The sequence below is a fragment of the Vespa mandarinia genome, chromosome 8 (genome assembly GCF_050613455.1).
Source record: "Vespa mandarinia isolate Hongniang chromosome 8, ASM5061345v1, whole genome shotgun sequence".
NCBI classification, from domain to species: Eukaryota; Metazoa; Arthropoda; class Insecta; order Hymenoptera; family Vespidae; genus Vespa; species Vespa mandarinia.
The window spans coordinates 217,024-423,221 of record NC_140817.1 but is presented as its reverse complement, the minus strand read 5'-3'; the positions used below and the strand labels follow the sequence as shown (position 1 = coordinate 423,221).

General features: G+C 43.0%; 9 protein-coding genes across 24 annotated transcripts; 6 read left to right on the top strand and 3 right to left on the bottom strand.

Annotated features, from left to right (window-relative positions):
- Nucleotides 1–223: 223 nt before the first annotated feature.
- Fs(2)Ket (Importin subunit beta Fs(2)Ket) lies at nucleotides 224–13,681 on the top strand. Of its 3 annotated transcripts, none has more exons than XM_035880411.2 (7): nucleotides 224–885; nucleotides 1,559–1,617; nucleotides 1,696–1,878; nucleotides 2,094–2,447; nucleotides 2,660–2,809; nucleotides 2,883–4,744; nucleotides 13,540–13,681. In XM_035880411.2, coding segments are annotated over exons 1-7 (2,670 nt in total). In that variant the 5' UTR covers nucleotides 224–824; the 3' UTR covers nucleotides 13,541–13,681. The 3 variants fall into 3 exon arrangements, with proteins under 3 accessions (XP_035736304.1, XP_035736289.1, XP_035736295.1); XM_035880402.2 differs by lacking the exon at nucleotides 13,540–13,681 and adding an exon at nucleotides 5,445–9,268 and having other exon boundaries at nucleotides 225–885; XM_035880396.2 differs by lacking the exon at nucleotides 13,540–13,681 and having other exon boundaries at nucleotides 2,883–4,748.
- CarT (Carcinine transporter) lies at nucleotides 13,663–17,487 on the top strand. 2 transcript variants are annotated; one of them, XM_035880448.2, is made up of 11 exons: nucleotides 13,663–13,803; nucleotides 14,010–14,231; nucleotides 14,603–14,761; nucleotides 14,835–14,938; nucleotides 15,325–15,479; nucleotides 15,559–15,727; nucleotides 15,832–16,080; nucleotides 16,216–16,430; nucleotides 16,604–16,785; nucleotides 16,904–17,082; nucleotides 17,163–17,487. In XM_035880448.2, exons 1-11 carry the CDS (start codon nucleotides 13,729–13,731, stop codon nucleotides 17,398–17,400), a joined length of 1,947 nt encoding a protein of 648 aa, XP_035736341.2. In that variant the 5' UTR covers nucleotides 13,663–13,728; the 3' UTR covers nucleotides 17,401–17,487. The 2 variants fall into 2 exon arrangements, with proteins under 2 accessions (XP_035736341.2, XP_085515096.1); XM_085658970.1 differs by having other exon boundaries at nucleotides 15,832–16,430.
- On the top strand, nucleotides 17,203–27,037 carry LOC118447913 (uncharacterized). Of its 4 annotated transcripts, none has more exons than XM_085658971.1 (10): nucleotides 17,203–17,226; nucleotides 24,319–24,601; nucleotides 24,693–24,900; nucleotides 25,022–25,191; nucleotides 25,296–25,494; nucleotides 25,586–25,740; nucleotides 25,860–26,043; nucleotides 26,140–26,468; nucleotides 26,539–26,734; nucleotides 26,810–27,037. In XM_085658971.1, exons 2-10 carry the CDS (start codon nucleotides 24,353–24,355, stop codon nucleotides 26,902–26,904), a joined length of 1,785 nt encoding a protein of 594 aa, XP_085515097.1. In that variant the 5' UTR covers nucleotides 17,203–17,226; nucleotides 24,319–24,352; the 3' UTR covers nucleotides 26,905–27,037. The 4 variants fall into 4 exon arrangements, with proteins under 4 accessions (XP_085515097.1, XP_035736353.2, XP_035736371.2 ...); XM_035880460.2 differs by lacking the exon at nucleotides 17,203–17,226 and adding an exon at nucleotides 23,285–23,442; XM_035880478.2 differs by lacking the exon at nucleotides 17,203–17,226 and adding an exon at nucleotides 23,701–24,021.
- On the bottom strand, nucleotides 17,591–22,027 carry LOC118447950 (uncharacterized). 3 transcript variants are annotated; one of them, XM_035880529.2, is made up of 9 exons: nucleotides 21,486–22,020; nucleotides 20,807–20,914; nucleotides 20,512–20,721; nucleotides 19,791–19,919; nucleotides 19,189–19,704; nucleotides 18,612–18,681; nucleotides 18,333–18,495; nucleotides 17,980–18,210; nucleotides 17,591–17,867 (listed from the first exon to the last, which is right to left on the bottom strand). In XM_035880529.2, the coding sequence occupies exons 1-9, from the start codon at nucleotides 21,510–21,512 to the stop codon at nucleotides 17,840–17,842; spliced, it is 1,482 nt and encodes a 493-aa protein (XP_035736422.2). In that variant the 5' UTR covers nucleotides 21,513–22,020; the 3' UTR covers nucleotides 17,591–17,839. The 3 variants fall into 3 exon arrangements, with proteins under 3 accessions (XP_035736422.2, XP_035736412.2, XP_035736432.2); XM_035880519.2 differs by having other exon boundaries at nucleotides 17,591–18,210; nucleotides 21,486–22,024; XM_035880539.2 differs by lacking the exon at nucleotides 17,591–17,867 and having other exon boundaries at nucleotides 18,026–18,210; nucleotides 18,326–18,495; nucleotides 21,486–22,027.
- Nucleotides 27,038–35,220: 8,183 nt separating the features above from the next.
- Nucleotides 35,221–98,578, top strand: LOC118447992 (uncharacterized). 5 transcript variants are annotated; one of them, XM_035880666.2, is made up of 7 exons: nucleotides 35,221–35,503; nucleotides 60,201–60,315; nucleotides 79,997–80,107; nucleotides 83,170–83,283; nucleotides 91,197–91,267; nucleotides 94,881–95,156; nucleotides 95,740–98,578. In XM_035880666.2, the coding sequence occupies exons 4-7, from the start codon at nucleotides 83,214–83,216 to the stop codon at nucleotides 95,854–95,856; spliced, it is 534 nt and encodes a 177-aa protein (XP_035736559.1). In that variant the 5' UTR covers nucleotides 35,221–35,503; nucleotides 60,201–60,315; nucleotides 79,997–80,107; nucleotides 83,170–83,213; the 3' UTR covers nucleotides 95,857–98,578. The 5 variants fall into 5 exon arrangements, with proteins under 5 accessions (XP_035736559.1, XP_085515055.1, XP_035736548.1 ...); XM_085658929.1 differs by lacking the exon at nucleotides 60,201–60,315 and adding an exon at nucleotides 37,789–37,833; XM_035880655.2 differs by lacking the exon at nucleotides 60,201–60,315.
- Nucleotides 98,579–104,484: 5,906 nt separating this feature from the next.
- Nucleotides 104,485–123,745, bottom strand: LOC118449040 (uncharacterized). Its single transcript, XM_035883171.2, has 5 exons — nucleotides 122,978–123,745; nucleotides 120,309–120,407; nucleotides 116,244–116,917; nucleotides 115,791–116,067; nucleotides 104,485–106,018 (listed from the first exon to the last, which is right to left on the bottom strand). The coding sequence occupies exons 1-5, from the start codon at nucleotides 123,183–123,185 to the stop codon at nucleotides 105,762–105,764; spliced, it is 1,515 nt and encodes a 504-aa protein (XP_035739064.1). The 5' UTR covers nucleotides 123,186–123,745; the 3' UTR covers nucleotides 104,485–105,761.
- Nucleotides 123,746–148,818: 25,073 nt separating this feature from the next.
- On the top strand, nucleotides 148,819–150,736 carry Ppt2 (palmitoyl-protein thioesterase 2). Its single transcript, XM_035877787.2, has 4 exons — nucleotides 148,819–149,052; nucleotides 149,245–149,494; nucleotides 149,581–149,699; nucleotides 149,781–150,736. The coding sequence occupies exons 1-4, from the start codon at nucleotides 148,897–148,899 to the stop codon at nucleotides 150,126–150,128; spliced, it is 873 nt and encodes a 290-aa protein (XP_035733680.1). The 5' UTR covers nucleotides 148,819–148,896; the 3' UTR covers nucleotides 150,129–150,736.
- A 63-nt stretch (nucleotides 150,737–150,799) lies between these two features.
- On the bottom strand, nucleotides 150,800–153,089 carry LOC118446749 (venom serine carboxypeptidase). Its single transcript, XM_035877774.2, has 2 exons — nucleotides 152,167–153,089; nucleotides 150,800–152,088 (listed from the first exon to the last, which is right to left on the bottom strand). The coding sequence occupies exons 1-2, from the start codon at nucleotides 152,452–152,454 to the stop codon at nucleotides 150,970–150,972; spliced, it is 1,407 nt and encodes a 468-aa protein (XP_035733667.1). The 5' UTR covers nucleotides 152,455–153,089; the 3' UTR covers nucleotides 150,800–150,969.
- Nucleotides 153,090–153,266: 177 nt separating this feature from the next.
- Mad1 (Mitotic arrest-deficient 1) lies at nucleotides 153,267–156,629 on the top strand. Of its 4 annotated transcripts, none has more exons than XM_035877759.2 (7): nucleotides 153,267–153,495; nucleotides 154,029–154,256; nucleotides 154,368–154,598; nucleotides 154,693–155,132; nucleotides 155,222–155,674; nucleotides 155,762–156,060; nucleotides 156,143–156,629. In XM_035877759.2, exons 2-7 carry the CDS (start codon nucleotides 154,110–154,112, stop codon nucleotides 156,493–156,495), a joined length of 1,923 nt encoding a protein of 640 aa, XP_035733652.1. In that variant the 5' UTR covers nucleotides 153,267–153,495; nucleotides 154,029–154,109; the 3' UTR covers nucleotides 156,496–156,629. The 4 variants fall into 4 exon arrangements, with proteins under 4 accessions (XP_035733652.1, XP_035733630.1, XP_035733633.1 ...); XM_035877737.2 differs by having other exon boundaries at nucleotides 153,985–154,256; XM_035877740.2 differs by lacking the exon at nucleotides 153,267–153,495 and adding an exon at nucleotides 153,501–153,611 and having other exon boundaries at nucleotides 153,985–154,256.
- The last annotated feature ends 49,569 nt before the right edge of the window (nucleotides 156,630–206,198 follow it).

Sequence of the window (206,198 nt, the reverse complement as noted above, 5' to 3'; positions counted from 1 at the left end):
TTCTAAAGTTCTCGATAGATCAAAGTCTCGAGGCCATATTGTCATCGGCCTCGAGAAGCCAATGGCGTGTTTGTTAGGGAAAACGGTTGAAAAATTTCAAACCACTCGATTGAAGAGATCAGTCTGTGGAAACGGTCATAATCTTCTCGTTGGCGGCAGCAGCAGCGCTACTGGTAGCGCTTGCGTCGAAGAGGTCGCTGCTTTCCCGCAACGCGCATGCGTCTTCGGGCGGGACGGGTCGAGACGCGCAGAAAATAGTCCTCACTCGGTTGACCAGTGGAAGCCGACGATCGCGCGAGCAAGAAAGAAGGGCGAGAGGGAAAGGATAGCTTCGTCACGTTTTTTTTTACGTCCTTCGTGCCAAAGAAATTGACGGTCTTTGCGTTGATCGAGCTCGTCGAAGATTAAAAAATAGCCAAACGCTTATCGTCGTGAGCTACGTGCTTGTAAAATTACGACGATAGGAAGCGCAAGAGCGATAATCGAGAAGGCTCGTGGGATATCACTACGCCGCACGTTGAGGGGAGAAACGATAGAGTGTGAGAGAGAGAGAGAGAGAGAGAGAGAGAGAGAGAGAAGGCAAAAGACAAGGAACAGAGAGGAGGGGGGACGTCGTCGGGGCAGTTGATTCGGTAGTGACTACATGTGGGTATCCGCCGGTTGCGATCAGAAAACGTCTCGCGTTAGGACGATATCGTAAAGAGTCTCGTGTCGCTATTGTAACATATATATATATATATATACATACATATATACATATATATATATATATATATATATATATATATCCTGACGAGAGGGTCGAGCGGAAGTTACTAGAAGCCATGCAGATGGATCCAACGACGGTACAATTGATTCAGGTCCTCGAGAGGACGGTCTCCTCAGGTGAGTCGATCCACTTAAAAAAGATCATTTTTAACCGTCGTCAAAGGGAGATGCGTGCTATTTCGTTAATATTTTCTATCGAGGCCGATCGTCGTCGCCCTTAACCTTCTCGATACTCGTCGAAAATTCGATACTCGTCGCGACTACATTTTTCCTTCGCTCGTTACTTTTTCTTTCTTTCTTTTTTTTTTTCTTCTTCTCTTTTTTTTTTTATACTACACAAGTCGGATTGCGACCGCGTGCGCGTCCCTTCGTTCGAAACGTCCGGTGAATTAGCGCAACGCGTGTTCCTAACGCGATAGAATCTATGAATCATTTCGGTCGAATGATTAGCTTTTTACGGCCTAATCAACGATACTTCCCTCCCGATTTTCTTGCGCGCATCCAATAATGTCGCCGATTATGCTCGACTTGGCTGTTGCTATGGGCTTTGTTCGGCGAACGGAAAACTATTGTCTCGTCCGGCGGTTACTCGTTCTCGTCGTCGACGATGGCCATCCTGCTTTGGCCATCTTCTGCTTTTATCGAATAAAATACCCTTCTACGAACCGATCTATCTAGCCTATGACTAACCTATAAAATGTTTCAATGAGTTGGAGACATACCTTTGACCTTGCGATACCGCTTTAAATCTTTCCTGCCGATATTTTAACCGTTCAATATGTGTTTTCAGACAAAAATGAATTGGAAGCGGCGGAAAATTTTTTGGAACAGGCGGCACAATCCAATTTTGTTAGTATCTTTATAAGCTCAATTATTCGTAATGTAGACTTGAATCAGATCATATTAATCAAATTTCTCATATTTTAGCATGAGTTTGTTCAACGGCTCAGCGGAGTACTGGTTACTGCAACAGCCAGTCCGGTGGCTCGTATGGCAGCTGGGCTACAATTAAAAAATCAACTTACCTCGAAGGATCAGGCGCTAAAGTATCAGTACCAGCAACGTTGGTTGGCTATCCCTGCCGAAACAAGGGAATATATCAAGAAAAATGTACGAGATAAGATATGCCTTTCTGGTTTTCTTTCAAAAAAAGAAAAAAAAGGAAAAGAAAAAAAAAAAAAAATAGTCTAGAAATTATAGCGTCTCGTATACTACTTTATTATATTTTTCATTGTAACGTATAACGCATATTTGTTTCCAAGTGCTACCTAATACTTGACACTTTAGTGTAAGTATTTTATACGAAAGAATAATCCTTGTTATAGATTTTGGGAGCATTAGGAACTGAAAATAATAGGCCGAGCTCTGCAGCACAGTGCGTAGCTTATGTCGCTGTTGCCGAATTGCCAGTTGGTCAATGGAGCAATTTAATTCCTCTATTAGTAAACAATGTGGTTAATCCTAATAGTACGGAAATGATGAAAGAAGCTACTTTAGAGACTATCGGTTACATTTGTCAAGAAATAGAAAGCGAAGTCTTGGTATCGCAGTCTAACCAAATTCTCACAGCAATTATTCATGGCATGAAAGGTTCCAGTACGTCCAATCACGTACGACTTGCAGCTACGAGCGCGCTCTATAATTCCTTAGAATTTACTAAAGGAAATTTTGAAATCGAGGTCCGTATTTATTTATTAATAATTTAATTTTTATTATCTATCGTACTTCTACACATACATATGCGCACACACGCATACATTCATACATACATAGATACATGTGCATGCATGCGCGCATATATATATATATATATATATATATATATATATATATACATATATACATATATTTATATATATATACAATTTTTCTTGTACCGTCATATTTACAGTCCGAGAGGAATTTTATTATGGAAGTAGTGTGCGAAGCGACACAATCGTCAAATACGCAAGTTAAAGTAGCGGCTTTACAATGTCTCGTCAAAATTATGTCTTTGTATTATCAGTATATGGAACTTTACATGGCACCAGCATTGTTTCCTGTAAGTAATGCTTCGATATTCTATGTATTTTTTTATTAATAAAAATTAGGCAAACATCTCGTATCTCGCACAGATTACTCTAGAGGCTATGAAGTCGGATATCGACGAGGTTGCACTGCAGGGAATTGAATTTTGGTCCAATGTGTCGGACGAAGAAGTTGATTTAGCCTTGGAAGAAGGAGATGCTTCTGAAGTTGGTCGACCACCATTAAAGGTTTCAAGGCACTACGCGAAAGGTGCTTTACAATTTTTAGTACCGGTACTCATGAAAAAATTAACGAAACAAGAAGAATTCGATGACGAGGACGATTGGAATCCATCGAAAGCCGCTGGTGTATGCTTGATGCTGCTTTCAACTTGTTGCGAAGAAGCTATAGTTCCGTTCGTATTACCATTCGTCAAGGATAATATCAAGAGTCACGATTGGAGATATCGAGACGCAGCCGTAATGGCATTCGGTTCCATCCTCGGTGGCGTAGAGCCTACCACATTGAAACCATTGGTAGAGCAGGCAATGCAAACGCTCATCGAGTTGATGTACGACAGTAGCGTTGTCGTAAGGGACACCGCGGCATGGACATTCGGACGTATTTGCGAGATCATTCCAGAAGCTGCCATTAACGAGACGTATTTGAAACCTTTATTGGAATCTTTGGTAAACGGACTGAAGGCAGAACCTCGCGTCGCTGCGAACGTATGCTGGGCGTTCACGGGTCTTGCCCAAGCGAGTTACGATTCGGCCTGCGAGGACGAGCAACAGCCAGAAACTTATTGTATGTCGCAATACTTTGATTTCATCATTCAGAGACTATTGGAGACTACCGACAGACCGGACGGGGCCCAAGCGAACTTGAGATCCGCGGCGTACGAAGCACTGATGGAGATGGTGAAAAATTCCCCACGGGATTGTTACGTTACCGTGCAAAAAACGACGATGGTCATTTTGGAAAGATTGCAACAAGTATTGCAAATGGAAACGCACATACAAAGTCATTCGGATCGAGCCCAATACAACGATCTTCAATCATTGCTATGCGCCACCCTACAGTCCGTATTACGTAAGGTAACACCGGAAGACGCGCCGCAGATATCGGACGTTATAATGACCGCCCTATTGTCGATGTTCAATTCGAACTCTTGCAAATCCGGTGGCGTCCAGGAGGACGCTCTTATGGCCGTCTCGACTTTGGTCGAAGTTTTGGGAGAGCGCTTTTTGAAATATATGAACGTATTTAAGCCTTACCTCTGTCTCGGCCTGAAAAATCATGCCGAGTATCAAGTATGTTGCGTCGCCGTAGGCCTTACCGGTGATATATGTCGTGCTCTTAAGAGCAAGATCATTCCATATTGCGACGAGATAATGACTCTTCTTTTGGAGAATTTAGGAAACAACACGGTACATCGTTCTGTAAAGCCACAAATATTTTCGGTCTTTGGCGACATAGCCCTGAGTATCGGTATAGAATTCAAAAAGTATTTAGACGTTGTCTTGCAAACGTTGGTACAGGCCTCGCAGGCGAACGTCGATAGATCCGATTACGACATGGTCGATTATCTTAACGAATTACGCGAGGGCGTATTGGAGGCTTATACAGGGATAGTGCAGGGTTTCCGTGGTGAATCTACAAACAATACATGCCCGGAGGAGATCGCTTTGGTCGAACCGCATGTGCCGTACATCATTCAATTTATTACTTTGATTGCCCAAGATCGGGAGCATTCCGATGGTAACATATCGGCTGCGCTTGGCCTTATCGGCGATCTCGTCAGCGTTTTTGGAGCGAAATTATTGCCGATGGTCGACACCGAGCCGCTTAACGAGTTATTAGTGAAGGGCAAGAAATCGCGTAACAGCAAAACGAAGACGTTGGCCACTTGGGCCCTTAAGGAGATACGAAAGGCTAAGATTACTGCTAACAACACTACGTCCAGTTGGTGAGTATTCATTTATTCTTATCTGCAAGCATGATAGTTTTACGATGCAACGTCCTCGAGCGTACAAAAGTGTACATTGTGTCTGCTGCTGTCTGTCTGTCTGTCTGTCTGTCTGTCTGTCTGTCTGTCTGTGTGTGTGCGCGCCTGTCTGCTGCTGTCCGCGTGTGTGTGTGTGTGTGTGTTTTGTCGTGCGCGCGCGTGCATGTGCTTGTCGCGCGTGTGTGAAATGTCTTCGAATCGTCTTTTCTTTCTGTTTTTTTTTCTTTTCTTTTTTTTCTTTTTTCATTTTTCTCTTTTTTTTTCTTTTTTGCCCTTTCAGCTCTTCCTCGTATGCATTTCGTGCCATCTGTTATCGCACGAAAGTAGGAGAGAAAGAATATGTGTGAGAAAAGAGGGAATATGTTCGAGCCTGTGTGTGTGTGTGTGTGTGTGTGTGTAAAAGGGTGGGTGGGTAAGAGGGGGGGGGAAAGACAAAGGGTCATTCAAGACAAGATTAGAGCATCCACGTGCTTTCTACTTTTTCTTCTAGACTCGCACGATCGCGCCTAGGTACGTCGCGTTAAACAAAAAATTAAAGTGAGAGAGATACTCGATGTATTAAAAAAAAAAAAAAAAAAACAAAAAAAAAAAAAAGTAGTCTACTTTCCCACTTTTCGCGGGCGACGGTCACTGATATTTGGCTCGCTTTTGTTGTTTACAGATCAGCCCACGGTTGTACTGTCGTGCAATTTGATTTGACTAGAACGCTATCAAACAATACAAAGACAACAAGATTGGATGTTGCGGATGCGAGTTGATGGATGTGCGTGAGTTCCGAAGCGATGAGGATGGGGTGATGAGTCTGCACGTGTCCCTGTCTGGCAACGGTATGCGAGGGTACCGGCGAGGGTATACAGGGTCGAACACAGCCCATATGCTCGACAGAGACAAATACCTGTCTGCCGGATACCGACAATAGATGATTAAAAAATACGAGTGCAAGTGGATGATGCCAAAATGAGTGAGCCAGGGCCGAGGCCTGCTGAGATGTTCCCGTGATGCAAGTATGCCTGAAAATCGAGTATGCGGCTTCTATCCGCGTGATTGAGAACTCCGTGTGAAGTTGAATCTGAGAGAGCGAGCGAACGAGAGAGAGAGAAAGAGAGAGAGAGAAAGAGAGAGAGAGAGAGAGAGAGAGAGACAGAGAGAGAGAGAGCGAGCGAGCGTACGAGAGAGAGAGAGAAAGAGGGCGACTTCGATGGACGCTGTTACTGGGCGGTGAAAGAGAGTGCGAGATGTTGTAAGTGATGAAACACGAGCGAACTGAGAGCGTGCGCGCGAGCGAGCGAGCAAGCAAGCGAGCTAACGAGAGAGAGAGAGAGAGAGAGAGAGAGAGAGAGAGAGAGAGAGAGAGAGAGAGAGAGAGAGAGAGAAAATACGTGAAATGGAATATGTGAAGTATGAGTGTGTGTGTGAGAGAGAGAGATATGAGAGAGTATGAGAGCGACAGTGCGAGAGGCTGTGAGAATTTTAGTCGAATTATGTGTATCCTTGTTTACGCACGTCGCACGACGTTATACTATACCCCTTACTCCTGTGGATTCTTGATTAAACTCCCACAGTAAGAATCGTATCGCGACTCACGCGAGTAAGAGTAATGCTCAGGATGCGAGGCGTGTACTTGTTATTTTAGTATGTCTGAAAACTTTGCTGTGAGATCATGTGATACAAGGAGTGAATTAATCAGCAAGTCTGAACGAGAGCGAGTGTGACGAAGAGAGAACGAGAGACTGAGTTAAACAAAGAAACAAATATACAAGAAGATTCGACAAGCTGCTAACCCCTGATCCGATCGTTTTGCGCGTGAATCCAATGATCCGTTGTACGACGATGTGTATGTTCATTTCCCACCCTGAACCCCCCCACCCCCACCCCCACCCCCGTATGCGAATGTCTGTTGCTATTGATTCATTAAAAATTAATATTTTGCTGGCAACAAGTGATTTAGTTGTATTGTCTAGCCTAAACCGGGAGAAAAAGACGACCGCACTCCATCTCCGCTTCTGACATACGTAGTAAATTAGAGAGACAAATGGAACAAGTTTTTATGCGATCATAGTACAATCATTCACCGATCGGTTTTTACTTGTCGCATATGTAAAACGATTAAAAAGAGAAGGGGGTACATTTTCCACTGCCATCGAATCTATTCTCTTACTACTTACTACCGTTTATTTCTAAACGAGATTTTTCGACCTTTTCTTTTTTTCTTTTCCTTTCAAATGCGAGACATATCTTTGCAATGTTTTTCTTTATCGTTTATGTAATTCGCGAACAACAACTACCACTACTATAACAATAAATATCGTCTTCCTGGATTCGTGGCTCCTAACGAAAGTGGAGAGTACTCGTTCGATGTGTGGTATTATGATCGCATAAATGTGCGTATAGGGTAATTGACATAGCCCAGTGTCCTTACCTCAAGAATGTGTAATCCTTTAGACGAAATAAAATCGAGTCTACGTTGAAAATAACGATTCGATTCAGCATCGAAATATCTCGATCGATTCTTTCAACGAAATTGGAATCTTGATTCTAGATGGTGCCTTTTATCCAACTGGGATATTTCAAATACCGAACGAGTTTCACGAGTCAGATCGGAACTCTAACGTCGTGTATCATCCTCTTTTCCCTCGTTAGAAGTTATTTCTTCCTTGGAAAACTCGTCGAATCTTTCCCTTCCCCCCTCCCTTTTTTTCTCTTCGGCAAATGTATTTTCGCGCGATTAGAGAAGATTCGAGCGCAGGGTAGGTCGCTCAGAAAAGAAAAAAAAGAAAAAAAAAAAAGAAAAGAAAACAAATTAAATGCCAAAAGAGAAAAGAAAAAGGGCCAAATTAACGCGCGATAAAATCTACGTTTGATACGCGACTATGGTTGTGCCATGCATTCCAAATACTATTGCCGGTGGAAAACCTTTCCTCTTTTTGTTTTTTTTTTTCTCCATATATTTTACTTGTTTCGCTCTTGTGATTTTTTTAAAGTCTGCTTCGTACGCTGCGTAGTAGTATACGTTAGACATATCACGCTTTAATTTTTTCAAGAAAAGCAAGAGATAATCTAAAAAAAAAGAAAATAAAAGAAAAAATATTCTTAGATTCTTCGGTGACGATCAGAATCGGAAACGAACGAAAGAGAAAATTTGTTCGAATTAGAATTTTTCAAAAATTGCGTTGATATAATACGTCTGATCACGAACCTTTGAATCGAATCGATTGGAATATCGAAATCGATCGACGCCGAAGTGCAAGTATTGTTTTTTCTTGAACATTCCACGTATCAGTGAGGTAGAGTGAGAATGAGAGAGAGAGAGAGAGAGAGAGACAGAGAGAAAGTGTGTTTAGGGAATATGAGAGAAAACGTGACGACGTGAGAGAATTGAATGGAAGAGAGACTCTTGGAAAGGAAATTAAGTGAGAAAGTGAGTAAGAAGTGAAGTGTATGAAAAATAGAGAGAGAGAGAGAGAGAGAAAGATACGATGGTGAGGGCAGATAGACGTCGTGGGTCTTTTCGTGTTTTTAGCAGAAAACTCGATCGCTTGCACATTCTTCCGATTCGTTATCAAAAGTCGTGCTTTCATGTCCAGACGATATATTAAAGAAAAAGAAAAGAAAAGAAAAAAAAAACAAAAAAAAAAAAAAAACAAAAAAAGAAAAAAAAAACAAAAAAAAGTAGAAAAAAGTAAAAAAACGACAAAAAAAAAAGAAGAAGAAAAAGCAAAGAATCGTCACGGGCCTAGAATCGAAACGCGGGTTGTTGTTCCGTACCGTGCCGTTATCGAACGTAAACCACAAAGTGAGAAACGCATATGCGCGTATACATATACAGAGAGAGAGAGAGAGAGAGAGAGAGAGAGAGAGAGAGAGAGAGTGAGAGAGAGAGAGAGAGAGAGAGAGGAAGAAACGGCCAAGTGCACGCGTAGCGGTCCCTTTTCGACATTTACCGCCGATTATCGTGTTCTCGTTATCGACTCGCCGGTGGACGCGCTCTTTCTTCACATGCACGCGTCAAAAATAGTTCTGCTCAGACCCGAAAGAAGAAAATTCATATACACTATATTTTTTATATATCTAAAGTCAAATATTTTTTTCATATATCATAGGAGATATATAATAATATACATATATTTTTTATAATTAACATCCGTAATAATGCGCGTACCTTTCGATTTGTTGCGATCGCAAAGAGTCAAATTTGAAACGTTACATCCCCGTATATTTCCATTGTTTGAAGGACTAAAGTGAAACGTTAAAAAAGAAAGAAGAGAAATATATAGAAAATGATGTTATCGCGTTTGCGAACCGAAAGACGCGCGTCCACCAGAGTTCGAAGCTGTTTCCATGTCCTCGAGGCGATCTACCTTTTCCGTATTGCGTCGAAACGCGAGAGATAGAGGGAAAAAGAGAGGGAGAGAGAGAGAGAGAGAGAGAGAGAGAGAGAGAGAGAGAGAGAGAGAGAGAGAGAGAGAGAGAGAGATAGGATGAAAATGTAAAATGTAAAAAAAAAAGAACGAACGTGGAAAAATGGATATCGAAAATACAAATACATACATCTATCGTCGTAAACGGTCGGAAGATGGCCGAGAATCTTAAGGGTCGGCTGTGCGTCGTAAGATCGAGTTGCAAAAAAAAAGAAAGATGGATGGGGGAACGTAAAAAAGTAAATAAAAATACAAATCTAAACCGCGACTGTGATTCTTTTGGAGTGACTCTCTTATGCGAGGGTTCGATGTTTTGATCCTGAAGGGGAGCACGGTTCCGAGAAGAAATTTTGTTCCTCTTCTTTTTTGTTTCGTTGGGCTTCTTTTTTAACGAACGTTGTTACCGATTATACTCTTTTTTGCCTTTCGAAAGATCGAGGGATACGAAGAGGCGTGTGCGACGATGACAATGACAAAGAGAAAAAAAAGAAGATGAAAAAGAAAGGCTAAAGGAATCGTGCTCTCGCATAAACTTGTACGCTAAAAATGTCTTGTCGACTATTAGTTGTTAGCCTTTCATCGTCGAGACTCTTAGAGTGCGTGCGATGCTTTCATAGGGTACGTAAGTGAGAGCGTGTAAATATATAGAAGAAAGCGTGTGCATTACGCTGTATCAGTGATGATGTGCGCTAATGAAGTAAACGATTGACAAGGGTGTTGCAGAGAGAGAGAGAGAGAGAGAGAGAGAGAGAGAGAGAGAGAGAGAGAGAGAGAGAGAGAGAGAGAGAGAGAGAAAGAGAGAGAGAGAGAGAGAAAAAGCGCGAAAGATACAGTAAGAGAGAGAGAGAGAGAAAGTGGGTACGTTTATGCGTCGAGTTGTGTTGCGTATCGTGAGCAATGAACGAACGAGAGATGAGCGAGAGAGAAAAAAAATAAAGAAAAGGAGATAGTTGGCTCGTGATTCGCCGTGAACCGCGACGTCGAAGGTCGTCGTGATGTGTAAACAAAAATACGAAAATTCCTATGGGGGAAGAGAGGAGTTAAATAAAGATTAAATGAAATATACATTTTCTATCGTTGCGAGATAAATACGGGAACTGTACACGAAATAGCGATTTCTTAATTGTCAATTTTTCTTTCATCTTATTATTAACGTTTTATATAGAAAAGAACCGAGAACGCATTGATATTAATTACATTAAATTATATTTGACACATTTAAAGAGTGATATTAAACAATTATTTTAAGAAGAATCTTGAAACGCCATAATTACTGTTCTTCACTATTCGCCACGATATTATGTTACGTACGAAACACGAGTCCAATATATCCAGAAAGATAAAAAAAAAGAAAAATTATCGACATCGTACGGAAATGGTTCAGTCTAACCTTCACCTTGATATTTTTTCGTCCATAATTTGTTCTCTACCATTTCCGTATCGATCGTCGGAGGATGGAAAAATGAAAATCGCGAAGATGCAAACAAAAAAAAATTCCAAAAATAAATGAGAGGAGAAATGAGTGAATGGGTGTTTTATGCGGTGCAACAGAGAATGAAGAATGATGTTGATAGTGATGATGCCGATCGATGATCGGATTAAGATTATAATTGCGAATGTGAAAATTCATGAGAGCGATGATGATAAACGTGGGCTGAAGTATAATAAATGAAATCGATGAATGAAGTCCGTTTGGCCTGCCACTATTTTTGCTCACCCTCTCCAAATTTTTATCGAATCTTGTCGATCGGTCGATATACAAATTTTCGTCGAGATCCTCTCAGGAGGAATATGATTAATAGAAATTGGCATTTACAATGTGACAAAGACATAATGGTTATGGCCTACTCTTCTATTTTTTATTCTATATTGTTAAAATGACGAATCCTTTTCGAGATGATTCGAGAATTTCGATTCTTCCAAAATACTCGTATCTCTCGAAGAATCAGATAATCAAACATAAGCGAATTTTGCTCGTACGTACACTTTCGGTTACGAAATATGGAGATTATTTATAAGAATAACGCGTTAAGTTGTCAAATTCCTCTTATAGAGCGGTAAACGCATCGATAGTCATATTAGGATGAAATATTGAGGTATGCTTGAAGAGAGAGAGAGTGCAAGAAATAGAAAGAGAGAGAGAGAGAGAGAGAGAGAGAGAGAGAGAGAGAGAGAGAGAGGGATGGAGGGAGGGAGGGAGGGAGGGAGGAAAAAAATGTGATCAAAGAGAGAAAGCGTTCATGCGTTTACGTGAGACTAAGAAAGGAAGAAAAAGAACAAATTTTATTTTATACGTTTATCGGAGAACTTTATAGGCTGAAGGAAAGAGAATCCTTGATCTTTTTTTTTTGTTTTTTTTTTGTTTTGTTTTCTTTTTTTGTTTTTTTTCTCTTTCCCGAGCATTTTATACCGAGCAGTCTAACAAAAGTTATACGAAGAAGAGAAGCAAAGGAATATGGGAAAAAAAAAAGTCTATGGGAGAGGGTGTGGCATGTCCGTATGATGCGAGTTATATCTTTTATTCCTTTTATGAGTTTGTTGTGACAGTCGTGTGATTCGTGAAGTCTGTGCGCTTGTGAAGGTTTACACTTGACAACGATTATGTGACTTCGGCTATGTAGCTTACTTGTGTGAGATCGATGATGATGCTGCTGATGGATGATGATGATGCTGATGGATGATGCTGATGATGATGATTGTGAACAATTGTTGTTGGGGAAAGTGTGCCTAACGCGTATAATCGGTCACATTAATGATATACCTCGTCATTCTTTCGGCGATAAAACGGGTCGCGATTGGCGTTGAAGTGAAAAAAGCTTGGCAAAGATTTTTTTCTACGGAATGGATTATCGTTGCGCAATCGTATTAACAGTGGCATATCATCGCGCGTAAACGTTAATGTGACCGATTGTACCATCGAGTGTAAGAACGGATTATACGAATCGCCAAGCGACAGTGCCATATAATTCCAAGTCATAACAACAGCTAATTCACCACCTCGATTTATTATCCTTACGACACTTACACGAACAGAACGAAGAAAAAAGAAATAGGAAGCAAAAAGAAGCGTTTACGTAAATCTATTGTACTCTTTAATCGAAAAAAGAAGAAAGAAAAGAAAAAAGAAAAGAGAGAAGATTTCACGATCAATGGAATGCAAATTGCTTCCACGTCTTTGCATGATTCTTTTTTCCTCCGACGCAGAGATTTGTCGGAAAATAAAATTTCATTCGAAATACACGTACACACGAACGCCGGTGGTCGCCCATCATTATTACCAAGGATCATTCTTTCTTTTTTAAAATGCATTGACTTCTATGTTAAATTCATTTTTTTTTCTTTTTTTTTTTTTTTTTTTTTCTTCCTTCTTTATTTGGCCCTCCTCTGTCACATTTTAAAATCGATCGTCGACGTATTTAAGAAAATAATTGTAAAAATCTTTCTCAAGGGTGAGAGAGGGCGGGAGAGAGGAGAGTTGAAAATGTCGAACGGTGAATAGGAGCTGCTTGCTACACATAGCGTATGTCAGCAGTGTTCCTAATCTCTTCTAAATACCCTTAACCCAATTGAATTAGAAGGGCATGCTACACGTATCGTTTTCCATCGTTTCGATGCACTTGCCAGGTTTTCTCTCTACCTTTCGTACGTGCGCTGCATAAGAACGACTTTGCAGTTCCATTCTTGTTCGTTTGATTAAAATCTTATAAAGGAGAGTTAATCGTTCGGGGCCGATAATCGTTTCGTCCGTTTCTCCAACTGTCGTAAAATCGACGAGATCGTTTCATTCCCGTTCGAATAGTTCCTTACGATATATACACCGAAGAAAATCGCGTGGAATGTTACGTGCTACATTTCGGACAAACGATCTCTTCTTGGTAAGTCATTCTAGTACACCCAACAATTTTTTTTCACATCTACATACTCAGGTAGTATCGATCAATGTTAGAATACACACAACCATTGGAAAAATATATGAAAACATCTATGTATCTGCTTTTTCGTTAGGTCGGCGAATGCTGTAGTCTAAATATTTCAGTCATCTTGCATCGATCTCCCTCTTCCCCCTACGTCCCTCTAAATTTTTATCACTTTTCGCATGGTCGAAGTTGCTCGAACAAAATCGAGAAAAGAGTAAGAGAGATTGAGAAAGTGCCTGTTTGTATGGAAGATAGAGAGTGAGAGGGTAGAAGAGAGTAAGAGCGAGCGAGCGAGCGAGCGAGCGAGAGAGAGAGAGAGAGAGGGAGAGAGAGAGGGAGAGAGAGAGAGAGAGAGAGAGGGAGGGGGAGGGAAAGAGAAGGAAAATCGGTAGATTGACGTTTTGGTTCCGTGTCCAAGCAGAAAACGGTGTAGGCGAAGCCAAGTGCATCGTCGTTTGCGGTTGCGAGGGTGGAAAGGAAAAAGAGCAAGATGCAACACCTGACATCTCCCTCGAATCTTCCTCGGGAGGGGGCTAATGCATCTCACGTGACTCCGTTCTAAGGTATCGCCGAGCTTTTGGTAACGCGAAGTAGACCAAAGTTTGCGAAAATGCAGCAAGTCGATGATTACCAGCGGCAGGATGCCAACAACGTCGATGAAAAGGCGAAAAAAAGCAACGACGAAGTAAGTAAATGACCGTATGTGTATTTTCTCAACTTTGAGAAATCTTTTTATTTTCATTCATTTCGTTTCCCTCGATCGTCCGTTATATCATACGTAATAATCCATTGTCGAACGAGTTAAGAGAAATCAACGATATTCGTTCATACCATCGAATTGGAAGATATACTTATTAAGTTAAAAGTAGAGCGTCCCTGATGTCATCATAGGAGGGATTCGATCTGGACGATCTCTTGCCGATCGTCGGTGAATTTGGCCGTTATCAGAAGCAACTGCTCTGGCTCGTATGCCTACCGGCGTGCTTGCCTTGCGGCTTTTGCGCCTTCAATCAACTGTTCATGGCGGACACACCGGCGCATTGGTGCAAAGTACCCGGACTGGAAAATATGGATGTCTCCCGGAGAAGGAGACTCGGCATTCCTACCAGTCAGGTGCCCCTATAGTCGAAACGATATATTCTTTTCGCTTGAAATCGGCTCTCTCGTCCTCAAACGCGTGTTCAAACGCGCGTAACCCAAACCCGCATCTATAACAGCATCTAAACCCGTAGCACAAAACGAAGACATTTATTTATCCGACATCGCTTTATCGTTTCGATCCAAGTGCAAGTCGCAGTATTATAATGTAATGCTAAATCGTACAGCACTTTGTAACCTCAGTCGATATTATTCTTACTCCATTATACACGTTCATGTACCCGATTTCTCCTCGAGGGCGTTACTCTATTCGTTCCTCCGACTATGAAGGATACGATAAGGAGATTTATGTCCGGGACAATATTGAAGTGTCCTTCTCATGGTAGGACGACAACGAGACGTACAGCCAATGCACGCGATACGACGTAGACTGGACGGCGGAGAACGCGTCCAGCTCGAGGACGAACTCCTCGTGGTCTATCGTACCCTGCGATCACGGTTGGGAATACGAGACTTCGGAGATCACATCATCCATAGTCATCGACGTACGTAAAGACGCTTACGCTATCGTCCGACTATCGACGTTCGGATTAACAGGATTCTCTAAATGCGTTACAGTTTGATCTCGTTTGCGAACGTGCTATTTATCCAACGATCGGTCTGGTTGCACTTAATACCGGTGGACCTATAGGAGTTTATCTTTTTGGTACTTTGAACGACAGGTAATTACAGTTTTAATCTTACTATTAGATATATTTGCTTTCAATCGAATTTTACGAGAGCTTTTGCTTCTTAAACGTTATTAATGAGGAATAATATAAACTATGTCTCGAGCTTTCGAAATTCCGTTCTAACCGACGAATGCCAATATATATAATAGCCAATATTAGGCAAATATTATTACGGCCATTTTAAGTCTCGAAACGAGACAGCATAAGATTATATCGCTTTAATGCCCTCCTTCGTAAAGCCTCCATTCGTCGTCGTCGTCGTCGTCGTCGTCGTCGTCGTCGTCGTCGTCGTCGTCGTCGTCGTCGTCGTCGTCGTCGTCGTCGTCGTCGTTAAATCTATTCCTCGTTTCCTCCAAAACGACATTCTATATTTACAGAATCGGTCGTAGACTGTCCTTCTTCACGTGTTTGGCGACGTTGATCACCGGTGGTTTTCTCACGTCTATATCCAACAGCTTTTGGACGTGGGCAGCTACGCGAATGGTAGTCGGTTTAACTATACCCGCCATCTATCAAATACCCTTTATCATATGTAAGTAATAATATCGTAAGTATCCGTTGGGTGTAAGATCAAATAAAAAAATGCCTATTACGAAAGTCATTCTTTTTAGCTTTGGAGTTGGTCGGTCCTAATTATCGATCGTTCGTGACAGTGATGACGTGCAGCTTCTACACGATGGGTCTGTGCATGCTGGCAGGCGTTACGTACTTGATAAGAGATTGGAGAACACTCGCGATTACGACGAGCGCGCCCTTTCTATTGTATTTCACTTATTGGTGGTAAGCGAATCATCTATGCCGATCGTTGTCTCGATCTATTCCTACGAGCACGTAATTTTTGGGGCTTAAAGAATTGTGAAAAGGAAAAAGAGACAAAATTGTAGGTTCCTTCCGGAATCTCCTCGGTGGTTATTGGCGAAGGGTCGTTTGGTAGAGGCGAACGATATTCTCGAAAAATTGGCACGCGTCAATGGAAAGGAACTTCCAGCTTCGTTCACGCAGAAGCTTCGCCAACGTATGATGATGTCGAGATCGAAGAGCGAAGAGGAAAGACTACGCAACGGACCAGGCGTCTTGTCTCTCTTTAAAACGCCGAATATGCGTTTAAAAACTTGCCTTATCACGTTAAATTGGTGCGCCACAATTTATCTCTCATACGACATACCTACATACATATGTCATCCTCTAACGCGTTGTTCCATTCAGGTACGACGGAGATACGTTCATTTTTCACATTTCTTTTTTCGTTTTATTCGATCGATCGCCAGGTTCGCCAATAATATGGTATACGTTGGATTGTCTTATTACGGACCTGCCCTCGGTAGCGAAGAACATCTCAGCTTTCTTTTCTCTTCGTTGGCCGAAATTCCCAGTTACATGGCTTGTTGGATAGTCATGGATAGGTGGGGTCGCAGATGGCCCCTATGTCTCTGCATGGTCGTCGCCGGTGTTTCCTGCATAGCCACGGTTCTACTCTCTGCAGGTAGTAATAATTCCCATCGAACGACGAAACTACAAATTACTCGAGCTATATCCGTTAAATACTATATTCCTCTATATTATAGAGAAATATTATGGATTCTTGTTAAACATTTTTGTCTTTTTTTTTTTTTTTTTCTTTTTTTTTTCTCTTTTTTTTTTTCGTTTTCCTTACAGACGCCGTCGTAGCCACGTTAATCCTGTTTCTCCTTTCGAAATCCGCGATATCGGCCTCGTTTTTGATAATATATCCCTTCGCCGGTGAACTTTATCCAACGCAATTGCGCGGCGTTGCCATTGGTTTTTCCGCTTACATCAGCGGTCTTGGTTTGATCATCATACCGTTCGTTACGTATTTGGTAAGTTGCATTTAAATATAATTCGTAATATATAATGAGCCGAACGTGATAACGAATGGAAATAAAAGAGACGAGTTGAGACAGTGTTCTTTATTACAGAATATGCTTTGATTTACAGGGTAAGGAGAATCTAGTGTTGCCTTTGGTGATCTTAGGTTGCGTCTCGGTGATCGGCGGTCTTTCGGGTTTACGGTTACCGGAAACTCTACACCATCGACTTCCGCAAACGGTGGAGGAGGGAGAACTCTTTGGAAAGGATTGGACCTGTGCCGATTGTATTCGATGCATACCTACCAAGTAGGCTTCGTAGACAGTTATTATTATTTTCTTTTATATTCGGAAGGATAAGCGTCCGAATTAATGATTTTTATCCTTAGACCTTCATCGGCGGCGGCTTCCTACGAGGACCTGTCGGAAAGAGAAACCGTCGAGATGCACGAGGTACCCGAACTTCCAATAGCTCAAACTACATCGACACAAGCGATATCGCAAAGAATTTTAGAGGAGCAACAACGACCGACCGGTGCGAGCGTTCGCCGGCTTGTTCGGCAATCGAGCGTGATGGACACTCAGCGTGACTCCGATGGTTCCATAAAGATGACATATTGGTTTTAGACTCGGAGAAACTCATATATAGGGTCCATTATTAGTCTATCTAGTCCGATATTCCTACTTTATACAAAATTGCATTTTTTAAGATTACCATAGTGTCTTCTCGTTTTTCTTCTATTTTTCTTTTCCTTTTCTTTTTTTTCTTTCTGACAAATAAAACATGTTTTAGGTTCAATTGCGAAAGACTTTAAAGCCGGTCTTTTTGCTATAACTCTTTCTCTTTCGGTTGTTTCTACGATGGAAGATTCCTCTCGTACCTTGCAATTTATTCGAGTAGATTTGGTATACAAAACACGAAGAGACAGAGAGAGAGAGAGAGAGAGAGAGAGAGAGAGAGAGAGAGAGAGAGAGAGAGAGGAGAGAGAGAAGAGAGTGCCTTCATTCGCAGCGCAGTCCTGTTCTCAAGATGAATACGAAACAATCGTCTTCTTTCGTTTCAGTCTCATAGTCTGGTAGTCCTGTTGTAGCAGCTACGGAAAGAAGTACTCGCTAACGTTGCATCGATCGATTTGTACATATGTTGTTCATACATATGCACGTACGTAATCAAAGAGGAAGCCTGTATAAAGTTCCAAGAGATACCTTTCCAAGAGACGACGTTTCAGTTCCGGTGGATATGCGACGTATATGTAGTGATCCGGCATTTCTTCGTTCGTAGATACTAGATTATCGTCTCCTCCTTCCATTTTTCGTCTATCTACCGATCTACCATCGCCATGACCGCTCTGATCGTGCAACGATGATGCACCCGTAAGACTTCCATCATTGTAACCTAAAGTTCCCGTATGATCGAGTCTCTCCTCGTCCGTGGTACTGCAAGAAGGTACACAACGAGAAATTAAAATCGATCCTGTCAGTCTATCTGTGCCAGTATCATGGATAAAATATTATTTTATATCATGTTTTTACCGAGTCTCAGTGAACGTACTACATACTTGAAGAGAACCCAGATGACGTAATAGCAGGCATAAATCGAGGTGCAGAAAAGAGCCATAAACGTAGCGAGCAAATACCAAGGTGTCTGACGCTGTTGCCGTTTGGTATCTTCCCAGTATCTATCGCAACTCAAATACCAACAGATCGCCCGGTTCAGTTCACCTGACGAGCAAAGAAATAAACGCTATAAATCTTTTCTTTTTTCTTTCGAAACATACGTTCGACATATATCCTATTTCATAGCGTTAAACGGATTATCCATATCAGGTCACACCTACCTTCGATTTCTTGGAATTCTCGAACTGAGAGATTTGCGAGAAGTCCTGCGATACAATCGCGGACGAGTATCTGTCGACAAAAAGCTTGTAAATAATAGAATTTTCTTTTAGGTACAACATGACTTTGAGTGCCGTATCAAGCGCTACATTATTTATCATTATTTTGACAAAATATGTGTATTGCGTTATGGAATTACATGTGTCACGAATCGAGCAAGGACAAACGGGAAGAAATAATATAAAATCGATCAACGAATTTGTCATTCCGTATTGTCTACTATCTGTGCGAGAGGAGGAGCGCCGATGTTTCATGGGAAATAAAAAATATATTCTATAAATTGTTAAAATGGAGAGAAAATGAGCAGGAATAACGTGCTCGAGATTAACAGCGAGTTCGATGTCCACTCTTTAACGTGCAATCGTGTACGATCCTAACGCGACTTCATACTTTAACGATAATACTTTTGTTCTTAAGGCTGTTCCTTCTTGGTATCACTTTCACGTTTCGAAGTAACATTGCGAAGGAAATAGCGCGATTAATCAGTTAGAGCGAAATAAATGAAGAGAAAAAGCTAACTTCACATTGTAACTTGAGCTTTTGAAGTTCCTCAGGCTTGCAGTTGGACTTGAGTTTCCTAAGATGTATTCTTCTGCGTCTTTGCCTTTTATCGACGGCAGGTAGAGCTGCTTCTACTAGATTCTCCTCGTCGTCGTCGTCGTCGCCGTCGTCGTTGTCGTCGTCGTCCTCCTCCTCCTCCTCCTCCTCCTCCTCCTCCTCCTCCTCCTCTTTCTCCTCTTCCTCGTCATCCTCGTCGTCCTCGTCGTCCTCGTCGTCATTGTCGCAAGCGTCGCTATTGTTCTCAGGACCAGCGATTTCGTTGCGACGATAAGAGGAGGAATCGGCGAGCCGATGATTTTTAAGGACATCCGCGTCGGCTCGTCGACAGTACGAACGCTGTAAGTCGTTTTTCGTGGCCGCGAGCGCACACGACTTATCCGTGGAAGATGAAGAGGAAGGACGATATGTCCTTGCGAGGTCTCGAGAACACGGTACGACCGACGTACTGCGCTGTTCCGTATTTTCCTTCCACACCTTTGCGCAATCGGATCGCATTAACTTTCTTAGATCGAGTTTTATCCAACTCGATTGTATTTTTATCGAAGCAAAGTCTCGTGTACCTGTATGTCGGTGTTGAGATGACCGCCGTCGTCGTCCTCATCGTTCATCGAACTTTCAAAGTCACGATTTCCCAAGACGTCGCATCTCATAATGTCGCAGTAGTCGGCAAGGCACACGGCGTCCTCCGCCTTTCATTTAGGAACGAGAACAAGTACATATATCGATTATTGTAGCACGAATCGGAAGTCAATTTTACCTTATTTATCGATATCTCATTTCCGAAACAAGTCTGATATAGAATCGCGGTCATTAATGACGTTAGTCGTCAATGTCGGTACCCCCCCCCCCCCCATTCTCTCTCTCTCTCTCTCTCTCTCTCTCTTGGTGCGCTCCTTTTTTATCGGTTATCAGTCACGTGCAAAACCCTGTGCAAAACCCTACATCAGTGTAAAACCCTTATGTCGAAGCATCCGCTAATATGCTTCTTAGTGAACTCGTTGAAAGATAAAAGTTTCTTCATTTAAATGGATATCGATTGGAAAGCATTTAGCGCTATCGTTATCGTGTCTTTTCTTTATGATAATTATTGACGTATATTTTATCGCGTTGTAGAATAAGAATCGAGGAGATAACGCGAATTTTGATTTTTCATATAATATCGCTAGTATGAAAATGCGAAGTCCACGGACGCATTTAATTTGTAGATTAAGACTCTTATTTTCATATCAAGTTGAAATAAATATATAAAGCTTATCGATGTAAATTAGACCAATAACTCACCGTATTAACGTTACTTTTATGTCTGTTATCGAAGTGCGCGTCGAGATGTCTTTCGGCATAAAAAGACTTGCCGCAAAGGCCGCAGGTCCATTGCGACGGTCTGTACTGATGCTTTGCTCGTTGCTGAGGTCGAAAGATGTCTCGACTTTCGTGAAAGGGACATTCTAAGGGTAACTCCACTTGATATTTCTTTAGGATGGGCATCCATCTCTGAAATCTCGACGAAGTTTAAAACTTTGTCCTTTAGCACATCTCGCGCGATCGAAAAATGCCAGGCTTAAAATGTTTCTCTCACCTTGTGAATTATCCTCCTCACTACCGAAGCACGATCGCGGGGGCATGATATCTTAAAAACACTTGGACCTGGCCAGGGTATTACTGACAATAGCAAAACTGCCAAAACCTGCAAAAATACGAGTCCGTATTATATTGGCTCTGTTCTTCGATGATTGCTCGCCGCTTCCGACAAGATGGGATACGAACTCGATCTTTAATCGTATAGATTTTCTTTCGTACCTTATGGTCGATAAGAGAAAAAGATAAGGAAGAAATAGAAAAAGGGAAATTTTTTGCGACTGTATAAACTCGAACGTCGAATCGAAGTGAAAGGGATCAATGAAATCTGTACTACGTAGTACTTAATGTATCGAGGATGATCCGCACGAATTTTTCGAGTATTAGCTATCTTTTAAGGTATGAAGGATAAAACAAGGATAAAATAAGGATAAAACAAGAATAAAACAAGGTTTTGCCTCCTCGGTCGCTCGATGAAAAAATTTTTTCGTAAAATTAGATTTTTCCGTACTTTTGAATATTTATATATGTAGGATACGTTATATTAGAAATTATCGTAATTCTGGAGATAGAAGAAACGAAGTAGGCATAGTTGCGCTATATAACGACGGGACCGGTCGGAGCGAGCGAACGGATTATCGACGGATAGCTTTATCGCCAAAGACGAGAGAGTTAATTACCTCGAGATGAAAGGGTTGGGTCTTCATTCATAGCCCAATGCTTCGTGCAAGAGTGATTTCGTCAGTGATTTCTACGAGCTTTGGCTTTTCTTCCTTTCTTCCTTCCTTCTGCCTCCTTTTTTTCCGAACTTTCCTTTTCGCGACTTTTTTCAGACACGAGTTTGCCTTTTAGACGAGGGCTGCAACGAGAGCGAACTAGAGGATGAACGTCGACATGGCGTCGTGCTCGCCCCCTTTCTCGCCCCTTTCTCCCAGGGACGTCGCCATTCGTCGATGGACCCGTACTTTCTTCTCTCAATCACTTTTATTTCCTTCATTTTTCCTTGGAATCAATCGTATTCGTTGATCCTTAGTTCAACTCTTAGATTTTTCCGCGCGCGCCGTTCCGTTACGCAACGAATTGCATAATAGAATTAAAGTTCGAGAACGATACGGAACGATCTTTTTCACATAAAATAGAAACATTTTTCTTATCGATCGTTAATTTCTATACCCCTACATTCTTTAATTTATTCCTTCTTTTCTTTTCTTTTCTTTTCTTTTCTTTTTTTTCCTTTCTTTTCTTTTCTTCCCTTCCCTTCCCTTCCCTTCCCTTCCCTTCCCTTCCCATCCATTCTCTTGCATAATCTCTCAAATTTTACTTTATCCCTCGTCAAGAGCAACATCACGGACGACCTTTTCTCTCTTTCCGGTGAAGTTGAAAACACTCAAGTTTCGTTGGATTCAATTTCTAGATGGATTTTCACGAGTCTTAAAACGAACGATACGGCTCTGATTTGACGTATCGCGTCGGCGTCGATGTCGGCGTCGATGTCGACGCCGTCGTCGGCGTCGGCGTCGTCGGATATGCGTCGGCGCATCTAAAACTATCGTTGTTGGTAGACGCGCGAGTAAACGCAGGCCACGAATAAACGTCGAATTCAAATTTTTATATGAGATTCGAAGAATTTGCTCTTTGTTATTTCCAACTTATGTAACTAAGCTAGGATTATTTCCTATATGTAATGAATCGGATGAAAGTAGCGTTAATTCTACTCTCCTTTTACCTTTAGCACACTAATGAACGATAAATGATCGCGATAATCTCGATAAAAATTTATAATATAACATTTGGCTAATCATTTTTGGCAATAACCGTTTATCGCAACTACGAACGAAAGTTTATTACGGACGCGTAATTAAAAGTTTTCGATAAATATTCGAGCAAATAATATTAATATAAGAATAATGTTCGAAAACGTCTGTTACGATAATTAATAATACCTATTAAAAGTATTCTTTCTAACGGACGCGCTACGCTGGCGTTACATGTAGAAATGAAGATATGAGTAAGGGAAATTCAATTTGTATACAATTCTCTTTCGAAATACGAAACTATATTATTTATGCGAAACGCTTAGTTCGAACTACGAACGGTACGGTCGTCGAAAAATTCTATTGGATTTTATGACATAATTCGATCTTATTTAAAAATATTCTCGATATGTATATTATCTTGCCATTTGATGATAAAACCACTTAAAGTTGTACTTCTGATCGCACTGGAGCAAGTAAAATTTTCCTTTTTTAGAAATTAATATTAATATTGCGTCGTAAGTACGTTTAGATTACATTATTTCTCGACGATAAAGTAAAAATTAAATAAGACAAATCCGTGTTGATAAGCAATTGACGTTTTCAACGATTACGTTGCAACAACGTCGATCGCTAAAAATTCAATGGTGGGGAGAAGCTCGATGTATATGACCATTTAACCTATATCTATTCTTTTTACGTCGTAGTGATAATATTAGGATAATGCTAAATTGTTTGCCGGAGAATGCAGCAGTCTGTCAAAGAAAACGATCTCGCGCGGAGCACGGTCGAAGGTTTACCAACTGCGTTCGCGCGAATTTTCAAATCTTATCTCTCTGATTAGACATAGAAGCTTAAGTTATCGTCGAAAGGAAAAAGAAAGGTATTCTATAATATTGCGTAAACGTTTTTCTTTTTGGAAATGGAAGTCCTACGGTATTTACCCGGTAATGGAACTACGTGAAATAAGTTTATTGTAGATGCTAGCGTGGAAGTGAAGGTCGATTACGATATATCGCATATGTGTTTCTCTCTCTCTCTCTCTCTCTCTCTCTCTCTCTCTCTCTCTCTCTCTGTCTCCCTCCATTTCAAACATTCATTCGTTACGAAATTTCTATAGTTACGAACGAGAACGTGATCGGTCGAATAAAAGGACGATCGAATTGCGCTTCATTTCGAAAGGATGGAAAATAAACGTGCACTCAAGCTTGCTCGTTATTAAACGTTGCGTATTTGAAAAATATTAAATCGAAAATATATAAATAATATTTTAAATGATTCCCCAATTTGAAAGATAAGAGATAAGATTAAAATAATATGTCGCTATGAGACGAGAACACGATAAGAAATAGTCTTTGTACTTTGCCCCTTATTATTTCCTCGCTTGTTGTATTTCGATCGCAGATATTATTCCTTTCGCGACTGAAACAGTTTAAACGGAAACGAAGGTGATCGATATCTAGTGAGTAAATCTTTCAAGGTAGAAGCTCTTCTATTTACATTTTAATTACTACAATTTTCTTATAGGTAGAAAAAACGGCTTAACGAGTTATTCAATATTTCCGCTCGCTCATACGATATGTCATTTAAATTAGCAACTTTTTCTAATTTTCTTTCTTCTAAGCGTTTTATAGACATTATGAACGATCGGATTCGATTGAAATTCAATCGAGACTCGGTCGAATGAAATTATATTTATTATATATCTTACAATTCGTTTTTCTTATTTTTTTTTTTTTTTTTTCTTTTCTTTTGACAGGTGATATTCTCAACGACGAGAGTCTTATTAAGATATGAAGTCGTTAAGGCACCTTTCTCGTGGCATCAAGAAATTCGAGCGGACGCTGTTAAACGATGAACCAAGTAAAATACAATATTTAAGAGCGAGGAGCACCTTTGCGCGATCGAAAGAGAAATTTATCCGAGGTCAAAACCAAGAGATAATCATTCCTTCGCCTTTCGGTGCAGTTACTTATCCGAATTCTAAGATATCGGAATACATTTGGCGCAACGTTAACAAATTTTCCAAGCTAATTGCCCTGGTAACTCTCCTCTCCCGGCTACCGTCGGAAGTTGGAATTTCTAATTATTGGAAAAAATAGACGGGAGTTTTGATTCGACGATGATTTTCAGGAATGCGGTATAACAGGTAGGAAATATACGTACGGGCAAACGAGGGACGCTGCGAACTACATTGCAAGGAGTTTAAGGAATTTAAAGTTCATGGAAGGTGATATAATTGCCTTGATCGCTCCCAATTTCCCGGAATGGGTTCTAGCTTTTCTCGGGATTTTGGAGGCGGACCTCATCGTTACAACTATCAATCCGCATTACACGGTTGGTAAGTAAAGAGAGAGAGAGAGAGAGAGAGAGAGAGAGAGAGAGAGAGAGGCGTTAGAACGATTGAGCCGAAGAAGTATAAGAATAATTTAAACGCGTAAATATTTTTCACGCTATCATAGAGGAAATAACGATGCAATTGGAGTTGTCTGGTGCGAAAGGTATCGTCACCGCGAAAGGGATATTACCGATCGTAAAGAAAGCAGCAACGAACTACAGATTGGGATCGTCCCTTATCGTTATAGACGACGGAACGCCGGGTCCAATGACGGACGGGGTGATACCTTTCAAGGTATCTTATTCCTTTACACGAACGAAACGATCAAATTTTCAATTCTTAATTAATAATTTAATTGGAACGAGTTAAGTAAACCCGAATCGATTTGAAATTTTTAGGACTTGATAACTCGCGGCAAGAACTTACCGGAATTGAAAGCCCTAAGCCGTTCCATGGACGACGTATCGGTTTTACCTTTTTCAAGTGGGACGACGGGTCTGCCGAAAGGTGTGATGCTAACGCACGCTAATCTAGTCTCGAATATGGAAATGCTAAATGCCATCGTTGATAAGGATACGTGGATTCAAATGGCGACGGGTGAAGTATTTTATTCCCATGTATAATAGAAAAAATTGGTTTATTTCAGAACGGGATTGTAATTTATTTATTTTTTTTTTTTTCCTTATAGATGAAAATCAAGACGTCATACCAATATTTCTACCTTTATTTCACATTTTTGGCATGAACGTGATCATGCTGCCTAGTCTCACGTTCGGAGCGAAGATCGTTACGCTTCCGAAATTCCAGCCGGAAACGTTTTTCGACACTTTCATCAAGCAAAAGGTAAAAAATATTTTGAATCAACATTGAACGTTACGTATACTGCGAATATCGAAGAAAGGAAAATAATTATTTTGTCGATGATACGCATCAGAAAAGCTTACTTTCTTTTATGTTTTTAGCCAGCGCTTTTGTTTTGCGTACCGCCGGTAATATTGTTTCTGTCAGTTTCGCCGTTAGCCAAAAGAGAACATTTCTCGAACGTACGAAGTGTTTTCAGCGGAGCGGCGCCGCTTTCGAAGGAGGACGTCGAAAGATTTTACGACAAGTTTCGATTAGACAACAATAATTTCAAATTTTGCCAAGGTAAATCGTTGACGACGGCAACATATTTTTACATACGTTTAACGTACAATATTACTTATCCTCTGGTTGACATTTTCAAGAGATTTCTTTTGCCAGGGTATGGATTAACGGAGTGCGCGCCCGTGGCCTTTGTAGAAAAGACGGGCCTAAAGTACGCGAGTATCGGAAAGAATATTTGCGGTTGCGACGTGAGATTGGTCGATATCGTAACGAACGTAGACATTTCCGAGCCCGGTAGAAACGGCGAATTGTGGATAAGAGGACCTCACGTCATGAAAGGTTACTTTAATAATCCGGAAGCCACGAAGAAAATGTTACTCGAGGATGGTTGGTTGAAAACCGGCGATATAGCTTACTTCGACGACGATTTAGATTTTTATATTACCGATAGGTTGAAGGAGTTGATTAAGGTCAAAGGTTTTCAGGTAAATCACAGAGACACATTATTATTATCTCCTACGATAACCTTTCATTTTATTTTCTTTACCCTGTTAGGTTCCACCGGCCGAATTGGAGTCAGTTTTAAGAATGCATCCCGACGTAGAGGAATGCGCGGTAATCGGTATTTCCGACGCAAGGTCCGGAGAAGTGCCGAGGGCTTTCGTCGTCTTGAAAAAGAACAGGAAGGTTAGCGAGGAGGATATCAAGAATTTCGTTAAGGACAAGGTTTCCGAGTACAAGCAACTCAATGGTACGTACGCCAACCCCGCCCCCCCCCCTCTCTCTCTCTCTCTCTCTCTTTTCTTATGCGAGTATCGTGTTTCAGGTGGTGTTTCATTCGTCCGAGATATTCTCAAAAATCCAACCGGCAAGATCCTTCGAACGAAGATGAAGGAAGCGTATCTAAAAGGAAATCTGTGAAAATTCGTTCATCCATGATGGATCGTTATTTTACGTGCCTTTGTTTCCTCTTTTGATACTTTTCGTTTTTAAACTAAACTAAACGTTATGTAATTCTATCATTCCTGAGTTAATTTTATTTTAATTGATTATATTTATTTCAAGGGTTTAATATGTGCGTACCGTTGGACCCAGTCTATGGATCCAGTGTATGCGAGCGTAGAATTTAATGTCGTCTCTGGTGGATCAATTGTCACGTGTATATACGTAAGAATACATTTTTCATTAGCTGGCCCGACACGAGCCTGTCGATTTTAGGGTGTTTTACGTTGAATCGAATTTTCAAAAACGTGAATAAAGAAAAGAAAAAGAAAACGACTCGCTTTGTTCCAAGACTTTAAACTCACATCGCATCCGTTATCGGGCTCGTACATAATTTTCTCTTAATTCGATATCGTTTGATATCGTTGGACAGAGAAAAAATTAGGAACGTTATCGTATTCGATTGGCAAAGCTCGTAAATCTCTGTGGAACGTGCCGTCGCTTCTAAAAAAGCTCATTTCTCTTTATGCTCGCGCGCTCTCTTACTCGGTAAAGTTCTCCTCGGGGAGAGAAGATAGATCTAATAAATCGCAACGAAATTTCTCAACGTTTTCTCTTTTAAAAGATGCGCCGCGATACGCGAGTTAACATACCCCGAACGCATTCTCCCCGAATAGACAGTACTTGTGTGTAGACACAAGTGTTTTTTTGCGGGAACCTTAAAAAAGATTGCTTCACGGTGCTCGACTTAATTCTCACATTTGACCAACTTTCCTACGTGCTTTTAATCACTCTCTCGCATTACGAGGAATGCAAGACGGTGGTGTACGGTCAGCGGACGGAAGATGTTAAAATAACGACTCCGGCCCACATACACGTACAACACCATATCTTTCCTCTTTCTTTTCCAAGGCAAATGGGAAAGGTTGGCGAATGCTTCTTGGCGATTCGTACGATGAAAATGCAAAAAAGTGGAACGTGAGTGCTCGCCAAATGCAACGGTTTTCTCGCGACGACTGACGTAGTCGGGCTTGAAAGGGAAATACACTGTTTGAAAATTTAACTAGACACGGGGGCGGTGGGTAGAGAAAGAGAGAGAGAGAGAGAGAGTCGGAGAATTTCGGGGCGGGATCGCTTATGATAAAGCGCAACACTGGAAAATATTATTTGTTTTCTTACTTTTGTCGACGGGTATGTTATACGATATGTTGGAGGAAACGAGATGAGAGAGAGAGAGAGAGAGAGAGAGAGAGAGAGAGAGAGAGAGGCTTTTCCGTTTCGTCTAGACGAAGGAGAGTCTCTCGAAGGAGGAAAGCGTAAAATACGATATCGTCATTTGTCTCCTCTTTCTCGAAGAAAGCAACGAAATGGATAAATAGAGAGAAAGAGAAAGTTCGATCGAACGAAGTGACAATGAGATAGCTTTCGCTAACGCGTCCTAAGACTACACTTTTTTCCTTCTTTCACATCCTCTTCGTTACTCGTTCTCGCTTTATAGCGATCCCACGTATATGATTTTGTCATTGTATTACGATAGAAATGTTGGAGATAAAAGAAAAAACTTTAAAAGATTCTTAGATATTGCGTCGAACATTTATACTCGTACGTACACGAAAGTAAATATACTACATTCATATAGTACATATAGCATAGAGAAGAGAACAAGATCGAAGTCGCAAGTTGACAAAGGTGTGGGCGGCGCAATTTCGAAAATATTTGTCCTTACACGCTGCGACCTTTAGTAAGTTCCGCGAGGGATAACAAATTGAGATTTGAAATACTGTAGGTAGAGCGAGGACGCGGCCTTGGTAAAGAACGCGAGTCTCGTTTCGATCTCGAATTAATTACGTTTTAATCGGGATCGATCGCACGAGACGAATCGCTCCAACGATCGAGAATAAAAGAGGAGATCTCGTACGCTTTTCGCAAAAACGGGAATACTTGTGACTTTCGAGGAGATAAAGAAGGAAAGCAATAGGAAAGTATCGTTGGCCCTTATGACCAAAGGAACATCTCTCTCGCCTCTCGCTTATTATTTTATTTCGTTACCTTAATTAAATTCTTCCTTTAACGATCGCTAAACTTTACGGAACTCGAGGCTTTTTAAGCTCCGCCGGCACGGCTAAAAAGTTGGACGGAGAAGGACGGAAAGCGAACGCTTTTAATTGCTTTTCGACCTTTCCAACGAAAGCTTTTTTATTTTGTCCCGAATCAATAAATTGTCGTACGATATTTTATTTCGTCTAGATATTATATCGTGCGCGAGTGAAATTTAAATAATTCTTCTCTAATCGAGAGAACTCGTTCGTTCTCCTTATCCTTTCTATTTTGAAACGTTTAAAGATGCGATCGTTGAAATCGCATTTCGATTCACGGTCTCGGGGCGCTTTTCAAACGGCCATAAGAACCGTTCCTCTTTCCTTCCGTTCCTTACTCCAAATTGAATTTTCACGTTCGAATTTCTATCTAACGTCGCGTACGTCCTCGCACTTTCGTTCTTTCTAATCTCTCGAAACAAGGACGCTTGGAACGCTTCACGAATGGTACACGAATTTTCTCTTCTCTTTTCTTCGATTTGATTCGAGAGAAGGTACGACATAGGCAAAGTACATCTTGATCAACGGGTTTTTCACTATCGTGGTTGTCGGGATGTCCCTATTCTCTTATATAAATTCATTGCTTTATACACGGCGAGAAAGAGATAAACCTAAGAGACACGCTTAATATGCTCGGTGGCATATTAATGCGCCGAAAGTACGAACGAACCACGAGTACGCTTGTAACGCGCGCGCGCGCGCTTGAGAAAGCTTTCAAAGCTTTCATCGTGCTGTTCCTGTTTTTCTCTCGTAAATGAAAGAAGGGAATGGCGCTTCGTAGTCGGACACTTATGCAGGACGATGAAAAATAGGGACAGGCTGAGAAATACGAGAGTTTTTGCCCTCGATTCTTTTCTACTAATTTCTTCTTTATCTTTTTTTTCCCTTCCTATTTACGTATTTCCGTAAGAGCAACGTTACGTCACGGCCCGTACGAACGATACGGTTTATGCGATTTATTTATATTTAGAAAAGATCATATTGAAAGGTTCATTGGCGAAACTCGAAGAAAAAGTCCGGATATTTAATTTCTCGGCAAAGCGAAACTCTTTCGATATCGAGAAACTTTTCTAATCTTCCGCGTGGCACGATATCTCGTTCGTGCTCTCTGTCTCTCTCTCTCTCTCTCTCTCTTAAAACTCGAAGAAGAAATTTCATCTACTTTTTGACAGCGATTATCTCGATCGGGGTGTTTGTTCCGAGAGGAACGAGATCGCTTGGAAAGCACGAATTCCTTTTCGTTTTTACTCAAAGAAGAGAAATAAGAATGAAAAGGAAAGAATTGGAGAAAATTGTTAGCTCGGCTAATGTCAGAGAGCGAGTACCGCCGGAATTATCTAAGATTTCTTCTTGTTTCTTTCCGCTAGCACCTTTCCGTTTTCCCTTTGAGGGCGTACCGGAAATTACGACGTCGCGCCGTCCGATTCCCTCCATTTCCGGACGTGCTGCAACTACCATAGCGGGGATTCATCTTCTCTTCTCGCCTACAAATCCAAGCGGTATTTATATAGTTGTATGTGAGCGCGTTTTTAGTTGCGTTGATACGCTACGAGAAGTATACTATACCGTTTCATCAAGAGAAATCTCTTTCTCCCCTCCTCGATCGTCCATTCGTTATTTTCCTCTTTTTTTTTGCTTCGCGTTAACCCGCCGCGCCCTCGGAATTGCGGAAAAGCTTCTTCTCTCATATCGCCTGCTCCTTTCTTTTTCCAATCTTGAATTTCTCGCGGGAGTAAAATTTCGCTCGACGGACTTGTAACGCTTTCCTCCTCCTCCTCCTCCGCTGTAGAATAAATTGCTCCGTTGGGCGATAGTTTAACGTTTCTTCTCTTAGACGATCGCTTCGCGCTAAGGATCAGTTTCTTTCCTTCGAAAATCAGCATTCCACGATTCGCGAGCATCTCGGCTTGAATTTAGGTGAATTCGGACTGGCATCCGCCCGGATAAAAGTGATATTTCTTACCGCCCGATTTATCGCCGACCTTTCGTGTCTTTCTTTACGATGGAAGCACGATTTGCTAGGAGATACTAAACTTTGCCAAGACTTTACACGAAAATAAATCAACCGCGTTAGGAAGTAATCTCCGTCCGATTCGGTATTCGCACGTTATTGAGCTCGCTCGCCTAGCTATCGACGTATAAAAGCGGGCTAATCACCGGCAAAGGCGAGGTCACTGCAAATCCGAATGAAATAACGAGATTTCAATCCTTAACGAGGAGTCACAACGGTTTAAACGAATAATAACGGCTGATGAGAGTCCTTTTCGAGGTAAAGGGAGCTACGCAGCAAACAGGTTGAGAACTGTCCTTCGGTTACGAGTAGCCGGCTCATCGTAGCTTTGGAAAAACCGTTTCATTACGCGCCATTGTTCCATCGATTCGGTAACTTTTGTTTTCGTTCGTAACGTTGACGGGCGAGCGCTCGTCCGGATAACCTTTCTTCTCTCATACGCTTGCGAATCCGTTTTAATTGCAAACGAATTAATGTCGTCGTGCGAACGAGCGTCGAGACAAATCCTTGGAGCGTAAAAGGATTTTTCAAATAATTCTAATCGATTAAAATATTACCTACCGAGATCGAGGGAACATTGCTTTTCGCTTACTCGCGTTCACTTTCGGATTCTCCGTCATCTCGTCAAAACGCAAACGGCAACTCCGTCTTTTCTCTCTCTCTCTCTCTCTCTCTCGCCTTTCATGCTTTTAAGGGCGCGCTTTCCACGTTAGAAATTCAGCGTGGTCGCTGTCGTTCAAGACCTTTAACGGTCGGTGCGATGTCACGCGGAGTGGACCGCGAAGCGGAGTACATTGAATAAATGACGAGGACAGTGACACCGTCCTCGCGAGATATTGCCGCGATCTATTTTTGAACCAAGCTAGTCACCCTGTTAAATACTATAACATGCCCGTCAATCCTTTACCCTCCTTTCGCTCAACCTCCTTTCTCTCTGTTTGTTTTCTCTCGCAATATTCGTACGTCGAACTTTCCAAGTTGTTAACGAGACCTTAAGCGTTTGCCTTATAAATTGTTTTTTGTTCTCTCTCTCTCTCTCTCTCTCTCAACTCTCGAGAGTCGTTTTAATGCTGATTGCGAGTCATATCGGATAAATGGCGAAATGCTGCCGAGTCTCGGTTCGATCGACGTTTCGCATCGATGCACGCGCTTTCGCGTGAGATCTTCTGCACGTATGAACGTATTTACACGTGTACGATGTAGTAGTAGGTGTCTGTAATAGAAGGTACAAACGAGTCGAGCTGACGAATTTTTGCCTTTGTTAATTATCGGTTTAACGATCGAGCTTTATTACACACTCACTCTCTCTCTCTCTCTCTCTCTCCCTCAAGAATATATTTCATTCTTCATCGCATCATCCACGAGAATAGAAGAAATTTCCAGGGAATTCGAGCAGCGACGAATAAAATTTTTGCGGATCGCTAAGTCGCCTGGCAGACTTTCGGCGCCAGCTCCGCGCGACTGTGAGGCGCCGATCTTGTTTTCGGATCCGCACCCTAAAGTTTATCCGGAAATTCGCGTCTCTTTCACCGCGTCAGCGAGAAATAGAGAGACGAAACGTCCTTCCATGGCCACGAGGGTAAATCACGAGCAACGTGCTCGGCAGGCGACTTAGCTCGGAAGTTATGGCGTTCGATATAGAGAACGTTTCCTACTATCTGTCTCTGGGTAGGTACTAGTTCCTACTATAAATGCGGGCCGAAGTTCCTTCCTCCAGCACCCAACGAGTTTCTCCTCGTCGCCGTTGCTGCTTCCTGAAGAAAGTCCTGAGACGTCGTGGTGGCTTTACGAGTCCTGCGTACCTTTCCCTTTCCTCGACGTGAAAACTTTCCTCAGACTCGACATCGCGCGGCATAATGATTTACTCATATTCATATTCATTCAGTGGCCCATGCATATTCGCGATAAATTTCCCTACGGGATTATCTGTACCAAAAAAGACCGAATTATTATGAGCGAAACTAAGTGAAATCACCTTTAGATTTTTCCGAATTATCGATATAGAAAGGACAAAAAGAAAACGCATCAACAGGTTTGTATGTTTTCATCTAGTACATTGATTACGATCGATTATTTCAATTTATACGAGAAGTTCAAATTATTAATATATTTTAAAAAAAGTCTTTTTTTTTCGATCGCCATAACATTTGATATTTTCCATTAATAGACGTTACTTGGCGTGTGATGAACGAGCTCTTATTTCGTTTGTTCAATATTTTTCATTAAACTTTCGAGACTCGTGCGAGTCATTCTCAATTGCATTTTTTTTTCTCTCTCTATTTTCTCTCCTCGAACGAAAGCATTTTAACCGCTCTACGCATAAATTTATTCTCCTTTGGTAAGCTCGTTATTTCGACTAGTCGTAGACCATTAAGCATAAAAATATATGCATTGCTAATCGAAGAGAAATTTGTTATAACCGCGGACACCTCGTTGCACAGCGCGTATAAACATTTATCATTGAATATTATTATCGTTATTATCGAATTTCCAAATTTTTACGCGATCATACGTTTTACCCCTAGCGATACCTGGTTTCGCCCATCGTGAAAATCTATCGGACGATTCATAGAATTTTCGATATATTTTATTACGGCACGGTGCCGTAACAAAGTTTCGTATTCTATATTCTTATACATCGCGTTAACACATCGTTTGCCTTCCTCTCGTAAGGTAAATTCGTACTGTCAAAAATGATTCGTTATTACGTTCGTTATTACTTTTTTATTATTTCATTGAAACATTCACGGGATAAGAGACGCGACGAATTTCGTCGGAGAATGCCGGCAGAGAGCTTTCTCGCAAGTAGAAACTCTCAGTGGATGAAGTCGAGGATTCGGCCGACAGGGAATATCCGTGTCATCGGTGAGTCGAGTTATTCCAAGGAGGGATGAAATATCTTCTAGGCGGATACCTCGTCGGTCGTTATTAACTTGGATACAAAGCGCCGATTTTCCAACGATCGAACGTTTATTCTATCCAGAATCTATTTTCGTCTGGTCCGTGCTTATCGATCTGCACCGTCAAAATCTATATATATATATATATATATATATATATGTATACACACAAATTCGTCCTTGAACGGGATAAATTTTTCTTTTTCACGGATTTAGAAGAGGTAGACGGTATTCTCAACGCATGACGGTGAATGGAGAGAGAGAGAGAGACGTGAGAATTGGATGGACCAAAACTTATCTGCACCGTCGAGTTATTTCTCAAAGGAGTAATTGAGTTTTCTGCGAGGACCAATACTTTTCAGAGTTTAATACGAACAATCGTTTACAAGGCGACGCGCGATGGTGTCTTCTTTATTGTCTCCTCCGTAGGAATAGAATTCAGTCTATCGTATATCGAGAGATCGATTTGCAGAAAGGCAAACGAGTATTCTCGACTACTCCCCGACACGACGATATCGCCAGTAATTTCCTGATGGCAGGATTATGCGACATCAATGAAATTGGATTTAATGAAATACTCTAACTCGTAGAACCTTTTTTAACGATTACAAGTAAAATATATCTATGATGGATGATTCTTCACGTCAAGATGATTCTCATCGAGCGTCGTACGGTCGATCCGTACGAGTTTCGAGTGACACCCAACCTGACTCTTTTTCTCTTACTGCGTTCAGTCGATATATACCGATAGTCGCTGGCGATCCAAGTATCTCGTCGAAATCCAACCAAAGTTTTCTTCAGACACGTACGTGATCGCTACTTTCCAGAATCCAATAAATTGCCTCTTTTCTTTCTCGCGCGAACTCATTCCCTCTTTTCTCTCCCTTCTTGTTCATCCTCTCTCGTAACTCTGAAGCGCCTCGAGATAGCGCGTCTTCGTCGTACCGAAGCGATACCTCGTTTGCCGTTTCTCTCGCACTCGTTAGTACACGCGTACTCGTTCCGCGAATCAGATGGCGTCGATGTTCCAATGCCGAGAACCACTGGTGGGGAGAGGAAGGAGACGAGCGACAGAGATGGAAGAGCGTGCGGTCGCGTACGTAAGAGAGAGAGAGAGAGAGAGAGAGAGAGAGAGAGAGAGAGAGGGAGCAAGATACGGGGTGAGAGGACGCGCGCAAGTGTTCCAGAGAAGGAGAGAGAGAGAGAGAGAGAGAGAAAGAGCGAGCGAGCGAGTAGAACGGAGAGAGGGAACAGGGGTGAGTACAGCTACACCCACGGTGACGTTCGAGGCGGACCTCAGTCGGCCGCGAGTCCTCGGACGGTGAGACTCGTTGTTTTTCTGTATCTGTAAATCTTCGTTTACGACCGTCGTTCTCGTTGGCTGAGATAACACAGGCGTACGGAGAAAAAAGAAAAGATAGTCTTTCCAAGTCTCGATCGTCTTCGTTGTGTCTTCGTTTCAATACTCCATCGTCGGTCGTCGGTTATCGTCGTCGTCGTCGTCGTCGTCGTCGTCGTCGTCGTCAAAGTATCGAGGTCGAGAGACATTTATCCACTAAAGGATAATCGAGGTACGTAGGTAAACGTATTGAAAAAACAGACATTGTCGGAATTTGATAACGCAAGTAAATGAAGTATGTATTCACGTACGATGAAGCAGTACCGAAGATAAATACACGTCCGACCAGTCTCATTATTCCTTCCCTTTGATCGTTGTACCACATTTCACCTACCGTTAAATACATCTACGTATAGAAACGTTAAATATCGTCTACTCTCTCTCTCTCTCTCTCTCTCTCTCTCTCTTTATATCCGGCGATAGCGAGTACGTCGTTGACTGAACGAGCGGAGAGCCAATTGTTTTCCTCCGCTTCTTCGACTTTGCGATTTTATTGGTTAAAAAAAAGATAAATAATAATTGCGTGTTGTTTGTACTAAAGCGAGAAAAGGTGTGTGAACAAACGCGCCTGTTTGTACCTGCGTATATCCAAGTCTAAGGGGGAGGGGGGAAAGAGAGAGGATGGCTTTGATAAGGTTGTCTCGTAAGTTTAGAGAGAAAGCGTAGGTTTAAGAAGACGAGCTCTTGTTTTCCCTTTCTCTCTTGTACTCTCTGGACGCGTACGGGAGAGAAGAACCGATCGATATTCTCGATATAGTCACGAGATGTAATTCACGATACGTCGATCGTTCGGCCACAAGAATAGTTTAAAAAACGGGCTGGTATAGAGTAGTGGCATGCTCGTTGCAAAATGTTCGAACGAACGAATCTCGTCCGCTCGACTTGGAAGAGAATTTTCTAGTCCTTCTTCTTCGATCGACATCTGCCTGGGAAGTTTGAATTTGGTGAAATTGCAATTGATTTTTAATAAAAAGTAAACGTTGATAAGACGCACTTCCTTTTGTCGTTGTTTACGCGTGCCATTTACGCCATCTACGACGATTGAACGAAAAGAATATATATCGCATGCAAAATATGTATCCTCGAAGAGGAGAAGAAGAAGGAAGAGAAAGGGGAATAATGCTTTTCTTTTGCCAAGAGGTTCAGAACGATTCAGAAAAGTTATCCCAAAGAAGACGTTCGGAAGCACGTCGCATCGGAGAAGACGGACGCTCCTCAATCGGCAAAGCTCTGTGAGTAATGGATGTCGTTCGGTAGACTATCAAGGTTCACGGAATACCCGACGACGATCTTCGTGATTTGTCCTCAGCCTCAAAGATCTTTGTCCTTTAGCCGAGTTTTCTTCAAGACAAAGAATCATCGACTGGTGTGCTTTCTCATGTACGAGAAGCCTCAAAGGTCTTGTCATCTGGAATTTCCTAGAAATATTTGTAGATATTCATCGAACCTGTCATGCCTGGTTAGAAACGAACAAGACGTGTATTCTTCTTCTCTTTCGTCGATAAAACGAACATCGTACTTTGACGTATTGTACGTTTAAAGATAAAAAGAAGATAAAGGAGAGAGAGAAAAAATGAAAGAAAAGAATCATTTCAAAAGGCCAAGTTTTCAAGTAAATCTCTTGACGAGAAAGGTATTAAAGATGCAGAGGATGCACGCTAAGGAAATCGGAGGAAAACGAGCTGGTCTCTTCTTAAAAGGATCTTCTCATCGCGCAGAGAAACTTTTTCGGAGAACTTGGTTTTGAAGGTTGCGAGGATAGGTGGGAACGGTTTATTCGAATCGTAATATCCATTCTAGTGCCGTCAGTCGTCGCTCATACCTTCGAGCTTATATTCTTTTGACAGAGAGATAATCGATAACTCGCCGAACGTACGTACGTACGAACGAACGAACGAACGAACGAACGAACGAACGAACGAACGAACGAACGAACGAACGAACGAACGAACGAACGAACGAACGAACGAACGAACGAACGGACGAACGAACGAACGAACGAACGAACGAACGTCTCGGCTTGTTCATTACAGTCCTAACAATGAGATTGAAATCTTGAGCGAAAATAAGCTCGACGTATATGAACGCACGAGCATAATTGATTTTTCGAACCGGCTCGTTTCTTACTTACTAATTAGATGAGATATGACAGAGGTAGGAGCTAATATTCGTCGGTAATAACTCTATAAGCTCTTTCAAAATTGGACTCAAACCGGAGCAAAGATTCTTTCCACTTAATATTCATTGAAGATTCAAAGGGTCGTACCGATAGAACGTCCCTTCTATTCTTTCGACTTTTTGATTAATCATATTTCAGGCGCATAATTGTGAAACGAACCTTTCTTCTTTCTTATCCTTTCGTTCTTATTTTCTCGATAAAAAAAAAAAAAAAAAAAAAAAAAAAAAAAAATTTCTATGCGGTTTCTATTTCAAAAATGTTTCTTTTCATTTTCATAGGAAAGAATGGCATCACGTAATACGGGAGAAAAACTACGAGGGAAGGTATTCCGCTTGGCTTCCTTTTTTCTTTTCTTTTTCTTTGCTATTTTTTCTTCTCTCTTGTTTTTTTTCACTTTCTTCTTTTTTTTTTTTTGTTTTGTTTTGTTTTGTTTTCGAGCAACGAGAGTTTCTCATCACGCGCATATATTTTTCAACGCTCCTCTCTGAATATAAGGCAGATACGATTGCTTTTCTAGTTTCTTTCTCTCTAGTTCCTCTCAGTCGGTCTTTCTCAAGGCACACAAAGGCACAATGCCTTACTTCTCGTTCTCGCTTATCGAGCTAACGCAATGTTTATGTTTTCATCGGGACGCGCGTAGAGACGACGCTAAGTAAACATCGAGTTCGTCGTATATTTTTCCTCATTATCGGTTACCAACCGATACTTTGTAACATCGTTTACGTGAGCGAGAGAGCAAAGAAGAAGAGATAGGTATCTTGACGGATAATTAACTTGAGAGGGAAGTTCACACGTGTCGTTGACGCGTTCTCCAACTCTTCGAATATTACCGTGTCGTATATTACGCTCGGCCATCTCCTCTCTTTTGTGCGTGCATCAGGTTTGCGCATCATAACGTCTATACATATATACATACGTATGTAGCCGCTACTCGCAATACTCGTGCATAATGCAAAAGCAACGAGTTTCTGCATAAATATTTAAAACTAACTCGACCGGGATACATCCTTGACTATCAATCGTATCACGATAAACACGCAGTTCGGTCGAATTCGAGAAACTTTTCTCTCATCCGAATGTTTTTATCGAAAACACTCCGATTCTTTTACATGGACGGTTAAAAGCGCGTTGACACTCGCTTCGAATTACGAACGCGTGCGTATTTCTTTTGCCTACGTGTTTTTCACCTCGGAAAACTAACGTGATCGTTAGTTTTATTTTAACAAAATATCTATAGAGTTAGTAACGTTAATGCACACTCGAGAATATCCTTCGATATAACGCTTTTTATAACGTGCCGAACCTATTACAATTTTTTTTTCCCTCTTTTAAACGTTACGCTTCGCTCGACGATTACAATTTGCTAGAAAAAACGATCGAAACAGGGCTATGCGGAAATGCATTTATCGGCGAAAGCGAGGTAGGTGAAGATCCCAAAAAAGTCCCACTTATGTTAGTTAAGATCGTTATATCGTTCTATGCGAAATCAAATTTCTACGAGAGGACCGTCGTCGTTGGTCATTGCGTTATGCAAATGCGATCCACTTTCCCCCCCCCCCCTCTCTCTCTCTCTCTCTCACTATCTATCCATCCATTTATATACATTTATATCCATCCATTTATATAAAAGCCTTTTTCGTGCAATTATTGTTTCGAGCAATGTCGAAAACGTGTTGCTATTAGAGACATAACGTAAGCTATGGTCTTTTTGATCGAGTAGCCTTTGTCAGAACACCGCGTTAAGCGGCTCTGCTCGAGACTAACGAAGATAACGAAGATTCATTAAAACGTCGATAATATGCAAACACGCTCGAGGAGAAATAATTCGAAATAATTGGAATAATTGACGAAGCGGCCGCTTTTCTCGCCGAAAGAAACAACGTCTTATATCGATTTTTTCGAGAAAATAGAGATTAGCGGAGGACGAAAGTAACTCGAATGAAAATTATATCGGTTTCGACGAATCGGAGTAAATAAAATAATAGCTTATTTCGTTGTTGCAGTTATATAATAATAGCAGCTTTGTCTATAGCGAGGCAACCATTTTAATCGCAATCGATTGGAATGCTCTCTCGATCGAGTCATTTTTGGCTTCGTACGCGTCCAGTCGGTTTTCTCGTGCGGTGTAAAAGAGAAATCGGATAATAGCGTAAATTCGTCGCGCAGAGTTGTCTGGGCTGCTTCTCTGATGCGAGCGATTTGCATAAATTTTCCACTGGAAATGAAATTGCTCGTGAAACGGTGGAGAGCCTTTCCGGTCTATTTGAAGTCGACGCGGTTCACAGCCGCCGCCGCCGCCGCCGCCGCCGCCGCCGCCGCCGCGTCTTTTCGACGAGGAGGCGTCCACGGTTTGTCAATTTGGCTCGTTCTCGACGCTTTTTCATTCTTTTTTTTATTCCTACAAATATTAATATAAGTTTGTGTAACGACGAAAGAAAAATTTAACCGTCTTGCGTCCATCTTTAAGCTCTGAACTTTGCTCGAACGAGGAAAAGGGAAAACTTTTTAACAAAGACCTTTAAACGAACCATCGATCGTTCGTTCCACAACATTAAATCGTTTTTTACGCTACGTTTACGGCGACTTCGATCAAACGTTAAAATCGCGCGCAATTTTGCTTCCTTACGCAAGACTTTAATCGGATCACGGCGGAACATTGAATGGAACGTAATAAAAAGCTTCTTCTCGTTGCCGGTCGTTGCTCTCTTTGTCATTCTCGGTAACCGCCGAATCCTAATGTAATTCGGATGCGAATACGTTAAGGATAAGCGGCCGGCGTACGTGCGAAGAAATCGTACGAGAGATACTTCGTAGAAATCGTAATAAACATCGGGCTCTTAGATATGAACTTTATACGCATATTATTATCTTCAACTTCATACATACATACATTTTTATCTCCTTTTAACGAAAGCTCTTCCTCATCGACCGAGCATAATTATTCTCTACGTTTAGGTTATTTCGTTTAAACGGCCATTGACGAGAACGAACGAACGTTATTTTTATGTCGGACAATGATCGAAGAAGGTGTCTTTTGATCTACATACGTTGGCGTCACGTAAATACTAATCCTTTTGGAGATTGAGAAACACGTAAAATAGCTTTTCGCGTTAGTTAACGACGAAACGAAATTGAATGGCAGCGCTAAGTGACTCCACTCGAGCGACGAACTTGATACGGATGAGAGACACGCTTCTAAATCTACGCGATGAGTACCTTTAAATGCACCTACAAGCGAATATGTCGCGCATACCTGTACGTGGAATCTCTTTTTGTGCCTGGATAGATGCCTCGATCTCCTCCCCTACGTACGTCTCACGTACGTCTCGCGTATACATCGACGTGTAACTCGCGCGTTTCTCGTAAATGAGGTAGACGATGTTTAAAGCCTTTTCTCTTGGGAGCGTCTTTTTTATTTTGTCCCTTCTTTCTTTATCGTCTCTCTCTCTCTTTCCCTCCCCTCCCCTTTTTCTTTCGCCCCTCTATATTTTTCTATCTCCCTCATCACGAGTCTTACGAGCTTTCCTATTATGCCGTGAAACGTTCGAGAATACAGTTTTACCCTATTTCCTATGTTCTATAATTCGTTCCATTACAGAAGGTGCGATAACGTGTTACGTTTTCGTACGTTTGAAAAATTCAAAAGACATCGTTTACGAATGATTTACGATCGAGGCTTTATATTTTTCAGTGAGAACCTTTCTAATCGATGTACGATGGACGGAATATCATCGATCGGTCCGTTTGTCTCGTTGCTTGTTCGCAAAAGTTTCTTTACTTCTCGAAAGGTACTCATCGGAAGGAAGGATCGGGCTCGGGCGAATTTCACGAACTTGAAACGACTGCGGTAGGGTTGCGGGTAACAATCTTATGGTCTAGAAGCGAGCGAGCGAGCGAGCGAGGGAAGAGCGAAAAGAGAAAAAGCAAAGTGGGAAGGGTCGGATGCTAGCGTGTATTCGTTGTGACCGTAATTAAAGAGCGCTAATTAAAGCACCGTAAGAGGAAGGCTACGAAAAGGCAGGTGGCGGCAGCGGGTGCTGCTCGAGCGAGCAAACGAGAGAGAAAGAGAGAGAGAGAGAGAGAGAGAGAGAGAGAGAATAAAAGGACACCGCAGCACTGATCCGATCGTCGCGAAATAACAAGAGCGAAGAGTAATTAATAGAAAAAGCTCGTCTCGTTACATCTCCGTCGTCGTCGACCCGTCTTCTTTCCTTTCTTTTCTTCGTCTGATTTTTCTCCGGAAAAAGATTCTCCACAGAGAGTACGTAGTGCTAGGATTTTTTTTTTTTAGTCGTCTACACTCTCCTCGAGGATCTCAGGTTTCTCTTTTCTCCGACCGAGCGAAATAGTCGTCGCGTGCTGTCGTGCACGCGCACACACAAAGTCGTGCGCAATTCCACCAAGTGAGTGGATCGTGCTGCGAGCTCTTGCTCGAGCAAGCACGGGGGCGTGTATTTACTCCCTTTTAGCGAGAAGTGCTACCCTCGGAGAAGACGAAGTGAAGTGCCGTTTCTTTCTCCCCCCTTCTACAGCCTCGAGAGCGTGCGCGCGTGCCAGCTCCTTCCATACTTCTTTCTATCTTTCGCTTTTCTTCGCCTTCAAAGGGAATCATCTTTTGCTCTTTTTACCGTCTCATACAAGTCCATTGGATACCTTAAAAGCGACACAAAGGGAAGAGAAAGGCAAAGAGAAAAAGGAACGGAAAAATATCTCGCTCGAGACGGAGTAGATAGCCGGTTAGGAAAATCTTTCGGAATCGTTTCTTATCAAAATTGCTCGCTCTCATAACGAACTCCGCTCTCGGAAGCGAGTTCGACTCTCCTCTATTTCCTTAGCTTCTCTCTCTCTCTCTCTCTCTCTCCGGCAAAGGACCGTTATTCCCTGTTTTCCGACAGTGCGCTCGATTCGGTCGTGACTTTCGACTTGTCGTAGTCACGATTAATAAGAATTATATTCGATTATTTTGTTCCCGTTGAATAGCTCCAGGACGAACATTGGCACCGCTCGGCGAGCGATAGAGTCGTCATTGAGACAAAATTTCTCGTAATTTCTTTTGCCTTTGCGAAGAAAAGGTTGATCGTACCAAGTCGGCCTCGCGATTCTGAAATTAGGTCGTGCTCATTCGAAGTTTTATCTGGCTTAAGCCCGTTGTCCTTCCTTTGTCAGCATGGAAGACACTTTCTGAACGATCGAGGATTAAGTTTGCGTCGAGTGTGTATGTGTTCGCGTCGAGTTTTAATGTCCGTCGGGAACACATTAAAAAAATTCTTCTAAGCTGACTAAATTTGTCATATTGGGCATTATGTGTTTAGGGAATAATGTAGTATTTTTTTTAGTCGTACCAATCGGTGTTGTTAGTCATGGAATAAGAGCGAACGGGAATGACTAGTCGAAAATCCTTTAATTTAGTGAAAGCACTGGCGCTATCGGACGGCTTACGGAAAGGATTAAAACACCCTAGGAATTTATAAAGTCGACTTTAGAGACACTTTCTGTCTTTCCTCGCCTATCTCTCTCTTTGGTTGCTCTCATTTCTTTTCTTCGTCTTTTCGGATTTTATCTCGTCAAATTGACATTATCAATTCTATTACAATTTACAATATCCATACTTAGGGGAGATGAAATAATAGGTTAATACAGACGATGGATCTTTGAGACGATATCTCTCTCTCTCTCTCTCTCTCTCTCTCTCTCTCTCTCTCTCTCTCTCTCTCTCTCTCTCTCTCTCTCTTCGATCGTGAATATAACCGACGGAAGCTTTTTCCTAAGACAACGCATCGAGACGCGTCGTGTTACAGTCTTGCTTTAAAATTAACTTTGACGGCTCGTGCGTCTACAAGTGTGTGTAAGGTATATGTATATTAACGGAAAATCAATTACTCACCGAGTTGTTCCACATAATCGGAGCGGAGGTCAAGGTACAGGCCGATCAATCGTGAACCGGCATTACGTGCCTATCTAGTCGTTTACATGAAAGATGAGAGAGAAGCGTTAAATATTTACTGATATTAAATTCTTCCGAGAACGTTTTCGACTGCGATGCCAGATTCTTTGGATTCTTTGTAAAATACTTCACCGTTTATTTCCTTCCGAGATGAGAGAGAGAGAGAGAGAGAGAGAGAGAGAGAGACGTCGAAATGTACTTGATCCCTAATATAGCCTAATACTTTCGGAGGGAAATTGTTCGAAATTTATAAATATTCTTGCACGATTCTCTCCGATCTCGTTCGATTAATATTCCCGCGTTAAAACACCGAACGTAAAGTTACTTTTGCGCCTCTATCGAATTACAAACGACCATTGAACATTTTTTTATAAAACTTTTGGCTTTACCATCGCGCGTATGATGATTTATCGTAAAATATTTTTTCGTCGATTTTTCAAAGAATTACGCTGCTCTCGGTGGTCCGTACGGAAAAAAAAGAAAAAAAAAATCGTACGTCGAAGGTTATAAATGAGAGACAATGGGGTGGATTTCGAAGGCGCGCGGACATTAGGTAGCGCGTTCCGTACCGATGCACGCACGCACCCACACACACACTCGCGCACATTCTTTTCCCATTGGGTCAGAGTCACATAAATCGTTCGTTCGCACTAATTGCGATAGCGACCGCCGGCGTTGTCCTTCACCCCCTAGCGTGGCTTAATCTCGGGCGGCTGTCACATTTTTCAATTAAATCCTCCATGCAAATTGGCTCCTATGGATCGTACGCTCGCAGTTTTGCGGCAGACATTCATCGTCCAAGTGAAATTTCATTTTGTCTCTGTGCCCGACATTAGCGACGAACGTGTTTTCCTATGGTCGTCAGAGGAGACGAACGTCAAGATTTTTCAAAGCTCAAAATTCTTCTTTCGTTTTGCTGTCAATAAGAAGCTTTAATAAAGTTTAAAGCGTTAATAGGTTAGGAAGTAATTAGGAGGCGTAATTTTAACACGAGCGATTCGTTTAAAAATCATATAATTTTGGAAGATTGCGCGGCGATCGATCGGCGAACATCCGATCGGAAATTTGACGAGGCGAGAAATTACTGGAACTCGTTGTATCGATTATAAATATGCAAATATACGAATTAATTCGTCCAACGCGGATTTTGCAATTAATCGGAATTTTATATCGTTATTGTAATTAACGAATAACCGATGACCGATTGATAGTGGCATGTATAGATCGTTGAATCACGTACTCGTTAGCCGATCGATCGGCTTCTTTGGCCGTTGCCTTTTTTTTTAAACGAACGCAATATATTATAACCGTCATATTATTATAATCTCTGCCGAGCGTTGCAGGAAGCGAAGAAGAAATTTCTCTCGGAACGAAATTTCTTTGTATCAAAGCGGCAGGGCACGCGATTAACTCAATTCATTCGAACGCGAATATTACGATCAATAGTTTCTAGTTGCTTTCGAATCTTATGGTTATTCGCGTAGGAGACCCGGTTTGGCCGACTCGAAATCTATTCTTGAAATCGTTTCTCCTCTCTTTCGCCAAGATCCTATCACCTTTCTCGCCGGAATATTTTTATATTACTTCGGGCGGTCGAATTTCTAATGCACCTTCACGTATACTTACCGTTGTCGATATATAAACTCTTTGAAAAATCCAATTATCTTTTCGAATCTGACATTTCGTTACTTTCAAATGACTTACTTGAAATTACATAAACATTATTTTTCTTCTCTCTTTTACGCGTAGATGTATTCGTAGATTCGAAGTGGTACCGTACAATGCGTACTAGAAGGAGATGAGTAGAATTGCTTTGTATATAGTTGCGAGCGCGTATCTATACGCGTAGTTTAGTAACGATCGACCGGAGCGTCCCCGTTTCCGTCGGGGTTCAACACGAATTTCCATCGAGCTGCGACACAAAGACCGTGTCATCGATGATAGCAGCGAATAACTTGAAACTTCCTCTAGCTATCTCTTGTGAGAAGGAATCGACAGTATCCCCTGTGTCCTGTGTTTCTTTTACTTCAATCCCGTCTTATCGTGTCGCGCGTATACGTAAACGCCTATACGATTTCTCAATGTTCCTCGTCATGTCGGATAATACTCTTTGGTTCGCCGCTAATGAACGAGAATAGAGAATATATAGGACCAACTGAAAGATATGCGACCACGCGTTTACCATATGGAACAAACGTTTATACATAGTTAACGTAGGCTTTTTGAGTTTGAAAAGTTCCCTTGGAACTTTATAAAAAGAGGACAATCTCTCTCTCTCTCTCTCTCTCTCTCTCTCTCTCTCTCTCTCTCTCGTCCTCTCTCCGTACTCGCTTCATAGAATTAAGCGCGCAAATTTATTCCTCTTACCTTCGGTCCGTTTCTAATTCTTAGCCCCCCCCCTCCATCCGCCCGCCCATTTACTTTACAATATTTCACTTATTATATATTTTTCTACTCTACGATATAAAGAGACGAAAGGAGAATTTTGTGAGAAGATTTACAGTAATTTTCCTTTCTCATTTTCCTTCCTTCGCGATCCAGGTGGTGGCGGCCATTTAATCTCAACCGCTCTGAAAGCTCTCTTTTGCCAGGCGGTCTTCCGCGATAAACCTCAGGGACGGTTCGCAACAGAAACCACTGTATGCTCGTGGTAAGCTCGAGGTAATTAAGCCTTACTCTTGCAAAAACGTGTACGGACTGTGAAGAACGCCTTCGGTGACCTTTTGGCAGAAAATGCCTTTCTAGTCGGCCGCCGCTTATGCAGCGGCACCCGAGTTGCCGTTACACTCGACAACGTAAACTATGACACACGCTCGGAAAATAATCTCAGGGACGTTGAACCTAGGAGTCGTTCCTGCGGTTTCTTCGTACGTCGAGGGCTCAGTTTCAAGCTTTCTTCCTTTTTCCTTTATTATTACATCCATTTCCTTCCTGGCGCAATTAATAGACGACGCGCCGTTTTATTTCGTTTATTTCTATTAAGTATTTCGTTAATTTCTATTTAATTCGGACGTTTGTTCGGAGCTATCCGAATTTTTCTACGATGAAAACCCGGTTTGCCAGGTCTTTTCGCAAGACGGTACCTGGATAGGTAGATATATTCCACTCGAACGACAAGTTTTCCGTCGCATTAACTAGAAAAGTTTCAAGTATTCTTTGAAGGCTTCACAAATTAGAGGCTCTCTCGTAAATTACGTAATTTCACGGGACTCGTCGTGAAGGACTTTTCTTGAGAGAAAGAGAGAGAGAGAGAGAGAGAGAGAGAGAGAGAGAGAGAGAGAGAGAGGCACCGGAAACCCGTTGGATTTTGCTTTTGGAACACGTGTTTCATTTCGTTAATTATCATGATCAAGCAGCGACGTTTGACAGATATTTGCCAAAAAATTCAGTTTTTTTTTGCGCAAAGAAAAAAGAAAAAAAGAAAAGAAATACATTCAAAATAGAACATATGAGATGTAAATATGAAACGATAAAGAAGAAACGAAGGAAGCTTTTTACGTTCGCGTCTCAACGATGTCTACTCCGTGATACCTGTCGTAAATGAAACGAATTTTCTCTTGATAACTTTGTTAGAGTTCGTCTGTGAGTAGTACGTCGCGTCGTACGGTACCGTAACGTGCCGTTATGCGACATGACACGTCGCTACGTTACGTACTAACATTTCTAACTTATGATAAAAGTACTAGACCATTTTCTAGCTACGTGTATCAACGGTGGTAGACACATCGCTAAAGTATCGGTTATATATAAATAGACTTACGTTGCGCTTGCCTCTTTCTTGCCTTTCTCGCCTCCGTAGTAGCTTCGTTTTGTACGTGCTCTTTTTCGAAAGACCAAAGCTGGCCTCCCGCTGATTATTTCCATTTTATATGGATTCTTACGTAACGATAATTGAATTGATCTGCCGGTCGAAAAGATTCGATTATTTCGAAGAAAGGAGATTTATCGGGATACGATTATATTACCGTCGCTCGATCGGAAGGTGATTCTATGGATATTCCGAAGGAAGAAATGAAGAAAATCCGAAGAGTATTATTTTTTCGACAAAGGAGTCTCTCTCTTTTTTCCTCGAAGATTCGTACGAAGTAGATCAAAAGGGAACGACGGCTTGAACGACGTACGTCGTAAGAAACGACGAGGATGGAGGAGTAGCGATTTGTTTGAAAAATTAAGAAAAATCTTGTACACTACTTTCCTCTCTTATTCGTTTTCTTTCACGGCGAAGCAATTCCTTAACGTAGCTTTATAACGAAACGAAACGAAACGGTATCTCCTCCCTTTCTCTTTGTCTCGCATAATCATTTCGTTCCATCGCCGACGCGAGATCCTCGGGCAGAATTCCCTCTTCGACTCTCGTCGTAGTACTCGTCGTAGTTATTGACTATAAGGCGCCGAGTGCGTGAATTATTCAGAAGCCTAATGGTAGAGAATAACGATTCGAAACTGTCGACGGTCGCGATGAGCGAGAACGATTAGAATCCATTTTAGCGTATCATCGTCCTTTCGAAAGGCTCCTTCCCTTTCGTACGTCGATCGCGATACGAAAAAGAGGTCGGAAAAGTAATCTCTTCCGGATGATTAATCCGTTATAAACGTGCTCAAATGAAGTATATTCGCATATAGTTGGCGCGCGTGCTAGAGTTTCCCCAAATGTCAAGAACACAACAAAGTGCTTCGCGAGTCGAGTCGGGTGCAAATGGACTAAGGGGATGTTGCAACGTTCCTCGTAGATCCAATTCCGGCACCTGCTAAGGGTTAATCTCTCTACTCGGAGTTTCGACCTAATACAGAGACTATCCTCTCGAGAGTATTCATCGTGATACAAGTCGACTCTAATTGATCGCGACGGAGATCATCATCCGATTTCTCGAGGACGGATCTAATATTCTAAATCGAGCGCGCGAGGATTTTCGTTATCCGAAATTAGAAAGGGTAATAATTTGATCCTGGGATCCTGACTGGCTCCTGATTTCGTTTCGATCGTGGATTTTAAATCTTACGAAAACGAAAACGGGTCTGTCCTTCCCGTGACGAATAATGGAACCGACGACCTTTGGATCCAAGTAGGTACGAAAGCCATCAGTAGTAGCTCGTCGTGCATCGTCGGGAAATTGCATTTTCGTTATAATTGCCCTAGTTGCATCCTTACATCGTGTTTCGATTGCTCGGAGAGGGAACATTAGCCGGCTGTCGTTAAAAGAAAAGTGTATTTCTACTTTTCGCTTTGCCATCTCGCGTATAACCTACTCGCGTTCGCTCGCACGAATGTGCTTTCCTGAAAACGGCTTGTGCCATTTAAAAAGACGATTCTAGGTCGGTCCGTAATGCCGAGGCGCGCTACGCTTCTCTCTCTCTCTCTCTCTCTCTCTCTCTCTCTCTCTCCTGGCCCGTGGGGGCTGGCTGACTGGCTGGCTGGCTGGCTGGCTGGCTGGCTGGCTGGCTGGCTGGCTATATGGCTGGCTGGATGGCTGGCTATATGGCTGGCTGGATGGCTGGATGTTAGCGAGCTAGCTCTCTTTCTCTATGGCTCGCAACTGTTTCTAGCAGGACGACGACTGCGCTATGCTTTGCCTCTACCACTGCATCGCCCGTAGCATTGCGCTTTGTTCCAAACGTGTTGTCCGAAGCCTTACGGCGTTGTTTCGTGTCTCACGCAACGCTACCGACCAACTACGCTGGTCTCCTGGTCAGAACATTTTACCTTCGAGATATTCGCCAACCAGTTTCGCTTTCTCTTAAATACACATTTCTCTGCTTCGCCTATTTTAAACTGTACAATAGAGCGTTTGGTAGCCGAGCGGATGCCTATATGCGACGAGCACTTGGATATTTTTTAATCAAAAGCGACGGCGTCGAGTAAACCTTTTCTATTCTTTTCTTTGACACATTTCTACCTACTTTTACAGAAAATTTCAATAATTTACTTCTCTCTCTCTCTCTCTCTCTCTCTCGTTCTCAATTCTTTCTACATATATATTGTAGAATAAAAACGTGTAACGTGACGGTGAAAGAAGGACTCGTTGTAACGATACTCGAACAAACGTGTCGATGTGTATTCTTCTAGCGATAGTTCGAACGCGACGGGAACGTGTTTCCCGTTACAATTACGTCGTACACGAGCCGAGCAATGACCGAGACGATAAGATTCTTCTATTTTCTTTCTTTCTTCCCTTTTTTTCTGTTTTCTTTCTCAATAGCCCCTACCTTTCTTGCGGTTATTGTCGTACGCGGACGATACGATTGGAGAAGTCCGCACAGACGGATATTCTTCACGTTGGAATTGGTTCGTCGTATATCATCTCTCGCATTTTCCGTTTCCATCTTTACGTTTACCTTCCTTGTCCCGCTTTCTTTTACCACGAGTTACGAACGATGACGAGCGTCCGTAGTACGGTACCGAATGACCGAGAACTTTTTTTCCAGGACTCGCGAGATGCCGTAATGTCTTTTCTCTCGAAAGTAATTCTCTTCCTTTTCTCTCCCCAATTTTATTTCATTCCTTTCGAGCCGGTAAGAGTTTCATCCTTTTCGATTGCGTTTCGAATCGTTTCGTCGATGGAATCTCATTCTCCTTTGACCCTTTAACCTTTCCCCTTGAAATAATTTATATCCTCGAAGCCGTACTCGTCGACCCGTTCACGCACTTTAGTCTTCCTCTTTCGACTTTAATATTCGCCGATGAACGTTGTCGATACCTTTTTTTCCTTTTGCTTTTCCTCTTCTCGATGAAAATGAGCCGCTAGCTCGTCCTTCTTTTTTTCTCCTCCCCGTCACATTCGATAACGGGCTCGCAATCGAACGTTTATCGTATTTAATAGTCGTCGTAGTTAAGCGGAAAATGATTCTGCACGAACGAGAGGCCTTGGCCGCGATTTATCCTGGATTTCTCGCGATATTCATATGTATGTGTGTGTGTGTGTGTGTGTGTGTGTGCGTGTGTGTCGGCCGAGTTGATTTCACCATCGAACCGGTAACCGTCTACCATAAGAAATAAAAGAAGCTTCTATCTCGAGCGCGCATCGTTATACTCGCGATTTTGGTCGTACATCGTAAACCGATAAACGTCGTTGCAGTCCATAAAACCATCTTCCATTTACGCAAATGCATCTTTGAAACGCACGCCTCTCCTATATAAAAGCTTTGATTCGTTTTCGCGCGCATGCGAAGCGTTTCAACTTTTATCGTTCTCTCGACGGTATAAAAGCGAACGAAGCGTCGATATTTCGGGAAGCCGGAGCGATAATACTCGAAACATTTCAAATCTCTCATAATAATGCAATTAATTTTAAACGGTGCTCGACCAAAATAAAGAAGAAGACGAAAAAATTGTCTATCTCGACGTGGAGCATTACCGATGATAAATGACTAGATACGTTTTTTAACTTAGTAACGTACCTAGATAGGTATTCGGTGCGAGCAATTTTTCTTCCGGCGCTATACGTCAGGCAAGATGACGATTCGTAAATACGATTCATTAATAAAGCTTGGCGGAAGGATCGGTATATATTCGGTATATATTCGGTATATATTCGGTATATATTTCGGTATATATTCGGTATCGAAGATGCGACCGATGTAATATCATATTTTTCGAAGCTATTCAATGCTCCAAGATAGATAAGGTATCGCAGCGACGAGCGGTCGGTAGAGGCCGCCTCAGTTCCATTACCATTGCAAATCTTTATTGGCCATGCTATGGCTGCGGATCACTTTTATCAACGAGGAGTCGTCCTTTCTTTACGAGCATTTTCTTTTGATGAGAGAGAGAGAAAGAGAATCAATTCTCTTCGCTCCCCCCCCCCTCCCTTCACCTTTCTTTATTCCTAGAAGATCCCCCTTTTTTCGAGTTTTTTTGCATTGGGAAATTTTCTTTTTCTTTCATGAGCTGTAGCTTCTTCCTCGTTCTCGAGGCCGCCGGAAAACTACTCGGCCAATTGTTTTCTTTGACGACACTTAGTCGTACCTTTGTCTCGGCGTTGGACTAAATCCTCCTCCTTGGTATTCCACTCCCTTAGCCTTTTCGTTTACTCTCCTCGTTAAATATTTTGCAGAAACACAAAGAAGAAGATGATTCGTTTTTGATATCTACCAAAATTTGCCTTATTTTTATGTCTTCGCTTTTACAATATCTCGTACATCTGACTTAAGGCAAGCCTTAAGAGACTTAATAACCGAATAAACGACGAGAACGGTAGGTACACGCAAAATTAATCGTGCCTTTCTCGAGGCTGAAAGGAAGGACTCGTCCTAGAGAATAATCAAGTGGAAATGCAAACGCAAATGTAAACGTAAGACTGGCCCCCGTCATCGGAGAACGTTCAACAAGGAATTTATTGATTCGTTCCTGACGGCACGAATTTTTTCAAAATCAAGCCCGCATGATGGAGCTTAAAAGGTGATTCCATCGGTGTCGATTTTCACCAGCATCGCAGACCATTGAGGCTAATATTACTATTGTATTAATAAATCTGTAATATCCCAAATTAAATTCGCTTTTTTATTTCAATTTTTGAGATAAGTAAAGAACGATGATCGACGTCTTACGAGCTAATCGATTCGATCCTTATAGGATTTATTTTCCGTAGAAGGTAAAAGGTAATTCATCGAATCCGGAAAGAGAGCTCGCTCATGGCCCCGTAGACGTGTTTTTCTTTCATAAAAGTTCAAACTACGTCACGTGCCTTGTACGATCGATCGTTTTGCAACGCGTAACGTATCGCGAACGTAAAAAAGAGGATCTCTTTTCTCGATACATCACGTTTTTCTAAAGTCTCGAATTTCTTGGAAAACCTGAACGTTGTCGAATATATAAGAATAAGTTTTGCAATGTTAATGTCGGTCCTCCCCGAAGAAACGATCGTATCTTCCTCGAGTCTCGAATAGGCATAACAATTTCTTTTCCTCTAGCATTTTCCACTCGGCATTTTACGCTCGGCAATTCGATCGATAAGCAAGAAGGGACGTCGGTTTGTGCCAAAGATCTCCCGATCGATCGTCTCTGGTCTTTTCGTTGACGGTCTTGTCTCTCTCTCTCCCTCTCTCTTACCCCCCCCCCCCTAGGTATAAAGACAAGTATATGTATATTCATGCGTATGTATATATAAGTCATGTCTCTTTCTCTCTCTCTCTCTCTCTCTCTCCCTCGCTTGGCCATTACCGAGGTCACAGGCCCCTGCACGTGGCGCGACGGAAAATCGTTAAGAATGGCAGAAACGGTGGTTCTCTTGCGATTCACCTCCCAAAGGCATTTCTTCTGCTTGAAAGGAAGAATGCTTCACGGCGATTATACGGGAAAGAAAAGAATGCCCAAATCTATTCGTTTTTTTCCATCGTCGAGTCAATAGAGATTAGTTCTTAATTAATTCCCATAAAATTATTGAGTAGTCCATGTAAACCCTGAAAAATGTCGAGATGGATAGACGTACGAGGAAAATAACGAAACGAAGAGAATTCGCTAGACATAGACGTAATTGTAGAATAGGTAATTCGCGGATTATTGTATCGAGGAGAGGGAGAAAAGACAAAAAGAAAGGATGCGAAACCGCAAAGATAGAGAAGACGAGAGAGAGAGAGAGAGAGAGAGAGAGAGAGAGAGAGAGAGAGGGGTAGTGGAGACACTTAGCTCTTACTCGGAACACTCGATTCGGTTTCATCCAACTTTGAAGCATTCTCTAGAGATCTGGATCGAGCCGAATGACCGAATTCCTACTGGTGAAGAAGGAGTCGCTATCCCCATCCTACCCACTTGTCTCCTTTCTCTCGTTCTTCCTCTTTCCGTCTAATTCCGTGAACCTCTTCTTCCTCTGGCAGTACCAACCGAACGTGCCAAGAATACCTGTATATACGGCCACGATCGAGATCAGGAGAATAAGACCGAACCAAATCCGTTGGGTGTCTTGGTTTAGTTACGTAAAGGTCCTTAGGTTTCCTAAGACGTGTCCTCGCGTAGCTCGCGTCGACGAATCGAAAATGCGAAGCTCCTCGAAGCCGGATAACTCTGATGGATGTATCGCATTTTTCTATCGAATACAGGGGAGGGAAATACAGGGGAGGGAAATACAGGGAAGGGAAATACAGGCGAGGAAAATACAGGGGAGAGATACAGAGAGAAATACTGGGAGAACTGGGATTAGCTCGAGTTATTCCATTTTTCCAACTTCCCTCGATATCTTTTCGTTTCTCTCCTCGCGCGTACGATTAATCGAAATACATAAGACGACAAGCTCGAGTAGAGTTTTATGGGGGAGAGGCGATAATAATTGATGCCATCGAATGAATAGAAGTAAATTCTTCGCGGGTTCGACGCAATATCTTATTGAGAAAATTCGACGTCCTTACGACTGCTCGTTAAACGTCGTTAAAGAGCAAAATTTCGTAGCGGAGAGTATTTAGTCTGCGTCATATACGGAATATTTTTAGTCTCGCCTAAAATAAACTCGACTATCGATTTTACAGGAAGCCGTTGTATCCGGACGAGGCGTAATAGAAATCTAAACGTTGCGTTTTACGTGCTGCGTCGGTAAGGCGGCTACCGTATTTTATTCTACGGATGCATACGTAACGCGATTAATATAATGCCTGGATTATTGTGTGAGTCGCGCGTATCGCGTATATAGCGTAGTCTCTCGTTAGGAACAACGATGTAGAGTAGAACGCGATGTACGTTGGATGCATCAAATGTAGTTTCACTATATGAATGAACCGAGCATGACGTAATTACTTATGCCGGAACACGTTCTTCCGACAAGTTTAATAGACGGCTCGCAATGTTCGTTGCGTAATTTTGATCGGACGTTCAAGTTTCGGACCATTGTCGAATCAACGACTAACGTACGAACGCAACTCATATCCCATTCAGGCGACTAGAGGTAATTCGAATAGAGGTAGGAGAAGCTCTCCTTTCTTCGAAATGCTTTTGGTTTCTCATGGTTTAAACGTCAAAGGAATCTTCCCGTTTTGGTTCCAACGGTATCAACGGTATTTCGAAGGCAGTAGCAATCAGTAGTCAGCCACTTTTGCTCGACTCTCTCTCTCTCTCTCTCTCTCTCTCTCTCTTCCGGATTCGCTAGCCCTAACTTTGAGTCAGGGAATCACTTTGACGTTCCCACGAGAGATATAACGAAGCGTCTCCTCGGGACGCTCGATCATCGCCGCGATTGCGGCCTGACGATTGAGGCCTCCGGGTCTCTTGATTGCGAGCCAATTTTGCCAATGCAAAAGAAACGAATTCGTACCTAACAAGCATGCTTCCTTTCGAGTAGCGCTATTCCCGAGAGGAGCTAAGTCTCCTCCTTTAACTCGATGGACAAACCGATTCTTCTATCCATCGTTATCTTCGATCTCGGAGTGACGATCGGAATCGTAGAAAATTGATCGTTCTTATCAGTTTTTATCTCTCTATCGTCGGCTCGTAACGTAAGTGCATAATAGTTGCCCCGTTATTTACGGTAAAAACTTCGTTTCCGCAACAAAGCGTAGATATCATACGATATACGTATTCCTCCCGTCTTCTTATTTTTATCTTTCTCGGTATTGCGAAAGTGCTACGTACGTAAACCAACGACGAGAAATTGCATTTGTATCTTCGCTCGTTTACGTCGCAACTTACGACGTGCACATTTCCGTCGTGCTTTCTACATCGCATTATTCATAATAACACTACGCCCTACCTTACTCTCCGAGTTCCTTCCTTGGCTCTTCTCCTCGATTCCTCGGTTATATATTTCTACAAGTCCTAACGCGTTTCTTTCAAAGTTGGACAAAGGTATTATTCCGAAGCAAATGCTTTTTTTTCTTTTTTATTTCTCTCGTTCGTCGGCACGATCGTTCTCTACGCTATTCAACGCTAACCAACGAAACAGGATTGAAGCGAAAAGTTTGTCATCGAGCGACATTCTCGTCCTCATCGAGACTCCTAATGGTTTTACCGGTAAGGATATCCGCCGCTAAGTCATCGTTGGTTAAATTCCAAGAGCCGGCTAATCTGCTGCCTCGAGATGAGAAGCGCTAGGATAACAAGGCTGAGGAGATAGAGTAAGAGAGAGAGAGAGAGAGAGAGAGAGAGAGAGAGAGAGAGAGAGAGAGAAAGAGAGAGAGCACCGTAGAAAGCAATTTCTGTGGGTTAAACGAATAGACTTCTCGTCGCATCAGCTTCTCTTTATATACTTGGAGCTTCGAGATCGAGGACCTTCGATTACCTCCACTTCGATCACTCTCTTCGATTATATCCGAATAGAGTTACGTGCATACACACGTACATAGGCAATGTACAGCTACGTAAGCTCCATATATTATACCTACAATTCCAAGCACTTTACATTCTAAAAGTATTGCCGCACTTTGCGCGGACTTATGGCCAATATACTCGTATGTTACAAAGTATATCTAGAGCGAGAAAGAGAGAGAGAGAGAGAGAGAGAGAGAGAGAGAGAGAGAGACATACAACTACACTCTCCGTTCCACTTCCAACGATCTCCTTCGTATCACCGAGGATCGCGGTTTCGAGCTTCTTCGTAGGATACTCGATAGGAAAGTTTCAGAAGCGGTGCGCCGTGATGTACTTCGACGCTCACTCGAATGAACTCGACAAACTTTTCCGAGTTATCCGTTCATTCCTCTCCCTTTTTCCCCGTATGTCACACATTTAACCTTTCTTCTCGCTCACTCGTCCCGCAATGCATTTCACGAACGAAAGGACATATGTAACTACTCGGCCCAAGGATTATACTCTCTCAAAAGAGAGGTGAACCAAAGGTGTCAAATACGGTAAAAGTAGGAGAAAACGTTGATAAAGTTTTTAAGTAAATACACCGAATGTACTCGTTCGCCTCTCCGGTAAACGCAAAATCGTTGATTCCGCCGTGGAATTGTAACCGACGAACGATTTAAAGCACTTGGCTTTTCAATTGCTCTGACCTTTCTTTAAGCGAGCATTATCTTTTCATTAATTTCTCTAAACCGCATAAGCTATTATCCATCCAGGACGCATCCATTGTGCCGTTTATAAACTGTCCAATTGGAACGAAAGCCAACGTAGCGCCCCGCTTTGTCGAACCTCCTCGCGTTAACATACGTTGACGTAGCCGTTTCATTATGTCAACGCGTGTCCATCATATCGTTCCACTTTCAACTTTCGTCTACCAATTTCTAGGGTAATCCAATTAGATCGCGAACGATGACAATTGTGCGTAAATCGAGAAAGGTTTTGCGTGCCCTGATAATGCATAACACGATAAGGACGTTATCACGATCATTCGTTTCGTAGATTGCGTCGGCGACGACTCGGCGCGAGAGACATCGTTCGTTTAACGCGATCGAAGTAATATAAGTTCTTCCTCTTTGTAGTAACGACCCTATAAATTCGCGCTTGTTACAACCATCCTAAATAATTCTACGTACCTATTCGTGACAATAACGTTCCTCTTTCCGAATTAATTCGATCGATCAAATATATCTTTCATCCTCGATTCGTGAAAAAGATATCCTATATTGACATAGTCGATAGTATAGGGACAGGAATAACAACTCTTTTTTACCGGCATCGTAGTGTCATTTTCCAAAGCGACCGATCTAATGAGAACAATGCCAAAACCCCAAAGGAAGAGATCTATGGTGTTTGCGCATAAATCAGCTGTCTTATCTCGCATAGTCCTTTCTATGGAGCAAGACTTCCGTCACTTCTTAACTCGGACAGGAAGGATGTATCGTCGTGGCTAGACGATTTTTCCTACTTGTCACGAACTATCGTTCCTACTTCTTTAGCTTGGATCCTTTAAATCGCGCTCTGCTTAAAATCTTCTTCCTTTCTTTCACTCTTTTCGATCAAGACGAGTGAATAGCCACTATGGCTATCTGGATTGTAGGAACACTTTAAAAGGCTGTCGTATCAAGCGGGACATATTATTTCTCTCCTTGGCGTCCAGCCTGTTTACTTCCGCGTTTTCGGTGGCTTCTTCCGCTGAGATATTAAAACTATCTTCTCGTATCGCTTCCTTCTTTCCTCTTTTAAAGAGAACGCGTTTAAAGAGATACGATGCTCGTACATTCGAACCGTCTTTATACGATATACTCAATGCAACGATTTGTATTAAAAATTTATTATGCCGAGTAACGTCAACGTACGATATCCTTTTACGAAATAACGTTTTTCATCTTTTACGATGTTCTCGAATACTACGACCGTTTTCGACCGTTATACTCGGAATGCATATCGGTTGGGAGAACCTTTTGCTTTCCGAGAGAGCGATGTGAGAGAGAGAGAGAGAGAGAGAGAGAGAGAGAGATCCTAAAAATGGAAGGGAAATGACCGTCCACAATCCCTCGCATTACTTTATTGTCAATTATCGGTATATAGTCTACGAACGACCCCACCTAAGGCCAAGGAATGAGGCAGGCAGAGCTCGTACACGGTCCCATCCGTTTTTATGCGAGATCAGTAGTTTCGAGTAAGCGAATCTACGTTAGAAATCAACTTGAAAAACATCGAAACGGCAAATTAACGGCCATGTCGGTATGTTGTATGTTCTCCCAGGTAGAGGATCAAAAGCGACGAAAAACTTTATTCTCTTATGCGAGTTTCTATTTTCATGTAGTTTGGAAGCTTCTCTATGGTAAACAGATCGGACGTTATTTAAAGGAATATCTAGTTAAAGGAGTTCTCTCGAGGCAGATGTAATTAATTTCTTACTGTAAGAAATTTCACGTTCTAAAAGTTACAAAAGCAAGCAGAAAGAAAATAGCTTTGCGTTGAAGAAAATAACTTCTCTTTTCTCCTTCGCCTTCTCATTCGCAAATAATACTATCGAGATATCTTGTACGTAACTTTTTAACGTTGTGATTTCGTCGTTCGAGCTTTCAGAAATATCCTCGACTTACATATCGATTTTGTTATTTCCAAGTCTATTACAAGAAACGGATAATTATCCGGGAACGTCGCGAACTATAACGTGTAAATCGATATTTTCACGCGTCACCTAACTACTTTATATACATATCCTTTCTGTTTCGACCGTTAAGAATTTGCATCGCGCGACTACGAATAATGATAGAATATTATCAACATTGTTTCTTCTTGCCTCGTGGCCAAATTGAAAGGGCCCCATTGAAAGCGATTTCGAGTTAGTCGAGCATACGTACTATAGAACCTGTCCCCTGGATTCCACTTAACCTTAAAACTAGTTTCTCTAGCAGTTGGCGAACTCTCGTTTACAGGCTCGAGATTGATAGTAGTTGTTTTTGTCGAGACTCCGATTGCGAGAGGGAAAATTAAAGGAACGCGAAGAAAGAGGGTATTTTTTTTTTTTTTTCGTCGAGAAAGAAACGATTAGTATAATCGTAGGAATCTCGCGATCGGACGCATTCCGTATAATAATCCGTGTTTCTACGATGGGAATAGACGAGAATCATTTGCCAAACTAACTCGTAGTAATTCAGGAGCCACGTCAAACACTTATCCAGGATTTGCCTATGGTTAAGTTTTCTCGTCTTCCCGGTTAGACGTTTCGACGTGTTTCCTCCTTAATATCGTAGACGATAAATCAACCATCTTATTGGTAGGAAGAAGAAAACGTTATATACGCATCCAGGAGGATTTATTATCCAAAAATATTGCCAAAGTCGGTGGAAAGATCACGCGTTTAATCTTTGCTCCTCTTCCGAGAGAGAAGAGAATTTAAGCTCGCGACAATATCGATCATCTTCCTTATCTTGGCGCGCTCGTCGACTCGTCCCTTTGGGGCAAGAAATCGCCTAAAAGTTTTGCCCCCCCCCTCTCTCTCTCTCTCTCTCTCTCTCTCTCTCTCTCTCTCTCTCTCTCTCTCTCTTTCTCTCTGTCTATCTCAATTCTCTTCCCCCAAGCTTCCAGGGCCGCTGAATTCTCTCAAATACAAGCACACGCACGCACATAGATATTTGTTCGGTGTGCACACATTATGGAAATTACGAGAGGTGAAATTTTAGTAGTGGAAATTTCGTTTCGTACTAATATCCGCGGGGCCAAGAAATTACAAACAAGATCTCAACCGTTTGCACACGAAATTAATCTCTCTTTCTCTCTTTCTCTTCCGCGCAACAGTTGCGTTGCGTTGTCGCGTTATACATAATACTGTGCTGGCAACGTTCCTTCCAATATCCCAATTTCTCTTCGTCTCGATCGATATCGGCTTGAATATACTCATATCCGGGCTGCTTTTCCGACATTGTTTGTGCTCTAAGCGGATTTCCGATCGAGCGAACGATCGCGTTCAAGATTAAGTATACGATATGGTTCGAGTTGCCCCGTTCGTCACGGATCTATATATAGACAAATATATACATATAGACGTCGAGCTATAAAGGTATAATCGATACATAATTCTAAATAGAAAGCTCGAATAATCTTGGAAGGATAAGGGTGTTCGTATTACCGACCGCCTCGTCTCATTATTCTCATCGAAGAACGTTTCGAAGAATCAGCGCGGACTTCCAAGAGAATGCGCTAGAGAGAGAGAGAGAGAGAGAGAGAGAGAGAGAGAGAGAGAGAGGTCGTAGTTACTCCTTCTATATCGGGTCTTTTCTTTTCTAACCTACCGATGAGTAATGGAAGAGAGACGATCGAACGAATACGGTCCGCGTCGATCGCAACAAGACGTTCGTACGAGCGTAACGTCGTAGACACGCGCGATCACCAAATTTTCTCCTCGATTTAACAAGTATATTTGCGATGAAACTATTTCTTAATTTGATCTCGATAATTTTTCTTTTTAATAGACCGCACGTGTTTACGCGAAGATACACCAAGGAACATAGGAGTTGTTATTGGAAACGCATCGAGGGAGTAAAAGAAAACTTCCGAAGGATCCAACGAAAATCTTCTTCTACAAACGTATCTGCACGTTTACATTTGCTATTTCCATTTATCCATCCGTCCATCTATCATCTATTTTATCTTTCAAAGAGTCGCCTTGGCATCGCCATACAAAGACGACATTACCGAACTTTTACTTATGTATGCAGTTATTATACGTTCAGCCGTCCTATCGTTCGTGAAATCTAGTGCGCATCCTTATTTTCCCCATCGACAAGGAGAATTTATAAAAATCGTGATTTTTATAAATGCACATTATATATCCCGTATATATTATATTGTACGAATATTGTACGAGTACGCATATGAGATACATGCAGTATTCGTAGAGTCGCGTACGCGATGCGTCTGAGTTGGACGAACGAGAAAGCTCTTTACGTATGCGATGCACACGCTTCATATGCGTTCTATTTGCATAGAATGCGCATGCATTTAGAAACGCGCGCACGTGGGATATCACGGAGAATGGATCCGTAAATTCTAGTCTTGGTGTCAAATGGATGAGGGTACTTTCCTAGGGCACACGCGTTGTTATTATCGTTATATGTATATTTATAAGGAAAACTTTACTATTCGATTATTTCCCTCGACGTAAGCGTCGGATCTTTCATCGTCGTATTCTGGTCGGACGATCTCGAGGTGCGGCGCGGGAGGGAAAACGAAGCGGTAGCGACGTCCCCGCACGGACATTTCCATTACAAAGACGAACGCTCTCGCCGTTATGGAATACATATGTATCGAGAGTTACTTCCACCTAAAGGTACGACCTAAAATTGGAAAATCTCCGTGTTATATTCGTCATTGGACATCGACGCTCTTTTCGTCTCTTCGTCTATAATTCGCCCTCTCCGATAATTCTTCGATAATTCTTCGCGAAGAGATGTACGAATCCTGTCGAATATAAAATCAGTCGAATGGCTTCTTCTTCCTTCGATTTTAATCTCCTCGCTTATACACGAATAATATATTTACGTAAATGCCAACGCAACGTTTGAAAATTAATTTAATTCTCACTAATCTACTACTTCACTACGATTTTCATGCTCCGAGGTAACTAACTTTTAATCGGCTAACCGAATTATATAATTTCGTTCCGTTATTTAGAGATTTATTTAAGAGATAGCGATAGAGATGTCTCGGAGACATACGTTCGCGGTCACGGCTTAAAGATTTTCTTCCTTCCGTCCTATTGGGATTTCTTAATTAAATTTTTTAAATTGAAACTATGCGACGAGACGAAAAAAAGAGGAAAAAAATCTCGGTCCACTTATCGTAATTATACCCAACGACCTTAATGCGACGGCGACCGATTAATAGAACAGTGGAATTTTTCAAAAAGTTTTATCACGTTGGCTCGAAGTTGTTACTTCCTTCGGACCAAGACTTTTGTCTTCGTTCGCGCGTTCGCGTTCTCGAATTATCGATAATTCGAGAAACGGTGTGAAGTCAGATTCAAATCATCCCGACGATTAGCTCGTTTTCTCTTAGAATCGAGATCTGGTCTAGTAGAGAAAGTTGTGCTTTGACGTGCGCCCGTTAAGATGCGGAGCTTTAGGAAAATTATTAAGTATCGCAGTATCCTCTAGCATTAATCGATAAAAATTCGATGAAATTCCTCGGACGACGTGCTGCCTTTTATTCTCATTGATCGGTTCAAAGTCCTGTGCCCCTCGATATGACGTTGCAACGTTCGCCGTTGGAGATCGAAGCGATCCTCGTTGGAAATCCCAGCATGACGATTGATACTACAAGGATCGTTCTAAAAAACGAAGATTTTCCGAGCGTGTACGGCCTCTTTCCGGACGTAGTATTCGACATAGATTTTCTTCGATTATCTTAGCGCGATAACCCAATCGTTCGTGTACACACACACACACACACACACACACACACACACGCATATATGTATTATACCACGTTTGCTCTAATACGGTTCTTTCGCACATCTTACGTTTCATATTCGTACCTCTCTTTATTACGCTCTTCCGAGCTCGAGATGGTACGAGGTATATGACAGACGTGACAGAGAATCGTTACGCTTGATCTCTCCCGAAAGTGGATTTTCATAAGTGGAAGTTGAATTAATAGAAAAGGGCCAAGGGGAGAGGATCGGAAGGGGAGAGTGGTCGATGCGATGCGACGCGAACGAGAGGTCATAAAAGTCTGACGCAAAGTGCGGTCAGGATAATGGTAGAGAGTGTGGGAGCATACGTACACGCGTAAGCTTCTCGCGTTCGGAAGTTACGATTTTCGCAACGTCCATCGATCCTCCCGTCCGATCGATTGATCGTTCATAGGACAAATGACTATGCTTTCGGTAATAGAATTCCGTTTACGCGTATTGTCCCGGACAAATTTATTCTTGAATTTCTTTTGTAAAAATAGATAGAGCAGATACGTTACGGACAACAATTTCGTACTTACTGGCGTCTGTCCGAGGAAGAATACGTGCCCATATACAATTCGATCGGACTGAAAGCCGCTCTGAACGCGATCTATGAGCCACGGTATTGAAACTACTAGCCTCGTTATTAGAATTAAACGATCCTTACGTGGGTAGAAATAATACATCGTAGATATATTTCGGGAATAATTTTCTCTTCGATCAATTTTTTCCCTTTTCCTTTTCTTTTATCGTTCAACGATGCTCATAAATTGTATCTCTTATAACGTAGAATTTATATCATCGTCGACGAGTACCACGTTTGCTCGCAAATGAGTAAACGTTTTTTCCTCGACATATTGGAAAGATACAATCTCGCGAGTATTTCGGACTGGTACGAGGCCTCCTCGATCAACATCTTTTTCGATCTGAACGTTTTAAAGGTAGGTGGTAGGCCGTGCGAACATTTCTCATAGAACATTTACATAACAATTACATGACGCCACTATCTCGATTCAACTTTGATAGATAAATTTTGTCGGATTGTGTGCAGTGCGCTTTAATCGAAAAACAACCGACGGACGATCCAGCTGCCCGATTCGATTATCTCCTCTCAAAGACATTGCCGGTCTACACCAACGAGACGAAGAAGGTCGACGAACAGTTGAAAGTTTTAATGAAAGGTAACGTCGTCGTCGAGCTCGTACCAAGTCACCAGCCAGATTATCTCACTTTCAATGAAATATCTTTGACAGAAAGATGTTCTGTTCTTCGAAAAGATTGCTCTTTCTCGTCTGTTAGATTCTATGAGGTTTCTTCCTATACGGATATCCAACTGGATGTATCGTTTCTTTTTTTGTTTTGTTTTTTCAATTCGACAGACCCAACAGGATCCAATAGGTCGTCTTATAAATCCGATCTAACGCCCAATTGCAAGACCGTTGATCTTGAAATAATGCTTTTCTATCGTATAATACATCCCAATATATATTTTGTATTGGATAATCATCGATCAATATTTCAATTTATTTTCCTTCCGTTTTTTCCGTGGGGAAAAATAACGCGCGTCGATCGAGCATCGCGATAAAATGCACGAATTTCGTGTCTTTCTTTTCTCATTTCCTCCTTTCGTGCTTCATCCGGTCCGGTCATTCCTTTACGCGGCGGCACTCTATTCATCGTTTCTCCTTCTTCGATTTTCTACCTTCACGTCATCCTAGCTTCTAGCCGCAGAGCAGCCGTGCACCCGGTGAAAATCTCTCTCGGTAAATTGAATGGCTTTACGAGCAGGATGGAAGTACCTAATAAGGTCTTCCTGGCTTATTGAAAGTTGGATTTCTCCGAGGTGCCTCTTTCTTCTCTCCCTCCCTCCCTCTCTCTCTCTCTCTCTCTCTCTCTCTCTCTCTCGTGCGCGCTCGCGAACTTCTCTTTCTATCTTTCTTTCTGTTTATCCAGCTTATTGATAGTTCGCCACGGCGGTAGCGAAAACATAGAAGAAAATGAGCCAGCCACCGTTGGAAAATCCTTTTGAAAGGAAGCAAACCGTATTGTCAATGTTACATCATAGGATATATTTAAACTCGTAAATTGATTAGAAAAATATCAAAGATAATATAACCAAAATGTCGGAGTTATCCGTCACTTGAAAATTTGGATTTCAACGTACTAATGCAATTTTCAATGTGTGAAGTCAGGTTTCCCAGAGAAAAAGTCGAGACCGGTGATGGAACAATTTCCGAAATTGAAGATTACAAAGCCGTCAAAGATCGTCAAAGGATCCAAGAAGAAGCCAGTTGCAAATTAATATAGTACACTTTCCCATAACTCAAAAACCCTTGCTCGATATAAAAATAAGATAAATTCGAGTCGTCAAATCACAAGGTGCATTCGTATTTTCTCGCGGCAAGTCTTCTTTCATACGGGAGAGAAAAATACACGAGAATTTTTACGACAACTAGGACGTAAGGAAGAAGATTACGCTCTCTTTGTTTTCACATTTTTGTTTCCTCCAAGGTTTATTTAGCGTGCAGCGTACTCGAAAGTCTAAGCGGATCTCCGTAGAGAGAACTCGTTTGGAAGGTCCGTCTGGCCTCTTTTTAAGTAATGAAGTAACGCGCGAGTACGTCGAAACTTATACTTGTCGAGCTCTAATGATCGTTAAGAAAATATCTTATGGAAAATACGTATTAACAAGCGCCTTAGCTACCTTCGCGATAGATGACGATAGATGTCTGAACTCTATAGAAATAGGAACAAGTTTCAAACGTTTACGTTCGGATTACGCTTGCGTTTGGATTTCGTCGTAGCTCGCTCTTTATGTCCTTCGTGCGTCGATCATAAAACAACGATTAGCAATCAATTTTGGCTTCAATCGCGTGTCCGATCTAGAGTTTCGCCCATAACACGGAATACCTTTGAAATTGTCCACGTTTTCGATACAAAACTCTTCTTACGAGAAAAATATTCGCGTTGCTTCGACGCGGACGATCTTTAAAAGGATTCCTTCGATTCAAAGCCCCTTACTCCCTCGCGCGCGCATCTCACAAAAAGGGCTAGTCCCGATAAAATATTAAAAAAAATCTTCCTTTTTTTTATGGGCGAACGAATAAAACAGCGTCGAAATAAAAAGAAGCTCTCTATCAATCGAGGCCATTCATCGAAGGCCCAATTACATTTCTTCCTTTTTGTGATGCGTATGCATCTATAGTATGCCTTCATTGGAAACTCGTCGTCCAATCGCAACGACGTATCCTCGTCCTCTATGCGCATATATTCTACCATCTACGAGGGACAATTCTGTCGTAATCGAATCCAATCTCAAAATGGTCCGAAGCAATTTTCGAAAACAACTGCATTCCTCGAACAGTAGACAGAATAAATGATGCACGCGCGAACACGGAATACGAGAAAAGCAACCCTCTTTTTCTCTCCCTTTCTATCTCACTTTATCCGTTTCTCGCGTTACGGCGCTATCCACCAAAGTCTTGTTGTTTTTTCCGGTACAAGTTCGGTGTGTTTTCATTGCCAATTCTGGAATTGGAACGCTCTCGACGGTCGACCGGTTGGTTATACGGTATTTCTCGTGGAAATTGCTAAATTCTCTCGCCTCTGTCCTTTATCCCGAAATTTTCCTTTTCCGCTTTCTGTACGCATACGTATTTCTCGAGAGACGAGAGAGAGAGAGAGAGAGAGAGAGAGAGAGAGAGAGAGAGAGAGAGAGAGAGAGCGCGAATCGTAAAAATCGAGCAAGTAAAGTTTGTTTGAACTACGATTAGGTCGTAAAAGTCTGGCCGTACGGTGTAAATGCGGTAAAATATTTGAACTTGTCGCTTTTTCTTCTTTTTCTCTTTCATAAAAGTCACGAGAAATTAAACGATCCTCTCTATTCTTTTTTTTATCACCCGTTTTTAGGAAGCAAATTAAACAAATCGGCGAATTGGAAATTTTCGGTCGAATTAAAATTATTTATCGGACGATAAAAACAATTCTTTGTAATCGCGTCCGTTAAGAGTCGCGAGCGACGATCAAGGATGATCGAAGAATATTACGATCTTGTATGCGATACCGAACGTCTTAATAAGAATAAAATACTCTCAAAGAACATACGCGTTTAACGACGTTGCCGTTCCGCGATCGAGCACAATTGCAACGAGTTTGCACGAGTTCGAAACTTTTCCCTAAAGGATCGTCCGTTCGTGACGTGGCACGTCATGTGAGGCATTCCATACTTACCGACATCGGTGAATTGGCCGAACCGCGTTATGCCACCTCGAGGCCACCGAATCAATAGAGCCGCCTGCCCGGTAGTTAACAATTTCGAATACCACGAGAGACAGGGAGGAACGATGCTCTCCCGATCGACCAGCTCGCTGGCTCGTACGCTAACTCGCTCGTTCGCGCCCGTTCCTTTCGCTCCATTGCAATTGGTACTAACACTATGGCTGTCGTTACTACTACTACTACTGTAATACTACTGGCACGAATGGTCGCGTAAACTCTGCCCGCGTATAATAAAACTGTCGCACATCGAATCGTTTCGCTAGGCCATCCCATCCGAAGATGAACGGACGTGCGCGCGTGTGCGCGTATCTACGTTCGAACGAACCAGTTCTCGTTACGCTTTTACTTCTCCGCGATCCATAACCGTCCATCGGAGTCTGTTTCGCTCGTACTCTGGATTATTTTATTGCCGAAATACGAGGAAATTGCGACGTATACGTTTTTCCGACGGTGGTAGGTCTTTCCCGCTGATAGGCACTCCCGCGGTAATAAATCTGATGGCGTACGTTTAAATTTTCCCCGTGGATCTCGAGGGGTAAAAGGTGAGGGCCTTCTCGTAGAGTCCTCTTGGAGAAGAAAAAACGACTGGACGAGTGCTATCAAACGGCAAATTTTCAATAAACATGTAACGCCGTTGGAAGCCGTTTGATCGGCTATTCGTAAACCGACGTACCTTCTCGTCGACGAACGCGTCTTTATCGTCGAGCGAGCTTTACGTACGAACGAATTGGAATTTGGGACTCAAGATAATGGTAATTTCGAGGAAAATTTTTTACTTCTTTCTTTTTCTTTTATTTTTTTCTCCGCGCACGACGCAATCCCTATTAATCTCGTATCACCGCGAAATCGATCAAGGCTGACCGCTGCCACTTAACGAGGCGAACCACCGTACGTACCACGACGAGGAAGCGTCGAAGCGCGATCGGCAAGCGGCCAGGCTTTCTCGGTTAGACCGAAACCCATGCCGCTTTCGGCATCGATCCTCGAAATCGACTTTCTTCTATTCGGCCATTCCCTGTCTATTCCTTATCTATCGAGTAGATGGGAGGACGAACGATCCTTCGAACGTTCGAAAAATCATCGCTTTAATATCGCTCGTAATAAGAGCTACGTCAATTGCTACGTATATCGTCGCGTTAATCCACACCCGGGATCGTTTTTAAATCGTTAAGAAATATTCAATTATTATAGATTATTCGAGGACGATAACCGGCAAAAAGCTAACGGTAAGTGATAGCGGGGGAGAAATGGCATCGTTTAGATTTAATTTCCAACGCGAACCGATTAAATCTCCCGCGTGGATTTCCCTTCCTTCCCGTTCTTACGTAACACCCTTGACTTGTATTCGGCCGCTGTGTCGAATGTTCGGATGAAAAATTATAAAGAGAGGGAATCGTGGATTTTTACGCGGGTATAAAGACGCTCGACACCACCTCGTATACCACTGTCATCGTCATTTATCGTCGATCGACGATTATTCTTAAAAAGTATCGCAGTATTCTTAAAAAGTATTCTTCAAAGCAGATCTTCGATTCGGAAGTCTTTCGATCTTTTTTTTAGATCTCGTCTCGAGAAATATATTTCCCTTTTTTTCCTTTACGGAGAACTAATAGAAAATGGGGATATGAGCCCATTACTCGTTTTGCCATCGAGTTTCCACCGATAAAATTTCCGAAAGGGGCGCTTCCTTCCGCTGCATTTCCAAATACTTTGCCCTGTCAATTTTTATATGCGCCAATCTCTTCTCCCGTCATGGATAACAGATACTCGCGTTCTAGAATCGACGATAACGTCGATCGACGTTGACCGATGACAAGTAATCATTTTCTACGCATACTCGAAAGATATCCGAATAAAATCGAAGAAAAGAGATGGTAAAGAAAAAAGAAAATAACAAAGAAATGACGATGCTCGTAAGAACGCCCTTACGAAATATCGGCGCAACGTCTTCTCGGTCTCGAGCGAATAAATGTGCTCGCATTAGGGGTCGCGGACAATGGTTAGACCGAACGGCACTATCCCGAGGGACTACTGTGCTTTACGATGACGCATCGTCCGTGAAACTCCGTCGTTCCTTCGGAGCCGCCGCACCGGTCCTGGGACTTCTTAACCCGAGACTCTCCGTGCTCTTCGTCAAACCCTCATTGAAATTTAAATTTTCCTACTTTTAAAGAAGATTTTCTCGGAGAAAGGACAGCGGTGTTCTGATTCTCAATGGCTCGCGAGACAATTTCGAAAAGCGCATCGCTTTTTCCTACTCGCTTTTCTATCGACCTTAAAATACCACCGAGTGCCGATGTCATTAAAATTATTTTCATCGTCGCAATCGTAAATCTTTTCGCGATATTACTCGCTCGATGGATTTCGCACCGGTTTTATCCGACGGCGGCAAAGAAGTAAATGGAAGGCGATTCGCTTCGTATATATATAGATATATATATATATATATATATATATATATATATATATACGATATATATATAATTCGTGCGTAAATAACAGATTCACGTACAAGTCGTTAGTTCTCGCCTAAGAGCAGGTCGAAAATGGAATATGAATGGCGACTACGTTCTCGTTTTCTCCCAGAGGAAAGGACGAGAAGGAGGACGTTATAGCCGGCGTGCGGCCGAATTGCGGGACGAATTTAACGTCGGCAGACTGTACATAGAGATGGTAGATACTACGTGGGTACGTAGATACACACAGCCAGTGAGGAAGCTGGCTACGACAGCTGCCGGAGGCTTGTGCGGGGTCGCCCTCGATTTGGTTCGCGCGACGAGCAATTTGACGGAGTGCGCTGTAAAGGGAGGCGTCTGAACTTTGAGGGAAAGCTTTCGACGGAGTAATTTTGATAATAGTTCCCTTCGCGTCGGCCTAGAAGCTTTGCCACGAACGTGCGTATATCACTCTTTCTCGCGCGCGCACACACACGCACGTTGCGCGATACGTATTTCTCTTCGTCCTACTCGATCGAGCTCGTTAAGAAACCCAGCTCTAGATCATTATCCGTTATCTTCTTTCTCGTACTAATCTATCGCGATTAATGCCACCGATGCGTGTTCCCTCTGCCGTCCCGAAGATGCCATTATGCCGGGACATTATTCGCTTACGTCGGCTAATTCGATTGCATCGTCAACAACAAGGTCAGCCGTTTTACAACGTTTTACTCGCATCGTCGTTAGAACGACGATAGGAAGAGTCAGTCAATTCCGAGCGGAGTACCACCTTATCTATCGTAGGACGAGATAGCGTCTACTACTATACTTTCGATTAGACAGAGTCAAGTATGGGCAACACCCTAGACAATCTAATTACTGGTTACACACTCGTCAGAATTCGGAGTGCCTTCTTCTCTATCGCGGGATAAAGTTTACCGACTCAAATTGAACCGTTTTCGAGGGTACGTCCCTAATCTAATTATTTGGACGTTCTTTGATCGTAACTCGTACGTATCTACGTCGATCTTTTCTTTGACATTATCAAAATCGATTATCTAACGTTCTCGAGCGTTTTGCGCAGGGGAAACGAACGATATGTAAAAAAAAAAAAAAAAGAAAAGAAAAATAGATTCGATTAGGGATCGTAAAGAGTAAAACACGAAGAGTAAACTTTAGACTCTCTCTTTCCTGATTCAAGGCCTACCGGAACTAATTCGGTTCGATCGAGCAAACCCGAATTCCTCGGGTAAATCCGCCTAAACGCGATTCTCCGATTGATACCAAATAAAAATCATTGGAACGCGATTACGAGAAGGATGTACGTTACCCGAGATGTAAATCGAATTCAACGTAAGTGCTTTGAAAAAGCGTTACGATCACCATCGTCTATAGATACTTTAATCATGATTGCCCGTCGCAAAAAAAATTTTGCTTTAATATTAATTGTGATGGAAAGTCATCCCTATGAATATTCTCTTGGATATTTGCTTATCAATAAGGTGATAATTGAACGATAATTAATGCCACATCTCGCTATTCTACGTGTTGAAGTACGATGACGACGGGGCAGGGGGGGGGGAGGGGGAGAGAAATTAAATCTGGAACGGCTATAAGAGTCTGAGGGAGCATAAAAGGGAAGATCGATCATACGTGACCGTACACACATGCTCGTACGTATGGAGAAGGAACGCCGATACGTAAATACGTTCGTGCACACTCTACGCTCGTTGCCATCTCTATCATATTATATACTCTTACATAGAGAAAAACAAACAAAGTCACGATGTATATACGAATATTTTACATGGAACGTATATAAACGTTCGGAAGCGATAAGACGAGAAACCTATGACTTACGCAATACAGTCAACGTTATTTATTTATAATCGTACATAGAGATGAGCGAGGTTACATGCGCAAACATAAATCATAAGGAAGCAGGTTGGGAGGTATATAAAGACGAAGGGTTGACCCTTGTGTCTGCTGGGTGTGCGTTATTGTTATACCCGTTTCTATACGAGAATAACGCTAAGGTAGGAAATAGGGAAGATTTCATCTCGGTCCAGCGATGGCCGAAAGGATGAGATCATCGTTCAGGTAGGAGATAAGGGTTCGAGGGGCTGGTTAAGATTTATGCGCTCGAACCGATACAACCGCTACAAATCAGTTATCCTCTGTCTCGTAACTCGAAACATTCGTACTTGCTACTGCTACTCCTGTCGAACGATTTCCGATCCCTTTGTTCGTTGCCGTAAAGTCGGATAATCTCGTAGAGTCTTGCGTTTGGAATGAAAAATCAACGATTTTACAAACAAATTTCCTCGATAGATAAATCGTTACGTAGCATTAGCGTGCATCAAACGTCGGTTCGTTAATTATCGTATTTATCGACTCTATTATTTCGAGAGAGGAATTTCGGTACGCGCGATATAGATTAAAATGACATAATAACGTTTAACGATTATCAGGTGAACAATGAAAATTGATTCCGCGTCATCAAAGCGATGGGAAAGACCGGATATTAGCGATGGCGCGTCGCTGAGATAAACGTGCAACGGATGCGACGTGGATATACAAAAATTACGCTTGCAATTACAATTTCGTTATACTTTTCCCTCCTTCCGATAATTAAACATTCAATTATATATACGTACTGCTCCAAATGGAGGAAGGGGGGAGGGGCGGGAGAGAGTGAGAAAGAAAAAACATATAATCCTGCTTTCACCCAAATTACGATTCTTTCCTTGTCTATTTCTTTTTTTTTCTTTAATCACGCTTCCTTTGTCTTTTTCAACTCGGTGCTTCGATACGAATTCTCGCGTTACTTTTTCTTTCCCACCTTCTTGTAAGCCAACGTCGACGTCTTCGCAAAGCACGCTTTATATCCTACGATATACTCTTTTACGTTTCAATCTAGAAATCTGGAAAGTCGGGAAAAGCGACTTTAATCAAAAAAGCTTATATAAGTGCTCCCTACACATATATGTGTATGCGTTGCGGTGCCTAGAGATAAAATTGAACGGATCATAATGAAGGCGCGAAAGAATATTTAATCTACGATTAATATTCTTTTTTTATCCTATGAAATATATAGTGATTATTTGACAAGTGCCAATGAAATTGAAAACGTTACACGTGCATTCGCTGGCATTCATTTCGAGCATATCCGTAATTGGCTCGATTGTCTTACGTTAAATAGTTGAAAAAACGAATTCGATTTAGACGATAAACCAACGATACGTAACTTCCATTTCCAGCGTTGTTCGTTATTTAGGCGTGAGTTTCCCTTAAAGGAGTAGTTACGGCGTAGATCGCGATCCAAAGGAGAAAGAGAAACGATGCCGACGTCAGCGAGTCCGTTCGAGTTTCTCTCTCTCTCTCTCTCTCTCTCTCTCTCTCTCTCTCTCTCTCTCTCTCTCTCTCTCTCGACCCTGTAAACGAATTTGCAGGGACGACAGAGTCGATGGTGATGGAGCATCAACGATTCGAAACGGTTCGTAACGAGCACGTCGAGCCAACCTCGGCATTCGGTATTGATCCTCTTTCGATGAAACAACGTAATTGCCTCGCTAATCGTGGTTAACGCAAGATTGAACGACAGACGGTGAAAGAGAATGAAAGAGGATCAAACCCAAAAAGGTGCACGACCTACAAGCATTGCCTAGTCAACGAAAATCGCGACACACGGTTTGTCGATCAAAAAGTCCTCTTGTGGACTTTTTCGATGTTTCTCGCGCTTCACAAAGGAAATATTTCTTCGTTATAAGACTCTCGCCTTTGAGGAACCAGTTTCGCTTAATTTATTTTTGAGAGAGACAATTGAACGGTGAAAATAGTTGGATATCTCGAACGCGATATAATACAATGTCGCCTTATCTCGTGTAAGTATATCAAATATATTTATTCCCTTTGTGTGTTTACTCGCGAGTAAGAGAGTAGAGGGAGAGATGCGAATGGGATCTGACCGTGCGACAACACACGGTTGAGTGCCAACGCGAAAGAGACCGTAGATTCGGTCGTAAAGACAATCTCGACGCAAGGGCTAAGTTTACGGTTAAAAGATATAAGCCCAAATGTGTGATCAGGCTGGATGGCTCCATTGTTTCCCAACGTATTCCTTTGTAGCTCGAACGAACCCGGTAATCCCTTTAATCAAATTTCATTCGCGCTCATATCGCCTTCGGTTTCGTCCTTTCACTTCGTAAATTCTACTTGCTCGGCTTAACTTTTTCCGCTTAGAATCGGATCGGACGTTCGGCTCGACAGAATTAAGATCGCAAATACAATCTTCACGGGACTACTATCGTGTCGTAGAAGAATGATCAACGAGGGAGAATAAAGGAAGAAAGATAAAGAAGCAGGCATATTGAGGATCGACTTAAATAAAAATTAAAGGAATATAAATAATGGTTTAAAGTAAAAAACGAAAGAGATAGAAATTTTTCTAATTCGAAAAAAGGAGACAACGAAAGCTAACGATCACAGGACGAGTCACAGGAAGGAACGTCAGGGGGAGTTATCGTCGAAGCAAACGATCAATTATCTGTAGAGAAGTAGGAAAGAAAAAAGAAGATATATCAAGACGATGCTTTTAATACGAAAGATTTCATTGTACCGTATACGATACTTGTGCTCGAAGGCGTTTGCTTTTCTAATTCGAGGACGAACTGCCAGAGGCATTCGCCTGGGAAACGTTCAAACGAGAGCTTCATTGTGTTCGGCACAATACGATGCCTCTCGCATCCTATTATCGCGTACCTTCTACCATCCTGGAACCGACGTGTTTATCGGCTCTTCTATTTTCCGCTTTTCGCCTATATTCTTTGGAATAAAAAGCCAGGTAATTTGGCTTTCTCGAGAATTCCTTGTTCGAACGAAATAACTTTATAAGTAAGTAAACGAACGATGCGTAGGTAAGTAAGTACGTACACATGTATTTACGACCTGCATTTCGCCGTACGTTTACAATTTAAATATTCTTCGAGTAAAAGCGAACGATAGTGTGAAGTTCATTCCGTCTATAGGTCGGTTTTTTTGCTATCGAGTCAAGCTTTGCGAAGGTAGGTAATACTTGGACAAAGCGTGCTCGTACTTTTCGTTAAAAGCCAGCACTGGTCTTATTTCTTTCTCGCTCATCCGAAAGCAGAGAGAGAGAGAGAGAGAGAGAGAGAGATAGCACTCTGCCTGGCGCTCGGCTGATCTCGTAATCCGTCGATACATCAGAGTTACCATTACCGCGAATGGCGTCTATCGGTCTAAATCCGTACCTTACGTCGGTGTGTCACGTAGCCAGATGTGTGCGTGCGCTTACAAATCCTCATATAGGTTCCTAAATGTAGGACGGAAGGAAGGAGCACGTGTGCAAGCAAGAAAGTCTTAAGCTTCTTACGAGGGCGCGCCAAGGCGATTGCTGGCTGGAAATCTGCTTGGATTTGAAATTATTCGATGAACTTCCTCGGAAGGATCTTCGTCGATTATTATTTTCAAAGGGCTTCGAATAACAATGGCACGTTAACATCGTATACCGAGGATTTTACGTAAAAATGGACAATGCGAATGGACATATTGAAAATTTAGAAAGATAAAAGGTAAGAATCGTTTAACGGAGCCTCTCGTCGCAAGAGTCCGACGCACCCGAACCAGTTAAAAACGTAGTCATCGTCGGCTTTATCGTCCGGATTCGACGTCATTCGGCGAGAGAAAAATCGGTATCTTGGCTATCGAGGAAGAAATAAAATACCAGTCGATAATGCTTAGCTCGGAGCAAGGAGAAGAAGGATGAGCGATATCGTGCCCAAGGTAGAAGGTTCCTTTGTCGGAGGGCTCGTCGACCCCTCGACGATAGGTTCGAGAAAAATTAGGAGCCCTTCGGACGGATCGATTTTCGCAGCGAGATCGAAAGAAAAGAAATAAGAAGGAAGAATGTCATATTATTAGCCCGTTGTCGTATTATTAGTTCGTTGTTAATTCAAATGATTTTATAAAGATCTTATAATAGGGCAATATATTCGAGCAAAACCATTTGGCTTCAAATTAATATATTTTGCGCCGTTTCAACGATCACTTTTATTTTATTATTATTTTGCGTCTAACGAGAAAAAAGAAAATGTACGATAATAACGTAGATATGGTTAAAATTATCGAATCGTAAAAAGCATAATCGGTCGATAATTAATAATACCCAATCGAGCGTGCATACAGAAGGAACATTTCGTTTTTCCACGAAATGGAAATTTCCCTCTTAGCACGGATTATGTTGGACGCAATAACTGGCAGCGTATAAATCTATTTAAGTATTTAGAAAGGAACACGCAATCATAGTCTATACGTGCGGTCACGCCAAACAGTAAATTTCGTCTAGCTCGCGGTTCCGACTTGTTATATAAATAATATGAGCCATTACGAAGAGAATGAAGCAACGTTAATTGGGTCGCTCGTGTACGTTATGGTTACGTTCGAACGGGCAACGACGTTCAGTTCTGAAAAGTTAAAACGTTGTTACATTACGTACGAGCGCAAAAAAATATAATCCTTTCTGCGAATAACTTTCTTAAAAAGGATTATTCGCCAAATCTGCGGAAAGCTATTGAAACGAAGGGAAGGGAGGACGAATGTATACTTCGAATTCCGTCTCGCTCCGAATCTCGAGCGTGGCTCGAGAAAGAAGATTGCCTGGTATTGTTGTGCGAGCCAAAAGCCGATCCTTTTATAAAATTAATTAAAGCCACATCCTAAGGCTGCCGAAGATGACAACATAGTCTAGTAATGACAAAGGATATTTCTTTATTAAGTGTCGCTATGAGACACTTAATAAATTTCACGTACGCGTTATGTCGCGTCGCCCAAAATTCTTTTCGAAACTCTATTCCAATCATCGGTGTTTCATTCAAGGAGATACCTCTTTTAAACTTGTCGTCTTGTTAAATCGATCATCGTTCGCATTAATATGTATCTGGTTAATAAATTCTAGATAAGTCTCATCTCGACGGCGATCTTTATTCGATTCGACGCAAGCCGGTGTCCCATTTCTCGATATTATACTTTAATCGTCCTGGGGGATCGGGTCTTTATTACGGACTGTCGAGAAGTTCGGGTGTCATGATTAATTACGGACTGCAAGATGCACGAGCCGGTGGCAAAGAGCTTCGATGACACCTTTCCTTTGTCAAATTATCTCCAAGAGGGCTCTCCGAGGCCTCTCCTTAGAGGGTTACGGGGCGCCTATCAAGCTCTTCGTTAGCCCTATTTTCGCCTTTGGAGATGCTCCGAGAAATCTTTCCAAGTCCCGATTATTCCGCGATCACGAAACGAGGAATAACCGTATCTTTTCTAATTTAATTAATCGCAACGCGTCGCATAGGAATTTCTCATTTTCAACGTCAATTTAATCGTCGGCCATCGATACTCGGAACGACGGTGGTCTATCTATAGATGCGAACAACGAACTTACGTTTTACGATTAGTATATAGTCGTTTTCGCGCTATCTTTCACAAGGGCCAATCCTACTTTCATCCTCGTACATTCGCTCGCTCATACATTCCCACGTTCCTAGGATTCAATTTACATCGTCTCTTGAGTTTCAAGCGTTGATGCAACTTTTCTAGAAGGCCTTGAAGACGAATTGCCGTTTGTGTACACTCTTGAAGATTTAGCGGATGTCTGAAAGGTAGGTAGGTACGTACGTAGGTAGGTAGGTAGGTAGGTAGGTAGGTAGGTAGGTAGGTAGGTAGGTAGGTAGGTAGGTAGGTAGGTAGGTAGATAGGTAAGAAGGAAGGAAGGAAGGAAGGAAGGAAGGAAGGAAGGAAGGAAGGAAGGAAGGAAGGAAGGAAGGAAGGAAGGAAAATGTGTACATCGTAGGAGGGTGGAGTTTATATGAGATCTTTCTAGCGTGCCGTCTGCTTTATATTCTCCTCCGTACTTTGGATTATCAACTCGTCCTTTTTCCATGATACAACGTCTTTCCCGTGTACGAGTAGGGAGATATATATATACTTGGCTATGTGTGCGTTGCTCGAAACCATTCAAACTCGAATGCTCGTCAACTCCTATACAGGAAATCGAAAGAATCAAGAAGGGAGAGACGAAACGAAACTTACTTTTTTATTTCTTTCCTTCTTTCATTCTTTTCTTATGATTTTTTTCTTCGACGAATAGACGAATAGAAAATTTTCCCTTTAAACGGAATAGTCATGGGAAACGGTCATGGCTCAACGTAGGAGATCGGATCGGACCGTTAAGCCGTTAAGCACTTGAGATAGTGTCGTTCTTTCTTGATCTTTGTCGTTCTTACTATCAGCCGACTGCATGATTCGGCCTGTAAACGAAGCATACATCGGTCATGGTCGCATACCGATCAATTTCGGCGAACTAATTTTGGCTTGCGATCATTCGATAGCGAATGCTGAACGTTGATTAAAAACGCAAAACACGCACGAATTTCTTTCTTTCGATATGAACTATCCAACGAGTACGAATCAAATTTGGTCAAACAATTTCGTTGATATCTGCTAAAGATCGATCGACATCGTAAGTTTTTGTCCGTGATCTTCTTAGATATTAATATTTATTCAAAAATCAAAAAGAACGTTGACGAACGATTCGCAATCGACTTTTCTTTTGGTTTTTTCGTTTTTTTTTACAAAACAAAACGAGAACTCACCGAAAGCAAGATAGGAGTAATTTTAATCGCAAGAACCGTCATTCTGAGGGCAAATCGTCCTTGCTTCGATTTTCGAGAGTGGTACGAGAGCGAACTCGGTGGACCGAAGGTTGGAGGAAAATCCTAATGGGAATTCTATTATACTTATCGCTCGAATGCTTGTGCTGACCATACTGCTCTCGGTTCGGAACTGTCTTCGAAAGGAAAGTTATTCGCATTACTACGTCCAGAAAGTTTCGCAACTGTCCCTTCCATATACTCTTCGCCGGAAATTCAAACCGGAAGACGTCCGATTGATCGTTGGACCAATAATACCGTCAACTTATAGCCTCGACACTTTGTCACAATGGTGCAAATCACGGAGGTGGATCGATTAATTCGATAAGATAAACGTTCCTAAAAGTCGACTTTTCGAATGAGGTCATGCGACGATCCGTCCTTTGTTTCGACGAAACGTTGTTTTCTCGTTCGCAAACTTTTGTCCGTCCGCGCATAACAGGTCGACGGAAGAAACTTTTGTCGACTTGCTCGCCAGTTGATCGATGCGAGAACCAAGTCAGATTTATCGAATCCACGCAACTTGATCTTTTCCGTTTCACGTTGCTCCGATCTTCCGTTGCCTGTATACGTGCATACATACGTGTATGTGTGTGTGTGCGTGTGTGTATATATATATATATACATATATATATATATATATATATATATATATATATATATATATAACTCTCGGAGAAGAGCCAAGACCCGGTCTTCCGCGAAATAAAAGGCTTGCTTAAAGAATCGAACGGCGAAAGCGCGGTAGTGCGAGGCGGAAGAGTGGAGATTAAGGAGAAGTGCCGAGTATCCCTTATCTTGTAACTGTGCCAAGCGAATGGTACTCGAATGGCGGACACGCAGGGAGCCAAGTTAAGAGATAAAAGATCCTCCCTACAATTTACAACTAATTTGAGATTCTTCAATCAGTAGTGTGATCTTGCTTTCGTTTAGTTCGGTCGCTCGCTCGCTCGTTCGTACCGCGAAAGAATTTTTCCAATTGAATTTTCCAACCAACTTACGAGTCGTTCTTTTGTCGCGTGCCGTCGGTACGAAGGCCGATAAACCGATAAAACACAAAACCAAGCCAAACATTTTCTTCCCTCTTCCTTCTTCTTTCCCTTTTTCTCTTTTGAAAATCGTCGTAAGGCAAAATAACGGGTTCATAACGCGTCGAGCGTTATATTACGAAATTTCATTGAAAAGATAAAACCTATTAAAAGAATGGTTGAAAAATGAATACAACATTTTTTAATTGCTTCCAGTACGTTTACGAATACGTTATTATGCGTTCCCCTTTTATCTCATTGTTCCGAAAATTCTTGGAAAACATGTGCCCCTAGTCGAAAGAAAAATCATTGTGGCCGAAAAATAAATTAAAACGCAAACTCCATTTTACGTTTGCCTCGTGATAATACACTTAATCGATAAGAAAAAGCGTTAGAACTCGACGAACGCGATATGATTTTAAGAAGACGTTATAAAAAAAAAAGTTTCTACAGGAACGGGAACGTAGCTTCGTTAAATAATAACTATTCATCGCTGTTCGCCATTCAATCATAACACCAGCCATAGAAATGACGCGTTTACATGATAACAATAGAAACTCGATTACGGAACTTGAGAATTCGCGGCTTATTCGCCCATAGGAAGGTACGTTCTGTCCTCTGTTTGCTTGGACGTGCTGCTAGAATGCATAGTACATACTAGTATTATACATATTAGACGGGAACGAATATAGAATAAAAAGAGTAAAAAAAAATATTGCGAGTGTAAGCATTATGGATTATCGATTAGAAATTACTTTTAAAATACGACAACAGTTAATTTTGAAACGTTCCATCTGAAAAGGGTTCTATCTTTCGCGTTAATGATAATACATATGCATGACATACTGTACGTGTGTACTTTATCGTTGGATGACGAAATTCGATGTAGCTCGACGTGCGCCATGAAAGATACACACACGCTGTATATGCATATACATGGTGTATGCCGATCGAAAACATCCGCAAAGCCGTGCGTATTGGTCGTACGTGTATGCGTTGCATGCTTTAGAGCAGATTGCTCGCCCAAGTACTTACTTGCGTCAACGATGCAAGCGCGTGACCGTGTTGTATGCGTGACCAAACGCGAACACTCTCCTCTCCCTCTCTCTCTCTCTCTCTCTCTCTCTCAAGATTTTCATGAATAACGCATGAACCTTCCGACGGTAGCTGTCACGCGACGAGCAACGATGCCGGAGGATAGTTCAGCTTGAATGGACAACAGGCGAAATTCAACTTTCTCGTTTCTCTTAATTTCTCTTTCGGCCTTCGGGCCGAATATATGGGAATCTTTATCTCTATTATTTATCTATATAAATAATAGCCCGACCTTATCGTTGTCGTTATTTTTTCCAGAGTCGCGGTATATCGGACGGCGGAAGGATGTGAGAGGACTATATGGGTGAACACCAAACGGGCAGAGCAGATCCGTCGAAATCACGAACACGTGGCGAGACGTGAAGCGGGGTAAGCTAGTCATTTAGAAAGTCCATACGTTATACGACATTTTCGTTAATCCACTGGCTATATACCGATACGGATACGGGTTCAACGTGAGAGCCCAGAATAAAATCGAGTGACACGTTTTATTTACGATTACGTTATACGTTTTATTATTCCACCGGCGAATCGATCCTGCGCCTTCGTCTCAGGCGGGATAAAAGCTGACGATTGAATAATCGATCGGCAATTATTTTTCATTTCTTTTTACAACGAACGAATAGATATATATCTCTATGGTCACGCTCGAGCATGTCCAGGATAATTGACAATTGACGCAGGATGAAAATAAATGGATAAACTTACATATCGATATTCCCATACCTGGTGTATACTCGTGTACTCGTTATGGATGTAACGTTAGTGCATCGCGTTAGTTTCAATTCGGTGCCGGAAAGTTTGCCAAAGTATTACCTTTGTTATCGGGATCAGCTATTCGCTAGTTTTGCTTTACCACCAATTCCTATACGATAGAATCTATTTCTGCTCTTACAAATATACAATCCCTTACGTAGTATTATAAAAGGTCCCTCCCCCCCTAACCATTTCTCATCGATAAAAATAGAGCCTAGACATAATCTCGGAAGGAGGCCATTTTTCAAAGATATCGACGGGATAGCTGACAACTATTTTTTTTACTTTTGCGCAACGATAGAAACTGCTTCGGCAAAAGTGGTCTCTTCGATCATATCGCTCGGACGTTTCCTTTGATCCGTAACCTTTCGAGCGCGAATCATTAAACGATCTATCAAACGGGTTATCCTTTCGAATTTGCCATAAACGTAGACAGGCGCGAAATTTCTCTGAAATCTTTTCGCGATACACGAGTATCTGTTTAATGGATATTTCTCCCTGTTTAATGGATATTCGGTAAGGTTCATTCGTCTTTCGCTTTTTCGAGAGAAAAAGGAAGAAAAGAAAAGAGAAAGAAGTTAAAAGAGATTAGCTGCGGAGGTTGTTGAAAAAGCAAGTGAAATCGATCTACCACCGTACAAAGGATCTAAAAGGTGGATATAGCATAGGGCGAGGATAGCCATTAGGGTTCCTTTGGCGAAGGGTGAATAGTGGTAGTATTCCCGTGTATCTAGTCGATAGCCGAGAGGAAAGTCTTCCTTTCTATTTCTCAAAGATAAAAGAAAAAGGGGAAAAAGGAAAGGAGACAGAGCTCGATCGAAAAGGTCGGGGGTGTAGATGCCGTTCTTTGCTCTTTCTAAGGCACAAGACCTTTGCGACCGCAGAGAAAACTGGTGTGCAACAAGGGTCGACCGCGAACCTACGAATCGTAAAAGCTTCTCTCAATTTTTTTTGATGGAAAAGAATTTGCGCATACGGCGCAAATATCCCAGATATATAAGCGTATGTACGAGTTTAGCTACGCAGGCGTGTCTGCTGCCTGCGAACGTGACGGTACGACGAAAGAAAAGAATGGAAAAAGAGGAAGAGAGGAATGGGAAAAAGTTGTTTCCTCAAGGATTTGCTCACGTGAGTTTGCAACAAAGAAACTTTAGATTTAAAACATTGTATCGTATCGCATCGCGATAAACGATATTAAAGCGCATACTTTTATAAATCGAAACGAACCTTTTCATCATCGTATCAATCGCGATTCGGACAGGAATCCTTTGATAATTGGACGTGAGTCTGCGGGGACGTGTCGGAAGCGACGTTCAAAAGCCACCATCTAGTTCCTCAATGCAGAACCGTCGACGGCTACGTTCGAAAAATCTATCCGACTACGTCCTTCCACCCACCCCCTCTCCTGCCTGCGTGTGCGTGATAAAGCACAAGATGGATGGATAGGTAGAGGGATACCTAGAGGGAAATAGATGGAGGAGGAAAGGTACACTTACAACGTGTCGCGCACGCGAAAACAGGAAATATCACGCGACCTCCACCTACATCGAGGCTACATTATTATTACGTGTCTGAAACGTTCTCGGCACGGCTGTGGTCGTGAAAATTTAATTAAAACGCTTCTCGAGCGTACACACTTCATCCCAGCGCGTTGTTCTCTCGGTGCTTACGCGAGAGAAATGCGATGCACCGGTCGACGCAAAGAGAATGCCCGCGACAGGAGCCTTGGACTTGACTCGTAACCAGCCCCTACTTCGATACACATTTCCAAAGTGCTTTGGATAACGCGAAAGACAAAGTTGTTACCTATAGGTGTACCAACCTCTATAGGTTCATCGTCCGAAAACTCGACCGTTTCGAGGACTCGTTCGAGGACGGGTATTCGCTTAATCGAAACTTTCTTCTCCTAGTTGAAAACTAGCTTCTCATTGCTCTCCGAGCTTGTTACATGGCGAGTTAACTCGCCCTCGAGATAACATAAAATTCTGGAATTTCCAAGAGAAACCGACTGAGAGATTAATGGGAAATTTCTGTGAAACCGGGTGTCGGTGAAGGATAGTAATTTGAAGGGACTTACGCAATGTACGAGGATCGTATCCACGAGATAGATGCACAAGAATCGAAGAGAGCCGAAAGGAGGTTCTCATTTTTGTTCAATCTTTTATCAAACTTCTATAGACGGTGTTGCATGTAGGTCTAGGTTTACTAAGTCTAATTAATAACTCGATTCGAAGGATATCGGGTCGTCGTCGTTTAAGCTAGTAGAAATATTTCATCTCGATATCAATTTATGCGTCCCTATGTATTTTCGGAAAATCGCACAAAATTACATCGAGCGTTTTCAGAACGAATCTATAAAACTATTTCAAATATCGATTTCGCTTAAACACACTGTTCTTTTTACTCTCTCGTGCGAAAGTATGGGGGAAATGAAGCAAAGGATCGAAAGACGAATTATCTCGATTTCTTTGGGAGACAAAAAGTTTTCCAACTGATCTCGATCGCACGCCCAATTCCACCATCTATAAGCTTGGACCTTTCATAAATTTCCTTAGGTACTTGATATGCTAATCGAGTGTCTTTATTAATTATACCTACCAGAGGTAGGCCGAATTAATCGATTGAAAGGATTTATACGTTTATACGATATGTAACGTCCTTTTCTTTTCTTGTAGCGTTGAGCCTGCTGTGCATAAAGAAATTCTTCGGGAGTGCGACGATGTTGGAGGCTCCACCCGGAAGTCGCGAAGATCTCGTGGAAGCAGCGAGAACTCCATGTACGCCTACAGGTCGGTGTCATTAACTTTACAATCTTTTCCTTTACACAGGGAAAGATTAAAATTAAAATGCTAAAGAGCCGATCATCCAGCGCTATATAATTTTCACCACGCCAACCGCGTATAAGCTAAAGACAATGAATTTCTCTATCTCCCTTAAGTTATTAACGGACTCTTAATGCAAATCCTATCCTATTTTCTATTATCTAACCGGTAGAGTTGGTCATCTCTGGTCAAACGCGAGGCATTTTTCGATCCTTCGAAAGTGCCTATCCCCGACGTTGTCCAATAAGCGCGAATGTTTCACTCTTTTCTAGGGATTTTTACATCCACAACGGATGGAGCTTCAAAGCTAAAGAAATTCAGAAAAGCGAATAGGAATAAAAGAGCAAAAAGAGAAAAGTGTAATTTGCCTTTCTGATTGGTCGTGTTTCAACGAAATAACCCACGGTAGCAAACGTCATCGGTGAGAAAGAACACTGTTATTTCATGGTACAACAGGTGCCATTATTCCACGCAGACATTTTCGAGATTCTTTCATTTCTCCTTTTCTTTTTCTCCCCTCTGGTTCCTCTTTCTCTCTTTCATTCGCAAGATCGAAAGATAAATTATTGAGCCGCGATCGATCGCCGCGTCATCTAAAATCACTCGAAAAAGTTTCGCTTTTATTCCGTCATATTTGATCAGCGGTGGAAAATAAGAGAATAAGGAGGAGAGCAGCGTTCTCCTTTCGTTCTTTGTTCAGCGATTGCGAATTCTTTATGGTTAATGCTTTATAGTATATCGTAATAGACGTGTGTGTGTGTGTGTGTGTGTGTGTGTGTGTGTGTGTGTGTATATATATATATATATATATATAAAAATAGAAAGTTCTTACGAGGAGAAATGATCGTTCATCATGGACTCGATCTATATGCTGTAGCGTTGATTATAGCATTCTTCGCTGTCCAAAAAGCAAAACTGTATTCAATGCGGTAATAACGGCAATCGTCGCCCACCGCTTGCCACATATGTACATATGTATGTAAATATTGAAATTGCCGATAACCGATAGTAGATATCTACATACATATATATCATAAGCACGCTCCCATAGAAATCACATTAATTTCTACTAATGATTTCGCATTGATAGGAGCTATTTTCTGTAACTGGTAATGACGTTCGTTTCACTTATCGACTTTATCGAGACGTACAATTGAAGCAATGCGTTTACGATGCTCTCTCTTTTTCTCTGCCTGGAGTTTATCAATGCGGCTCTCGAATCGTATCGACGCGAAAAGTTACGAACGTAAAAGACCATTTAATCGGATTAATCGAGAGAGAGAGAGAGAGAGGGATAATTAGCAGTAGCTTCTCAGGTATCTTTGATTCGACGATAACGAGACGAGACGAGTTTCGTTCTATGAGCAGTGAAGCTGCTCGCTTTTATGAAGACGAAGATCTTCTCGTCCGTTATTTAATTATCATCTTCTATTGCAAAAGGACATGCCGAAAGGGAAATTTTCGTTCTTCGATAATTAATCCGGACATTAATTAACGCAACGTCGAATGAAAATGGTATTCATTTTAATAACTGCACCGTATTACTTTAATGAACTTCACCATTATTTGTATCCACATTGAATTCCACAAGTAGAATTATTATACCCAAGAGAAAGATGGACGAGTAAAGAAAGAAAGAAAGAAAGAAAGAGGGAAAGTTTTAATATCATCTAATCAGTCTTGAAAATTATACGATTTTTATCGCTTCGATGTTTCGCTCGCTCGCCATCTGGTTTCTACTTGATATTAGCACGCACATCGAAAGAGTACTTCTCTTTCTTCTTGCCATTTAATTGCGTTAATAAATTTTCATTGCACATCCGTCGATCTCAAATACGATAGCTTTTAAATTTTCTTATTACGCGCGACGTGAACGCCTAAAACGACCTACGAGTTCTCTCGTCGATCATTGGATAAAGCTTCCGTATTTTCTCGAGCGAACTTTGATCCCTCGGTCGGCTTTTATAACTCCATTAGCACTTTAATAACATAAAATTCGCAATTAACGAGCGAGAACGTTCATTTTGATTCCCTATATCGCAATGGTCGTGTCTCAAAATGTCGTTCCTCCTCGTCGATAACGCATAACATCCCCAACGACCTAGTCGATTCATTATAGAAGCGACGACGGATGTTTCGCTTCGGTCGCGTCTAAGTCTCAAAAATAAATCAGAAAGAGTCTGCCTCTTAACAATTTCGACTTTTTCTTCAATGTTCTACTTATATTCGTTCGTGTTCATCAGGCCGGTGCTTTATAAATTTTAACGAGTTTAGCTAATTACCAAAGTTTCCGGTTATAATGAGGGAAAGAGTGCGAGAGCGAGCGAGAGAAAGAAACGTCTGGATCTCGGTCTTGTTTCTTCGGTGGCTGGCCGACCGACCGACCGACCGACCGACCGACCGACCGACCGACCGACCGGTGGGCGAGGAAAACTTTTCGAATGCCTCAAGCTTCGACCTTCTACTCGCGAGCTCCTTATCGCTGCCCATTTCGAACGTTCGTTATTTACTTTTCTTCTTAAAATACCGCCAGCCATCCCGGAGCCATCGTAAGAAAAAGGCGGTGAAAAAGGTATAGCGTAGCTCGGCATCGAGTGCGGATCGATGACGGATTTTGATTTATGTCCCGAAAATGGAAATCTCGCGTTGGGACGGTCTTCGAGAGCTTCTCACCTTCTTCTATCCTATCCATTCATCTATCCATCCGCCTATATCCTTTTCTCGAGTGACGATAAAGTTATCCAATTTTGGACGTAGTTAGTTAGTTTATCTTCGATGAGTTTCGCGACTTCGAGTAAACGTTCCAATTTGTTTCGTGCAAACGTAGAGTCGAGCTCTGAAACGTCACTGGACCGACGGGCGAGTAGGACGAAAGGAAAGTCATTTGATTAAGATCTAGGATAATCTAGCGGGGATAGGAAGGAGAGAATCGATAGATTTACTTATACAGGGTCGTATTCGACTATTCGCTTAAAAAATATTTCGATTATTTTCGAGATAAAACGTTAATTTGATTATCCTATCTTCGAGTTTGTTCAGGTTGGTAGGAAATAAGTACGTAGCGTGTGGTTGGCCGTGGTCAAAGTACCGAGGCAGGAAGTGCCCCGAACCAAGAGGGCAAGTCCAATCAATAGCCCGTGATGAACGCTCGAATGGCTAGTGGCGCGGCACTGATGGCATATAGAGGATGAAGCGGCTCTATGAATTATTTAGCGCCAGCCAAGTGGCCCTCCGTGTATTTGCTCTCAATCTCGAATCGGTGGTTGGCTGGTCCCGGAACCTTCCGGTTTCAGGACCTTACTTGATTTCGTTCCTTATACGAGATTGGCCCTCGCACACCATCAAAGGCCAACCAACTTACTCGACTTGATCCGTTGCCTTCGGTCTGCTAGGCATTTTGGGTTCACGGTCCTTACTAGGTCACGGCCGTTCGTGAATCCCAGAGAAACTTGGGATTTCGTTCGATCGATAGTTATACCACGATAGCAAAAATATATCCTCGACTCTTCTCTATCTGGTATGGTTATGGAAGAGATATCGTTCCCTCCTCTCGCGGTCCATTTATCTCAAACGGCGAAATCTCAAGATCGGCCTCTACGATCGATTCGCGTAGACGTACTTCTATGCGTACTCGCATGCGTCGCATATCGTCTCTTTATAAACTCCTTCCATTATTTTCTTCCAACGATCGCTACTACGTTCCTTCTCCTTCTCCTTATCTCGTAATATTTCTTGAAACGCAAAAAATAGGCGCATTGTTCAATCGGAAAGCTAATCATTTTATAACTAATCATTTATTGCTTCGCGATATCATCGTCGTTTTTTGCTTTAAAGGCGGACTATCCTTCGAACAAGCGAACGTCTACGAACGAAATAATTTGATGGAGAAAAGATAATAAGGACGATTCGGGCTTTCAAAGAGAAAAATATATGCGGAAAAATTTACCTAATCGCTCGATCCGCTTGATTCTAAGCACGAAAGCAGTTTAATCCTGTTTGATCCGTTTCTTCGGTAGGAAATAGATAGAATCTGCGATGGGAACGTAAAAGACGCTTACCTTCATTACGTTCCATTTCCCCTTGGCTCTTTTCATCTAATTTATTATAGTCCGTCGAAACCGGACGGAGAGAATCCGACTGTCGGTTATGCGACTTTGTATGCGTTCCCTAATGCGATATCGATTCTATTTCGCGTTTACCGGTCTACGGTTCGCCAGTGTGGAATTTGCATACGCGCGCCATCGTCTCACGCGTTACCGTATGCAGGATACACTCGATTATATCGCAATAGCGATAGAGAGAAGCCAAGGGCTACGGAGGATCGCTCTTTGGTATTTGCCCTTTGATCGCGGCAAAATTGCATTTTCGGTGCAATTCCTACGTGGATTTGTGAATTGCTCGCAGGAGATCTCACCTTCTTCTTTAGGGCCTACTCGGACCGTCCAAAGTATCTTTCGATACTTTCGAAATACTCCGAGATACCAAGGGCGGCGAGGGGGGGGGGGGGACATCGAACAATCGTACGAAGGAACAAATGAAATAGATGATATCGAATAAATGAAAAATATCGGCTGACCTATCATTCGGTATATCGCACTTCTCTATGACAGAGAGAAGAGAGATTAATGCCGAATTCGAGGGTGGTCGAAACGTATCGCGTTACGCGTGACTTTGCCATCGGAATTAATCGGACACGATTTGCGAAGCCGATAGCGCGAGGATCGCGTGCGTTATAAGCATTAAATGGTACGATCGCGTTTACGGAATGCTCATTGAATATTTTGTAGCTATTGCGTATATATATATATATATATATATATATATATACATACAGGTCCGATAACGCGTAGCTCATATTTCTCCCTTTAATTGGACTTTTTCTTTTTTCCCAACGATCATTTCTCCTCCCCACCGACATTCGTCCTCGCGCGTACATGTACTTACGTACGCGCGAGGTATATCACTGGGATAAGCGACGATCGATTAGTAACCATGCGTACATACCGATCATTTCACAAATAGAATCGAATCGGCTTGCGTAAGGGTAACGATATCGAGGATTCGTCGAATATTTCCTATAATTTAGCGCTTGTATTTCCTCGTTGTTTAAAAGAAAATAACGTGTTGTTATCGATTAATAAATCGATAAATCCCAGATAGATTAGCGTAGGCGGATTAAAGTTAATCGCCTAACTCGTTTGAGATGCAGAGCCGTATCATACGAGTGCGTTCTCGGGGATTCTTCTTAATTGTTCTCTTTTCGTTTCTCGCGAGAGCGCAGAATATTACGCTGTCAAATTCGTGATGAGTAATGGTCGACGATGAGGTAGGTCGATGTGCGGGGAGAGAAAAAAGGTCGGAATAGGAAAGTAAGTAATTAGTAATAAATTTTTGCGACCCGCAAAGCACACGGGCTTTTTTTACGAGTTGCCAGATAACCCATCGCGTCGGCTCTTTCTTGGTTCGAATTCGGAACGGGGAGGAATGCTAGGAAGAAAGATAATGAAAGGGGATGGGGACACGACGGTAATAAGAGCCGAATACTACGTATAGATATACATAACATATTGCCATCGCGTTTAACGTCCTTCAGTCGTCTCTACTTTTTCGCGCGTATTTAAAAACACTTCCCGATATATTCCTTTTAACTAGGTTTCTTCGAACGGAGAAACGCTTCGAGGAAAAGCGACGCTTTCCATATTAACTTCGAAACTATAAGCGAGTAGGTAGCGTAGATGATGGCACCATTTAAGAGATGCGCGCTCGTTAATATAAATTACTTTGTTTTTCCAAACGAAAAAATGGATGAAAAATTTAAGCTCGTCGGTCGAGCTCGCTCGAGGTAATAAAAGAGTCAAACGGGAAGCATCGCGTTGCTCGACGTTTACGTACGAATATAAAAATCTGATGCTGTTCATTTTCACGTTGCAGCCTATACGTCGACTATATGTATTCATATAAATATTTATCGGTGATATTCGCTAAAAAAATTCGCGGCTCGCCGCGGCAGAATGTTTCATTTCAGGTATCGATGGTTCCTATGAGTCATCTTTATCCGCACGTCCGTTAATATTAATAAATTCGCGCTATTCGACGCGGGAAAGGACGAGTCGAGAAAAGTTTCTCAAATGGACGTATGAAATAGGTAAAATATTTTTAAACTATCAAAATTCCATTGTCATCGAACCTTCGACGTTACCGAGATGCTTCCAATCGGCAGTTCTTTCGTCGCTTTCTTACGATCAGAGCTATAAAAAGATCAGCTATCTCTATTGTACGGTCACGAAACAATCAGCGAGATATATTCATGCGTTATTTCCGCCGTGAAAACTGTGCCCAGCTCGTACGAGTGGTGCGACCGAAATTGCCTGGCCGGAAACTGTTCTCCCGTAACACGAAGCGCACTGCAATGAAAAATTTCGCTTCTCGCGAAGCTCGTCCGCCCGAGATGTCACGCTGTTCGTGGAATGGTCCAGTTGGCTAAATAAATCGTCGGCGGGATCGCGAACCTGATACTCCCATTACTTTGTGTTGGTTCCTAATCGTCCTCGCGTCTGTCTACCTTTTCTCTACCTATACCGAGTCGCGTATTTTTCTTATTTTCAATGGGGATGAATAAGAGTGGTGGTCTTTCGACACCTCGGCGCCACGCAGGATTTTCAATAAAAACTTGCCGTTGGGTGAGTCGCTCGATAAACTCGTCGTTGTATAGGACGAAAATTGAAATTCCCGCCGGGGCCAGGGATGACGAGAGACTGTCAGGTTTCGGCTCGATACGTTCTCTCGAATCGATCGCCGAGAATCGATCGCGAAAATCGCTCCCGAACGTCGACCGATGAAACTGCTTTCACAATCGGATTGATTTTCACGCGAATATATCGCTGGCTTTTCTCTCTCTCTCTCTCTCTCTCTCTCTCTCTCTCTCTCTCTCGCTTCTCTTTCAACGTGTATCCTTCATACATGTACATGTGCATAGCTCTTTTTCACACTTATTTTCTCGGATAAGGCAAGCGTATCGGTGAAGGGTCGGAACCGTTTGCATGAAAATGGATCGACAAGCGATATCAAAGTGCCTCTCTCGTCCATCGAAGGATATCCGCGCACGGAATATCGCGCAATAATTTTTTTCCGAAAAATCGCCTCGCCTAGGATCGAAACGGTCGTCTCTCTATTCATCCCATCCCTCGGCTTCTATCTCCCTCTCTTCTGCTCGTAAATCGAACTCTACGTATATGGGATTATAGTCGCTCGAGGACGTAACTACGGCTAATCCCGGAGATTACTGCAATTCGATGCTCTTATAAATCTACTTATTTACCTTCGAGGAAGGAGAACCTATCTGCATGTACTTTTAAAATACTACTTGTTTCTCGTCTTTAACGCAATATCACGATACATTCGTTTATAATCCAACGTGCCGGCGCACGAATCCGAACGGATCGACTCGACGGATCCTTTCAAACGATATATCGGATAGTACACACTAGAACCAATAGAAATAATTTCTGTCGTTAATTATTAATAGAAAAGTGTACGACGAAATGATCGTTCGTGGGAAGGCTCGTGGCAATGATGATTCGAGAAGAGCGTCGTAACGAATTCTGTAGGAGACTTCGCGCGAACCTCTTGACCGTATTTCCTGTGAACGTAGATTAGGAAATTGCTGCTCTCCGTTTCGCGGGAATACACGTAAATTAGAATACTGCGTCTAGATATACATGTATATATATATATATATATATATATGTATATGTATATATAAAGGGGATATTGCAGTGCTTTGTAGAACGGAGTCTCGCGTCGGTAAATACGGCGTGGCACGGCGTGGCGCGCGAACGTTCGAAACCAATTTAATGTTTTCCTTCCTCCTTGCTTTTCAGATCTGGACACGATGTTGTACGGATACACAAATAGCATATACGTGCTGGACCACACTCCGGAGTCCTTGCCGGTGAGTATAAGCGACAGCCACATATACGTATATAAAGATCCTATTTCTCATCTAGATATATTTAATCGTAAATGTTCTTGAGGCGAGGATCATTTGAGAAGAATACAAATTTAATACGAACTTAACAAACGTCGTCCAAATATTTTTCCATATTTCGTATATAGTCATTGAATCATATCACGTAACGTAGACATGCATGCAAGTACATATCTCGTTTTACGAGCCTTCGCTCCCTTAATAATCTTATTAAAAGTTAGACTCAACTTGAAATCACCGATCCTCCTTTCTCCTTCAAAGTATTTCAAAGAAGATCATAATGGATAATACGTTTTTACCGTAATTAGGAAAAAGGCCAAGCGTTCGAATAAATCGTTACGAGGACGATTGGTTTTCACGCCCCAAACGCGAACACGTTACTGCATTAGCCAAAACGAACTGTACTAGTTGAAATAGCCTCTGTTAAACGGTCCGTTGAACGATCTGGTACCCACGTTGCGCGTACACACACACACACACACACACACATCCAAAAGGTACCACGAAACAGGAGAGGGAAAATAGGATCTGTTAAAACGTATAATAATAATAATTATACTTTTATTTGATATCGTCGTTATCGTTTCTTCAAAATCTCCCTTCGAAATTTTTTATATTTTCCTTCGACGAGAAAAGGGCCGGTTTTAATCCTTTATAATCTTTCCCGGTCGAGGATTAGCTCGTGCTCTCATACAAGTTTTCGGTAACGGAAAGAGAGAGTGGTGCAGAGAGAGAGAGAGAGAGAGAGAGAGAGAGAGAGAGAGAGAGTAATTCGTTACGATCATTTACGGATAATTAATAAATTAGTTCGACTAATAGCATAGGCGCGTTGTCGACCGAATTACTCTTTTTGCATTAGCTTCTCCATTTAACGTCCGACACGATTACCAATTATCCGGTAATTAGCAGGTACCTCTTGACGATTTTCAAAAGGATCGCGCGATAATTTGTAATTTCGAAAATAATTATTTGCTTAAAATTTGCTTTTTATCCCGTTTGTCACGGATCCATTAAACTCGGCCGATAAGTGATTAATTAATCTAAATGTCCTTTTAACGAAAACATCTTCCTTCAAAAATGGTAATAAACATTGATCGATCAACAAAGAGAAATTTTTTCAATTTTGTATTTTGTGAGGAGTATTTTGTTTTCTTCGCAAAAATTTCACGCATCATCCTCGGCATCGGCATGCTATTAAAAAAATATAAAAAAAAAAAACGTAGAATTTAATTAATCTAATGAGTTTCTGGTACGCGGGCCACCTTTTTAATTGGAACATCTAGTCGCATCGTTATAGTAACAGTCGCAGTTAACGGGCAAATGGATGATGGCGATGACCCGTCTACGTTTGCTGCGTCCTGTAATTGATCGATAATTGCTTTTAGTTGCCAACGGATCGTTCTGCGATCGTTGAAAAACGTAACGTCATGCGATGCTAACGAACGATTCCATCGGAAAGAAAAATGTTATTTGAGATTAAGCTCTTGTTCGTTCGCGTTAATATACAAATTATTTCACTCGGTGCGTAAGCTAGAACGAATAGTGTCGGAGGAAATGTCGAATTTGTCCGATCGTCGGCAATCTTCCTGCGAACGGAGAGAGAAAAGAAGAAAGAAGGTCTAGCTAGAAAAAATTAGTCTAGCTTGAAAATTAGTTGGACGATTAAAATAGTTTGTTAGCGTAGTTGTGCCAATCGATTGTTACCGCTTGAGAATAGAGACCGCGGATGAGGAGAATAGGTGCGACTGGGAGATAGATGAAGGCGTGCGCGAAATAAAAGCAATGCGGTAAGGATCGTCGTTGACTCGGATAAGAGAGGTATCTCTCCTTAATTAGCGCGTCCGTATCTTTCACTTTTCGCACTATACCGCACTTTATACGTGTACTATTGTCGTTATATATCGTATTCGTCGCGATACGAGCGATGATCCGCTAGAAGGAGAAAAAAAAGACAATTCTCTTTGGCAACTTTCCGGCAATGATATATGTACAACAGATAGTGTACGATCGAAAAGAATCTAAAGTGAGATCTAGATTCTCCTAGGTATAGATCGAACTCGAATTCTCTCACGCTATCGCGCCTGATGGAGAAATCATTCACTGTCGTCGGTAAGCTTCGCATTCCCTTTCGTCGCGAACAAGGCGCTCTATTCCTTTCACCTTCCGCTCTCTCGATCAAATGAAATATCGAACGCATATGATCTCTCGATCGACGTGGAATAGTTCGAAGGCGAAAAATCGTTGCGGATTTCGAGCATGACCATCCAAGGGACCGAAGAAAATCCCTCACGGCATTGTCCAAAGTTTTCTCTCAGAGCGGTACTTGCATAATTTCTGACTAGTAGTTCTTATCGCTTTTCCATTCTATTCTATTTTATCGTCGCATCTTTCGATATTCCCTTTCCCGAAGAAATCACGTAGCGTCGTAAGGGAGGATTGTCAAATATTTTACGAAAACTTTGGACGATTTGAAAGGTTTCATTCATCCAGGAGCCATTTCAAACTAGTTTTATAAATAACCACGGTTAAGCATAATAGGAATGGGTGAAAATAGGTGAGGCGCGAATTTTCGAAAAGCGACGTCTCCTTGAGAGCCCGTAGGTGCCAACTCGACATAATCATTGGTTCGCATTACCCCAGTTTCTCTCCTCTAAGTAAATCGAATAGCGAACGAACTCGCAGTTCTCTTGGGACATTTCCAATTATTTTCTTCCGGTAAGACGATTTCTGCATTTCTCCTACGATAACGTTAACAATCATACACGGCACCGTCGTGTTCTCCTTTAAAGGGAAAAAGGATGGTTATGGTCCGGACAGTCGGAACTGGATTTAATGAGGCGGTACTCGTAATTAAAAACTCGACGATTTTTGATACGAAAATTATAAATACATAGAGTAGGTGCGTTACGATCCATGCCATAAATAAAAACTCCATCGTTCGACTTTGAATTTGCAAATCTCGTTTCCTCCGATACACGACGATCCTCGAATACATAACTCCTTTATATTTGCCAAGAGGTATCGATCTATTTTTACTACGATCCGTCGATGGGGGACCCATCGTGTTCGACGAGCGAAGAAAAAAGTCTACGCTGATGTTCGTTTTCCTCTAGATTCGATCGTTCGTTCAATCGTAAATTGATAGGGGCAGCGTTAGCGCTCAACAGAGAATTGTAAATGATATGAGACCGTAAAATTGCATCAGGGTTGCGTTCTTCGCGAATTGCGTCTTTCCATGAATCGGTTTCGCCCGTGACGCGATTTCTCTCGATAGGGCGCAAGTGTAAGTAAGTAAGTAAGTAAGTAAGTAAGTAAGTAAGTAAGTTACTCGGGTTGGAAAGGATTAGAGAAAAGGTCAGTTCTTGTTTCTTTCACGGGACACACTATAGCTAGCTCGAGATCGAAATCGTTAAGGGAGAGGTTAAATCAACGTTAACCAAAAAGGTACATACGTTGCCACTTGAACGGATAATTATCGAGGACAATAATTTAGTTAGTGAGATTGTTTCGTTGCTGAGATTCTGGCCGTTAAACCCATTATAGGTCTTCGTTAATTAATAATTTTCTTTCTTCCTAGGACATGGATATGCTGCAGCTATTCGCATCGCCGGCAGGACGAGCACTTCTAAGTAATGACAATCGACCGAGAGGATCGACGACGACCTCCTCCTTGTCTCGAGAATCCTCCTCGAGGTTGAAGAGCGGCAGAAGACCATCGGGTACCGGTACAGTCAGCGCGCCTACTTCGCCGCCGAGGCAACGAAAGTCAAGCGCTGAGCTTTACAAGGAGGCCGTAGAAATTCTTGGACTTACCTGTTCTCTGACCGACAGTTGCCGATGCATTGACTGTCAGGTAATCGTCGTAACAATATACCCATTCGTTTCTATATAATTATATTTAATTGCGCGTTTCCATAATAAAACACGACTTTTATCTGAGAAATTTTTTTACATAAGAAATTTCGGTACCAATAAAGATCGTGATTCGACGCGTAATTGGCCTCGTTTGCCCGAGCCAATTATACATTTCGATCGCCAACACCTAAAATGGTGTTAAAGAGAGCGTTAAATAAAGAGACAGGCCTTTAGAAGAAATTTATTTGATAAGTAATCGTTCTGTTTATTTTCGCCTCGGTTCCGTTTAAAAGCATTTTAAATGAATCGCCGAATCCAGATATCCTGAGTTTTAAGGGAAACAATAGATCGCTCCGAGTTTCAATTTATTAAAGCCTCTTTAAACAATAAGGTCTTACGTAGTAATTGAGTAAGTAAGTAAGTGGTAAATCGTCGGATTTTACTTATCGTAAAAGTGCGTATCGCTATGAATTTCGTCGTTCGTTACCGATCGTATTTCCTATGAATATATCAGTAGATTGCCTTTTATACTTTGATTATTTCAATGAATTAATTGTTATCCTCTTTCGATTTAATTTCAGAGTAACTACTTCGACTGCGACGACGATTGCGGCGATGCTAGAACGGAATTGGCCGCGGGTACTCCCATTCTGCTAGATCACGCTATGTCGCATCCGTTGACATGTTCCATACAGTAGCAGTCCAAGCGGATGGAAGCTGCATCGGAGATGAAGCCGCATCGTCGACCCTCTTATTAACTCAGCCTGCCACGCATCGAAAACTTATCGGAAGGATTTTCCTTCGAAAAGAAAAAACTAATCCTACGGGGCCGATCGATCGTACGCCGAATAGACGATTACAAGAATAAGCGAAAGATCTTATTAGGTGTTATAAAAACAAAAAAAGGAAGGAGGAAAAGCGACTTTCCTAAAGATTAAGGACTTCTATAAAGAGAAAGGAAAATAAAGAATATATACACATGTGGTATACAAATACATATACGTGGGAGGAGAATCGATTCGTCGAATTCGTCGAAAGAAAAACGAGAAAGTAACGCTTTCCCTCCTTCGTAAGGTCCTCGTAACCGAGTTATCTCGCAACCCGTCTTTCGGTAGTTAGTCCTGTCGAATTTCTACATCTCTTTTCACTATTGTCAGCTCGAATTATCTTTCTCGAATGATATCAGATCGGGTGTACGCACGTGTGTGTACTACTTGAAAAATTCTTAAATAAGGAGGCACGTTGATCGACGATTATCGGAGATTAGGAAGACGAATAAAGGGACGCTAATGGCAAACTACGCCAAACTATCGATAGAAGGAAGATTAAGGACGAAAGTCGAGATAGCGTTGATCGAATTAATCCACGTACGGTGTCGGAGAAAATTATATTGATACACTCGTTCGTATATAGATAGATATTATATTTACTACTCGTTTTATTATTATCACCATCATCATCATCATCATCATCATCATCATCATCATCATCATCATCATCATCATCATCATCATCATCATCATCATCATCATCATCATCATCATCATTATTAAATTGTTATTATTACAAATTATTTAAGTCTAGCGGAATAAAATATATCGTTGAATCGTACCCTCAAATTTAAACTAAACATAATATTACCGACGAGAAAAATCCGTATTACGTGAAAATTCGAGTACGGAGTTTCTCGCCACCTTCCTCTCCTCTCCCGCGATTTAGCCTTCTTTTGACTAACGAGGAATACCAAGGTCTGCACATTACGTAGATCGCAATGATAAATGATATATATATATATATATATATATATATATATATATATATATATATGACGTACCTACAATATAAACGAAGTTAGGCCTGAGAGTTAATTATGCGTTCATTTGTTTCGAGATTGTAGGGAATGCGTAGTAAGTAAAAGAATACCGAAGGGGGCTAGTCGATAAGAAAGCTCGATGCTTTCGACGTGACGGATTTAATGATTATGATGGAACGAAAATGTAACGGTTGAATTTATTATCGTACGAAGAAGGGTTTTTTTAGTGCCAAACAAGATTTTGCACGTAGTACGCGTGCGACGTTCGTAAGGTAAATACAGCTTACGAATTATGTGTACCTACCTTGTTGCTAAGCTTGCCAGATTATTAAATGAATACTTAAATAATGAATGAATAAATAAATAAATAAATAAATAAATAAATTAATAAATAAATATAAATATATATATATGTATATGTGTATGTGTATATATATATATATATATATATATATATATAAAAATATATATGTATATACGTACGTGCATGTGCGTGCGTGTAGGTACGGGTCGATCGTACGAGATATACCGTGAAGTTTTGAGCGCTCTAATCGAGTTTTCTATGTACACCTCGAGTTACAAACCGAAGCCTTTCTCCGACTACATTTACAGGATTTCGTACTTGCGTACGAGCGTAGACGTATACATCGTTAAAAGTACATATAAAAGCAAAACACGATCCATCATTTTTCCTGTGTTTGACGAGAGAGCGGAAACAAAAAGGAAACGTTGTCATATATCGATACGTTTTTTTTTTTTTTTTTTTTTTTTACAACGAGACAACTACCGAGTTACCCGAGCCTCTTGGCAACAAGATTTCTCGAGGATATCTTATAATGGGACGCTGACTGCCAGCAGCGAATTATCGTACAATTTAGAAGATTTCGATTTCGATTTCGATTTCGATTTCGATTAAACGCGTCTTCCTTTATCCAAGCGTTCGCGCATATTCTAATCGTTTGCGACTTGTTCGCTCTCGTACGTATGTAATGTATATCCAACGATCTTCCAAGTCGTCGTTTTATAACGCGCGAAATTATTCGATCTCATCGAGATATCATCCGATTTCTGAATTTGCGATAGCCACGATGGAATCTAATTAGAATAGGGAGCTTTAAACATTTCAATGTTTCCGAGAACCAAACTGTCAAAGACAAGGGACGTTTGCGCTCTTTACTTTTCGAAATCGTTCAATCGTTAATTATACGCTATATCCGATTAGATGATACTCATCGTTCGTTCTCTTCTCGATATGTCTACGTGTTACTGCCTTTTTTACTCGCGAACGAGAACCTATCGATTTCTTATCGCGTAGAAACGATCGATCGTAAATCGATCGATTTGCGATTTAGCGCACGACGATTAGCATCGGATCGGCAACATTCATTTTCTCATCCGCGAAAGTATATTAGCGAAATCAAGAATAAGTCCTCCATCCTCCGAGCGAGAAGCATTTAATAATCGAAGATAATTCGCAGGCGCGACAGATATCGAGCTCTCTGTCTTTTAATCATTTTATAGCGACACGATTACGAATAAACCAAAACGCATTCCTGTAAACTGCGATAGCGTACTCTTGGATATGGCTAATATTCAAATATAGCATAATAAAGTATAGCTCGATTTTCGTTTTAATCGTTCGTTCTATCCTTATCCCCCTCTCGCACCATCTACTTTATATCAAAACGTAAAATTCTATCCTCTCGTATTTATCGTGATCCTGTGATATAAATTTCTTCGATAAGTCCAGTTTTTACGAAGTCGTCGTCCATTTGTGATTTTATTTCGAAATTTAAGAAAAAAATATCGCGCGATTCTTATTGATTAAGGTTAGTCAGTCCGTGTCGGTAAGGTAAATCCCTGCGTACGTTTCAATATGTTACACGATATTAAGAGATTTCATTTAAACCCAACAGTCGCTTATCGTAGAAATCTACCGTACTACCGTCCGAGCTTTTAGGTATCCCTAGTTTATCGACCACGGAAAATGTTAACTCGTGGAAAAAAACTATTAGCTTCGGTATGTAACGTGAAAACGGATAAATGCTAAAGATTATTTCTGCCCTGTCGATAAAACACACGACGGATAAAAGAGAAATATAGAAAGGGGGGAAAAAGAAAAAAGAAATCTTCAACCGCGAAAGATATTTGTAAGGGATGAAATATTAAATAAGACTGGCGCGTATCCCTCGAAAATGCAAATAAAATCGATATATCCGTTTCAAATTTCTATACGAGATCTCGCGTGAACGCGAACGATTATCTTTTCGTAGACGCGAGATCGCTCTCCTTCGTCGAAGGATATCTGACGTTATGGAAGGATCGAACGAAGGTGACATTTTGGGTGTATTTCAGCCAAGGATGCAAATCGAATTGACGCTCGTCGAGGAATAAGATACTTTTATTCTTTGGCGCGTACGCTTTTAAAGAGAAAGAGGGTCGTAGAGGGAGTGTCCCTCGTTCCTCGCCCTAGCAAGAAGCGATACCTTTGGGAGCGTCGCTTATATCGAGTTAGACCCGTTTGAATACCGACGCCATCGTATCGGCGCGGTGCAGCCGCCGCCGATACGAATCTCCCTGATGCTTTTGCGAGATATCGAAGGATCAAAAGTTGATATCCGTCCGCGGCTCTGCCAGTTATCCTTATACGATTATCCTCGGTGCGACTCTAGCCCCTTCCTTTCTCCTTCTCGTTTGGTTTCGGTCGAAGGGAGGCTCGAAGAAAACGCTATAGTATGGTGTATCGCTAGAGCTACGCCCTTCTTAAGGTTGCCGGATGCAGTTGCCCGGTACCGTCGCGTCTAGAATCTTTAAAGTCTCTTTTCCCTCCTACCGTCCCTTGCGATGCGACCTACGGCACGCATAAAGTATTCCTGGGAGACGATCCGTTTCGAAACTGAGTTACGACTACTACGTGGTCCAGGTAGACGCTGATAGGGCCGCTTGATCGACGGTCCCGTTCTCGAATTATGCGCGCGACACGTAAATAAGATATCATTATCGGGAGCGCGCTTTCTCTCTCTCTCTCTCTCTCTCTCTCTCTCTCTCTCTCTCTCTCTCTCTCTAATTCGATTTTTACAAAAGCAACCGGTCGAACCGTTCAACTTTCGAGAATGGAATTTTTCATCGTGCTAATTAAGAACGGAACGTAAACGATAAAAATGTTATTTCTACGACGTTAGAAGCTGTCGACGTTTGAAGCTAAAAGTTCGTTGTTAGTTAAGACGCACGAAAGGAGACGGAAAGAAAGTTCCTCGATCATGAATGTTAGATGCGAAAGAGATACATCGCGTCGCGGCGCAACGTGACCCTGTGCACATCCTCGGGAGTTGATTTCGCCCAAGAGGCTACGACGTCGACAGAGGAATAATCGCTCTTTGGGAATACGACTAGCCAGGCACGAATAGCCGATAGCTATTTTCAAAACGAGCGTACCGATGCCCTATCATTTATTTAACATCTGTAATGAATCGATCTCTCCAGGGAATGGCGTCATCGCCTATCCGCGTATTTACGGTAAAGTTACTCCTAGATTATCGTCGATCGTTTCTTTCTCCATTTATCGGGCCCCTTAATAGATCGATTTAGCCTCCGAACCGTTTCAACTTTTCCGATCGCCATTAAATATTTTACATATTCTAGATATTTAAAGGCATTTATTCGAGCATCGAATGAAAGTCTTTTTCATTATTTTCTTTCGTTTCTTCCTTATATTAATCCGACGTATTATTTAATCAACGATAACCATATTCAATTTGCCATACGCGTTTTGTAAATGAAAAGAGAAAGAGAAATGATGAAAGGGGTCCTTTTCAACTAACATGGATCGTCTCAAAGATTCAATCCCAAAGGATGTAACGCGGAAAATATTTCAAGAGACCGAACTCGAAATTCGATCGATTCTTGACTGTATTAAGGTGTCGGTCCGGTCAAAGACGCGACTGATTGATCGTACCTAAGCGTGCCGTCGGTTCTTCCTTTCTTTCCCCGAATGCGGTGGCAACCATTTGTTTTATTCTTCGTGCCTTGCGACGAGCTATTTGTTTAAACTCGTTCAAGAACTCGGCTCGTTATTAGAAAAGCCTACTGACAAATGACAACTCCCGCGTCAGCTTGTCGCAACCTCGATCTTACGAAAGTTGATTAGTTAAAGAGAGCGAGAGAGAGAGAGAGAGAGAGAGCGGCCTCGTTATGTGCGAAAGAAAAGAGTAACGACCGGTTACAACCTCTCGAATATTACGAGGCGTCTCGTAATTCATTTTCAATTAATTAAACGAACGTCCGTCCTCGCGAATTCTACGAGGAAGCGTCCTCGTTTCAACCAAGACAAAATTCAGTCGTTCTTCTTGATCCGAGATAGGTCCTCTAAATGTGCGAGAGAAATCGAAAGGTGGGAAGTAGAACGGGATGATACCGGCCAAAGTGAAAATTGGATAAAGAGTAAAATATAATCTCCTTTTCAAAAATTCCATTACCCGTATGTCCGCGCAACACCGCGCTGACGATAATTGGAAATTGACATTTTTTAATCCTCGCCCATTCCGATTACTCCCGTGACAGGAAAATCCCCATAATACGAGGGGACTCGAGCAGCTTCGCGGAAATGAGATTTGCCTGCGCGCACTCGCGTACGTTCAGCGTTATGCTTTTTCCACGATTCCACGATAAACTTGTCGTCAGCCAAGTTCTAACTCGCGAAAGGAGCTTACTCGCGTTTCGACTATCGCCGATGCGTATCGCCTTTACCAACGTCCTTACTCGCTTGTCGCGAGACTCTCCCGCTCTACGATTTAAGATAATAGTTTAATTAAGTTAAGTGCAATTGTACGCTTCGATAGAGAAATTTAATAAAATGGGTACATTGCCGCCTTTGGGTAATTAAGTTGATTAATTTTAACGCAAACGCGAACGTATAAGATAAATTACAATATAACGCGTTAACATGAATACGTACGCGATATTATTACGGCCGGGCCGACTAGGCGAATAATTGGCCGATACGAAACTCGCGATTTTACCTTCCCTTTTAAAGCGATCTCTAAAAGATCTATAAGAATTATATGTATATTTTATATCACTAAATACGTAGATGTATACGGAATATAAAGAGGCAATAAAAATGTCAGAGAGAAAAATAAAAGTCACCTTGTGCAAGTCGAAGATATCGTGGTCGGTACTAAGGTGAAAGCAAGATTATCTACAGCACACATATTTACGCTATTCGCATCGTACCGCACAGTTAATACGTCATGCCTCGGAAGGGCATAGATACGTATGTATGTATGTATGTATGTATGTATGTACATATAATGTATCTATGCACGTGTAGAGTCAAGCCAGGAGAACGCGTTACGACATCCTCGGTTTCCACCAATTTGCCGACATGGTCGCATTCGTGGACCCGCTTGCTCGAGTTATTGTGGCGTAACGCGTAGGACGAGGCTGTAAATAATATGGAAAACCACGAGAAGCTGGTAAAGGAGGGTTGCTTCGGACACCGTCTCTCTCTCTCTCTTTCTCTCTCTCTCTCTCAGCCGAATCTACGATGTCGTCCAAAGCCACGCTTCCCCTTACTTTTCGTAATGCAAAGGTAGGAGTGAGATAGAAAGGGGATGGAAAGAGAGAGAGAGAGAGAGAGAGAGAGAGGAAAAGATGGCAAGAAGGGCGCTCTCTGCTTCGAGGTATACTCACGTTGACCCGTTGGGCCATATTTCAAAGTAGGGTGTCCTCCGTGGAGCCGTGAATATCTTAATAGTCGTAAGGTGTATCCTCTCGCGGCCGAGAATATGCAATACTTATCCTTTCAAAGTTATTCGTAAGAGTTTCGAACGACGACGATTCGAATAGAACGACGAAAAAGAAACGAGCACGACGCCCTGGGTGCTCGTTTCTCGTTCGAATATTGACTCGAACTCAAAATTGCTACAGCTTATCGAAAATAAGCTTGGAACGATCGACGATGCTCTTCTGAAAATATCGCCGTATCGGTTTTAACCCCCATTTTCTTATACTGATATCGGACAACAACGAGCCACCCAAGCATACACTTCGTAGAACATTAATATTTAATTATTTTTCTACGATAGGCAAACGTCCAAATATTTAATAAACTTTGTTCGTTCGACGATCGAGCTTACCTTTCTATAGATATAGAAAATATTGTAAATTGCATCATAAACATCTTGTTGCAAATTGTTGCAACTATCTTGAGATAACAATCGCAGCTGAATGACATGAAAAAATTTCCGTCAAAAGAAATCCGTCGAAAGTGTAATCGGATAGGTCGAGTAGGCGATATCTTGAAATGGGTGTTGGCGGTTAATGAGGATTCCTTCGTTCCAACAGCGATATCAAGGATAATCACGTCGCTGGGCGCGCGTCTACGAGCGCATAGCTACGCAAGCGCGCATTTATCCTGCGCTATTTAATAATGAGAGCCTCTCCATTACTCAATGGCTATTAGAGCGAGCACGGCGTCGGGAGCAGCGACGAGGGTTGGTAAGAGAGAGAGAGAGAGAGAGAGAGAGAGAGAGAGAGAGAAAGAGAGTATGCGTGCGAGAGAGAGTGAAAGGAAGAAGGAGAGGGGTGGCTTTCGGTTCCAGTTCGTTCAACGGTGCAATTGGTTAATCACCGCTCTCTCATCCCAAGCCAGTGCCTGAGACACGGTTTAAGCGGCGAGCGTAGCCCCGTACGTTTCACCCCGCAGGCCCGAGTCCCATATCAATTAATCTTACCCAGAATGCAATAACTGTCCAATCTGCTCCCGTGGCTGCGTCATGGTGTCGTGCAGTCAGTGCCGTAATGTTCTCTCTCCCTCCGTCTTCTCTCGCCCTTTGTCTACCTTTTTCTCTCTCTCTCTCTCTCTCTCTCTCTCTCTCTCTCTCTCCTCTCTTTCTCTCAATTTCCAACTTCGAAACGTCCTTCATGCGAAGCAAATCATTCCTCAAAAATATCCTTGCCAAATCTTGTTTTTTACGAGTCCGATGAAGGAAAGAGAAAGAGACAGAAAGCGAAGAGGATCGCTCGAGAAGAGAGATAAATAAAGAGGAACCGATGCAGAAGTTTAGGGAAACTCGACGGAAAACATATTGAGACCGTTAAGGGATTCTTCTCGAGAGCACCCCGCTTAATTGGCATCTGCCCTTTAACCATGAATTACACAACCTAGTCAAAATGACCGTGATCTTTTGCTTCGTCAGATTCGACCATCTCGATTAATCGTTTTCAACATTGTCTAAGGCAAAATGGGAAAAATGCTTTCGACACCGAAACGAGTCGCGTTGCTCTCGTTCGTTCATCTCCGACGAACAATTTACAAATGGTAACAGCTTTTATTGGTAATAATAATAATTAATAATAATAAAAATAATAATAATAATAATAATAATAATAATAATAATAATAATAATAATAATAATAATAATAATAATAATAATAATAATAATAATAATAATAATAATAATGATAATAATAATAATAATAATGATGATGATGATGATGATGATGATGATGATGATGATGATGATGATGACGATGGTGACGATGATGATAATAGCAATAGTAATAATAATAATTGTAATAGTATTAATAGCGAGTTCTAATTACAATAATTACACAATGATATCAGTGGTATAACAATAAAAAGTTTCATAAGGAGGAGAGGAAGGAGAAAAAATCGAATGTACATAATATAGTTTCTCTCGCCGAGGAGGGTGAGTTTAGTGCGAACAAAAAATAGGTTAGATCGGAGCGACGCGCTTCTCTATTTATATTTATAGATTCGAGTCGTTTTATATCCACATTCATATGTATGTACGCGCACGTACGCACGAGTAAACGCTTATACTAAAAAGAGATACGGTCTACGGTGTTATTTACAAGTTTGGTCACAGTTGCGATCCAGAGGTAGGGGTGATGTTTCCTCTTCGCGAAAGAGATATGCAAAGTGTGTGTATCAGTGTGTGTTCGTCTGTTATTCGCTAAACGAGTTTTTGTTTTTTTCTTTTTTTTTCTTTTAAATCGACGAACGAACAAAGAACGACAACGGCAACGTATGCGTTAAAATGCGCCTACGTACTTATGTATTTAACCCCCACCTCGCACGAGGTATTAAAACAACAGATAATTTATAAGAACAACGTTATTTTACACTTTTCTCTTTCTTTTCTCGTTTTCTTATTTTCTTTCACGCCCATCGTATCATCTCGCGATACTACCATTTCGAAGGAATGTCGATTCTAATCGGCCGATATCAGACCCGTTCTGATCGTTCGATTCGATACCACGCGAATATCTAGGAAAAAGCGAGAAGAGAAGTAAGATGAGGATCGATCGCGCGATAAGATAATGGCCGATCGAAATAAAATTTCTTTAATATTCCCTCGAGACGGAAACGAAGGATTCGATTTCGATTGTGCAACGTTACGCGGACCTTGCTCTCTTTAACGAGCTCATCTTAGTCTTAACGATCGTGAGCCCCATCGGGATACAACGAATCTTTACGCGGCTCACGAGAGCGGCCGTTTTTTGTCGATAACATCAACGGAGCAAAAGTTGACGCATCGAAATCAAAAACAACTTTTTGTTCCCGTATGCCTCCTTCAGAGATCCTCCGCTCCTTCTATTGCACTCTTCCGGCAATTAGTCAGCAGTCGAAGTCTACGAAGTCGATCGTTTTCGCTATTTATATTTACGAGGACGATGCGTGGACTTTCAAATCCGTCCGTCCTTCCTAATCCGTACTTTCCCCGATCGCTGAGAATCCCTCTCTCGCTAGAAAGGCTACGCTTTTCATTGCATTATCGATGGATTTCCGGTTGGCAAAGAATTTTGAGGTGGAATCGCGGCCATAGCCGGCCGATGCGACGTCCCAAGATCGGCGTGCTGGGTCTCGCGGTGCCTCCTCAGATCGACCTTCCTCTGGAAAGCTCGTCCGCACAGCTCGCAAGCGAACGGCTTGAATCCCGTGTGCTTCCTCGAGTGCGTTATCAGATTGCTACTCTGCGAGAACGCCTTGCCACATACTTGACACTTGTGCGGCTTTTCACCTATGACAAAGTCGAAAAGATGGATATTACCAATGGATATAACGAAATAATATTGTCGTCATTAAGTATCACGCATCAGGCGTTTCTTTTTTTCGTCTCCCATTATTATGTCCTTTCTCGGCACAATAATTCCCAAGACTGCAAGTTTCTTTTTCCTTTTTTAGTTTTCTTTTTTTTTTTTTGGAGAATCTAACTCTTTCCGAGCGAACGAATCTTTCCATCCCCCGAAGCAACCTTCCACCCTTTACTCTCTCCCACTCTCTTTATCTACCCGAACAAGCAGAAAGGTTAATTCGAAAGTAGCGATCCTTGGTCCAAAAGCAATAGAAAGCCACGAACACATAGATGGACTTGCCGTACCGAGACGACTGGAGGATTTTTCGTCGAAGGGGCTGGAACGGGGAGAAAGGTGGAAGAAGGACGTTCGAGAGCGAAAAAGACGTAGAGAGGGAGAGAGAGAGAGGAGAGGTGGTATCAGAGATGCAGGGCACGCCCGGTCAAGATTTCCTCCCAAGCGAGAATCTCAGCCAAGCCGGAGGCGAGGGACGGAGAGGAGAGAAGGGATGGACGGCCGATAGGGCGGGGGTAGAAGCGAGGAAGGCTCATCGCTCGTTTCTCTCCTCCTGGCCGCGAGCTCTGATTGGCGGCCAGGGGCGGCTCCGACCCCTGTGTTTCCATGACTACCACCGGGATAAGCCGAACTAGATGGAAAGAGAGAGAGAGAGAGAGAGAGAGAGAGAGAGAGAGAGAGAGAGAGAGGAAAGACCGATGGAAAGAAGAAAGAGGGATGAGGAGACGCACGTGCGCGCGCGCGTGCGCTCCCACCCTCTCACAGAGGAAAGGGAAGCAACAGAGTAGCAACGATTCGAACTATGCTCCGAGTGACCAGCCGAGGGATGTTAATGGACTCTCCTCTATCTTTCCAACGTCCAAAGTACTCGCGGATTCGTTACCCGTCTAGCTTATATTCGACGAGTCAAACTATTTACCTTTCGGTTCTTTTGCACTTTCCTTCCTACCGATTGCTCTATGAACAATTTCGTATACCAATAGATTTCTATTTTACAATTTCTATGATTTCAAGTATTTAGATATTTTTTCAACGACGAAATAGATATATTTCGTTGAAGAAACTTGTTCGCGAAATCACCGATAGACAGATGGTGGTAAACATTTCGTTTAGATTTCTTAACACTAGCGTAACAAGCTCCGAGAAATTCGTCGACTCCGATCGAGTATCCGATGAAATTCCACGAGGCTCGAATGGGGTATAAAACGACAGAAAGTGAAGATGGAAGTTTTCGAGGGAGCGGAGGGAAAAGTTTTCGGAGTAGATTTACGATCTCATAAAAATTGAAAATCGTTCGAGTAACAACATCGCCTGCCTTTTCCTAAATCGACGTGTCGATCCCCGATAGTCGCCAATGATTATCAAATTTCAATGAGACAATATTTATAGAGATTCGAAAGGTCAAAGAAAAAATAACAAAGGATCTTGTTGACGTAATTAGAGAGAAATATCTCTTAAACGTGTACGTTTGGAAATCCTTGAGAGAAAACGCGGGTAATTTTATTGAAAGACGTCGGAGACTCGGCGAGGATTCGCAATAGTATCGCGAGCTCTTTCAAATCGTGATTCGAGGGGATTCAGAGTTAATGGCGGCCTGAAATTCCATGCTGTGGAATTCACAGCGAAGCACACGGTGCGAGTCTCCTAGAATTCTATGTATTTCGAGTACGAAATGGTAGAGAGAAAGAGGTGAAGGAGAAAGAGAGAGAGAGAGAGAGAGAGAGAGAAGGAGGGAGTACGAAGGAAGTTGCCCTCTGGAATTTACGCGCTCGTAAAAATCAAGAACCGTCGGGGCTCTCTCGCACCGAGGTTGCCCTTTTCGTCTTTATCTTCGCTGGAAAAAGCAAGAACCGTGCGTTACGATCTCTTATATGGGTAGTACCCACCTTTCGGTACTCGCGCTTTCGAATTTACGCGAGAATGCATTCCATGGGTATAGGCAAGTACGCATCTTGGTTAGTCGTTGGAGCGCAATGCTTTCGAACTCGAATTCTACTCGTAAGATCTATTTAATTATTCCGAGCTCATTTTTAAGCGCAACACCTTCGATATTTTCGACAGAAGGAATGACAAATGTATAATATTTTTGATTAAAACATTCAACTGCAACATGATTGAGATTGGTTGCTCTTAATTTTTCTATACGAACCGAAAGGTGACGGAAACGAGGGGAGTCATGGTTGAGAGTCACTGCGGTTTAAGACACCATTACAGCCCCGTCCTCTCTCTCTCTCTCTCTTTCTCTCTCAGCCGACGCCCCTAAAACTATATTAAACTCCTGGAAATCTTGCGAGGGTCCTTTCCTCCGCTAATTCTCCCTCTCTCTCTCTTTTTCTTTCTCTCTCTGCTCTTCCTTTTTCTTTTTTCCTTTCTCTATTATCACCTTGTCCTTTTCTATAGGTACCTATCGTTTTTCGAATTCACGGAGCAAAAGCATCCTTTTCCTATGCCTACACCCTCTGCTCGAACGTGGAAAACCAAGATGGCAGTTTGATCGCTTCTCCCAAACGATCCGCAAACTTTGCAAAGATACTATCGTCTAGACACGTTCTATCCGTAATGGGTTGCGCCTTTTTCCATTTAACCATGGTATCCACGTAGATTTAACGCTAATTATACTCGTATCGTTTAAAATTTTTTTAAAAGAAAGAACAAACGTTATATATTTTCAAACGTATCGTTTCAAACGTATAGACGGAATAATCGAAATCTTGGAGTTTTATCGGGGCTGCGAAGAAATACGCGAAGTAATTCGTAGAAGAGATATAGGAGGTAGGGAAGGAAAATGAGACGGCCGGTTAAGAGCGAGTGGGCGGAGAGAGAGAGAGAGAGAGAGAGAGAGAGTGAGGAAACGAGTGGAGAGGAGAGACGAAGGTGAAGCGGACTCTGGCCGAGGCATTGATTTCTTCTCGTCTCCATCGACCACGTCTCGACTCTGCGGGTTGCGTCTCTGGGGGGCGGGCCTCTTTTCTCTCCATCTCACTCCACTTTACCTTTTCCAAACGAAACGCTTGCCCACGAGGGAGAGAGAGAGAGAGAGAGAGAGAGAGGTCCATGAGAAAGATAGGAATCGAACGTGCTTAACAGATCTCATATTTTATATCGAGGGCAGCATGGATTTCTTCCGGATCCTTCAAAGTTCCTCTAAACGTTCTCGTCGATGACAATCAAGTCGAGAACGCATCGCTAATCTAATAATATGCGTTAAGAATTTAGTTAGAGAAAAACGTGGAATTCCTTCCCTGCCCCTTTAGCAGCCTAAATATTCTTTACATATTAAAGAAACGATTGAAGTTTTGAACAGATATAGGTAACCTCTCTAAAAATTGAAATGGGAAAACTAAACAGTGAAAACAGGGAAAACAAGGATCGAAAGTAATTCCAAATAGCCGAACGCAAGCTAAAACGTGGTCCCTGGTGCAATTTGAATTTCTTGTCATCGATCGTAGTGCCGACAAACGCTCGAAAATGCGGGTTAACACTCGGCTATAGCGATCCGTATATTTCACGGGCGTGTCCGTGCGCGGCTATCGAAATACCGGTGTGTCAGCGAATGTTAGCAGTCTCTCGGGGGGATCGGAGGGCCGGAATCGCATGGCGAATCGCGCGCCGATTCAACGAGAGCTTTGTATTTACTATTTCACGGCTGCACGGACGCCAGTCGATAGTCACGTTCGCCGTGTTTGCAACGCGCGTTTTACTCGCTTTTCCTCTGATCCTTGTATCGCGAAATGGGCGGATTTCGAGGGAACGGAAAGGAAGGGGGAGGGGAGAAAAAAAGGAATGGCTATAGTTAAGGGAATACGTTCGTTTACGGTAAAACGACGAAAAAAGAGACGTACGAATAGAAACGAAAAGAGAAAACGTGCTACGTTCGGAAGCGTAGACGAACGCACGTTTTCCAATGATATTTTTGCCGAGCGAGACGGGATTGATGGCAATTATCGTCTCTCGAGATACGGAAGGAGAGAGAGAGGGAGAGAGAGAGAGAGGTAGAGAGAGAGAAAGCGCATAAGACGGTACCGTCACGATATATTTCCCGTAGAGGGAAGGCCGAAGCGAAGTAAAGGAGGAAACGTGATACCGCGGCTAAGTCTGTTAGCTCCTTAGTGCTTTCGATCTAGCGGAGGGATCCGCGGTAATAATCCTCTCCCGGACGATCACGGCGGACGTATGGCTATTAAATTATTAAAGCGTCGATCAACATTAGGAATCGTGACAAATCCGATCTGTGCCATCGGCGCGAAGGATCCCACCGCTACATTTTCTCTACTCGCTGTAATTATCCTTGATCGCCTTACATTTCACATCTTACGATTACCTTCCATTAACAGATGACACGAACGCGTGCTCTTTAGTCGTCGTAAGAGTCGAACGATCTCGAATGATCCCAGAAGGATGAATAAATATAAAACGCTCTTTTTCTTCGCTTTCCTAGAACACGATATAAGACTAATATCCTCCATCCATCTTTCTATCGCGTTTACTCTCTCTCTCTCTCTCTCTCTCTCTCTTTTTTCACCCTCTCTTTGAAAAGCAAAGTCTCGGAAGGATGAAGAGGCGTTATCGATGATGCTGTAGATGGTGTAACGACGTTTCGCATCTCGAATAGAGCCTCTGATAGTTAATTTCAAGCCTCTAGCCCGAGCTGCTTCGGTCGCTCGAGTGCGAATAGCGGCGAAAGAGGAAGGGATGAAGCGAGGACGTGGATACACACGTAGGTAAGTAACAACGTAGATAGATGCGTAAAGAGAGAGAGGGAGAGAGAGAGAGAGAGAGCGGAGCGGGAGCAAAGGAGGATTTACGTGTTCCCGTCGTGTCGATATCCTTGGAAATTTAATCATGCTCCTATACTACTAGGAACACTATGTCGGTGCTAACGCTCAACGGATCGTCATGATAACGGATCGCACCGAAGGTATCCGTGTAACGTTATATCAGCGAATTTGCATGTTTGATGCCGCATCGGATGCTCGTACCGGCTTATACCATCGTGACATTAAACGTAACGTCCTCAACATCCAGCACGCAATTGTCTTTGTCTAACGCACCGAAGCCAGGAACGATAAAGCGAGAGAGAGTTTCTCTTACGTGGTTCGCTCGTCGATACGATCGTTTTCCCGATAATCGGGACGGTCATTGACCGTCCTGCAAATTTTCTTCTTCCACGTGCAAGTTTTAACGATACTTCCGATCCATTTCTAGTTTTTACCACGTAAGAAAAACTAGAACGTTCGTCAATTCGTGAGAAAGATCGAAGAATCGGCATGATAAGGATGAACACTTGAAATTGCTCGGTTCGTTCTTTGCACGACCTTCTACAGGAAGTTGAGGCAAATAATCGACGATTAACTGCTCGCCCGCTTGCGTCCGTTGAAAATTTAGTTCGCGTGCGTACGGCCCGCGAGAAAATGGAACTCTTACGTGTGCGCTCCTACCGATATTTCTAAGCACGACTTTACGTTGGCGTCACTAACGAGCCGTAAAGACTCGAAACGTTCGACTCGCGAGACTCGAAGGTAAAGGAAAATGAAAAGGAGGGATGAAACAAGAAGAAGAAGAAGAAGAAGAAGAAGAAGAAGAAGAAGAAGAAAGGGTGGCGTCAGGGCGGTCCCTTCGACCATGTCGCAAAGTTTAAACAGCTTAGAGGGATGTTGCGGCGCTCCCGATGTTAAGTCAGCCGGAAACCTCTAATAGTCCCGTCCTCTCTACGCACAAAGGAGGGAGGGAAGAGAGAGAGAGAGAGAGGCACAGGTACACCATGAACGCGCCCACAAAGCTCTCAAACAGTTTGTATCCAAGCGAGTACACGATAACCGCACCCTTGAGGCAAATTTCGGGGAGACCAGGTACTCAGACATTAGGGCCTTAGAGTACTCGTCATTCGTTAAAGCTACTACGACTCTTCTCTGGCTCTTTGGAGCGCTTTAACTCCTTTTCAGAAATCGAACGTATGTCATTCGATCCGCAAGAACAATTTTACGAATTTTACGAATGATTTAGAAATAGCGTGAGAGTGTAATCGTAATTTATCCCTACAACGTAGAAATTATTGTAGCCGTTTCACATAGAACGTGTCCTTGGTAGAATAATTTTTTTCAATTAACTCTCTTTTAGAGACTGTTTTAACGGGTATCGCGTTACGTTGACGAGAACGAAATTGCATTAATTAGTTATACGTCAACGTATGTGACCGCGACGATTCGCAATTACGCTTGTCTTTTTCAAATCGAGAATAAAGAAAAAAAAGGGGAAAAAAGGAAAAAAGAAAAACCATGCGCTAATCCTCCTAACAATGAAATGAATTAATGCTCCAACGACGAAGGAAAGAGATCATTCGCACAAAAATGATCCATTTGTCGAGAAGCTCGGTCGGCACGTAGCGAAAACGAAACGAAACGAAACGAAACGAAACGAAACGAAACGAAACGAAATCGACTGTGGTTGTGAAAAGGAAAAGTACACAACCGACATTCATCTCCTTCCCTTTGGCCCCTTGCAACTTTGCCTAGCACCCAAAGAGCGGACAGGTTGTGTTTATTGTAAAAACAAAAGATGGCACGGTCATGTGTCGGGGCCGATCAGCGTACAGTTTAAGGGTGTGGTGTCTCCCCATTGTCTCCCGAGATACCGACACGTACGGGCCGAGTTAGGATCAAATCGATAACATTTTCTTATAATCACAAATCGCCAAAGTACATACTAATGTGTTCATACGCTAGCGATTTCTCCAACTAAATTAACTAATTAGAATTCCAATCTAATTCAACGTAATACTTATTTCGAAGTGATAAAGTTAGAAAAGAATTCTTTCGTTGTCAAATAAATTCTGCCATTCTATTGCATTAACGTGAAAGAAAAAGAAGAAGAAAAAAATCAAATTTAACCGAGCGAACAGACCTTGATCATCAAGAGCCACCATTCAGGCATCGCCCCCCAAAGAAAAACGTTTTTCCGATGGAACCGCAGTGTTTTTGCAAGAGGGTGCTTGACCACTTGTCAGTCTGTCGCCTTCTCGATAACCATCACGCGACGTTATCCAATCGGCAAAGCTCCGGTCGGTCGGTCTTGTGTGCGAGCTCGCAGCCACCGTGTACACTTGACTCTTCATACGCTGCCGCCTCAACATACCCCCTCCACCACCCCCTTGCTCACAGTACAAGTAGTGGTAGTAGTAGCAGTAGCAGCAGCAGCAGCAGCAGCGGCGGCAGGAGCAGCAGCAGCAGCAGTAGCAACGTAGAGCCCACCTAATGACGAAGGTAACGCGAAGCAACGCTTCGGCTTTCCCCTCGATTCGCTACTACTCCGCTTGCCGACTCGCGCACGAACAATATTTGCAGAGCTCTTATTCCCAACCCCCTAAAGCGGCCGACTCTCTCCCTTTTACCCCCTTCCTCTCTCCGCCGAACCATCCAAGCCACCGTTTCCCTTTCTCTCTATCCTGCCCTCATGTGCACCAGCAACTACCTACCTACCTACCTACCTACCTACCTACCTACCTACCTACCTACCTACCTACCTACCTACCTACCTAATAATGATTTTACGTTACGCCATGCCGGTCCCCGGGGAATCCGACGGTGCCGCACCCTTATTGCACATGGCCCGTGTTCACGGCGAAGGGAATGTGGTTGCAGAGGGACGGCAAAAAAGAACGACGAGGAGAAGAGATCGAAAGTGGAGGAGAAAGAAAGGGAGAGACAGCGAGGACTGATTATCATTAGTCTCGAATCCCAGAATGCCCCCGATCTGCCTGCCTGCCTGCCTGCCTGCCTGCTTCACGCACGTACGCACCTCCGACGAAGTCGTCTGAGAGAAGACGAAAAGCTGTTCGTTTGTTCTCGCGATAAACTCGTATCTGACCTAGTACGATCAAATTTATAAATAGTACGATAAATTGCGATCAGTCGATTAATCTTACGAGCCTAAAAAGATAACCATAGAATCCTACAGTAAATTCCTTCAACAAGGAATCTTTTATATTTTATGCTGTAGAAACTGAAAGGTGCTCGATAGAAATAGCTCGCGTTTGTGAATGGACAAGAGTCTCTTGAAATCATGATCGCTCGAAGAGAAGGAGAGAGAGAGAGAGAGAGAGAGAGAGAGAGAGAGAGAGAGAGAGAGAGAGAGAGAGAGAGAATCCCGTTGATCCTATCGAAAAGTAATTTCGTCGAAATAGAAACGTGATGGAAGAAGAGAAGGGTGGAAATGTCGACAAAAAAAAATAACTGACCGAGCATCGTCATTTCACGAAGCAATTGCGACGCGTTACTCGTGAACGGCATCGGACGTCGAGTCGCTGAATTTTTCATCCCTCTGAATAATGAATTAAATGTTCCGCTGCGACCCTCACGCTGGATAGTAAGAGCGAGAAAGAAAGGAAGAGAGAGGGAGAGAGAGAGAGACGTCGCTAAATAAACGAAGTGGACACGCGCGCGAGCGCACGAGCCCTTGTCCTTGTGGTCCCATAGGTTGTTAGCGGGCCCGCGCAAGTGACCATCGCTTTGTATCCTCTTTCAGCGAGTCCTTCCGAGGCCGTTTCGCCTGGGTTGAAGAGGGTGAATAAGGAGGTGGTAGTCGAGCGACGGAAGCAACGTGGAGGATAAGAAGAAGGGGGAGGAGTACAAGGGAGGACAAGGTGATAATTTGATAAGACATTGGGAGGGTTGCCATGGAGACGATACAAAGCCCAGACCCACCAATGGAACCCTCCCGCTTTACCTCCTCTTCTTCGCTACTTCCTCTTCCCCGTCTTTACGAGAACCTACTCCTTCAGGACCGTCGCTCCGTCAGCTTCGAGACACCAAAGTGTCAAGTGTTCCACCCCTTCCGCACTTTCGAAGAAGCAGAAAGAGACAGATATATATATATATATATATATATATATATATATATATATATATACACACGTATGTATGTATAAAGAGAGAGAGAGAGAGAGAGAGAGAGAGAGAAAAGTGCTTTCTTGCTGTTCACCCTCGTCATTCTCGGTCTTCGCTATTGGACGAATTCGGTTCCGATAAATAAACGTAAACCATTACGAGACGAATTATCGAATCAAAGTACTCGCCGGACGAAAAATCGAAATCGATCTTGAAGGCGATGCCTCGACGTCATCTATCCGAAAAGAGGATACAAACGATAAATTTGCTCGACGTAAAATCGCGCAGCGCAGAGAATTCTTCCTCTGGGATTAGGAAGAATGAACCTGTTCCATTTTTCCCACGGACAATAATCGCCGCGGTAAAATTCTATTCGAAGATCGGGAATTGGGGGGCCAGTCGTGGGAGTGAAGAACCTGAGGGGTAAACGGAAGACGAGAGGATCAGGGGAATCACCCCGAAAGACATTACGATTATTACCGAACGAAACTCACAATGTGGGGCTCGGCAGACCAATCCCCCTTCCTCCTTTCCCCTTCCCCATCCCATCCATTCATCGAGCAGAAACCAAGCGGCCACATGTGCCTGAACTCGAGCGAATCGTCTCGCGCACAATACTGACTTCATCCAGACGGTTGGATGCATTATTTATCGTAGAAAGTCGCTTCGTTAATTAATTCCTCCCAACTACAACCAGCAAAGGTCCGATAAATTTGTATGCCTCGTCTCGAATAGATGTTTATACTCGCGATATTTCGCTCCTTTTTCCTTATTCGACTATATATTATATATTTGGCTAGAGCGATCAGATCGCACCTACCTGTGTGAATATATGTGTGCTTCTTCATGTCGCTCTTCTGATGAAAACGCTTTCCGCAAAATTGACACGGGTACGGCCTTGTATCGGAGTGTATTAAAAGGTGCGTGCTCAGGGTGCTCGATCGTTTGAACGCTTTTCCGCACTGCTTACACTCAAATACCTTCTCCGCTGAGTGTACAGCCCTGTGTTGCGTCAGACTTATCTCGTGGCCGAAGGTTTTGTTGCAGAGCTCGCAAGCGAACGGTCTCTTCCCATTGTGAGATCTCCTCGCGTGCACCTGTCGACGAATATCTATTTCTAATTCTTATATATTAAAGATATTAATAAATAAAGGTCTTATCGAAATCTGATAGATAATCGATGTAAACGATATCGCAATTTTCTGCCGGGCACTCGGACGGACGATCGTTCACCATATATATTCGCCATAGCGCGACGATCGCGTTTACGTACCTCGAGGCCGTGAGGCGTGCTGAACATCTTGTCGCACTTGACGCAGCTGTAGACGTCTGCGAGCGGATGGGGATGATGTAGCCCGTGAGCCGTGTGAGTCGAGTGCAGAGCCGGGTGTCCAGGATGGACCCCACGTAGGAGTGGGTGCAAGTGGGGCGGCAATAGATGATGGGGCAACAACTGAGGATGTAGGTATGAGAGAGGATGGTGAGGATGAGGCGGTAAAAGTCCACCCTGAAGATGGAGAGGTGGATAGAGAATGGAGGAGCCCGATGGTGCTGCCGGATGAGGACCGATCGTGGCCGCGTCACGATGAGGAGAGGCATTTTGAAGGTGAGCCGACGGTGGATCAGGCCTGAGGAGTGCCGACACGCTGAACGTGTCGCCCGATCTTTTCGGCGGATGCGACTGGGATGTCGCTGAGGTAATCGTACCGGTGGGCGATGGCGTAGAGGAAGAACGATGAGGACTCGACGCTGCGTCTCGATCGTCCTCCTCGCCGACCTCTTCGACGTCCACGTCGACTTCTTCCTCTTCGACGTCCACGTCGACCTCGGCGCAATGATCCCGGCGATGATCGAGCACCGGGGACTCCGGACATGGCGAATGCGATGGCGAGGGACTTGTCGTCGCCGGTGAACCAACCAAACGGCCAACACCGAAGGATAGCCGTTCTGCGAAGACAATCATTTTCCTATATTTCTATTTTTCACAGACATTCGTTTCATTATTTTTCCATTATTTTTCCCGAATCTTATACGTCTTCGATGTATCATCGGAAATTAGAAGAAGATGGAAACTAAATGATAGATACTCTTCCTAAGCAGTCCGTAGAAAAAAAAAAAGAAAGAAAAAAAAAGAAAAAAGAAAAAAGAAAGAAAAAGTACAAAAAATAACGAGACGTAACGAGTTTTACTTTCTTTCTTTGCTAAGTGAGACATCACGCTGAGGATCTTCGAGGAGCGTCCGAGGAAGGGATGACATCATTACTTCGATTCGACGCGACTACAACGAATTTCTACGATTAATGAGTAATTACTTTCGTCGCGACAATTTCTTAAAGTCCGATAAGAGCTCTCCGATAAGGATGATTTGCAAAATCATTCTTCTTCATTTATCGATTAACTCGATTAACACGAATGTCAAAAAGATAGAAATCAGTGTAAAGTCGGACAGCGACATATTCGTAGGCGATAATAGCGTGGTAGAATATATTCCGCGAACCGGTCGATATGCCATTGTAATTGATGCGAATATGATGCGTCACGATTATTTGGGGGATAGGTATTTCTAATAATCGTCTATGGCCATCCTCTTCGAGAAGCACCATTGTGATTTACGATGGGATCGAACCGAACGACAAATCGGAAGAAAACGGCGAATTATAATCAAATGGAACGTAGAAGGGAACTGCCTGCCGTTGGACCGCTACTCTTTTTATTTCTATATCCTTCCTCATCTATGCACGATACTGCAATTTCAAAAGGTTGATATTGCTATGTATCCAGAAACGTCTATATAACGAAAAAGTACGTATGCAAGGGACACCCCGAGTATATCATATTTATAATCCGTGCACGCGACACGCGGTCACGTGCTGGCGCGTATAACACAGCCGTGCTCGGATAATCGCATTTAAAGGACTCTAGGCCGACCCCCTGCATCGTCGAAGGGCCGATTATTATCGTGACTCCTGGTGGCTTTGCAATCGAATCAAAATAAGGCAGGAGTGAGTGAGAGCGGCCTAATGTAATGAGAAACGCTCACGCCCGGTACTCAGGGTGTTCGAGAAAAATGAATATGTACAAAAGCGAACGAGCGAGCGTGCGAGAGAGAGAGAGAGAGAGAGAGAGAGAGAGAGAGAGAGAGAGAGAGAGAGGACAAGGGCAAAGAGAAATGACGAAAGTATACTAGAGAGAGAGAAAGAAAGAGACAGATGTAGATCTAAAGATACCAACAATTTCTATCCGAAGATAAATGTATAGACAGAGTTTCCGTAGTCGGTGAAAGATCGATGAATATAGATTTTTTTTTCTCTCGCGGTGCATTAATATCCGCCAAGTGCATTAAAAGCAAGGGAAAGCAAGAATCGATCCTCGATGCGTCGACGCGCACGATAAAAGATGTCATTGTTTGCGATAATAATTTGGAGAGAAATAAATGAGAGGACGTATCTATTCGTTATCGTAAAATTATAAATTATATATTTACTCAATTAAAGATTTAAAAGAAAAGGTTTAAAAATGCTGTCACTGTTGGACCAAAAGAAGGATAAATCGGGAAAACAAAGTCGTGGATTTAAAAAATCGGAGCGAATCCGTCCAAAGATACGTGACAAAGGAAGGAAATAAAAAAGAAACGTAAAAAAGATAAAAAGGGAATGGATCTTCGCGAGGAGGAGGAGGAGGAGGAGGAGGAGGAAGAGGAGGAGGGGGGGAGGGATAGGAGAAGGAGAAGACAGAAGAAGAAGAAGAAGAAGAAGAAGAAGAAGAAGAGAGTGGAACGAAATAAAAATATGACGAGAAGAAAGAGGAAGTCCGGACAGATGTGACTCGGGACGAGTTAGGAAGAACTGCTTACGCAAATGCCACATCTGGGATATAGTGGAATGCGGTAAAAAGCATACGGTGCAAAGTGCAAAGAGTCATGAAAAAAACAGTCGTCATCGTAGCGACCGTCCGGCAGATGGTTTACCTCGCTCCGCCCTTTGGCAGAGCTTGCGTACGAGCGTGCTCTCCTACATATGGCACGTTGCACTCAAATGCAACTTGCGCAAAGGATGCAAAGTGCGTTTCTTAGGTCGTTAAAATTAATTCGATTTTGTATAATCGAAAAGAAGGGCAATTCTGCTTCTTCTCAAGGCGAACATTTGTCAGATTTACGAAGGAAACTTTTCGAAAGGCACGAGAAGGATCGAGCCAAGTTGCTCTTAGTACGATGGGAAAAGGTGGGGAGGGCGAAGGGTTTATAACGAGGAAGGAGAACGAGGTGGCGACGGGGACGACGACGGCGATGCCGAAGATGGTCGTGAACGTAGATTAATAAAGGAAGGCCAAGCCAGGGGGACAATTAGATCGAGTTAACGGCCAACTTTAATCTTCTGTCGTCCGTCAGTCGTTTACTGCGTAGCGATCTGCCGCTATTAAACCTCCAACACGCTACAAATCCTCAAACTCCTTCCGTCCTGCTCGTTCGTGGAAAGGAGTGTACGTACGACGATCAACGGCGGCGTCAATAGACCGACCGACAGGGAGATGTGGGTTTTCAAAAAAGGATTTTTCATCCAGCCGTCAGTACCTATTTAAGCTTGATACTCCCGTTCGACTGACGATCTTGCTCGTTAGAACGAAAAAGTATATATACCGACGATATTATTTGTGATTGCAATATCGATTTCTTTGACAATTTTACTTGCCCGACTGTCGTTTATATAACGAGAGAGCGTCTCTCTCTCTCTCTCTCTCTCTCTCTCTCTCTATCTATCTATCTATCTATCTATCTATCTTTTCCTCTATTTGAACTGATTCAATCTGATTTCAACGCGTTAAAATAAAAGAAGAATACTGAGCGATTGAAGAACGAGAAGAAACGTATCGCGTACGATTCTGATAGGAGTCTCGATTGATCTCGATGAGCCACGAAGATAAGAGGAGCCACGTGTACTAGGAAGAAGAGGGAAAGAGAGATGTAAGAGAGTATACGCGTTTAACATGACAAGACGTTACTAATTTAGGGTAGGTACGGACGAGAGAGAAAGAAGGATAGAGAGACACCGACATCGTACAAGAGTACAAAGGGACCGACGCGTCCGAATCCCTAAGCTGCGCCTCTAATCTGCTCCAATTGGGACGGTAAGAGTTAGAAGAGCCCATGTCCGTCCGCGGTATGACGCGTGCTACCATTTATCCCAATCATCATCCCGACCGGTCGTTATTAACGATTGGCAAATAAAAACTAGCCGCCATGGCGGAGGTGGAAGTCGAACCGAGCGTAGATATCGCCGAGAAAGAAAACTTCTCGTCCACTTTACGCCCAGGCGCAAACTCAGACTCAATCCCAACGTACCTGAGTGACTTTTTGGTAGGGGAGGAAGATTCGTAACCTCGGTTGCATTTCCAAACGGTGCCCACAGTCTCGGGAACATTAAACGAACGTTGCATCCTCCTAAAAGTAAAAAATGTATGGATAAGTAAAGTAAATAAAATATCGCGTTAATATCGCGCTTATGCATAGCAGGTTCCGCCGTTATTTTAGTGTTTTCGTTTAATGTAAACGTACAACAATTGCCGACGAATAAGATCGACAAACTTGTTCAAAGTTTTTAGTTTCTAATTCCACAACGAGTCGAAGGAGGCTAACCGGGACAATCGGCAAAAGGCAAAAAAAGAAAAAGAAAATTGTCAAGATCGTTCATGCGCGTTTCTCAAGCGTTGCGCGTTACACCGAAAAGCTACGAATACTCCCGTAACGTCTCTTCTCAAGTCCTGACTTGAAATTTGGTATTCCCGGTTCGTAGGAAAGATCAACCCCTCGACAAGAGCGTCTTTATTAGAAAGAAGGGAGACCCTCCTCTATTTATCAACCTTGTCTCGACTATTACTCCCTCTCTTTCTTCGAAACTGCATTCCTATCCACGAACATCCATCGTCTTGGTTTCTTTGATCGGCATCCTGGCACCTTTACGAATACCAAACTTTACACCGTAAAGGGCGCCTCCAAGACTTTGCCCGCATCCCTTAGCTCGATCGCATGGAATTACAATTTTTCCTCTTCTTCCTTTCCTACCTTTTCTTCTCTTCTCTTTTCTTTTACTTTTCCTTTCTTTTCTTTTCTCTTCTTTTCTACTATTCTTCTCCCGTTTTCTTTTTTTCCCCTTTCCAACCGATCATCCTATCCGGCAGGCTCCAGTATGAACTTGACGTAATATCAGAAGGGTAACGCTTTATCGTGGATGGCCATTTTTGAGGGTGAAATCGAAAGATCCCATAGGATGACGCTTCGATGGAACGGCTGAACGGAATACGAGAGGAAACGGCGAAAAGGGAAGGGAAAAAAAGAAAAAAAAAAAAAAAAAATAAGAAAAGAAAAAAAAGAAAAACAAAAAAAGGAGATAGAAGAAAAAGAAGAAAAAGGAATCCGTAATCCGGGCAATATATAGTAACGACCGGGATAATCCGAGATAGCGCGAGGAGATTAGCTGCGCCGCGGCTCTGCCGCAAAGGCTATCTCATTCTCGCAGGATTATCAGAAATAAATCATATTTTCCTATATAGCAAAGGCACCACGCGGCGAGATAAGATGACCGCAGCGTTTCGGTGTACACAACGTCGATACCCGAGAGCGTGTACACACGCTGCAGGTAATGCAGCCGTGTTCGCCGTTAAAGGAGGTAAAGAGAGGGAACGAGCATCGATGATATCGCTCTTCGTTCTGTACAAAGCTTATCCTGCATACCGCGCTATCGTTACATCGTAAATCTATAAACGTAAATCCATCGTGATTTTCTGTTCGCCGAGGTGTACCGAAAAATCGAAAGATCTAAAACTTTTTTCGAATGATATCGGTCGTTCTCTAAAAATGTACCTACTTCTTTTGACACTTGTACATTATGCTAAGCGAATAGCTCGCTAAAAAGATCTCCAACGATACATAAATGAGAATAATAGTGGACAATCGTATCGATATACTCGTCGATGCCGATCGATGAAAGACTCGTATAAATTGTCAAAGCAACAGGCCGAATCTCTCTATACAAACTCGTAACTCGAAACATGACAATCGAATATGACAAAAGCCTTCGTGAGTACGCCATTATCTCTATAGGTTTAGCCCCGGAACTGGTTGATACTCCTTATCTTCGATCCCGATATGTATCCGTGATATATATTTAAACAACGCGCAGGGATTTCGAATGGTAGACGTTCGATGCAAATCGATGCGAACGAATCTTTGTATCGTCGCAATCTCTTTGGAATCTATTTGCGACGGTATAACGAATCGATTTACTTATACTGCCTAAAAGATATTTTCCAAAAAGATTGACAAAATCGAAAACGAAATTGTCGGGTAGAAATCGTCGGCTTGGCGGAAGATTCCAAGTGTCTTGATTCGAATGGAAGGCGTCAACCCTCTCCATGATCTGCCCATCACCTGGCAATTACTGGCTTAAACCGTTTAGCCCGGCTCTGCGTGGGATGATGATATTATTACGTTAGCCTATTACCCTGATTAGCAGTGGAGTATTAGTATAGGCACGCCGTCTAATCCATCCCCTCACCTGTTGAACGGCCATCGCGTCCCGACTCGACTCTCTTACGCACCTGCACGCATCAACGCACCACGCGTTATATGTTCGCGCGTGCGATCAAAGTGCCGTGTGTGCGTGCGTGCGTGCGTGCGTGCGTGCGTGCGTGCGTGCATTCGCGTACGAATAACCAATAGCCGTGACGTGGCCCAATCGTGGCGTTTGACGTTTTGCGAGAAATACACGAGCACGTAATAGGGTCCCGTAAATAACAGCCTAGGTAAATAGTTCGATGACAATGTAGCGAGTATATCTGCCGAAGTATATCTCCGACTACGTTGATGTAGGCGAATGGTGCTTGTTGGAGATTTGCTACAGGGCCGAATTTTTACCCTCAATTATTTTTCTAACGTCTCGATACTATCTCTCCCATTAGATATAAGGTTCGCCCTTAGATATCATTGCATAATAACGCATAACAAAATCTTACCTTCGGATTCAAGGGAAACCTGCGAATTTTCTTGAAGATTTTCATTGTTATTAGTTTCCGGCGACGACACGGCTTGCTGATGCACGAGCGACGAAGTCGATTGTTTCGGTTTGACGACCCGAAAGGCTGACGTCTCGGCTACTCCTCTTCGGGAAAAATCCAACGGACCTACCCCAACGGGCGAGTGTTGCTGCTGCACTTCCATCATCCTGATTCACTTTTTTCGTCTTTCCCTTCTACTTACGGAAACTTTCCTTTTCTCCTCGCTGCACCCAACATCCGCGTACTTGGCGATATCTTTGATATATCCGACCAAGTAATTTTAAACGGATGAAAAGCAAATACGTTGTTGTTTGATACACCCTTTAGATAAATGATCTTTACCACATGATATCTATTTGATACGAGTTCTCTTCGGAATGTCTCATTTCTTTCCTCAAATATGATAACAAACACCCGGTACGACCGTTCAAATAGTTCACCCTCGAAACTCGATCGAATCGAAAGACGATCTCATTGCAATTATGTTCGCGATGTCCCAACGATTATTCCCTTTGCGAGCACAAAAATCATACGTCGGGAAAGATATTCTTTCGTCGTCGATCGCAAGGGCTGTTGATGTTTTTAAGAGTAACCGATGGAGAAGGTGCGAAAGAACGAGAAGAAATAAGGACACACCGGTTTGATGTGTGTGTCGGAGATGCGAGAGACGTTATAGCGGGTGTCTCGACGGCGACTGCCGTTAACGGGATCCGATAGTACCGAGGGACTCCCATGCGACGACGATGGACGAAAGTCGCGGCGAAGAGTGAGACGGATATATGTAAGTGCGCGCACGCGGTTCAGAGGGGAGAGCGAGTGTGGATTCACGCACACGGCTCTACGGCTTATCAGCCTCTCTAGAGAGACAGAGAGAGAGAGAGAGAGAGAGAGAGAGAGAGAGCGCGAGCGAGAGAGCGAGAGAGAGAGAGAGCGAGAATGGAGGTGGGAGACGAATGAGTAAAGAAAGAGAAAGGGGAAAGAGAGTGAATGTGTGCGTGAGACAGAAAGAGAGAGAGAGAGAGAGAGAAAGAGAAACGTTGGATGCTAGCTGGGATTTTCAAAGTTGGCTCCGCCTCTCTGACACGCCTCCTCCTTCCCTACTCCACCCCCGCACATACACACACAAGCACTCGAAGCACTCCCACAAGCAACGTTCGAGTGCTTTGAAGCTACTCGCTACGTGCTTATTCTCGCGATTCACCCGGACGAGAGACTCTGTGCGGGGGTGGTACAGTTGGGTGTGTTTCTCGAATGTACGTACGTTCAATCTATCTCTATCCTGTCTATCTCTCTCTCTCTCTCTCTCTCTCTCTCGTTGTAGAGTAACGCGTGACCGAGGCTCCTTCTTCTCCTTTCCCTCTCCCTCCCTCTCTCCTTCTCTCTCACTCTTTAGCTCGCGTTATCCTCCTTTCTCTCTTACGCTCGCTCTCATCTCTCCGCGCTCACCAGCATTATGTGGAACCACTCGGCCACCCTGATTCCGCTCTTGACTCCACTGATTGATATTTGTGCTCGGCCCTCCCACGCGAGCGAATGAGCGAACAAGAGAGAGAGAGAGTTAGAAAACGCGCGCGCACGTCCGACGTGCTACGCGTATGAGATTCACCGTGTATCAGCGGTACACGCGCGTTTTACGCGCGATCTCACGCGCGTGTTTTTCCGATTACTAAGACGAGAAAGTCCTACTACTTTTCTGATTTTTCTGAACTACCATTCACCGCCTTTTTCTCGTTTGTGACTTCACCGAACGAACGGTCTTTCAATCTCAATAATGGTTCTTTATATTTTCATTACATCTCTTTACTACAGATACTGTGATAAGGAGAGGAAAAGGAAATGAAAAAGAAAGAAAGAGAGAGAGAGAGAGAGAGAGAGAGAGAGAGAGAGAGAGAGGGAGAGAGAGATTATGTGTTTTCAAGAGGAATTAAATCCGTTCCATTTATCGGCGATAACGAGAGTCGATAGATAAGGTTGAATTTTTGGTGCAACGACATTCGCGAACGATAATGCACGAGCAGAATAACAACGGACTTAAGGCGAATGTTTTATTTTTGTCGAATCGACGCATTTACTTTTTTGAAAACACTTTCATTCAAAAAGCTTTCATCGCGTTTGAATTGGAAGAAGACGTAAAAAGGTGACGTCGCAGACATCCTACGGCGTGCTTGCCGTATTTTGAATCGATCACTTTACGTTAATTCGCAGCATATTTTTGGCGTAGGTGATAACGAAACGAGATTATCGATGTCTCGCGGATCGTAAACTTCCCTGGAATGTGTTGATTTTCTTGAAAGGAATGCGCAATTCTTCCTCGACTTCTCGCAACGCGATTAAGTCGTATTAAATTATTCGACAATTACCTCCCAGTCGTGCACAACATATTTTCTTTTTATCTCTCTCTCTCTCTCTCTCTCTCTCTCTCTCTGCATAGTATCCCTATCTCCATTGGTCGACAAGCAGACGTTATAAAACATCCGCTTGTCAAAGATCGTTGGGAAATGGTCAGAAAAATATTTCCCTTAAATCCATAGGCCCGCGTCAATTACTCGCTATTCCGGCTTAATTCGCGACGAAATTGAAACGCACCGTCAACCGAGACCGTAATCTATTCTCTCCGATCTAACCGTTTGTCGTCTTATGCGATTACCGTATTAACCCTTTATTACTCGTGATACTTTCGTGGAATAGATTATGAAAAATGTCCCTCGGTCGGACGATCTTTCGTCACGTATACGTCGTACTTTCTTCATCTTTATTCTAGCGTTTTTCTTTCTTTTCTGATAAATTTAAATAGAAAGAAAAAAACAACGGATCAACGTTAATCGTAGATAGTTCGACGAGCAAATAATATATCAAGTTCAAAGAATGATTTCATTGAGGTAATCGCAAATTGGTTGAATTTGACGCAAAAGCCGATATCTTCTTTCGATAAAGTCGTCCGCGAGACACTTGCACCTATGTAATAAAAGAGCGTAAGTTTAGGGGGAGGATTATTCGCGGTATGTAAGTATGGTGTATCGCGACGATACACGATTCGAAGAGTAGAGACGAGATGTTGGACGTCAGGCAAAAGCGACAAACCGCATCAATCATTCTCGCTCACTCGCGTCGTCGTTCGTTCCCCGGAGCATCCGGCAGCGGGCCCCAGGGCCGTTCTATCTTCGCTGGAGAAGATTGCTTGGCTCTCTCTTATCGCAGAAAATAGGAAAACTCGGGGAGGGACGAGGACGGCACTCTCGAGTGGCCTGTTTGCTAGACGAGGACATGTACATGCCGACCGAAAGAAGATGAGAAAGGTAGTAGCTGTGCCTGTGGTGGTTCTGCTGATGGCGGTGCTGCAGGAGATGTATAAGGGGTGAAAGCCTTGACGATGGAGGGGTAAGAGGATACTTCGAGGAACCTAATGTCCCGTGCGAAATTATAGAAGATGGGGAAACGGTTTCTTTTGCAATTATTTCACGAGAGAGAGAGAGAGAGAGAGAATCTATTTTGCGTTCTTTCCAAGAGAAATTCTTCGATTACTAATGTAGACGAAAATAAAGCCTATTACGGCTGGAGGTTTTTTTTCATGGTTAAACAAAATATTAAAATAATCCTTAGAGATTAGAATTGAGGCATAAAATTCACATTTTACGGCGAAAAACAATATTTCAAGAATGTAAGATCTCTTCAGATTGCCTTATCAGAGGGATGCTGATTGTGAAAAAAATTATGCGATTAGTCTATACAAACGTCAATCGTTTTTTATTTAAAAAAGAACGCAAAAACAGCTACGACAAAAAAGATGGTAATAAAATAGATAGATATCTTATAATTATATGATATGTAAAGGTGCATATGAAAAATAAATAAATAAATGAATAACAGAAACAGTGGCATTCGTCGGATTTGGGCTTCATCTTTTGTTTTGTCGAAAAAAGCCCGATAAAGGGGATATAAAGTGACATGCCGGATTGCATGCGCGTACTGATTGTGACAAGTACTCTCCCTCATCACGCCGACTACATTCGACCGGCGTTCGAAAACATACAGAGATATCAATATTTACTAGATCTCACGATACATTAGATCGTCGTCTTTTAATAGTTGGAACATGGACTGTGTTTGCATAGAGAACTATAGTACATAACGACGTGATTTACATGGTCTCACGATATCTTAATCCAATGTATACACAATTGCCCGTCTACCAACGATTATAATGATCATTAATAATTATCGCTTTACATTATCGTATTTGCGCTTGTGATATAGAAACACTTCCGGATCCTTCATTAGCATCCGACACTCTGATCGCCGATTAAACGCAATTATCGCTAATCTTAAATTATAATCAATAGATAAACATAATTATCGTCGTTTTATATTTTACTCGAAGTGCGTGTTCTCTCTCTCTCTCTCTCTCTCTCTCTCTCTCTCTCTCTCTCTCTCTCTCTAGCGTGCGCGCTCACGATGTTAAAGGAAATAATGTTTAAAAGCGTACAATTGATTCGTTTCTTACCTTCTTAAAAATATAATATAAAGTTTTATTCTTTACGTGGACTACTTTAGTTATCTCATTTGAAATAGTTACGAATATGAGAAGCACGAATGAGGAGATTAAAAAATAAACATTGTAACGTCTTTATTCATCCGTCACGTCTACCTTGATAAACTATAACAGTTGAATGCGCCGCGCCGGTCGAAGCTTCCGTTGGCGCCACGAATTTAATACTTGATTGTCCCGTCAAACAATTACCGTTTCGACGATATACCCTAGTATAGACATTCTCGTGATCGTCGTTTTCTATCGAGTCAAACGGAACGATCTCTACGTATGTAGAAACATGAGTCACTCTCAATCAAGGAAAAAACATACCTATTAGCTATTGTCTTTATCAATTGGGGGATGTGGGTGATGGTTATCGGAGAAAACGATATCGTGCGACACGTACGACGTAGAGACGATTCTTTACACGTACGTTGAAGCGGAGCGGGGGAACGGTTATGCGGAGCTACGGGTTCTAACGCAGTTGGAAGCCTGCGGGTAAACGAACGAACAGTGAGTATGACTTATCTCGAAGGAGATACTGCCAACTTAATGAAAAATAATTAGCTCGCATTCGAAGAGATCTAAGAGAATTTATCGAGTCTCGTCGATTTATCGATCGACGGTGATTCGATCTATTATATTTAGATCGTTAAAAAAGATCGTAATGATAACGTGCTCTCCTTCTTTCTTTTTTTTTTTTTTTTTTTTTTTCTAAACTTTTCGATCAAATCGTTTCGTTCATGGTTCATCGATAAGAAATTCGACCGACGATCGATCATCGCAATTTATTAGATTATTTTTCGATTTCATTTCCGACCGTCGCGGGATTTTTATGACAAATATCGCAATTCGACGCATGCGGCAATGGTCTTTGCTCCTAATACCAATAAAAACAAAAACAAACATAATCGTTGCTTTTTCCTCGAAGCCCATCGAGAGCTTATCTAATCGGTCAAAAGATCGTCGAAATGTACGATTTAAATCCCGCGAAGATCGATCGATCTAGATGACGATTTGAACGTACAAGTATCGACTCGAAGCTCGAAGTCATTGATCAAGCCGTGGCAAGTCCGCGGCTGATTTCATCGGACGACGATAGAATGGTCCTCTCACTTTCTTATATCTCGTTTCCATAAATGTTATTCTTGTTCGAGCGAGACATAGTCATTTTCTTTGGTCATAGTCGTATCGTACATTCCCGTCTCGAAAACGATCAACGATGAGGATCGACGAGGATTACGGACGTTCTCATTGCGATTGATTATTGCTGATTTATTCGATGCGAAGAAATCAGCACGCCTGTAAGATGAGATTTTGTCGAGATGTTAAATAGTCAATGATCCGTCGATTAGCAATCGCAGTGGATCGATTAATGGTACGTAACAGTAAGAACAATAATGTTACTAAGTAGCAATATCTCGATAGACTCGAAGAGAACGTTTGCCTTGACTCCGAAACGATGGGAGTCGACATATGGTGTCGCGCGCCGGAGAGTTTCCACCGAAAGAGAAACCGAGAAGAGGGTGAGCGGAGGAGAGAGAATTAACGCGGAACAAACGAGCGTGACCAGGGTCGGGGCCCTGAAACGCATACATACATATACACGTAATACGTAAACACTCTCGCTTCCCGTATACGTCTAAACGTACTCGCATAAACGTGGGACACAGACGCACGGGCGTGAACGTATGGAGTCTGGCCTTTCGTGACGACTTTCGACAGGGAACTTGGACGTGTAATCCCCCATAATATATAGACATATGCACCAACGAGCCCACCCAGTGTTACCCTTCATCCCCGTGGACCGATATTTAGGGCCGATATTCATTAGCACTTTCACGCCGACAGATGAAACTCCGGGCCGTACGAAGGAAGAGGAAGGAAGATAGGAAGGAAAGCTAGAACCTGCTTTCGACATTCTCGACTTCGATGATGATCCTTCGGTCGAAGGGGTGCCAAAGGATACTCCTTTGTCCCTTCGAGCCCCGCTTACGTGACATCTATGGGTTTGCCTTTTTCGAGCACAGTAGCCAATCCTCGGCCTTTGATTGAGATATCAAGAGATATTAAAAATTACTCTGTGACTCTCGTCTTTAAAGTTTCTCCATTTCTACGCGTTCCTTTATTTCTTGTTCTTCTCTTATTTCTTGTTTCGATCGAAAAAGAAAAAAAAGGAAGAAAAAAAAACAAAGAACAGAAAAGAAAAGAAAAGAAAAGAAAGAAGAAATGTTTGCTATTCTTTTCGAAAGGGCAATCGACAAGCGTCTTGTACATTTTTTTCCTCTACCTCCTCTAAACTTTGGGATTACGTCAGTGGCCGAGCGAGGCAGACGAGAGAGGCATATCCGGTTGGCTTAGATTGACTTGGCGCCAAGCGCTGCGCGTACGACCGTCAGAATTAAATGATTATTGCGTTATATACGCGCTGGTCGGAACACGAAGGAGGAGAGGAACGTATAAGAGCTCTGGCGATGGGCATTCGAATGGGTTGAGAAGGAAAGGAGGGAGCAAAGGAGGAGAAGAAGAAGAAGAAGAAGAAGAAGAAGAAGAGGGAAGAGAGCTTGGTAGGGGGTAAATGTCTGATATAGGAAGGCAGAAGTAAAACCCGCATGTGCCGGTCTGCCACCTAAAAGTCCACTTTACTGCGGGACCATGGCCCAAGCAGTGCCCATACAAACCAATTTAACGCAGTCGAATGCCCTCCCTTGACGCAAGAATTGGGGCAAAACGATTAATTTTTATAAGAGCTCGCTTTCTCTCTTTCTTCTAAGCTTTGCTCGGGTTAACGGAAACCCGTAGATTCGAAAAGTCCTATAACGAGGAAATGAGCGCGATGACTATTGTCCAATAAATAACAAGTATCATTTAGTCGGCGCTGCGCGGCATAGCACGACCGTTTTCTATCTCTGCTGTGCCTTACCGTCTTTGCCTAACACGAATAATCTCATTTTTCTTCACAATAGTAATTCACAATTTTCTCGGGAAGAGTCAAGATGCCCGAGGCGCTACGTAGTACGTTCGTACGTCCTACATAGAACCACGTACCACATAGATATACGAGTAATGTACACTTACGTATATAGGTACACGCATGGGGTGAAACAGATCAAACGCAGTTTTACCGAGCGACCGCACCTCTCTGCCTCATCTGAATTGATAATACCGACGTCAGCATATCAAAGACTACCCTCTACTTTCACCATTACTCCCGTATCGCTGTGTGGGGTCTACGTATACGCATATTTCGTGCACGCGCACAAACGACAAGGGAACTCGAACGTGGCGTATTCGACGTATTTAAAGAGAAGAGGGAGAGAGGGAGATGGGTATGAGAGCGAGAGAGAGAGAGAGAGAGAGAGAGAGAGAGAGAGAAAGCGAAGGGAAATACTTTGTAAGAGAGAGAGAGAGAGAGAGAGAGAGACAGAACGAGTGTAGGAATGAGATAGATACACGCTCGGCAGATTCAAATACGTTGCTCTTATTCCTTTCGAGAATACGCAAACTCGTGGGAACCATGACATCCTGCGAGCGTATATTTCAGTATACCCCCTCGCCGGGGGTGAAGAGGTTCACCGAGGCTGAACGAACGTCATCGAGAACTTCGCTTTGACTTTGTCGCAGCGAGATCGCGAGTTTTTGCCGTGGGCTCAGGACGATCGGCAGAAAGAAAGTTTCTCGTTATAACACACGTATGCCTTGACTTATTTGCCTTGGGAAAGATTCTCTACGAATGGGTGCATTCTCCGACAAGATAATTATTATTTCTAACAAAGTCGATAACATTCGATATCATATTATACATATGTAAGGTCATAATGTAAAATCCATATCCAAGATATAAGAGCGTCCATATATCAAAGTATCCTAGATGATATTAGAGAATCGTCGCTTTATTCAAACTTCTCTTTACTCGCGTTCACAATCAGGCATTACAATCTCTGCCACTTCCATGGTGGAATGCTTTCGCTAAAATAATGTTATATTATCGGATGGCGTAGCCACCTGAGCCGCTAAAAGCTTCGGTCCCGAAGCGGCTATAACGCTAGCCGGAGATTCGAGATTTACTCCTTCGTGTAGAACCACGATATAATATCCTTCTCTTTTAGTATGTATCTTCTTTAGATTTTTTTCCCTTCCAATTTATGATTAATTAAATGATTCAAAGGATTATTGTCGATCTACATTTTTCCACATTTTCCCAATTCAATGGCGAAAATGGCAATTTCGACGTCGCAATTAATAAATGATCGTTCGACCGATCAATGAATCTCCTACTATACTTATATGCACCGTACCATTTACTCTTTCACCCTCTTCTTCTGTGGACGAAAGAAAAAGAGAAACAAAAAGATGGAGAACATTTTGCCTCGACTCATAGCCAGTTCAATGCACTTGCTAACGAACTACGATTTATATCCATAAACGCATCGCGGCCTTACATGTATGGGGCTATTATTCAACGTCGGTACTCGCCACGTTTTGTTAATTATTTCGCCATTGTTATAACAAAGCGATGTCCACTTGCGAGATTATCCGCAAACTTATTGAAAATGAACTTGCTCGAGGATGCGACTTTTTAATGGATCCAGGTAAAGATGTGAATGGCAACGGAGATTAGGAAATGAGGAAATTAGTATCGAAAAGAAATTTTTCTTGATCGGCTTTGGTCACGCGAGAATAGTAGCGACGCATCATCGCGTCAATGAATCCGATTGATCGCAGATCAATGGGTCCTTTGCCGCCGGACGATTGACTAATCCTAAGGGTCAAACGACGCCGGTCAAGTCGGACTTCCTTCGTCAGTTGACCCCGGCGCTATTCTCAATCTCGACTCTGACTCATCCTCCTCATTGTCCTCCTCATTGTCCTCGTCGTCGCCGTCGTCGCCGTCGTCGTCGTCGTCGTCGTCGTCGTCGTCGTCGTCGTCGTCGTCGTCGTCGTCGTCGTTGATAGTTTAATCCGCTTTTAAAGTTTGCTTATCGATAATTGAACGATACAAACTTATTCTTCATGGTTTTTCTTCCATTTCGCATATGCCTTATGTAAAAGTGCCAACAATGTGTAAAATACAAAATCGGTCAAATAATGATAGAAATCAAGTTGTGCGAATGAAATCTCAAGGTAAACAACGAAAGTCTTTCATAAGCGTTTCCAATATTCCAACAATGTTCGAAATATCCGTTATAGTCGATATTTATTCGAACGTGTCGGATAAAATTGAAACGATCACGAGGCCGACGGCGTAGCGTACGGTCGAAGGGGTGTGATTCGAGACTAGCCCATGTTTGTCGAGCAATCAAGCCCAATCATTAAGTTCATAGAAGCCCGACGGGATCGAACGTTACCGCGTTACACGTTGTGCGAATAAACTGGGCGTACGTGGCGATGATACGCTTTGTCGTATTTCTACGTGTGTACGAAGCTACATACGCATTCTTCTTCTGGCACGAATCTACCTACTCTTACATGGTAGATACATACATATCTACGTATTTATATTTACGCGGGTGTATACGTGTACGGTTGCAGTGAACGGCTCGTGAACAGGAAGTCCAGCTAATCAGGGGTAGTGAGTGGCAAACAGGGGTGCGGTTATGCCTATCGGGGGTACATAGAGCGTTACACCAGGGATTCCGGGCGAATCGTCGAGCTGAAACGACGAATAAGTCGAACGGGAGGAGAATGAGGAGGAGGAAGAGGAGGAAGAGAGGGAGGAGAGAACAGCTCGTTTATCCATCTAACGCTGCCCTATCCGCACTCTCCTCGTGATCGATAATTCAATTAGCCGTTGGCCTCTGATTAGTTCAGAAGAAAGAGGGTGTTCTAACCGACAGGAAGCGGATATATTTTCAACTCGTGCCTTTGCTCGTGTCCCGCGTTCTCGTCTCTCTCTCTCTCTCTCTCTCTCTCTCTCTCTCTCTCTCTCTCTCTCTCCCGCACAAACTCTTTTTCTCTTTCTGTTACCACTTAACGGAATTCATCCGTGCGTTCTCCCACTTCTTGCATCGCTTGTTCACCCAGATTAATTAAATTTCTTGTTCGTACCGCGGTCCATAATCGTGGAAAATATCAAACTCCGTACGACATTAGGCGGACGACATTGAAACAATTTTGTCGTTTCCAAACGGCGTCTCGTATACGTAGAACGGAGAGATGAGAGACTCAATGAATTTATACATACGGCTTGTTCGGTAAAAGATATTAAATATGAATATTATATAGATATACGTATAATATACAAAACTTGTACTCTAAAGATAAGTTAATGGTAATCTATGGAACTTTGACTACGATGGATCGGATATACAAAGTATAGACCAATAAACATTTCTCATCACTACATGCTCACCTTAGTTAGGACACTGAGAACACTCGTAGACCGGAAGATGGCAGAGAAAACGATGAAGTGTCGAGAATAAGAGGACAATATAATAATAATAATAATAATAATAATAATAATAATAATAATAATAATAATAATAATAATAATAAAAATAATAATAATAATAATAATAATAATAATAATAATAATAATAATAAATAATATTTTCGTAGCGTAAGTGGAAAACGATTGTTCGTGTAAAAATGAGGAATTCTACGATAAATAACGCCAACTGCCATATCCTTTTGGGTTGGAAAAAAGGGGCTCGGATATTATTATTCCAAGTACTTTTCTTCCCTGCTTTCCTTTACTCTTCCTTTTTTCCTTTTCCTCTTTTTTTCTTCCGAAGAAGAAAGAAGAAAAGAAAAAGAAAAAGAAGTGGCGCGTTAGAACCGCGGACGATAATAATAAGGTCGGTAATTCGCAGCTTGACGAGCCCTTTACACCTTACTCGACCTTACTTTTCCAGCTTACCTTTTTATCGCATTCCGGATGTCTCCCCAGCGTACAAAGGATGTCCAATTAAAAAGCTAGCATATCTGGACAAAGGAGGGTTCGAAGAGAGATAATCTAAGAACCTCGAGAAAAAAAAGGGGAAAACTGGCGCACTGATTGACGGGGCAGCTTGGGAAGTTATCGTATTCAAGAAGATTAGCATATTTCTAAACGTACGTACCAACGTTCTTATGTTTTAACGTTATGATATGCGATAGTCCTACCGATAATTATCGTTTTGAGATTTTTATCCAATTTAAAGAGACAAGAATGGTGCGGTATTCTGCCTGCGGTATACTGCCGACGAGTATCCAACGAGTAATTTGCGAATCTGGTTGATTACACGCGGGAACGCAAAGAAGGAGGGAAATACGTGTGAACCGTTCGGCGTCAACGTAAAAACACTCGCGTTCGGCCAATTTAAACGGAATTGCCGGAATAAACGGAACTGCATGCATCCTGTCGCTCCAGATGTTTCCTAAGCGAATCGTGATTCGTCTACCGCTTCGTATAACCCCGCTCTCTTACTAATTACTCTTGCCGCCTACCGAGAACGAAGATCGTAATAAAAAAAAATACGATCCATGCGCGAGAACAAATGGCATGATTATTATAATATTTAAAACATTTACTTCAATTATGCACTCCTATTGAATTTCTATAATTGAAAATATCGTAATTCGTAATACGTTTCTTTATTCCCGTTAGGAGGAAGAGATAAAAGATAAAAGACGAGAACGATCAAAATGTCGCGTCGATTCTATTGGTCGAGCACGAGCGAAACAACCCTCTCGGTCGGTCTATCCTAAAGCATCTAACGGTTTCCCGGTGGAATTCGAATTGGAGGCTTTTTGCGTACTCATCAAACCGAGCGAAAAGCTGTTGGAAACTCGAGCGAATACGCGACAAAAGCCCGTATAAAACGGCACATGAGATGGCCAAAGCGCGAAGGCGCAAGAAGCTCTCGTAGAAGCAACGTACTGGATTCTCTGTTAGCTATACGACGAGGTGATATTCTCGGGGCTTGAAATAGAGAAAGGAGATCGGGTGGGGAGCTTAATTAAAACGAGAAACGAGGCGCTCGGGGCTCACTTAGGTATCATCGGGCCGGTGCCTCGTATAACTGCGTGTTTCCATAATTCGGTGGAAAACCCGAGCAGACACGAGCCGAGTGGTGGTCAGTGGTGGCCGAACGTAAACCGTCCTCTGGACCTACCACTATGTACCCCGATGCCCACACCACCGATGGTTATTAACTGACCAGGATGAACGAGACACCAGGGATTCGGTTGGGTGAGCGTGGAAACGCGAACATAGAATACGCACCTTTTGCGAATCGTGTTGCCGAAAGGATTGATGGCAGGAGCACTCGGCCACACCATCCACTATCCGAACGAAACACGTTTTCAAACAGAGCGAATACTGCGAGCGAGGTTCTCGCTGTCCAAACAAGTAACCATGCTCGTCTGCCCTTCGAGCTCGATCGAATTATCGACGATGCATGCAAACGTATCGTCGGCCGTTTCCTCTCTTATACGTTATCTACGTTATCTGTTAATTGGATGGAAATGAAATTCCAGGGAATTTGTTAATGAAACCTTGTCTTCTCTTTGCTCGTCGAACTGAAAAAAAAAAGAAAAAAAAAAAGAAAAGAAAAAAAAGAAAAATCGGATATTCCATACGTTTGAGAATGATACGTTTGAGTAAGAAAGCGCTATAGACGTGTCATAATTACGCGGCGAGTTTGCGTTATATGAGATAGAGATGGATATGGTAGAGGAGGTAGGGGCGAGGAGAGGTTGGTAGATCGTAGGGAGCCCTTTGTCGTGCAGGCGGATGAAAGAAGAAGGAAAAGACAAAAAAAGGAGAAAAAAAAAAACAGATCGAGTTGAGAGAAACCACCCCGAGCAAAGTCAACCGAGGATCTATCGTTCTCGGGGGAGTAACTGGATCGTGCAGGTCGGAGATAGAACGAGTAAAAGAGAAAGACCGAGAGAAAAAAGAGAAAAGATAGATAGATGGATGGATGGAGAGAGTTAGAAAGAGAAAAGAGAGAAGAAGAGGTGGAATTGAATCGAATTGGACCAACGGTGCTGGCGTGTTCGTTGGCAGTTCGTCCAAGGATATTTGTTCCGCATACATACGCGGACCGCGGCCAAAGGTCTTTGGAGACCTTCCTCTTGGATGTAATGGAAACAAAGGACGAAGAGCATAAAGCGACGGCGGCAGTGCTCGAACTAGGCACGTGGTGCATGCGAGTATCGAGGCCACGTGGAAAGTCATGCTTGTCTCAAGGGACTACGCGCGAACTTGAAGATGGGCGCGACCGCGCGTTCTCCCAGGGGACTCTCTGCTCCACACCCACTCACCTAGCTAATTGTTTAAAATCTGATCGTATATAATCCACGGCTAATTAGATAGCATTCTGCTTGCTCGACTAAAACACACACACACACACACACACACACACACACACACTCACACGTTCTTTCTATACGTGCTCGACAAGGTCGAACGTAACAGGAGGAAAGTCACGTAAAATCCATCAAGTGTATCCAGCGAGTGCGTGTGAGCGCGCGCGCGTGTGTCACTCGGATGATTATTACGTACCTTCCTTCTATAGCTATTTTACAATATGATTGATGATCGTTACTCGAACGCACATTCTTTGTTTTGTATTTCTTGAAAACCAAAAAAAAAAGAAAAAAGTAATAATAAATTTAAAAAAACATTGAAACTTATCTAGGTACATTTATGGGATAAAGAGATCCGAGCGAGACCCGAGTATTCGAAGAAAATCATGAGAGTGCCGTTAATTACCGAATCGCGTGCAAATACTTGCGGGGACTTTTATCTCTGGTCACGTTGCCTTCGGAGGACCATTACCCTTGATTTATTTTCACGTTTTTTTTTCATGCATACCTACCTACATAGATACGCGCTACGCATATAACAGGCGCCGATGAAGCTTCAACGATATCGTACCATAGGGTGGCACAGAAGCGCGATGAAAATGGGATTGAAAACCACCAGACTAATCTCCTCTTCCCTCCCACCCCCCTCTCTTTCTCTCTCTCGCGCGCACTTTTGCTCATAATATCCATATCCACGCCCACGGGTTCGCACGCACGCGTGTTTTGCCTCTCTACGAACAAATGCTGTGCGATTCTTCTCGACTATCGCCGTACTTTTCTCTACGAATGCATCGGGCTCCATTGCATTACTCGTGCACCAACACGCTTACATACGTGTACACATCAGAACGTATATTAAGTGCGGCTACATACTTGAAGGTGTGCGTGTTAGTCGCGCTCGGAAGCTTCTGCCATTTAAATAAATGTTTAATCTCGCCCACCTTCGGGTACTATGAAACTCTCTTCCTCTCTCTCTCTCTCTCTCTCTCTCTCTCTCTCTCTCTCTCTCTCTTTCTCTCTCGTCCTCAGCTCTTATCTCTTCAGCTCCCTTTGTCATCTTCCTTCCTGCTACCGCTTTTCCTATCTTTATCCACGAACGCTTCACGAACAGTCCAACCGATTCGGTATAAAACGAGATAGAGAAAGAACGTTTTTTTACTAAAGGACGCAAAAGAAAAGATTTTGCGAACGAGCGAGCACGCAAGGTAGAAAGAGAGAGATAGAATAAGAGGAAAGAGCAAAGAGAGAAGAGAGAAAACGAGAGAAGAACGAGAGAAGAGATGTAGCAAGATCTCCCGCTTTCGAGGAGGCAAGTAAAAAACCAATCGAGTCTGTGCAGTGGCTGTGCGCCATACTCCTCTCTTATCCTGCGGACCATCCCAGACCAACCCCCGCAGCCATTTAACCTCTGCATTGCAAATGCCACCCCCTTTTTGCCGCGACCATTGGGTTGTATAAGGGAGCAGGGGGCACTGAGTTGAGCCGAGAATGTTATTTTAACGAAATATCTTTAACGTTGCCGAGAGGAGAGAGAGAGAGAGAGAGAGAGAGAGGGGGGGGAGAGAGAGAGAGATGCAAAATGGTAGGGAAAAATAGAGAAAGAGAAAGGGAGAGAGAGAGAGAGAGAGAGAAAGAGAGGCTGAATAGAGGAGAGAAAGAAGGAAGCCCTCCAGTCATTCTGGCAAGAGAGGAAAAGAGAGAGGAAGCTTGATACTACTGAAAGAGCGAGTAGAAAAGCGAGGTAGAGAAGAGAGAAGGGGAAGGTTGGTTCTCGGACGAGCTCGAAGCGAGAGATGAAAGGATACCTAGTTACGGGATGAGGGCACACCAGTTTAAAGGATTACCGGCCTGCCCATTATTCAAATGTATGCTAAACGCGCGGGGCGATGTGCGCGATAGCCTTATCAACCCTCTTACGAGCTATCCGCATCACACCGCATCGTCCGGCGTACGTGTATTTCACGGTGGTACGCCGCAATACCGATATACTGTTAGTTCAAATATAACAGGAAGATGCATAATCAGACAATCTCTCTCTCTCTCTCTCTCTCTCTCTCTCTCTCTCTCTCTCTCTCTCTATCTCTGTCTCTCTCTATCTATCTATCTATCTATCTATATATCTGTGAAAGAGTATCTATATTTTACCAATTCAAATACGTTAGATCTTTTTTCTCAATGTTAAGTTCTAAATCGTGTATATACATTTTTGACACTCTTTCAGAGTTGAAAGATTAACAAGCAAATCATCGTATAAAACGAACTGAAAGCCGTACTTGCTCGTACGCATTTCAGTCGAAAAAAAAGAAAATCGATTGAATGTTGACGCTGTCGTAAACAATAGCGGTTAATTATAAACAAGCTCGAGTAACACCGATGCAACGTCGAAAGATATTTTTACATTTGTCAAACGCGATGCACGATTATTTTCATATGTATATGCACTTCTCCTATAATGTTATCTGACAAACATATTTTCTTATCAGGTGCAAGGCCTTCAGATAAATAAAACAGTTGGCGTGTATTCACATTTTAACTTCGGTTTAACTTAATTTGGATAATTAAAGCAGTAAACGTCATGGTATGCGCTTACAAAATAATTGCATGTCACGAATCAACACGTAGATACTGAATTCAACACGAGCTTCAATTCGTTTCTAATTATAGCGACATTAACCGTATGTTGTATACCAACGATATTGCCATAAAGAATTCCCAATGTTCGACAAAGAACGGTCGAACGTTTTCGCGCAAAGTCCAAAGAACGATCCATCTTCTATGAAGGAGCAGAGACGTTAGTACAAACACAAAGTGGAAACCTAAGCGTTATTTACCACGATTCCAAGTTACTCCCGCTATTCGTTGTATTTTCTCGTATAGCTGTTACGTATAGTGGTATACATATTTCATTGTTCGAACGAAATCAACGTGGGAAGGAATCTTTACGCGAGCGCTAGTTGACGAAAAAAAAGGTGAGTAAAGAGCAAGCGAGCAAGGGAAGGAAAGAGAGTGAGAGAGAGAGAGAGAGAGAGAGAGAGAGAGAGAGAGAGAAAGAAAGAGAGAGAGAGAGAGAGAGGGGAGAGGTATTGCGGTGGGAAGAGGGAAAAAAAATGAGATCTGTCATTAAGCGGAGAACGATTTAATGAAGATGACCTCATACGCTCCGCGGCGGAGTTTATATGAGCATCTAAGCGGATTCTCACGTCAATCGCTGGCAGCGAGTCAAGTGGCGAGAATTGTCGGCAATTGTTTCCGAAATCCCGCGCAGATGCGCTCGCGCTCACGCTCGCGCGCGAATGGCGGCTGCGGAGACGTCGCGCACCGCACGCACTTGTTCGCGCATGCACGCAAACAACGCACACGAGAACGTTACTGCGGAAAGGGCAGCGCCGATCCTCATGTGTGAATCACTCGGCAAAATTACAGCAATTACGAGAGACCGGTCGCAAGTCAGCACACACTATCCGCGTACGTAGCCACTTCGTCGTTTCCCACGCCCTCTTTCATTCACGCTTCGCGCAAATCTTAAACGGCTATCGAGACCGGACAGCATCCTCCGTTCATTCTTTCTATCTATACGAGCTCGGTTTGATTCTACTGTACTTTTCTACTAACAAAATTCACAAGAATTTCCGGATAAACTTTTATTTTTTTAATTATCTTTCCATTTTCCAACTCGAAATGCCTGTCTAACTTTTTATATATCGAATAATGATATATCGTATTGTAAAGAGACGATGATCTCCTAATTTCTTCCTAGAAAATTCAAAAGCTGTTCGTTAAAATTCAATTTGTAGAACCGTGTCGCAGGTCCATAATCTCGTTAGGGTCACGTGTCCCTCTCAAAAAGATAGAGGAAAAGGGAGGGAGGGAGGGAGGGAGGGAGGGAGAGAGAGAGAGAGAGACAAGGATCAAGAAGTGTCTTGATGTATGTGCGAGAAAAATCAATTCGGATCCCTTAGTCCCACAGGAATTGTCATTTGACACTCCCTCCTCTTCCTCCTTTGAGAAAGAGAGAGAGAGAGAGAGAGAGAGAGAGAGAGAGAGAGAGAGAGGGTTGATATATTTGCACCCCAACGGTGATCGGTTGATTATGATTTTGCTAATCTTGACCGTGGCCCACGTTGCTTGGACCACCCTGACGTGATTGCCAAGCTCTAAAGCAAATAGATCCGCGCTATACCGCGCACCCTCCGTTTCACGGTGCATTTCACGAGTTATACTTACAATATCTCGATCCCGATTTGTCGAATATGTACTCACTAACTTATATATTTGTTAAACGAGTGAAAATCATCGACATCATCGTGGATGATAATATTATTCTTCCTTTCATAAGCGTTGACGAGTTCAACAAAAGATATTAGTCATTGATGTTAATTTCAATGTGTAGATATATAAAATTGTGATTCTCTCCTTTGATAGTTCGATAAAAAAACGAATAAATTCCTTCGTTTATTTTCAATTTACTTTTAATTAGAATTGTAGAGATCATAAAAGAAATGAAGAGAAAAAAGAAGCCACGATCAAAATGCTAATCACTTCGAATAAGGTGTAACTCCTTAGAAAAAAAAAGAAAAAAGAAAAAAGGAAAAAGAAAAAAAGAAAAAAGAGGAAGAAAGAAATTGGATGTAAGAGACTTAATATCACTTCGCGGCATGGTATTCGCTAAAGAGTATTACGAGGGATTACCCGCCGTAAAGTGACACCCTTGCCCCCGAAGCTACGTCGATGTGCACGCTGCGTAGTCTTAACAAAACACCGGGGGCTGGCGCGGCCTTCTGTAAATATTGTTACTACCACCCTGCCGGCAAATTTGCCAGCCATATGTCAGACCACCGATGTCCTTTTTGGCGTGCTCGCGCGTATTCGCGAATCGAGTTACGAGGGAGCTCCACTCAAAGGTCCTTTGACCGCTTAATCGAAAAAGAAATCGGACGATCACTTTTACGATGAAAATTTATTGATTTCTCTTTCCTTTTTTTTTTTTCTTTTTTTTTTTTATTTTCGTGAAAGTATTTCGAGAATCGTTTTTACTACTTATGTAATTTAAATGAAAAAAAAAGAAAAAAAGAAAAAATGAAAAGATACTTATAAGTAAGTTATGTACCTTTTTTCTTATTTACCGCACGTTTGTGGTATTATTAAGCCAAAATCTATACAATAAGAGATGACTGAAGTTAAGTTAAAAGCTGCAATGTGACGCGTGATCTATAATGTAATTGAAGGAAGCATTAAACGATGGTACTTAAAAATCTCTTGCAAAATCTGAAGAATAAAATACTTTACTGAAGGCTCGACACGGTTCAACACTCGGTTATGGTAATCTATGAAAGCGGAATATAAAGCAATAAGCGACGGTACGGCGCGGCGGAGGGGTGAATCGTAAATTAGAAAGTGCAAGGTACCGTTCGTTCGAATTAGCATCGCTTTCAAGTTCCTTTCTAATCTCGGTAAATGGACAAATTGGTATTGAATGACGAGTAACGAACGAACGGACGGCTCAAGTGGGTTTTGCGGCCGCACGTAGGTCGCTTAGGAAAGTGAAGGAAGGGTGGAGAAAGAGAAGGCAGAGGAGAGAGCCGGGCAGGACGATTAGGCGTACTGATACTCGAGTCGCAAGACTTATAGTAGTCGACACGTGGCAGGGATTACGCGCCCCTTTACACGACCAATTTCGGACGTCCGGCCAATAATGCTCCACTCAAAGGAGTGAATCTCAATTTGGCCGTTATCTTCTGTCTGTCGCAACAAACTCATATTCAGTTTTATCCAAACAAATAAAGATACGAACAAGTAAGAACGGAAGATATGCGCAAAGGTAAATGCAAATTCGCCATATACATGTAGCCAAGTACTTTGTCAGGGAATTACATAAGACGATCGATTATAGACGCAAATAAAAACGAAAGGGGGATGGTTTACAATGGGTCGGCAAATTGTCGGCCGTTTGTAAGGTCTCCGCGACGAAGACCTTGCGTATACCTACGTACGTGTATAGTAGATATTCGTGGTGTGGTTCATAGTACCGAGAACGAACAAGTGTGAAATCAGGTGCATCCATAATGCAAAGGGGTACCCCATAGATATAGCAACCCCCGATACGGTCGTTGCTCCGATTTCCTCGAACCCTCTTTCCCGTCACCGAAATCAATTAGTTACGCACCGAAACGGTGTTACATTTAATATCGATTCATCGAAGAACATAAACCACATGAAACTTCATCGTCGCTATCTTTCTTCCATTGGCCCATAGAAGATATTCGTTTTGACATACACATCTGTAAGCAATAATAAAAACAAACATAGAAAATGTACGAATAGGAATATTCTTTTACTATGATTTCCTTCGTTCCAGGAAAATAGAAATCCAATCCTTTTATATCACATTTATATCACGACGATGAAGGATGCGCAATCGACAGGAAACCAGGGATTCGAGGCAAAGTACAAAGTCGTCGTCGTCGTCGTCGTCGTCGTCGTCGTCGCCGTCGCCGTCGTCGTCGTCGCCGTCGCCGTCGTCGTCGTCGTCGTCACCGTCGTCGAATAGAAAAGGGATGGGGTAGGGCTCGCTTTAACTCCGTAAGAATTAAACCGAACCGTTGGAGGGTAGCTAAGGGTCGTAGCCTCCAGCGATTATACTAATAGTCGGGGCGTAGACAAGCTGATAGAAGAGGGTGGTAGGGATGGGAGTAAGAGGAGGAGGTAGAGGGCACGGTCGGGCTACTAATTGTTTTACATGCCGGCAACTTCGTTCGGAGGTTCAGACGATTCTCTTCTCTGCCTTAAGCCGTTTACTCCAATGAAAAGTCCAGTGAGCTTCAATATTCATGAGACTTAAATTAGAAACTCCGTTCTTCCGGGTGTAGCTAAAGGGGGAAAAAAAAAAAAAAAAAAAGAAAAAAAAAGAAAAAAAAACAACGAAACTTTTTTCCTTTTTGTTTCGCTTTTCCGACTCTAAGAACGTTTTCAAACTGAATGACGCTTGGTACGTAACTTTTGCCTACGACGAGATAACGACTTAGGTACTACGTATGTACTAAGATCTTGAACGTTCAGGGTCGTCCGTCAGGGTCGTGTCGTTGGAAAATATTTCAAAGGACGATGTTTAACGAGCACGATGGACGTGCCGGGAAAAAAAATGCTCGCGACATCGTACGACATACACGAATGGCCAAACCGGAACGACGGCGTACTCCCCGATGCGGAAGAAAACCCGGAGGCGTAAGAGCGAACAATGGGCTCTCTTCTGGCAGGTTGATCCTCGTTGAGTAATGTTGAAATCTGGGGCGTTCCTGGGAAAGGACACCTGATCTCCAACTCCCTTCCATCATTGCCGCTGGACCCTCTCGAACGAGTAGCTACCGTTTGCATTTCGAATCGAAACGGCAAGAATAATAATGTTCGATGTACGATTATCGCAATGAGATTCCGTCGATGAGATCGATCATTTACATTGTTTATTACTGCGGTACGAGCAAAGTATATATTGAAAACGATAGTTCGTTAAGAATGCCTACTCGTTATGCATTATCATTCACTTTACACAAGTGTGTTTTCTCTTTCATTTATCATTCTTGAGTTCATAATTGGCGCGTAACACAATAAAGATTGACCTAACCATCTCTTATCCGCCGAAATATCTTGCGCGATTACATAGAAACGAACGGAGATCCTAGGCGCGTCTTAAGAAAAATGAAGATCGTTCTCCTCCTGGAGATCATCAATCAACGCGAGAAAGAAGAAATTCCTTTTGTCGAACATAAAGAAGCAACCATTGCTAGTAAGTATACTTACTTAAGGCTACTTAAGAGTCACGTCTCTCTTTAAGTTAATTGAACGGAGAACGAACGAAGAAACAAACGATCGAAGAAACGAAAAAAATGAGAAATGCTCGTTATTAATTAACGCCCATGCAAGCCCATTCCCGTTTGCGTACGCGCGTTTCATACGTTCTAAGGAACACGAATAAGAAGCCGAATGAAATCATCCAGCGGATCATAAAATCTATTAACCGTAGCAGCTGGCCTTACCCTGGGATTTTCCTTGTGGTTGGAAAGAAAGTGGCTATCCATACGTGCCGTCATCTAGAAAATAACGAAACTTTATACGCACATGGTATTACGAACGAAAAACATTTCATATTGTAAATACAAATTCTGATCGCGAAGCAATGGCATCACGATAGGGCGAGATAAGTCCTAAAACGGTCTACCTATACTTTGGTATTACTCTCTTACTACTGTCACGCGAACTACATACATACCTAGGAGGCGATCGTCTAAGGCGGAGAAAAATAGCCAAAAATATGATAGTTCCGATAGGTAAGCGTTTCCCATGGAACGGAAAGTCGTTCGGGGATGGGCGATGGGCATGGGCCGTCAGGTAATGGAAGATGTGATAATTTAGTATGCACGGTGGAGTTTATTTGAATTTTATTGGTGGCCTCCGATGTCACGTGATGCCATGGCGCAGGAGTGGTGGCCATGCCACAGGGGGTCCCTCTTTTCGCTTTATCGGATCGGGGGGAGAGACGACGCTCCTCCCGTTTTCCCGTTTCCCCGAGGGGACACTTCCGTCCGACCAATATCGTTCCTCTCGCTCTTTCTCCTTCTCAAGACCTCCGCTCTTCTTCTCCTCCTTCACGATTCTCTCACTCTTTCTCCTGGGCCACTTCCAATATCTTTCTAAATTCTCCAAGCCAGCCATGAATAAACTATTTCCCGACTTTGAATATCTTAGCGTTTTACGCGGAAATGGGACCACCATCGGAGGGATCGGCAGCAAAAAAGAAGAGAACGAGAAAAAGAGGGAGGGAGAGAGAGAGAGAGAGAGAGAGAGAACGAGAGGATGATATCGATTTGATCGACGCTTCTCGTGAACGAGATAACGGCGACCACGGGGATACTCTTCAAACTTTTTGTAAAATGGTATATACCTATATATACTTTCATGTGTGCAATAAGAGCCCCATATACAAAGAAAGAATTCCTTCGTTCTTTCTCTCTCCCTCTCCCTCTCCCTCTCTCTTTCTCGTATTTTCTTTCTTTATTATTACTACGAACCGAGCTGAAATGTTTCTCACTTCGTTCGCTGAGATTCTATGAAGCTATTTGGCCCCTATCAACGAGGAGAGATAACTCGAAACGAGATGAGCGTATATATGAATCATAGAAAGATAGACTGTTTGAATGGATGATTCAACTTGCTGAGTTATACGTAATTCTCGAATGATTCGACGAAATGAATAATTTCTATGAAATAATCGAAGTTTGCGCTTCGTCGTGACATTTTTATCAAATTTAATGGAAAATCTTCCGAAATAATCGTCGCCGATAACGATGGCGATTAATTTTTATGACGACGACGACGACGACGACGACGACGACGACGACGACGACGACGACGACGATGAAATCAGACAGTCAACGTAATGAGTAGCGTCTTCTGCCACACAATTCATCGGATGTCGCGAAAGGTGCGAGGAAGGGTGCTAGCGAAGGACCGTCGAGGTTATTAATATTCAAAACGAGGAGTCGGAGCTGAAGCAGGAGCAGGAACCCAAGAGCAGAGCAGTGCCGAGTGACAAATACCTCACGCCCCGTCTCAACCCCGGAACGGCTCGAGTCTGTAATTAACGCTAATCTCCAGGTCGTTTCTACGACATCGTACCACCCACTTCGTCTTTGCCATCGTGCGTCTTTGTACTTACCAAAGAACTGACGACGGTAGCTTAAATGGACTCTACGTTAGTCGATCCTTTCCTCGAACGTTCACGGACGTTAACGTTCCTGTCCTGTCGAACTTTCAATTGCGTTTAACGTTCTGCACTCGACGTTACTCTCCATTTATCATTCAATAGTATGTGCAAACTCATATTAATTTCTTATTGTTATTCATTATTTTTCTGTCTCTGAATTCACTAGCGCACGCTTATAGCAAAATATTGAATTCGATTCAGATGTAGATTTGTAAACGATAAATGAAAAATCGTTAAAACACGTCCGATCGTTAATTAATTACGCTTCTCTCTGCCAATTGCTTGGCGGATTTAAGAAAAAAAGGAAAAAGGAAAAAGAAAGGAAAGAAAAGAAAACAAAATAAATAAATATATAAATAAAAATAAAAAATGTATGCACGGTTAGCAAGATTAATTATAATCCTTCGAGGTTTTTGAATATTTTTGCAAATATTATTATATAATTATTGCTACTTGATTCATTTGTACGATGTACAAAGTGTTCGTTGTACATTTGAATTCGCAAAATTAATGCCCAAATATGCTTACGTTTACATTATAATCGGGATTAAAATTTCTTTGTAAAACGTACTCGACGAGCGTCGAAATGAATTAACTCTGAACGAGCATGACCAATCGAGTCATAGCTCTTGCTACGATTCCGACGTATTTCTTTGGTACGAGGGTGTAGAAAAGAAACTCGGAAAGATCTCTTACGGAGGTCAAGGAACGAAGATTCTTTCATCCACATCACCGTGGTATGGACAGGGACGGTGGTTGTGCGCCTCGGTTGGCACATGGTGAACTAAAATAGGGAACCAGCCGACCGCGAATATCCTTGATTAAATGCAAAAAAAAAAGAAGATACATGGAGCGACGGTAGCCTTGCTCGTTGCCTTGTGGCTGCGCGTGCTTTTTTCGATCGAGTTTGAGCGTAGAATTGGATTAGCCGGCTATCTATCGCGCTCTCTCTCTCTCTCTCTCTCACTCTCTCACTCGCTTTTTAGCTCTCAATTCCTCCTTCTACCTCTTCTTCACTTTCTTTCCTTCTCCTCTCATAATTTTCGCTCATAATTTTTCGGACAGGAAGACGCTAACGATAGTTTAGAAATCTTCGATTTAATTCAGTTGCAAATAAGTCATTGATCGACATGAAATTCATCGACACGTAAATACGTGCAGGATGTTCGCTTGTGTCATTCTTTTATGAATGACAGAAAGATTCTTACAAATAGCTGATAATATTCTCCTGTTTATGAAAAGAGGCGGCTGACGCGAAGGAGGGTGAAAGGAGGGAGGATCGAGCATTATGAGAGAAAAGGGGTTGTTGTTCGAAGGGCAAAAGCCTGATGATAATCGCCGTGGATGACGCCGTTCGAAACAATGCGCTCGACGTCGCGCTACTCCAGCACGAGGTTCAGCACGAAGCGGGGGTTGATGTCAGAGCGGAGTGATCTATGGTCAGACAGAGCACGGGAAACGCCACGTGCCCCGCCACCTACCATACAAACTCTCCCATAAGTACAATATTAGGGTGCGACTGACTCGCTACATTCGCCAACGCACTACTGCCGTATGCAATTGGATTCCTTTGGATGTCGGCGCGTCTATCTTTCTCTATTTTTCCCTTCTTTTCTCCCGTTCATCGTAAACCGTTGAAAGCCGAGCAAAAGCGATCGATGATATCGCTGTTGATAGCGAATGTACTCTCATAATTCACATACCGAGGCATACGATATGCCTTGGTATACTAACAACGGTCAACGGGAGATTCACCCTTTTGACATATTTATTCCTCGATACGATTAAATATTTACTTCTTATGTCGATTAAAATCTCCGTAGATATCTTATTATTGTTATCTTCCTGTATAAACTTTAACATACGCATAGACAGCGATTCCTATTAGATTCGATAAGGTCAAAAGATATTATTGCTATGTAGAATCATTTTGTTCATTCGTCGAACAAATTAATGGAAGAAGATCGTTATATTTTTCTTTTGGTCTTCGAAAAGATCGACTTTTTTTTAAGAAAAATGTGCGCGAGAAATTGAATATGGTAAAAAAACTTTTACTTTTGCTACTTATTAACACTTATCATCGTACGATTTATGTCGTACGAAAATTCAATTATCCGACGTTGATAATTCATTTATATCGATAAATAGGATTACGTCGTTATCGATATCAAACCAAACAAATTGCACTTGAATGCGTGTTATGCAATTCAACCGCTTTTTTCGTTTAACTTGGCGCTACTGCAAGTTCAAAAGGTACATTCTCACTCGCTCGGGAAGTATCATTTAATATATTAAAACATGGCGATTGTACGATATCTCTGGCCCTTGAATATTTTCCTATCAACGCTAATATTATGCGGTAATGGTGCTAAATCCTATCACGCCGTGGTAATAATCCATGGGGTACTTACAGGTAGTGATAGCATGGAGCTTATCAGTAATAGAATAGAAGAGGTAAGTTGTACGAAAGAATAATATAAAGATTATGTTCTAGATGTCGCTATAATAATGGGTTAATAGCTATGAACGCGAACAGGTATTTTTGACCCATTGTCCAATGTTTGAAAATCTTTCAACGGAACATTTATGATGATACAATAATAATTTTGATTTTTAATTAAATTGATCTTTAAATTATCCTCATAGATGCATCCTGGAAGTCAGGTTTATAATACCGTTAGGTATGCTGGTTGGGAAAGCTTACAACCCATGTGGCGACAAGTAGAGGAAATAGGAATGGATGTTATATCTATAGGTGCAGCTTTTCCCGAAGGAATAAATTTGATAGGCTATAGTCAGGGAGGTTTACTTGCCAGAGCCATTTTACAAAGATTTCCTGAACATAATGTAAGGAATTTTATTTCCTTAAGTTCGCCTCAAGCAGGACAGTACGGAAGTAAGGCAGATGATATTATTCCATATATATTCAAGAAAAAATGTCAACTATTGCGATATTAATCGATTCAATATATCCTCTCATAGCCCGTTTCCTGCATTTGTTCTTTCCAAATTTGGTATGCGAAACGGCCTATGAATTGTTTTATTCCAAAGTTGGACAACTCACAAGCGTTGGAAATTATTGGAATGATCCGCACCATCAGGTTTCTTTCTTCTCTTTACTTTTCAACTTGAGTGCATTCTACATGCATTATGTCTAATCAAAATTATTACCATTATCTTAGGAGTTATACTTTAGGTACAGTAAATTTTTACCATACGTGAATAATGAGAAAGCCAATAAAACAGTCTTCAAATCGGGCCTTGCAAAATTAAACCGTATGATACTGATCGGTGGTCCTGACGATGGTGTCATTAGTCCGTGGCAAAGCAGTCAATTTGGATACTACGATAAGAATGAAACTGTTTTAGAATTGCGCGATAGATCTATTTATCAGGACGATCTCATTGGTCTGAAAATTCTAGATGAACAGGGAAAATTGGATATTATTACTGTGCCAGGAGTACCTCATTACGGATGGCACAAAAATATATCAATAGTAGATGAATTTCTGTTGCCATATTTAGATTAAAGAAAATGATCTCGAATGAAGTTGAATTAATAAACGATAATTTATATAATCAATTATATTATTATAGCTAGTAAATAATAAGCTATCAAATCATTCATATGATATATAGTTCCCAAAGAACTAATTAAATTTTGTTAAGTTTATATTTATCAATATCGAAGTAAAGCGATCCTGAATTGGAACTAATCTAAGAGAATTTACAATTATCTTTAAGTAAATGGTGCAATGCATTTCACCGCGACTGATATTCATGCGTAATATATTCATACGTACGTGCGTGCATGCATGCATGCATGTATACATACAAACATACATACAGATATATACATATATGTATATATGCGCACACACACACGCGCGCACACACACACACACACAAACATATCGTGCACATTTATACGTTTTATTACAAATAAAAGCTCCTACTTTTTATATATTTCTGCCATATTATAAAACGTGTATATAAAAAATGATCAAAATGGAAGATGTAAGTTTATGATATCTCAAACAATTTGTTAAAGCTCGCATGTCTTGACAATTCTGAACTTTTTCTTTTTCTTTTTCTTCTTTATATATATATACGGAACTTTGATAAATATGTTTATGTACAAAGCTATGGAATAATAAAAGTTAATGATTATTGCAACTATCAGAAATTTAAATTTATCATCTCTGCGTTTAACATAATAACTTTATTCTGGTTTCTATACATTTGTTTCTTTTCAACTGTTTTCCTCTACCATCTATTTATAAATCTATACATTGTTATACGAAAAGTAATAAAAATAGCCTCAATGCCTCTAACAATGAGTATCACATAGGTTTGGCATTATATCGCAGCTTATTTGAATTTTTTATTATGCGTGAAACGAGTAATAAGATCAAGAGCCCAACGAGGTTGATCATAAGGGACCATATGGCCTGCATTTCGCACAAGAACTTCGGTTAAATTATCGACAGACTTTGTATAACCAGCCAACTCGTCTTGAACCCACCATTGTTTACGACCGACAATTTTATATTTCTTTGCGCCAGGCCATTTCAAATTTTGCAGATAATTAACAGTGAGCGGATATGCTACAATAATATCAAGTTGACCATTATAAATAAGTACCCTATAATGTTGTACCAAATCTGATATTAATACAGCTAAAGACTGCATGATATCTCCTTTCAAATGATCTTCAACGTTTTTAGTTTCAAGATTAAAGGAACAATTGCCTACATGTATCGCACGCCTAACGTCCTCCCTCTGCACCCACTCTGACATCCATTGGGATTCGTTAGTATCTTTTGTCCGTAAATAATTAAAGTAATAATTAAAACCAGTTATATTCGTAAAGAGAGACGGAAAACCGTTATCACCGAAGACTAATGTGTTAAACAATTCAAAAGCATCTACATATTTCTTTTGCTCGATTAAATTGCATGTTTTCTTCTCGTATTGCTGGAACAAGTTCTTCCCATTTAAATCTATTATACCAAGTTGATATAAGTAATCGCCATATAAAAGTTGGTGTTCCGGATCTGTAAATCCATTTCCTATCGCCAAACCCTTTAAATTTATTTTAATTTCTGCCTTAATATTATAATCTTTGATGGCATGAGAAACAGCAGGTACATATTTGCCGCCATATGATTCCCCAGTAACAAAAAAGTCATTCTTCTGAAGCTCTGGGAAAAGTTTAAAGAACTGTACTAAAGCGTTATGAATGTCCCTTCCAACTTGAGTTTCATTACTGGCATAACCTTTATCGTTTTTAGTGAAACTATATCCAGTCCCAACCGGATTGTCAATGTAAATTAAGTTATGAGAAATACTCCAGGAATATTTACGCGGTGCGAGCGTTATATTCGAAGTAACGAAAAATGGTCCATTCTCCATGAATAGACCAAATAAGGATGTTGCTCCTGGACCACCTTGTAACCACAATACCACTGGTGCATCCTTTGGATTATGCTGAACGATAAAAAATAATGAAAATTAAAGGATATTGTTTTTCTTTCCAGTTTTACTATTGTCAATTGCTTAACTCACCTCTGCCGGGAAGAACCAGAAGAATAAATTAGAATTGTATTCCTTATTCACTGTAAAGTATCCGGAGTAACTGCTAACCGCACCTATCTCCTTGTGCTCAACAATAGCTTTCTTTCGAGCTTCGTCGATCTTTCCAGTTTCAATAAGTGGTGTTAGAAAAAGAGCCTCGCCCACGTCTACATTTTTATTAAGAACATAGTTCTTCAATTTTGGATAAATGTTTGTAAATCCATGGGTGTTCGCTGTTACGAATGCAAAGAAGACAAACAAACGTAATAGCTTGGTCATTATTTCGACTCGTTCAGCTTTTTACGAATATACGGGCGTTTGTTCGCGTAAAATGAACTTTACGGAATAGTTTCCGATTCTTTTTCGATTTAACTCTTACTACGTATTAAATCTAAATACATATTTTTTCGTATTTACATACTTCTTAATTTGGAACGTATACTATCCTCGCTCCCTCTATGTTTTCGTCATTTAAATATAAAATTAAAGGAACCCTCGATATTTACAATCGATTGCCGATATGTTATTATTGTCGGCGAAATACTTGTATTTTAATGGCGAAACCGACGATCCTACCTCGATGATCGTAATGGCGTCGATACATTTTCGTCAAAAATATACATGTGTATTTTTACAACCTTTTAATATCTTATTGTCGCGCGTTTCAACGTGAAGACATATGATCAATCCACAAAAGATGTTCATCAAGTGTTGTGACATTTTCTCATGTACACGATACGATTGACAGAGGGCGCAAATAATAAAAATACATTCGTTGTGACAGTCCGCCGTGTAGAAAGAAACTTTGCACATCAAGTAATAATTGTGACATATTTATTTAACTATGTCAGTTTTTTAATCAGACGGTCAGTCTAAGCAACTATGGCTGTGGTCTCGAGAGAAATCAAAAAATGATTTCTTTTTTCTTCCTTGTCTCCTTTGTTGTCTCTCACTTTATTATCGTTGCTTTCCCACGTGTGCGTTTGCTGGCGCCGAGGCGTGTTAGTTATGTATCTTGCCGGAGGAGGCGTAACAGTCGCAACGAGGTTGCCACAATATTTTAATAGTTTATCACGCGCAGTCGTAAGAAAGAGAAAAAAGAAATGGAGGCGTATATATATAATATCTGTTCGAGCGCGTACATTTTGCTTTTCTGAAATCAATCAAAACGGCGAAACTCGCGCGTATTGTTGCAGCGACAACTGACGTTACGTATATATATATATATAAAAAAAAAAAAAGAAAGTACTTTGCTCTTTTTTTTTTTTTAACTTTCAATCAAATTGTATCGATACGAATAACCTGTATTTGTTCCCCAAGGTGAGTATACAAGAAGAACACCTATACATGACGAAAATGAAGTTTTATTTCTCAGTGATTGGAAAAGAATTCGATTTTACAAACAGTCTCAAAAATTTCTATAGTTAAGAATAGTAGTAAGTGTATATTGATTTTCAAAAGTCATTACGTTGCGACCAACGCCAGATGACGGTATAGCCCGTTTTTATACATTCATGAAGTTGTGCGTTTTATAATTTTGCAATAATTGTTGTAGTAAAGGATACAAAATATATTTATCCGTTTTGGGATAACGCAAAGTTTAAATTCTGTTAAAGTTAGGTTAGGAAATATTAGCGATCGGCAATATTTTATGATTGTAAAGGAAGAATACGAGTAAAGTATCGAGTTTTCGATTAAATATTATATACGTGTATATATATACATATATATATATATATGTATATATATATGTAAATATATATGTGTGTATATATATATATATATATATATATATATATATGTATGTAGAGATGGATGACAAGGATCCTACAAGTGTTATAAAAATGATTAAGGACCTTCGATCTGGATCAGAAGCTTATCGCCGGAATAGTGGAGTTTCCGTACGTCTTTCGGGTACAGCGTATAATCCACCGATGTTTAATAATAGCGATGCATGCAGTATTTCACCGAAACGTCAAAAACTGGATGATACAGCTGTCGTTAATCCCGTTATTCCGAATAAAAGCGAGAATGATCCTGTGCCTGGTAGTTCATGGGAATGGAGAAGATTGAAAGGAGAAGTAATTATTATTAATTATTATATATGTCATATAATTATAATTATATATTAGATAAATTTAGATTTCAATAAATATTGAAACATTGTTATTGGAATCTATCTATCTCTATAGGTAGTTTCTTTAAAAACAAGATTGTCGCATCAAGAGGCGGCAGTTCAGCAACTTCATAAAATACGAAGGCAAATGGAAGAGGTATTTGAAAAAGAAAAAAGCCTTTTAGAAATGCAAGTAGAACAAGAAAAGCAGACGATTAAGCAATTGGAGGTGAGATTAGACGTTGCCAGAAGAACCATTCAAGAAGCACGCGAAGCACAAGCCGTATCAGAAAAAGAATTATTTCAGGTAAAGTCTAAAGTTTAGGATTAAGTCGTTATTCTTTTCAAATATAATCACAATATATGTTGCCTCTATCTTTCTATACTTTTTTAACGATTAGGTAAAGGTAAATTTAGAACAAAAAACTGTAACGCTATTGAATGAAAATGCAAAACTTTTGGAGAATCTTAGAAATGCGCCTGCACAAGAGAAAACTACTGCTCCGCCAAAAGACGACATGGCTCAAGCGGATGCTCAATTAAAGTTACAAGCTGCCGAAGATAGAATAGCTCAATTGGAAGAAAAATTGAAGGAATGTAGGACGTCTCAGAAAGATTATGAGTTGCAAAATGTAGAACTTCAAAACTTGAAGATTAAAATGGAGAAGTTGGAGTCGGAAAAGGCACTCTGGGAGGAGGGTAAACAATTAGTTGCAAGAGCAGCAAAAGCGAGCGATTTGGAAAAAGAATTGAATATTGCTAGGGATACGATAACAGTTTTAAGGGAATCAGTTAGAGGAAAATTACTTTTAGAGGAACAAATGGCTAGTATAACTAAAAGGTATCGATCTTGAACAAATGTTGGTTTATTAATTTTATTGAAAAGTCATTTATCTTCCCTTTAATACATTTTTCTAATGTACGCTACAGGCTGGAGCATACCGAGAAAATTGAGCAGCAAGTTGCGATGCTTGAAACGAAACGATCCGAATTATTGCTTCGCCTTTCGGAATACGAATCTATAGGGATCAATGGTGGACCATCTACGTTAAAACGTGAATTAAATCGACTTCAACAAGCGGAAGCAGTTTTAATGGCAGAAGAAGGTCAGCTGAAATCCAAGCTGGATGCGATACAAAGGGAATGTCAAAATTTGTCTAAGAATTATGAGCAGGCTAAACAATTGGCCGTAGACGTGACATCGTCGAAAGAAAAATTGAATAAGTTAGTTACCAGATTACAAAAGAAAATGATGCTTGTCACAAGAGAAAGAGACAGTTACAGGCAGCAATTGGATTTGTATGAAAAAGAAATGACCGTCGACAGTAGCAATGCGATGCTTGAAAGAGTTCCTGCATTAGAACGTACTATAGAAGGATACAGGTATTCGAGATAATATAATTCGATCCATAGAACGCCAATAGGAATAGGAGTAAATAAAATAATATATTAATTTTATGTTTAATTAAGGGACTTGATTGCCAAGTTAGAAGCGGATCTGGAATCTGTAGAAGGTAATAATCAAAAGGAGGAATGCAACGAGTTAAGAGAGGAGATCATAAGGTTAAAAGGAGAAATAGAACATCGAGCTTTGAAAGGCGATTTTAACAGTAATGCCAGGGTATTACACTTTACCATGAATCCTGCTGCAATAGCGGAACAGCAAGCCGAGGAAAAGCAAAAGGCCTTATTACGTGAGCTTGAAGAACTTAGAGCTAAAGTCGCTGCGGGCGGTGCAGGAACGGTAGTGTCTCCGTTACAAATACAAGGTAAAAAATTATTCTATTATCAATTATCAATCCACATTAAACGTATAGGTATCATTTAATATGTAATTATTGTCTTATTTAGAAATTGCTGAACTCAAGCAAACTAATGAGATAAAGATAGCTCGTCTCAAAGAAGCCTTTAAAGCGTCATCTCAAGAATACAGGCAAGCGTGTTATCGATTATTTGGTTGGAGAGTCGACAGGACTCAAGAGGGACGTTACAAATTGTCCAGTCAATACGCCGAATCGCCAGATGATTTTCTCTTCTTTCACGTTGGCGAGGAAGGGGTTGATCTAATGGAAACTGCTTTCTCCGCGACTCTTGGTACTTTGATCGAGCGTCATTTACAGAGACAACACAGCGTTCCCATGTTCCTTAACGCAGTGCAATCGGAACTCTTTTCTCAGCAAACGATGACAAATGTCATGAATTAATTTTATTTATATCATATAATCTTAATTTACTTAATACATAAATACTTATTGTATAAACACTCATTCATTTTTATGGATTTCAAGTATATTGCAACACTTTGTGTAATACTTTATAAATGGATCCTCACCATAAATGCGAATTAATAATTTCTCATTCTATTACATCCAAGTGGCTTTATGATGACAATAAAGTTGAATTGGTGTATTTACGAGATAAGTGGAACACGTCAAAGTTTTGCTATATCTAAGATAATAATTGATCTTATATAAGAGAACACTTAAAAATTATTCATCCGTTCTTAGAGTTAATTTAAATTATATGCTTTATGTGTCAACATGGAAACTTATTCCTTTTAATCGTTAAAGCTTATAAATAATTTTTTAGAATTATTTCAACAGTTTTCAAAGTATAATAAACTAATATTTGAACAATAATACAATCAATACATACATTATGAAGATCGAACCGCGCGAGAAACATGAAATTTAATTTCAATTTAAAATCTTAATACTTAAAAATTTTTATAGGATCTACGGATAGTTGGCCTTGTGTAAGACAATTTATAAACGTGTCTTTTTGACGTTTCACTGAGTTGATTTTCTTTTCCTCTCGCGGCGCGTGAACGAAACTCTCTCTCTCTCTCTCTCTCTCTCTCTCTCTCTCTCTCTCTCTCTCTCTCAATCTCTCTCCCTCTCACTCTTTCTAAATGTGAAAATTTTTAAATTAATACTTTCGATAATTTTTCAATCATTTCTAATATCTCCAATCTGTGCGGTCTACAAAAATTTAATGTTTAAACAATACTACATTTATTTAAACATTTAAAAGTCTGAATCGCCCGCAGGATTCAAAATAATTTTATTATAAACTTCTATTACTTTTAAATTTTAATTCCGGAGTAGTAGCCTCGTGAAATATAAACATAAACGCACTTTTTCACGACTTTGACAGTTCGCGAGTTAGTTTCGTATTGCTCTCCGACCTGTGCACAACGCGATTAACTTTTCTTAACGCTAAAGTTTATAAATTAGTATTATTGATAATTTTATAATTATTTAAACGATTTTTATTGCGCGCGGGATAGAATAGAGTAATATTTAAACAATAGTAAATTTATTTAAACAGTTAAAAGTCAGAATCGCGCGCGGGACTCAAAATAATTTTAATATAAATTTCTATTGCTTTAAAATATAAATTTCGGAGTAGTAGCCTCGTGAAATATAAACATAAACGCACTTTTTCACGACTTTGACAGTTCGCGAGTTAGTATCGTATTGCTCTCCGATCTGTGCACAACGCGATTAACTTTTCTTAACGCTAAAGTTTATAAATTAGTATTATTGATAATTTTGTAATTATTTAAACGATTTTTATTGCACGCGGGATAGAATAGAGTAATATTTAAACAATAGTAAATTTATTTAATCAGTTAAAAGTCTGAATCGCGCGCAGGACTCAAAATAATTTTAATATAAATTTCTATTGCTTTAAAATATAAATTTCGGAGTAGTAGCCTCGTGAAATATAAACATAAACGCACTTTTTCACGACTTTGACAGTTCGCGAGTTAGATTCGTATTGCTCTCCGACCTGTGCACAACGCGATTAACTTTTCTTAACGCTAAAGCTTATAAATTAATATTATCGATAATTTTATAATTATTTAAACGATTTTTATTGCACGCGGGATAGAATAGAGTAATATTTAAACAATAGTAAATTTATTTAAACAGTTAAAAGTCTGAATCGCGCGCGGGACTCAAAATAATTTTAATATAAATTTCTATTGCTTTAAAATATAAATTTCGGAGTAGTAGCCTCCTGAAATATAAACATAAACGCACTTTTTCACGACTTTGACAGTTCGCGAGTTAGTATCGTATTGCTCTCCGATCTGTGCACAACGCGATTAACTTTTCTTAACGCTAAAGTTTATAAATTAGTATTATTTATAATTTTGTAATTATTTAAACGATTTTTATTGCACGCGGGATAGAATAGAGTAATATTTAAACAATAGTAAATTTATTTAAACAGTTAAAAGACTGAATCGCGCGCGGGACTCAAAATAATTTTAATATAAATTTCTATTGCTTTAAAATATAAATTTCGGAGTAGTAGCCTCGTGAAATATAAACATAAACGCACTTTTTCACGACTTTGACAGTTCGCGAGTTAGTTTCGTATTGCTCTCCGACCTGTGCACAACGCGATTAACTTTTCTTAACGCTAAAGTTTATAAATTAGTATTATTGATAATTTTATAATTATTTAAACGATTTTTATTGCGCGCGGGATAGAATAGAGTAATATTTAAACAATAGTAAATTTATTTAAACAGTTAAAAGACTGAATCGCGCGCGGGACTCAAAATAATTTTAATATAAATTTCTATTGCTTTAAAATATAAATTTCGGAGTAGTAGCCTCCTGAAATATAAACATAAACGCACTTTTTCACGACTTTGACAGTTCGCGAGTTAGTTTCGTATTGCTCTCCGACCTGTGCACAACGCGATTAACTTTTCTTAACGCTAAAGTTTATAAATTAGTATTATTGATAATTTTATAATTATTTAAACGATTTTTATTGCGCGCGGGATAGAATAGAGTAATATTTAAACAATAGTAAATTTATTTAAACAGTTAAAAGACTGAATCGCGCGCGGGACTCAAAATAATTTTAATATAAATTTCTATTGCTTTAAAATATAAATTTCGGAGTAGTAGCCTCGTGAAATATAAACATAAACGCACTTTTTCACGATTTTGACAGTTCGCGAGTTAGTTTCGTAATGCTCTCCGATCTGTGCACAACGCGATTAACTTTTCTTAACGCTAAAGTTTATAAATTAGTATTATTGATAATTTTATAATTATTTAAACGATTTTTATTGCACGCGGGATAGAATAGAGTAATATTTAAACAATAGTAAATTTATTTAATCAGTTAAAAGTCTGAATCGCGCGTGGGACTCAAAATAATTTTAATATAAATTTCTATTGCTTTAAAATATAAATTTCGGAGTTGTTGCCTTGTGTAATATAAACATAAACGCACTTTTTCACGACTTTGACAGTTCGCGAGTTAGTATCTTATTGCTCTCCGATCTGTGCACAACGCGATTAACTTTTCTTAACGCTAAAGCTTATAAATTAATATTATCGATAATTTTATAATTATTTAAACGATTTTTATTGCACGCGGGATAGAATAGAGTAATATTTAAACAATAGTAAATTTATTTAAACAGTTAAAAGTCTGAATCGCGCGCAGGACTCAAAATAATTTTAATATAAATTTCTATTGCTTTAAAATATAAATTTCGGAGTTGTTGCCTCGTGTAATATAAACATAAACGCACTTTTTCACGACTTTGACAGTTCACGAGTTAGTATCATATTGCTCTCCGATCTGTGCACAACGCGATTAACTTTTCTTAACGCTAAAGTTTATAAATTAGTATTATTGATAATTTTGTAATTATTTAAACGATTTTTATTGCACGCGGGATAGAATAGAGTAATATTTAAACAATAGTAAATTTATTTAAACAGTTAAAAGTCTGAATCGCGCGCAGGACTCAAAATAATTTTAATATAAATTTCTATTGCTTTAAAATATAAATTTCGGAGTTGTTGCCTCGTGTAATATAAACATAAACGCTCTTTTTCACGACTTTGAAAGTTCGCGAGTTAGTTTTCTCTTGCCCTTCGATCTGTGCACATCGCGATTCACTTTTCTAAACGCTAAAGCTTATAAATTAATATTTTCGGTAATTTCATAATTACTTAAACGATTTTTGTTGCACGCGGGATAGAATAGAGTAATATTTAAACAATAGTGCATTTATTTAAACATTAAAAAGTCTGAATCGCGCGCGGGACTTAAAATAATTTCAGTATCAACTTCTATTACTTTAAAATTTTAATTTCGGAGTAGTTGCCTCGTCTAATATAAACATAAACGCACTTTTTCACGACTTTGACAGTTCGCGAGTTAGTTTTCTCTTGCCCTTCGATCTGTGCACATCGCGATTCACTTTTCTAAACGCTAAAGCTTATAAATTAATATTTTCGGTAATTTCATAATTATTTAAATGATTTTTATTGCACGCGGGATAGAATAGAGTAATATTTAAACAATAGTGCATTTATTTAAACATTAAAAATTCCAAATCTCGATTACCGAATCATTTCTCCTTTTTCTTTTGACGAGGAAGCATCTAAAGTGTCTCAGGATATCTACGCTGCAAGTATCAACGAATATTAATGTAAATATATTTTTATATCTTACGTTTCTTCAATAATTTATACAATTTGTTATTATAACGATGATATTAATAATTTTGTTTTTATTTTGTTTTTTCAGAACGTCATTGCAATCGCTTGGGAACCAATGTTGTAATCGAATATTTGTATCTCTTAAATATGAATATCGCGAAGTAGAAGCAGTGTTCGTTCGTTCACGTTTCGCGATTTAAAAAGCAAAAGTTTTTGCAACGTCTGCGTGCAATGCAGTCGTTAGGGTCAGTGTTTGTTCGCAAACTTTATTAATTTTTTAACAGTCGCATAGGCTGTATTTATAAAAGACAGTATAGTTTCGCGAAGTAAATTCAGTGACCGTTCTTTAAAAAATAACTATCGCGATATAAAGTCAGTGCATCATTGAAGAAATTTTTGATCAACTTCGATGTCGAGCTACCTAATTTTCAACCACATACGAATCGTTCACTTTCAATTTCAATTTGAACGAGTGTTTTGGAGCCATCGCAGAACTTCTTAAGTAGTGAGTGAATTTTTAAGTCCCTCCAATCACTCAATCATGTCGAGGACGAAAGGTCCGAATCGGCACGGGTGATTGGTTGTAATTAATTAGTAGAAGAGCATTGAGTGACCACGAGTAAATTTCTTCGGAGATTTACTCGTGAATGGTTTCTTATTTTTTCATTTATTTATTAGATCAGGATAGAGTCTTCTTGCTCAAACGCGTTTATAATTATTTGAAATTTTGAATATTTTAATACATTTTTAAATATTTTACTCGCGCGGAAATAAGTAAAGAATCGATATTTATAAGTTCTAATATGGAACGAGTAAGAAGACACTCGCGATGGATAGTCTCAGGATTACAAACGAAACTGTGTATGATTTTATTACAATAATTAAAATATTCGTTTGTAAGAAGGAACGTCCAAGGGTTTGCTTTATATTTTTAAATAATTATTAATTAAATATTTAATCAATTTAAATTGATACAAAAAAGTCTCGATAGAGACTCATTGGTTTTGAAAGAGAAAAATCGAGTAGAATGATTGCTAAAAAATAAAGAGACGTAGTACGTAAGCCTAGATGATAAATTAATTATTTTTTAGCTCAGGATTTTCAGCAATTAATATACTATTATCTAATTTCTAATTTTTTTATAATTAATATCTAATTTCTCCCACGCAGCGAAAAAGTATCTTTCGAAAGAATAATAATAAGTTTTCAGATTCGTTAGGGTTGTATTAGGGTTTTCTTTCATATCTTAGAATTTGGAATCAAATTTTGTCGTTACAGTTTTAGAGTGATAATCGATTAGGTTGAGGCACGAAGCAAAAAAGAAGCTATATGCCGAAGACAACATGTGGCTCAAGAGGACAACTATTAGGCTATTGAGTTATTTTCGAAGGTTCACTAGGGACTTTCGAGAATGGCTGTTAGTTTTACTATATTAGTATTTTAATTTTACCATGTTGTCACTCAAAATGCTCTTATGGTGATGGGTGTAGGAGTGTAAATTTAAAAAACTGAGAAGGAGTAATTTTCCGTAAATAATATTCCCACATTGCCACGCGTACGCGAATAGGATTATTTCATATTTTATGCCTTTTTAATATTAAACTTTTTTTTTAAACTTAATTGAATTTATAATTCTAGTTTAATAAAATTAAATTTTACGTTAAAGTCGATTGATAAATTTAGCACATTTTTTCTTTTCTAAAGTTCAATTCAATTCATAATTTTATTTTAATAAAATCGAGTTCTATATTAAAATCGCATATCTATGAAAAGTAAAAGTAAAATAATATTTCTTTAGATCAGTATTCAAAATTTTTCATTCTTTTTTAATAAATATTTTTTTTTCTTAGCTTTTAAGTTTAATTAAATTAAATTCCGAATTTTATCGTTCGTATAATTAATATACATATATACATATTCTTTCTTTTTCCTTATTTCTTTTCAGCTAGGTCTAAGTCATGAGATCGCGAACACGAGAAAGAATAATTAATAAATAGGATTATCTTAACATTTAAACAATGTACGATATATGTAAAGTATAATTAATTAATATTTAAACAATAAGATATTCTTTACAACGTTATAAAAATCATATACATGTATTGTCATATATCGATTAATAGATATAATAATATTTCTTTCAGAGAGAATAATATTTATTTATATTAATCGTTTATTCTTCATAAGTTTAATCAAAATAAATTTAGCATCTTATCGTTCGTATAATTAATATACATATATACTAATTCTTTTTTCTTTTCTTAGTTCTTTTCAGCTAAGTCCGGGTCGTGCGATCGCGAACACATGAGGGAATAATTAATTAATATTTAAACAATAGGATATTCTTAGCAACGTTATAGACAACATGTATATATATTATCGTATATTATCGATTAATAAATATAATATTTATTTCAGAGAGAATAATATTTATTTATATCTGTGTTCAGAATATTTCATTTCTTTTTAATTAATCTTTTATTTTTTTTAAGTTTAATCAAATTAAATTCAGCATTTTATCGTTCGTATAATTACTGTCATTTCTATTTTTTCTTATTTACTGTCATTAATTATCCTCTATATATATCTCGGGTGGGACCCATGGGATGGAGACATGGGTGTGGGCCTCTGTGCGGGTTGCTTTCTCAGCATCTTATAGAGATGCTCCCCTTTTCTTCTCTTTTTGGGACACTCTTTTCTATTTCACATTTTTCATTGTTATTTGCTCCTATTAATTATGATTTATAAGTCTCGGGTGGGACCCATGGGATGGGGACATGGGTGTGGGCCTCTGTGCGGGTTGTTCTCTTAGCATCGTGTAGGGCTGCTTCTCTTTTCTTTTCTTTTCTTCACTTTTTGGGGCTCTCTTTTCTATTTCATATTTATCTTATTTAATTATGTTTTTAATTATTTTATTAATATGTTATTTCTTTTCATTATGTCTTTTCAGATTTTTATTATGTTATATCTTCTTAATTATGTTTTTATGGTTTTAATTATCTTTTTAATATATACTTATTAATTATGATTTACAGGTTTTAGGTAGGAACCATTAGATGAAGCGGACTGTTGTTTCAGCAGCATGCAGAGCTACTTCAATTTTCTTATTTTTCAGCAGCTATCTTTTATTACCCATATTTTTCTTCTTTAATTATGTTTTTAATTGTGTTATTAATATGTTATTTCTTTTTATTATGTCTTTTCAGATTTTTATTATGTTTTCTTATGTTATCTCCTTTTAATTAGGTTTTTTTAATATTTATTTATGTTATTTCTTTTTAATTATGTTTTTATGTTTTTAGGTTTGTTATTAATATATTCTAATTAATTTTAATTTTTAAGCATTAGGTAGGACCCATGAGATGAAGCGGACTGTTGGTTTAGCAGCGTGCAGAGCTACTTCTATTTTCTTATCTTTCTTTTATTAATTTTCTTTTTTTCTTTTTCAGGGATGATCCAGTAATCATGCAGCGATATTCAATATCTCTTTCTTTTTCTTTTTCTTATTTTTTCCTTATCTTTTTCTTTTTCAGGATAGGTCATCAAGGCATAGGTTCATTTCTGGTCGAATGCGTCATCGCCTGGTACGATTCTTCATCAATTTTTACACGCGGTTACGGGCAGGATAGGAGAACACTGGCGTGCGTGTCGGCGTGCACAAGCGTTGGTGTTCTCGGGCGCGATTAAACATCGTTTGACTGCTCGTATCGAAAACGCGAATTTAGAGTAGATTCATCGTTTTTCTAACACTCACGTGAATGAACGCGGGCGCGACTTAAAAGTCCTACCGGGGACTTCGTTTAAATTTTTGCTCGAATATTCGATTAGATTACCTCGCGAACGCGTTTTTTTAGAGTAGAGTCACCGTTTTCCGAGCACTTGCGTGGGTGTCCGGGCGCGATTAAAAGTCTTACCATGGACTTCGTTTAGTGTTGAAATTCGGGGTGCGCGAACGGTTTACCTTGTAGTGCTGTACATAGCTGGCTGATGTTATGACCATCCTAATGTTTGGTAGCGGGGCGGAAATCCCGACAAATATCATGGAAAGTCTAAATACCGGTTAGCATATGTCACTTTGGATTTCAACTTAGAGTCATCGTTATTCTAACACCCGCGTGGGTGTTCGCGTGCGCGATTAAAAGTCCTACCGGGGACTTCGTTTTGTTTGCTCGAATATTCGATTAGTTTATTTAGAGTAGAGTCACCGATTTTCGAACACTTGCGTGGGTGTCCGGGCGCGATTAAAAGTCCTATCATGGACTTCGCTTTAGTGTTGAAATTCGGAGTGCGCTTCGGATTTCAACTTAGAGTCACCGTTATTCTAACACTCACGTAAGTGTTCGCGAGCGCGATTGAAAGTCCTACCGGGGACTTCGTTTTATTTCTTCGACATATCGATTAGATTACTTCGCGAATTTGGATAGAACAGTAGATTCTACGTAACTATAACACACGTGAGTGTCGCGAACGCGATTAATGCGCTTTGATTGTTCGAAATTCGGATGCACGAATTCAGATGTGCTTAATAATCCGTTATGCCTGAGGCGGAGGGTGTCGAACGGTTAAGCTTTCTGTAAGTGGAGTCCCTGTAGCTAAGGCTAGATACTTCCTGTTAGCTTTGTCCCATGCCCAAGATATCCGAAGCGGAAGGCATGAGGGATCGGTATCGCGGTACGCGGATTTTAGAGTAAAGTAGAGTCACCGTTAGCTCGTGGGTCTCCACGTGCAGCAACTTCCACGTAGTGAGACCTGGGTCGTTAATACTTGCAAAGTTTAATTGTAAACTTTTAAATGCAAGTATTACCGAGCGAATGGCTGCATATTGTATTACTTTTCCAATATCTTTTCAAACTAATTCCAACTAAACATTAATATATTTCCATCTTATATAGCTAATAATTCTTCGAAAGAAGAAATATAACAGAATTTATTGTACAATAATTTCTTACGGAACGACAAGGAAATTTTTCTATCACAATTTTATATCCGTTGTCATTTCTATTTATTCTTATTTACTCTCATTAATTATCCTTTATATATCTCGGGTGGGACCCACAGGAGGGGCCTGTGGGCGAGGGCTTCTGTGCGGGCTGCTGTCTCAGCATCATACAGAACTGTTTCTCTTGTCTTATCTTTTTGAGGCTCTCTATTCCTCTCTTTCTGGGGCTCTCTTTTCTTTCTCCGGCTCTCATTTCTATCTCATATTTTTCTTTTTCAATTATGTTTTCAATTGTGTTATTAGTATGTTATTTCCTTTTAATTTTGTTTATAATTATGTGTTTAATTGTGCTTTTAATTATATCTTTAATTATATTTTTGATTATGTTCTTAATTATGTTTTTAATATATTCTATTAATTATGATTTAGTTGCTTTAAGTACGATCCATAGGATGATGCATGCTGCTTCTCTTTTCGTTTCTTTTTCTAGGTTTCTTATCGATTTATATATATTTATTTTCTATTTGTATTTTATATATGTATATATATATTATTTCCTCTTTATCTTTTTCTTTTACAGGATAGGTCATCGAGGGATAGGTTCATCTGTGGACGGATGCATCGTCGCCTGGCTGGATTCATTCTCGATTTTTACGCGTGAATACGGGAAGGATAGGAAGAACACTGGCGCGCGTGTCGGCGGGCACAGGCGTGGGTGTTCTCGGGCGCGATTACATTACGTTTGATTGTTCGAATCGAAAACGCGAATTGTAGAGTAGAGTCATCGTTTTCCTAACATTCGCGTGGGTGTTCGGGCGCGATTAAAGGTCCTACCGTGGACTTCGTTTGATTTCTTCAAAATTTCGTTGGGGGTACTTCGCGAATTTCGGCTTAACAGTAGAATCTACGTAATTATAACACACACGTGAGTGTCGCGACGCGATTAGTATTTCTAAGGAGTGCGCTTTGTTTGTTCGAAATTCGGAAAGCACAAATTCAGATGTGCTTAATAATCCGTTATGTCTGAAGCAGACGGTGCAAATGGTGGAGCTATCTGTAAGAGGTGTGCAGTAGCTAAAGCTACGCATACCCTGTTAGTTAAGAAGCCAGTGCATTGAAGCGGAAAGGTATAGCGGATCGGTAACGCGGAACGCGGATTTTAGAGTAGAGTCACCGACAGTCCGTGGGTCTCCACATGCAGCAACCTCCACGTGGTGAGACCTGGGTCGGTATTACTTGCATACTCATAAATTCTTTAACGCAAGTACTACTGAGCGAATGGCTGCATATTGCATTACTTTTCCAATATCTTTTCAAATAAATTCTAACTAACTAAACATTAACATATATCTATTTTATAGCGTTAATAATACTTCAAAAGGAGAAATATGGCAGAATTCTATTGTACAATAATTTCTCAGAGAAACGAAAAGGAAATTTTTCTATCACACTTTTAATGTCCACTGCCATATCTATTTATTCTTATTTACTCTCACTAATTATCTTTTATATATCTCGGGTGGGACCCATGGGAGGGGCCCATGGGTGAGGGCCTCTGTGCGGGTTGCTGTCTTAGCATCATGTAGAGCTCCTTCTATTCATTTATCTTTCTGGGGCTCTCTTTTTTAAGTCATATTTTTCTTGTTTCTATTTTCTATGTCATTAATATACACTTATTAATTATGATTTATAGTCTCGGGTGGGACCCATGAGATGGGGACATGGGTGTGGGCCTCTGTGCGGGTTGCTCTCTCAACATAATGTAAAGCTGCTTCTATTTTCTTATCTTTCTGCAGCTTCCTTTTCTATCTCTTATTTTTCTCCTTTAATTATGTCTTTAATTATGTTGTTAATATGTTATTTCTTTTTATTATGTCTTTTCAGATTTTTATTATGTTATTTCTTTTTAATTATGTTTCATTAATATTTATTTGTTATATCTTTTTAATTATGTTTTTATGTTTTTAGGTTTATTATTAATATATTCTTATTAATTTTAATTTTTAAGCATTAGGTAGGACCCACGAAATGAAGCGGTTTCAGCATCGTGCAGTGCTACTTCAATTTTCTTATTTTTCAGCAGCTATCTTTTATTACCCATATTTTTCTTCTTTAATTATGTTTTTAATTGTGTTATTAATATGTTATTTCTTTTTATTATGTCTTTTCAGATTTTTATTATGTTATCTCCTTTTAATTAGGTTTTTTTAATATTTATTTATGTTATTTCTTTTTAATTATGTTTTTATGTTTTTAGGTTTGTTATTAATATATTCTAATTAATTTTAATTTTTAAGCATTAGGTAGGACCCATGAGATGAAGCGGACTGTTGGTTTAGCAGCGTGCAGAGCTACTTCTATTTTCTTATCTTTCTTTTATTAATTTTCTTTTTTTCTTTTTCAGGGATGATCCAGTAATCATGCAGCGATATTCAATATCTCTTTCTTTTTCTTTTTCTTATCTTTTCCTTATCTTTTTCTTTTTCAGGATAGGTCATCAAGGCATAGGTTCATTTCTGGTCGAATGCGTCATCGCCTGGTACGATTCTTCATCGATTTTTACACGCGGTTACGGGCAGGATAGGAGAACACTGGCGTGCGTGTCGGCGTGCACAAGCGTTGGTGTTCTCGGGCGCGATTAAACATCGTTTGACTGCTCGTATCGAAAACGCGAATTTAGAGTAGATTCATCGTTTTTCTAACACTCACGTGAATGAACGCGGGCGCGACTTAAAAGTCCTACCGGGGACTTCGTTTAAATTTTTGCTCGAATATTCGATTAGATTACCTCGCGAACGCGTTTTTTTAGAGTAGAGTCACCGTTTTCCGAGCACTTGCGTGGGTGTCCGGGCGCGATTAAAAGTCTTACCATGGACTTCGTTTAGTGTTGAAATTCGGGGTGCGCGAACGGTTTACCTTGTAGTGCTGTACATAGCTGGCTGATGTTATGACCATCCTAATGTTTGGTAGCGGGGCGGAAATCCCGACAAATATCATGGAAAGTCTAAATACCGGTTAGCATATGTCACTTTGGATTTCAACTTAGAGTCATCGTTATTCTAACACCCGCGTGGGTGTTCGCGTGCGCGATTAAAAGTCCTACCGGGGACTTCGTTTTGTTTGCTCGAATATTCGATTAGTTTATTTAGAGTAGAGTCACCGATTTTCGAACACTTGCGTGGGTGTCCGGGCGCGATTAAAAGTCCTATCATGGACTTCGCTTTAGTGTTGAAATTCGGAGTGCGCTTCGGATTTCAACTTAGAGTCACCGTTATTCTAACACTCACGTAAGTGTTCGCCAGCGCGATTGAAAGTCCTACCGGGGACTTCGTTTTATTTCTTCGACATTACGATTAGATTACTTCGCGAATTTGGATAGAACAGTAGAATCTACGTAATTATAACACACGTGAGTGTCGCGAACGCGATTAATGCGCTTTGATTGTTCGAAATTCGGATGCACGAATTCAGATGTGCTTAATAATCCGTTATGCCTGAGGCGGAGGGTGTCGAACGGTTAAGCTTTCTGTAAGTGGAGTCCCTGTAGCTAAGGCTAGATACTTCCTGTTAGCTTTGTCCCATGCCCAAGATATCCGAAGCGGAAGGCATGAGGGATCGGTATCGCGGTACGCGGATTTTAGAGTAAAGTAGAGTCACCGTTAGCTCGTGGGTCTCCACATGCAGCAACTTCCACGTAGTGAGACCTGGGTCGGTATTACTTGCATACTCTAATTATAGAATCTTTAATGCAAGTATTACCGAGCGAATGGCTGCATATTGCATTACTTTTCCAATATCTTTTCAAACTAATTTCAACTGAACATTAACATATTTTCATTTTATATAGCAAATAATACTTCAAAATAAGAAATATAGCAGAAATTTATTGTACAATAATTTCTCGGAGAAACGAAAAGGAAATTTTTCTATCTCTCTTTTATATTCGCTGTCATTTCTATTTATTCTTATTTACTCTCATTAATTATCCTTTATATATCTCGGGTGGGACCCACAGGAGGGGCCTGTGGGCGAGGGCTTCTGTGCGGGCTGCTGTCTCAGCATCATACAGAACTGTTTCTCTTGTCTTATCTTTTTGGGGCTCTCTATTCCTCTCTTTCTGGTGCTCTCTTTTCTATCTCCGGCTTTCGTTTCTATCTCATATTTTTCATTTTTAATTATGTGTTTAATTATGTGTTTATGTTTTTAATTATGTTTTTAATTATGTTCATTTTCTGTTTAGATTATATATATATATGGTTTTCTGTTTTATATATTCTTTTGTTCTTTTATTTCCTCTTTATCTTTTTCTTTTACAGGATAGGTCATCGAGGGATAGATTCATCTGTGGACGGATACATCGTCGCCTGGCTGGATTTATCCTCGATTTTTACGCGTGAATACGGGAAGGATAGGAAGAACACTGGCGCGCGTGTCGGCGGGCACAGGCGTTGGTGTTCTCGGGCGCGATTAAACTTCGTTTGATTGTTCGAATCGAAAACGCGGATTGTAGAGTAGAGCCATCGTTTTTCTAACACTCGCGTGGGTGTTCGGGCGTGATTAAAGGTCCTACCGTGGACTTCGTTTGATTTCTTCAAAATTTCGATGGGGGTACTTCGCGAATTTCGGCCTAACAGTAGAATCTACGTAATTACAACACACACGTGAGTGTCGCGACGCGATTAGTATTTCTAAGGATTGCGCTTTGTTTGTTCGAAATTCGGAAAGCACAAATTCAGATGTGCTCAATTATCCGTTATATCTGAAGTGGACGGTGCAAACGGTGGAGCTATCTGTAAGAGGTGTGCAGTAGCTAAAGCTACGCATACCCTGTTAGTTATGAAGCCAGTGCATTGAAGCGGAAAGGTATAGCGGATCGGTATCGCGGAACGCGAATTTTAGAGTAGAGTCACCGTCAGTCCGTGGGTCTCCACATGCAGCAACCTCCACGTGGTGAGATCTGGGTCGGTATTACTTGCATATTCATAAATTCTTTAACGCAAGTACTACTGAGCGAATGGCTGCATATTGCATTACTTTTCCAATATCTTTTCAAATAAATTCTAACTAACTAAACATTAACATATATCTATTTTATAGCGTTAATAATACTTCAAAAGGAGAAATATGGCAGAATTCTATTGTACAATAATTTCTCAGAGAAACGAAAAGGAAATTTTTCTATCACACTTTTAATGTCCACTGCCATATCTATTTATTCTTATTTACTCTCACTAATTATCTTTTATATATCTCGGGTGGGACCCATGGGAGGGGCCTGTGGGTGAGGGCTTCTGTGCGGGTTGCTGTCTCAGCATCATATAGAACTGTTTCTCTTGTTTTATCTTTTTGGGGCTCTCTATTCCTCTCTTTCTGGGGCTCTCTTTTCTTTCTTCGGCTCTCGTTTCTATCTCAAATTTTTCTTTTTAAATTATGTTTTTCAATTATATTATTATTATGTTATTTCCTTTTTAATATGTATTCTTAATATTTATTTATGTTGTTTCTTTCTAATTCTGTATTTAATTATGTGTTTAATTATGTGTTTATGTTTTTAATTATGTTTATTTTTGTTTATATTATATATATATGGTTTTCTGTTTTATATATTCTTTTGTTCTTTTATTTCCTTTTTATCTTTTTCTTTTACAAGATAGGTCATCGAGGGATAGGTTCATCTGTGGATGGATGCATCGTCGCCTGGCTGGATTCATTCTCGATTTTTACGCGTGAATACGGGAAGGATAGGAAGAACACTGGCGCGCGTGTCGGCGGGCACAGGCGTTGGTGTTCTCGGGCGCGATTAAACTTCGTTTGATTGTTCGAATCGAAAACGCGAATTGTAGAGTAGAGTCATCGTTTTTCTAACACTCGCGTGGGTGTTCGGGCGCGATTAAAGGTCCTACCGTGGACTTCGTTTGATTTCTTCAAAATTTCGATGGGGGTACTTCGCGAATTTCGGCCTAACAGTAGAATCTACGTAATTATAACACACACGTGAGTGTCGCGACGCGATTAGTATTTCTAAGGAGTGCGCTTTGTTTGTTCGAAATTCGGAAAGCACAAATTCAGATGTGCTTAATTATCCGTTATGTCTGAAGTGGACGGTGCAAACGGTGGAGCTATCTGTAAGAGGTGTGCAGTAGCTAAAGCTACGCATACCCTGTTAGTTATGAAGCCAGTGCATTGAAGCGGAAAGGTATAGCGGATCGGTATCGCGGAACGCGAATTTTAGAGTAGAGTCACCGACAGTCCGTGGGTCTCCACATGCAGCAACTTCCACGTAGTGAGACCTGGGTCGGTATTACTTGCATACTCTAATTATAGAATCTTTAATGCAAGTACTACCGAGCGAATGGCTGCATATTTTATTACTTTTCCAATATCTTTTCGAACTAATTCCAACTAAACATTAATATATTTCCATCTTATATAGCTAATAATTCTTCGAAAGAAGAAATATAACAGAATTTATTGTACAATAATTTCTTACGGAACGACAAGGAAATTTATCTATCACAATTTTATATCCGTTGTCATTTCTATTTATTCTTATTTACTCTCATTAATTATCCTTTATATATCTCGGGTGGGACCCACAGGAGGGGCCTGTGGGCGAGGGCTTCTGTGCGGGCTGCTGTCTCAGCATCATACAGAACTGTTTCTCTTGTCTTATCTTTTTGGGGCTCTCTATTCCTCTCTTTCTGGTGCTCTCTTTTCTATCTCCGGCTTTCGTTTCTATCTCATATTTTTCATTTTTAATTGTGTTTAATTATGTGTTTATGTTTTTAATTATGTTTTTAATTATGTTCATTTTCTGTTTATATTATATATATATATTATGTTTTATTTTATGTATTTTTTATTCTTTCTCTTATTTTCTGCTTACGTTCTTCTTTTCCAGTATAGGTCATCGAGGGATGGGTTCATCTGTGGACGGATGCATCGTCGCCTGGCTGGATTCATTCTCGATTTTTACGCGTGAATACGGGAAGGATAGGAAGAACACTGGCGCGCGTGTCGGCGGGCACAGGCGTTGGTGTTCTCGGGCGCGATTAAACTTCGTTTGATTGTTCGAATCGAAAACGCGAATTGTAGAGTAGAGTCATCGTTTTTCTAACACTTGCGTGGGTGTTCGGGCGCGATTAAAGGTCCTACCGTGGACTTCGTTTGATTTTTTCCAAATTTCGATGGGGGTACTTCGCGAATTTCGGCCTAACAGTAGAAGCTACGTAATTACAACACACACGTGAGTGTCGCGACGCGATTAGTATTTCTAAGGAGTGCGCTTTGTTTGTTCGAAATTCGGAAAGCACAAATTCAGATGTGCTCAATTATCCGTTATATCTGAAGTGGACGGTGCAAACGGTGGAGCTATCTGTAAGAGGTGTGCAGTAGCTAAAGCTACGCATGCCCTGTTAGTTATGAAGCCAGTGCATTGAAGCGGAAAGGTATAGCGGATCGGTATCGCGGAACGCGAATTTTAGAGTAGAGTCACCGACAGTCCGTGGGTCTCCACATGCAGCAACTTCCACGTAGTGAGACCTGGGTCGGTATTACTTGCATACTCTAATTCTAAATTCTTTAATGCAAGTACTACCGAGCGAATGGCTGCATATTTTATTACTTTTTAATATAATATCTTTTTAATCTTATTCCAAATGGACATTAATATTTTTCCATTTTATATCGCTAATAATACTTCAAAAGAAGGAATATGAGAGAATTCTGTTGTGCAATAATTTCTTAGAGAAACGAAAAGGAAATTTCTCTATCACACTTTAATGGCCGATGTCATTTCTATTTATTCTTATTTACTTTCATTAATTATCCTTTGTGTATTTCAGCGGGACCCATGGGAGGGGCATGTGGGCGAGTGCTTCTGTGCGGGCTGCTGTCTCAGCATCTTGTAGAAATGCGTCCCTTTTCCTTCCTTCGGCTCTTTTCCTATTACGGCTCTTTTTTCTATTTTTACTCCGGTTCTTTTATATAATCTTATTCCGGCTCCTTTTCCTATTCTTATTCCAGCTCTTTTTTTTTCTTCCTCCGCCTCTCTTTCCTTTTCTTTCAATATGATCATCGCATGATCATAAGGATCATCGAGGGGATTATCGAGGGATCAAGAAGGGAACAGGAAGGGATCATTAAAGGATCATGAAGGGGTCATGGAGGAATCATCAAGGGATCATCGAAGAATCAACTAGGTATCGTTAAGAGACATTGAGGGATCATCGAGCGATTTTCAATATGTGAACCTTATGTTTCGAGTTTCATCGTTTTCATGTGCACGTACGTCTCGTCTCTTTTCTTCTCCTTCCCTTATTACCTCCTTATCTTCTTCTTTCTCTGCTCATCGAAGAATCATTGAATGGTAGATCTGCTTGTCTCCAAGAAACGTATTAGTTGATGGTTAGTTACACCTTACATACTATTCTTTCATGTTTTTTTTTCTTCTTCTTTTTTTTTTTTAGTATCGCTAGTTGGCAGATTCGGCTACTACCCCCCGCCGTATTGTCACGGCCGGTAGTTACCACTTCTAACATCCCTCTTGCATCTGAGTTGCATTTCACTTGTGTTATATTTGCCTTTCACCTGTACCTTCATACGTTGGATTTACAATTACATGCTACTTATATAATCTATTGTAGTAGCGGTTTCGTCAAAGTTGCGTCAATACTGTGTCAATGTTTCGACAAAGCCACGTATGAAGTTGCGTAAAAGATTCGCTAAGTCGGGTCTAAATTTGCGTCAGAGTTGTGTTTGGTTGCGATCGCATTTACGACTGGTTACGTCCGTAGTTGCGACTGCTTACGTTTGTAGTTGCGACTGGTTACGTTCGCAGTTGCGACTACTTACGTTTGTAGTTGCGACTGGTTACGTTCGTAGTTGAGACTGGTTACATTCGTAGTTGCTACTGGATACATTCGCAGTTGTGACTAGTTACTATTGTAGTTGCGACTGGTTTCGTTCGTAGTTGAGACTGGTTACATTCGCAGTTACGACTGATTACTTTTGTAGTTGCGACTGCTTACGTTCGTAGTTGAGACTGGTTACATTCGTAGTACCGACTGGTTAAATTCGCAGTTGAGACTGGTGACGTTTGTAGTTTCGACTTGTTACATTCGCAGTTGAGACTGGGTAGGTTTGTAGTTGCGACTGGTTACTTTCGTAGTTGCTACCGGTTTCGTTCGTAGTTTAGACTGGTTACACTCGCAGTTGCGACTGGATATATTCGTAGTTGCGACTGCTTACGTTCGTAGGTGAGACTCGTTACATTCGCAGTTCCGACTGGTTACGTTTGTAGTTGCGACTGCTTACGTTTGTAGTTGCGACTGATTACGTTCGTATTTGAGACTGGATACATTCGCACGTGCGACTGGATACATTCGCAGTTGCGACTGGTTACTTTTGAAGTTGCGACTAGTTTCGTTCGTAGTTTAGACTGGTTACACTCGCAGTTGCGACTGGATATATTCGCAGTTGCGACTGCTTACGTTCGTAGTTGAGACTGGTTACGTTTGTAGTTTCGACTTGATACATTCGCAGTTGAGACTGGTTACGTTTGTAGTTGCGACTGGTTACGTTCGTAGTTGATACTGGTTACATTCGCAGTTGCGACTGTCTACGTTCGTAGTTGAGACTGGTTAATCTCGCAGTTGCGACTGGATATATTCACAGTTGCGACTGCTTACGTTCGTAGTTGAGACTGGTTATATTCGTAGTTCCGACTGGTCAAATTCGCAGTTGAGACTGGTGACGTTTGTAGTTTCGACTTGTTACATTCGCAGTTGAGACTGGTTACATTCGTAGTTCCGACTGGTTAAATTCGCAGTTGAGACTGGTGACGTTTGTAGTTTCGACTTGTTACATTCGCAGTTGAGACTCGGTACGTTTGTAGTTGCGACTGGTTACTTTCGTAGTTGCGACTGGTTTCGTTCCTAGTTTAGACTGGTTACAATCGCAGTTGCGACTGGCTATATTCGCAGTTGCGACTGCTTACTTTCGTAGTTGAGACTGGTTACGTTCGTATTTGAGAATGGATACATTCGCAGTTGCGACTTGTTATATTCGCAATTGCGACTGCTTACGTTCTTAGTGGCGACTTATTACATTCGCAGTTCCGACTGGTTACATTCGCAGTTGAGACAGGTTACGTTTGTAGTTTCGACCTGCTATGTTTGTAGTTGCGACTGGTTACGTTTGTAGTTGTGACGGTATCCGTTCGCAGTTGCGACTGCATACTTTCGTAGTTGAGATTGCTTAAGTTCGTCGTTGCGACTGGTTACATTCGCAGTTGCGACTGGTTACATTCGCAGTTGCGACTGGTTACATTCGCAGTTACGACTGGATACATTCCCAGTTGCGACTGGTTATATTCGCAGTTGATACTGGTTACGTTTGTAGTTTCGACTTGTTACATTCGCAGTTGAGACTGGTTACGTTTGTAGTTGCGACTGGTTACGTTCGTAGTTGATACTGGTTACATTCGCAGTTGCGACTGATTACGTTCATAGTAGAGACTGGTTACATTCGCAGTTACGACCGCTTACGTTTGTAGTTGAGACTGGTTACATTCGCACTTCCGAATGGTTACATTCGCAGTTGCGACTGGTTACTTTCGCAGTTGCGACTGGATTCATTCGCAGTTGCGACCGCTTACGTTCGTAGTTGAGAGTGGTTACATTCGAAGATACGAGTTGTTACGTTCGCAGTTGCGACTTGTTATGTTTGTAGTTGCTACTGGTTAAGTTCGTAGTTCCGACTTCTTACGTCCGTAGTAGCGATTGGTTACGTTTGTAGTTGCGATTGGTTATGTTTGTAATTGCTACTACTAAAGTTTGTAGTTGAGACTGGTTACGTCCGTAGTTGCGACTGGTTATGTTCGTAGTTGCGACTGGTTCCCTTTGTAGTTGCGACTTCTTACATCCGTAGTAGCGACTGGTCATGTTTGTAGTTGTTACTGGTTATGTTTGTAGTTGCTATTGGTTTAGTTTGTAGTTGAAGCTGGTTACGTCCGTAGTTGATACTGTTTCCGTTTGTAGTTGCGACTGGTTATGTTTGTAGTTGCTACTGGTATAGTTTGTACTTGAGTCTGGTTACTTTCGTAGTTGATACTGGTTCCGTTTGTAGTTGCGACTGGTTATGTTTGTAGTTGCTACTGATATAGTTTGTGGTTGTGACTGGTTACGTTCGTAGTTCCGACTGGTTAAATTCGCAGTTGAGACTGGTGACGTTTGTAGTTTCGACTTGTTACATACGCAGTTGCGTCTGGTTACATTCGCAGTTGCGACTGCTTACGTTTGTAGTTGCGACTGGTTAAGTTTGTAGTAGCGACTGATTACGTTCGTAGTTGAGACTGGATACATTCGCACTTGCGACTGGATACATTCGCAGTTGCGACTGGTTACTTTTGTAGTTGCGTCTTGTTAAGTTCGTATTTGAGACTGGTTACATTCGCAGTTGCGACTTGTTACATTTGCAGTTACGACTGCTTACGTTTGTAGTTGCGACTGGTTACGTTCGTAGTTGAGACTGGTTACTATTGTAGTTGCGACTGGTTTCGTTCGTAGTTGACTGGTTACATTCGCAGTTCCGACTGATTACCTTTGTAGTTGCGACTGCTTACATTCGTAGTTGAGACTGGATACATTCGTAGTTCCGACTGGTTAAATTCGCAGTTGAGACTGGTGACGTTTGTAGTTTCGACTTGTTACATTCGCAGTTGAGACTGGTTACATTCGTAGTTCCGACTGGTTAAATTCGCAGTTGAGACTGGTGACGTTTGTAGTTTCGACTTGTTACATTCGCAGTTGAGACTCGGTACGTTTGTAGTTGCGACTGGTTACTTTCGTAGTTGCGACTGGTTTCGTTCCTAGTTTAGACTGGTTACAATCGCAGTTGCGACTGGGTATATTCGCAGTTGCGACTGCTTACTTTCGTAGTTGAGACTGGTTACGTTCGTATTTGAGAATGGATACATTCGCAGTTGCGACTTGTTATATTCGCAGTTGCGACTGCTTACGTTCTTAGTGGCGACTTATTACATTCGCAGTTCCGACTGGTTACATTCGCAGTTGAGACAGGTTACGTTTGTAGTTTCGACCTGCTATGTTTGTAGTTGCGACTGGTTACGTTTGTAGTTGTGACGGTATCCGTTCGCAGTTGCGACTGCATACTTTCGTAGTTGAGATTGCTTAAGTTCGTCGTTGCGACTGGTTACATTCGCAGTTGCGACTGGTTACATTCGCAGTTGCGACTGGTTACATTCGCAGTTGCGACTGGATACATTCCCAGTTGCGACTGGTTATATTCGCAGTTGATACTGGTTACGTTTGTAGTTTCGACTTGTTACATTCGCAGTTGAGACTGGTTACGTTTGTAGTTGCGACTGGTTACGTTCGTAGTTGATACTGGTTACATTCGCAGTTGCGACTGATTACGTTTATAGTAGAGACTGGTTACATTCGCAGTTACGACCGCTTACGTTTGTAGTTGAGACTGGTTACATTCGCAATTCCGAATGGTTACATTCGCAGTTGCGACTGGTTACTTTCGCAGTTGCGACTGGATTCATTCGCAGTTGCGACCGCTTACGTTCGTAGTTGGGACTGGTTACATTCGAAGATACGAGTTATTACGTTCGCAGTTGCGACTTGTTATGTTTGTAGTTGCTACTGGTTAAGTTCGTAGTTCCGACTTCTTACGTCCGTAGTAGCGATTGGTTACGTTTGTAGTTGCGATTGGTTATGTTTGTAGTTGCTACTACTAAAGTTTGTAGTTGAGACTGGTTACGTCCGTAGTTGCGACTGGTTATGTTCGTAGTTGCGTCTGGTTCCCTTTGTAGTTGCGACTTCTTACATCCGTAGTAGCGACTGGTCATGTTTGTAGTTGTTACTGGTTATGTTTGTAGTTGCTATTGGTTTAGTTTGTAGTTGAAGCTGGTTACGTCCGTAGTTGATACTGTTTCCGTTTGTAGTTGCGACTGGTTATGTTTGTAGTTGCTACTGGTATAGTTTGTACTTGAGTCTGGTTACTTTCGTAGTTGATACTGGTTCCGTTTGTAGTTGCGACTGGTTATGTTTGTAGTTGCTACTGATATAGTTTGTGGTTGTGACTGGTTACGTTCGTAGTTCCGACTGGTTAAATTCGCAGTTGAGACTAGTTATTTTCGCAGTTGCGACTGGATACATTCGCAGTTGCGACTGCTTACGTTCGTAGTTGAGACTGGTTACATTCGCAGTACCGACTGGTTATATTCGCAGTTGAGACTGGTTACGTTTGTAGTTTCGACTGGATACATTCGCAGTTGCGACTGGTTACTTTTGTAGTTGCGACTGGTTTCGTTCGTAGTTGAGACTGGTTATATTCGCAGTTGCGACTGGATACATTCTCAGTTGTGACTTCTTACTTTCGTAGTTGAGACTGGTTACTTTTGTAGCTGCGACTAGTTTCGTTCGTAGTTGAGACTGGTTACACTCGCAGTTGCGACTGGATATTTTCGCTGTTGCGACTGTTTACGTTTGTAGTTGAGACTGGTTACATTCGTAGTTGCGACTGGATACATTCGTAGTTGCGACTTGTTATGTTTGTAGTTTCTACTGGTTAAGTTCGTAGTTCCGACTTCTTACGTCCGTAGTAGCGACTGATTACTTTTGTAGTTGCGGCTGTTTATGTGTGTAGTTGCTACTGGTTAAGTTTGTTGTCGATAATGGTTACATTCGCAGTTCCGACTGGTTACATTCGCAGTTGCGACTGGTTGCATTCGCAGTTGCGATTGCTTACTTTCGTAGTTAAGGCTGGTAACGTTTGTAGTTGCGACTGGTTACATTCGCTGTTGGGACTAGTAATATTCGCAGTTGCGACTGGATTCATTCGCTGTTGCGACTGGATACATTCGCAGGTGCGACTGCTTACGTTTGTAGTTGAGACTGGTTACATTCGCAGTTCCGACTGGGTACATTCACAGTTCCGACTGGTTTCGTACGCAGTTGCGACTGGTTACATTCGCAGTTACGCCTGGTTACATTCGCATTTACGACTGGTTACATTCGCAGTTGCGACTGCTTACGTTCGTAGTTGAGCATGGTTACATTCGCAGTTGAGACTGGATACATTCGCAGTTGCGACTGGGAACATTCGCAGTTGCGACTGCTTACGTTCCTAGTTGAGACTGCTTAGGTTTGTAGTTGAGACTGGTTACATTCGCAGTTCCGACTGGTTACATTAGCAGTTGCGACTGGTTACATTCGCAGTTCCGTCTGGTTACATATGCAGTTGCGACTGGATACATTCGTAGTAGCGACTTATTATGTTTGTAGTTGCTACTGGTTAAGTTCGTAGTTCCGACTTCTTACGTCCGTAGTAGCGACTGATTACGTTTTAGTTGCAACTGGTTATGTTTGTAGTTGCTACTGATTAAGTTTGCTGTCGAGACTGGTTACATTCGCAGTTCCGACTGGTTACATTCGCAGTTGCGACTGGTTACATTCGCAGTTGCGACTTGATACATTCGCAGTTCCGACTGGTTTCGTTCGCAGTTGAGACTGGTTACGTTTGTATTTTCTACCTGTTACGTTTTTAGTTGCGATTGATTACGTTTGTTGGTACGACCGTTTCCGTTCGCAGTTGCGACTGCTTACGTACGTAGTTGAGATTGCTTACGTTCGTAGTAGCGACTTATTACTTTCGCAGTTCCGACTGGTTACATTCGCAGTTGAGGCTGGATACGTATGTAGTTTCGACTTTTTACATTCGTAGTTGAGCCTGGTTACGTTTGTAATTTCGACTGGTTACGTTCGTAGTTGATACTGTTTACATTCGCAGTTGCGACTGATTACGTTCGTAGTTGAGACTGGTTACATTCGCAGTTCCGACTGGTTACTTTTGTAGTTGAGACAGGTTTCGTTCGTAGTTTAGACTGGTTACATTCGCAGTTGCGACTGGATACATTCGCATTTGTGACGGCTTACGATCGTACTTGAGACTGGTTCCGTTTGCAGTTACGACTGGTTATGTTTGTAAGTGCTACTGGTTTAGTTTGTAGTTGCGACTTGTTACGTTCGTAGTTCCGACTTCTTACATCCGTAGTAGCGACTGATTACGTTTGTAGTCGTGACTGGTTATGTTTGTAGTTGCTAATGGTTTAGATTGTAGTTGAAACTGATTACGTCCGTAGTTGCGACTGCTTCCGTTAATAGTTGCGACTGGTTATGTTTGTAGTTGCTACTGGTATAGTTTGTAGTTGTGACTGGTTACGTTCCTAGTTGAGACTGGTTCCGTTTGTAGTTGCGACTGGTTATGTTTGTAGTTGCTACTGGTATAGTTTGTAGTTGAGACTGGTTACGTTCGTAGTAGAGATTGGTTCAGTTTGCAGTTGAGACTGGTTATGTTTGTAGTTGCTACTGGTAAAGTTTATAGTTGAGACTGGTTACGTTCGTAGTTGAGACTGATTATGCTTGTAGTTGCGACTGGTTCCCTTTGTAGTTGCGGCTTCTTACATCCGTAGTAGCGACTGGTTGCGTTTGTAGTTGTGACTGGTTATGTTTGTAGTTGCTACTGGTTTAGTTTCTAGTTTTAACTGGTTACGTCCGTAGTTGCTACTGCTTCCGTTAGTAGTTGCGACTGGTTATGTTTGTAGTTGCTACTGGTTTAGTTTGTAGTTGAGACTGGTTGCGTTCGTAGTTGAGTCTGAGTATGTCTGTGGTTATTACTGGTTTAGTTCGTAGTTGTGAATGGTTTTGTTTGTAGTTGAGACTGGTTACGTACGTAGCTGCGACTGTTTATGTTTGTAGTTGAGACTGGCTATGTTTGTAGTTGCGACAGGTTATGTTTGTAGTTGCGACTGGTTATGTTTGTAGTTTCTACTGGTTTAGTTTGTAGTTGAGACTGGTTACGTTCGTAGCAGAGTCTGCTTATGTCTGTGGTTATTACTGGTTTAGTTCGTAGTTTTGAATGGTTTTGTTTGTAGTTGAGACGGGTTACGTCCGTAGTTGCAACTGGTTATATTTGTAGTTGCGACTGGTTCCCTTTGTAGTTGCGATTTCATACATCCATAGTAGCGACTGTTTACGGTTGTAGTTGTGACTCGTTATATTTGTGTTTGCTACAGGATTAGTATGTACTTGTTACTGGTTACGTTCGTAGTTGAGACTGATTATGATTGTAGTAGCGACTAGTTCCCTTTGTAGCTGCGACTTCTTACATCCGTAGTAGCGACCGGTTACGTTTGTAGTTGCGACTGGTTAGGTTTGTAGTTGCTACTGTTTAAGATTGTAGTTGAGACTGGTTACGTTCGTAGTTGCGACTGGATACATTCGCAGTTGCTACTGCTTACGTTCGTAGTTGTGACTGGTTACGTTCGTAGTTGAGACTGATTATGCTTGTAGTTGCGACTGGTTCCCTTTGTAGTTGCGGCTTTTTACATCCGTAGTAGCGACTGGTTACGTTTGTAGTTGTGCCTGGTTAAGTTTGTAGTTGCTACTGGTTTAGTTTTTAGTTGAGACTGGTTACGTTCGTAGTAGAGATTGGTTCAGTTTGCAGTTGAGACTGGTTATGTTTGCAGATGCTACTGGTACAGTTTGTCGTTGTGACTGGTTACGTTCGTAGTAGAGACTGATTATGTTTGTAGTTGCGACTGGTTCCCTTTGTAGTTGCGACTTCTTACATCCGTAGTAGCGACTGGTTACATTTGTAGTTGCGTCTGATTATGTTGTAGTTGCTACTGGTTAAGTTTTTAGTTGAGACTGGTTACGATCGTAGTTGCGACTGGATACATTCGCAGTTGCGACTGCTTACGTTCGTAGTTGTGACTGGTAACGTTCGTAGTTGAGACTGATTATGTTTGTAGTAGCGACTGGTTCCCTTTGTAGTTGCGACTTCTTACATCCGTAGTAGCGACTGGTTACGTTTGTAGTTGCGACTGGTTAGGTTTGTAGTTGCTACTGGTTAAGATTGTAGTTGAGACTGGTTACGTTCGCAGTTACGACTGATTATGTTTGTGTTTATTACTGGCTTAGTTGGTAGTTGTGAATGGTTTTGTTTGTAGTTGAGGGTGGTTACGTCCTTAGTAGTGACTGGTTATGTATGTAGTTGAGACTGGTTATGTATGTAGTTGCGACTGGTAATGTTTGTAGTTGCGACTGTTTATGTTTGTAGTTTCTACTGGTTTAGTTTGTAGTTGAGACTGGTTACGTTCGTAGTTGAGTCTGCTTATGTTTGTGGTTATTACTGGTTTAGTTCGTAGTTGTGGATGGTTTTGTTTGTAGTTGAGACTGGTTACGTCCGTAGTTGCGACTGGTTATATTTGTAGTTGCGACTGGTTCCCTTTGTAGTTGCGACTGCTTACATCTATATTAGCGACTGGTTACGGTTGTAGTTGTGACTCGATATGCTTGTGTTTGCTACAGGATTAGTTTGTAGTTGAAGCTGGTTACGTCCGTAGTTGAGTCTGTTTATGTTTGTGGTTATTACTGGTTTAGTTCGTAGTTTTGAATGGTTTTGTTTGTAGTTGAGACTGGTTACGTTCGAAGTTGCGACTGGTTGAGTTTGTAGTTGAGACTGGTTATGTTTGTAGTTGCGACTGGTTATGTTTGTAATTGCGACTGGTTATGTTTGTACTGTCTACTGGTTTAGTTTGTAGTTGAGACTGGTTACGTTCGTAGTTGTGTCTGCTTATGTTTGTGGTTATTACTGGTTTAGTTCGTAGTTGTGATTGGTTTAGTTTGTAGTTGAGACTGGTTACGTTCGTAGTTGCGACTGGTTATGTTTGTAGTTGAGACTGGTTATGTTTGTAGTTGCGACTGGTTATGTTTGTAGTTGCGACTGGTTATGTTTGTAGTTTCTACTTGTTTAGTTTGTAGTTGAGACTGGTTACGTCCGTAGTTGAGACTGGTTACGATTGTAGTTGCGACTGATTACGTTCGTAGTTGCGACTGGTTATGTTTGTAGTTGAGACTGGTTATGTTTGCAGTTGCTACTGGTACAGTTTGTCGTTGTGACTTGTTACGTTCGTTGTAGAGACTGATTATGTTTGTAGTTGCGACTGGTTCCCTTTGTAGTTGCGACTTCTTACATCCTTAGTAGCGACTGGTTACGTTTGTAGTTGCGTCTGATTATGTTGTAGTTGCTACTGGTTAAGTTTTTAGTTGAGACTGGTTATTTTTGTAGTTGCGACTGGTTATGTTTGTAGTTGCGACTGATTACGTTCGTAGTTGCGACTGGTTATGTTTGTAGTTGAGACTGGTTAGGTTTGTAGTTGCGACTGGTTATGTTTGTAGTTTCTACTGGTTTAGTTTCTAGTTGAGACTGCTTACGTTCGTAGTTGAGTCTGCTTATGTTTGTTGTTATTACTGGTTTAGTTCGTAGTTGTGAATGGTTTTGTTTGTAGTTGAGACTGGTTACGTTCGTAGTTGCGACTGGTTATGTTTGTAGTTGAGACTGATTACGTTCGAAGTTGCGACTGGTTATGTTTGTAGTTGAGACTGGTTATGTTTGTAGTTGCGACTGGTTATGTTTGTAGTTTCTACTGGTTTAGTTTGTAGTTGAGACTGCTTACGTTCGTAGTTGAGTCTGCTTATGTTTGTGGTTATTACTGGTTTAGTTCGTAGTTGTGAATGGTTTTGTTTGTAGTTGAGACTGGTTACGTTCGTAGTTGCGACTGGTTATGTTTGTAGTTGAGACTGGTTATTTTTGTAGTGGCGACTGGTTATGTTTGTAGTTGAGACTGGTTATGTTTGTAGTTGCGACTGGTTATGTTTGTAGTTGCGACTGGTTATGTTTGTAGTTGCGGCTGGTTATGTTTGTAGTTTCTCCTGGTTTAGTTTGTAGTTGAGACTGGTTACGTTCGTAGTTGAGTCTGCTTATGTTTGTGGTTATTACTAGTTTAGTTCGTAGTTGCGACTGGTTATGTTTGTAGTTGCGACTGGTTATGTTTGTAGTTGCTACTGGTTTAGTTTGTAGTTGAGACTGGTTACGATTGTAGTTGCGACTGATTACGTTCGTAGTTGCGACTGCTTATGTTGGTAGTTGAGACTGGTTATGTTTGTAGTTGCGACTGGTTATGTGTGTAGTTTCTACTGGTTTAGTTTGTAGTTGAGACTGCTTACATTCGTAGTTGAGTCTGCTTATGTTTGTGGTTATTACTGGTTTAGTTCGTAGTTGTGAATGGTTTTGTCTGCAGTTGAGACTGGTTACGTTCGTAGTTGCGACTGGTTATGTTTGTAGTTGAGACTGGTTATTTTTGTAGTTGCGACTGGTTATGTTTGTAGTTGAGACTGGTTATGTTTGTAGTTGCGACTGGTTATGTTTGTAGTTCCGACTGGTTATGTTTGTAGTTGCGGCTGGTTATGTTTGTAGTTTCTACTGGTTTAGTTTGTAGTTGAGACTGGTTACGTTCGTAGTTGAGTCTGCTTATGTTTGTGGTTATTACTGGTTTAGTTCGTAGTTGCGACTGGTTATGTTTGTAGTTGCGACTGGTTATGTTTGTTGTTGCTACTGGTTTAGTTTGTAGTTGCGACTGGTTATGTTTGTAGTTGCGGCTGGTTATGTTTGTAGTTTCTACTGGTTTAGTTTGTAGTTGAGACTGCTTACGTTCGTAGTTGAGTCTGCTTATGTTTGTGGTTATTACTGGTTTAGTTCGTAGTTGTGAATGGTTTTGTTTGTAGTTGAGACTGGTTACGTTCGTAGTTGCGACTGGTTATGTTTGTAGTTGAGAATGATTATGTTTGTAGTTGCGACTGGTTATGTTTGTAGTTGAGACTGGTTATGTTTGTAGTTACGACTGGTTATGTTTGTAGTTGTGACTGGTTATGTTTGTAGTTGCGACTGGTTATGTTTGTAGTTTCTACTGGTTTAGTTTGTAGTTGAGACTGGTTACGTCCGTAGTTGCGACTGGTTATGTTTGTAGTTGCGACTGGTTATGTTTGTAGTTGCGACTGGTTATGTTTGTAGTTGCGATTGGTTATGTTTGTAGTTGCTACTGGTTTAGTTTGTAGTTCAGACTGGTTACGATTGTAGTTGCGACTGATTACGTTCGTAGTTGCGACTGGTTATGTTTGTAGTTGAGACTGGTTATGTTTGTAGTTGTGACTGGTTATGTTTGTAGTTTCTACTGGTTTAGTTTGTAGTTGAGACTGGTTATGTTTGTAGTTGAGTCTAATTATGTTTTTAGTTGAGACTGGTTACGTTCGTAGTTGCGACTGGTTATGTTGGTAGTTGAGACTGGTTATGTTTGAAGTTGCGACCGGTTATGTTTGTAGTTTCTTCTGGATAAATTTGTAGTTGGGACTGGTTTCGTCCGTAGTTACGGCTTGTGATGTCTGTAGTTTCTAATGGTGAACTTTTTTAGTTGCGTCAGGGTTGCGTCAGGGTTGCGTCAGGGTTGCGTCAGGGTTGCGTCAGGGTTGCGTCAGGGTTGCGTCAGGGTTGCGTCAGGGTTGCGTCAGGGTTGCGTCAGGGTTGCGTCAGGGTTGCGTCAGGGTTGCGTCAGGGTTGCGTCAGGGTTGCGTCAGGGTTGCGTCAGGGTTGCGTCAGGGTTGCGTCAGGGTTGCGTCAGGGTTGCGTCAGGGTTGCGTCAGGGTTGCGTCAGGGTTGCGTCAGGGTTGCGTCAGGGTTGCGTCAGGGTTGCGTCAGGGTTGCGTCAGGGTTGCGTCAGGGTTGCGTCAGGGTTGCGTCAGGGTTGCGTCAGGGTTGCGTCAGGGTTGCGTCAGGGTTGCGTCAGGGTTGCGTCAGGGTTGCGTCAGGGTTGCGTCAGGGTTGCGTCAGGGTTGCGTCAGGGTTGCGTCAGGGTTGCGTCAGGGTTGCGTCAGGGTTGCGTCAGGGTTGCGTCAGGGTTGCGTCAGGGTTGCGTCAGGGTTGCGTCAGGGTTGCGTCAGGGTTGCGTCAGGGTTGCGTCAGGGTTGCGTCAGGGTTGCGTCAGGGTTGCGTCAGGGTTGCGTCAGGGTTGCGTCAGGGTTGCGTCAGGGTTGCGTCAGGGTTGCGTCAGGGTTGCGTCAGGGTTGCGTCAGGGTTGCGTCAGGGTTGCGTCAGGGTTGCGTCAGGGTTGCGTCAGGGTTGCGTCAGGGTTGCGTCAGGGTTGCGTCAGGGTTGCGTCAGGGTTGCGTCAGGGTTGCGTCAGGGTTGCGTCAGGGTTGCGTCAGGGTTGCGTCAGGGTTGCGTCAGGGTTGCGTCAGGGTTGCGTCAGGGTTGCGTCAGGGTTGCGTCAGGGTTGCGTCAGGGTTGCGTCAGGGTTGCGTCAGGGTTGCGTCAGGGTTGCGTCAGGGTTGCGTCAGGGTTGCGTCAGGGTTGCGTCAGGGTTGCGTCAGGGTTGCGTCAGGGTTGCGTCAGGGTTGCGTCAGGGTTGCGTCAGGGTTGCGTCAGGGTTGCGTCAGGGTTGCGTCAGGGTTGCGTCAGGGTTGCGTCAGGGTTGCGTCAGGGTTGCGTCAGGGTTGCGTCAGGGTTGCGTCAGGGTTGCGTCAGGGTTGCGTCAGGGTTGCGTCAGGGTTGCGTCAGGGTTGCGTCAGGGTTGCGTCAGGGTTGCGTCAGGGTTGCGTCAGGGTTGCGTCAGGGTTGCGTCAGGGTTGCGTCAGGGTTGCGTCAGGGTTGCGTCAGGGTTGCGTCAGGGTTGCGTCAGGGTTGCGTCAGGGTTGCGTCAGGGTTGCGTCAGGGTTGCGTCAGGGTTGCGTCAGGGTTGCGTCAGGGTTGCGTCAGGGTTGCGTCAGGGTTGCGTCAGGGTTGCGTCAGGGTTGCGTCAGGGTTGCGTCAGGGTTGCGTCAGGGTTGCGTCAGGGTTGCGTCAGGGTTGCGTCAGGGTTGCGTCAGGGTTGCGTCAGGGTTGCGTCAGGGTTGCGTCAGGGTTGCGTCAGGGTTGCGTCAGGGTTGCGTCAGGGTTGCGTCAGGGTTGCGTCAGGGTTGCGTCAGGGTTGCGTCAGGGTTGCGTCAGGGTTGCGTCAGGGTTGCGTCAGGGTTGCGTCAGGGTTGCGTCAGGGTTGCGTCAGGGTTGCGTCAGGGTTGCGTCAGGGTTGCGTCAGGGTTGCGTCAGGGTTGCGTCAGGGTTGCGTCAGGGTTGCGTCAGGGTTGCGTCAGGGTTGCGTCAGGGTTGCGTCAGGGTTGCGTCAGGGTTGCGTCAGGGTTGCGTCAGGGTTGCGTCAGGGTTGCGTCAGGGTTGCGTCAGGGTTGCGTCAGGGTTGCGTCAGGGTTGCGTCAGGGTTGCGTCAGGGTTGCGTCAGGGTTGCGTCAGGGTTGCGTCAGGGTTGCGTCAGGGTTGCGTCAGGGTTGCGTCAGGGTTGCGTCAGGGTTGCGTCAGGGTTGCGTCAGGGTTGCGTCAGGGTTGCGTCAGGGTTGCGTCAGGGTTGCGTCAGGGTTGCGTCAGGGTTGCGTCAGGGTTGCGTCAGGGTTGCGTCAGGGTTGCGTCAGGGTTGCGTCAGGGTTGCGTCAGGGTTGCGTCAGGGTTGCGTCAGGGTTGCGTCAGGGTTGCGTCAGGGTTGCGTCAGGGTTGCGTCAGGGTTGCGTCAGGGTTGCGTCAGGGTTGCGTCAGGGTTGCGTCAGGGTTGCGTCAGGGTTGCGTCAGGGTTGCGTCAGGGTTGCGTCAGGGTTGCGTCAGGGTTGCGTCAGGGTTGCGTCAGGGTTGCGTCAGGGTTGCGTCAGGGTTGCGTCAGGGTTGCGTCAGGGTTGCGTCAGGGTTGCGTCAGGGTTGCGTCAGGGTTGCGTCAGGGTTGCGTCAGGGTTGCGTCAGGGTTGCGTCAGGGTTGCGTCAGGGTTGCGTCAGGGTTGCGTCAGGGTTGCGTCAGGGTTGCGTCAGGGTTGCGTCAGGGTTGCGTCAGGGTTGCGTCAGGGTTGCGTCAGGGTTGCGTCAGGGTTGCGTCAGGGTTGCGTCAGGGTTGCGTCAGGGTTGCGTCAGGGTTGCGTCAGGGTTGCGTCAGGTTGCGTCAGGGTTGCGTCAGGGTTGCGTCAGGGTTGCGTCAGGGTTCGCAGCCCTGACGCAACCCTGACGCAACCCTGACGCAACCCTGACGCAACCCTGACGCAACCCTGACGCAACCCTGACGCAACCCTGACGCAACCCTGACGCAACCCTGACGCAACCCTGACGCAACCCTGACGCAACCCTGACGCAACCCTGACGCAACCCTGACGCAACCCTGACGCAACCCTGACGCAACCCTGACGCAACCCTGACGCAACCCTGACGCAACCCTGACGCAACCCTGACGCAACCCTGACGCAACCCTGACGCAACCCTGACGCAACCCTGACGCAACCCTGACGCAACCCTGACGCAACCCTGACGCAACCCTGACGCAACCCTGACGCAACCCTGACGCAACCCTGACGCAACCCTGACGCAACCCTGACGCAACCCTGACGCAACCCTGACGCAACCCTGACGCAACCCTGACGCAACCCTGACGCAACCCTGACGCAACCCTGACGCAACCCTGACGCAACCCTGACGCAACCCTGACGCAACCCTGACGCAACCCTGACGCAACCCTGACGCAACCCTGACGCAACCCTGACGCAACCCTGACGCAACCCTGACGCAACCCTGACGCAACCCTGACGCAACCCTGACGCAACCCTGACGCAACCCTGACGCAACCCTGACGCAACCCTGACGCAACCCTGACGCAACCCTGACGCAACCCTGACGCAACCCTGACGCAACCCTGACGCAACCCTGACGCAACCCTGACGCAACCCTGACGCAACCCTGACGCAACCCTGACGCAACCCTGACGCAACCCTGACGCAACCCTGACGCAACCCTGACGCAACCCTGACGCAACCCTGACGCAACCCTGACGCAACCCTGACGCAACCCTGACGCAACCCTGACGCAACCCTGACGCAACCCTGACGCAACCCTGACGCAACCCTGACGCAACCCTGACGCAACCCTGACGCAACCCTGACGCAACCCTGACGCAACCCTGACGCAACCCTGACGCAACCCTGACGCAACCCTGACGCAACCCTGACGCAACCCTGACGCAACCCTGACGCAACCCTGACGCAACCCTGACGCAACCCTGACGCAACCCTGACGCAACCCTGACGCAACCCTGACGCAACCCTGACGCAACCCTGACGCAACCCTGACGCAACCCTGACGCAACCCTGACGCAACCCTGACGCAACCCTGACGCAACCCTGACGCAACCCTGACGCAACCCTGACGCAACCCTGACGCAACCCTGACGCAACCCTGACGCAACCCTGACGCAACCCTGACGCAACCCTGACGCAACCCTGACGCAACCCTGACGCAACCCTGACGCAACCCTGACGCAACCCTGACGCAACCCTGACGCAACCCTGACGCAACCCTGACGCAACCCTGACGCAACCCTGACGCAACCCTGACGCAACCCTGACGCAACCCTGACGCAACCCTGACGCAACCCTGACGCAACCCTGACGCAACCCTGACGCAACCCTGACGCAACCCTGACGCAACCCTGACGCAACCCTGACGCAACCCTGACGCAACCCTGACGCAACCCTGACGCAACCCTGACGCAACCCTGACGCAACCCTGACGCAACCCTGACGCAACCCTGACGCAACCCTGACGCAACCCTGACGCAACCCTGACGCAACCCTGACGCAACCCTGACGCAACCCTGACGCAACCCTGACGCAACCCTGACGCAACCCTGACGCAACCCTGACGCAACCCTGACGCAACCCTGACGCAACCCTGACGCAACCCTGACGCAACCCTGACGCAACCCTGACGCAACCCTGACGCAACCCTGACGCAACCCTGACGCAACCCTGACGCAACCCTGACGCAACCCTGACGCAACCCTGACGCAACCCTGACGCAACCCTGACGCAACCCTGACGCAACCCTGACGCAACCCTGACGCAACCCTGACGCAACCCTGACGCAACCCTGACGCAACCCTGACGCAACCCTGACGCAACCCTGACGCAACCCTGACGCAACCCGACGCAACCCTGACGCAACCCTGACGCAACCCTGACGCAACCCTGACGCAACCCTGACGCAACCCTGACGCAACCCTGACGCAACCCTGACGCAACCCTGACGCAACCCTGACGCAACCCTGACGCAACCCTGACGCAACCCTGACGCAACCCTGACGCAACCCTGACGCAACCCTGACGCAACCCTGACGCAACCCTGACGCAACCCTGACGCAACCCTGACGCAACCCTGACGCAACCCTGACGCAACCCTGACGCAACCCTGACGCAACCCTGACGCAACCCTGACGCAACCCTGACGCAACCCTGACGCAACCCTGACGCAACCCTGACGCAACCCTGACGCAACCCTGACGCAACCCTGACGCAACCCTGACGCAACCCTGACGCAACCCTGACGCAACCCTGACGCAACCCTGACGCAACCCTGACGCAACCCTGACGCAACCCTGACGCAACCCTGACGCAACCCTGACGCAACCCTGACGCAACCCTGACGCAACCCTGACGCAACCCTGACGCAACCCTGACGCAACCCTGACGCAACCCTGACGCAACCCTGACGCAACCCTGACGCAACCCTGACGCAACCCTGACGCAACCCTGACGCAACCCTGACGCAACCCTGACGCAACCCTGACGCAACCCTGACGCAACCCTGACGCAACCCTGACGCAACCCTGACGCAACCCTGACGCAACCCTGACGCAACCCTGACGCAACCCTGACGCAACCCTGACGCAACCCTGACGCAACCCTGACGCAACCCTGACGCAACCCTGACGCAACCCTGACGCAACCCTGACGCAACCCTGACGCAACCCTGACGCAACCCTGACGCAACCCTGACGCAACCCTGACGCAACCCTGACGCAACCCTGACGCAACCCTGACGCAACCCTGACGCAACCCTGACGCAACCCTGACGCAACCCTGACGCAACCCTGACGCAACCCTGACGCAACCCTGACGCAACCCTGACGCAACCCTGACGCAACCCTGACGCAACCCTGACGCAACCCTGACGCAACCCTGACGCAACCCTGACGCAACCCTGACGCAACCCTGACGCAACCCTGACGCAACCCTGACGCAACCCTGACGCAACCCTGACGCAACCCTGACGCAACCCTGACGCAACCCTGACGCAACCCTGACGCAACCCTGACGCAACCCTTTTTTTTTTTTTTTTTTTTGTTTCGTCAGGAGGAAAAACCTTCATAGGCCCTCTGAGCCCGGTACTCAGAGGAGTGTCGGATTCAGCCCGCCTGGGAATGCTCCCAGGAACGGGTCGCCTACCGACTAAAAAACCTCCCGATTCTTATAACTAACGCGCTGAGAAAACAAGGTGGTGGGCGGGATTACACATATGCGTATTACAAATTCACCCACCACCCCTTCTCGGTGAGCCAGGCCGGTATTCGCCTTGCTCTCATTCATACATACATCCACATTCACACCACTATAGCGCACTCGACAGGGGCCAACGAGCTCCTGGAGACGCAAAATACTCCCTGACTATATACATATTGGCCCGATTTCCACCCCATGGTGCTCTGACCGGGCCCACTCACCTTCGTTTATACGAACTACCGACTATAAAGGAGCGACGCTTGAGCCAGGCGCCGCCTGAGCTGCTCGGAGCCTTGCCCGAGGTGGCCGCACTGGAATCACTCTCCTATGCGGCCAATCGTTCGCGCTCCCATCCGCGTACGAACCCACACGCTCATTCACACATCCATCATCTGCACGCAACCGTTCCCTGCGCCTTTCAGCGTCCTCCTTTGCGCGCATAACCCGTCCAGCGAAGGTCCGAAAGGCCGCCCATCCTCCCGGGACAGTCAGGGAAACCCTGACTATCCCGGGAAGGGTTAGCTGACCTCCCCCATCGCGGCGATCAATTCATTCCTGGCATCCATCCACGCCGGGCAGTCGATCAGGGTGTGTTCCGCCGTATCCTCACTCCCCTCGCAGTGAAAACAACGTGGGGAGGGGATTTTCCTTATTCCATATAAATACGCCGAGAAACATCCATGACCGGTCATCAGCTGCGTGGTATGAAATGTCGTTCCGATAGAGAACGGCCTTCCAATCCACTCAGCCAACCATTCGGCAATGGCCGCCCTCGTGCGCACTCCCGTTGCCTCTGGGGACCCGATGAACTCTAGTTCCTCAGCCTTCCATGCCTCTATTGCCCTCCTTCTGGCAAGAGCACCCAATACAGCCTTAGCGCGCGGAGAAACAGGTTCCTCCGCGCCTCTAACGGCCGCATACGTCTCCGCCAGCTGGGGTGCCAAATGACCGAGAGGAATAATCCCCGCGATCATCATAGCCGCATGGAAGGAGATCGTCCTATAGGCACAACACACCCGGATCGCCACCTTCCTTTGGAGGCTCCGCACAGCCCGCCCGATTCGCGTATCCTCCACAATGGCGCGCCACCACACCGGTGCCCCATATAGGAGCACCGAGTGGATCACGCCGCTATAGAGGCGCCGCTTCCTCTCGCCCGGTCCGTGAAGGTTCGGAAGGAGCCTTCCAAGGTGCCGAAGGATACCCTCGGCTTTTGGAATTACGGCCTCAAAGTGGGGCCTGAACGACATTTTTGAGTCTACGACAATGCCCAGGTATTTCACACTGGTTCTGACCTCTACGCGAACCCCTCTAAGGCAAATCTTAGGGGGTGAGACATTCCTGCGTCTGCAGAAGGCAGAGGCAGGGAAGGCCATGGCCTCCGTCTTTTGTGGCGCCACTTTAAGGCCCAATCCCTCGATCTCCCTTACCAGGACTTCCAGGTCCTGCTCGGCGTTCACGATGGCCTGCGACAGGTCCCATCCCGATGACAGGAGGGGCGTGTCGTCCGCATAGCAGACGACACGGGAGCCACCTGGCATCGGGATTCGGAGGACACTGTCATAGGCAATGTTCCACAACGTAGGGCCCAAAACGGATCCCTGTGGGACCCCACAATACACCTGTCTTTTCACGACGCGTCCATACTTGTTCGTGTATGCTATGGCGCGTTTGTCCAGGTAACTCTTTATGATGTCCACTATGTAACGTGGAAATTTTCCACGCTCCATAGCCCTAACGATCACAGTCCACGGCAAGGAATTGAAGGCGTTCGAGATATCCAGACTCACCAGGATAACCACCTTCCCGATCCGCGTCGATGCCTCCACGAAGTTTTTAACATCGAGGACGGCATCCACAGTGGATCTTCCCGGCCTAAACCCATATTGTGATGACGACAGGGTACGAGTCTCCTCTAGATAGTTGTTGATCCGGCCAACGACTATCCGCTCGAATAGTTTCCCCAGTTCGCCAATCACGCATATGGGTCTATATGATCCCGATGAGTCCGGGGGCGCGTCCCTTTTCTTTTTGATAAGGACGAGCCTCGCTATCTTCCACGCTGTTGGGAACTTTCCTGTGCTAAGGCATGCAGAAAAGCACTGCGCCAACCCTTTCCCACAGTGTATCGACGCAGCACGCACAACCACACCCGGTATTCCATCCAGTCCAGGAGCCTTTCTTCCTCTTCCTTTTTTCCGGGCAGCAGCCAAGACCTCCTCTTCAGAGATAGTTACCTCCGATAGCGTAGGTTCCTGCGGCTCTTCAACTCCTGGTCCTCCTGGGAACAACTCACAGAGGATTTTTTCCAGTACCTCCTCCTCCATGGTTTCGGTTACTGGTGGGGCATATGGCCTTAGTTTCCCCAAGACCAGTTTGTAGGGTCTTCCCCATGGATCCTCCTCTATGGAGTCCAGCAGGTCCCTCCATGAGTTCCTCTTGGCCACTTTAATAGCCCTAGACAGTGCCCTCCTTGCGTCCCTTCGAGCGTCCAGGCACCGCACTATTTCATCGCCGTTCTTCTTTTTCTTCCTGGCCCTGGAAAGTTTCCTTACTGTGGTCGTCGCAACGGCCCTAAGGTTCGCTAGTTCGTCCGACCACCAGTAAGTACTTCTTCTACCACGGGTTTGTCCCCTTACCCGGGACATGGCCGTGTCGCACGCCTGTTTCAGTGTAGACTGTGCCCACTTCACCATCTTGTCCACAGTCCGCACCGATCGCACTTCTCCCGCATCCAATTCCACCCGTCCACTCCCCCGAGATGAGGGCCGCCGCCAAGTAGTCCTCATCCAGGGAGTTAATCTTCCAGCGAGGAAACTTTTTCTCCTGTGGGCAAGAGTTTCGGACCCCTGTAGCTTCGTGCCTATAATTATATCTAATATGTAGGTGGTCCGACAGGGACTCAACCTCATCCACTCTCCAGTCCGAGAGGCGGACGCCAGCCGCCGACGTGCCCCACGTTAGATCTATGACGCTCGACCCCTGTGGTCGAACGCACGTAGGACAGCCAACCCGGTTCAGCAAACCCAGATCCAATCTATTGGCCCAGGCACAGAGCAACTCACCTCTCCGGTTACTCCTGCCTTCTGGGTCCCATCTGCTGGACCGGGCATTAAAGTCGCCAGCCACCAACGCTGGGAGAGCGGGAAATGCTTCTAAAAGCTCCTCAAGCTCATTAAGGAGTCTACTAAACATAATTATGTTCTCGCTGGGAGGAAAGTAAACCGAGACTACCAGCGAGTCCCCCCATTTAACGGCTACATAGAAAAGGCCCCTACGCACAAGGCTACAGGGTCTTCTACTTTCGCCCACAAGCACCGCGGAGAGTGAGGTCCCTCCTAGGGATGAGAACCACCTCTCATCCCCCGGAGGAACCCACCATGGTTCCGCAATGATCGCCAGCTCTACTCTGTCCTCGCGCATGCGCTGTGCCAGCAAGTCCTGTGCACGGCGCGCGTGGTTTGTGTTGGTTTGTAGAACAGCAGAGAACATTGTCTATGGACTCTCCGCTGTTTCTACCACTATTGAGGTGCTCGGTACCCCTTGTTCCACCTCCATGTCTTCCTGTGACATTCCTCTATGGGTCTCTTTCCCTGTCACTACACTTCTCCTGTTTGTCATTGTCTCCGAACCACCATTTGGTGCCCTCACGAACACCTTGTCCACCCATTTCTTGGGAGGCACAACCGGGCACTCCCAGGAACCGGCTCGATGGTTAGTCTGTTTCCGGCCAGCATCTGTGCAAACCGGGCACGCCACCTTGTCCGTACATGCTTTGGCCACGTGGCCCGGCTTCCCACAGATGTAGCACAAGTCTGTCCTAGACTTTGTGGCCGGGCACGTTGCCACGACATGTCCTCGCGCAAGGCACCGGTGGCATGTGAGGGGCCGCTGCCTGAGTTCGTGCACTCTCACCTTTGTGAGTCCCACGTCTATTCTGCCCCTTTCCAGGGCCGCTCTGATGACAGGCATCGGAGCCGTGACAGTGGCCTCACCAAGTCTGCCCCTGCCAATCCTGATCTCTCCGACCTTAATGAGGTTGGGGTCCGTTCCAGATCGCACCTCCAAAAGTGCGTTCCTTATGACGGTACCATTGGCGTACGCGTCCAATCCCACCAGCCTCATGGTGCTCGTACGAAGGGGGCGGGTGATTTTTGCCCCTGGGACAGCATTCCTCAAGGCCTCCGCCACCCGGTCGGCCTTCGCATTTGCCCCTTTGCCTCGTACCTGCCATATAAAGGCACCTGTAAGTCCTCTCCTGCAGGACATGGTGCCAATTCCCAGGTCCTTCAGGTTGATTCCTTCCGTGGCCCGCATAAGTGCATCCCTGTACGTCGTCTCCTCGGTACAGGATAGGGAAATTGCAGCGACTTCTCTTTCCCTTTGCAACTTCCTCCTCCGTCGTTGCGCACGGTTTCTCCCTTGCTTTTCTTCTTGGAGGGCGCCTGTACCAGCAAGGGTTGAGCGTCGTTGACTACATCCCTTGATGCAGCCAGGGAGAGTACATTAGCTTCTCTCCTCTGGACCCTCCTCCTCTTACGGCCAAGTACCTGGACAAAATCATCCTGCGGGGTTAGTGCCTTACCTACACTTACCTGCTTCGCAGGAGGTCTAGTGGACTCAGCACGGAGTGTGGGGCCCCTGTGCGGTCCACCAGCCCCAGTCGCTGCTCCACTCAGCGTCTGCTGCCGTTGTTGTTGCTGCTGCTGCTGTTGTCTCTGCGGCTGCGGCTGACGCTGCTGCTGTTGCCGCTGCGGCTGTTGGTGTAGCTGTTGCAGTACTTGCTGCAGTTGTTGCTGTTGTTGCTGCTGTACTTGCTGCAGCTGTTGCTGCACACTGCGGACAGCCTCCGCCAGTGCCTTCACCGACCCGTCTGAATGCCTTGCGTCCGGGGTCCTATCCTTCGTTTTGGTAACCAAGGGAGTTTCCATCCTCTTGATTACCCTTTTGAGGCGGGTGTTCTCCTCTGACACTTCCTTGTTGCGCAGCTCCATGGCTTTCAGTTCAGCCTTCAGCTGCGCAATTGTTTCCTTCGCCGACGGAGGATCATCTTCACAGTTTTGGAGCCTTACTCTCAGGGTCTTGAGTCCCTCCATAGTTATTCTATGGGTCCTTTTCATTACCCCCGAGATGTCTCCTTTGAGGTTCCGGCATCTCAGCCTAGCTCTTTCGGCATCGATGGAGGCCTCCTTTAGCGTGTCGATCACCCTACCAGTCTCCACCTGAGACAAGGCAGGGGTCTCCGCTCGTCCTCCTTCCCCCAGCACGGGCCAGTCTAACACCGACTCATCCTCCTCGGACGAGTACACTACGGGCCTCGCACGCTTCGCCTTCCGCGTCTCCCGTTTGATGGTGAGTCCGGCAAAACGCATGCCTTCAGCCGCCCTAGCAGCCTTCTGCCACTCCTCCAGGTGGCCCTCATCCCTACCTGCTCTTCCTGACGCATTAGACACACCGCAGGCCAGGTCGCCTACCTGCGATGCACTTCCTGACGCATTATCCAGAGCTGGGGCCAGGTTGCCTACCCCAAACTCCTGGCAGTCGTTGGTTGACGACGGCGGGTGGCCTGCCCTACCACCACCTGACACCGCCGTGGCATGGGTATCCCTCCCATGCCCGCTTATTCCATTCGTCGTACTCATCATATTTTATTTTAATACAAGGGAGCCAGGCTCCCCAAGGGAAAGGAAAGGAACGGAAGGAAGCAATAGAGAGCAAAGAGTAGAAAAGAGAGTGATAGAAGAGTAAAGATAGGAATAGCCATACGAGAACATTCATACACCATTCATACAATCCCTTTTAGTCGCCTCATACGACAAGCAGGGAATACTGTGGGAGTATTCTAACCCCCTACCCACAGGGGAACCCTGACGCAACCCTGACGCAACCCTGACGCAACCCTGACGCAACCCTGACGCAACCCTGACGCAACCCTGACGCAACCCTGACGCAACCCTGACGCAACCCTGACGCAACCCTGACGCAACCCTGACGCAACCCTGACGCAACCCTTTTTTTTTTTTTTTTTTTGTTTCGTCAGGAGGAAAAACCTTCATAGGCCCTCTGAGCCCGGTACTCAGAGGAGTGTCGGATTCAGCCCGCCTGGGAATGCTCCCAGGAACGGGTCGCCTACCGACTAAAAAACCTCCCGATTCTTATAACTAACGCGCTGAGAAAACAAGGTGGTGGGCGGGATTACACATATGCGTATTACAAATTCACCCACCACCCCTTCTCGGTGAGCCAGGCCGGTATTCGCCTTGCTCTCATTCATCCATACATCCACATTCACACCACTATAGCGCACTCGACAGGGGCCAACGAGCTCCTGGAGACGCAAAATACTCCCTGACTATATACATATTGGCCCGATTTCCACCCCATGGTGCTCTGACCGGGCCCACTCACCTTCGTTTATACGAACTACCGACTATAAAGGAGCGACGCTTGAGCCAGGCGCCGCCTGAGCTGCTCGGAGCCTTGCCCGAGGTGGCCGCACTGGAATCACTCTCCTATGCGGCCAATCGTTCGCGCTCCCATCCGCGTACGAACCCACACGCTCATTCACACATCCATCATCTGCACGCAACCGTTCCCTGCGCCTTTCAGCGTCCTCCTTTGCGCGCATAACCCGTCCAGCGAAGGTCCGAAAGGCCGCCCATCCTCCCGGGACAGTCAGGGAAACCCTGACTATCCCGGGAAGGGTTAGCTGACCTCCCCCCATCGCGGCGATCAATTCATTCCTGGCATCCATCCACGCCGGGCAGTCGATCAGGGTGTGTTCCGCCGTATCCTCACTCCCCTCGCAGTGAAAACAACGTGGGGAGGGGATTTTCCTTATTCCATATAAATACGCCGAGAAACATCCATGACCGGTCATCAGCTGCGTGGTATGAAATGTCGTTCCGATAGAGAACGGCCTTCCAATCCACTCAGCCAACCATTCGGCAATGGCCGCCCTCGTGCGCACTCCCGTTGCCTCTGGGGACCCGATGAACTCTAGTTCCTCAGCCTTCCATGCCTCTATTGCCCTCCTTCTGGCAAGAGCACCCAATACAGCCTTAGCGCGCGGAGAAACAGGTTCCTCCGCGCCTCTAACGGCCGCATACGTCTCCGCCAGCTGGGGTGCCAAATGACCGAGAGGAATAATCCCCGCGATCATCATAGCCGCATGGAAGGAGATCGTCCTATAGGCACAACACACCCGGATCGCCACCTTCCTTTGGAGGCTCCGCACAGCCCGCCCGATTCGCGTATCCTCCACAATGGCGCGCCACCACACCGGTGCCCCATATAGGAGCACCGAGTGGATCACGCCGCTATAGAGGCGCCGCTTCCTCTCGCCCGGTCCGTGAAGGTTCGGAAGGAGCCTTCCAAGGTGCCGAAGGATACCCTCGGCTTTTGGAATTACGGCCTCAAAGTGGGGCCTGAACGACATTTTTGAGTCTACGACAATGCCCAGGTATTTCACACTGGTTCTGACCTCTACGCGAACCCCTCTAAGGCAAATCTTAGGGGGTGAGACATTCCTGCGTCTGCAGAAGGCAGAGGCAGGGAAGGCCATGGCCTCCGTCTTTTGTGGCGCCACTTTAAGGCCCAATCCCTCGATCTCCCTTACCAGGACTTCCAGGTCCTGCTCGGCGTTCACGATGGCCTGCGACAGGTCCCATCCCGATGACAGGAGGGCCGTGTCGTCCGCATAGCAGACGACACGGGAGCCACCTGGCATCGGGATTCGGAGGACACTGTCATAGGCAATGTTCCACAACGTAGGGCCCAAAACGGATCCCTGTGGGACCCCACAATACACCTGTCTTTTCACGACGCGTCCATACTTGTTCGTGTATGCTATGGCGCGTTTGTCCAGGTAACTCTTTATGATGTCCACTATGTAACGTGGAAATTTTCCACGCTCCATAGCCCTAACGATCACAGTCCACGGCAAGGAATTGAAGGCGTTCGAGATATCCAGACTCACCAGGATAACCACCTTCCCGATCCGCGTCGATGCCTCCACGAAGTTTTTAACATCGAGGACGGCATCCACAGTGGATCTTCCCGGCCTAAACCCATATTGTGATGACGACAGGGTACGAGTCTCCTCTAGATAGTTGTTGATCCGGCCAACGACTATCCGCTCGAATAGTTTCCCCAGTTCGCCAATCACGCATATGGGTCTATATGATCCCGATGAGTCCGGGGGCGCGTCCCTCTTCTTTTTGATAAGGACGAGCCTCGCTATCTTCCACGCTGTTGGGAACTTTCCTGTGCTAAGGCATGCAGAAAAGCACTGCGCCAACCCTTTCCCACAGTGTATCGACGCAGCACGCACAACCACACCCGGTATTCCATCCAGTCCAGGAGCCTTTCTTCCTCTTCCTTTTTTCCGGGCAGCAGCCAAGACCTCCTCTTCAGAGATAGTTACCTCCGATAGCGTAGGTTCCTGCGGCTCTTCAACTCCCGGTCCTCCTGGGAACAACTCACAGAGGATTTTTTCCAGTACCTCCTCCTCCATGGTTTCGGTTACTGGTGGGGCATATGGCCTTAGTTTCCCCAAGACCAGTTTGTAGGGTCTTCCCCATGGATCCTCCTCTATGGAGTCCAGCAGGTCCCTCCATGAGTTCCTCTTGGCCACTTTAATAGCCCTAGACAGTGCCCTCCTTGCGTCCCTTCGAGCGTCCAGGCACCGCACTATTTCATCGCCGTTCTTCTTTTTCTTCCTGGCCCTGGAAAGTTTCCTTACTGTGGTCGTCGCAACGGCCCTAAGGTTCGCTAGTTCGTCCGACCACCAGTAAGTACTTCTTCTACCACGGGTTTGTCCCCTTACCCGGGACATGGCCGTGTCGCACGCCTGTTTCAGTGTAGACTGTGCCCACTTCACCATCTTGTCCACACAGTCCGCACCGATCGCACTTCTCCCGCATCCAATTCCACCCGTCCACTCCCCCGAGATGAGGGCCGCCGCCAAGTAGTCCTCATCCAGGGAGTTAATCTTCCAGCGAGGAAACTTTTTCTCCTGTGGGCAAGAGTTTCGGACCCCTGTAGCTTCGTGCCTATAATTATATCTAATATGTAGGTGGTCCGACAGGGACTCAACCTCATCCACTCTCCAGTCCGAGAGGCGGACGCCAGCCGCCGACGTGCCCCACGTTAGATCTATGACGCTCGACCCCTGTGGTCGAACGCACGTAGGACAGCCAACCCGGTTCAGCAAACCCAGATCCAATCTATTGGCCCAGGCACAGAGCAACTCACCTCTCCGGTTACTCCTGCCTTCTGGGTCCCATCTGCTGGACCGGGCATTAAAGTCGCCAGCCACCAGCGCTGGGAGAGCGGGAAATGCTTCTAAAAGCTCCTCAAGCTCATTAAGGAGTCTACTAAACATAATTATGTTCTCGCTGGGAGGAAAGTAAACCGAGACTACCAGCGAGTCCCCCCATTTAACGGCTACATAGAAAAGGCCCCTACGCACAAGGCTACAGGGTCTTCTACTTTCGCCCACAAGCACCGCGGAGAGTGAGGTCCCTCCTAGGGATGAGAACCACCTCTCATCCCCCGGAGGAACCCACCATGGTTCCGCAATGATCGCCAGCTCTACTCTGTCCTCGCGCATGCGCTGTGCCAGCAAGTCCTGTGCACGGCGCGCGTGGTTTGTGTTGGTTTGTAGAACAGCAGAGAACATTGTCTATGGACTCTCCGCTGTTTCTACCACTATTGAGGTGCTCGGTACCCCTTGTTCCACCTCCATGTCTTCCTGTGACATTCCTCTATGGGTCTCTTTCCCTGTCACTACACTTCTCCTGTTTGTCATTGTCTCCGAACCACCATTTGGTGCCCTCACGAACACCTTGTCCACCCATTTCTTGGGAGGCACAACCGGGCACTCCCAGGAACCGGCTCGATGGTTAGTCTGTTTCCGGCCAGCATCTGTGCAAACCGGGCACGCCACCTTGTCCGTACATGCTTTGGCCACGTGGCCCGGCTTCCCACAGATGTAGCACAAGTCTGTCCTAGACTTTGTGGCCGGGCACGTTGCCACGACATGTCCTCGCGCAAGGCACCGGTGGCATGTGAGGGGCCGCTGCCTGAGTTCGTGCACTCTCACCTTTGTGAGTCCCACGTCTATTCTGCCCCTTTCCAGGGCCGCTCTGATAACAGGCATCGGAGCCGTGACAGTGGCCTCACCAAGTCTGCCCCTGCCAATCCTGATCTCTCCGACCTTAATGAGGTTGGGGTCCGTTCCAGATCGCACCTCCAAAAGTGCGTTCCTTATGACGGTACCATTGGCGTACGCGTCCAATCCCACCAGCCTCATGGTGCTCGTACGAAGGGGGCGGGTGATTTTTGCCCCTGGGACAGCATTCCTCAAGGCCTCCGCCACCCGGTCGGCCTTCGCATTTGCCCCTTTGCCTCGTACCTGCCATATAAAGGCACCTGTAAGTCCTCTCCTGCAGGACATGGTGCCAATTCCCAGGTCCTTCAGGTTGATTCCTTCCGTGGCCCGCATAAGTGCATCCCTGTACGTCGTCTCCTCGGTACAGGATAGGGAAATTGCAGCGACTTCTCTTTCCCTTTGCAACTTCCTCCTCCGTCGTTGCGCACGGTTTCTCCCCTTCCTTTTCTTCTTGGAGGGCGCCTGTACCAGCAAGGGTTGAGCGTCGTTGACTACATCCCTTGATGCAGCCAGGGAGAGTACATTAGCTTCTCTCCTCTGGACCCTCCTCCTCTTACGGCCAAGTACCTGGACAAAATCATCCTGCGGGGTTAGTGCCTTACCTACACTTACCTGCTTCGCAGGAGGTCTAGTGGACTCAGCACGGAGTGTGGGGCCCCTGTGCGGTCCACCAGCCCCAGTCGCTGCTCCACTCAGCGTCTGCTGCCGTTGTTGTTGCTGCTGCTGCTGTTGTCTCTGCGGCTGCGGCTGACGCTGCTGCTGTTGCCGCTGCGGCTGTTGGTGTAGCTGTTGCAGTACTTGCTGCAGTTGTTGCTGTTGTTGCTGCTGTACTTGCTGCAGCTGTTGCTGCACACTGCGGACAGCCTCCGCCAGTGCCTTCACCGACCCGTCTGAATGCCTTGCGTCCGGGGTCCTATCCTTCGTTTTGGTAACCAAGGGAGTTTCCATCCTCTTGATTACCCTTTTGAGGCGGGTGTTCTCCTCTGACACTTCCTTGTTGCGCAGCTCCATGGCTTTCAGTTCAGCCTTCAGCTGCGCAATTGTTTCCTTCGCCGACGGAGGATCATCTTCACAGTTTTGGAGCCTTACTCTCAGGGTCTTGAGTCCCTCCATAGTTATTCTATGGGTCCTTTTCATTACCCCCGAGATGTCTCCTTTGAGGTTCCGGCATCTCAGCCTAGCTCTTTCGGCATCGATGGAGGCCTCCTTTAGCGTGTCGATCACCCTACCAGTCTCCACCTGAGACAAGGCAGGGGTCTCCGCTCGTCCTCCTTCCCCCAGCACGGGCCAGTCTAACACCGACTCATCCTCCTCGGACGAGTACACTACGGGCCTCGCACGCTTCGCCTTCCGCGTCTCCCGTTTGATGGTGAGTCCGGCAAAACGCATGCCTTCAGCCGCCCTAGCAGCCTTCTGCCACTCCTCCAGGTGGCCCTCATCCCTACCTGCTCTTCCTGACGCATTAGACACACCGCAGGCCAGGTCGCCTACCTGCGATGCACTTCCTGACGCATTATCCAGAGCTGGGGCCAGGTTGCCTACCCCAAACTCCTGGCAGTCGTTGGTTGACGACGGCGGGTGGCCTGCCCTACCACCACCTGACACCGCCGTGGCATGGGTATCCCTCCCATGCCCGCTTATTCCATTCGTCGTACTCATCATATTTTATTTTAATATAAGGGAGCCAGGCTCCCCAAGGGAAAGGAAAGGAACGGAAGGAAGCAATAGAGAGCAAAGAGTAGAAAAGAGAGTGATAGAAGAGTAAAGATAGGAATAGCCATACGAGAACATTCATACACCATTCATACAATCCCTTTTAGTCGCCTCATACGACAAGCAGGGAATACTGTGGGAGTATTCTAACCCCCTACCCACAGGGGGGACCCTGACGCAACCCTGACGCAACCCTGACGCAACCCTGACGCAAACCTTTTTTTTTTTTTTTGTTTCGTCAGGAGGAAAAACCTTCATAGGCCCTCTGAGCCCGGTACTCAGAGGAGTGTCGGATTCAGCCCGCCTGGGAATGCTCCCAGGAACGGGTCGCCTACCGACTAAAAAACCTCCCGATTCTTATAACTAACGCGCTGAGGAAACAAGGTGGTGGGCGGGATTACACATATGCGTATTACAAATTCACCCACCACCCCTCCTCGGTGAGCCAGGCCGGTATTCGCCTTGCTCTCATTCATCCATACATCCACATTCACACCACTGTAGCGCACTCGACAGGAGCCAACGAGCCCCTGGAGACGCAAAATACTCCCTGACTATATACATATTGGCCCGATTTCCACCCCATGGTGCTCTGACCAGGCCCACTCATCTTCGTTTATACGAACTACCGACTATAGAGGAGCGACGCTTGAGCCAGGCGCCGCCTGAGCTGCTCGGAGCCTTGCCCGAGGTGGCCGCACTGGAATCACTCTCCTATGCGGCCAATCGTTCGCGCTCCCATCCGCGTACGAACCCACACGCTCATTCACACATCCATCATCTGCACGCAACCGTTCCCTGCGCCTTTCAGCGTCCTCCTTTGCGCGCATAACCCGTCCAGCGAAGGTCCGAAAGGCCGCCCATCCTCCCGGGACAGTCAGGGAAACCCTGACTATCTCGGGAAGGGTTAGCTGACCTCCCCCCATCGCGGCGATCAATTCATTCCTGGCATCCATCCACGCCGGGCAGTCGATCAGGGTGTGTTCCGCCGTATCCTCACTCCCCTCGCAGTGAAAACAACGTGGGGAGGGGATTTTCCTTATTCCATATAAATACGCCGAGAAACATCCATGACCGGTCATCAGCTGCGTGGTATGAAATGTCGTTCCGATAGAGAACGGCCTTCCAATCCACTCAGCCAACCATTCGGCAATGGCCGCCCTCGTGCGCACTCCCGTTGCCTCTGGGGACCCGATAAACTCTAGTTCCTCAGCCTTCCATGCCTCTATTGCCCTCCTTCTGGCAAGAGCACCCAATACAGCCTTAGCGCGCGGAGAAACAGGTTCCTCCGCGCCTCTAACGGCCGCATACGTTTCCGCCAGCTGGGGTGCTAAATGACCGAGAGGAATAATCCCCGCGATCATCATAGCCGCATGGAAGGAGATCGTCCTATAGGCACAACACACCCGGATCGCCACCTTCCTTTGGAGGCTCCGCACAGCCCGCCCGATTCGCGTATCCTCCACAATGGCGCGCCACCACACCGGTGCCCCATATAGGAGCACCGAGTGGATCACGCCGCTATAGAGGCGCCGCTTCCTCTCGCCCGGTCCGTGAAGGTTCGGAAGGAGCCTTCCAAGGTACCGAAGGATACCCTCGGCTTTTGGAATTACGGCCTCAAAGTGGAACCTGAACGACATTTTTGAGTCTACCACAATGCCCAGGTATTTCACACTGGTTCTGACCTCTACGCGAACCCCTCTAAGGCAAATCTTAGGAGGTGAGACATTCCTGCGTCTGCAGAAGGCAGATACTGTTTATGAATACTTTTATAAGTATTCATAATTTTTATGAATACCCTGGAAGGAACGATTTGAAAGAAGGCACAAGTTATTTTAGATTTTCACAAAATGATGGAAGACAAAAGTAAGAATTTCAAAGACATTACAGAAAATTTACAAAAATAGCCAAAATGGGGTGGAAATACAACTGGTAAGTAACAAGTTTCACGAACGGCTTTAATTGTAGTGTTTACACCATTGCAGATAAGTTTCTTATTTCTGTTCTTTTTTATTTTTCAATGATTTGGAAATGAAAATAGAAAATGAATTAGAAATTTTTTTTGAGCTCAATGTTATTGGTGTCGATAAAAATTGCATGGTCGAAAGCAATGGGGTGTTGTTAGCAACGTTACTCACTATTTGTTTCGGATTTCCTTTCCTTGTGTTGCCTTATAAAAACGTTCTTCTGTTATATCGGTCGATAATGATTCAGCAGGATGTTACATCATTTATTCGTTATTCTATTTCTTTCACTTAAATTTCAAATCACGATTTAAACTATTGTCCTCTTATTATTATTTATAATGAAATCA

What these genes read in the sequence shown, in the direction of transcription:
- LOC118447992 (XM_035880686.2), top strand. Translation starts at nt 83,214, where the DNA reads ATGTTGGAGGCTCCACCCGGAAGTCGCGAAGATCTCGTGGAAGCAGCG. An exon ending in ACACTCCGGAGTCCTTGCCG is followed by an intron (nt 91,268 to 94,880) that starts GTGAGTATAAGC and finishes CTTTCTTCCTAG; the next exon opens with GACATGGATATGCTGCAGCT. An exon ending in GCCGATGCATTGACTGTCAG is followed by an intron (nt 95,157 to 95,739) that starts GTAATCGTCGTA and finishes ATTTAATTTCAG; the next exon opens with AGTAACTACTTCGACTGCGA.
- LOC118447913 (XM_085658971.1), top strand. Translation starts at nt 24,353, where the DNA reads ATGAAGTCGTTAAGGCACCTTTCTCGTGGCATCAAGAAATTCGAGCGG. An exon ending in TAATTTCAAATTTTGCCAAG is followed by an intron (nt 26,044 to 26,139) that starts GTAAATCGTTGA and finishes TTCTTTTGCCAG; the next exon opens with GGTATGGATTAACGGAGTGC. An exon ending in TTAAGGTCAAAGGTTTTCAG is followed by an intron (nt 26,469 to 26,538) that starts GTAAATCACAGA and finishes TTACCCTGTTAG; the next exon opens with GTTCCACCGGCCGAATTGGA.
- CarT (XM_085658970.1), top strand. Translation starts at nt 13,729, where the DNA reads ATGCAGCAAGTCGATGATTACCAGCGGCAGGATGCCAACAACGTCGAT. An exon ending in CATCATCCATAGTCATCGAC is followed by an intron (nt 14,762 to 14,834) that starts GTACGTAAAGAC and finishes AATGCGTTACAG; the next exon opens with TTTGATCTCGTTTGCGAACG. An exon ending in TACCGTTCGTTACGTATTTG is followed by an intron (nt 16,786 to 16,903) that starts GTAAGTTGCATT and finishes TTTGATTTACAG; the next exon opens with GGTAAGGAGAATCTAGTGTT.
- LOC118449040 (XM_035883171.2), bottom strand. Translation starts at nt 123,185, where the DNA reads ATGATGGAAGTGCAGCAGCAACACTCGCCCGTTGGGGTAGGTCCGTTG. An exon ending in GGTTTCCCTTGAATCCGAAG is followed by an intron (nt 120,408 to 122,977) that starts GTAAGATTTTGT and finishes TTTTACTTTTAG; the next exon opens with GAGGATGCAACGTTCGTTTA. An exon ending in GCACGCCTCACGGCCTCGAG is followed by an intron (nt 116,068 to 116,243) that starts GTACGTAAACGC and finishes ATTCGTCGACAG; the next exon opens with GTGCACGCGAGGAGATCTCA.
- LOC118446749 (XM_035877774.2), bottom strand. Translation starts at nt 152,454, where the DNA reads ATGACCAAGCTATTACGTTTGTTTGTCTTCTTTGCATTCGTAACAGCG. An exon ending in TCTGGTTCTTCCCGGCAGAG is followed by an intron (nt 152,089 to 152,166) that starts GTGAGTTAAGCA and finishes TTTATCGTTCAG; the next exon opens with CATAATCCAAAGGATGCACC.
- Ppt2 (XM_035877787.2), top strand. Translation starts at nt 148,897, where the DNA reads ATGGCGATTGTACGATATCTCTGGCCCTTGAATATTTTCCTATCAACG. An exon ending in TCAGTAATAGAATAGAAGAG is followed by an intron (nt 149,053 to 149,244) that starts GTAAGTTGTACG and finishes TTATCCTCATAG; the next exon opens with ATGCATCCTGGAAGTCAGGT. An exon ending in GGAATGATCCGCACCATCAG is followed by an intron (nt 149,700 to 149,780) that starts GTTTCTTTCTTC and finishes CCATTATCTTAG; the next exon opens with GAGTTATACTTTAGGTACAG.
- LOC118447950 (XM_035880519.2), bottom strand. Translation starts at nt 21,512, where the DNA reads ATGAAGACCCAACCCTTTCATCTCGAG. An exon ending in TGAGGAGGATAATTCACAAG is followed by an intron (nt 20,722 to 20,806) that starts GTGAGAGAAACA and finishes TCGAGATTTCAG; the next exon opens with AGATGGATGCCCATCCTAAA. An exon ending in ATCTCAACACCGACATACAG is followed by an intron (nt 19,705 to 19,790) that starts GTACACGAGACT and finishes GATTGCGCAAAG; the next exon opens with GTGTGGAAGGAAAATACGGA.
- Mad1 (XM_035877737.2), top strand. Translation starts at nt 153,987, where the DNA reads ATGGATGACAAGGATCCTACAAGTGTTATAAAAATGATTAAGGACCTT. An exon ending in ATGGCTAGTATAACTAAAAG is followed by an intron (nt 155,133 to 155,221) that starts GTATCGATCTTG and finishes TGTACGCTACAG; the next exon opens with GCTGGAGCATACCGAGAAAA. An exon ending in CGTACTATAGAAGGATACAG is followed by an intron (nt 155,675 to 155,761) that starts GTATTCGAGATA and finishes TGTTTAATTAAG; the next exon opens with GGACTTGATTGCCAAGTTAG.